The sequence below is a fragment of the Schistocerca americana genome, chromosome 5 (genome assembly GCF_021461395.2).
Source record: "Schistocerca americana isolate TAMUIC-IGC-003095 chromosome 5, iqSchAmer2.1, whole genome shotgun sequence".
In the NCBI taxonomy this organism is placed as follows: domain Eukaryota; kingdom Metazoa; phylum Arthropoda; class Insecta; order Orthoptera; family Acrididae; genus Schistocerca; species Schistocerca americana.
The window spans coordinates 688,488,477-688,776,834 of NC_060123.1; the positions used below are offsets into that span (position 1 = coordinate 688,488,477).

The window sequence follows — 288,358 nt, forward strand, 5'->3', positions numbered from 1 at the left end:
GATGCATTTACGTTGCATTACAAATTTTTATTTAGTTACAATTTCCTGTCTCTGTGTGGGGAGATGATTCGATTTATGTAAGTGATAATATTTTGAACCTCAGTTGCGTTCAGACGAGAACAAAGATTCATAGTGTTCTCGTTAACCATACTTAGCAAGACAAATCCACTCATTCTTTTATTAAAAGATAAAAAACTTAGCATAAACTGGATCACCGTAGTTTCTAAGAGCAGACACTGAAATGGCTAGCCATATTGTACTGTACAATGAAATTAGCAGCACTAAAGCAAATATCGAACATAAATATCAATCAGTAGAATACAAAGGTTTACCTTTACAACGTAAATGAAATGTAGGATCAAATGGGTCGGTTCATAATTTCAAAAACACGCACATTTGATATTTGTCTATTACAGCGCCATCTACCGCGAATAAAAAACAATGGTTTGGGTAAACAGCGCTTATTTTTGGCTTAGAATCCGATACGCAATAAAAACTGGGAGTTCCCATTTGAAAATACAAAGTTGACCCCGTATATGCAGGAGGCGTGGTTAGGTGGCGACCAGTTGTAGCACAGACGGATGGCCCCTTTACTAATGTTAGTTTTTCAACTAGAAAAATTTTTTGTACGATACGCCGTTTTCGAGAAATTTGGTTGTCTCAAGCTAAAACAAACACCATGTAGATTTTACTCGAGTGTTTCTGTCTGTTATTGGTCTGTAGTTTCCCTCTGTCCCCTTCGTTCTTTACGTCATTCATTCTGGCAACTGAAACACCTGCATTAGGAAAACAGGGTGGTGTCTCCACGGTCAGCATACAGATGATTGGCAAGTGATTTTACTTTTATTTGCTTGTAGAGAAAGAGTGACAGGCAGTTCACGTGATTTCTTTCATTAATTGGCTACAGATGTGACGCCCACCAATACCACATCATCTACGGGTACTACAAAATACTACTGATGGTCTAAGCTGTGCACTTCGTCCGTTATGAACGAAACATCCTTTACCTGACTTCAGCGTGGCTAGTGGCCAACTCTGCACTACGGAAACGGCGGCTTGCACACGCCTGGTGCTCTGCAGTCTTTCTCACATGATGTTAAACAAACTATTTGGTAAAAAAATTAACTTTTTGACACCTTATTGTCTCATTCGCCAGCTTCATGGAGAACTGCCTATTGTTTCGTTAACGATAATAGTTAGTGTGATACTTTGAATTAAATATCCCATCACTCGAAATCAGAGTAGTCTACAATGAAAAATTGGGATCAATTGTTATTGGTTTCTCTGTGTCAACTTTACTGCAAATAATTAAAGAGAATTTTACACCAGATGTGGTTTGCTTTTATTTACGAAGCGAAATGTGTCTGTGGTGAAATTCTCTTTAATTAATTGCATAAAGCAAGAAAACAGAGGAACCACTTATAACTGATTAAACCGTTGCTGCAGAAAATGGCCATCCAAACAAACCTAAAATTAGGAATTGCTATGAGTTTGCATTTAGTGCATTTTAGGTCATACGTTTCTGTGTATGAATTGCAGCTAACTTTGAATTTTTCTGTAAGCTTTGTAGGAGATCTATATTCATTTCCAATCTCGAGCAAATGGATGGTATGTAGCGCATCCACTTATGCTCATGTGCATGAACAGTGTTGTGAAAGTGAAATATTCATCACATTCCTTGTAAATCATAAATGATTTGAGATACCCAAACAAGTTCCGTCCAAATGATAGTACACAAAGAGGAGAGTATTTTGCCATATTGTCCACGAGCAAACTTTCTTATCTATTGAGGTAAAAAAGTTAACTACACACTTTTTCAATGAAGTAATGTAATTCTGTTAAGTGCCATTAATAGCTGGTCAAATGAGAATTAGTATGAGTTTGCAGCAACACAAATGAAGAAACTACAGATTTGTTTATATATTCAGAATGAGCTTTTCATAAGCTTTCTACCTGACTTCGTTTGTTTACTAATACACTGTTTCAGAATTTTCTACGATTTGCACCAGCATTACCACCCAATTTGGCAAAAAAGCGAATTTCAACATGGCAACGAAAGAAATGTAGATGCTGGAACTTGCCAACGACGATGCTCCTTTGAAAGCAAAAGTAATGCGAAAATAAACTCTCCTTCTGTTGCAATTTCAGTTTAGTCCTGTAACACAGTGTATTTCTGATTATGAATAGTTGTCTTGTTTAACTATTGGTCACACTGACATACTGTTAATATGACCATTCACAGACTTGCTAGCTGTATCTTACAAGATCTGTCTATGACACCTTCGCCGCCCTAATGCAAAGTGGTCACTCGCACTAGAACCCCCCACCATTACCACTGTCCTCTCCCATACAACTACGTCTGCACAGGTACAGACCAAGTTATTTTGCGCACTCTCCACATCACAGCTGGACACACAGTTATTGTCCATCCCAAACCAGGTAGGCTACTCTTCTGGCTGCAGGAGAAAGCACACAGAAGACAGAGGCTATATGTGAGAGGTACCTAGAAAGTATTTGTCCCCCGACTATACCGCTTAAGAACGACAAGCAATTAGTTGTGAAAGACAAGGGTGCCACAGCGAGTTCAAAGAACGCGCGAGCAGTTCTGCACAGATGGGCCTTCGTTGCACTTTATGGTCGTCTGTTAGGCCGTGAGGAACACACTGGGCGCTCACCTTTGAGTACTCCAACAGCTGGACGAGTGTGCCAGCACTACCAACAAAGACGCCCAGTTGAGCAGCGCGGCATTCGATTGCGACCCGCCTATCACGTCGAATGAGAGTGTCCACACGTAGCAACATCGCAGGAGTCACAGATCTGTGCGGCCATCCAGCATGCAAGAGATCGGACAGGTTTGTGTAACCACTTTGTGGTGAGGACAGAGGCCTCGCTCAACGACTCACCATGCTTTTATTCACTGCCAGATATCCGTAGACACTCAGTAAAGGCCCATAAACATCGGCGATGCTCTGGGTTTCGGCCAAAATAAACTAGCGACACCTCTATGCTTGAAATGCATCTCCACTACAGACGCTTTTTTGAAGGCTATGTATAGCACTGCCACCTACCGGAACTTCATGAAACAATTGAAGCTGAAGCACACTACCCAATAACGAATTCTGCATTTTTAACCGAAACTGACCGAGAAAAAAATGTGTTGCATTACTCACTGGACGCCCGTCGTATTTACAAATGCGAGTTGGGGTTTACCCTGTGCGTCTTCTCGAGTAGCTGCCAACAGTTAGGAAGAAACAGTTCTGCAGTGCATTGGAAATATAGGTGTATGGCAGCAGTTCAGACCATTAGCAGATATCAGCAGATGTGTGGTATAACAATATGGTTTACATCAAACATTAGAGCGTAGCGTCCTCTATCCTTATGCGCCACTTTTCTATTTGTAGTGAGCCAGTACGGATCACGATGTGTTGTTGTTGTTGTTGTGGTCTTCAGTCCTGAGACTGGTTTGATGCAGCTCTCCATGCTACTCTATCCTGAGCAAGCTTCTTCATTTCCCAATACCTACTGCAATCTACATCCTTCCGAATCTGCTTAGTGTATTCATCTCTTGGTCTCCCTCTACGATTTTTACCCTCCACGCTGCCCTCCAGTACCAAATTGGTGATCCCTTGATGCCTCAGAACATGTCCTACCAACCGATCCCGTCTTCTGGTCAAGTTGTGCCACAAACTTCTCTTCTCCCCAATTCTATTCAATACCTCCTCATTGGTTTTGTGATCTACCCATCTAATCTTAAGCATTCGTCTGTAGCACCACATTTCGAAAGCTTCTATCATAACAGAAGTAAATATTGTATCGAAAGTAGACGCAAGTTAATACACTCCTGGAAATGGAAAAAAGAACACATTGACACCGGTGTGTCAGACCCACCATACTTGCTCCGGACACTGCGAGAGGGCTGTACAAGCAATGATCACACGAACGGCACAGCGGACACACCAGGAACCACGGTGTTGGCCGTCGAATGGCGCTAGCTGCGCAGCATTTGTGCACCGCCGCCGTCAGTGTCAGCCAGTTTGCCGTGGCATACGGAGCTCCATCGCAGTCTTTAACACTGGTAGCATGCCGCGACAGCGTGGACGTGAACCGTATGTGCAGTTGACGGACTTTGAACGAGGGCGTATAGTGGGCATGCGGGAGGCCGGGTGGACGTACCGCCGAATTGCTCAACACGTGGGGCGTGAGGTCTCCATAGTACATCGATGTTGTCGCCAGTGGTCGGCGGAAGGTGCACGTGCCCGTCGACCTGGGACCGGACCGCAGCGACGCACGGATGCACGCCAAGACCGTAGGATCCTACGCAGTGCCGTAGGGGACCGCACCGCCACTTCCCAGCAAATTAGGGACACTGTTGCTCCTGGGGTATCGGCGAGGACCATTCGCAACCGTCTCCATGAAGCTGGGCTACGGTCCCGCACACCGTTAGGCCGTCTTCCGCTCACGCCCCAACATCGTGCAGCCCGCCTCCAGTGGTGTCGCGACAGGCGTGAATGGAGGGACGAATGGAGACGTGTCGTCTTCAGCGATGAGAGTCGCTTCTGCCTTGGTGCCAATGATGGTCGTATGCGTGTTTGGTGCCGTGCAGGTGAGCGCCACAATCAGGACTGCATACGACCGAGGCACACAGGGCCAACACCCGGCATCATGGTGTGGGGAGCGATCTCCTACACTGGCCGTACGCCACTGGTGATCGTCGAGGGGACACTGAATAGTGCACGGTACATCCAAACCGTCATCGAACCCATCGTTCTACCATTCCTAGACCGGCAAGGGAACTTGCTGTTCCAACAGGACAATGCACGTCCGCATGTATCCCGTGCCACCCAACGTGCTCTAGAAGGTGTAAGTCAACTACCCTGGCCAGCAAGATCTCCGGATCTGTCCCCCATTGAGCATGTTTGGGACTGGATGAAGCGTCGTCTCACGCGGTCTGCACGTCCAGCACGAACGCTGGTCCAACTGAGGCGCCAGGTGGAAATGGCATGGCAAGCCGTTCCACAGGACTACATCCAGCATCTCTACGATCGTCTCCATGGGAGAATAGCAGCCTGCATTGCTGCGAAAGGTGGATATACACTGTACTAGTGCCGACATTGTGCATGCTCTGTTGCCTGTGTCTATGTGCCTGTGGTTCTGTCAGTGTGATCATGTGATGTATCTGACCCCAGGAATGTGTCAATAAAGTTTCCCCTTCCTGGGACAATGAATTCACGGTGTTCTTATTTCAATTTCCAGGAGTGTATTATACTCATCAGTTTCACAGAATTGTTAAAAAAAGTACAGCCTTGGCTGCCCATATTGCTGTTTCCCTCGTGCAAAAGAGCTGACATTTTAACATTTCATGTTACCGCAAACAACGGAAAATTTTTTACACAGCTGTACTTACCTCCTAATGAACCTTATACTTGAAACGGACAGGCCATTACTTTTATTTAACTTGCTGCAAGCATTTGCGTAATAATTATACCGAACTGCTACGTTACGCTCCTGGTTTGTTCTACCACTTTTGCTGTTTGCAAAATGTGTGCCTGCTCTTTTAAATTGTTTGTGCACAAGACAGAAAGACCAAAAATAGTGTATATCCTAAATCACTTGAATACGCCTACATAACGCAATGATGAAGAAACCATCATTTTATTCATTTTATGCACATGTGAGTACCAACTTCTTGTACATGTATGTACAAGGGCGGGCTGGAAAGTAATACCTCCGAATTTCTTTAGCGAAAATTCTTAAAGTTTTTTTTAAAGAAAACAAACTCTATTCATACTGGCGACGAACACATTTATCCCACAAAGTGACTAGTTTGTTGATACCGTCAATGTTGAATGTTTGACTTTTGCTGACGGACACGTCTGCTTGCACCGCTTCATCATCATCAAAATTAAGTCCTCGAAGGTGTTCTTTAAGTTCTGGCAAGAGACGAAAATAGGATGGAGCTAAGTCTGGACCTCATGTCGCACGATCAGTGGCAGTGAACCGAAGGCACTGGATTGTTGCAGATGGCGTAGCGCTCGTATGTGGTCTGGCATTGTAATGCTGAAGGAGAGGAAACTCCATGTATGGACGATATCTTCGAATTCAAAATTCGTTTGCAGCACGACATACACTATGTGATCAAAAGTATCTGGACACTCCCAAAAACATACTTTCTTCATATTAGATGCATTGTGCTGCCACCTACTGCCAAGTACTCCATATCAGCGACCTCGATAGTCATTAGACATCATGAAAGAGCAGAATGGGGCGCTCTGTGGAACTCACGAACTTCGAACGTGGTCAGGTGATTGGGTTTCACTTGGGTCATACAACTGTAAGCGAGATTTCCACACTCCTAAACATGTCCACTGTTTCCGATGTGATAGTGAAGTAGAAACGTGAAGGGACATACACAGCACAAAAGCGTACAGGGCAACCTCGTCTGCTGGCTGAAAGAGACTGCCAACAGTTGAAGATGGTCATAATGTGTAATAGGCAGACATCTATCCAGATCATCACACAGGAATTCCAGACTGTATCAGGATCCACTGCAAGTACTATGACAGGTAGGCGGGAGGTGAAAAAACTTGGATTTCATGGTCGAGCAGCTGCTCATAAGCCACACATCACGCCGGTAAATGCCAAATGACGCCTCGCTTGGTTTAAGGAGCGTAAACATTGGACGACTGAACAGTGGAAAAACGTTATGTGACGAATCACGTACACAATGTGGCGATTCGATGGCCGTGTGTGGGTATGGTGAATGCCCGGTGAACGTCATCTACCAGCATGTGTAGTGCCAAGAGTAAAATTCGGAGGTGGTGGTGTTAAGGTGTGATCCTGTTTTTCATGGAGGAGGCTTACACCACTTGTTGTTCTGCGTGGCACTATCACAGCATAGGCCTGGATTATTTTAAGCACCTTCTTGCTTCCTACTGTTGAAGAGCAATTCGGGGATGGCGACTGCATCTTTCAACAAGTTCGAGCACCTGTTCTTAGTGCACGGCCTGTTGAGGGGTGGTTACATGACAATAACATTCCTGTAATGGACTGGTGTGCACAGATTCCTGACCCGAATCCTATAGAAGACCTCTGGGATGTTTTGGAAAGCCGAAATTGCGGCAGGCCTCTCGTCAGTGCAGCACTGCGTGAAGAATGGCCTGCCATTCCCCAAGAAACCTTCCGGCACCTGACTGAACGTATGCCTGCGAGAGTGGAAGCTGTCATCAAGGGTGGGACAATACCATATTGAATTCCAGCATTACCGATGAAGGGCGCCACGAACTTGTATGTCATTTTCAGTCAGGTGTCCGTATACTTTTGATCAGATAGTGTAGTTATGCTACGCGTTACAGTACGGAGCCCTCTAGAGGCATAGGGTTGCAACTTCCGTTAGCAAAGTGGGCGTCCGAGTTATATGCATGACTTGTAATACCTCAACCGATATTGTGAACAGAAAACAAATTCGAGGCACTACTTTTCAGCACACACTCATACTTCCAATAAATTACAAAACGACTGAAAGAGGCATTTCAGCATAGGTCGGGTATCTTCTCGCGTATCAGACGGTTTAAGTGGGAAACTTTGCAGATAGCCATCATAACGCCCTCTCGGTCATCTAGTAACTTTGTTAGTGATTCCATTGTAAAATCTTGAAGGCCATCATTTACAGAAATATACAAAAAATTACGTCTAAAAACTTGCTGTTGCTGATGGAGAAGCTCAGATTTCTTAAATTACATTGAATACCTTCTTACATGCTGAAGCGGTGTACCCGAGTTCGATTCCCGGCACTATCACGGATTTTACCTTGGAGAGAGGACTGGACCAGACTGCACTCAGCCTCGTGAGGCCAACTGAGGTGGTGCTTGGTTGGGTGTGGTAGCGGCTCCAGGGTCGGAATGTCGACAACACCTGGGAGAGCAGGTATCCGATGATGAATATCTGATGACACGACGGTCCGTCGACTATCGCATGGTCTTCATGGCTTATTAAGGGTCTCCGTTTTTCCTTTTAAACTTCTTTCACCACAAGCGCTAGGCACATAAAAAGTTGTCCAGACGGTGGGGGTCAGTTCGAAAACGACAGCCAACTGCGACATCACGTTGCAGTAGTTTGATGTTGCGGCATATCAGTTCGAGTGACCAAGTCCTGTGGGGTGTAGTGGTACCGAAGAGGTCCATACAGCAGACTCGTATTAAGTAGTACAGCAGTTCAGGTCTCCTTAGAGCCATCCAGATTGAGGTTTTCATTCATTTTCGTAGTAAATGCCGGATTTGCTCGTTTTGGAAAGGACACTGTGTTTTTCCATAAACTGAGATTGTTGTTGTTGTTGTTGTTGTTGTGGTCTTCAGTCCTGAGACTGGTTTGATGCAGCTCTCCATGCTACTCTATCCTGGGCAAGCTTCTTCATCTCCCAGTACCTACTGCAACCTACATCCTTCTGAATCTGTTTAGTGTATTCATCTCTTGGCCTCCCTCTACGATTTTTACCCTCCACGCTGCCTTCTAAATTGGTGAGCCCTTGATGCCTCAGAACATGTCCTACCAACCGATCCCTTCTTCTAGTCAAGTTGAGCCACAAACTTCTCTTCTCCCCAGTCCTATTCAACACCTCCTCATTAGTTATGTGATCTAATATTCAGCATTCTTCTGTAGCACCACATTTCGAAAGCTTCTATTCTCTTCTTGTCTAAACTATTTATCGTGCATATTTCACTTTCATACATGGCTACATTCCATACAAATACTTTTAGGAACGACTTCCTGACATTTAAATCAATACTCGATGTTAACAAATTTCTCTTCTTCAGAAACGCTTTCCTTCCCATTGCCAGTCTACATTTTATATCTTCTCTACTTCGACCATCATCAGTTATTTTGCTCCCCAAATAACAAAACTCCTTTACTACTTTAAGTGTCTCATTTCCTAATCTAATACCCTCAGCTTCACCCGACTTAATCCGACTACATGCCATTATCCTCGTTTTGCTTTTGTTGATGTTCATCTTATATCCTCCTTTCAAGACACAACCCATTCCGTTCAACTGCTCTTCCAGGTCCTTTGCTGTCCCTGGCAGAATTACAATGTCATCGGCGAACCTCAAAGTTTTTATTTCTTCTGCATGGATTTTAATTCCTACTCCTAATTTTTCTTTTGTTTCCTTTACTGCTTGCTCAATATACAGATTGAATAACGTCGGGGACAGGCTACAACCCTGTCTCACTCCCTTCCCAACCGCTACTTCCCTTTCATGCCACTCGACTCTTATAACTGCCATCTGGTTTCTGTACAAATTGTAAATAGCCTTTTGCTCCCTGTATTTTACCACTGCTACCTCCAGAATTTGAAAGAGAGTTTCCAGTCAACGTTGTCAAAAGCTTTCTCTAAGTCTACAAATGCTAGAAACGTAGGTTTGCCTTTCCGTAATGTATTTTCTAAGGTAAGTCGTAGGGTCAGTATTGCCTCACGTGTTCCAACATTTCTACGGAATCCAAACTGATCTTCCCTGAAGTCGGCTTCTACCAGTTTTTCCATTCGTCTGTAAATAATTCGTGTTAGTATTTTGCAGCCGTGGCTTATTAAACTGATAGTTCGGTAATTTTCACATCTGTCAACACCTGCTTTCTTTGGGATTGGAATTATTATATTCTTCTTGAACTCTGAGGGTATTTCCCCTGTCTCATACATCTTGCTCACCAGATGGTAGAGTTTTGTCACTAATGGCTCTCCCGAGGTCTTTCAGTGCTCTGTCAAACTCTTCACGCAGTATCATATCTCCCATTTCATGTTCTTCTACCTCCTCTTCCATTTCCATAATATTGTCCTCAAGAACATCGCCTTTGTATAGACCCTCTATATACTCCTTCCACCTTCCTGCTTTCCCTTCTTTGCTTAGGACTAGGTTTCCATCTGAGCTCTGCATGCAAGTGGTTCTTTTTTCTCCAAAGGTCTCTTTAATTTTCCTGTAGGCAGTATCTATCTTACCCCTGAGATTGTATCCAGTGGCTAATATGCTTGCTGTCGACAGGGCGAAAAACTCTGAGCATCGTCCTTTGGTAGAGACAATGGCAGTGAGACCTGACGCCGCTGCCGGTTGGCTGTAGCTCTGTACGGAGGAGCCACCAAGGTCGGCTCGTTCATTGCATGTAACAGCAGGAGTGAGCACTGCTACTTTATACAGCATGCTGAAGGCTGCCACTTCGGCTTCAATGAGAGTAGTGGCTACTTAGAAGGGAAACTCCCCATCGCACCCGCCTCAGATGTAGTGGTAAAATGGACCGGTGGTCAGCTCGTTAAAAACTGAAGACAGGCCAAGCATGAACCGGTTTTTTTTTTTTTTTTTTTTTTTTTTTTACAACAAAAGAAGTCAAGAGTCCCAAAACGGAACGCAAGAGGCATAATAAGTACTTGCATATTGCATAGAACAAACAGGTACGTACGTCTTGAGGTACCTTTCCTTACACATCACTGCTGCAATCAGACACTAAGTCACGACGCAGACACAAATTTGAATACTGAGAACAGGCAAGTTAATGATCAGACGGCGAGTTTACAATTTTGTGAAAAAGAAAAATATGGGGCTCAAGGGAAATTTGAACACGGATTTTCACGTTTACAGTCCAACACCGTGGCCACATAACCACGATGCCATGGCTACTCAGGTTCGTTGGTTGCGCATCTTGAGCTCGGACCGTTCACTGCGTCTATTTCGCTTCCTGTTTCCACGCTTGATCTGTGCTCAGTTGTTGATGGGCTCCTAATTGGCCCATCTTACCATTAAATCTGAGGGGGGTGCGATGGGGAGTTCCCTTGTTCGTAGCAATTTCCATGATATGCCTTTGCCGCAAGTTTCAGAGTATATGCTTTTCAACACTTGGTGCGAATTGTTGTCCAGTTTAGGTCACGTCTGAGCTGTGGTGGCAACGTGCCGCTGCAGAGTGAAAATTTAATTCTGTAAACATCCCACAGGCTGTGGCTAAGCCATTTCTCAGCAATATCCTTTCTTCCAGGAGTGCTAGTCTTGCAAGGTTCGCAGGAGAGCTTCTGTGAAGTTTGGAAGGTAGCAGACGAGTTACTGGTGGAATAAGAGCTGTGAGGACGGGTCGTGGGTCGTACTTGGGTAGCTCAGATGGTAGACCACTTGCCCGCGTAAGGCAAAGACACGAGTTCGAGTCTCGGTGTGGCACACAGTTTTAATCTGCCAGGAAGTTGTACGAACATGATTCCCGCCACAGTGTTTATACAGGATACTTGCTTTAACTTGAGAGAGCTAGATATCTCGAAAAATATGCACCATACGAAAAAAACATTTATTGCCTACCCATCGCTCCTGCGTGGGCGAGGTCAACTTCATGTTTTCAGATGGGAACCTTTGATATTTATTGCACATTCGGACTCTAAGCCAAACGTTAGAACACAAAATTTTACATTTACATCCTCAATGATATGTACAACCAAATGCATCGGTTCTTAATTGCGGAAACAGGGACACTTGAGATTTGTCTAATACAGCGCCATCTACCATGAATGGAAAACAATGGTTTGAAGAAACCGTACGTATATTTGGTGTAGAATCCGAATATACAACAGAAATGGAGGTTACCATTTGAAAATACGCTGAGGGGGCAGAAGTCATGGGATGCCTCCTAATATCGTGTCGGACCTCCTTTTCTCCAGTCTAGTGGAGCAACTCGACGAGGCATGGACTCCACAAGTCGCTGGAATTCCCGTACAGAAGTACTGAGCCATGCTGCTTCTACTGCCGTCCATAGCTGTGAAAGTACTGTCAGTGCAAAAGTTTGTGCACAAACTGACCCCTCGATTATGTATCATATCTGGCGATTCGGGCGGCCAAATCATTTGCTCGAATTGCCCACAGTGTTCTTCAAGTAGGTCGCTGACAGGGCGGATTGTCATCCATAAATATTTCATCGTTGTTTGGGAGCATGAAATTCATGAATGCCTGCAGTTGCCCTCCAGATACCTGAATATAACCAATTCAAGCCAATGATCGGTTAAGTTGTACCAGAGAACCGAGTACATTTCATGTAAACACAACCCTCACCATAATGGAGCCGCCACCAGGTTGCACAATGTCTTGTTGATAACTTGAGTCCACGGTTTCGTTGGGTCTGCGCCACGCTGGCACCCTACCATCAGCTCTTACCAGCTGAAATCAGTACTCATCTTACCAGGCCACGGATTTCCAGTCGTCTAGGGTCCAATAGATACGGTCACGAGCACAGGAGAGGCACTTAGGTCGATGTCGTGCTGTTTGTCGTCTGATAGCCCATTAACGGCAAATTTGGCGCACTGCCCTAGCGGATACGTTAGTTGTACATCCCACATTGATTTATGCTGTTACTTCACGCAGTGTTGCTTGTCTGTTAGCCCTGACAACTTTACGCAAACGCCTGTGCTCTGTCTCATTAAGTGAAGGCCGTCAGCCACTGCGTTGTCAGAGGTGAGAGGTAATGTCTGACATGTGGTATTCTCGACAGACTCTTGACATTTTGGGTCTCCAAATATTGGATTCCGCAACGATTTCCGAAACGGAATGAGCCACGTGTCTATCTACAACTATCATTCCGCGCTCAAGACCTGTTGATTCCCGTCGTGCGCCATAATCACGTCGGACACCTTTTCACATGAATGACCTGAGTACAAATGACAGCTCCGCCAGTGCTCTGCCCTTTTATACTTTGCGTGCGACACCACCACCATCTATATGTTCATATCACTGTGCCGCGACTTTTGTCACCTCCGTGTACAAAGTTGACCTCTCCCACGCAGCAGGAATGGGTACGAGGTGACCAGTTGTAGTACACACTGATATCCCCTTTACTAATATTAACTTTTCATCTAGAACACTATTTCGTAGAATTCGTCGTTTTCGAAGAATTTAGTTGTCTCAAGTTGAAACAAAGACACCGTATATTTGAGCACAGCAACACTGCCTGCTCACATGCTTAAATGTAGCAGAACCGTTCCTTCTTCACGTACCTTACGGCAGATGAATTATCTTATCTGGCTCAATACAAAAGGCCACCTTCTGAAATTCTTTTTATGTTGACAGTGTGATAAAATCAGGAGAGGAACAACAAATCCAACAAATCATGGAGCTGTGCGGAGAGGAATTCTAAAATTCTGACATGCATATCGGTAGCACTAAAACAGAATTTGTGCTGCGTAATCTCGTCACCGTTAGAGCCAATTTAATAGACGATCATATCGAACTCGACAGAACCACAGATTCAAATATCTAGGATCAGCAATAAAAGATGACGGAGCTACAGCCGCATATGATATTCGAATTCCATGGAGACGGCCATGTGTGACGGTTATGTGGAGTGACCCTTACGGGAAATGTCATTAATGAATATACAAGGGGTAGTTCGAATATATCATAGGTTTATATGAGATTACAGAATCCGCCCTGGGATGGCACAGAAACGTCTCACGCGGATGACAACATTGAGAAAATCCTCTCCATAACTACATTTAGGAGAGGGAGAAAGAGGCCTTCGGTACACCTCGCTGGCAACTCTCCAAAAGAGTACGAATCATATGCTCTGCTCAAGCGTAACCTGGGACGTTTGTTTGGCGCGCTCATGATGCCTGAGAATAAAACGTCCGTACAGCGTTTCGTATCCACGAACACTGCAACTAGCAGTATCTACTTCCAGCTTCGTAAATTATCGTCACGCCAGAACGAAGCAAATGGTGCCCAGAACTGGGAAAGTCGCACCTATGTAAAGCGAATGTGCGAGGAGGAGGAGGAAGAAGAAGCAAAAGAACAGACTTGCTGCGCCAGAGAGGCAAGCTCTACATTTATCGAAATTTGGAAATTGGTGATAAGTTCCCATGGGACCAAACTGCTCGGTCCCTAAGCTGACACACTACTTAATCTAACTGGGGGACATGAGAGAAGCCTCCACGAAGGGTGTGTCCTGACAACCAAGCCTTACACATCCGGGCGTCCCCTGGGCGTCTAGGTATACCTAGACGGCTGATTCTCTCGCACCAGAAGCAAACAAACATGTGAGTAAATAAACGGTCCTTATCAGAGCCAACTTAACTATCATATCTATAAATATTGAAGGCATATAATCAGCCAAAGAACATCTGCTATCCAACCTATGCCGTGACAAAAAATGCGACGTCCTGTGTATACAAGAGACGCATAGAGATGAGCGACAGAGACGACCAAAAATACCGGGCATGAAAGTAGCTGCAGAAACACCGCACTCTCAGCATGGAAGTGCTATATTTGTAAGACCAGGTCTTCAGATAATCAGTGCTCACTGCACCGTAGAAAATAACATCGAAGTCATCTCAGTGGAGCTGAGTAACTGCGTGGTTACCTCTGTGTATAAGCCCCCTTCGGCTGCATTTTCCTTCACACCACCCAGGAACTTCCATAACAGCAAGACGTCTGTAGTAATCGGTGACTTTAACAGCCATAGTCGTTTGTGGGGATACTCTGAAGATGACGAAAATGGAGAGGCAGTCCTCTCCTGGGCTGAATCCTGCCAGTTGTCTCTTATACACGACAGCAAGCTACCCCCTTCCTTCAACAGTGGCAGGTGGCAACGTGGATTTAACCCTGACCTCCTCTTTGTGAGTGAAGACACCACACAGCTTTGCTCCAAATCAGTGTGCTCGCCCATACCAAAGACGCAACAAAGGCCACTACTGTGTCAAGTTCTTCCAGCAATAAGGCCACAGGAGGTACAATTTCAAACGGAGACGCAATTTCAAGAAAGCTGATTGAAAAAAAATTTGCTAAAATGCTGGACAAGGAGATTAAGTCTGTGCGACCTATTCCTGAAGAGTATGACAGCTTTGTTCAAACTATCAAACATTGATCCCGGGCATCAATTCCAAGAGGGTGTAGGACAATGTATCTGCAGGGTGTGACACCTGAAACAGCTGCTCTGCTGGACGGATACTATCGACTATATGAAGAAAACCCTTATAGCGAGGAGACTTATCTGGCTGCCAAAATACTCTCTCCTCAATCTCTGAGGCGAAGAGAGAGCAGTGAATTAAACTGATAACAGAATGTGAGACGAGTAGAAGTAGTCAAAAGGCCTGGAGATTGTTACGACACCTTAACAATGATCCCTCCCAACCCAATACGCATACAAATGTGAAGGCAGACCAGATCGCACACCAGCTTTTGAAAAATGGTAAACCTGACCATACCAGTACAATCGGGAGACGAACCCTGGAAAGGGAGCCCGAACAAGAGGGAAACACTCTGTCTCGACCATTCAGTTTGAATGAGTTCGACTCAGCTCTAAGTAAGTGCAAACTCGGAAAAGCAGCAGGGGTAGATGACATAAGAAGTGAACAGATCAAGAACTTTGGTCCAGGCGCAAAGTGCTGGCTACTCGAGCTAATGAATAATTGTGTCAAGAGCGGCAAGATACCAAATTCATGGCGGAAAGCAAAAATTATAGTTATACATAAACCAGGGAAAGACCTGGATGACCCCAAAAGCTATAGGCCAATCTCCTTCCTATGCCACCTGTATAAGGTATTGGAAAGGTTGATCCTCCAAAGAATTACAGATATGATAGAACCATTACTGATCCCTCAACAGGCAGGTTTCAGACAAGGGAAGAGCTGCACAGCACAGGTGTTGAATTTGACACAGCATATAGAGGACGGCTTCCAAAGGCGATAGATAACAGGAGCGCTGTTTATAGATCTTTCAGCCGCCTACGACACTGTCAACCACAGACTCTTGTTGCTGAAGCTATACAACCTCACCAAGGACTACAAACTAACCTGTCTAATTAGAAATCTTCTGCAGAGCCGAAGATATTTTGTGGAATATCAAGGACAAAGAAGCAGATGGAGGCAGCAGAAAAATGGGTTGCCACAGGGCAGTGTACTGGCACCCACCCTCTTCAATATATACACTAACGACCAGCCGTTACCAGAAGGAACACAAAGCTTCATATATGCAGATGACCGAGCAATCACAGCACAAGATCACAGCTTTGAGAGGGTGGAGAAGAAGCTAACTGATGCTCTGAAAGAATTAACTGCCTATTACAGGGACAATCAATTGAAACCAAATCCTTCTAAGACCCAGACCTGTGCTTTCCACCTCCGAAACAGACAGGCTAGTAGAACCTTGCAGATAGATTGGGAAGGAACCTCTTTAGAACACTGCAAGACTCCAAAATACCTCGGAGTCACTCTGGACCGTGCTCTTACATATAAGGAACACTGCTTAAAAACAAAGCAAAAAGTGGCTGCCAGGAACAATGTGGTTAGGAAGCTGACTGGAACAACATGGGGAGCACAGCCAGACACAGTGAGCACATCCGCATTGGCCCTCTGCTACTCTGCAGCTGACAAGGGGAGGCCGCCAATTGTGAAATTCAGATTCGATTCATACTGCGCATAATAAAAGCTCATGGCCAGAGGTGTAATGTGGCAAAGCACCAAGATGCACTTCTCAGCCGTTGTCGAGAAAATCGACAGTTAAAATAAACCGTTGCGGTGAAATGCCCTCTACGGTTAATAATTTTTATACAGCGTCGTGGCGCAGCGGTAAGCGCTCGGGTTTGTAATCGGAAGGTCGCCGAATCGAATCTCACGCCATGCAACATTTTTTTTTTATTATTAGTTTTTCGTAATTCATATATATATATATATATATATATATATATATATATATATATATATATAAACTATTAATGAATTGCTAATGCATTTTGGTGAAGGCGGATCGCTCTCCAATTGTACCACCTCCATTTTTCCGTTTGTTTAACAGGGTGTACCAAAGCTCTCACGTCCGCACTGATTTTCGACGATGTTATAAGTTGCGCTAGGGACCGCATCTACCTTCTTTCGAAGTTAGCACGCAACTACGCTTTTATGCGGCGGCTCGTTTCGGCCCATTCAACATCTGTCCTTCAAGTGTAACGAGCGAGTAACGGAGCTTATATTTCATACCTGCCACAGCAAATTTGTGTTCGTGGGGTTTCTATTCTAATTCGAACGTTTGACTTACGCTATACGTATTCGTTTCGGAATATCGTTTCTACGTATTCCGTTAACTATACGTGGTTAACATTATGAAGACAATAACATTTGTGAAATACAACTTTGTTTGCGGAAAACATAATGATGTTCGAAGTCGCCAGTTTTTCCACGACAAACGACCTGCAACAACTTATTATATGCATAATTGTTGCAACTGATTGCCGGGAATTATATATATATATATGTGTGTGTGTGTGTGTGTGTGTGTGTGTGTGTGTGTGTGTGTATAGACACATTCGAATAACAAAAAACAAATACTAAAAAAAAAAAAAAAACTGCATGGCTCGAGATTCGATCCGGCGACCTTCGGATTACGAACCCGAGCGCTTACCGCTGCGCCACGACGCTGTCGATAATTATTAATCGTTAAGAGTACTTCACCGCAACGGTTTATTTTAACTGTCGATTTTCTCGACAACGGCTGAGAAGTGCATCTTGGTGCTTTGCCACATTACACCTCTCGCCATGAGCTTTTATCATGCGCAGTATGAATTGAATCTGAATTTCACAATTGGCGGCCTCCCCTTGTGAGTGCGCTTGCCCAGCATGGTGCAGCTCTACACATACAAAGAAAGTTGATGTTGTTCTTAATGAGACATGTCGTATCACTACGGGTTGTCTAAGAGCCACACCTGTGGAAAAACTGTACTGCTTATCCGGCATAGCCCCCCCGGACATCCGAAGACATACAGCAGCACGGAGTGAAATGAAGAAGGCATTAACATCCGAAGCACACCCACTACATGGCCACCAACCGGCACAGCAAAGACTTGTGACTAGCAAGAGCTTCCTTCACAGTACAGAACCACTCGCTGACACTCTACATCAACACCGGGAGAACAGATGGCAGGTCAGATGCCAGCATCTGGAGGAGTGGCTGATCCCGCAAGAAGTTCTTTCCCCAGGCCACACAGAGAAATGGTCCACATGGAAATCACTCAACCGCCTGCGTTCTTCTGTCACAAGATCCAAGATTAATCTGGAGATGTGGTGCTTCCAGGTGGACTCTGTCCAGTGTGACTGCGGAGCTGCCGTGCAGACGTCAACACATCTACTACAATGCACATTACCTCCAACTGTGTGCACCATGGAGGACCTCGTAAACGCTACACAAAATGCACTGGACGTTGCAAATTTCTGGGCGTCCACTGTATAGATTAAAATTACCTTATGTTTGACAACACAATCTGTGTCTAATCATTTATTTCATTCTTGATTAGTTTAATTTATAAACCATAATGTATGTATGTATGTATGTAGTAATGTATCTAATATTGTTTTTTTTTAGTTTGCTTCTGACACGATAAATAATAATAAACTTAATCTAACTTAAACTAACTTCGGTAAGGACAACACACACATCCATGCCCGAGGGAGGACTCGAACCTCCAACGGGGAAGCCGCGCGAACCGCTGAAGGCACTTTGGCCGCGCTGCTACCCCGCGCGGCTCTACGTTTATGTTCCATTATTCTATAGCAGGGGTTCCGAACAAAATTTTCTCGAGGACCCCCTCATCGAGCATGATTGGTACCGCGTCATATCACAGTATCAAGTACCTAAAAAAGCCAAATTAATAGTCTTATTATACGTTTCCTATTTTCGGTACTTAGAAAAAACATTGACATTCATTATTGAAATAAAATTTTGAGCTTAAAACTTTTTCAATTTAGCCCTCATTGTTATTGTTAAATTTTTGATTATTGCTCAAAATCTTTGTCTTCAAATCTGGGTGTTTAGCATAACAAACTCCTTAAACAAATAATGGCCGATTGTCGTCTGAAATGCGAGTTTTGTGTAAAGTGACTGTCAGTTGTCGGCTGCAAAGAGGCAACGCGCGCAGTCTAAGGCATACAGCACAAGTATTTGCCTCTATCTAATTCTAGTTTTGCGCTAGAGTGTGCTAGCGTCAGTTGGCTCTAGGAGGACGCTAGACGTACAAGATAGCGTTCGCTAAAGCTCTGCTCATGCAGGAAGCGGCCAAAACAAAAAAATCTGTTATCGTACGAAATATATTTAATATATTTTTATTCTAATAGCATCTTGCGGCCCCCTCTGGCATAGCTCGCGGACCACAAGGGGTCTGCGGAGCACCTGTTGGGAACCACTGTTCTATAGAAGGGGAAAAGAAAAGAAATGTGGCGAGCTCTTGTTCTAGAAACAATATCAGGATAGTGTAGGAGGCGTACAGAAAATCTACTCGTAAATTGGAATACCCAATGGAGATCTGAATGGCGCTCATCCCAAAAACGTGCCAGCCGGAGTGACCGTGCGGTTCTGGGCGCTACAGACTGGAGCCGGGCGACCGCTACGGTCGCAGGTTCGAATCCTGCCTCGGGCATGGATGTGTGTGATGTCCTTAGGATAGTTAGGTTTAATTAGTTCTAAGTTCTAGGCGACTGATGACCTCAGAAGTTAAGTCGCATAGTGCTCAGAGCCATTTGAACCAGAGCCCAAAAACGTGCTCAATGACTTTCCCCATTGACCACACCTTCTGGTAATTATTTTGAATATAATCTGGTATAGTAAAGTGGCATTATTTCTGTTAGCACATTTATTTGTTTCGAAATTTTCATTTCAAAGAAATAACTTAAAAAGTATCTTATATTCAAAAGAATGTGTATGATGGAAACAATACTTCCTAATATTGGTGGATTACTGTAGCCTGTAATTTTACTCATCATTGACGGTGCTAAAGTGCATAAAGCCTGTTTATTTTGAAAGACTGTTTTGTTATTTAAGTATTCAAGGTTATAGAAAAAGATGAAGCAGATTATTCTGTCCACATGATTGGTTTCCCACATTCGAGTAGGTGAATACCAGTATGGTACGCAAGTCCCACCACCATTACACGATTCGCAAGCATGTCTAAAACGTTCACACTTTCACATAGAATAACACTAGACTCAGATAGATGGAAAAATGCGTATGAATTTCTAAGGGACCAAACTGTTGAAGTCATCGGTCCCTAGACGTACCACTACTAAAACTAACTTATGCTAATAACAAGACACACATCCGTGCCCGAGGGAGGACTTGACTTGAACCTTCGGCGTGGGGGGGGGGGGGCGCAATCAGTGACATGGCGCCTCATACCGCGCGGCGCAAATAGGTGGAGTACCCAGATTCCGTCGCGGGATGAGTGGTGACGGGGAGAGGGGGGAGGGGGGGAGGGAGCGGCCGAGGAGGGGAGGGCGGTGGTAGAGGGAAGGGGAGCGTGGTGGCACAAAGGACATGTGGCCCGCCTCTACCACAATCACTGCCCAGTCTAGATTAATATTCCGATCCGTTATGATACGGGATAAGGACAGCAAAACGAAGAAACTTACGTGAGCCGTGGTAAAAATTGCTGTTTTGAAGAGCGCGCCGCAGCGCGTTGTGTAAAGCAGTCGCCCTCCGTTTCTGGCGGTGGCGCCGCTGTGGCAATCGCAGCTTTGGTGTCTCCCTCTGGTGAAAAAGGAGAAAGGTTGCCTGTTCACGTGCATTTAAGGGGCGCTATAAGGGGAGTCTGGGTCAGTTGGTCAGCCGGGTCAGTGTGGGGCAGTCGGTGTCTGTCTGTCGTCCGGAGTGCTAGTACGTGTTAGGCCGCCAGTCTGCTCGAGTTTGTTCAGGCAATGGTCATTGGCGGTTGGATCGATCGGTTGGTCGGTCGCGCACTGGGACACAAGATGACTTGTCCGTCTTGAGCGTCGGCGCATGTGAGGTCGCCACGTCAGTCCAGTGGGCCGCGCCGTATACCGAGGGGTAGTGGCTTCGCGGCCAACACGAGAGCAACAGGAGTCAACCCACGACATCGGTCTGACCGGCGCGAGCTGCGACGCCGTGAGACGGGAGATCGGCGCGCCTTCCTGCGTCCATTGGAGCGGCTGGCAGCGGACGGTTCGGGAGAGCGTTTTGGGGATGCTGCGCCAGGTCTTCGCCAGACATCGCAGTTTATTAGAAGTTAAGTGATTCGTGATATGTTGTTTCATTTACTTGTTAAATTCTACTTGTTTTCTTGGTCAGTCTCTCGTCCCCAGCTAGCTCGTCTATCTCCCGTCCGCATTTGTTAGGCAGTTAGTGTCTGTCTGTCTGTATGTCTGTCGGTCTGCCGTAGTTTAATAGCTGCCTCTGTCATGTTTGACGGATTCGGTGTTAACGAATTTATTGCTTGAAGTATAACGGCCGAATTCCTGAAATATGTTTTTATCTTGCCTATCATCTTGAGAGGCAGTATACGTGTAATGTACAGCATGTCTGGCCAACCTTGTATATTTAATGTCAGAATTCATTTCATGGGTTTTTATTTAAATGGTCATTTTAGTATATAAAGTTGCCACCCTTCCACTCTAAGACATTTAAAAAAAAAAAAAATCAAGTTGCACCTTCGGTGGCAAATTAATCTTTTAATGTTAGTGTTTTGTACCATTTCCATCCCTCCCACAGGGTGCATAGTTTATGTTCTTGCGTGAGTTGTTAAAATTTTTAGTTTAAAGTAATCTAGTGTGTTGCAGATTTGCACCAGTGTAGTCTTTCAGAGGTTGTTGTGAGCAGTCGTGACTACGGCCGTGTCAAAAGGGAGCGGCAAGGTTCTCAGCCCGAAAGCTCATACTGTCAAAAAATTGTTCTTTCTGCCTCTGAATAAATTGTAACATGATATTTAGAGGGTGCTTTCTGATTATAATTTTAAATCTGTTAAAAAAAAAAAAAAGGCTTTTAGGAATAAAATGTTCCATTTGTTGAAATAAATCTGATTGGTTTTCATCAGTTACCCACCGGCAACTACTTCCACGCTCACATAGTGTGATTAAATGTGTTAATGCTCTTGACGAATCGCTAGTAAATAGAGTATATTCTTAAGAAAAGGTTTTGAAGGTAAATTCACGGTTCAGTCTGCCAGCTAATGTCGATGCTACGGTTTGATAGTCGCATATGTATGAAGCGCCAAACATTACATTGATAATGAGTGCAACAATTGGTCAAAATATAATTATGTTATTTGAGGCTGCCAGAATGTACAAAGACGCCATCCAAAGATGCTTACTTTCCACTGTACAGTAGTTATGTTCCCCTTAATTATGTCCCTTTATCATATGTGACTTGCAGAATAGATCACCTTGGCTTCACACATTTGTTACAACTTGCGCAGCCGTTCGCAAAGTCATTTGCTCTTCTTTTTGTTAGCTGGGAGCCTTCTCGGCGTGCAGCACCTCAGCAGCGCCCGTGCACCAAAGAAGAGCAGCGCCACAGAGAAGACGACCGCCGCCACCACGAAGGCAGCGACGTCTAGCAGCAGGTACTGGTACCAGGCCAGGTCCAGCGCCGCAGACCTCAGGTGCGGCGCCCCCCGGTGCCTGATGACGTACTCCACCCAGTAGATCGCCTCTTCCATCGGAGGTCGTGGTCGGTCCCGGAACAACTGGGACACTCGTTTGGCGCGCTCACGATACCTAAGAAGAAAACATCCATACAGTGTGAGGTATCCATCGACATCGTACGTCGTATATTACCGTCACTTCAGAAAACAGTGCCAATACCGTCTTTCGTCAACCACCTGCCGCATTCTTGCCAGTACTTCGGTAATATTTGATCACTTTCCCTCTTACAACTACGAGTCTACAGGCTTAAAAGGGATGTCTGACCTTTTTCCAAAGTAGCAGCAAAAGTAATATACTCGAGAGAAACAGTTAAGTAGAAACTATTCACTTAGTACATGACATTTTGATCTCAGAAGGGCTGGTCGGCAGAAAACGTTATTTATACATTTACTCATAAAATATTAGAATCCTTAAACAACAAAACATGCCTAGTGCAATTTTTTTGGTCTGTCCAAGGCGATTGACTGTATAAATAATGCTATTCTATTAAAATCTTATGTTCTGTGGAATTGTTGGCTTTACAAACATCTATTTTGATTAATACTTAACGAAAAGAAAGCAAAACTTTGTCCTGAATAATTCAAACAATGTTGGAAACAGAGAAAATTTTAGTTACTGGGGATCAATCATGAAAGAAGTCCCACAGGGTTCACTTTTGGGTCCACTCCTATGTGAATGACCTTCCTCTTAATGTTCATGAAGCACAACTGGTCTTTTTACAGACGATACTAGTGTCACAATAAAAGCGATCAGAATGAAACAAAACAGAAGAGATTGTTAATGGTGTAATGAGAGATCCTTAGAAAAAGGAGTCTCCCTTGAGAAAACATACTATATACAGTTCTGTACAAGCCATACCAACAGATGTAGCACATAAACAGAAGAAAGCAAATAGGGTAAAATGTACCAAATTTTTGTATCTTCATAGCGATGAAAACTTGAAGTGGAAGAAACATACTTCTGACCTGCTTAAACAATTCAGTTCTGCTACTTCTATTCCTCACATAATTTCTCGTCTTAGAAACAAACGTGTCAGCCACATAACATATCTTATATATTTCTAATCAGTGGGATAATTTTATGGGGAAACTCATGCTTTAGAAAGGAAGTACTGACTGCAGAGAAACTAGCAGTAAGAATAATATGTGCTGTTTGCTCACAGCTATCTTTCAGGTATCTCTTGAAGGAGTTAGAAATTTTAATAGCTCCTTCACAATAGGTACATTCACTTATGAAATTCGTCAGAAATAATCTATCACAATAATATCAAAAATGTCCTCATCTACAATGCTAGAATAAAAAATTACCGTTATTACTCATTACTTAAGCTGTTAGTGTCTCATAAAGGAGTTCAGTGTGCATCAAAAAAGTTTTGATCATTTTCCCATTACATAAAATATCTAACACATAGAAACACAACTTTTAAATATAATGTAAAATCATTTCTGCTTGACAACACCTCCTTTTTCATAGACGATTTTTATTAAAAATAACTGGGAGTCTGTTAAATGAAAAAAAAAATAGTTTGAAGTGTATATACCGTGAAAATAATCTGCTCATTAATGTTAAATTTAGGTCAGGGAGCAATTTAGGAATTTTTAAATGGCCAGCATGTAGCCATCCACTGAAAGTACAGTTCCTGTAAACTGACTCTTGTCAACAGCAATTCGACAAAAAAACGTTCATATTATCTAGGAACATTAACTAACTTACTAGCCGATCTACTCCCTCTAGTGTTATTCACTCTGCACATCGAGCAAGCAGTGAAGGAAACTAAGGAGAAATCTGGAAAAGGAATTCATTCATACATTACTGTGTTCACTCAGCATTTCCACAACGCTATAACTCTGACGGACTTGTTATTTGCTTCGACCAAGTCCTACGTTCTGCAAGGCTTTACCAGTAGAATCATATGAGGAAGTGGCCAGAATCTTGTGAGATTCCACGTTCATAGAGCACGTCTCCATCAGTCGGAAGGCTGCTGATCTTGCAATGGGGGACGGCCACACAAAGATGAGTGATTGATCTTCAAACAGAGTAGGGTGATCGTGCCCTGCAGCTAGCTCTTCCTTTGCAGGGATATCCGGTGGCAGATTACTCTTCCATCCAGTGACGTCGTTAGTAGAGTCCTGCATGACCGAGTAAGCGAGCACAAAATACGAGGTGGGGCGAGCACACCCTAATTGGATAGGCTACCCGCACTAGTTCTTGTGACCGAGCATAGAAGCCGTGACCGAATACGTAGCACATAACTTCAAACACATTACACGTGTTACTATCCGTGTGACACTGCAGCCAGTACGGGCTTCTTATTTGTGGTGTGTCTCTCTCTGTAATCATGGAGCGCGAGGAAGCCAGTGTAGTAAGACGTAAGATGGAAACCAATGTTTACACATTAAAGAAACGGGAAGGTCTAAAAAGCCAAGTATGGAGTACATTTCTGTTGGTTGTAGATGAAAACATTGCGTCTACCGGGTACGTATCGTGCATAAACTGCTCCACTTCATTGTTTTTCCAGTCGGGAACCACTCATTTAAAGAAACACAGTTGCAAGAAACCTCTCAAAGATCGTTTCTTTGGCCGTCCTTCCGTTATCTTAATATGCTTGAAATAAGTGAAAAGCAGGAAATTCTTAACAATGTGCGACAAATGTGTGCTACGTACGCAGGTACAACATTCAATCATTAACAAAATCGTTTTTGCATAGTTAGTGGAAAGTGTATTATAGAGAAACGGGAATGTTGTGACTCGTATAATATTTCATTAACGTAAAACATCTCGTTTTTATGGGAACGGGGGTCGGGTTGTTTGGGGGGAGAGACCAAACAGCGAGATCATCGGTCTCTTACGGGAATCAGAATGAGATTTTCACTCTGCAGCGGAGTGTGCGCTGATATGAAACTTCCTGGCAGATTAAAACTGTGTGCCCGACCGAGACTCGAACTCGGGACCTTTGCCCGCGAAAGGCAAAGGTCCCGAGTTCGAGTCTCGGTCGGGCACACAGTTTTAATCTGCCAGGAAGTCTCTTACGGGAATGTTTCGATGATGTCCATATCAGTTCTGTATTACTTGTCTCTTTTGTTTATTATCATAGATCCTTCAAGTACCGTGTCATCACCACCCAGAAAGAGAGCTCGTTTCAAGGAATGGAGGAACAACAGATCATCCGCAGCAGATGAAGTAGATCTGTACATTTTAATGCACCCCGGAGATGATGACATCTTAAAGTGGTGGAGCAGACATGAAATAGATCTGCCAGGTTTGGCTGCAGTTGCAAGACGTATTTTATGTATCCCAGCAACGAGCGCACCTAGTGAAAGGTGCTTTAGTAAAGCCGGGATGTTACTAACAAATTGCCGCAGCCAATTAAATCCGGAACTCGTTAGTGATTTCCTGCTGATCAACAATAACTATAATTTTGTTTATGTTGCAAACAATTGAAACGTATGACAAGTTACGTCTGTAAAAGTTTAATGTTCTTTGTATGCTTTCTTTATGAAGTTGGTTGTCTTCTAGATTACAGGGAAAGCACTTATTTAATGTTTCTATAAATGAAAGGAAAAATATCTCTTTTGTTTGGAAATGAGACTCGTCTTCTATCCGCGATTGTATTGAAACATCATTTTACTTTCCAGGTGCTTTATGAATTTAGCTGTGTCACGTACCCGTTCTTGGAAATGTTACTTTTGTATTAAAAGAGAGAGAGAGAGAGAGAGAGAGAGAGAGAGAGAGAGAGAGAGAGAGAGAGAGAGAGACACAGAGAGAGGCGTTGGATTTGTACAGTAAGTACAGTGCAGCGAGCTGGGGGGAGGCGAGGTGAGACGTCAGCGGTGACCGGTCATGCTCGGTTATCCGCGTGTCCGGAATCCGGACAACAGTCATGGGGCGAGTACGTGACCGAGCCGAGTCGTGTGGGGCCGGACACGAGCGGCTCGGTCCCCCCCCGTCAACAGGCGAGCCGTGACCGGTCAAACATTGAGCGTTGCAGCACTCTAGTCGTTAGACTTTAATGTTCCCTCCAGTCGTTGGGTCCTAGCGATGAAGCTCTCCAGATTTTGAGCTGACAGACTGCAGCTTGATAATCATGCAGTACAGGGCGGGGTCTTTGATTTCCGTCACTCTCTCTGCATCAGCAGCAACGCTTTTCGTTAGCGGGGAGAACTATTCCAACAATCAGGAAAAGTTTGTGGACCAAAATTGGCTTCATACGAGGGACATTTTATAAATAATGCACATGTTGATATTACTGTGGATTGTTTGATGGAACAAGAATGAAAATTACTTCAGATATAGTTGAGAGCTTGAGGAAGAGGCACGTGTTTTCGTTTTTCCGCTGTGTACTCCAACATAAAACTGGCGAGAGGTGGAAATGAACGCTGCAGTGGTCTCGGATACTGTTACTGTTGAAGACCAGATGTCGTACATCAAGATCGTACCTTTACGCGGCAAAAACCCGATGGAAATCAACAGTGCGTTAAGTGAAGTTTCACATGGGACAGTAGTACAGTTTCACGCTGGGTTAATCGTTTTCGTGGAAGTCGTATGAGCATAGGCGATAATCCTAGAAGGTCAAAAACATCAATAGGTGAACGAAGTGTGAAACTTGTGACAGGTGTTCTTGATGAACAGCGCAGTATGACTTGTGATGAACTCTCTGAAGAAACAGGGAATCTCCCAACATAAGTATTCCTTATTCTGACAAATGATTTCAAGAAGAGAAAAATTTCTGCGAGATGGGCCCTACACTGTTTGACTGGTGAAGAGAAGCAGAAACGCCTGCACATTGCAACCTTGTTTAACAACGATTTAATAGTGAAGGTCAAGGATTCTTGGGTCGAATGAAACGTGGACTAGAGACTTTGAACCGGACTTGAAATCACTGTCCAATGAGTGGAGAGCTTCACATTCTCCATGCCGAAAAACATTCCGACGCGCCTTATGAAAGCTCAAGCAAATGAGGATTTTTGCTTATGATCACCAAGGAATCACCGCGAGAGATCGAGTCCCATGTGTCACAGTAGTCTATCATCGTAGTAACTTAATGAAAAACCTGTGCAGAAAAATGCAAAAACCCAGCGTCATTTGGTCGAGGCTGGGCCACTCATTCGCCATCACAATGCTTGTCCGCATATCGGCAATGTTGCAGCCCCAAAACGGCGCGAATGCGGCTGGGAAGTGTTGCCGGATCCTCCCTACATCCCGGACGTAAGTCCATCAGATTTCGACTTGCTGCCGAAGTTGAATAAACCTACGCGTGGACGTCGTCATCTTTCTCTGGAAGAGCGTTCTACCACCGTAACCCGAACTATTCGACCGATGAACAGAAGTGGTGTCCTGGATGGAATAATAAAGCTTCCGAGACTTTGAGATTCAGTCATAGAGAAGCAGGGAGACTATACTGAAGGACTGTAAAGAGACATAGAAAAAAATACACATGTAAGAAAAAAAATTGTGTTCGTTATTTATGAAATGTCCCTCGCACAGTTTAACAGGATTCAGACAGTCTCGTTACTGACTGTGTGTCAAGCTGCTTGGTGTGAGCAGATGCACTCGACCCAGGTTAGGTGTATTTTGCAGCTGTCACGCAAAGCAAGAGCAGAAGTTCTCAGGACGTGACGACTAGCTTCCCAGGACCTTGCTTGTAAGATTTCTAAAAATATTGTTCCTTGAACTGATCTTCATCCTGGTGTTGTGGCAATGAAAGACACTATGCGTTCAAGAGTAACATCCAGACAGACAGATATTGAAGTCGTTCGCCATGCCATGTGACGTCCAATTCGTACCGATCTTCTTTGTTCTGTAAGTGAAATGCACACAATATCTTCGATGATCCCCCTCACAATAAAGGCCAAGAGCATCCAATGATGAAGGCAATATTTCTTCCACCTCTTCGAATGTCTTCCCTTGAGCAGCCACTTCTGTATCATCAGCATAGACAAAATATCTGGTGTGTCCTGTGATGGGCTGATCACTCATGTAAATATTTAGAAGTACAGGAGCGAGCACTTTGCCTTGAGGTAGGGCGCTCTTTGCATGCACCATCTGCTCTTCTTGCCCTGACGAAAGACCTGAAATCCCCTACTCTGCAGAGAAGTGTCTTTAACGAATGTTAGATGGTAGGGATTAAAGAAATTAAAAGGATTAAATCACCATGAGAAGAAATGACAGTGACATTGTAATTCCGTTAGAGGTGGCTAATGATGTGGAAGCTATGCTGAACGGAATACATTCTCTCGCAAAGAGGTCAGAACGTACAATTTCAAAAAAACGGAAACAAGAGTGCAGTTGAATTACGTCAGGTGATGTAGAAATAATTAGATTAGGTAATGAAAAGCTTTATGTAGTAGATAGTTTTACTATTTGGGCAGAAAAATAACTGACGGTGGCAGAAGGATATAAAATGTAGACTGGCATGAGCAACAAAATCTTTCCTGCGCAAAGTAAATATATTCACATGTAATACAAATCAAATTGTTCGTAAGTGTTTCCCTGGAGGTACACTGTTCAAAAGAATTAGCATATGAACCAACGTCCTGTACGTTAAATCTATTTTGAGACAGGCAGTACTTGTGGTCTTCTCGCATGGCTTGAGACCTTCGCTTTCAATGTATGAAACAATTAATGTCATTTGCCAGTAGCCATTTATTGGCTGTGTCATGCACTACCTGAGACAGGCGACCTGTCAGAAGGAAGTGAGTACCGATGTCCCAGTGTTCTCTAGTGAGGTACACAGACGGCAGTTGTCATTTGAGGACGTTGTATGCAACCAGTCGCATGCAATGTAATCTTAATCCAATGCAAGTTGCAAGGGCAGTCTGTCTGATCCAGAAATGATGGACATTCCGTTGCGTTCTTGCAAGTGTCAGTGTCTCTCCATCTGTCGTCACGCTACAGGGAGACAAGTCAGTACAGAATGGGTGTTGGACAAGGTCGACGACGAATTACGACCACTCGTGAAGACCGAGATTCGGCCAATTCAGCCTTGCGGGGTCGCAGAGACACCGCCAGAGCACTGCAGAAGGGCCACTAGAGGCGCTGTCTCCGATCACACTCTAAGGATCACATTACAAGAAAGGGCCATACGAACCAGCCCAGCCGGCCGGAGTGGCCGTGCGGTTCTAGGCGCTACAGTCTGGAGCCGAGCGACCGCTACGGTCGCAGGTTCGAATCCTGCCTCGGGCATGGATGTGTGTGATGTCCTTAGGTTAGTTAGGTTTAATTAGTTCTAAGTTCTAGGCGACTGATGACTTCAGAAGTTAATTCGCATAGTTCTCAGAGCCGTTTTAACCAGCCCAGACGTCCTGTTCGAGAACCCCACTTGACACAACATCTTGCAGCTCGCCTTCAGTTTTGCCGTTCCCATGTCAACTGGCAGCTTCGTCACTGGCGAAACGTGCTATTCACAGATGAGTCCAAATATCCTCTGACGTAAGGTGATGGCCGTGTTCGTGTGCGGGAACCCGTGATGAGCGGTACCACCCAAATGTTGTCCAGGAAATCGGGAGATTTCCAAGGTTCTGCGATGTTCTTGGGAGGCTTCAGTGTTGGCAGGCACACGTCGTTGTCGTTGCCCATGGTCGCCTTACCTCCAGCCAGTACATCGAACCGATGGTGTTGAACTACGTGGTGGATGCTGCATACGATTAGCTGAGATGTCTTGCGAAGCCTGGACATTGGAGTAATGGAGTGGCCGGCAGTAATCCCCGACCTAAATAACGTTGCGCATGTGTAGGACATGCTTGGCAGGCGTGTTCGTGGTCGTGCTGTCCCATCACCGGTTCTGCAAGACCTCTCACGGGCTCTCACTGAAAAATGGGAACGGATGTCATAGGGTGACTTCTGTCGAATTACACGCAGCATGCCACGTAGCTATCAGGCAGTGATAAACGCTTGCAGAGGGCATACGCGTTATTGAAGCTCTCGAAGTCCAATGAAAAGTACCCAGGCTGACGGAATGAATGACTGTTTCCACTCTGTTTTCAACACCTGTCGGACATTTCATTTCTTTTTATTTAAACGATCGATGACACAATGATGTTTCTTTGTGTACTTGATAAAGGTATAATTTGGTAACATACCCAGTCCTCAGTCTCTGTTCAGTAAAGCTTGGCAGATTCCAAAACTCATGTTCCCCCAATTCTTTTCAGCAATGTATTTCATTCGAATGTTGCCTTACGTGAAAAGAAACGTGGACGGTATATTGTACAGGCAAGAAGACAATAGGTTTTGGAATGTTGTATTTCTGTAGAATGCTGAATATTGCATTGGTAGATTGGATCTCTAATGAGGAGATACTGAATCGATTTGGAGCGAAATGTGGCTAAAAGAACGGATAGGTTGATAGTGCATACCCAGAAGCATGACGTGGTAGTTAATTTATGATGGAGGGAAGAGTAAGGATAGAAATTCTAGATGGAGGCTACTCGCAATAGACAGCTTCAAATGGATGTAGTTATCTAGAGATGAAGAGACATGCATAGAGGAGAGTAACGTAGAGACCTGCACTTATCCAGTGGTCGGAGTGAAGACAACAACAGCAACAACAACAATAAACACATCCTTTCTACTACAATCAGAGGCGATTCTAGCAAGAAGGCAGGTTCCAATATCCACAGGCGATGGATCGGTTTCATGTTATTTGTTCTTGAAAAAGATAGAAACATTATTAATTTTTTTTCCAATGGAACGGTCAGCTACGAAATTTCAAAAATAAAAAAATTAATAAACTTTTCAAATAAGTCATTGGCCCTTCTGCCCTTATATAGAGGGTGGACCATTTTAATCCATGATGGGGAGCAGCTCTGGATACAGATCATATACAGAAGAGATTGGACGCGAACCGCAATCGTAAGCCCTGACCTGGGCGTCCGATGCTGGAGATGAAATGCTGTGGATGGGAAAAGGAGACGGTAATTCGGATGCTCAGGAGAACTAAGAATGTGTGCAGCGTAACTGACGAGCGGTTGTGCACGCCTAACCTTCAATGGAGGGACTCTGACCTCCACCAGGACGCTGGATAACGGACTCGTCCTTAAAGCTCCAATTGGCAGTCGAACGCCACAGTGGTGCACTGGGTCGAGTAAACGCAACGCGGAGGGCGCCGCCGAACCATAAACCAGACTCCCATAGTCAAGGCGGGATTGAACAAGGGCTCTGTAGAGCTGAAGCGGCGTAGAGCGATCTGCACCCCAGTTGGTGTTGCTCAGGCAGCGGAGGGCATTGAGGTGCGGCCAGGACTTCCACTTCAGCTGACGAAGCTGAGGAAGCCAAGCCCATCGGGCATCGAAAAACAGTCCTAAGAATCGATATGTCTCCACTGCCGTGAGAGGATCGTCATTAAGGCAAAGTTCTGGTTCCGGATGAAAGGTAAGATGCCGACGGAAGTGCATGACACACGACTTCGTGGCTGAAAACTGGAAGCCGCGGGCTAGAGCCCATGACTTCGCCTTGTGGATGGCGCCCTGTAGGCGCCGCTTGGCAACACCAGTACTGGAGGAGCAGTACAAAATTTAGAAGTCGTGTGAGACCGACGGCCCGACAGCTGCTGCTACACCGTTAATGGCCACTAAAATTAGAGATACACTCAATAAAGAACCTTGCGGGATCCCATTCTCCTGGATATGGGGGGAACTATGGGGGGCACAAACTTTGACACAGAAAGTATGGAGTGACAGGAAATTTTGGATAAAAATCGGGAGCAGGCCCGGAGACCCCACTCATATAATGTGGCAAGGATATGATGCCACCAGGTCGTGTCGTAAGCTTTTCGTAAATCAAAAAAGATGGCAACCAGGTGCTGGCATCTGGAAAAGGCTGGTCGGATGGCAGATTTGAGGGAAACTAAGATATCAATGGCAGAGCGACCCTGGCAGGAACCGCCCTGGGATGGAGCCAGTAGGCCACGTCACTCCAGGACCCAACACAACCACCGACTTACTATGCGCCCTAACAGCTTACAAAGACCGTTGGTGCGGCTGATGGGCCGATAGCTATCCACATCAAGCGGGCTTTTACCGGGTTTGAGCTCTGGAATCATGGTTCTCTCCCGCCATTGCAACGGAAAGACACCATTGCACCAGATTCGGTTGCAGACGACGAGGAAATGTCGCTCGCATCCGGATGAGAGATGTTTGATCATCTGACTGTGGATCCGATCTGGCTCAGGAGCTGTGTTGGGACAATGTGTAAGGATGCTGAGAAGCTGCCACTCTGTAAACAGAGCATTATAGGGTTCACTGTGGCGTTCAGTGAAAGAGAGGACTTTCCTTTGCATCCGTTGTTTGAGAGTGCGAAATGCTGGGGGATAATTCCCTGACGTGAAGGCTCGAGCATAGTGCTCAGCAAACTGCTCAGCAATTGCGTTTGCGTCGGTAGATAACACGTCATTGATGTTAATGCCAGTAACACCTGTCGGGGTCTGGTGCCCACAAACACGTCCGCTCTTCGTACAGACTTGGGAAGGTGACGTATGGCACCCAATGGTCGAGACGTACCTCTCACAGCAGTCCTGTTTCCTTTTATAAGCTGGCGAATGTGGCATGGAACCGTTTAAAAGCAATTGGGTGCTCTAGGGAAGGGTGCCGCTTATGTCGTTGTAGAGCTCGCCGACGCTCTTTAATGGCCTCAGAGATTTCCGGCGACCACCAAGGTACTGACTTTAGCCAGGGGCACCCTAAAAAACAAGGGATCGCGCTTTCCGCCACAGAGACGATCGTTCTAGTGACCTGCTCAACTACCACATCGATGGTGCCATGTCGGGGAGATTCAACGGTGACAGCAGAGATGAAAGTGTCCCAGTATGCATTGTTTAAAGCCTATCGTGGTAAACGTCCAGGGGAATAGCACTGGGGGACTGACAGGAAGATGGGAATGTGGTCACTAACACACAAGTCATCGTGGGCTTTTCAGTGGACAGATGGGAGAAGTTCTGGCCTGCAGAGGGATAAATCATTGGCTGAGTAAGTGCCATGAGCCACACTGAAATGTGTGGGGGCCCCAGTATTTAAGAGGCAGAGGTCGAGTTGATCCAGGAAAGTTTCTACATCTCTATCTCGGCCAATAAGCACAGTGCCACCCCTCAAGGTGTATGGGCATTAAAATCTCACAAAAATAGGAAAGGTTTAGGGAATTGATGAACCAGTGCAGCCAATGCATTCAGGGATACTGGAGGAAGATATACATTGCAGACAGTTATTTCCTGAGTCTTCCTTATCCTGACAACCGCAGCTTCAAGAGGGGTTTCAAGGGACACAGGTTCACTGCATACTGAGTTCAGGACATAGACACAAACTCCACCTAACACTCTATTATAGTGGCTACAGTTCTTGTAACACCCCCTATAGTCGCAAAGGAGAGGCGTCCGCATTGCCGGGAACCAGGTTTCCTGGAGGGCAATGCAGAAAGCAGGTGTAAAGCTTAACAGCTGCCATAGCTCAGCCAGGTAGTGGAGAAAACCGCAGCAATTCCACTGGTGGATGACGTTATCATGAGGCTGGGAAGGCATTAAGCATGCATGGAGGCAGGTTACGCCTCAGGGTCACCTGGTGCTACCGATTGAGTATTTGTATACATTCCTATTGCGGATGAGGCATCAGTGAGATCCAGATCCTCAGGCGATGCTGAGATCTCCGCCTCATTCGCAGGTGCAGAATTGGTAGGGAGAGGTGGTGTTGGGACCACCAGAGGGTCATTTTTCTTAGCAGACTTCTTTGTTTGCTTGCCCTCTCACTTTTCTTTAGGGGCTTGCTGGGAGGACTTCTGGCATGGAGGAAGCCCATGAAGCTCTTTGTCCAGCAGCTTTTGGCTCCTTTAGCCACTGGCGAGTACTACTGTGGCATTAGTGCAGATCTTGGGAGAGGGGTCCCAAGGGACCCCATCCACATGAAAGGAGCTGGAGGAGGTTGTTGCTTTTCTGGCTGGAGGGAGAGGACCAATGTGCCCTGCATTTGGGGCGGCCTTGCCCCCGAAGAAGGTACTTTGGGAGCAATGGAAGGAGATTTTCCCCCTGCCACCAAGGGGGCGAATGTATTCTGGAGGCCGGAGGGCCCACTGTTCGTGGCACAGAATGTGGTACGACTGGTACTTGTGATGGCGATGGTAATGTAACTGCAGTGTATGTGTACGTCAACTGAATGGGGTGTAATCGTTCAAATTTACGTTTAGCCTCTTGGTAAGTCAACTGATCCAGGGTCTTGTACTGCATGATTCTCTGCTCCTTTTGGAGTACTGTGCAGTCTGACGAGCAGGGGGAGTGCTGCTCTCCACAATTGATACAAGTGTGAGGAGGCGCACAGGGCGTATCTAGATGCAGTGGACGTCCGCAGTCTCGACATATGGCCTTGGAAGTGCAGTGGGAGGACATGTGCCCTAATTTCCAGCACTTAAAGCACCGCATAGGGGGAGGAACGTATGGTTTAACGTCATAGCGGTAAACCATCACCTTGACCTTTTCAGGCAATGATTTACCCTCAAAGGCCAAGGTGAAAACACCAGTAGCAACCCTGTTGTCTTTGGGTCTCCCGTAAACGCGCCTGATAAAATGAACACCCTGCCGTTCTAGATTGTCACGGAGCTCGTGAGGAGGTCCCCATGGAAAATAATCCACTGAACCATGTTGAGGCTTTTATTGGGAGCAACGGAAACAGTAATATCACCCAGCCAGTCACAAGCGAGTGACGCTTGGGATTGGGCTGGGGTTGCTGTCTGAAACAAGACTGCAATGCTCATCTTGGACAGTGCTGTCACTTCCCCAAACTTATCCTCAAGATGTCCAGCAACAGACTGAGGCTTCATAGGTAGAAAGGAGTCCCTGTCCATTCCAACCGAGGCGAATATGGCTCTCTTCTTTCTGTCGCACTATGTTCCTCCCATGGTGTAGCGATGGAAGGAAACGATTGAGGGTCATATCTGTTAGCGTTGTACTTTACAGAAGCTCTCCACTGCAGAGTGAAAATCTCATTCTGGAAACATCCCCCAGGTTGTGGCTAAGCCATGTCCCCGCAATATCCTTTCTTTCAGGAGTGCTAGTTCTGCAATGTTCGCAGGAGATCTTCTGTAAAGTTTGGAAGGTAGGAGACGAGGTACTGACAAAAGTAAAGCTGTGAAGACGGGGCGTGAGGCGTGCTTGGGTAGCTCATTGGTAGAGCACTTGCCCGCGAAAGGCAAAGTCCCGAGTCCGAATCTCGATCCGGCACACAATTTTAATCTGCCAGGAAGTTTCAAAAGCAGATAAAAACTCACTTGACGCCTACCTGAGAGACAATCTCCACTCGTTCCAAATTAATAATATAAGTGTAGACCAGATGTGGCTTAAATTCAAAGAAATACTATCGGCAGCAATTGAGAAATTTATACCAAATAAATTAACAAACGACGGAGCTGATCCTCCTTGGTACACAGAACGGGTTAGAAAACTGCTGCAGAAACAACGAAACAAACATGCCAAATTTAAACAGACGCAAAATCTCCAAGATTGGCGATCTTTTACAGAAGCTCGAAATTTAGCGCGGACTTCAATGCGAGATGCCTATAACAGTTTCCACAACGAAACGTTGTCTCGACACCTGTCAGAAAATCCAAAGAGATTCTGGTCGTATGTCGTGTGGCGAGGGCCTCCCGTCGGGTAGACCGTTCGCCTGGTGCAAGTCTTTCGATTTGACGCCACTTCGGCGACTTGCGCGTCCATGGGGATGAAATAATGATGATTAGGACAACACAACATCCAGTCCCTGAGCGGAGAAAATCTCCGACCCAGCCGGGAGTCGAACCCGGGCCCTTTGGATTGACAGTCTGTCGCGCTGACCACTCAGCTACCGGGGGCGGACTGGTCGTATGTAAAGTATGTTAGCGGCAAGAAGCAATCAATGCCTTCTCTGCGCGATAGCAATGGGATACTATCGAAGACAGTGCTGCCAAAGCAAGAGTTACTAAACACAGTCTTCCGAAATGCCTTCACAAAAGAAGACGAAGTAAATATTCCAGAATACGAATCAAGAACAGCTGCCAACATGAGTTACGTAGAAGTAAATATCCTCAGAGTAGTGAAGCAACTTAAATCACTTAATAAAAGCAAGTCTTCTTGTCCAGACTGTATACCAATTAGATTCGTTTCGGAGTTATGCTGATGCATTAGCTCCATACTTACCAATCATATACAACCGTTCGCTCGATGAAAGATCGGTACCCAAAGACTGGAAAGTTGCACACGTCACACCAATATTCAAGAAAGGTAGTATGAGTAATCCACTAAATTACAGGCCCATGTCGTTAACGTCGATATGTAGTAGGATTTTAAAACATATATTGTATTCGAACATTATGAATTACCTCGAAGAAAACTGTCTATTAACACACAGTCAACATGGGTTTAGAAAACATCGTTCCTGTGAAACACAACTAGCTCTTTATTCACATGAAGTATTGAGTGCTGTTGACAAGGGATTTCAGATCGATTCCGTATTTCTGGATTTCCGGAACGCTTTTTACACTGTACCACACAAGCGGCTCGTATTGAAATTGCGTGCTTATGGAATATCGTCTCAGTTATGTGACTGGATTTGTGATTTCCTGTCTGAGAGGTCACAGTTCGTAGTAACTGACGGAAAGTCATCGAGTAAAAGTGTTTTTGGCGTTCCCCAAGGTAGTGTTATAGGCCCTTTGCTGTTCCTTATCTATATAAACGATTTGGGAGACAATCTGAGCAGCCGTCTTCGGTTTTTTGCGGATGACGCTGTCGTTTATAGACTAATAAAGTCATCAGAAGATCAAAACAAACTGCAAAACCATTTTAAAAAAATATCTGGATCGTGCGAAAACTGTCAGTAGACCATAAATAATGAAAAGTGTGAGGTCATCCACATGAGTGCTAAAAGGAACTCGTTAAACTTCGGTTACACGATAAATCAGTCTAATCTAAAAGCCGTAAATTCAACTAAATACCTACAATTACGAACAATTTAAATTGGAAAGAACACATAGAAAATGTTGTGGGGGAGGGTAACCAAAGACTGCGTTTCATTGGCAGGACGCTTAGAAAATGTAACAGACCTACTAAGGAGACTGCATACACTACGCCTGTCCGTCATCTTTTAGAATACTGCTGCGCGGTGTGGGATCCTTAGCAGGTAGGACTGACGGAGTACATCGAAAAAGTTCAAAGAAAGGCAGCACGTTTTGTATTATCGCGAAACAGGGGAGAGAGTATCACAGAAATGATACAGGATTTGGGCTGGAAATCGTTAAAAGAAAGGCGTTTTTCGTTGCAACGGAATATTCTCACGAAATTCCAATCACCGAATGCGAAAATATTTTGTTGACACTAACCTACATAGGGAGGAACGATCACCACGATAAAATAAGGGAAATCAGAGCTCGTACGGAAAAGATACAGGTGTTCATTCTTTCCGCGCGCTATACGAGATTGGAATAATAGAGAATTGTGAAGGTGGTTCGATGAACCCTCTGCGAGGCACTCAAATGTGATTTGCAGAGTATCCATGTAGATGTAGATGTAGATGTGTTCGTGCAGCAACATGTGGTCGTGTATTGTCTTGCCGAATAATGGCGCCTGGGCTCTTGTGCAGAAAGAGTATGGTTACAGGGCGCAGGATGTCATTCACGTAGGTCACAACGGTCACAGTGCCCTCGACACGTACCAGCTGTGGTTTGTGGCTGGATCCAGTAGCAACCCACACCATATGGTCTTGCACTGGCGCTGTACGTCTTGTGCGAATAAAGTAACTGTGACGCCGCTCCCCCTGTCTGCGGCGAACCAAAATGCAGCCATCATCTAGCCTGTTTCTGCACATTTGTCAAAGGTAGGCGGAGAAGTGGGCGACGCGCACGTAACCCATGCCGTAATCAACAGCGGCGGATTGTTACCGCTGATAGTGTACGATGCGTCACACTGTTCCACTGTTGCGCCAAAGCCGAGGAGGACGCATATCTGTCCTGCAGTGCCATTCGGATGAGGTGTCGATCTTCTCGGGGGATAGTCTGGTTGGTACGACCTGACCCATCTCGTCGTGTTCTACGGCCCTCCGTGAACCATTCCGCGCACATCCGCTGCATGCCGAAACACTTCGTCCCATACGAGAAGCAATTTGCCGGATGCATGCATCACATTCTCTCATGCCAATAATGCGCTCGCTTTCAAACTCACTGATTTGACGGTAAGGTTCGCACATACATCTTCGAGGCATCACGCTCTGATCAATTACCTTCGATGTATAGCGACAACGAGAGGCGCAGACTTCTTTTACCGGTACGTGGTGTTGTGCCGCGATATCGATATTGACTTCGGTTCCGCTGTCCGACATGGTACAAATACCAATCATTTCTGCAAAACATACTAATGCACATGTCATGTGAATATGAACGTCCTATCTCTAGTCGTTCAAGGTTTTCTGGTTATTTTTCTGAACATGAATATACTTACGAGTAAACAAGTTACTCTACCCATATAATGTCTTTGGCATGACTTTGAAGTGCACAGTGACCTGATAAACGATTATCGTCATGCGCAGGAACGACATTACTTGCCGGTCCCAGTCATAAATACAGTTGCCAAAAGTCACGGGAAGGGCTGTCCAATTTTAATATGTGCCATGGATGACGCCCGAATGTTGCTCCTAGATGCGGTGTATGGCAGTCTGTTATAATAGCTATGTAATGAACGTGTTAAGTGACTTTGAACGTTGAATGACAGTCGTAGCATATCGGAGAATGCACAACAAATCTGATGTCAACAGCGCCTTCAGCATCACAGTGAAAATGTTTAACGAACAGACGCCACCTCGCCTTCGAAGAAGCCATGCGAGGAGGATGGCGGTCTGATGTCTGTCCCGTCGTCTCCGGTTTGGATGTGGGACGTCAGGAAGCTATTTCTGGCAGGACTGTACGGAACAGCTGCAGCGGTTTAATTTCAGTAGTTGATGACTGGACGTCACATCCACTGCCTTCCCTGACGTTTGCCAGTCAGTGCGTAACACTAATATCGATATTACCTATAATTTTCTTATCTAAAAATGTTCAAATGTGTGTGAAATCTTATGGGACTTAACTGCTAAGGTCATCAGTCCCTAACCTTACACACTACTTAACCTAAATTATCCTAAGGACAAACACACCCACGCCCGAGGGAGGGCTCGAACCTCCGCCGGGACCAGCTGCACAGCCCATGACTGCAGCGCCCTAGACCGCTCGGCTAATCCCGCACGGCTTTTCTTATCTAACTTCTTTGGCTGGTTCCACTTAATGTGGCTTCTTTGAAACCCTGCTCTTGGATGTAACATCCATGTAAATTTTTTATGCATTGTTTATGATAATTTATGTAATTTTAATTAATCTATGGATGTACTCATAATTTCAAAAGTACTTCTAGTAATGGTTCGTGCATAGGGCATGTATGTTTGTAACTACGTAAAACTTGGACGGAAGCCCCTCTGCAACGAAACTCGCTTCGAGGGAACGGGAAAGGTGAATCTGGTGAACGAACTGTAAAGCTTCTTAGTGGCATGAGGCAGACCTCGGCTAATAGGCGTAGTGTTCGCATCTCGTGAACTGAACGAAGCATGGAGAGCATCAACATTATACACACATCAAAGAACGTTTTGCAGCACGTCGCTTCCGAGAGTTGCGGAAGCTGTACAGAAAATTGGAACAGAGATCAACATAAACATCATTTCCGCCCTTTTTATTGCTCATAAAAACCACACATTGCGTATTGTACTACCATACAACGAGACCTTCAGACGTGGTGGTCCAGATTGTTGTACAAACCGCTACCTCTAATACACAGTAGCATTAATGCATGCCTGTATTCGTTGTGGCACACTATCCACAAGTTCATAAAGGCACTGTTGGTCCAGGTTGTCCCACTCCTCAACGTCGATTCAGCGTAGATCCCTCACAGTGGTTGGTGGGTCACGTCGTCCATAACCAGCACTTCTAGTCGAGCGAAGTCGTTATCCTGACTGAAGTCATTCATAAGATGAGCACAATGGGGGCGCCAATTGTCGTCCATGCAGACGAATGTCTCGCCAATATACTGCCGATATGGTTGCACTATCGGTCGGAGGATGGCATTCACGTATCGTACAGCCGTTACGACTCCTTCCATGACCACCAGTGGCGTACGTCGGCCACACATAATGGCACCCCAAAACAGCAGGGAACCTCCACCTTGCTGCACACGCTGGACAGTGTGTCTAAGGCGTTCAGCCTGATCTGGTTGCCTCCAAACACGTCTCCGACGATTGTCTGCTTGAAGGCATATGCGACACTCATTGGTGAAGAGAACGTGATGCCAATCCTGAGCGGTCCATTCGGCATGTTGTTACGCTGCATGGTGTCGTGGTTGCAAAGATGGACCTCGCCATGGACATCGCAGTGAAGTTGCGCATCATGCAGCCTACTGCGCACAGTTTGAGTCGTAACACGACGTCCTGTGGCTGCACGAAAAGCATTATTCAACACGGTGGCGTTGCTGTCAGGGTTCCTCCGAGCCATAGTGGGTAGATAGCGACCATCCACTGCAGCAGTAGCCCTTGGGCGGCCTGAGCGAGGCATGTCATAGACAGTTCCTGTCGCTCTATATCTCCTCCATATCCGAGCAACATCGCTTTGGTTCACTCCGAGACGCCTGGACACTTCGCTTGTTGAGAGACCTTACTTCCACAAAGTACCAATGGGGACGCGATCGAACCGCGGTATTGACCGTCTAGGCACGAATTACAGACAAAACGAGTCGTGTAGCTCGTTCCTGGTGGAATGACTGAAGCTGATCGGCTGTCGGACCCCTTCCGTCTAATAGGCGCTGCTCATGCATGGTTGTTTACATCTTTGGATGGGTTTACTGACATATCTGAACAGTCAAAGGGACTGTGTCTGTGATACAATAACAACATCATCTATCTTCAGGAGTTCTGGGAACCTGAGTGATGTACAACTTATTTGACGTGTGTATAATACAATCTCGGATGTGGACGCAATTTGCCTTATTAATCACGGCATACTTTGGCTGACTCTGTACTACGAAACTCCGACGCTAAGGAGAGAATTTTCAGTGCTAGTTACACAGCAACAGCCATGGATATTTTCGCCATCTTTTTTTGAATAGTACGGGAGATCGACATTGCCACCACTCAAATTACCAGTTGAGTACTGTAAAATTGCAATAACCAGTTATGTGGTTTATTTTGCAATAATAAGTCTCTGTTCTGCAAACTTTGTGTTGAGGACACATATTTTATCCTTAGTCGATATTTCCGAGTCTCGTATTTTATTGAATTGAAAAGAAATTACCTTCCTTAACAAAAGTTAATAAACTTTGTGAAGCAGTAAAGTACATAATTATTTAGTGAGTAAGAGTTTCTAAATACTCCATGTAGTTTTCCTTACAGGTTAGTTAAAGTTTCATCAAAGTACGATTATTAAGAGAAGATTTAAAGTATTCAGTTCAAAGATTCTTCTTATGGAAATAATAGCGTTCATAATTTCATGTATTATGTAGTTTACAGTGTTCCTCATCGTGTCGGGATTGAAGTATTCAGCCTCGATAATAGCTGAGGCAGATTTAAATGTCATATTACAAGAACAGTAATCGAGAAGCACAACTTTCATTCTAACATTTGTGTGTGATAATAAGCAGTTAACTACAACCATTCGAACTGCACTATATCCAGGTACTACATGTCGCATTTGAGCTAAAAAGTATGAGGAAGTGAATGCTCCTTTAGAATACGAATAATGCTCAGTACAAATGATACAACTGCGGGAAAACTATTTCAATGGTAATAATTTCCAATAATTAAACTGACAAAAGAACGCCTTGTACACGTTCGTAGTGATCCATTAGTAATCATTTACCTATAATGGTCATTAGAGGCCTACTGTAATGTACAGATAGTAAGCGTTACTGAGAGCCAGTTGTTGCCTAAACGTATTAATCCTTTTACTGTGTGGCTCATGTTAAACCAGTAGCACGCTGCTTACTAAATTGCGCTACTGCCTTGTAACTAATAAGTAAAATAATATTTCAGTATCAAGAAAAGTCATTCCCATGGTTAACGTTCTATATGAACCATGCTAATACATGGTACAATTCAGCTTTATTAGGCTGTTGACTGTTTCCTTTCACGTAATTATAGCTTAGCTGATTACTAATAGAACCATGATTCGATTCCAGTTTGTTCTGCGCTTGCTTCATTTCAACAGAAATCTTTAGAGAAACGAAAATAGTCCGCTAACTTAACTAGTATACATGCTATCACGGTCAAAGTAAAATCCTGGTAACATTATCGGTGTACTGCTAATTTAGTAGTAGCCGGTAGTGTTATGTGTAGATGGGAAACATCTTACTTCGGACATGATATTCTACACTACTGGCCATTAAAATTCTACACCAAGAAGAAATACAGATGATAAACGGGTATTCATTGGACAAATATATTATAGTAGAACTGACGTGTGATTACATTTTCACGCAATTTGGGTGCATAGATCCTGAGAAATCAGTACCCAGGACAACCAACTCTGGCCGTAATAACGGCCTTGATACGCCTGGGCATTGAGTCAAACAGAGCTTCGATGGCGTGTACAGGTACAGCTGCCCATGCAGCTTCAACACGATACCACAGTTCATCAAGAGTAGTGACTGGCGTATTGTGACGACCCAGTTGCTCGGCTACCATTGACCAGACGTTTTCAATTGGTGAGAGATCTGGAGAATGTATTGGCCAGGGCAGCAGTCGAACATTTTCTGTATCCAGAAAGGCCCATACAGGAGCTGCAACATGCGGTCGTGCATTATCCTGCTGAAATGTAGGGTTTCGCAGCGATCGAATGAAGGGTAGAACCACGGGTCGTAACACATCTGAAATGTAACGTCCACTGTTCAAAGTGCCGTCAGTGCGAACAAGAGGTGACCGAGACGTGTAACCAATGGCACCCCATACCATCACGCCAGGTGATACGCCAGTATGGCGATGACGAATACACGCTTCCAATGTGCGTTCACCGCGATGTCACCAAACATTGATGCGACCATCAGGTTGCTGTAAACAGAAAAGCTGGATTCATCCGAAAAAATGACGTTTTGCCATTCATGCACCCAGGTTCGTCGCTGAGTACACCATCGCAGACGCTCCTGTCTGTGATGCAGCGTCAAGGGTAACCGCAGCCACGGTCTCCGAGCTGATAGTCCATGCTGCTGCAAACGTCGTCGAACTGGTCGTGCAGATGCTCCTGAACCCACCGATCCCATATTCTGGTAACAGTCATTGGATCTCGACCAACGCGAGCAGCAATGTCGCGATACGATAAACCGCAATCGCGATAGGCTACAATCCGACCTTTATCAAAGTCGGAAACGTGTTGGTACGCATTTGTCCTCCTTACACGAGGCATCATAACAACGTTTCACCTGGCAACGCTGGTCAACTGCTGTTTGTGTATGAGAAATCGGTTGGAAACTTTTCTCATGCCAACACGTTGTAGGTGTCGCCACCGGCGCCAACCTTGTGTGAATGCTCTGAAAAGCTAATTATCTGCATATCACAGCATCTCCTTCCTGTCGGTTAAATTTCACATCCGTAGTACGTTATCTTCGTGGTGTAGCAATTTTAATGGCCAGTAGTGCGATTTCTTCTCAAGTCATTGTTCAGAATTCACAGGGAAAGTTAAGTACACTGTAACACTTCCACAGTGTTTCAAACGTTTCTTGTTTTGATTATAATGTTTTATCGTTAGATAAGGCAGTGTTTTGAATATTTCTTTTACATTTATTATACCTTCATTACGAGTTTCGTAGTCGTAAGCAAGTTTCCATCCTACCTCGTAAAGCTGAAAATCCAGCCTCTGCATTCGGGTATGTAGCTGAATAGGATCTTTCTGCGTGGTGCTGCGACAGACGCACGGAGCGCTTTTGAAACCGAACTACAAACGGGAAAAAAGAATGTCATGGGATTATGAAACGGTGGTTCCGTTAGACATCAGACATCAATTTAGTGCTGAGCCGTAATAAATGAAGGGCTGAAAGCAGGCGTTACGTGCGTTTCGTAGTGGATTATTGAGACACTGGCGGTTGAGGGTAGATGAGCGCTTGTAACACTATAGGCTGCATCAGTCTAACGCCTACTGTATAATATTTGCAAGTATTCAGCATCCTGGGTCCCCTTCAGCCCTTCCTTACGCTCACCAACTGTTGCTTTTTTGGCGGGAGAGCGTCTCTAGCTATATCGTTCAACAATCGGGTGAAAAAATAAAATTAATGCGCATTCTCCCCTAAAATCAACTACAGATCTTTTCTGTAAATCAGAGGTGTGATCTTAGTCTTCAAAACCGTCGAACCTTTCATTCTCTAACGACACTAAATGAAAACTGAAAATTAAAATATATTCATGTAAATAAAGCTATGCTCCCTCCAACTGTTTTTCAGTCTGCAGTTTATAAAGCCTCGTAACTTTAAGCAAAAATAAATGTAAAAGGAAGGAACTAGATCAGGAAATAAGACGCTAGAAGTAGCAGATGAGCTTTCATAAAATACATAATGGAAATAGCAAAAAAATCTTCTCTGAAATATAGAAATTCGTTAACATGGATTACCAGTAGTTCATACAAGGATAAACAGGAATTTTTGAAATTTTGTTGCACGGAAGAACGCTGAAAATGAGATGGGTAGATCGAATAAATAATGAACATATACTGAAGACAAATGGAGAAAAAAGAAATCTGTGGCATGACTAAAAGAAGGGGTTCCTTGATAGGACATATCCTGAGAAACCAGGGAATTCTGATGTCCTGAGAAATCAAGGAAATGGAGAGGAGTAGGTGGAAGAGTAAAGCACTTTCATGTGGACGTAGGTTGCTGTAGTTCTTTAGAGATGAGAATGCTTGCACAGGCTAAACTAGTGTGGATAGCTGCGCCAAACCAGGTTTCGGACTGACTCTACAAAATGAGCAGCTGAATAGAAGGATCTGTGTCAAACTGTAACTGTCTGATGTAACTGACAAAGTGGTAAATAAGATCACAAGAGCGGCGAATTCTTTTAAATTTGTGGATTCATACCTATATTTCACCAGGTCACTGTGTAGGATATAACACTTCTGCACAGTTTCAATTCCTGCCGGCCGCTGTGGCCGAGCGGTTCTAGGCGCCTCAGTCCGGAACCGCGCTGCTGCTTCCCAGGTTCGAATCCTGCCTCGGGCGTGGATGTGTGTGATGTCCTTAGGTTAGTTAGGTTTAAGTAGTTCTAAGTCTAGGAGACTGATAACCTCAGATGTTAAGTCCCATAGTGCTCAGAGCCATTTAAACCATTTTTTTCAATTCCAGCCCAAGTTAAAAGTCGTCTGCTCAAAGTGCAAAGTGTAACGGAATTAAAATATTATTACCTTTGACAGCTACAAATAACAACAAAATCAGTGCTTCTGTCAGGTCACTGTAATAGGGCACTTGTACTCGAACATCAGCGACAGGGCGCGAAATATTCTCCGCACGAAAGGGTTTACGATGCGGTTTCTCAACTGGGAATCTCGCAAGGAAGAATAGAGTGAACAGGGTTTAATTCCCCGTCGACATCGCGGTCATTAGGGACGGAACACAAGCTCCGATTGCTCAAGGACGGCGAAGAGACCATCCTGGAAACTGCCTTAAGCGATTTGGAGAAATCACGGAAAACCTGAGTCTACACTACCGGCCATTAAAATTGCTACACCACGAAGATGACGTGCTACAGACGCGAAATTTAACCGACAGGAAGAAGATGCTGTCATATGCAAATGATTAGCTTTTCAGAGCATTCAAACAAAGTTGGCGCCGGTGGCGACACCTACAACGTGCTGACATGAGGAAAGTTTCCAACCGATTTCTCATACACAAACAGCAGTTGACCGGCGTTGCCTGGTGAAACGTTATTGTGATGCCTCGTGTAAGGAGGACAAATGCGTACCATCACGTTTACGACTTTGATAAAGGTCGGATTGTAGCCTATCGCGATTGCGATTTATCGTATCGCGACATTGCTGCTCGCGTTGGTCAAGATCCAATGATTGTCAGCATAATATGGAATTGGTGGGTTCAAAAGGGTAATTTGGAACGCCGTGTTGGATCCCAACGGCCTCGTGTCACAAGCAGTGGAGATGACAGGCATCTTATCCGCATGGCTGTAACGGCTCGTGCAGCCACGTCTCGATCCCTGAGTCTACAGATGGGGACGTTTGCAAGACAACAACCATCTGCACGAACAGTTGGACGAAGTTTGCAGCAGCATGGACTATCAGCTCGGAGACCATGGCTGCGGTTACCCTTGACGCTGCATCACACAGGAGCGCCCGCGATGGTGTACTCAACGACGAACCTGGGTGCACGAATGGCCAAACGTCATTTTTTCGGATGAATCCAGGTTCTGTTTACAGCATCTTGATGGTCCCATCCGTGTTTGGCGACATCGCGGTGAACGCACATTGGAAGCGTATATTCGTCATCGCCATACTGGCGTATCACCCGGAATGATCGTATGGGGTGCCATTGGTTATACGTCTCGGTCACCTCTTGTTCATACTGACGGCGCTTTGAACAGTGGACGTTACATTTCAGATGTGTTACGACCCGTGGCTCTACCCTTCAATCGATCCCTGCGAAACCCTACATTTCAGCAGGATAATGCACGACCGCAAGTTGCAGGTCCTGTACGGGCCATTCTGGACACAGAAAATGTTCGACTGCTGCCCTGGCCAGCACATTCTCCAGATCTCTCACCAATTGAAAACGTCTGGTCAATGGTGGCCGAGCAACTGGCTCGTCACAATACGCCACTGTTGATGAACTGTGGTATCGTGTTGAAGCTGCATTGGCAGCTGTACCTGTACACGCCATCCAAGCTCTGTTTGACTCAATGCCTAGGCGTATCAAGGCTTGTTATTACGGCCAGTGGTGGTTGTTCTGGGTAGTGATTTCTCAGGATCTATGCACCCAAATTGCGTGAAAATGTAATCACATGTCAGTTCTAGTATAATATATTTGTCCAATGAATACCCGTTTACTATCTGCATTTCTTCTTGGTGTAGCAATTTTAATGGCCAGTAGTGTAGACGGCCGGACGCGGATATGAACAGTCGTCCTCTCGAATGCGAGGCCAGCGTGCCAGCTATTGCGCCACGTCGCTCGTTGGGGAGCTCGGCCTGCTACCAGTTGTCAAACCGCTGCTCCAAGACGTCAGTCAGGTTGGTTTAGGAGCCAGGGTATCGTACTAATCACAATAAGTGTTCGTTACAAGATAGAGTGGCACGCATCATACCTCAGCGTAGCATGATAGGGTCACGATATGAGCGTGTGAACGACGTCTGAAACGCCGTGTCAACGACTTCAGTAGTGCTACGAGGCTGTTCGAAAACGACGGATTGTATACAGGAAGGCGAAATCGTTTGGAAATTGTTACGAAATGCGAGAAACTTGATGAATATCGGCATCCCGTGTAAAGATTAGCAGCTGAACTTCAACATAAATAACTGTAAAACAAAAAGAGATTAAAAGATCCCACACGTTTACATAACGTATTGAGCCATCAGTCATGAGAATCAGTAACGATGACCTAGAATCTAAAGGTACATGTATGGAAGAATTAAGGTGGATAGACTAGATACACGGCTGAGGCAAAACATTAAGACAACCTGCTTAGCGGCGCGGGGTAGCCACGCGGTCTGGGGCGCCTTGTCACGGTCAATGCGGCTTTCCCCTTCGGAGGTTCGAGTCCTCCCTCAGACATGGGTGTGTGTGTTGTCCATAGCGTAAGTTGGATTAAGTTAGGTTAAGTAGTGTGTAGGCATAGGGACCGATGACCTCAGCAGTTTGGCCCCATAAGACCTTACCACAAATTTCCAATACAACCTGCTTAATAGCATGCTGGTTCACTTTTGCAGCGCAACGAAGCAGCAATTCTGCGTGTCATGGATTCGAGAAGTCCTTGACAGATTTCCGGAGGTATGTGGGACCATGTGTCTATGTATAATTCAAGCAATTCGTGTAAATTACGGTTCAGTGGTATGGGCGCACGGAGATTGTGCCAGACAGTGTTCCAGAACTATACCATACCATCTGTTTCAAATCGGACAAATTTGGTGGCTAAGTGAACAAGGTCAGTTCATTATTGTGCTCCTCAAAACATTATATCACGAACTGGAGCTTGTAACAGAGAAAGTTATTCTTCTGGAAATGTTGTCACACGGCAAAGACATTGCTGTGACACCGTCAGTATGTACAGCCGCAGCCAGCGAGCTGAAGTAGTCCTGGCTTCATTTGCCAAAGCCAGCCCCACTCGGGCGATGCCAGTTCTGGCCGAATACACGGCGTGTCTAACAACCAGCATGGATGTGTGTGATGTCCTTCGGTTTAAGTAGTTCTAAGTCTAGGGGACTGATGACCTCACATGTTAATTCCCATAGTGCTTAGAGCCATTTGAACCATCTGAACCATTTGAACACCTCATAGGAACCCTTCCGCCAAACTATCTAGGACGCTGAGAGAATTCTAGCCGACAGCATTCGCTCACGCTTTGGGCTCAACGGCGACTGCTCTCAGAAACATATCTGTCAGGAGCGTTCGCCAGCAGCAGTTACAACGATCCCAGTTGGACTGCAACCTAGACAGCAGACTGGATGAGTCTGTCGGCACCGTATTGTACTGGCAACCACGGCTGGTTCGAGTTGTGGTCTTCCATTAGCTGGAGTCCGCGCAGGGTAAGGTGGCTGATGCGCAGTGATCAGTTTTCGTCCAAAGTGCTGGGCGAGATCACTCGTTTGTTTGGAACGGGAGGCCAACAGTATCTGTCACCTTCGGGCCGGTCGCCGGTGACAGAAACGAGGCGCGCGCCTGCAGTCTTTCTCAAACGATTTTACGGAAACTATTGAGTAAAAAAATCATTTTTGTGTTGCTTCTAGCTTTATATGTCAAGTTCATGATAAAATGGCCATCATTTCGTTAATGATCATTGTATTATGATATCTACATAGAAGTAAGACACTAGGCGAAATTCGAAAAAATTTGCAATGAGAAACAGCTGTGGCTGTGATATTCCGATTGGTGTATATTACATAATATGTTGCTGCGTATGAAATTTAGCTAATATTTTGAATTTTTCTTTACTCTTGGGTGGAGGTCTCTATCCGTCACTGACTTCGAGCAAATTGATCTGATGTGGCACACTCATTTGTCATCGCGCCACACCAGCGATAAAGCCGGAGCAAAATATCCACAACATTCCTCATGTTTCATAAACGGTTTTAGACACGGAAATGAGACTTTTGCAACTGACAGCATGCGAAGTGGAGAGTTATTACGCTAAACTTCATTATCTACTATGTTATTCCGCTAGCTAAAGACTTTTTCGATGAAAGAACGTACCTTTTAAGGCCGATCACTAACTGATGAAACGAGAAAAGCTACGGGTTTCGGAACAACATGAATGAAGACATTACATACTGAAGCGCCAAAGAAACTGGTAAAGGAATGCGTATTCAAATACAGAGATATGGAAACAGGCAGACTACAGCACTGCGGTCACCAACGCCCATATAAGACGACAAGTGTCTGGCGTAATTGTTAGATCGGCTATTGCTGCTACAAAAGCAGGTTATCTAGATTTAAGTGAGTTTGAAAGTGGTGTTATACTTGGTGCACGAGCGACGGGACACAGTGTCTCCGAGGTAGTGATGAAGTGGGGATTTTTCCGTATGACCATATCACAAGTGTACCGTGAATATCAGAAATCCGGTACATCAAATCTCCGACATCGCTGCGGCCAGAAAAAGATCCTGCAAGAACGGGACTAATGGCTACTGAAGAGAATCGTTCAACATGATACAAGTGCAACCCTTCCGCAAATTGCTGCAGTTTCAATGCTGGGCCATCAACCAGTGTCAGCGAGTGAACCATTCAACGAAACATCATTGATACGCGCTTTCGAAGCCGAAAGCCCTCTCGTGTACCCTGATGGCTGCACGGCACAAGACTTTACGCCTCGCCTGGGCCCGTCAACACCGAAATTAGACTGATGATGACTGGAAACATGTTGGCTTATTCGACGAGTCTCGTTCCAAATTGTATCGAGCAGATGGACGTATGGAGACAAGCTCATCAATCCATGGACCCTGCACGTCAGCAGGGGACTGTTCAAGCTGGTTGAGGCTCTGTAATGGTGCGGGGCGTGTGCAGTTGGAGTGATATGGGGCCCCTGATACGTCTACATACGGCTCTCACAGGTGATACGTACGTAAGTATCCTATCGTATCACCTGCTGGCCACCAAACTCCCCAGACATGAACATTATTGAGCATATCTGGAATTCTTTGCAACGTGCTTTTCAGAAGAGATCTCGGACTTATGGGCAGCCCTGCAGGATTCATGGTGTCCGTACTCTCCAGCACTGCTTCAGACATTAGTGGAGTTCATCCCACGTCGTGTTGCGGGGCTTCTGCGCGCTTGTGGGGGCCCTACACGATATTAAGCAGGTGTACTTGTTTGGTTCAAATGGCTCTGAACACTATGCGACTTAACTTCTGAGGTCATCAGTCGCCTAGAACTTAGAACTAATTAAACCTACCCAACCTAAGGACATCATACACATCCATGCTCGCGGCAGATTTCGAAACTGCGACCGTAGCGGTCGCGCGGTTTCAGACTGAAGCGCCTAGAACCGTTCGGCCACTCCGGCCGGCTGTACTAGTTTCTTTGGCTCTTTAATGTCATTTATTGTGTACTGAGGATGTGCTTTTTCATAAACTACTGACATTACGTTTCCTCAGTTCCTCACTTGGTAAGCTTAATGAGCCACTGTTTCAGAATCCTCCAGCAACTGCACGTCAGGTTACTGAGGTGACACTGTGTCAACTCCGCTATGTTTTGGCAACAGAAGAAAATTTGTCATGGTAACAAGAGAAATGTGTAGGATTTACTGAAAATTTGCCACTCAGGATGCTTCTCTGAAAGTTACAAATAGTTAACAAGCCATGCGAAAATAAATCGCTGCATTTTCAGTAGTATTCTTTCCAATTAGTCATCAAAGCTGAGGTGGCATCTGTTTGAAATGTCACCATGCAAATGTGAGCGTGGAAGGACTTCACTTAACATTTACAAAGAATGCGAGTGTAGGCTACAGTTCAGAAAGACACTTCCCCTCCAACGTTCAGCATTTTCTCTACAGTACCTGTCTGTAACCGCCCCCCCCCCTCCCACTCTCCCATGTGTGCCCTCCCAACTGTGCATCTACCAGCCACGTTAATCTGTGCAGACTCTACCAAGGCTCTACCGATGCCCGACCAGGCAGCTTGCACCCGATCAGACACCACCTAGGATGTCGTCGCTGGTCGAGCCTGTTTGACACTCTCCCGTGTGTGGGTTAGGGGTGCTCAACGAAGAGGTTATCAGTGGGGCACTCTAGTGTCCCTGCAGCCGCCGTAGGTTGGATCTCTGGTATCACATCTGTTGCCGCCACTCTGCCAACGGCCCAGTGGCCAGCCTGCACCTCGACTGAGCTGGTCACAGTAGGACATCGACCAGACGCTGGACCTAGAGCTCGAATCTGGTTGAGAAACAACACCATTCTACAAGAAGTGGCTAATGTTTTCTGTTTCACGCCAGAACTATGAACAGTTCATTTATGTTTCACCAGTAAATGTTTTTCTTTTATTGCATGCTGGGACGCGACTTTATTCAGTGCTGTCCTTTCCACCGCATAGGACAAATGAAATAAAAGACGTCAAGCATGAATGGATGCAGGTGGCCCTCAGTAATGTTTCCATTTATCCATGGTCCAACCTCGGTGACATCGTGCACACTGCATCGTAGCTGACAATATTGTTGGGTCAACAAGTGAACACATAGGGATAAAACGATTCAAATGGCTCTGCGCACCATGGGACTTCACATCTGAGGTCATCAGTACCCTAGAACTTAGTACCACTTAAACCTACCTAACCTAAGGACATCACACACATCCATGCCCGAGGCAGGATTCGAACCTGCGACCGTAGCGGTCGCGCGGTTCCAGACTGTAGCGCCTAAAACCGCTCGGCCACACCGGCCGGCCACATAGGGATATCACCATGTAAACACATAATGATCGTGTTCTGTGGAGCCACTTGTTCAAGAATGCACACTGAACGATGTGCTACGGAAAACTTCTGTCTTCACCAGACCTGTAACGAGTTGTCATATCTACCACAGCTCTATGCCTATAGTGCTTTAAAGAGTGAGCAAGCCTCACGTTCTCTGATGTGCGGACCTCCAACAGCTTGTCGCCTCCTGGTGGTATTACTGTCCTTCCACTATTTTCCACAGATATTCACAACAGTAGCACGCGAACGACTGTTAACCTTCGCCACTCTCGAGATGCTCGTTCCGAGGCGCTGGGCCGTAAGAATCCGCTCTTTGCCAGAGTCGCTTTTCTCAGTGGGTATCCCCTTTTGCAGCCCGTATCACAGCTCTGCTTATGCACATTCCTTACTGCGCCACATGCCTGTACTTCCCGAGATTCTGCGGAGGAGTTCGGAAAGTAATGCTGACCATTGTCGCAAAGATCTGTCATCAGTAGCCGGCCGGTGTGGCAGAGCGGTTTTAGGCGCTTCGGTCTCGAACCGCGCTACCGCTCCGGTCGCAGGTTCGAATCCTGCCTCGGGCGTGAATGTGTGTGATGTCCTTAGGTTAGTTAGGTTTAAGTAGTTCTAAGTTCTAGGGTACTGATTACCTCAGATGTTAAGTCCCATAGTGCTCAGAGCCATTTTTCTGTCATCAGTAACTTTACGCCGCTATCGCTCCTCCCAAAGGGAATAAAATGTACTGACGAAAGAAAAATCGCAACACGGAGAAGGAGTTGTGCGATATAAGAGAAAGTTGGCAGGCGTATTTTTACGTCAGGAGGATGATGTCGAGTGCAATTTCGCGTCAGTCGCATAAGAGTGGCGCTCAGAGCGTCACTGTGGGGATGTAAATCAGGTTTGCTTTGAATACAAGCTGTAACGGTGGTGAGCGGAAGTTACCTTTGAGGTTCGACGTAGTGAGTTAATGTCACTCACGAATGCCCTTAGGGGGAGGAATACGCCATTATCAGCACCTCACTGACTTTGAACGGGGCCGTGTAGTAAGCCTACGAGGATCTGGAAGTTCCTTCTGTGATATTGTCGAAAGACTTGGCAGGAATACAGCCACAGCCACTGAACAACTATTGCTGGTAGCGGTGGTCACGATAACATACGGACCCCTAACGGCCGCGTGCTACTGAGACGGAAGACCATCGTATTTGGCGTCTGGCTCTGAGCCATCATATTGCATCTGCAGCAGCAATTTCAGCAGCAGTTGGCACTACAGTGACACAGCGAACTGCTATAAATCGGTTACTTCAAAGTCATCTCCGAGCCAGACGCCCTGTAGCGTACAGTGCACTGACGCCAAACCGCCGTCATTTGCGTCTTCAGTAGTGTCAAGTGGGACCACATTGAAGGGCAGGGTGGAGATCTGTTGTGTTTTCTGGTGAAAGCCGCTATCTGCGTCGGTGCCAGTGATGGTCGGGTGTTGGTCAAAAGGGGGCCAGCAGCTGATGGCCTGCAAACAACCTGTCCGCTTGCGAGACACTTTGGACCTACACCTGAGTTATGGTCTGGGGTGTGAATTCGTATGACAGGAGTAGCAGTCTCGTAGTTATCCGGCGCACCCTGACCTCATATCTGTACGTCGGTCTGGAGATTCCACCTGTTGTGCTGCCATTCATGAACAGATATCCAGATGGTGTTTTAAAATATTGTAATGCTCCCCCACAGACCGCTGTTGTAACCCAACATGCTCTACAGATTGTCGTCACGCTGCCTTGGCCTGCCCGGTCACCAGATCTGTCTCTAATCGTGCATGTAAGAGACACCATTGGACGACATCCCCAGTGTCATCCATGAACAGCATCAACCGCCCCTGTATTGATCGACCAAGTGCAATACGCACGGAACTCCATCCCACAAACTAACATCCCAAATGGTTCAAATGGCTCTGAGCACTATGGGACTCAGCTGCTGTGATCATAAGTCCCCTAGAACTTAGAACTACTTAAACCTAACTAACCTAAGGACATCACACACATCCATGCCCGAGGCAGGATTCGAACCTGCGACCGTAGCGGTCGTGCGGTTCCAGACTGTAGCGCCTTTAACCGCTCGGCCACTCCGGCCGGCAACTAACATCCCGCACGTGTACAACACCATGCATGCACGTTTGCATGCTTGCATTCAACATTCTGGCGTTGCGACTCCTTTTCCGCCAGTGTAATTTCAGCTGGTCTCGAAACGGCTTCATCCATGTAGGGCGCAACCATACAATTGCGAGCTAGTAACCTTAGCTATCGCACTGTGAACCATTCTAATGGAAAAGTACGAGGGTCACTCCAAAAGAAATGCACACTATTTTTGTAAAAATACAGTTTTCATTCTGCCTGTGCGAAAGTTTTACAGTGTGTAGATACATCCTTCCCGCTTGTTTTCAAACTTAGTTCAACCTGTTCCCGTGAGTGGCGCCGTCACAGCATGTCTTCAAGATGGCTGCTACACTTGACGTTCGTCAGAAGCAACGTGCTGTCATAGAATTCCTGTGCTGTGAAAACGAGACAGAGGGAAACATCCACAAGAGGTTGAAACAGGCATATGGAGATGCTGCTGTTGATCGCAGTACAGTTAGTGGGTGGGCGAGCAGGTTGCGTGATGAAAGCGGGCACGGCAATATTGAGGATTGTCCTCGCAGCGGCAGGCCTCGTACTGCACACACTCCAGACAATGTGCTGAGAGTTAACGAATTGGTGACTGCTGGCAGACGCATCACAGTGAACGAATTGTCACGCTACGTTCGGATAGGGGAAGGAAGTGTTTGCAGAATATTGACAGTGTTGGCGTTAAAAAAGGCTTGTGCGAGGTGGGTTCCCAGGATGTTGACAGTGGCTCATAAAGAAACAAGAAAAACGGTATGCAACGAACTTTTGGAACAGTACAAGAATGGTGGAGATTAATTTCTTGGAATAATTGTGACAGGTGATGCAACATGGCTCCATCTTTTTTCATCAGAGATGAATGGAGTAGCATCATGCAAATTCACCCAACAAAAAAATTCAAAACCACTCCTTCCGCTGGAAAAGTTACGGCTACGGTGTTTTTCGAAGGACTCTCGCTTGTGGACATCATGCCAAGTGGAACCACCATAAATTCTGATGCACATGTGACGACACTGAAGAAACTTCAAGCTCGACTGAGTCGTGTTCGACCACATCGGCAAAAGCAGGATATTTTTCTGTTGCACGACAATGCGGCCACATGTCAGTCTAAAAACCATGGGAGTGATCACCAAATTCGAATGGACAACACTGAAACACCCGTCTTCCAGTCCTGACCTGCTCCATGTGACTATCATCTCTTTGGGAAAATGTAAGACTCTCTTCGTAGAACAAGGTTTGAAAATGATGACTCCCTTGTGCACGCTGCCAAACAGTGGCTCCAAAAGGTTGGTCCAGAATTTTATCATGCGTGTATACAGGCGCTGGTTCCAAGATGGCGTAAGGGAGTTGAGAGGGATGGAAATTATGTGGAGAAATGAAAATATTGTTCCTTATGGATGTATCTACACACTGTAAAACTTTCAAACATGTAGAATAAAAGATGGATTAAAAAAAAAAATAGGGTGCATTTCTTTGAAGTGACCCTCGTATAATTTTAGGTACGAGGTTTAGGGCAACGCAGAAATTGCAGATTAGTTTTTTGGTTAATTTTGTCGTCGAGGTACGACAGAATTGCTTCCCTTTGCCACCAGGCTGCTTTTATGGATCACTATTAGTGCAATGTTGTGTGTTTATCTGTGCTGATACTAGCGTAAATGAAAAGAAAGTGGGAGATTTGTTGAGTGCTGGTGCAGTGCACGTCCTTTTACAGCCCAAAATATACACAGAAGCCCGCCAAATCAAATAGCCTCCTGGGTCCTCTTCGCAGTCCTCATCATATCCCTACCGTGTTACCATACTTCTTTCCACAGATACCGAAAATGGTAGAAATAAAACACTTGTGCTAAAATAAAAATCGGAGATACCGAAACAGCTCAAATTCGATAAAAAAAATGGCATTAACTGTAACAGCAACGTATCTGATTCGACAGCCTTACAAATGCTTCAAGCTTAAGTCTGGAGGGGGCGTGGGATTAAAGTAGTGACTTTTTCGTTGTAGGGCGTGTCACCAGTGAAGTTGAATCGCTATTAGAATCCCATGACTAATACAGCTTTCAAGGGTATTATTTATTTCTGTGACTTATACTATCATTTTCTCTACAGAAGTAACCTACTTCAGTTACTCGTGTTCCACGAAAGAGATTTATCAATGGGATGCTTTCCGTAGTGCGCACTGCTATACGTTTAGAACAAGTGTTGCAGCATTGACTTCCTGGTCTGCTTTACGTAACACCAAATTACGCAACAGAACTAGTTTACTCCAACAGCTTGAGCACGATTGCCTCTGCCCTTCTCTTGTTCTTCCCGTACTCCTCCCGGTTAGCGAGGTGATATTGTGAGTCACAAAGAGAGACCTGAATTTCGCCTTGTTAGGATACTCTTCTTCTCAGAATCTCACGTCGTTAATTAGCGCAGCGCTCCCTGCACCCTGAACTGACGTTCTCGGCGCAGCCCCAGTGCACACGGCTGCCGTCGTCCTCCTTCGCCATCTTGAGTGGCGTGTCACGTGACTGGCTTGGCGACGGCGTACAGACTTCATCTTTGCGAAGATAACAAGGCAACTATAGCAAAGTAAGGCGAACACGCAGCATGGCATCTCCACCGGTCTGAGAGATTGCCAGCAGGGTCTTATTCCCTCACTGCGTTATGAGAGAACAGAAATGTTCGTGCAATAACCACTCACAGAAGACCGGAAGAGGATGGTACACTATTATTTAGCGTATGGCTCATAACATCACAGTAAAAATTACAGAAACAACACGATTTTTTAAAAAATCACATGTGTATAAACAGAACAATAAATAACAGTTTGTATATAAGGACACCACCAATTGTAAATTTACACTCACAGAAGAGCAATCACAAACAGACGTCCAGCTTGGATAATATATAGTCGATTGCGTCTTGGGTCGCCATTAGGAAATCCGGTGGGTCGCCCTCATATGCCCTTAGTGGACATTCCTGCACGATGTGTTTGACCGTCTGTCTCTCAGCGCCACAGTCGCAAGCGGCCGAAGGGAGTTTACCCCATCTGTGTAAGGAGTCGGCGCATCTCTCACAGTTGGTTCTGATGCGATTAAGAGTTGACCAAACTTTGCGAGCGCAATCAAATCCTTTTACACTGTGGCAGATTACTGCTGTTCTGCTCTCCCATTCCTCTTTCCATCGGTCATTTCTTTTAAAGTTGGTTTGGTGCAGCGCCTGTGCGGTCTTTAGTGGAGGATGCCTAGACCGGAGTCGGTTTCCTTGGATGTCGAGAGCATCTTCATGGATTTGTAATTGAGGAAGGTACATAAAGCGTATCGGTGGGACGCGAGGAACAGTGCACGCGTTGTCGTATTGCGGAAATGGAGCGATTTATATGACGTCCGAAAAGACATGATCATTGGTTTTCAAGTCAAGAGTGGAAGCTTTTCTGAAACGGGTAAGTTTGTAAACTGTCGCGTGGCACCATTGTTGAAGTATATTGTGCATGGTAAAATGGCGGCTAGGCAAAACTGGCGGCTAGGCAACTGTGGTGCAGCATGGACCATAGATGAGAGGGGTGAACGATGGCTGCAGAAATGTCTACAGGCGAGTATACGCGCAACTCTTGATCAACTGACCACCCAGAAGAACAAAAGCGCTACCAACAGCGTCTCCTTAATGATCATTCAGCGAAGATTGCATGTGGGCCTCTGCAGCAGATGCCTGGTTGAAACATACATGCTGCAGACCAATCACGTTGTATGCTCTATTGGACTGAAAGAAAAACGTCCTGAAAAAATAGTCGGAAGGGTCCGGGGCAGAGGAGGCAGCATTATGGTCTGGGGAATCTTTTTGTGCCAGTATCTAGGAGACACAAGTATAAATCTATCCTTTGGGACTATGTCCACCACTACATGTAATTTGCTTTTCCTTAGCATGATGGGATCTACCAGTAGGACAACACAATGCGTCACACAGTTCACAGTGTAGAGTGCACGCAGAATAACGGCTGGTAGGTGCGCAGTCGTCAGGACACGCATGGGGATAGCAGTAGCAGTGGGGGGTTGCTGGCAGGCGCTGTAGGGGAAATGGGGAGTGCTGTAGGGAAAATGCCGAGTCCTGGAGGAGAAGAACCATTCTCAACTGAAACCCACACTCACGTTTTTGTAAATATTAGGTGGAGCCCATCCATGCCCACATATGCATGGTGACAATTTGAAAAGATCTACTGTCACCTCTAAAGAGAATTGCGCTTAAAATGCAAATAAAACAGAAATTTATTTTCGCCTGGTTATACCATTTCTAGCTTACAGAGAAGCGTCATGAATGGCGAATTTTGTAGCCAAAATACATCGGATTATACACAATGTCACCTCACTAACATGTGGAGACGCAGCTGTGAGAGAATTTTGAAACAGTGGTTTATTAATTTTATTGAGGAATTGGGGAAAAGTGAGGTCAAGAGGTTATGAAACAGCTTACCCTCAGTATAAAAATAAAGGTGTAATGTCATCACTTACGTTATTCCAAAACCCACAGCATTCATCATTTCACCAATTATCGATTACATTACATTCTGTCATCGAAAAAGTCTGTAGTTAGTGGAGTAACACAGTAGATATAATGAAGTTTCGTGTAGTAGCCATATGTCTGAACACTCTCTTCTCTGTGTGCTATCACCGAGCACAAACAACTGAGAAGGGCATAATGTTGACTTTATTATTAAACTCTGCTTGCACAATCTGTTCAATATCAGCACCAGAGATATCGACGAGATGCTGTACAGCGCCAGATTTGCACCTGATGGCCAAAATTGACATTAATTTTTTCCAGAGTAAACTGGTTTCGCATTAATGCATCAGCTTATCTTCCAAGTTTCGCTGTCATACAATAATTACAGCCCCCAATGGTCCTTCATGAGTAGCTGCACTTATTTATAACCACTTGGCAGTAGGAATAGCAGATGCCAGCCTAAAATTCATTGGGAGAATCTTAAAGGAAATGTGATTCACTCCACGAAAGAAGTGCCTTGCAAAACGTTCGTTCGACTGATTCTTGAGTATTGCTCATCAACGTGGGACTGTTGTTGCATTGGATTAATAAGAGACATAGAGAAGATCTAACAGAGGGCGGCGCGTTCCTTCGCGGGATCGTTTAGTACCGGGGGAGCATTTATGGAGATGGTCAACAGTGGCAGACAACAGAAGAGAGGCGTTGAGCATCACGTAAAAATTTGCTGTTGAAATTAGAGAGCGTACGTTCCATGAAGAGCCGCGCGACGTATTACATCTTAAAGCATGCGCCTCGCGGGATGAGCACGACGAATAAACCAGAGAAATCAGATGTCATCCCGAACTTAACTGACAATTATCCCTTCACCTTACCGTTCGTGACTGGAGCAGGAAAGGGAGGACAAGACGGTGGTACGAGGAGAGCCCTTGCCACATACCGTAAGGTGCCGTGCGGATTGTAGAGGTAGATGTAGGTTTAACAACGTCCACCACAGAGGTTTATAGCGATGCAATAATAATGTGAATTTTCGAATGCTGAATATTGAATGGATCAGTAATCTATAAATTATTTACTACGAGTTGCATTTTTAAGTGGGTATTACACCAAGATCCGCGACGACTGGAACATATCTAGTACGGCTGGCATCTGGAAAGATTTAGCGGACACATTATTATCGGCGCTGGGAAATGAATGTGCACTAGACGGCAACAGCGCCCGCATGCGCAGAAGCGGATACTAGGAGTGTGCGTTCTGTTGGTTATTGTGGTCAGCCGTTTGATCGGGCTTTCGTATCAGAGCTTTTGCACGTTTTTCCTTGAGTAACTTTTCAAAAATGCTATAATGAAATAAATGCAGTGTTTTTGCCGTCAGTCTTTCTTTTTTATAGATTGCAGCTGCGAAAAGCATTCTTCGTACTTGATTGCTTAGTATTATAGAAATGGAATGCAACGAAGAAGGCTCAAGCGTTGTAATCCAGGCGTATAGCGGGGAAAGCTCTTGATGCTCACCATCCGCTGTATCATAATACGGAACCTACACAGTCGCTTAGTTCTGAGTGAAACTGAATGTAACTTTACCTGTAGGATTTTCAATTTGTATACGTAGCGTCTTAATTGACGGAGGCTCACATTTTATTCGACTGCATTTTTTGCTGTATTTCAGACTGCCACAACTGGCAATCGTCAGCTAGAGATGTGTGTGTGAAATCTTATGGGACTTAACTGCTAAGGTCATCAGTCCCTAAGCTTACACACTACTTAACCTAAATTATCCTAAGGACCAACACACACACCCATGCCCGAGGGAGGACTCGAATCTCCGCCGGGACCAGCCGCACAGTCCATGACTGCAACGCCCCAGACCGCGCGGCTAATCCCGGGCGGCGTCAGCTAGAGAATCCGATCATAAACTACACTCATGCTCATAAATTAAGGATAATTGCAGAATGTGGTGCCACACAACGTGACACTGCACAAAACTGGCGTTAATAGTATAGGTACACAGGGAACACACACGCCACAGATCTGTAAGTCCACGGTATTCATGATATATTGAGAAAACAGTTCCGAAACACATGTGCTACAAAACGCCACTGCGCTTGTACCCCGACATCAATATGGGATATGATCACCACGCACACGTAAACAGGCCGCACAACGGGTTGGCATACTCTGGATCAGGTGGTCGAACAGCTGCTGGGGTATAGCCTCCCATTCTTGCACCAGTGTCTGTCGGAGCTCCTGAAGTGTCGTAGAGGTTTGAATACGTGCAGCGATACGTCGACCGAGAGCATACCAGACGTGCTCGATTTGGTTTATAACTTGAGACCAGGCAGGCCACTCCATTCGCCTGACATCTTCTGTTTCTCCACGATGGCAGCTCGGTGGGGCCGTGCGTTATCATCCATCAGGAGGAAGGTGGGACCCACTGCACCCCAGAAAAGGCGGACATACCGGTGCAAAATGACGTCCCGATACACCTAAGCTGTAACAGTTTCTCTGTCAAAGACACACAGGGGTGGATGTGCTCCAACCATAATCCCATCACACACCATCAAACCATGACCTCCATACAGGTCCCTTTCAAGGACATTAAGGGATTGGTATCTGGTTCCTGGTTCACACCAGATGAAAACCCGGCGAGAATCACTGTTCAGACTATATATGGATTCACCCATGAACATAACCTGGGACCACTGTTCCAATGACCATGTGCTGTGTTCTCGACACCAGGCTTTACGGGCTCTCCTGTGACCAGGGGTCAGTGGAATGCACCTTGCAGGTTTCCAGGCGAATAAACCATGTCTGTTCAGTTGTCTGTAGACTGTGTGTCTGTCCCAGTGGCTGCGGTAAGGTCCCGAGCAAGGTTTCCTGCAGTACTCCGTGGCCGTCTGCGGGCACTGATGGTGAGATATCGGTCTTCTTGTGGTGTTGTACACTGTGGACGTCCGTACTGTAGCGCCAGGACACGTTTTCTGTCTGCTGGAATCGTTGCGATAATCTTGATATCACACTTTGTGGTATACGGAGGGCCCGTGCTACGACCTGCTGTGTTTGAACAGCCTCCAGTTGCCCTAGTAATCTACCCCACATAACATCATCAATGTGTGTTCTTTGAGCCATATTCAACACACAGTCACCATTAGCACGTCTGAATACGTCTGCACACTTACTCGCTGCACCGTACTCTGAGATGCACCAACACGCCTCTGCATATGTGGACTGCTGCCAGCGCCACCGCATGGTCATACCCCGAGGTGGTTTAAACCCGCAAACCGCCCAGCACAGTGTTGTTTCACCATGTATCAGCATTATCCTTACTTTATGAGCATGAGTGCGTATAAACAAATAGTTTAATTCCAACTTCCGCGTAGGTGAAATTGCTTCCCATATTACGGTGTCACTTGAGCAGTTTCCTTCCTGTATCGTAGACAGCAGCTTGTTGAAACCAGCCGCGTCCGTTTTCACGAAGTTCCGACTCTCCTGTGGAACTTCGGGCCTGAGTGCCTTCATTAATAGGGAATGCATCTGTCTGCCTTCGTCCCTTCTTCTCAATCACAGTCGCACACAAGTACGTCTGGTTTCTCGTCTTGTCGTCGCTCTGCCCTTCTCTTCACGAGTACGGCCCTGTCTGGGCAACAGCTGCAGAATTACTACCACCTCAATGTGTAAATTGCTGTACAGACGTAAATTTTCATAAAAATATGCTTGTACTAGGTAGTGTCATCTCATAAAACGAACAGCTGAACGCATTATTCAGTACAGTAATACCGTGATAGCAACATAAGAGGAAAACTGTTACTTACAAGGAAAATTCCCCCTCGTATTCGTCCCTCAGATTTAGTGGTAAGATGGGCCAGTGGATAGTCCGTTCGAAACTGAACACAGATCAAGCATGAAAACAGGACGAAGGTGTACTGGACTGTGAAGAAAGAAGCACAATAGAAATAGTAAACGGTTCAAGTTCAAGATGTGTAACACCGAGCTAATTTGCATATTCAAATGTGTGTGAAATCCTATGGGAGTTAACTGCTAAGGTTATCAGTCCCTAAGCTTACACACTACTTAACCTAAATTATCCTAAAGACAAACACACACACCCATGCCCGAGGGAGGACTCGAACCTCCGCCGGGACCAGCCGCACAGTCCATGACTGCAGCGCCTCAGACCACTCGGCTACTCCCGCGCGGCAGGGAATTTGCACAGCCACGGCGTTGTTGTTATGTGGTCTTAGGAGCAGGAGGAGGGGGAGCGGATCGTGTTCAAATCTGTTTCTTTTTAACAAAACTATGAACTGTCCGTCCGGTCATTGCTGTGTCTGTGTCGTGGTGTAACATCCGTTTGCAAAAGCAAGGTGTCAGGAATTGACCTCCAGACGTAAGTTCCTCCTATTTGTTCTACGCAAATACCGCATGTTATGACTCTCGCGTTCAGTTTAGGAAGTTTTAACTCTTGAATTCATTCGCTGTAACGTGGTTCACACCGTTTATTTGTTGTTTTCATTTCTGTGAGAGGTCTATGCGGCATCTCGTCTGCTCTCACTGTTCATCACATTTACTTGTGACGGTAATACGTTCTTACCACATGACTCATATTCTATAAACAATGTATAGTATATCAATTGCGAAGACTACAGAAGGAGAACAGACACGTCAATGACCGGACGGAAGGCTCATAATTTTGTGAAAAAGAAATATATATTGCGCGAAGGAGATATGAACACGGATCTCCCGCTTTACAGCACAACCACGACGCCGTGTGCTTGGACCGTTGCTTCTTTTTTCACAGTTCAGTACACCTTCTCCCGGGTTCGATTCCCGGCGGGGTCAGGGATTTTCTCTGCCTCGTGATGACTGGGTGTTGTGTGATGTCCTTAGGTTAGTTAAGTTTAAGTAGTTCTAAGTTCTAGGGGACTGATGACCATAGATGTTAAGTCCCATAGTGCTCAGAGCCATTTGAAACATTTTTGAACACCTTCTTCCTGTTTTCATGCTTGATCTGTGTTCCGTTTTTGACGGGCAATGCACTGGGCCATTTTACACTAAATACTTGGAGTGGTGGTGGGGAGGGGGTGGGGGGGGGTGCGATTGGAAGTTTCCCTTGATAGTAAATAAGATCCTCGAGCTCTCAGGACTATTCAGTGTGACTGAACTATGATTTTACCTTCCCATCATCGACTTTCGCTTCTTGAACATCCCACGTGTATCGTGGTATCGTGTAATCGGCCGATGTGTTCAATTTTTGTAGTTCCGAACGTTTACGCTTGGGGTGCTGTCGGCACACGGACCGTGCTGTCGAACGTTTACGTTGAGCGTGCCAAGTTCAAAGTGCTGCTGAACGCTGAGGAAGGATGCGACTTGTGCATACGGCACGTGGGTTCCAACGTAATATACGCGATCGCAACGCACTCCAGCGGCAGTTGAGGGATGTTTCTAGTTCGTAAATCACACTGTTTACTCAACGGGGGCGCGTAAAATTCTCACGTTAGCTCTGTTAAAACACACATTTCCTCCATTGTCCACGAAAAGGAAAGTACCATGTCCAATTAATAAGGACAGAGGCTTATAAAAGTTCAATTACAAACAGGTACAAATTTGGAATACTTCTCCGCATAAGATAAACATTATTTCATCATTCCCACATTTTAGTAAAACCCCAAGGTCAGTCTTACTTGATCACTGTTCCTACCCAGTAGCAGAATCTTTGCAACATGTGAATTACACAGCGTAAAAGAAAAAGGAGCAAAATATCTTTATACAAGTAGCGCAAGCTGTCCTGTCGATTAAGCCTATCGAACAAAGTCACCCCTCAAACTTATACACTCCTGGAAATGGAAAAAAGAACACATTGACACCGGTGTGTCAGACACACCATACTTGCTCCTGACACTGCGAGAGGGCTGTACAAGCAATGATCACAGGCACGGCACAGCGGACACACCAGGAACCGCGGTGTTGGCCGTCGAATGGCGCTAGCTGCGCAGCATTTGTGCACCGCCGCCGTCAGTGTCAGCCAGTTTGCCGTGGCATACGGAGCTCCATCGCAGTCTTTAACACTGGTAGCATGCCGCCACAGCGTGGACGTGAACCGTATGTGCAGTTGACGGACTTTGAGCGAGGGCGTATAGTGGGCATGCGGGAGGCCAGGTGGACATACCGCCGAATTGCTCAACACGTGGGGCGTGAGGTCTCCACAGTACATCGATGTTGTTGCCAGTGGTCGGCGGAAGGTGCACGTGCCCGTCGACCTGGGACCGGACCGCAGCGACGCACGGATGCACGCCAAGACCGTAGGATCCTACGCAGTGCCGTAGGGGACCGCACCGCCACTTCCCAGCAAATTAGGGACACTGTTGCTCCTGGAGTGTCGGCGAGGACCATTCGCAACCGTCTCCATGAAGCTGGGCTACGGTCCCGCACACCGTTAGGCCGTCATCCGCTCACGCCCCAACATCGTGCAGCCCGCCTCCAGTGGTGTCGCGACAGGCGTGAATGGAGGGACGAATGGAGACGTGTCGTCTTCAGCGATGAGAGTCGCTTCTGCCTTGGTGCCAATGATGGTCGTATGCGTGTTTGGCGCCGTGCAGGTGAGCGCCACAATCAGGACTGCATACGACCGAGGCACACAGGGCCAACACCCGGCATCATGGTGTGGGGAGCGATCTCCTACACTGGCCGTACACCACTGGTGATCGTCGAGGGGACACTGAATAGTGCACGGTACATCCAAACCGTCATCGAACCCATCGTTCTACCATTCCTAGACCGGCAAGGGAACTTGCTGTTCCAACAGGACAATGCACGTCCGCATGTATCCCGTGCCACCCAACGTGCTCTAGAAGGTGTAAGTCAACTACCCTGGCCAGCAAGATCTCCGGATCTGTCCCCCATTGAGCATGTTTGGGACTGGATGTAGCGTCGTCTCACGCGGTCTGCACGTCCAGCACGAACGCTGGTCCAACTGAGGCGCCAGGTGGAAATGGCATGGCAAGCCGTTCCACAGGACTACATCCAGCATCTCTACGATCGTCTCCATGGGAGAATAGCAGCCTGCATTGCTGCGAAAGGTGGATATACACTGTACTAGTGCCGACATTGTGCATGCTCTGTTGCCTGTGTCTATGTGCCTGTGGTTCTGTCAGTGTGATCATGTGATGTATCTGACCCCAGGAATGTGTCAATAAAGTTTCCCCTTCCTGGGACAATGAATTCACGGTGTTCTTATTTCAATTTCCAGGAGTGTATTTACATAACATCAAATATTATAGTATATACTTATACTAAACTAATAGTAAAGAATCAGAACCTAATAAAAACGCGAATGTTAGGAAAAAAATTTGGAAGTGAACCACCGCCCTAAAAGACATTGCAGTATAGGACAGTGACGCTACTCATTATGCTTTTTTTTTAATCTTATTTTATTCGGGTTCGTTCGTTACATCTGCTCGTGGCGGACGTCGCAAGACACCCGTTTCAGTTCGTCGTTGATTCATTAACTCAGTTTTTTTATTACAGAGGGTAGCTAACCCTCCGACCTTAGACGCTGAGTTACCGTGCCGGCTTGCTAAACCAACAACATAGACCTAGTAATTAAAGATATTATATTACCCCTTGCTGAAAACCTTAATCGTAGATATGTTACTAACTGAAATTTAATTATAACAAATTAACCAAGAAGAATGCGTTTTGGGTGGATCTTCAGTGTGTCGCTGCCTTCAAATAGCCTACTCTCATAATACGCAAGCTACAATAATTCTTTTGCCACGAATATGATGTTTCTCATAATTTTATTGGAACGAATCACACAACTAACAACGGGTTTTCCAGTGAGTCTCAATTAGCTGGTGCTCAGAAACGGCATATATACATATAGGGTTGAAATGAATGCCAATATGGTGCCTTACAACTCTGTACTGAAGGGAGACGGCGTGCGTGTGACATAGGTGGGGTTGTGCCATCTCATTGGTCAACGCTCAGACGCACGCTCAGAATATCTGACATGCCAGATATTGCTCTGCACGTTCTGAAAGACTCCCGAAAGTGCTATTCCACGCTATGATGTCATAAACTCGGCACGCTCAACGCTCAACGTTCGGATGCACTGTCCGTGTGCCGACGGCTTTACACGCGTTGACTGTTCAAAGTCAAGCCGACAAGCCTGGTCCCTACTGCGTAAACTTGGAGGCGCAAATCCACCGGAACATAAAAAGGACGAAATATCTTCCAACAAGGTTGCATCCCGCATAGTTTCTGCGTCTAGAGCCCCACGAGATAGAAAGCACACAACAAAAGTGAAGAAGGACTGAAAAACATTAAAAAGGACCCGCGCAATGGACTCAGAATATTCATCAGATATTCGTATCGAGGAGGTTACCAACGCCCTGAAGAAGGTTGAACCAGGCAAAGCTCCGCGTTTCGATGGTATCCACCCTGAGTTCCTCAAAGATGTCGGAGCCTACACAAAACAATGGCTGGCTAAGTTCTTTACGGACATTCTCCAAGTGGGTAACATTCCTCCCTCACTTAAACGAGCAAAGATCATCGCAGTCCTGAAACGTGGTAAACCAGGCGATAGACCAGAGAGTTACCGCTCCATTGCCCTTCTCGGTATGGTCTATAAATTACTAGAAAGACTGCTCCTCAACAGAATAGGCCAAACTATACTAACAAAAAATCCCTATCGAACAAGCAGGATTCCGTCCCTATCGCTGCTGTGCAGATCAAGTCCATCACTGACAACATATATAGAGGCGGGGTTGCAGAAGAAACATAAAGTAGCTGTAGCATTCATAGATCTAAGAGCAGCCTATGATACAGCTTGGAAACAGGGACTCGTGTACAAATTAATCTGTGCCGTCCCCTGCAAGAAGATAACCAACCTCATTGATGATATGTTGTCAAATAGAACCTTCCAAGTAATAATGGGGAATGAAAGAAGTAAACAGATGAAACTCAATAATGGACTCCCACAAGGCTCTGTTCTTGCGCCCCTTCTTTTCAGCCTTTACATCGCTGACATGCCTGCAATCAGATCGCGCAAATTTGGTTATGCTGACGACTGGGCTCTGGCAACAGCCCACAGAAACGTAGAGACTGCCGAAGATATCCTTACGAGTGACCTAAGGATTCTCAGCGAGTACTTTAGAAAATGGAGGCTACAACCTAGTGCTACAAAGACGGAAGTATCTGCCATTTGAACAATAAAATGGCCAACAGAGAACTACATGTATATCTAGACGGGAAAATACTAAATCACAACAAACACACAAAGTACCTTGGGGTTACCCTAGATAGGACACTAACATTCAAAGAACACCTGACGAAAACTGCAGCGAAACTTAAAACACGCAACAACATATTGCAGAAGCTCTGTGGCACCACTGGGGCTCCACAGCATCTACCTTAAGAGCATCCGCACTTGGCTTGGTGTATCCAGTGGCAGAATACTGTGCCTCAGTGCGGCTCAACAGCAAACACACGCACATGGTAGATAGCCAACTTAATGCAACAACGCGTGTTATATCAGGCACAATCAGGCCAACTCCTACAGTGCGGCTGCCCGTTCTCAGTAACATAGCCCCTCCTAACCTGCGCCGAGAACACGCTCTGGTTAGAGAATTTCAAAAAATCATGACCAATCCTCAATTACAAATCCATGAAAATACTCACGACATCCAAGGAAACCGACTCCGGTCTAGGCATCCTCCACTAAAGACCGCACAGGCGCTACACCAAACCAACTTTAAAATTGTGGTGTGCGTACTGTAAGACCTTCGGTACGCACACCATCAGATTATTTGACTTGTCGCTCTAACGAAGTAGGCGAGTGTCAGCAATATAATAACTTGACTAATTTTCACACACATTTATTAAAATAATTAAAAGCATGAAACTACTTAACTTGATTCTGGATGCTATTTACAATTGACAATCTGAAGTTCCTTTGGTCTTGGTACGTTAATCTTGTTCTCACATATCTCTGATACTTGACAAAGTGTCTATACATTTCTCTTCATGGCTATGTACAGGAATATGATAATCTTATTAGGCGCAGACTGAAACTTGACTATAGACTGGTACAGACAAATGCAGACTGATACAGACTGATGCAGACTGCCTAATCGGAGGTCTGTACGCTCGTTATAATACCTCGCGCGTTCAGGTATCACTGCGCGAGTGTGATCCGCGAGGGGAAAAAGTTCTACGTTAGCAGCAATCTCATTGGCTGCGTTACATATTAATACACGGATCGGCGGAAGCAGAATTTGGTCCGTCTCTAAGACAGTGCCATCTCGTAGTGCGGAGACGGACGAGCGCTGCGCCTGCGCTGTTGTGCTTAGCGGGGCGCGCTCTAGTGGGAAAGTTGTCTACGCGCTGACTACGCGGAACTATGTACACAACAAAAATAAATGACCGATGGAAAGACGAATGGGAGAGCAGAACAGCAGTAATCTGCCACAGTATAAAAGGATTTGATTGCCCTCGCAAAGTTTGGTCAACTCTTAATCGCATCAGAACCAACTGTGGGAGATGTGCCGTCTCCTTACACAGATGGGGTAAACTTCCTTCGGCCGCTTGCGACTGTGGCGCTGAGAGACAGACGGTCAAACACATCGTGCAGGAATGTCCACTAAGGGCATATGAGGGCGACCCACCGGATTTCCTAATGGCGACCCAACAGGCAATCGACTATATATTATCTAAGCTGGACGTTTGTGATTGCTCTTCTGTGAGCGTAAATTTACAATTGGTGGTGTCCTTATATACAAACTGTTATTTACTGCTCTGTTTATACATATGTGATTCTTTTTTTTTTTTAATCATGTTGTTTCTGTAATTTTTTACTGTAATGTTATGAGCCATACGCTAAATAAATGAAATTTACACGCGTAACTGCAAGGGAACGTGGCCGTATACTCTTCGGAGGCAAACACAAAGATGGACTGTTCGTCAGAAACGCAGCAGACGTGCATTACCGCACTGTCAACCGTAGCCGCTTAGGAGCCGTTGGCGCGCTGATGTACCTGGCATCGTTGAGCAGCGCGTCCAGGGCGGAGCTGAACGTGTCGTGCGTGAGGTCCTGGTACTCCAGCAGGAGGCCGGTGCCCCTCCTGGCCGCCCTCGCCGCATTGGCCACCTGGTCACCGCCGAACGGGATGGCCAGCACCGGCACGGCGGCCATCGTCGCCTCCACCATGCTCATCTGACCGCCGTGAGTGATGAACACACGCGTCTTAGGGTGGTCTGGAACACAGGGGCAGCACATCGCTGGTTACTTGTCACTTTCACTTTATTTGTTTCATTATAAACAACACGTGACAAGCGACAGGTCTTGCGGCGAGGCGGGTTGCTCTCTCACCATCCTTTAAACAATCTGTCCACCTACCTGGACAGGCTTCAGGTTGTCTGTCCCTTCACTGTGTGATGCTGGATATTGGTTTGGCCGACAAAAGCAGCATTGACAAAATACGACAAAATACCATCCATGTATAGGCCACATAACTCCAGTCCATGGGCAGTAGGTGAAAGTTAGATAAATAATCCACTGTTCGGGATTCTTGCATGACTCGTTTTAAAAAATGTCTAAATTTTCTTTTTTTTAGACAACATAGTTGCGTGGAGATAACAGCGATTGGTTTACTTATCATCAATTATTCAAAATGACACCCACAATCGCATTATTTATTTTGTCGCCAACCGGTTTCAACACACGATGGGGGTCATCTTCAGGACAGTTTGGTTACCAACCGTGCACACGCAGGGTGACGACTCCAGCGAGCGACCAAATGGTGTAAACTGCCCAGAAGATGACCCCATCGTGGGTTCAAACCAGTTGGCGACAAAATAAATAATGCGATTGTGGCTGTCATTTTGAATAATTGAGTCTAAAATTTCCTTTTAGTTAGTTTATTGTCCTTAAAACAAGGAAAATGGCTATCAAGTCCGTATTTAATACCCCGACTCCAATTATGGAATGTTACTCACTGTCTCTTTAACAAGTCCACACCCAAAAGCAGATACAAGATATTCAGTCCGACCCGATATTTTAAACATCCTAAACAGTCACTGACCCACGAGTATTTGCGACTTAACAGAGTTCGTCGTTCAGCAGTCTTCTTGTACAAAACTGCTCGCCATAATGTCTCGTAATCTGCACGAAACACGCCACGTGAAGTTTATGGACGACACGAAATCTTCACAAGCGAATATCCCGTAAACGAAGCTATTCACGAAGCCTAAACTTTCAGAAAATACTCAACACTGCAGTCACTTTTCATTAACTACCCGAGAAACGATCAAAAGCGAGGAGTTCTTCATTTTAAAACAAATTAGATTAGCGCGATTTAACATAGGTGTCTACCAGAAGACGGCTCCCGAACGACTATTTTGACTCATACATCATAGTCAAAAGCGCGGGAAATGCTGAATTCCTATTGGCTATTATGTTAGGCAGCCAAACTGAGCATCTCGAGCACTTCTATGTTCGCGGTATTTCTAATGTTCGCTAGTCACATTATCACATGTAACGTAGACTACAAATCTGGAAATCTGAAACTAAATAAAATTTAAAAATGGTTCAAATATCGCATAGGATATTACCACTATCAAATGGCTCTAAGCCCTGTTGGACTTAACATCTGTGGTCATCAGTCCCCTAGAACTGAGAACTACTTAAACCTAACTAACCTAAGGACATCACCCACATTCCTGCCCGAGGCAGGATTCGAACCTGCGACCGTAGCGGTCGCGCGGTTCCAGACTGAAGCGCCTTGAACCACTCGGCCACACCGGGCGGCTGACGGTTAGGGAGCGTCGACCATTGCTGAGAGGAACTGTAAAAAATCGCATGGAATCAACGAAAGGATTCACTCGTACCAGTAGTCCAGCTACCACAATGACTGTGCATAGGGAGTTCAAAAGAAGGGCTTCAGTTCCTCATTAAAAAAATTATGTGGTCAATGCTAAGCGGCACTCGATGTGCAGTTCTAGGGGACTGATGACCTCGGATGTTAAGTCCCATAGTGCTCAGAGACAGCCTAACCGTCAGTACATGAGGCCTGCTTCATCTTGGTTCAGCTGTGGCTGTCCTTTCACGTTTACTCTTCACAATCACACCACCAGCAGTCGGTTTGGTGATCTTTAGAAGGATGAAAATTTGTAACTCTGACTTCGAAGGTGGACGTCGCCTCTGAGCTCGATTGACCGACCCACTCTGCTGTTTACTGATAACATAACAAACTGTCCCCGCCTCCTTTCATACTGGTGAGTCCGCTCCTCGCGTCATCTGGTGATCAATTCCGCAGTACACAGGGCTGTCCGGACACTGTTGATCGGAGAGTATATAGTCATCCGAGCCGGACACTAAGGAATACTTAACTGAACAGGTGTGTTCCAAGATGAACCGAAGAGAACAAAAGTGGTTTGTTTTTGAAGCACTTTCAAGAGAAATGTTTGTCTGTTTGTTTAGTTACTTTGGATATCCCGTAGAGGATCAAAGAACAGCCGGTGCTGAATGCTATACAACAACTTGTTTACAACAATAATGAAACCAGGAAAAACAACCTGAGACACTACGCTTCATACTTCATATTGACAATTACAGGTGTCAGACGGCACGATCTGCTTATTTGACGGAGGAAAACATCGAACTAACGTCTCATTGCCCGTGCGGCCCTGATTTATCCCCTAATGACTTCTTTTCGTTCTGTAATGTAAGACAAAACACTATGCGGATAATGATTTTCATGATCGCGAGAAGCTCTTTGGTTTTTAGGTACCAACATGACAGTGGAAGAAATGTTGCCAGAATAGGTTCCACCGCACGGAGAAGTACATAGGTTTCAAAGGCAAATTTTTAGGCGAAACAATGAAATAGTTTACGCAGTATTCTATTGGTAATCAGAGAAACGTAGATATACTGAAAGCGGAAGAACTCAGTATTTTGCCGGTCGAAGTGGCCGTGCGCTTCTAGGCGCTGCAGTCTGGAACCGCGAGACCGCTACGGTCGCAGGTTCGAATTCTGCCTCGGGCATGGATGTGTGTGATGTCCTTAGGTTAGTTAGGTTTAACTAGTTCTAAGTTCTAGGGGACTAATGACCTCAGAAGTTGAGTCCCATAGTGCTCAGAGCCATTTGAACCATTTTGAACACAGTATTTATATTCCACAATAATATTTATTTTATGGCTGGGAAACTGCGTTCAACTTTTTAGACCATCTTCAGACTATTTAAGAATAAACCGGTAATAAGTTTTATAGTCCTACCCTAACACATAACGCAGTAAGTAGAAGGAAGAGACAGCACTTAGCTGTAAACTAAAATCCAGGAACTAGACAGCAGATTTCTGTACGAAAAATACTGTTGCCCATACTCTGTGAAAAAAAAAAAAAAAAATCCAACTTCAGAACAAAGTGGAATCCACAGATTATCCTTCAATTTGTGCGGCAAATTATATGTATGTCAGTCAGTTAGGGCTATAACTGATTGAACTGATTGAACATGAAAGGAGCTGGAGACTGAAAAATAAAGATTCCACCTTTGCTGAGTATGTCTCGGATGAATGTTATTTTTATGATATAAATGTTATGTTCTCCATAGACCAAATAAAGGTAGAAAACTAACATTATCTCACACTCTGGCTATCAATAAAGAACAGTGACAGACCCATGACTTAATCCTCCATGTTCAAGTACAGTTCCGTTATTCATCCTTGCTAAAGTAGTAGCAGCCACTTAATATTTTCCCTATCATAAGACAACATGCTTATCATAAATAGTATAGCCGTTCGCGACTCCCCACACTGTACTGATCCTTCCTCCCCTTTGACTCCTGCCTCCCTTTTTGGCCACAGTTTGCCCATACTATCCATATAACAGAGTAGTCTGAGCCCAAATATTCCCTTATCTACTGTTGCGGCATGTACATTCTCATACTTTCAATCTTCGAGTATAATATGCCATAAGATTTGTTTGCTTGTAGTTTTTTTGTGTGTTTTAGTATGCCTATATATTACGTACAGATACATAGTGATATAAGATCACATATCTTTCGAAAAACAGTCTGTTTACAGCTATTAATTCTAACTGATGTTGTGTGGACTGTCCGTTTACTTTTAAGCTGTCTAACGATGTTCTAGAAAGGCAAAAGCATGTCCAGAACGAACTATAAAATAAATATGATTGCGGAAAGCTAATACTGTGTAATTCAGTTTTTAAAATAAAATTATTTACACTGATAACATTCCGGCCACTGCATAGAGACAATGGATGCCGCCTGGTGGCGTTGTAGGCACGTGACACGGTAACAGAAGTGTGTAGACGGAGCCGACACGGACGGGGGTGGGGGGTGGGGGAGGGGGAATCACCCTAGCGAAGATATGGGCTGCAAATGGGGAAATACACTGACATAAGCGATTTTGACAAACGGCAGATTATTATTACGCAAATCCTGTGAACGAGTATCTAGTAAACGGCGAAGCTGGTATAATGGTCATGGCTTCTGTCGTGAGCATCTACAGAAAGAGGTAGAAGGACAGTGAAACTAGAACTAGCCGGTAAATGGTTTTGACGTCCACAACTCTTCACAGCATGTGGAGTTCGGAAGATTGCTAGCTCTGTAAAGTAGCACAGATGGTGATCTGTGGCGTCTCTGCCGAAAGGTCACAATGCTGGTGCACAAACAAATATTTCGGAGCACGCCGTTCATCGTTCTTTGTTGAACACGGAGCTCCACAGCAGACCATTCCTACCTATTCACATGTTGGCCATTGCAGTGGGCACGGGACCATTGGGGTTCGACGGTCGATCAATGGAAACGTATTGGCTCTTTGGGTGAATCACATTTTTGCTACACTAACTCGATGGTCGTCTCCACAAACGCAGTTAGCAATGCGAATGCTGGCTCGAAACGCACAGCGCGCCACGGACGCAGGCTGGTGGTAGCACTATTACGCTTTGGGAGACATTCCCCTGCTCTTGTATGCGAGATGTGGTAGTAATCAAAAACACGCTGATAGCCGTGAATCATCTGCATCCCTTCGTGCTTGATGTCTTCCCCGAGGTTGATGCAATGTAATTGTCCAAGCCTCGAAGCCACAGTGCTACAGTGGTTGGGGAGCATCGTAGAGAACTCCTATTTATGTATTGGCGACCAAATTCGCCTGATGTAAATCCCATGGGATCCATGTGGGTCGCTATTGGGGCGCCATCACCGCGTTCACAAATCAGCAGTCCATTATTTACGCAAATTACGTGACCCGTCCGTAGACATCTAATGCCGAATATCTCCACAAACATATCAGTTGTTGGATCTTTGATACACAGAATCAGTAGTTCGTCCCAAAGACCGCCAAACAAGCTATTAAGCTGCTGGTCATAATGTTGAGGCTCATCAGTGTATACCAGTAATGTTCTTACTTCATTATTTAGGATAAGAACTTAGAAGGCAGCCCTGATATCGTGTAGCGCAGATAAGCAGCTGACTCACTGAGCACGTCATTCTGCGGCAGCCACGTGGTCGATTTGACGTCCGGCAGCGGCGGCAGGCCGGAGGCGTCCACCTTCCAGAGCACGCGCTGCTCCAGCCTGGAGAACGTGTCCAGCACCGCCCGCAACTTCTCCGAGGAGAACCAATCCGCACGGATCTTGCTGCCGAGACTGAAGTACACCACGCCCGCCGGGCTGCCGTCCATGAATTTCTGAATTTCCTACAACAGCAACAGCATCATTAGTGGAACACTTCTTCACACCCGAAGTTGAGTAGAATCAGTGTTATAGGTACAACAAAGGTCTGCTCACTAAGGTACTGCGGGAGACAATCCAAAACGTCATTTACCTTATACCTATAGTCGAGAGTCTGCGTATTTTAGCAGTCGGTCGCGGTCTTATTAAAGAAAACATGCTGTCATACAATACTGGCCATTAAAATTGCTGCACCAAGAAGAAATGCAGATGATAAACGGGTATCCATTGGACAAATATATTACACTAGATCTGACATGTGATTACATTTTCACGCAATTTGGTGCATAGATCCTGCGAAATCAGTACCCAGATCAACCACCTCTGGCCGTAATACCGGCCTTGATACGCCTGGGCACTGAGTCAAACAGAGCTTGTATGGCGTGTAGAGGTACAGCTGCCCATGCAGCTTCAACACGATAACACACTTCATCAAGGGTAGTGACTGGCGTATTGTCACGAGCCAGTTGCTCGGCCACCACTGACCATACGTTTTCAATTGGTGAGAGATCTGGAGAATGTGCTCGTCAGGGGAGCAGTCGAACATTTTCTGTATCCAGAAAGGCCCGTACAGGACCTGCAACTTGCAGTCGTGCATTATCCTGAGCCACAGGTCGTAACACATCTGAAATGTAACGTCCACTGTTCTATGTGCCGTCAATGCGAACAAGAGGTGACCGAGACGTGTAGCCAATGGCACCCCATACCATCACGCCGGGTGATACGCCAATATGGCGATGACGAATACACGCTTCCAATGTGCGTTCACCGCGATGTCGCCAAACACGGATGCGACCATCATGATGCTGTAAACAGAATCTGGATTCATCCGAAAAAATGACGTTTTTCCATTTGTGCACCCAGGTTTATCGTTGAGTACACCATCGCAGGCGCTCCTGTCTATGATGTATCGTCAAGGGTAACTGCAGCCACGGTCTCCGAGCTGATAGTCCATGCTGCTGCAAACCTCGTCGAACTGTTCGTGCAGATGGTTGTTGTCTTGCAAACGTCCCCATCTGTTGACCCAGGGATCGAGACGTGGCTGCACGATCTGTTACAGCCATGCGGATAAGATGCCTATCATCTCGACTGCTAGTGCTACGAGGCCGTTGGCATCTAGCATGGCGTTCCGTATTACCCTCCTGAACTTACCGATTCCATATTCTGCTGACAGTCATTGGATCTCGACCAACACGAGCAGCAATGTCGCGATACGATAAACCGCAATCGCGATAGGCTACAATCCGACCTTTATCAAAGTAGGAAACGTGATGGTACGCATTTCTCCTCCTTACACGAGGCATCACAACAACGTTTCGCCAGGCAACGCCGGTCAACTGCTGTTTGTGTATGAGAAATCGGTCGGAAACTTTCCTCATGTCAGCACGTTTTAGGTGTTGCCACCGGCGCCAACCTTGTGTGAATGCTCTGAAAAGCTAATCATTTGCATATCACAGCATCTTCTTCCTGTCGGTTAAATTTCGCCTCTGTAGCGCATCATCTTCGTGGTGTAGCAGTTTTAATGGCCAGTAGTGTATACAACAATATATTAGTAATTTCCTTTTTTCTTTTTTCCTTTCTTTGAAAAAACTACTTTTTAGTGCAAAAAAAAATTTTTTTTGACTGACTATAAAGCGTCTTATTTATGATGAGGAAAAGACTCACGTATATGACACATACAGTCATAATGCGTAAAGTCTTGAGTAATCAGTTCAGATTGGTTGTTTGGTTGATTGATTTGGGTGAGGGGACCAAACGGCGAGGTCATCGGTCCCAACGGATTAGGGAAGGATGGGGAAGGAAGTCGGCCGTGCCCTTTCAAAGGAACAATCCTGGCATTTGCCTGAAGCGATTTAGGGAAATCATGGATAAGTTGAATCAGGTTTGCCGGAGGCGGGTTTGAACCGTCGTCCTCCAGAATACGACTCCAGTGTGCTAACCTCTGTGTCACCTCGCTCGGTAATCAGTTCAGTAAATGACTTAGTTTTGTGAAGCAATATCCGTCTTTTGTCAGACACACTTCACTTGTCATTTCCATCTTCACCTTTTCTCCTCCTAGAGGCGATCTGTTAAGAGGCCTGCGTCAATGGAAGTTTCTTTAAGTGACAATAATTATTCATTTTTGTTCAAACATTGTGCCATACTCTTTAATTTTGTGCAACTAATACCCACGTTACTGACATGTTTTACAGTGGAAATGCGGGTAAATCTGATGGTGTGAAGGCGAATAACCAATTTGGGCAATGTCTGTTTACCCATCATTACTGGTTCACTTTAGATATTCGAAGCTGGCACAGTGGCTAAAATAAGGAACCAAGTCAGTTACTCCAGAAACGTAAAATATTTCATTCAAATTGAAGATATTCTATTCAGCGTGAGTTTAACTCTCCAGTAGTGTTAAACTGGCGACCGCTCGTAGGACAGTTGAAATAGTTCATTAATATGACGTATATGTAATTTTGATTCAAAAGTGTGTGTTTCTATCTACCGATGACTCGTACGTGTGAAGTTAATCTGATCTGTGAGTTCTGAAAGGGTGAAAAATATATTTTAAAAAGAAAACTAAATTCATGTTAAAACAATAAAATCAAGAAAAAGGCACGAAAAAGGTGAAATTATAACTCATAAATTGTTGTGAAGACGTCATTGCTAATGTCTACAACATAAGGTAAGCCAATATACATTGCTCATTCAGCCGTAGTACTAGTCCGGGCTTCGGTAGCAGTAAAATCTTCTTAGTTGAGACTTAAATTTCGAAAAATTAGCTGTATATATATTTTTTTATTTAGTACGTAGCCACAACGCGTTTTTCAAAAGAACCGCAAGACGGCAGTTAACGTTTCTAAGCACAAGCAGTTTCAGTAGTGTCTTGGATTTGTTTCACACAGAAGTATTTTATGACGTTGAGCGGCGCGCCAATACTATCTGTGAACTGTTTACAACTAAGCTGCTTCACAATAAGTAATAGATCCGTCAGACTGTATTGTACGGTAGTATAATCAGCACTTCAGCACAAGCTGTTATAGATGAATTAGGACAAATCCTGAAAGTCTTGACACAAGATGTGCATAAACGACAAGAAAATGTCTAAACTCATCTTAATGATGAGACAGGAAAAACGGAAAAGGAATTAAACGCAGTAAAGAGGCAGGTGAGGAATGACACATCCCAGGTGGCTGAAGTAGCTCGGACTTATGAAGTTTATTACAGTACAGTACCCTCTGAAAATTGTTATGTTGATGAAATGTATGGAGTAATTTGTAGCCACAATATTATGCAAGTAGAAGTATGGGGCAGAGCCATATTTTTATGTTATTTTGCTGGACAAAAGTTTACCCAAATACAAACACTTCATATTTTCAATTTAATAACAAGCATAATAACGAAAATGAGAAAAACTACAACAAGAGATGCGGTGCAAGTTATTTCTCGCAGCAGCAAGTAAAGTTTTGTTGACGTGCTACGAAGACGTTAATTCGGTGATGTAAGCGATGACGAGACTACTGAATTCCACACGCCATGCAGGGTATCATGCAGGTGTATCAATAAAATTAGATTGACAGTAACCAAAATGGTTACACAATACACTGAACATGACATATTACGCTTGCTATGACACCTTACACAAACAACGAACCACCAGAATGGATGGGGGCAGTTCAGATCTAAATCAGTTATTTGCTAGCATATTCAGCTACCAAGAAGATTAAACGACTGTGTTCACACCGTGGTGTTAAAAAACACGTTCACCAGGTACAGAAAAAAAAGTGAACACCATGCATCGAAATTAAAATTCTTTATATGGGGTCATATTTATTACTATTTCAGTTAGGTACCGCTGAATGCTTTAAAATTATGGATGAACTAAGGCAAAATAAAAGTGAACAGGTATTGTCCTACTCTCTTGAAGTGAATGATGTCCTAGGTTTTCTCTAAGACACTTTACCTACGTTCTACTAAATGAAACTTAACACTGTTTTGTAAGTAACTGGAATTGGTGGCGACTTGGTGTTATTCAGTAGATACACATTTGTTGTGGTAAGGATAGGTATACGGTCATTAATTTTTAGGATAAGTCTGTAAAAGGGGATCCGTGTCAAACAACACGGCCCAAATAAGTATTTAGATGCAGGTTGGTCGAGAGTGTGGAATATTGGAAGTGGACGAATGGATCGCCCGGAATGTAACTGATTGGTATGTAAACAGGCATTTTTATAAAATGAGTATGCAGCAAGGGAGATACTGTTTCATGTAGAGAAGGTTAGGTCATTTATCTATGTTAGCCAAAATATAAATACCTGAAGCGTCAGAGGTTTGAATGAATAAGTAATACGGTAACAAACGTCTATACGGATCTAAGTTAAACTGTGTCAAATGATAATATGACTAATATGATTACTCTTGTCTGAAGCCTTGATCAGAAAACTTCAAGTATTGTTCATTGACAGCCATATTTCGAAAATATTTCATTTATACAATACAGATCAAAGCAAGCTTCTTACCATGTAACTCACCAGTAGAGTCAAACATTCTATTGGTGTAACTTAGTGAAACTATGGGACGTATGCAACAGTCGACTGGATATTTATTTATTTATTCCGTGTTGGCGAACAATGGCCCACGTGAAAGTTCCAGTCGCTTCTCTTTTGTCCTATTTTCCTTCCAGAGTCTTACACCCTTTCACCACATCTCTGTTTTCCATTCTTCAGAGCACTTCGCATTCGTTGTCTGACTGCTCCTGCCTCGGTCTCCTTCTACACCTAACATTTTCCTCTCTAAAATATCTGCTTCTTCTTATATTTCGTGTATCTCTCAATATTTTTAGCTGCTGTGACTTGGTTGCTTGTTAATTTCTTTTCCCAGTGATAGTTCAAAATAATGTTTTGTCAGTCTATTGTCATTCACACTGTATAAAGTCCAACTAATGTCAGTCTTGTTTCTGTTATTTTTCTTAGCTTTTTGTTGCCCGTTTTCCACGATTCTTATTAGATCTAAATTATTCGTCATGATTCTTCCTCTATTTCTGTCTAATTTATATCTGAGCGATAGGCATTCACTTGCGTAGAGACATTCCGGATTCTTTGCCTTTCTTGATACGAACTTTTTATTGCAAATAATTTATTTTTTTGTGATCGTTACGCTCTATACGTTTTGTACCCTCTTTCATTTATGAAAAATAACCCATTTTCTTGACTCATCTCTTCCTGATATTTGAACCATTCTGACTGACCACGGCCTGTCTGTAAAAATTCTGGTAGCGATGCCTTTTTTATGTTTTTAATAAATTTGTTTTCCGCTACAGAGATTCCTAAATCAGCTTTACTGTCTGTCTCTTCCTAGAGACTGTCTTGTATTTCTGCATCTGCTAGATTTTCAGGCAGTACAACAAAATCATCTGCAAATGCCTGGCAGTTCACTTCCAATAACTGAGTTGGTCAGTTTCGAGACATGTCATGCCGTAAGTACTAAAACAAAAATTCGTATTATATTTCACGGAATTGACGGTTATTCGCTTAATATATGAATAAAAACTGTGTACTCTGATTCGCGGGAGTTGACGGGGGCAGAGGGGTGGGGTTGGTGGGGGTCCCCACACCCTACCCTTGTAGACGCTTATGTCGATACACTGTTTTTTACTTCCCAGTTTCACTGGAGATACGTGATATTGTTTTAAATTTTATTTCCAAATTCTTACAATTTATTGTAACACACAGCTTAAGAGAACTGGAGACAAGCTGCCACCTTGTCTTAGGAAAGGTATTTATTTTATGGACTTTACTTTTTCGACCGTACCTGCAAGCGTTTCACGCATTAGACACGTCAGTGTAGTTTTATTTATTTTTATTAACTTATTAATTTATTTCACCTGGCAAGCTGAGGCCGTCAGGTACAGGATAGAGAAGCAAATAGCTCAACAGAGAAAAGGCCACTGTACCTGACGAGATACCAATACCAGTCTACAAAGATTATGCGAAAGAACTCGCTCGTCTTCTAGTAGCAGACTACCGTAGGGCACTGGAGAAGCAAAATGTTCCAAACTGTTGGAAAAAAGCGCAGCTCATTCCCGTTTCCAAGAAGTGTCGTCGAACAGATGGTCGAAGCTATAAATCCATATCTGTGACTTTTGCCTATTGTAGAATTTGCGAACAAGTTTTATGCTTGCATATCATGTAATTTCTGGAGACCGAAAACCACCTCTGCAGGTTAACGTATGTGTCGGAAACAGCGATATTGGATAACTCAGTTCACCCTGTTCGCCCACGAGACCCAGAAATCAACACATACTGGCGCCCCAGTTCATGACGAGTTCCTTGACTTCCGTAAAGCATTCGATATAGTTTCGCACTGCCGCCTAATCAACTAAATAAGACCGTGTGGAATAACAGACCAGCCTTGTGATTGGATTGAAGAGTCTAGCATACAGAACACATCACGTCATACTCACAGGAAATAAATCTTTAGAATGAAAGTAACTTCGGGCGGCCGCTAGGGATTGTTATAGGACCATTACTTTTCACAGTATATAAAAATGACCGAGTGGGAGACCTCTGGGGTTCCACTAGGCTTTTCCTCGGTGATGCTGTACTAAGCAGAGAAACCGCAACGCAGATAAATTTTAACGAAATACAGGAAGACATGCAGAGGATCGACACTTGGTACACGGATTGGCAGTTCACGTTCAACATATATAAATTTAACATATTGCGTATATGTGGACAGAAAGACACTTTTTTGTATGATTACACGGGAGCAGAACAACTTGCTGAGTCCAGTGCCTTGTCCTCGAAGTCTTCCATGAACAATTTATCTACCAGAGAGAAGAGAGGGCTTCCCATAGCAACTCCATCAATCTGCTCGTAAAATTCACCATTAAATTGAAAGTAAGATAACAAAAGCACATATTCAAATAAGGCCGTGATGTTCTTATCAAAATGTTGGCTGATAAGAGATAAAGAGCCCTTTAAAGCTACATTGGTATATAATGACACCACGTCAAAACTGACGAGCACATCCGTACTATTTAGCCCGACATTTCGTAGTCTCTGAAGAAAATCCATAGAATTACAAATGTGGTGACTACATTTCTTACCAATGGTTTATCATTTCCAGGCCACGTCTGTGCACTGGTGAGGTGGCCATTGTTTCCACCACTGCCAGTATCTGGCGCAAAGTTTTCTCCAGCCTGGTGGCTATGGGTCGGTCTTTCCCTAGTCCTCCCAAATGAGTTTTGGCCGTAGCCTACATGACTGGCTTAAACGGTTGTAGCTTAACATGGTGGTGGGTATTCTGCAGCACCCATTGCAAAGACACTTGTAAAAGTCCTCCGGAAGCAGCACCTCACAAAAGCTCTATTACTCGGAGCAGCAAATGGCCAATGAAAAGGCTACACTTTCCTCCCGACTCTGATTAGATGGAATGCGTCAAATAATTTCGGAAATCATTTTGGACGCTCGCAAATTAGAGGGGTAGGCCGCCAGCCCTCGTGGCGAGTAAAGTCGTCTGCTCTCTGGGGCAAGATTGGCGTTCTCTTAGAGTATTTCATAAGTTTCGAGTAGGCGAGCCTTTGTGATCAACCCAGTTCTTTCTTGTAGTACAGAAAATCGAAGCAATCCGAATGTGTGTTCCCTTGAGCGAATTTCGAGTTCAGCCTTTCTGACTTTTCTAGAAAAGTGTTGCACTTTAGCAATCGTACAGATGCTCGATAGAGAGAGAGAGAGAGAGACAAAAAATTTGGATTTGGAGCTGAGTAGCTAACTGGTCGGCAGTGTTTAACTGAACGAAGTGGACTTGGCAATAGTTTCACTGAAGCAATGAATGTCGCTTGTTTCCGTGCAAATTTGAGTGTGTTGTTTTTTTTAATTTATTTACAACATGTCCCATTACAATACCTGTAATACTGCATGTCCACTGATCAGCCAGAACATTATGACCACCGATCTACTATCGATATGAACCCGACCAGACGATGGCAGTGACACCTGGCGAACAGTACATGTAGTATGTGAACAGTACATGTAGTATCAGTGAGCATGTTATCCGTGTGTAGAATGGGGAAGGCGCGCGACCTATTTTAGTCCGACCGAGGGCAGATTGTGATGCCCTGGAGGTTCGGCACGAGCATTTCGAAAACAGCACGACTTGTCGGGTGTTCGAGGAGTGCTGTGGTGAGTGTGTTAAAGATGTGGCGAAACCAAGGTGAAACCACGTACAGACGTCGTGAGGTTGGAAGGCAACTCTTCATTACAGATGTCGGACGTCGTACGCTCGGCAGAATGCTAGAACAGGACAGGCGGCGCCTTGTAGCGGAACTAACATCAGACTTTAATGCTGGGCAAAGTACAAGCTTTTCTGGACACACAGTGAACCGAACACTCCTAACGATGGTCCTCTGCAGCTGGCGACCCATGCATGTCCCAATATTAACACCACGATATCGGCACTGGACGATGGCGCAGTGGCAGAGCAGTGAACAGTGTGACGAGTCCCGATACCTTCTACACCATGCCGATTGGATGGCGAGAATCCGTCGTTTTCCAGGGGGACATCTCCTTGACACCTGTATTACAGGACGGAGCCAAGCTGGCAGCGGCTCCATTATGCTCTGGGGAACATCCACGTGGGACTCTATGGGACACGTGAAGCTCGCGCAAAGCACCATAACGGCCAAGGAGTATCTTACACTGGTTGCAGACCACGTACACCCCTTCTTGACAATCATGTTGTGATGGAGTGGTTCGAGGAACACAGTGGCGCGTTCCACTTGATGATGTGGGCCCCCAACTCGCCAGATCTGAACCCGATCAAACACATCTGGGATGTGACTGGACGTGGCGTCAGAACTCATCCCTCCCCCCCCCCCCCCCCCCCGCGGAATTTACGGGGATTAAGGATTAAGTAACTTGTGTGTGCAGGTCTGGTGACAACTCCATCCAGCGATCTACCACGGTCTCACTGCTTCCATACCACGACGCGTCGCCACTGTTATCCAAGCCGAAGGTGGACATACAGGCTATTAGGTAGGTGGTCGTAATGTTCTGGCTGATCACTGTATGTATTGTGTGTGTGTGTGTGTGTGTGTGTGTGTGTTCAAATGGCTCTAAGCCAGGGGTCTCCAAACTTTTTAGTCCGCAGGCCACTTTGACTCCTCCACGAAGTCATAAGGGCCAAGATCTACCTAGTGGGATTAAAGCACCCTAGCACTCAATGATTACCGTAATGTAAGGCTAAAGGAAAGATGAAATCGCAAAAATCTAAGGTTGTGCGAATAGCTAGCACTGAAACGAACTATGATATTTATTTAATTACATAATTTTGATTGGTGGACGTACCTGACCGAAATTCTGGCGTATTCTATTCTGGCGAATTTCACCGAAAAAAAGTATGTCACTGCACATTCTTCACGAAAGCGTCCTGCAAAGTTAACGATATCTCAAAATCATTGTTAGCAACACTATTACTGCAAGACGTAACAGAGGTAGAGTACGTCAACGCATTGTTATTTCAAACGGCGCAACAATAAGTTTAGTGCAGTCTTGTAGCGAGTAGCAAAGCCAGAGCATATATTTGATAGTTCTGTTGCGTGAGTGTGTCCACGTTGCGAGTGTCTCGCGGGTTTTTTAGTGTTTTATGCGCTCTACTAGTAGGTGAGTCGACGAAGTGTGGGACAATTCAAAGTCTGAATTCGAAGAGACAAGGAAAATCTGAAAATCGAAATACGTATAGCACGACTTTTCACTTTTTTCACCGTATTTTAAACATGCCAAACATTCAGTCAGCAAAATGAGATTCTGTTTCTTGTAACTTTCGCAATTGAAGCTTTGGGAGCTTTAAAAATTAATTTTGAATCACGTTTTTCAGAAATCGATGCAAATTCAAACGATACCAAGATATTTCAAAATCCCTTTGACGTCGTTATCGAAGCGTTACCCGCAGAACTTCAGTTTCAAATTATTGATTTGCAATGTAGCGACTTTTTTAAAGAAAAACATTCAAAGTCAACATTACTGGAATTTTATAAGTGTCTTCCATCCACACAGTTTCTAATGATTTTCTCTACCAGCAAACTTGATCCACAACTGGAGGTAATTATGAAAGGAAAGTTACAGCTACATAAAAGTCACTAATTATCACTAAGATGTCAAATTTTTTACGTGAATACTCTAACACTGTGAGTTTTCAAGATATAAATTAATTACAGTTATTTTTGTACATCAGCAACAACTAAAATATCCAATATCATTATGTACACCAGGTATTGTATTTTCTTTAAATTGCCTTTAAATAAAAATATTTTATACGATTTACTTGCTATGTGTATTTTACAACGCAATCAAAAGAAAGCCTCGCTTAAGAAGCATCTTCCATAATGATTGATTACTAAGGCTAGTCGCCGAAGTACCGTCCATTTGAAAGACTTGCATCAGACACGTGAGTAGATATTGGTCGCGACAGGCCTCGAAACTCAATTTTTGGCAGTACAAGCACCACCTCAAATATTTGACGAGCCGGACACCGGGGATGTCCGGCCAGCTAACGCGGTCCGGTTTGCCGGCATCGCGGGCCGTTTTCGGCCCGCGGCCCGTACTTTGGAGACCCCTGCTCTAAGCACTGTGGGATTTAACATCTGAGGTCATCAGTCCCCTAAACTTAGAACTACTTAAACCTAACTAACCTAAGGACATCACACACATCCATGCCCAAGGCAGGATTCGAACCTGCGACCGTAGCAGGCACGCGGTTCCGGACGGATGCGCCTAGAACCGCTCTTCCACAGCGGCCGGCTGTATGTGTGTGTAGTCGAGTGGAGTGGAATCTTTGTCTTGTATGATGATGAAGAGAGAAGGGAGAAGGTGAAACCCGGTGCTGGCACATAGCCTATACCTGGCGAATAGCCACCAAGCCCCACGATGCCATCCGACAGACGGATTATCACCAACAGTGTCAATGCCCTTACTTGATGAGACGCTGTGGAGAGGTTTGGTATTTAAACCAGGGCATTGGCACAAAGTCTGGCGATGTGGAACTTTACACCACCAACTCTTCTCCCCTTGTCGACCAAATATTGGCACTGATTTTTTTTTTTTTTTTTCCGACATCAGGATTCGAACCGCCTTACCACGTAGACGAGCGCCACCGCACAACAGTGCGTTAGCGACCTCGCACACGGGAGTTGCTTGTGTAGCTTTTCTGCGTTATTTCTCTGTTGTATTTAAACTGTACTGTATCCCTGATAGTTGCTCTAGTATACTGGTGGAAATCGGGGCAGTGTATTCAACTGTTAGCCGTGAACACACTCCAGTCCAGCGGTCGGTTCTTGCTTTCTTCCTGCGAACAGTTACATTCCTATAGGGCATTTGCTTATTGACTTTGCAAGAGTGAAAATTTTTATCGCTGTCTTACGGATGAAAGCAATGCTGGCGACGCTTATTCGGACTGGTTTTACATGTGTAACGTGGTAGAGAATATATCCGGGTCTGCCAATAAACCTTTGCGATTAAATCTATGGAGCTACGCGTCGCGTAGTTTGTCTTGCACGGCGCACACTGCACAAAGTGTGTGGGCACTGAGAGTGGCCCTGACTGGGATTTCGCGCGACGTCACAGAAGCTACGAGACGACCGATGAGAATAGAAGGAACGTTCAGATATATGATCTGACCACATGTGCATACTGTGTACACGATGAGTAGATACACTGATGGAAAAAAAATCGACACCAAGGAGTTGTGCGACATAACAAAACTTGGTAAGGGTGGCCGGCCGGTGTGGCCGTAGGTTCAAGGCGCTTCAGTCTGGAACCGCGTGACCGCTACGGTCGCAAGTTCGAATCCTGCCTCGGGCATGGATGTGTGTGATGTCCTTAGGTTAGTTAGGTTTAAGTAGTTCTAAGTTCTAGGGCACTGATGACCACAGATGTTTAAGTCCCATAGTGCTCAGAGCCATTTGAACCATTTGGTAAGGGTGTTCCTACATCTGAAAGAGGATGTCTATTCAAATTTCGAGCCAGTCACATAAAAGCACCGATGGTAGCAGCACTATGAGAATGCAAATCAGGTTTTCTTCAAACACACACTTCAATGGTCCTGAACGATTGGACGCGGTGAGTTAATGTTAGTCAAGAATGCCTTTAAAGCGACATAGACGCCATTATGAACACCTCAGTAAGTTTCACGGAGGTCGTGTAGTAGGGCTGCACTTTGCATATGTTTGCTGGTTTTTTAAAAATTATTTTATTGCGGTCTCAATTGGATTTTTGTCTTGTTGATTTGTTAAGATTTCTTGTTTGGAGACCTTCAGCCGTAAAAGTGTTGCATTCGGTAAAGGTCCGGCTATGGGCCACTTTGATTATAAAGGTTATTAAATTACAATAAATGACAATTAGAAAGAAAAACTGACCTCAACCTTTGGCCCTTTCCACAACCCTATTACCTGTTCTGCCCAGCGGGTTTAGTGGGCGTATAACCCACCCGTCAATCCGACATCACAGTTCAAACAACTGTCACCCTAAGTTTGAAACCCAAGAGAGAGATATGCCTTAACTTTAAAACTGTATAGCTCACTGGTGCAACATATGTAACCATCAAACACTCACCACTGCCCAGCTCCTGTGACGTTACAGTTGTGCTATGAGTCCACCTACCCTTTAGTTTAAAACTTGTGCAGCTTACATGTTTAAATTGCCACCCTGAGTTTGGAGCTGGCTTGTTCTGTGTTTAAATTGACACAAAATTCAGTAACCAACTAAGTTCAAAATGGTGGGAAGCCTCCTGGTTGTCAAAACTAAAACTCTTATACTAATTTTAAAACCTTTTGTTTGTCAGACGCTTGTCACAGTATTGTGTAGTGCGATAGGAATGGGAGAGGTACTTACTTGTATCTTTATTTAAACACTGCAATCCCATTGCCACACCGTACCATGTCAGAGACTGGGTTGTGGGCGGTGGACTGTGCCAACTCCTTTTGCTGCCGTAGCCTGCAGCAGGCTGTACTGCTTTGCACATGCCAGAGATGTCTGCCCAGGCCAGCTGCCCATCGTCAATTCAGTGCCAAAATAGCCCAAGACCCCCCCCCCCCCCCCCATTGACACCACATCATCAATTAGGAATTTGGGCAGCTGTTTTTCCGCCATTGAACACTACAGGCAGAAATACATATGCCAATATGTTCTTACACTTAGCCCCACTCTAATTGTAAAACAACTGCAGATTGCTGCTCACCCTGCCTGCCCAATAATTTACGTACATAGAAAACAATACCAGTCCTATCACATTTCCCTTAGGCACTCCTGATGATACCCTAGTCTCTGAAGAACACTCACTATTGTTGACAACACACTGGGTTCTATTACTTAAGAACTCTTCAAGCCACTCACACATCCGAGAACCTATTCCATATGCATGCACCTTCTGTCCCTGTGACAACAATGCTGAATTCTATCGAAGGCTAATCAGAAGCCAAGGAATACAGTATCAACACAGACAGGTGTACCCACCACTGTCCAGAGTCACAAACAAACAGAGCTAGTTACTTAAACACTAAGAAAAACATGCTATTTGCTAGGAACTCTTCAATACAGTCACGAATCTAGCATGATATTCTGTATTTTGCTCATGTGATGAGATCGTGGAAAACTGTATCAAACACTGACTCATTGGAGGCCTTCCGGGCCTGAGCAAGCTGACTTTCACACAATCGTTGTCTATGGAATGCCTGTTGATAGTCTGTACCTCCCCCCCCCCCCCACCCCACCCCCCCATAGAAAGCCCATAACACCCGAGAATAAGACGCATTCAAAAAAATTAACAGTCAAGTAGTATTACTGACAAAGGCCTTTTGCAAATACCTACCAAGGTAGCCGAGAGCACTAATCCGCTGCTTCCTGGACTTGGGTAGGCGCGCTGGCCCTGGATCAAATCCGCCCAGCAGAATAATGATGAGGGCCGGTATGCCGGCCAGCCTGGATGTGGTTTTTAGGCGGTTTTCCACATTCCACTAGGTGACTACCGGACTGGTCTGCACGTTCAGTTACATGACCCATAGACATTTGAATACATTCGCGCTATTTCACGGCTTACACTAGACGCAGACAGCTGGGGTACACTACTTATGTCCCGGGGGGTTCAGGGTGGCGGCAGGAAGGGCACTCAACCACCCTCTGCAACTAACACTACCAAATCCATAATAACAAGGCCAACCCCGCACTGAAGCAGGACAAAGGCCCAAAGAAAGAAAGAAAGAAAGTCCTCTAGTTGCAAATATCAGCTTAATGACAGTTCATGAAAATTGAGAATGACTGTTTAATGTTATGTGGAGCACCCTTTTTGCACACAATACAGTGCCAATTCTCTGTTACATGGATTGAACAAGCCCTTTCCATGAATACTTATCGAATTTGTAGTTTTTAAGAATATTGGATCATATATGCAGAAATCTATTTAGAATTCAGCGTAGAATTGTATTTTCAGGTGATCCCCCACATAAAGTACAATGAATGACTCAATCAACAGATGGATTCATAAATCGTTTTTGATGAATATCAGCATAATTCCTTCAACAAGATCACTATCAAGAGTTGTTTATCTCATGCAAACACCAGAGCTATCAGTGATGCATGATGCTGAAAGACAAAGTCATGTTCCATGCAGGCTATAAGAGTTTATGGAGATGTCTCTGGTAGGGCATAGCCACTTGGTAGCAGCTAACCATAATCATATACTAATGTTATAGACATGAGAGTGCTTGTCATATTTATCGATATACTCCTTTAGTTGCATGTATGAATTTGATAACATTTCATGAAAATGGGAATAACAATTTAACAATATTGCGAAAAGCAAAATTGCTACTCATCATGTAGCAGAGATGCTGTGTCACAGAAAGGCGCAATGAAAGGACTGTCATAAATATAGCTTTCGGCCAGTAAGGCCTTCATCAAAATTAGATAAAATAATAGCAGACATCAGTAAAACACATAAAAATATGAAATTCACAGTTAAATATGAAACAAATTAAAGCATAAATTTTCTGGATCTTAAAATTTGTAACAGTGACCATAAACATCAATTCAGTATTGACAGAAACCTACATCCCACATATGTCAACTCTGACAACTCTTCCAACACAAAATGGCACTTTTCAGAGCCATGCTACACTGTACTATTAGTCCCACAGTTCAACAAAATTAATTCAATAGATAGTTAACAATAATGGCTATGATCCACTGATAATAAACTCCACCACAAAATACAACCACATGTCCACAGAACAGCGATTCACACAACATTCACTCCAAAACAAATCCACATCCCACAGAAACCAAACGTAAATATACTGTTACCCCATACATGTCTGCTATAATAGCAAATAGCTGATTTATTTAAAAATAAGAATACTGAAGCCAGCTTTTCCACCAGTAGTAAATTACAACAGAAAGTAATTCTTCCTATGCCCTCTACAGTAAATCAGACATAATCAAGTCCAAATGTAATTCATTTCAAAAACCATACATTGGTCAGACAGGCAGAGGGTCTGAGATTAGATACAAAGAACACCTTGATGCTTTATGATGTGGTAACTTAAATCTACATTTGCAGTCCACAATGCTGAGGAAAACCATTCAATGAAAAACATTGTGAACAACATGAAAATATTACAAATAAGACTGAGTATGAATCTTTCAGAGGAAACAGAAACACTCAAACACAAAAAAATCTCCCTTGACTATTTCCTTAATGAGTAGACAGAGTTAGCTAAAACTCTTTTCCTGAAAAACATCCAGAATGTACTTCCCACACTCCAATATAAATAAATCTTATCCACCTATCTACTGATGAAATCTTATAATCCATAGCCTATAATTTCCTGGCGTTAAATATTAAGAAATTGTAATGTACTGGCACATGTAGCTTCACATAGCTTCTTATCCATACCTATTTTCTACCATTTTGTAAGATAAATTTTAATGGTATAATTCACATCAATAATGTGACTAATCCCTTTATTTCTCTGTATTTAATACATTAAATTTAATGCAAAATACATTTTTAATTCAATGAACAGTAATATATGATTCCTTTCCCAAAATGCCGTATCTTGTAATCTATCATTGACACTCATGTACTTTCTAACCACTATGTATTTGTTTTGGTATGTTGTAATTGAGTCAAAACACGTGGTGTGGATTGCAAATTTGTTTTGAGAAATGACAATATGAATATGTTTTGTTGGATAAAAACTATGAAAACAAATCTTCCAGCAAGACATTTCATGTAAGTTGTATTCCAACCACAAGTCTGTAGTGCTGTCCTTTTTAAGGCACATCTGTAACTGTGAGTTATTGTTTATCTTAGGACAGCTCACCAGCAAATGAAAAAGTGTTTTGACAAAAGCATGAAACCCATCTGATGATAAATTGTAATGATTCTAAACCAGTAATGGTGCTTTTCAAATAATGCAACCTAAATGTAATTTGTGGCTGGTTGCTTCTATACATCATTAAATATCTGTACTTGTATCCTATGTTACAAATATGATATTGATAAAGATTGTATTTCCATTTTCATTAGAATATGAGGTAGTGAACAGTCATATTTTATTTATCATTTGTCATAATGTAGACAACAGGATGTATAGTGTCAACAAAAATACCACAGTGCAAAATTTTTATTAACACCTGCTGTGACAGAGCTACATTTAGGAAACTTCTGGACTACTTCTGCAATAAAAACTTCATTTCACACCATTATGTGCACATGAATATTTAATGTTCTCTCATTGATGTTCTTTATTGACGTAAAATATGAACCTAAAACATTACAATATGGAAAAAGTAAAAATAAACTTCATCACAATTTAGAAACTTACTAAATATAATGTTACATGGTTTACAAAACTACTTCTAACCATTTATTTCCAAAGTATGGTAAAATACTGCCGTACATTGAGAGCACCCCTCATTTGTCAGGCTTGAACAATCAAGTGGCTTGCAACTTCATCTTTCTTGCAGTACCCCTTTCTGGCAGAGCATTTATGTATTTTCGTTGATTGGAATAGTGGCTGAACTGAATTCGCTTCCTTTGTTCCAGTGAAGCCTAGTTATCACGTTCTACTATGCTATGGCACACTGTAAATACTGCACTAAAATTATCCCACTTTGAATGCAAGCCAGAAATCACACTAAAATACACCATTTCTTTTCAAAAGGAGGGCCGGAAATTACACTGCACTTACACCATTTCTCTTCGAATGTGTACTGGTATGCAAATAAAATGGAGGAACACATGTCTTGTAGCACTTTCTCCACGATAACTAAAAACCATTATTGAGTGCTGAGATGATGGTCAGCCACACTACGATCAACTGGGTAGCAACACTGAGCATGCTCTGTTGGGATGTCATCACCTCCAGCACTATGAGTGCTACTTGTTCACAGTGACAGATCAATATTTCTGTTTGAAAGTGGATGTAGCGTATTGTGCAAGTGTTAGAGTATGAGGAACTTTTAAGGAAAGTCATTACAGCACTGTTTGTGAGTGATGTAAAGCACAGATTGCTAATTTGCAACCTAGACTCAGTTCCCACTGATACCAACATTTTATTTTATTTTATTACTTGCAATGTTAAACTTATTTTGGTCATCAGTCTACTGATTGGTTTGATGCGGTCCGCCAAGAATTTCTTTCCTGTGCTAACCTCTTCATCTCAGAGTAGCACTTGCAACCTACGTCCTCAATTATTTGCTTGACGTATTCCAATCTCTGTCGTCCTCTACAGTTTCTCCCTCTACAGCTCCCTCTAGTACCATGGAAGTCATTCCCTCATGTCTTAGCAGATGTCCTATCATCCTGTCCCTTCTCCTTATCAGTTTTTTCCACATATTCTTTTCCTCTCCGATTCTGCGTAGAACCTCCTCGTTCCTTACCTTACCAGTCCACCTAATTTTCAACATTCGTCTGAAGCACCACATCTCAAATGCTTCGATTCTCTTCTGTTCCGGTTTTCCCACAGTCCATGTTTTTCACTACTGCTGTACTCCAGACATACATCCTCAGAAACTTCTTCCTCAAATTAAGGTCGGTATTTGATATTAGTAGACTTCTCTCGGCCAGAAATGCCTTTTTTGCCATAGCGAGTCTGCTTTTGATGTCCTCCTTGCTCTGTCCGTCATTAGTTATTTTACTGCCTAGGTAGCAGAATTCCCTAACTTCATTGACTTCGTGACCATCAATCCTGATGTTAAGTTTCTCGCTGTTCTCATTTCTACTACTCATTACCTTCGTCTTTTTCCTATTTACTCTCAAACCATACTGTGTACTCATTAGACTGTTCATTCCGTTCAGCAGATCATTTAATTCGTCTTCACCTTCACTCAGGATAGCAATGTCATCAGCGAATCGTCTCATTGATATCCTTTCACCTTGTATTTTAATTCCACTCCTGAACCTTTCTTTTATTTCCATCATTACTTCCTCGATGTACAGATTGAAGAGCAGGGGCGAAAGGCTACAGCCTTGTCTTACACCCTTCTTAATACGAGCACTTCGTTCTTGATCGTCCACTCTTATTATTCCCTCTTGGTTGTTGTACATGTTGTATACGACCCGTAGCTTACCCCCTACTTTTTTCAGAATCTCGAACAGCTTGCACCATTTTATATTGTCGAACGCTTTTTCCAGGTCGACAAATCCTATGAAAGTGTCTTGATTTTTCTTTAGCCTTGCATCCATTATCAGCCGTAACGTCAGAATTACCTCTCTCGTCCCTTTACTTTTCCTAAAGCCAAACTGATCGTCACCTAGCGCATTCTCAATTTTCTTTTCCATTCTTCTGTATATTATTCTTGTAAGCAGCTTCGATGCATGAGCTGTTAAGCTGATTGTGCGATAAATCTCGCACTTGTCAGCTCTTGCCGTCTTCGGAATTGTGTGGATGATGCTTTTCCGAAAGTCAGATGGTATGTCGCCAGACTCATATATTCTACACACCAACGTGAATAGTCGTTTTGTTGTCACTTCCCCCAATGATTTATAAATTCTGATGGAATGTTATCTATCCCTTCTGCCTTATTTGACCGTAAGTCCTCCAAAGCTCTTTTAAATTCCGATTCTAATACTGGATCCCCTATCTCTTCTAAATCGACTCCCGTTTCTTCTTCTATCACATCAGACAAATCTTCACCCTCATAGAGGCTTTCAATGTATTCTTTCCACCTGTCTGCTCTCTCCTCTGCATTTAACAGTGGAATTCCCGTTGCACTCTTAATGTTACCACCGTTGCTTTTAATGTCACCAAAGGTTGTTTTGACTTTCCTGTATGCAGAGTCTGTCCTTCCGACAATCATATCTTTTTCGATGTCTTCACATTTTTCCTGCAGCCATTTCGTCTTAGCTTTCCTGCACTTCCTATTTATTTCATTCCTCAGCGACTTGTATTTCTGTATTCCTGATTTTCCCGGAACATGTTTGTACTTCCTCCTTTCATCAATCAACTGAAGTATTTCTTCTGTTACCCATGGTTTCTTCGCAGCTACCTTCTTTGTACCTATGTTTTCCTTCCCAACATCTGTGATGGCCCTTTTTAGAGATGTCCATTCCTCTTCAACTGTACTGCCTACTGCACTATTCCTTATAGCTGTATCTATAGCGGTAGAGAACTTCAAACGTATCTCGTCATTCCTTAGTACTTCCGTATCCCACTTCTTTGCGTATTGATTCTTTCTGACTAATGTCTTGAACTTCAGCCTACTCTTCATCACTACTATATTGTGATCTGAGTCTATATCTGCTCCTGGGTACGCCTTACAATCCAGTATCTGATTTCGGAATGTCTGTCTGACCATGATGTAATCTAATTGAAATCTTCCCGTATCTCCCGGCCTTTTCCAAGTATACCTCCTCCTCTTGTGATTCTTGAACAGGGTATTCGCTATTACTAGCTGAAACTTGTTACAGAACTCAATTAGTCTTTCTCATCTTTCATTCCTTGTCCCAAGCCCATATTCTCCTGTAACCTTTTCTTCTACTCCTTCCCCTACAACTGCATTCCAGTCGCCCATGACTATTAGATTTTCGTCCCCCTTTACATACTGCATTACCCTTTCAATATCCTCATACACTTTCTCTATCTGTTCATCTTCAGCTTGCGACGTCGGCATGTATACCTGGACTATCGTTGTCGGTGTTGGTCTGCTGTCAATTCTGATTAGAACAACCCGGTCATTGAACTGTTCACAGTAACACACCCTCTGCCCTACCTTCCTATTCATAACGAATCTACACCTGTTATACCATTTTCTGCTGCTGTTGATATTACCCGATACTCATCTGAACAGAAATCCTTGTCTTTCTTCCACTTCACTTCACTGACCCCTACTATATCTAGATTGAGCCTTTGCATTTCCCTTTTCAGATTTTCTAGTTTCCCTATCACGTTCAAGCTTCTGACATTCCACGCCCCGACTCGTAGAACGTTATCCTTTCGTTGATTATTCAATCTTTTTCTCATGGTAACCTCCCCCTTGGCAGTCCCCTCCCGGAGATCCGAATGGGGGACTATTCCGGAATCTTTTGCAAATGGAGAGATCATCATGACTCTTCTTCAATTACAGGCCACATGTCCTGTGGATACACGTTACGTGTCTTTAATGCAGTGTTTTCCATTGCCTTCTGCATCCTCATGTCGTTGATCATTGCTGATTCTTCCGCCTTTAGGGGCAGTTTCCCACCCCTAGGACAAGAGGGTGCCCTGAACCTCTGTCCGCTCCTCCGCCCTCTTTGACAAGGCCGTTGGCACAATGAGGCTGACTTCTTATGCCGGAAGTCTTCGGCGGCCAATGCTGATTTTTTATCAAAATTTAAGCAGTGGCGGGGATCGAACCCGGGACCGAAGACGTTTTGATTATGAATCAAAGACGCTACCCCTAGACCACGGGTCTATTAATTATAAAATATAAAAATAACAGTGCAATTTATGTACGTAAAATTAACACATTCAATTTAGTTATCATTACTACTCTTGTAAGTCAAAAGACTACAGGCTAGATAGTCGTAAAACAAGCAAGTATATGAAGAAATTTAGTACAAAAGTGTTTTATGTAGGTGATCTGTACATAATCTGCTGAACAGGCCCTTTTCCAGTAGACTTTTCGAGCAGAAAGTGAGATTTAAAGAGTTAAGTTTATGTGCCTCAAATGTAAACCTAAAAACTACTTGCAAAATATTTTGGTCAGCGTCTTCACTGTCCAGAACCAATCCTTAAGCTCAAATACACAGACACTCACGAACATCTTGAAGAAGGGTGATCCCCAACTATCAAAGGATTACAGCACAACTTTTGAAATGGTCTCTACCAAAACTAAAAAATAAGCCTAAATTAATCTCTGAGAAAACTTGGAGAACACAAAAACTCCCCAGGAGAGTTGAAAGTGGCCATGATACATCAACTGCATACGAAATGCAACTAACAAGATGTTATAAACAACAGAAGAATTGCTTTGCAACCAGTTGCATACAGCATGTTTTCTAACATTATCTTGAACAGAGTAAAAACAACAGCAGAGAGTAATTCAGGTGAATATCAAGGTAGTTTTAGGAATCATGGTCTGAAAAAATATTTAATCTGAAGTCAATGATTTGCCGTAGATTATGGAATACAAAAGCTCTGTATTTTTCTTTGAGACTGCCTGTAGCATATTGTCCAAGAAGCACAGAGTGTGAGTGCTTTTTATAGAACAAGCATCATAATCCCATTGTGGGCAAGAGGTCTGAAGCACAGACTGACAATTTGGCAATGCATGTTCAATTCCTGCAGATACTAATGCTTTTTTTCATTTTATTTTATTCATCACAATTTAAACTATAAATTATAGAATTGAAATATATTTAAACAGCTGTTCAATTCCTGCAGATACCAATGCTTTTTTTCCATTTTATTTTATTCCTCACAATTTTAAACTATAAATTATAGAAGTTAAATTATATAAACAGCTGAATTTAAACATGTAATATTAACTCATAAACTGTAAAATTATTTTCCTTCAACCTGCATTTATTTTTCTGTTACCTGATTAATGCAGAGACTGGGAAAATGGATGTAAAATTAAAAATAAAATGAAATAACCTTGAACTAAATGCTGTATTTTAGTCAATCTGGAAATGGGATAATAGCAGTTAAAGGGTTAATATATTCAATTTAGCTATAACTACTACCACTGTAAGTGAAAAGGCTATAGGACACCACATTGTAGTACACTGGCACACTGGCATAATTTTGCACAAGATTTCACTGCCTTTTCCTGACTTTCTGAATGTTATATGATTACATTTCCCCTGTCAGAACAATGCAAAATGGTTTTGGAACTACAAATGAACAGAGTAAAATGGTATCGACTGTCGGTTGCCCAGTGTAGCAAATATGGTATGTCTATGGAAACACCATTCTGAGGAATTACAAGCAAATTTCTTTAGTAGAAATGGAATCAGGAACTCTTAACAACTGATCCATCTACGCTTCTCAAAAATTGACTGTGAATGACAGGTATCTGAGGCCATTGCTGTCCAGAGAGTATCAAGTAATACACAACTGACCTTCATATGAAATGTAGTGCATTTTGTGAATGAACATAGTTTGAACAGATGTTATCATACCTGAGACCAGGAGTTGCTAGAGCTTTTGTGCCCCCAGATACACTGGGTGGAGCTACAGGAACCTGTTTTAGGTACTTAGTTAGTTATGTACTTCTAGATCATACTGATGATAAACATTATCATATGGAACATACCAATGAAACAAACACAGGAAGTTATTTCCATGGCCATATCATCAACGAGTTTTATAGCTGCATATTTCAGCCATTTTTGTGCCAAAGTTAAGTTCATTAAAGGGTGACACAGCACATTTTCCCTTCTAGTGTTGTACTTGTAAATGTTCCTATAATTTTCAAAGTCAGATGAATTGCTGAAGACAAATTTATAATGTGAATAAAGGTACTGTGCGGCTGTGGTTAATGTTCCCAGTTGCTTAAAGAGATGCATTCTAGGTGTATGACAGGAACCCATCACATTATACTAATTACTTCCTTCTGTGCAACGAATAGTTCTTGCCTTAGTGATTTGTTATCCTTAGGTATTATTCCATAAGGAATCAGTTCATGGAAATATAGAAAAATGTGTTAAATTACTGACTTTGATATTCCCCAAGTTGGTAATTATTCTTCTGGCAATATATGGTTTTTATATTTTTTCCCAGCAATATGCACACTTAAGAACTTAGAATTATCTACCCTCCACATTATTCTTTGGTGGTATAGCAGGTTAATACGAGTTGGAATATGCTAATGGTACTGAACTGTATGACCTGCGTTCTTTCAGTTGCCCATACACTGACCCATCAAGAGTAACTTGAAGCAAATAATTCTAATCAGAAAAGGAGCTCATCCCCCAGAAGTGAGAGTATGCCACACCATGCTACCCACCTGTGGCAGAGGTTTGGGCTCTGGAACATGCAGACCAGCAACTTCTACGAGGGCAGGCACCCTGGGGATGACTTGGTCGATGCTCCAGTGGGTGTTGAGCAGCACAAGGCTGGCGTTGCGCACAATCTGGTGCGTAGGCGGCACTCCTGGACCGAAGACGTCATGCACCAAGGCGTCCACCTGCCTGTCCGACAACCAGCGGTAGCCCAGACGTGTGTAAACATATGCCAGCGAGTGCTTCAGACGCTGCCAGAATGTGAATGGTGCAATGGCGTCTGAATTGAACAACTCCGTGTATGCTGGGTGGTCTGGGTTCCCCACCTGTTCTGGCAAAAAAACATTTCTCACAATAGTTCATATCACAGTTTCCATATTTCACAAGCAAAATACACTCAGGAGCAACTGAATTAGAGACAGCTTCTTGTATCCCAGCGTGATGGCAACTGAGACTTCAGTATTGAGACTGCACAGCTGCTGACATACAGTGTAACTGATGCTAAAAGCCACTTGCAACACGATGAGTGGTGCCCTAAACTACAGTGTATGGCTAGTGTATAGGGACTAGAGATCAGAAATGAGTTCGTTAAATTTGCTTTTTACTCTCCAGTGGACTCTATGGCATCATCTTCAAACTTATCATCTTTGTATGGTCAGACACTCAACAATATCTACCACTGCCCATTTAACTAAAAACTTATCACAAGAGTCTATTTACAGGTACAAATGGACTATGACAACTTGTGTGTGCGAGAAAATTTTTTTTGAAAGAGTGCTGTAAATTTATTAAACAAGAATACAACCTTATTGCTTGCACTGGACAACTTTTTTATATTTTCCATCTGAAGTCTGGACAACAGCATCGAACTTTCACCATACATCACTCTCACACTTATGGGGCAAATTTTCAACTGTATATATAGCATCACGTAATTTTGGACTTACAATCTTCAAAGACTTACAAAAGACAGCTTCATTAGAGGCAATCTTATCCAGAGACTCAGTAATTTCCGCCCTATCAGTGCTAACGATCACAGCAAGATCGTGCACTTAACTTCTGTGCTGGATAATGGCTTTACACTCCCGCACGTTTTAATAGGGGGAACAAGTCTAAGAACAGAAAGCGACCATAGCGCCATCACTGTCAGACTCGTCATACTCAGGGGACTAAAGGAGGAAGTAAGTAAGCCAGGTTAAAATTTATGTAAAAGTCGCGTCTTGATTTCTAACGTATGCATCCCTCAACATTGGACTCGTAGCTGCTTCATTCCTGATCTCTAATAGGGACTGGCTTCAGCCGTCCAAGAACATCTCAGACCATCAAGCAGCCAGTGGCTTCACCTCAAACAATCGAGGAAACCTGCTGTTACCTGTAGACTTGGATACATACAGCATTAGTTCAGTGAAGGACTCTGCTACTGCATACAGTAACCTGGCTTTGAAACCTTCAACATTCTAGTAAAACGATCTTGTCCTGTTTTGGACCCTAAAGAACTTTCACTTTCCATGGACAGCTTATGAACTATTTCATCTGCTGCACTGTGATCTTGTACAATAAATCAGTGCATCTGTCAATTACAATGCTGAATACTTCACACCTTCTGCACAGGGCATCGAACTTACGATGACAACCACAGGTCTCGCGATGGACTTCACAAGACGTCTAAAGCTGTAGCCTTACTTCCTAATCCCAAATCTGTGAGCACAGCTCATAGACATAGGTCTGACCCGGATCCAAGGAGCGCCCGTCTCACTCATCCCCATCCCACATCTTCTCAATGTGTGATAGGTCTGGCGATCTGGAGTGCAAAAGAAGCATGCTCCTATCAGTGGTGTGCTCCTCAAATATACGAGTCAAGTATTTTACAATTACACCACCTCACTTGGAGGTTAAAAACAGGACAACAGATCAGCCATCAGGATTACACAAGTTTACACGATCTCTGACTTTAAGACTCAATGGAGGATGAGAGCCCGATCAGAGTCTCTTATCATCATACCAAAGAATCAAGGAAAACCTGGGTACGTTTCTGGGAAATCTCCCTCCATGCAGTTTACCAGCAAGTCAATCAAGCATAAACCATGGACGATAGGAGACTGTGACAAACACGTCGCAGAGCTAGAATGTGAGGGGAAGCTGACGTAATCGTCGTTCTTTGAATAGGCAATGAAATTCACATCAGACAGTACAAACTGCTGAGCTAGATGGGTTCACATTTGCAGCAGTGCTCCCACACCAAGCCAAACTGTGGGTGGAGTTGCACAGTTCATCATGGAGATGTGGATAAGAAGACATCCACCCTCATTACATGGAGCGGTCATTTCTCTGCCTGGCTCTCCTCCACCTATCAGGTCGACACAGAATTCTAGTCCTCCAGCATAGAGCCAAAACTGCATGAGAAGCTGTTCAGTTTGTCACATCAGTCTGGACAAGATAGCAGTCATCTCATTCTGTGGCCATATAGTCCAGATAATTTCTATGAATCCCTTCTATTGATCAGGTCAATACATGCATCATCACAGCTGCTGCAGTTTCACAGCACTGAACCAACTATGAGAGTGCAGTTGTATAATTCTTCATGACCATGTGACCCAGATGGCAGGTGTCCCATTCTATGGTTTCACTGCTTGGTCCAATACATTTCAGTCCATCAGATTCTTATGAAAAACTGTGTAATATAAGCATGCAAAATATCCAAGATACTTTCGATGTGCCCACTAGCCAGAGATCAGTCATTCTGTTGCATTCAAACCACTCGCGTGACTTTGCCATTGATCATGTCTACTGGCATTGGCTTTCATATTACCACTTCATCAGATAACTCTTCGTTCAATCATCTTGGTGTAGCATCGACCTTTCTAGCAGACGTGTCCTCCATAATATATGGGACACAGCCTACAAATAAGAGCATCAGGCCCAACATGGTCAATTTTACACTCCACAGACCCCGCACCTGACAAGGAGTATGCTATCCAACTGCGTTACATTACACAAATACTTCACTACTGGACATTCATCTACCAAACCTCAATATAAGCAGGCACACGGCATATGGCTCTGAGCACTATGGGACTTGACTGCTGAGGTCATCAGTGCCCTACAACTTAGAACTACTTAAACCTAACTAACCTAAGGACATCACACACATCCATGCCCGAGGCAGGATTCGAACCTGAGACCGTAGCGGTCGCGCGGTTCCAGACTGTAGCGCCTGGAACCGGCCGGTTTAGTCATCATACACTGTATTTTTGACTATACCGATGTCTGAACACAGATCAGTGCAAGTGAACGAGGAACTATGCTAACGAGCCAAAACATTATGACCACCTACCCAATAACGTATTTGTTTGTCCTTGGAACGAAATACATCACTGACTCGGTGAACCCAGGATCTGACAGAGTGCTGGTAGGTTTGTGGAGGTTGTGGCATTAGATGTCTACGCACAGATCATGTAATTTGGTATGGGTTCCGTAAGATTTACATCAGGCGAATTTGGTCACTGAGACGTCAATGTGAGTTCGCTATAATGCTCCTCAAACCACTGTACCATGGTTCTGGCTCTGAGACATGGACAATTACACTGCTGAAAGATGACATCACTGTCAGGGCAGATATCAAGTATGAAAGGATGCAAGTGGTTCTCAGATGTTAGTGTGTCTTCAATTACTACCACAGGTCAAATGCATGCGCAGCAGAATGTCTCCCACAGCATAATACTGCTCCCACCAGCCTGCATCTGTGGCGCATTGCACGTTTTGAGTCGTCATTCACCTCGATGACGGCATTTGTAGAGACGACCACAGAACAAGAGTAACAAAAATGTGATTCACCCAAAGAGCCGACACGTTTCCATTGATCGACAGTCGAATCCAGATGGTCCTGTGCCCACTGCAATCGTTATTGACGACGTCGTTGGACCAACATGTGAAAACATAGGGTGGTCTGTTGTGAAGCTCCATATCCAACAACGTATGATGAACAGTGTGCTCTGAAACACGTATGCGTGCACCAGTGTTCTTTCGGCAGAGATGCCACAGATCACCATCTACCCTACTTTAAAGAGCAGACAAGCCTCCGAACACCACGTTTTGTGAGGAGTCTTGGACGCCCAACCATTTAGCGCTTAGTGGTAATTTTACTGTCTTACTACCTCTTTCTGTAGATGCTCACGACAGTAGCACGTGATTATTCGACCAGATTCGCCGTTCTCGAGGTACTCGTTCACAGGCTCTGCGATATAATAAGCTGTCCTTTGTGAAAGGATTTCCCCATTTGCAGCCCCCTAGTGTGATCCCCGTCCATGACTGCTCTGCTTACGTATATTCGTTACTGCGTCACATGCCTGCGACCCCACCGGGTGGCATACAACATTACGGTGGGATGTGGTAATAATGTTTTGGCTGATCAACATATGTTACCATACACAGTCTTCATACCCCAGTGAAATACTGTGAAACTTCTATTATCCCTTTGAGTCTCAACAATATGAAAAGACAAAGTTATAAAATTTTTCACAAAAGTAACATTTTTTATCATAAGAAGAAATGATTACAATAAGAAATTGCCAAAATAAATGACCAATTGAGGTGGTTTCACTTTGGAACCACTAGGACATACAGTTTTCAGTCACTCACCATTTCATGTGATACATTTTAAAGCAAATTTGTTTTTTTTTTTACAAAAGAAAATCCCACATCTCGAATCTTACGTTAATTCAAAATGCTTAAAACAAATTGTAGCTCTAAAAAACAAGCAAAGATGGTCCGAAAATTTGCTACATTTTGTATTAAAACTACATACTACTCCAGCGATTTCATTTGAAGCCACTCCAAGCAGAATTACTAACATAAATTACATTATAATAGCTCAAGATATACTTGTCTATTGTGTATGGTATACTGAACTGGGGAACTAGAAACGACGGAGAGGCTTTGCCCTACTGCAGCCCTCAGTGGCTGACAACCCCACAGCAGGCCACAGCAGTCCACCCGCCCCACCGCCGTCCCACACCGAAGACAGGGTTATTGTGTAGTTCGGCCCACAGAGGACCCTCCGGGAACGTCTCATTCCAGACGAGTGTAACCCCAATGTTTGCGTGGTACAGTAATTATAGTGTACGCGTATGTGGAGACTGCTTGTGCAGCAATCGCCGAGATAGTGTAACTGGGGTGGAATAAGGGGAACCAGCCCGCATTCGCCGAGGCAGATGGAAAACTGCCTTAAAAACCATCCACAGACTGACCAGCACACTGGACCTCGATACTAATCTGCCGGGCGGATTTGTGCCAGGGACCGGCATGCCTACCCGCTCGGGAAGCAGCGTGTTAGACCGCGCGGATAGCCGGGCGGGCAAGAAATACTTTTACTGTCAATGATCACCTCAATATGGACATTACAAAAAGAACCGCACGTCACAGTCTCCTACAATCACCTAGCAGGGTCTCCGGAGGGACTGTTGCTTTGAGCACCATAAATGGCTGCCACAATGCACTACATTCGTAGAAGTACCTCAGTGTACCACTAGATGTCTCTGTCTTTCAACAATATTGTTTTAATGCCAAAGGAACTAGTAAAAAAAGGCTCTGAGCACTATAGGACTTAACTTCTGAGGTCATCAGTCCCCTAGAACTTAGAACTACTTAAACCTAACTAACTTAAGGACATCACACACACCCATGCCCGAGGCAGGATTCGAACCTGCGACCGTAGTGGTCGCGCGGTTCCAGACTGTAGCGCCTAGAACCGCTCGGCCACACCGGTCGGCGGTACTAGTAATTCAATAATAATAATAATAATAATAATAGAGCTCGTATGGAAAGATATAGGTGTTAATTCTTTCCACACGCTGTACGAGATTGGAATAATAGAAAATTGTGAAGGTGGTTCGATTAACCATCTGCCATGCACTTAAATGTGATTTGCAGAGTATCCACGTAGATGTTGATGTAGATGAAGAATAAAGTGTTGGTTTCAGGTAGAAACTATTGGTACTCAAAGGGTTAATAACTCGATGTAAATTGTTGCTAAACTGTGTCGTCATGTATTTTGCCCTTAGCTGATGCTTTACACTGTTTCGCCATGCGCTGAACTTGTACAGCTGCCATTTACAAGGAAACTACCTTATAACAACAGGACGTTCTCTTTCTGCCACATTTATGTATTTGTCACCAAGTGTATTGGATGAGCAAGATGACGAGATGTACATTTGGCTCCTCTACATAACCCAATTTTCCATTCATTTGGGCTACTTTCAGGGGGTGCTATAATTATACACAAACTTTAGTGTATATGGATATTAGATCTGATGTATTGACCATTTGCAAAGTGACTGTCTCAGATGAAACTCTGAGAGGTTAAAAAGTACTAGAATTTTTTCCTAAGGCACACGTAGTTTACTCACCATGACAGCCAGAAAACTGAAGGGAAATACACTGACAAGCCAAAACATTGTGACCACTTCCCTACGCAGGGCTGAATGCCTCCTGGTGGTGTTGCGGACACGTGACACAGTAAGGAATGTATGCGGAAGACAGACGAATGGGCAGTCATTATAGCGAAGATACGGGACACAAATGTGGAAATCCACTGATGCAAGTAATTTTGACATTGCTGCGGCTGGAAACGAAAATATCTGAAACGGCTGTTTGCGTACTACTGACGTGAGCACGTATGGAAAGTAGCTGGAGGAGGGTGAAATAACGCGTAGACTGTATGGTACTGTACGTCCATGTCTCTTCACAAAACGCAAAGGTCGGAGGACCCCACACTGTGTAACCCAGTGTAGGCAGCGATCTGAGGCATCTGGCGACAGAACACAGTGCTGGCACAGACACAGGTGTTTCGGGGCACACCGTATTCAGGTCATTGTTGAACACGGAGCTCCACATCCCTGTGTGTCCCTGTATTGACCCCATAACATCGTCAGAAACGCGCTGTTCAAGCTATATGTGGTGTAAGTTCGAGAACCTCTTGTCGACCCCTATTCAATAGTCTGGGAATTCTGACATTGCACTCACAGCATATATTTTCTTTTATGTCGTTTGTTGTTAGCAATATTAGCCTATTCCCAAGAGTTAGCAGCTTTCACTCAATTAATACTAGGCAGAAATCCAATGTGCATGTGGAATGCACTTCCTTGACTCGTGTGCAGAAAGGAGTGCAGTATTCTGCTGCATCCACTTTCAATAAGCTACCACAGGAACTCAAAAATCTTAGCAGTAGCCCAAACTCTTTTAAGTCTAAACTGAAGAGTTTCCTCATGGCTCACTCCTTCTATCCTGTCGAGGAGCTCCTGGAAGAGCTAAAAAATTATGCAAATTCCAGTGTTACATTGTTGATTTTCTTTATGTAAACTTACGACTGGTCGCCTGAATATGTTTTTTATATTTCATTTTATCTGTTTCTACTATAGTGTTATAATTTCATGTATTGACTCGTTCCATGACCATGGAGACTTCTCCTTGTCCCACGGAACATAAATAAAAATAAATAAAAAGTTACGATTTCGGTGGGCACAGCATCACTGAGTTTTCACTGTGGAACAATGGCGATGTGTCGCCTGTCGAATGAGTCACATTTCTTGTTACAACAGGACGATGGTTGGGTATTTACACGCCGTCATCCAGGCGAATGGCTGCATGAAACATCAACCACTCCACAGGTGCTGGCCGGTGAGGGTAGAATCATGCTATGGGCTACACTGAGTTGGGCTTCCTTGGGAACTGTTGTGGTAATCGAAGGCATCATGACAGCAGTAAAATGCATGAACATATTGCAAACCATGTGCTTCGCTTCATGCTTGAATGGTGTCCCCTACAATGGTGTCTCTTCCTGTAGAATAACTGCCTGTGTTGCAAGATCATAAACGTGCTACAGTGGTTTGAGGAGCATTATAGTGAACTCACACTGATGTCTCGCGGAGTACACGTGTCTGATCTGTACCCATTGGAACGCATATCGGGAGCCAACTGAGTGTCCAGTAAACCACCATTCCGTAATTTGGTGCCACATACTTCTGTAATCCTGTCAAGGACTTACAGAGTCCATACCAAGCAGAATCGCTGCTGTATTGTGTTTGCATACTGGAGCAACATTACTAAACAGGTGGTCCCAATGCTTTGGCTCATCGGTGTGAATCTCAATTGACGCACCCTGTCGTGTGTCCAGGAGAAGGGGAAGCTGGTGGCGACGTTGATTAGCGGCGCGCCCAGGTGGTGCGCGAAGGCAGCCGTGCAGTCTGTGAAGTGGATGTCGGTGATGACCAGGTCGTAGCGGCCGCCGGAGCGCACCAGCTGCCGCGTCTGGGGCTGCGACAGCGCCTCCCTGCAGCCTTCTACGTTGCCCAGCCAGCTGGAGGCGTAGCCCCGCACGATTGACCGCAGCGCAGGGATCATGTCCGGTGATTCCTGGGCGAGAAAATGAGGTTTTGTCAGAGACAGGTGATGGATAAATTCTCAACAGACGGAGTCTGTACCTGACGATGAGGTCTGCACTCTGTTGTGTTGTGCATCAGGTGAAAACTGGATAGCACGGTCAAGAGCTAAAGTGAACCGTGAAACAGGAGGTAGATTCTTTCCATCTCTGATGTTTCTCTTCCCCAAATATTATTATTTTTTTCCGCAAATTCTGTGATATATTCGATGTTATACACTGATAAGTCAAAACATTATGACCACTGCCCACCGCGGCGTTGGATGTCGCCTGGTGGTGTTGCGGGCACGTCACACAGTAACAAAAGTACTGGGTGATCAAAAAGTCAGTATAAATTTGAAAACTGAATAAATCACGGAATAATGTAGATAGACAGGTACAAATTGACACACATGCTTGGAATGACATGGGGTTTTATTAGAACCAAAAAAATACAAAAGTTCGAAAAACGTCCGACAGATGGCGCTTCATCTGATCAGAATAGCAATAATTAGCATAACAAAATAAGACAAAGCGAAGATGATGTCCTTTACAGGAAATGCTCAATACGTCCACCATCATTCCTCAATAGCTGTAGTCGAGGAATAACGTTGCGAACAGCGCTGTAAAGCATATCCAGAGTTATGGTGAGGCACTGGCGTAGCATGTTGTCTTTCAGCATCCCTAGGGACCTTGGAGGCCAAGTATGACGAAAGTGGCGGCTGAGCACACGATCATCACCAAACGACGCGCGCAAGAGATCTTTCACGCGTCTAGCAATACTTTTGTTTCTTTTTGCTTCTAATAAGACCCCATGTCATTCCAAGCATATGTGTCAATTTTTACTTCTCTATCTACATTATTCTGTGGTGTATCAAGTTTTCAAATTTATACTGACTTTTTGGTCACCCGGTATGTAAGCGGAGCAAACACGAATGGGGGATAATCCTGGCTGAGATATGGGCTGCAGACGGGGAAATCCGTTGAGATAAGCGACTTTCACAAAGGGCAGTTTATTATCACGCAGAGCCTGTGAACAGTATCCTGAAAACGGCTAAGTTGGTCGAATGATCACGCGCTACTGTCGTTAGCATCTACGCAAAGAGGTAGAAGGGCAGTGAAACTACTGCTAGAAGCTAGATAGTTCAACGTCCACGACTCTTCATAGAACGTGGCGTTCGAAGGCCTGTCTGCTCTGTAAAGTAGGATAGATGGTGATCAGTGGCATCTCTGCCGAAAGAGCACAGTGCTGCTGCTCGCACAAATGTTTCGTATCACACCGTTCATTGTACATTGTTGAACATATCGCTCCGCAGCAGACCACCCCCAGGTCTTCACATGTTGACCCAACGACATCATCAATTACGATTGCAGTGGGCACAGGACCATCTGGATTCGACCGTCGAGCAATGGAAACTTGTCGGCTCTTCGGGTGAATCACACCTGTGCTACACAAGGTCGATAGCCGTCTCCATAAACTCCGTCATCGAGGCGAAACGTGCAGTGCTTCACGGTCGAAGGCTGGTGGGAGCAGTATTATGCGATGGGAGACATTCTCCTGCACTTGCATGGGATCTGTGGTAGTGAACAAAGACACGCAGACAACTGCGAACCACCTGCGTCGCATCGTGCTTAATGTCTTCCCCAACAGCGATGTCATCTTTCAGCAGCGTAATTCTCCGTGTCTCGGCACCAGAAACTTACTACAGTGGATTGAGGAGCATTATAGTGAACTCACGTTGATGCCTCGGCGACAAAATTACATGACCTGTGAGTACGCATCTAAAACCAGAAACCTCCGCAAACCTACCAAAAAACTGTCGGATCCTTGATACGCAGAATCAGTGACGTATTTCGTTCCAAAGGCAGACAAGCTATTGAACAGGTGGTCATAATGTATTGGCTCATCGGTGTATAACATGTGCCCAGCACCTAGAAATATGAAATATTGACACTATTCAACTTAACTTTGTTACCTGTTACACATTGTTTCGATTACCAGAAGTGTATCGAACTAGTTGGTTTGCCTAAAAATCGTGTTAATTACAAAACAACATTAATTTCAAGTTTTGTCATTATTGTTCATATGTAAACATATGCACAGTTAATAACTTCGCGATAAAGTAAGCCAAAAATCTATATAAATACATAAAGTATTCAAGTAACCAGTACCAAAGATACCCTAGTAGCACATGGGCTCAATTAATTTCGAAGCAATTAACATCGGTAGGTAAGACAGTATTACTAAAATAGAGTCCCATATTTAGGCAAACTAGACAGTGTAACTCTACAGAAATTATTACTGTATCTCAAAGTTCATCTTTAAAAGAATACGCATTCTCTGTTAACTTACTCAGAAATGTGAATTTTTAATTGTTAACTTGTGAAAAACTGGCAAAAAATAAAACTTATATAAGTAGCAAGATGGAATCCATGTTACTTCAGCTGGAGTTCAGTCTGCGATGAGTTCTGAATGGACCTACATCGGTGCGTGTTCATATGGGGAAATGTACCGCAGTCAATTTGGTACAGATTAAAAGACAGAAAATGTACCACGTTTTACCTAAATTTCGCATGTGGGAGATTAAATATTTTAGTGACTATTTTAAATGATTAATTGGTCTCTGGATATGTAATTGTTATCATGGGCGGTGTTATACTTTACAAATGGATATCAGGAATGGAGGTAGGTCATGAACGAGATTGTTTTCAAAACCGATACTTACTGTGCATACTTTACTCATTCTGATATGATTGTCTGCTTGGGAGGACAGTGTAATGAGTGACTTGCACAGTGACTGCGTTAATGATTTACTCGCCTCATGTGAACAATTCTGACTGATTAAGGTATGATTACGTTACAGCATTCGAACAATATTGTAGGTCATTAACTCCTTTATCTGTACCGTAATTCAAGGATATAAGAGTCTAACTGGCTGTAAACAGATGTTTGTATAGCATACAAGTGCAGTTAAAGTGTGTAAACTGCAATAATAGTCTGGAATACTTTTTCAAAGAATTTCGATGGAGGTGCTGCTATCGAGACTAACCAGACAGAGAAGATGATTAAGCTACAAACAAAGTCAATTTTGTACTATTTTTCCATAGAACTTACCATTCCATTGCAAAAGAAGATGTTTTTCAGTGTAGTGTCGAATGAAGTCAGTAGTTTAATTAACTCATTAAACCTATTGGTCTCAGAAAGCGCTGCCTTGAACCAATTCCACAATAACCTTGTTTATAATATTCACGGTTTCATGGTGTATCTTTAAAGTTTAATAGTTTTTATAAAACGGGATAACTGGTATTTGAGTTTCAGTATTTTAGAGGGAACGCGCGAAACTTTATGCACGTAGTTCTGTTTTCAGATTTGGGCTCTGGACAAAACCAAAGTTGGTGCTAACTCTTTTAAAAGTACCTCAAGCTTCTGACCTAAAAACAGGAAACATCAATTTAAAGTTCTCATTCATTCTTACCTAGCAATGGTGATTTTAGTATAAACGAAAAAGCTAGAAAAAAAAGAGCTGTCCACTTAGAACTTGTGCAAAATAACGTGGCCCATGTGCAGAGACGCATTGTCGTTACCAACACTGGACGACTGCACACCTTTCATTAGAGCAGGTGCTGTTCTCACCCGCTGAGCTGCGCAAGGCCCCCTAAACGATCAAACTTGTTTGTCAAATTCGCTATTACCTAGCCTCGGATTTGTCAAACAAGCCTTTACACGTACCAACAAAGTTTGTCGATTTAACCTGACTTTTGAGCAGACTCTATTCGTGTATGCTGTTCTTCTGGCACTAGAGGGAATAGCTACAAACGCAGGAAAAACATTCGTAGCACTGACTTTGGCATTGCGTTTAAAGAAAAGGAAGAAGAAGAACGCTGGTCCAGGAATGGTTTGAGATTAAAGAGAAGTATACGCGTGAAAATCTGTTAAAGTAAGTGTTACACTTAGAACATGATGATTACATCAACTTTCTAAGAATAGACAGTGAAACTTTCAAAAACTTGTTTTGAGTGACTTCGTCCTCGCGTTGAAAAATAAGACTCAAATATGTGAAAATTTATTCTCTTCTTCTTGGTCCCTTAATGGCACTTCATTAACGTACGCAACATGGGAACACATACCCTAGATCGCGCGCTGAGGGACCGGAGAACTTTGATTTTTGTTTTTTATTTAATTGACCTCCCGGTTGTATATTGTGCATAGAAGATTGATTTTCTTCTTAACCTTCTCCTGTGTAATATGTGGCTGAGAACGACGTAAAAACTCTCTCATTTTCTTAATTACCAGGGCTGCTTGTTTATATCCTTGACTGCAGTTTCCATAGTTGTGGAAACTCGCGATACATTGAGATAAATTGTAATAAAACTGTTTTTCACTAAACTTATGCGGTGAAACATTAACACAAACAACGTCTGCACGTTGTCAAATTTTCCGTAAATCAAAATTCATCTCCAACACGCCAAACAGCAATGTGCATGCTCAAATACTTGGCAAACATAGCGAAGTTTTACAAACTGTCTGATCGTTTACGAGGGCCTTTAGAAATGACCGGCTCAGTTGTGTGTGTGGTGCCTTTTTTTCCAGTGCTCTGTTCAGAGCCCACGGACTTGTCGATTTACTGATCACGAGTAAACCCCTGACTCTTCAAAGAAACAACACCCATGTTCTGATTATAAATGAGTTAGCCTGTTAAATATTTGACGTTACGCACGTAAGCGAGAAAAGTTTTGAAAAGGTTTGAAATTAAGTTTCAGGACTGTCTGAAGGCGCTAAGTGCTCTCATTATCAAACACTGGATGACTATATTCAGGACAATTTACGGTCCTTTTCAAACAAAAGTTTGTGACGCCATATCTCCTGAATCTTTGTCGTGCAATGACAAAATTTTATAGGTATATTCAGTGTTATATTTGAGTACTGTATGCAAAAAGTATTGCGAACAGAGTTCGTAGTAAAAAAGAAACAAATTAAAACGTCACGCCCGATGCGGCAGTTTCACTGCACGAAAAGCGAAAAATGTAGCAAGCGATAAACTTTTCCTTTCGCAGTTTTGTGGATGGAGCCAGAGAGAATTTGTTTCGTAAAAGTTAGAAATTATGCGTAAAGTTCGCTTGAAGTCAGTAGGTGCTCTCATTTTTAAATAAGGGATGAATGAAGTCCAGACTAATACTCTAATACTCACACATGATTGCTATGTTGAACCATTCACATATGATTATACCCCATAATGACTCATTATGTCAGCATTTTATATTTTTAAATTCGATCACTAGTTACGCGAAATATTGGAAATCAAACTTTTTTTGCCCCTCTAAGCCGTTAAATGGGCAGCCTGCAACTGTATCCGTGTTCCGTGCCCCGGGGTACTAGCTTAGTGATAACCAGGACGTCCCAGGAGGAATGTTCAGGGTTCATGGACGTGAAAAGAGCGCGCATTTGAAGCAAAAAACTTCATATGGACATTTATGTCCTATTCCAAATAGATAGAACACACTTTCCTTTTTGTTTTTTGTTAGAGGCGCACTTACCCTGATAACTGGACGGGTAAAAGCAGTGCAATTAACTGGCCACCAAGATCTACAGACTATGCGCCATTCAGTTTTTGTTTATGGGGTTGGACGAAGTCTAAGGTACACTATGTGGTCAAAAGTATACGGACACCTGATAGAAAATGACTTAGAAGTTCGTGGCGCCCTCCATCGGTAATGCTGAAATTCAAGATGGTTTTTGTCCACCCTTAGCCTTGATAACAGCTTCCACTCTCGCAGACATACGTTCAGTCAGGTGCTGGAAGGATTTTTGGAGAATGGCAGCCCATTCTTCCGGGAGTGCTGCGCTGAGGAGAGGTATCGATGTCATTCGGTGAAGCTTGGCACGAAGGCGGCGTTCCAAAACATCCCAGAGGTGCTCTATAGGATTCAGGTCAGGACTCTGAGCAGGTCAATCCATTACAGGAATGTTATTGTCGTGTAACCACTCCTCCACAGGCCGTGCACTATGAACAGGTGCTCGATCTTGTTGAAAGACGCAGTCGCCATCCTCGAATTTCTCTTCGACAATGGGAAGCAAGAAGGTGCTTAAAACATCAGTGTAGGCCTGTGCTGTGATAGTACCACGCAAAACAACAAGGAGTGCACGCCCCCTCCATGAAAAACACGACCACACCATAACACCACCGCCTCCGAACTTTCCTGGCTACACACGCTGGCAGATGACGTTCACTGGGCATTTGCCATATCCACACTCTGCGATAGGATCGCCACACTGTGCACAGTGATTCGTCACTCCACACAACGTTTTTCCACTGTACGAACGTCCAGTGTTTACGCTCCTTGCACCAAGCGAGGCGTCGTTTGGCATTTATCGGCGTGATGTGTGGCTTATGAGCAGACGCTCGACCATCAAATCTAAGTTTTCTCACCTCCCGCCTATCCGTCATAGTACTTGCAGTGGATACTGATGCAGTTTACAATTCCTATGTGATGGTCTGTATAGATGTCTTGTTATTACACATTACGACTCTCTTCAACTCTCCACGGTCTCTGTCAGTCAACAGATGAGGTCGGCCTGTCAGTATTGTGCTGTACGTGTCCCTTCACGTATCCACTTAACTATGATATCGGAAACAGTGGACCTTGGGATGTTTAGGAGTGTGGAAACCTCGCGCACAGACGTATGACACAAGTGACTCTCAATCACCTGACCACGTTCCAAGTCCGTGAGTTCCGCGGAGCGCCCCATTCTGCTCTCTCACAACGTCTGATGACTACTGACGTCATATGGAGTACCTGCCAGTAGGTGTCAACACAATGCACCAAATACGAAAAACGTATGTTTTGGGAGGTGTCCAGATACTTTTGATCACATAGTGTATATACGCGAGATGAACTGCTTGTTCCTATCAGGGAATGTGCAGAGGCACTCAGACCAGCGACACAATATGTTCTCGAAACAGTGCACAAATGCAATGCAGTGGATTTGACGATGGGGTATTCGAACAATTCTTGTGAAGACTGTACATCAGCTGTAAAATTATGTGGACGATAACGTTTGGACGCGAATGTGTTAAAAACACGTATTTTTCAAATGATACTTCGTAAAGCGCATGTTGTATTGTGCGCTGATAACTGTACATACGTGCATGTGTAAATCCGACAATGTACTGAATAACACACACACATCGAAAAAAGTTTTGCATTACCCCAGTTCCCTGAACTCCTGAAGATAGACGTTCACTGTGGATATTGGATCACAGTCCCTGTGACCGTTGAGAGATGTCACTAAACTCGCCCAAAGATATGAACAATCATGCATGAGCGGCGCCTATTAGACGGAGGGGATTCGACAGCCGATCAGTTCCAGTCATTCCACCAGGAAGGAGGTATATGGCTCGTGTTGTCTGTAGTTGAACCATGCCTAGACGGACAATACCGCGGTTCGATCGCGTTCGCATTGTTACTTTGTGCCAGGAAAGGAAGTGTCCAGGCGTCTCGGAGTGAACCTCAGCGATGTTGTTCGGACATGGAGGAGATACAGAGAGACAGGAACTGTCGATGACATTCCTCGCTCAGGCTGCCCAAGGGTTACTGCTGCAGTGGATGACCGCTACCTACGGATTATGGCTCGGAGGAACCCTGACAGCAACGACACCATGCTGAATAATGCTTTTCGTGCAGCCACAGGACGTCGTGTTACGACTCAAACTGTGCGCAGTAGGCTGCATGATGCGCACCTTCACTCCCGACGTCCATGGCGACACCATGCAGCGCGGTACAGATGGGCCCAGCAATATGCCGAATGGACCGCTCATCGCGTTCTCTTCACCGATGAGTGTCGCGTATGCCTTCAACTAGACAATCGTCGGAGACGTTTTTGGAGGCAACCCGGTCAGGCTGAACGCCTTGCACTGTCCAGCGAGTGCAGCGAGACGGAGGTTCCCTGATGTTTTGGGTGGCCATATGTGGGGCCAACGTACGCCGCTGGTGGTCATGAAAGGCGCCGTAACGGCTGTACGATAAGTGAATGCCGTCCTACGACCGACAGTGCAACCATATCGGCAGCATATTGACGAGGAATTCATCTTCATGGACAACAATTCGCGCCCCATCGTGCACATCTTGTGAATGACTTTCTTCACGATAACGACGTCGCTCGACTAGAGTGGCTAGCGTGTTCTCCAGACATGAACCCTATCGAACATACCGTGGATAGATTGAAAAGGGCTGTTTATGGACTACGTGACGGACCCACCAACAACTCTGTCAGATCTACAATGAATCGCCGTTGAGGAGTGGGACAATCTGGACCAACAGTGCCTTAATGAACTTGTGGATAGTATGCCACGACGAATACAGGCATGCATCAATGCAAGAGGACGTGCTACTGGGTATTAGAGGTACCGGTGTGTACAGCAGTCTGGACCACTACCTCTGAAGGTCTCGCTGTATGGTGGGACAACATACAATGTCTTGTTTTCATGAGCAATAAAAAGGGCGGAAATGATGTTTATGTTGATCTCTATTCCAATTTTCTGTACAGGTACCGGAACTCTCGGAACAGAGGTGATGCAATTTTTTTTTTTTGATGTGTGTACATAAAATAAATAACAATGCAAATTAAATATTTTATGTCTCAGAAACCATTCGTAATAGAGCATATGTGTATACGAAGTGTTTTATTTCTAAACATCGTTTTCGTCATATTCCTGAAAAGTGGCAATTCCTCCTGGGACACCTCGTAAATATTGGCACATGGACGTACCCAGAGGAAGGGAAGGCACAGGGAGAGCATCTACCTACCCGCAGGCTCAACCCTCCCCCCCTCCCCCCACAAAGGATTTCATATGCCTATGTACACTCTTTGACATAAAACTCGACCGGCGGCCGGCCGCTTCAGAGGCTAAGTCCGTGCTGATCGCGACATGGGACAAATAAACTGGCCAACTCGCTAATTCTCTAAGTCCGGCTATGCACAATCTGGCAGCACTGTAGACTGCGGCACTTCCTGGAGGAAGTCTTGTCCCATATAAGAGATACTATACACTGTTTACCCCCGTGGTATAGCGGTACAGTGCGTTGTTGCTGTCTACAATATATGTGGATCGAAACTATCTGGCGCAAAAAATTTTTATAGCCTCTTCCAGCTGAATGCTGAAGACGTGAATGTAATGGCAATGCAGATTCAATCTATTTCACTTTCTATCACACCGATAACAAACTTTTAGCCAGTAGCCATTTTGCGACAGATTTCTCGCAGAGTGTCCTCCTCTGGACGCCGCATGCGGCAAAGCTCCGGGATCCATTTGCTGGCTACTGGCAGCGGCCATGGCGACAGCAGCGGCGCTGCACTCCCCCGTTCTTTATCGAAAGCGCCTGCTACCGCTCATCGCTTTTGATGAATTAAAACGCTTTATTATAATTAAATGTTGCTCCATAGAAGATTACTACGATTTCCATTCTCGCTCGAAAGCAACAGAGACTGACGCCCTGATTAGTAGATGGGTACTGTATTACATTAATCGGCAAGAGCTGAGTATGGCCCGAAATTAATTTTATAGACTTAGACGAAATTAAACCACCTCACTACATTCGATGAATTTATAAATGCTTCATACCTCTTTCTTTTCCTTTCAAAGTCAATTATTTGTGCAACTTTTGGCCAATATTCGACGTTCTCGTCAAGGCAGAGTGAGCGTCTGTGGTAGAAAGTGTATTATAGTTCTTGTTTCATTCCTTACGGTAAGTCCATGCGATAAACTGTGTGAATACCTTGCAATACATGCTCTGTAGCAGTGCAGGAACACTGCACGTTTGGAGTCCCATGTATGGATTCATGAAGTATTTAACGTTGATCGGAAGTGATAGTTAAGGTCATCAGATTTAAACCAGAAAAAGCTATCGATTTTGAGGTTTCATAGAATGGAAAGGAATTGCTAACGCCAGCGTCAGAAAACGTCTACTGTTAAATGCTACTGCAAAATTTATAAGAGAGGAACTATATTTATCAACATGTTCACTTCATAAACAACCTCTTGACATGTTAGACCCATATGACGAACAAAGCTGAAATTCGAATCGCTGACAGTAGGTTTGAATATATTCAGAAAATATTTTACAGTGAAGCACCTTGGCATTTGCATGCAGACACCCATGATATTAACATAATTTACCAAGTCGAAATTGCAAGAATATTTATGTGTAAAGGCATTCTTCAGATTTAGCAGTTTGCAACTCCATTAGTTAAAATGGAAAATAAAACGTTCCGTTCAGCGGCCTTCACCGAGATCGGAACTGCCATTTCATATCGCATCAGCATCGCTACGCATAATGGAATCGCTGAGCTAACGACACACTGGCGACAACAGGCGGACTATAGGCTTTGCGATATTGCCTGAGCCTCAAAACGCAACATTAAACACACAAACAGGTGTTACTTATGTGAAAAATGCCGTTCTTAGAGTCCAGAAATTAAATATACTTTCTAAGTGTCTCATCATATGAGTCTTCGATGTGAAAAACGAATTCCAAGTGAATTTAGCGACGTAATGCCGGGCTACACCCGGAAGTAAATGCACCCGCACTGTGTTGACAAACACTTGCTTCGACGCTGCCAATTCTCAGCTCTCTTACGAAACAGCTCTTTAGCGAAATGCTTGTCGTATTTGTCCGATCCGGTTCTTCAGAGGGGAGACGCGCGCGCACGTTTGGTTTTTATGCGGCGTTCTCCCCTGATAGTTTCTGACGTCGCCTTGTGAGGCATTCAATTATCATTAATCCAGAATGAATTAAGTTTCAGCTTCCGGCGTAGAAGAAGGCTGTTGACGCCGACATTATACCATTACAACGCAGGGAAAGCAAAACGGATGATTCAGTGTTTCTCATTCAGCATAAAGCATGTGAGATAATTTTCCGTAAGGTTCATAATCATCTCAAAATACAAACGAAGTAAAAATACATCGAAAGCTTATTTTAATTGAATATAATGTAAGATATCAAACACTTTGCACCTCGATGTCGAATGTATCCACGTGCAATCTTTTGCAGCATACATATAGAATGTTATGTGTACCAAGAGAATGAAGAAATATGTTAGTATGGATGGAAGCAAGAAGAGAAGCAATCAACAGATATTCGATTCCACGTGGCATTCATTTCATTTGAGATTTAAGAAGAGGTAAACCGGGATATTACTTTCGTTAACACGAAAGATATGCCGCACATATGGAGAACGAGGAAGTCTGTGTCTTCATAAGTGTCCTCCTTGAAATGTGTATGCTCTCTTATATACTAAGTAGCCTGATCATTGTTTCCGTGGTGTTATCCTCTTGTTTGGCCCCTAAACGATGAACAGGTTCCAAATCCATGTCTCTGCATGAAAGTAGTTGTTCGAACCCTTCCTGAGTTATTTTTTGTGTATTTGCTTGGAATTCATGATGCAGGCCCCTGTACCTTCCCCCCCCCCTCCCCCCCTGCCATCGATGGTTAGGTCTCCAAACTAAAACCGTTTTTTATCCACTGGCATAATTTATTCAGACAGAATCAGCACAATACATCAAACAAAGCCTTCCATTCGCAGATGCAACACTCTAACCAGCAGCTGACCCAAGGGTAATTCACGGTCATGGTCCGAAATTAGCAGCTCTCTGCTACTGTGGCATACTCTGTACTACATTTTTGATTTTGCAGGACCAGTTTATCTGGTAACACTGTTAAATCAACAGGAGTAGTTGCAGAGTTGTGCCAGCATATCTGACCTCCTATCGACATCTTCACGTATCTCACTTCTCCTGAAGCTTCGATCACGAGATGCCGAAGTAAATGAGTGTTTCCTGCATGGCGTAACATTCATTATTCCCTTCTTTCATAGCCACTCTCCATGTGCATCGATACCAAATAGGGATGTGAAAACTCTTGCGAGTGAGAGAATGACAATAATAATCGTAACAAGAACAAGCAAGTAATGAATGAGGTTTATTGCAATGCAGAACGAGAATAGCTGTAAAATTGCCTTGATTAAAAATTATATGACAAAGAAACAAATTGTTTTCATGTTTAATATTCCGTAGGCGCATGCAAATATATTAATTCGATTACGATTTACAGATTTTATGATCTTAGTCATAACAGCAACGCTGCATACACGAATTGTTCTTGAGCAATGAGCATTACATAAAGATATGTACTCGTAGTGGTATTTAGTTCTCACTAGTATGAAGGGATGACTTATTTCGCTAACATTCATGAAATCAGCTGTTTATCTCAACTGTAGGCGTTTACTCAGAGCGCGGGCTGCGTTGGCAGGAAGTGTGAACAGGCGACGTCTGCGGCCACGGTCTCCTTCAGTAAATGCAACACATTGAGCGAACGAGCACGTGTAAAGTCCGTAGAGAATATCTCGCTATAAAACAGATTTCTTTCTTCTATAGATCTTTGTCAGTGGAAAGATAGAAAAAAGAATTGTATAGTGAAGGCTAGCAATCGTTTTGAATAAGCGAAGCAGATTAGCTTTACAACCATGCAACAGAGTCGAACAGTTCAACTGACTGTTGCACTGTATTGAACAACTTACACCCCACCTCATCATTACCAAAGCATAGGAGGATGGCGTATTCTGAAAGAAGTCCTACCTGCGTCTTATAACTGACGCCTTAAACTATATTCTGATCCCCGTCCCAGTACCCTCCCCTTGTCAATGTAGGTTTTTGTCAAAAGCTATAAGCAAAGGATTTTTCAATGTGGAATCCTCCGAACAATTTATAAACCTGTAGCTTAGACTACACAGCCAATGCAGTTGTCGAATTTTTTCACAGTATGGAAATTCATAGTATTAGTCAGAAGTATTTAATTTCTAAGTTAATGGATGATCATTTCTTTACAGGACCATAGCCCGATTCATAATAGCAGAGCCGTCCAGAACTGGTTCCAAGGTCGCAGAGAATAAAACTTCTTCCTTTCGTGCCAAAATCACCAAACCTCAACCCCACTGAAAATATGTGGTTCAAAAATGGCTCTGAGCACTATGGGTCTTAACATCTGATGTCATCAAACCCCTAGAACTTAGAACTATTTAAATCTAACTAACCTAAGGACATCACACACATCCATGCCCGAGGCAGGATTCGAACCTGCGACCGTAGCGGTCGCGCGGTTCCAGACTGAAGCGCCTAGAACCGATCGGACACATCGGCCGGCGGAAATATATGGGCGGAGGTTACGAGGTCCTTACCACATGGGTCAACGAAATTCAGAAACTCTGTGGGAAAATATAGAGAATACATGGTGGGAGATAAACGCTCATCACAATCTCTCGATGAATTTAGCCTTATCATTTCCCTGACGCCTTCGAGCAATCATAGACAACGAGGGAGGATGGGTAGAGTACTGAAAGAAAAATAAAAGCTAAACCAGTTGCGAGGCCCTGAAGTGTTCCGGAAACCTACTAATGCTAAATGGTCCATGTGAATTCTCATTAAATGTGCCACTGCGTGATTCTTACTCGTAACAACTACTAATTAAATTCTTTACTCAAAGAAATGAATAAACAAATGTACGCACAACGGATAAATGTTTAATTTTGTAGTATTAACCCCAAATTTGGTACACTGTTAATCACCCGACTGTGTTCAAAGAAAATACGCAAGTAACAGGAATCGTAACTGGGCCTGCATAATAACTCCTCCGTTCTGTAAGCTATTTCTTTTCATTCTGTCTTACTTTCAGCTCTCAAAACATAATAACGGTATTACCAGTAACATACAGGATAAAATTCCCTAACAGCTGATCTTGTAATAGCACATAGTAAGATACACTCCTGGAAATGGAAAAAAGAACACATTGACACCGGTGTGTCAGACCCACCATACTTGCTCCGGACACTGCGAGAGGGCTGTACAAGCAATGATCACACGCACGGCACAGCGGACACACCAGGAACCGCGGTGTTGGCCGTCGAATGGCGCTAGCTGCGCAGCATTTGTGCACCGCCGCCGTCAGTGTCAGCCAGTTTGCCGTGGCATACGGAGCTCCATCGCAGTCTTTAACACTGGTAGCATGCCGCGACAGCGTGGACGTGAACCGTATGTGCAGTTGACGGACTTTGAGCAAGGGCGTATAGTGGGCATGCGGGAGGCCGGGTGGACGTACCGCCGAATTGCTCAACACGTGGGGCGTGAGGTCTCCACAGTACATCGATGTTGTCGCCAGTGGTCGGCGGAAGGTGCACGTGCCCGTCGACCTGGGACCGGACCGCAGCGACGCACGGATGCACGCCAAGACCGTAGGATCCTACGCAGTGCCGTAGGGGACCGCACCGCCACTTCCCAGCAAATTAGGGACACTGTTGCTCCTGGGGTATCGGCGAGGACCATTCGCAACCGTCTCCATGAAGCTGGGCTACGGTCCCGCACACCGTTTGGCCGTCTTCCGCTCACGCCCCAACATCGTGCAGCCCGCCTCCAGTGGTGTCGCGACAGGCGTGAATGGAGGGACGAATGGAGACGTGTCGTCTTCAGCGATGAGAGTCGCTTCTGCCTTGGTGCCAATGATGGTCGTATGCGTGTTTGGCGCCGTGCAGGTGAGCGCCACAATCAGGACTGCATACGACCGAGGCACACAGGGCCAACACCCGGCATCATCGTGTGGGGAGCGACCTCCTACACTGGCCGTACACCACTGGTGATCGTCGAGGGGACACTGAATAGTGCACGGTACATCCAAACCGTCATCGAACCCATCGTTCTACCATTCCTAGACCGGCAAGGGAACTTGCTGTTCCAACAGGACAATGCACGTCCGCATGTATCCCGTGCCACCCAACGTGCTCTAGAAGGTGTAAGTCAACTACCCTGGCCAGCAAGATCTCCGGATCTGTCCCCCATTGAGCATGTTTGGGACTGGATGAAGCGTCGTCTCACGCGGTCTGCACGTCCAGCACGAACGCTGGTCCAACTGAGGCGCCAGGTGGAAATGGCATGGCAAGCCGTTCCACAGGACTACATCCAGCATCTCTACGATCGTCTCCATGGGAGAATAGCAGCCTGCATTGCTGCGAAAGGTGGATATACACTGTACTAGTGCCGACATTGTGCATGCTCTGTTGCCTGTGTCTATGTGCCTGTGGTTCTGTCAGTGTGATCATGTGGTGTATCTGACCCCAGGAATGTGTCAATAAAGTTTCCCCTTCCTGAGACAATGAATTCACGGTGTTCTTATTTCAATTTCCAGGAGTGTATTTTACTTGCTATGATTTCTCACCCACGTGAAGGAATGGAGGATAGCCCACAATGCATGATTCATAATGTCACAGCAACACACTATCACTCTTATTACCATTGGGCAAAGCAATGATCGTATCTCCAAGCGGACCAGTACTAGAAAAATTCTAACTTCTTCAATCATACCTCTCATTTATTGACGTGCCTCGATGTTAACTAAGTCCTGCGTGGCTGGAAAGTTCACGCGGTCGCGATTCCGAAATTTACGTTCCCCTCATATTAGTGCGCGGCACGTTATTTCAACTGAAAAAATTCCCTCCAAAAGTTACCTAGACTGATTTCCTAATTATACGTCGGCACCATTAAATAATATACCATCCAAAGCCTCCCCTCGAAAAGATACATAAAAACACACACAGAACTTTTCACAGTATTTACAGTTCGTGTATAGCGTGGATAACATGGCAACACGAATTACTATTACGCTGTTTCCCCTTTTTTTAATTCAGGAAAGCTATCTCAGTGATTCCCACGCATCTTTCAAATCCCGTTGTACTAAAAATCAGCTTCACACGTAAATTTCTACTGACTCATTCCACAAAAGGTGACTTCTTATTCTTTCATATTAAATTAGCAACCTTGCCTTTATCCAAGAATTTTAGAAACTCGTCAAATTACAAATTAAAACACACACAAGCTACAAATGGCTTCTTTGAAAACTAATTCTTCCAGATCAAAATTAAGAGCATTACTTTCTACCATGAATTTCTGTTAGCAGCTTGATTAGTTAAAGCCACGAGATAATATTTTCCTACACTTCCAGATCAGATTTTGAAACAAACTAACCAGAATCATCAATTTAAATTGACCATTACTAAAAAGAATTATGGTAAATCAACACATTCCTACTTATAAACTAATGGTTCCTAGCTCTCAGTCATCCACTCTTCATCATTTTCTTCATCAGCCCCATGTGGTGTCTTTAGACTATAATAGCTCGTCACATGTATCCTATTTGTGTCGTACCTGCTTTACAATTGAATTCTAACACTCTACTGTTCACCGAATTACTCAATCGAAATATCAAATTCCGTTAACTTTCAAGTGATTCTTAGCGGTCGCAACATAGTATTCTCACATTTGCCTATCTTTTACCTGTCTATAAACAATTTGGTTCCCTCAAAAATGTTATATTAAATTAAATATACTCTGAAAGAGAATGTTACCACGTAAGGCGGAACATTAGAGCCTTAAATAACTCATTCCTTTCCCTTTGCGGAGAGCATTTTGCTCCGCCACTTCCTCAGTCCATCCGGGTGCTTCAGTCGTCCCCAGGCAAGCGCCTTTCCCTTACCACGCTACCGCTCTCTCCCTGCCTACGGCGAGGGTGGTGTGCACCCTGGCCAATCAAGGCTCCAGAATTTCAAGCATTTGAAACTCCTGGCTGTCTTCTTCCCAGCACACAGTGAAATCTGCCCTCGCTCTTCTACACAATGAGCTTAACGTAAGAATACAAACAAACCTAGCCCCCTTCTCTCCAATGTCAGAGACAGACCTTTACCTCAGAAAACTCTCATGTCACTGCATATCGATACATCATTGCCTTCCCATGATTCTAATAATTTCGTTTCAATATTCACTCCCATTCTATCCACAATGCATACTATTTACCTTGCTCTCAACCCAATCGTGGACTGTTTAGGATAAGATAAGTGGGAAAAGTGGGTTTTCATACATTATACCAAAATAATAAACTCATCCAGTTGCTCGGATCAATTTCCTAAACACAGCAGATTGGTTCAATAAAAGTTAATAGCTCAGATCGAGCGTCTGATAACAGATACCCGATACCTGACGTAGCAAGATATTCTAGCAATTACATGTGGATAGTAATTCCCGTGCAAATAGGCTGATGTTTTTGAAGTACAGCGCCTTTGGGCTATCAGGAAGTAAATTCGGAGGAATATGGCCAAATTCAGGGCGCTGTGTTGACGGTGCCCACGCTCGATATGATGAGCCTGCTGCGCTTACTGTTATATTGTTTCTTTCGTTCTGAGGTGTACCACGAAATAAAGTTATCATCCGCTAAACGATTTTCGCTTCTATTCGAAAAGCTTCTTGAGTAGTCCCGCAGTGAACATTACCTAGAGATGATACTTGTAGTTTTTTGAAGCAAAGGCATATGTTTAAGGATAACGAATTGTAGTCGAAGTTAAACCAGGTGATACTGAAGGAATTAGGTTATGACATGCGACAGCGACAGTGGTAGCCATTGTTGGTATGTGAGAAGCAAGAAACCTGAGGCCTTCAGTAGTAAAATGTATGTAAAATTCAATAACAAGAAATCCTTTTTGATGGGCTAAGAATGCTAATATCATATACATCTGACGCTCAGGAAACATTATCTGAAAATATATGAGAGGCTTCCTGCTATTATGTTATGTCGCTTGCTTTCAGTAGACATATAGATAACCCATGGTAGAGCTTTCTCGTCATCCGAATCACATAAATGGGAATAACAGTCAGAGGATTATTACTAAATTGTAGGCACATGGCCACACGACATATCTCAAATTTGGAGAGCAGACTCTCTCGCGATAGATTGGATGTCTGGATCCTATCATGAAATATTTAGGCTACGAAAACACGTTCTTCTTGCTGTCAGCGTGGTCCAGACTGCAATGTTGTAGGAATCCTTTGGCAACCCTGTTGGCATAACAATGATTTGCAGCTGTGGGACTGATTTATCCTGCTAAATTCACCTGACATTTTCTTGTCATCTGTATGAAATACTGTGAATATTCCCTCTGATGATATTTTATTGAGTTTGTAATATTTTGTGAGTACAAGGTCATTTCATGCAGAATCTATCCCTTGTCTCATCCTTCACATTGTGAGTTATCAGTTATCTACTGCAGCCACGATTATGGCAATGAGAGAGTTTATGCAGGAATTCCTTGGCATCATAGTTGTACAGTAGTGACTTTATAAAACGGTAGTTGCCTCCGAAAGCAGTTCCAGGTTTGCTGCAAAAGATATGTCTTATCAATTCCTTTCGGTAAGTTTTAAATCAGTTGCTACCTCTCACATGTAAGTGTGTCCTAGCAAACTGGCAGGAGTTGCCATGATCGTAGACCTCACTAATCGTTAAGTCACATCAAAATTACTGATAAAATTACTGAACAGATTCGAAGCATCTATGAGAGTCACGAATTTTACTTTGTTCATCAACTCGGTCTGAAATAAGAGGGCAAAAATTACAGGGACAATGATCAAGTTTGTTAGTATGCATTATCTATGGTAGATCTGGAGGTGAAAACGTACGAAAATGCACAACTGCACTTTTGCGAACTTGTGTTATATTTTTGCATCAATATTGTTGTGAACCCACCATCTGGTATCAGCGCTTTACATCAGCATCCATGATATCTAATCGTTTTGATAGTACACCTGATAATATAGATGAGTAGGACACAAGACAGAACGTAGATAATGTCCGTTTGACGTCAACAGTGTGTAACATTTTACTTTTTTTTTAATAGGACAATCATTTGAGGTTTAGTTAAAATAAGCTTACGCTGCAAGAGAATTCTCTTGTATTTTTCATTGTGTGGTCTGTTGTCGGTTTGGAGGCCTTCAATTACATCGGCAACTTAGTGCAGCTCCACCGAGGGCTGTCTGGAGTGGGGTGAAGATAGCAATGTGAAAGTGGCGAGCTGTCGAAGACGATCTTCGTATTATTAGTGTGCTTGGGACTTCGTATAATCTTGACGACGTTTCGCACCTTTGCGGTCAGTCACCCAATTTCAGAATTCATGTTCAGTAATCCTGCTAAATTGTCATAATATTGTCTTTTTATATTGATGAGTCATCTGGTTAGTCGTCACGTTCAAGTGCCATCTACAACGCAAATTTAATATTACGATCCTAGAAACTAATCTGCAATATGTTTTGTATTTCATAATCAGAACTATCTACATTAACCGTCATCAGAACAATGTCAGGGAGCAGAAAGCAGCATTACCTTGGTAACTATTTGGGGACCAGCTTGAGTCGTGTTCTAAGAAAGGGGAAGTTGCTGGTTCACATTATATTACACTAGCGAGACGAATCGAATTGTCCTTTTTCTCTGCACACATCCAGAACTAAATTCAGTAACAAAATGCTAAGAAGATATTTGCATTGTGCCAGCTCAACGATCAACCTATTTTTAAAGATTTTTATTTTACAGCTATTCTCGTTCTGCATTGCAATAAACCTCATTCATTACTTGCTTGTTCTTGTTACGATTATTATTGTCATTCTCTCACTCGCAAGAGTTTTCACATCCCTATTTGGTATCGATGCACATGGAGAGTGGCTATGAAAGAAGGGAATAATGAATGTTACGCCATGCAAGAAACACTCATTTACTTCGGTATCTCGTGATCGAAGCTTCAGGAGAAGTGAGATACGTGAAGATGACAATAGGAGGTCAGATATGCTGGCACAACACTGCAACTACTCCTGTTGATATAACAGTGTTACCAGATAAACTGGTGCCGCAAAATCAAAAATGTAGCACAGACTATGCCACAGTAGCAGCTAATTTCGGACCATAACCGTGAATTACCCTTGGGTCAGTTGCTGGTTAGAGTGTTGCATCTGCAAATGGAAGGCTTTCTTTGATGTATTGTGCTGATTCTGTCTGAATAAATTATGCCAGTGGATAAAAAACGGTTTTAGTTTGGAGACCTAACCCTCGATGGCAGGAGGAAGGGGGGGGGGGGGGGAGGCACAGGGGCCTGCATCATGAATTCCAAGCAAATACACAAAAAATAACTCAGGAAGGGTTCGAACAACTACTTTCATGCAGAGACATGCATTTGGAACCTGTTCATCGTTTAGGGGCCAAACAAGACGATAACACCACGGAAACAACGATCAAAATGGTTCAAATGGCTCTGAGCACTATGGGACTTAACATTTGTGGTCATCAGTCCCCTAGAATTTAGAACTTCCTAAACCTAACTAACCTAAGGACATCACACACATCCATGCCCGAGGCAGGATTCAAACCTGCGGCCGTAGCAGTCCCGCGGTGCCGGACTGAACGCCTAGAACCGCTAGACCACCGCGGCCGGCAAACAACGATCAGGCTACTTAGTAAACAGGGTGTCCCAGCTATCTTGTCCGCCCAAAATATCTCTGGAACAATAACAGCTATTGGAAAACGACTTTCACCGGTATCAATGTAGAGCTGGGTCCCATGAATGTACATATTTGGAAACATTCTAAAACGAACGCATATGTGTTTTTTAACACAAACTTATGTTTTTTTAAATGGACCTCCCATATTTTTTCTTCAGAAATCCATAGCATGACAAAGCACATACACAATGGCGTTGATTGCATCGCAATATTCTCATTACATCCCGAGATATTAAGACGCGAAGTTGACGCTTGAAACACCCGAAATGCGCTGCTAGCGCACGTCCTGAGGCTCAGGCGTGAACCCCGTGCTACCCGTAATCGCGATGTGATTGACATTTGTAATCACACCTCCATACTTATCAAGAGGTCCGAAACGAATAATACGGTCTGCTGCCATGAACTCTCATAAGCACATAATGGTTTCCCTCTTGCACGTTTTACGTATCTACGTACACAATATGAACCAGTACTGATCGGTGTACACCCGTCAGGTTCTATCTAATGCGTTATATGACCCATTGTGCCTGTCGCGCAGGGCTTGGCTCTACCTAGTCAAGTGTCCAACGTAGTTCTCACTACTGCCACAGTTACCACTTCGCCTTGTTTATGATTTGCGACCCATGCAAACTCTTGTACTCCACCACCCCAGGAGCATCCCATTTGTTGTTGCTTTGGCGTGCAGTACACCGCTTGCCAGTGTAGTCGTGCATCAGAGTAATCTAGTGACGGCACGGAGGTAGTACACATTGTGAATAAACGTTGTGTTGTGGAACTTATACTGTACAGTATTATGTACACACATGAAGATATGGTAGAAATGCTGCTGATCTATGGAGAATGTACGTTGACGGGAAATACGTTATGAGATTGCTTGTTTGTTGAAAGTACTGTTAGCGAACGTTATGATTATTAAGTTCATATGTCTGTTTTCTACCCTACTCTACATACCTGTACTGTACCCTGTTGTAGGTGGACGAAATGCTGTTCAGGCAGAGCGACTGTGCAGAAGACGATTCCCTGACAAGCCATCGCCTTCGCGCCGGATGTTTGGTCGTCTCACATCTCGTCTACGTGAAACGGGAAGCTTAAATCCAAGACCTCGACATCGTCCTAGAACACGCACAGATGAACGTGCTGAAGTTGCTGTGCTCGCTACCATAGCTGTGAGTCCTCAAATCAGCACACGTCAAATTGAACGTTAAGTTGGTGTGTCGAAATCAAGTGGACAGCATATTCTTAAACGTCATAAATTTCATCCTTACCATGTTCATTTACACCAGGATCTTCATGGAAATGATTTCCGCAATAGGGTAACATTTTGTCGGTGGGCTCAGCAAAAACTTCTGACTAATCCAAATTTTTTTGCAGATGTTCTCTTTACCGACGAGGCATCATTCTCCAACAAAGGAATTGTCAATATGAGGAATATGCATTATTGGTCCGCAGACAATCAAAAATGGCTCCGTCAGGTAGAGCATCAACGTCCGTGGAAAGTTAATGTTTGGTATGGGATTATTGTAGATACCATTATCGGACCTTTCTTTATAAATGGCATCCAAAATGCCAGACAATACTCCAGATTTATACGACACAATCTTCCTGTTCTCTTAGACACCATACCTCTGAACCGGAGAATGGTCATGTGGTATCAGCATGACGGATGCCCTGCACGTAACGCCTTACGAGCACGACGACTTTTGAACTGTAAGTTCCCTGGTAGGTGGATTGGACCAGGTGGCCCAGTTAGGTGGGCTGCCCGATCTCCGGACCTCACACCGCTGGATTATTTTCTTTGGGGAGCAGTGAAGAATGCTGTTTACCAACATGAACCAACAACACCAGAGGAAATGAAGCAACGCATTATTGATGCTTGTACAGCCATCAAAGAGAAAACAGTAGCATGAAGTGGACATCCTTCATCCGCAGAGTGACCCTATGTATGCAAGCCAATGGGCATCACTTTGAGCATGAGATGTGAACGTTATGTTTAGTATGTAGTGCTGGTGTCACAGTGGAAGTTTCTACAAAGGGCCATTTTACGCAGTGATGTTAAGAAACATTTGTTTGCAACAATTTGTCATTTAACGCATTAAATAAACATAACATTGATAATTACGTGATAATAAAACTAATTGGATAAACATGTTTACATTTATCTATGTCCTACCTGAACTTCCCAAATCAAAACATTTTTACCTAAACAACGGTAAAACTTTTAGTCCACTTGCTCGTTTCACTAAAACCATCAACATGAATTTTACTATTACGATTGAATGATTAACTGTCACTTGCGCTAGATCTACAGTAAAGTAAAGTTTTAACGTAGAACGGCATTACCTTTTTCGTAACGGATTAACGATAAGCGAAGTTAACTTTGTGACTAACGTTGCGGTACACAGATACGTTACAGAATCGCATCACCCCTAGCCTATGGGATAAATACCTGCTGGAATGTACGACGTTAATGCAGGATGGCAGCAGACCGTATTATTCGTTTCGGACCTCTTGATAAGTATGGAAGTGTGATTACGCATGTCAATCACATCGCGATTACAGTTAGCATGGGGTTCACGCCTGAGCCTCAGGACGTGCGCTAGCAGCGCATGTCGGGTGTTTCAAGCGTCAACTTCGCGTCTTAATATCTCGGGATGTAATGAGAATATTGCGATGCAATCAACGCCATTGTGTATGTGCTTTGTCATGCTATGGACTGCTGAAGAAAAAATATAGGAGGTCCATTTAAAAAAACATAAGTTTGTGTTAAAAAAAAAACACATATGCGTTCGTTTTAGAATGTTTCCAAATATGTACATTCATGGGACCCAGCCCTACATTGATACCGGTGAAAGTCGTTTTCCAATAGCTGTTATTGTTCCAGAGATATTTTGGGTGGACAAGATAGCTGGGACACCCTGTATAATAGAGCATACACACCAATACCCGCACAAGCGGCCGCTAACTCCACAACAGCACTTCAGGCTGCCACACCCAACACCAACACACCGCCTGGGGGAATACTGGAAACACTATTCCCTCGACACACGACCGTTCAAATCCTTACCAAGGTGCTGACGGCCGTCACTACACTCATCACCCAGCTCATGAGCGCCAAACCCGGGCAATACTGGGCTGTCATACACACTGCCATCACAACACTCTTTCACACTCTTACCCGGCCCATAACGCAGACCCGCACACACTATCACAGATCCTGTTCTGGAATGCAGACTCGATCCACAACAAAAGGGCAGAATTTGCCGCGTTCATGGAGCGCAAGGGAATCCTTGTCGCGCTACTGGGCGAGACTAAACTTAAACCGCACAAACAATTAAACTTTCCTGGCTACTGTGTCTATCGTACCGACCGACCGGGCGACGCCGTGGCAGGTGGAACTGCAATCATCATACACAAAGACATTGGGCACACAAACATAGAGCTCCCTGAACTGGAAAAAATCGAGGCTACGGCCGTCAGAGTCAAGTTCAACGGAGCCTACACCACACTGATATCGGTATACAACAGCCCTGTAGGCATTTCAACACGCGATATCAGCACATTACTCAACATTTCACCGCGAGTAATAGTCGCTGGAGATCTGAACGCAAAACACCCAGAATGGAATTCACGCATAGGAAATCCCAACGGCAAAAAACTGTACGAACATTCACTAGGCAGAAACTACATTATACTAGCGCCGACTGAACCGACGCACATTCCCTATCAGAGGGGACACAGGCCAGACGTGATAGACATGGCCCTCATCAAGGGCATTACAGCGACACTCAACGTTGCCGCTGAAAACGATCTGCCCTCAAACCACCAACCTGTAATACTATACATTGAGGAAACACTGCAGCACATGGAACAACGCAAGATGTTGGACTACGGGCGTGCGAATTGGACGTTGTTCAAGCAAACGCTCGATAGCCACATCCCACCTATACACGAAATTAATGAAACAGCACAAATTGACGAGGCAGTAGAAACCCTCACTAACGCCGTCCAGGACGCAATGGCAGGCACCATACCTGATCGCACCTCACAACAACGCAGTGCGGCCCTGCCCCAGGAAATCCTGGGCCTAATCTCAATGAGGAATCGCCTCAGGAGACAATGGCAGCGCACCAGGCGTCCGTACTTCTAACGGCACATTAACAGACTACAGGGCATCATACACGATAAAATACAAACACATAGAACACAACAGTGGAACCAAAACTTGAAGGGCTGGACACCGCACGACCTGGCGTGTGGCAACTAACCCGACACTTCACCAGGGAGAAAATATACACCCCAACACTTCAAGGGCCTGACAGACCTGCATACTCAGCGGAAGAGAAAGCGGAACTAATGGCCCGAACACTCGCAGCGTCATTCACACCGAACCTGGTACCATCAGATCCAGTGTTCACACTTGCTACTGACCAAGAGGATACACGCATTCTAGCCCAACCATCGCGCGACGAGATTCGACATGCTAGCACAGCCGAAGTCTCCTGGGCTATAATGCATTCCGCTGCTAGGAAAGCCCCTGGTCATGATGGCATTCAAATCCGTGTCCTACAGGAGTTCACGGATAAAGCAACTGAGTACCTAACACAAATAACGAATGCCATACTAAAACACCAACACTTCCCCGCCTTTTGGAAGACGGCCAAGGTCCTGATGTTCAGGAAGCCGGGGAAAGACCACAGCCTCCCATAAAATTACCGACCCATCAGCCTTCTGAGCTCGCTCAGTAAGATTGTTGAGAAGGTGATTCTCAAACGCATCACTAGGCACTGCATAACAAATGACATCCTGAGACCGGAGCAATTCGGCTTCAGGAATCACCACTCCACAACACAACAACTCCTACAGGTCGTTGAACATATAACACATGGCTTGAAACACGTATATATTCATTACCAGCGATGGCGAGGCATGACAGAATCTCTGACCAGAGAGTTATTTATCGTTGCTAGTCTGCGCGTGACCGCGCGAGTTGTTCAGTCGTAGTCTGTCTGCAGTAGTCGTCAGTGGTAGCGAGTGGACGGTTGTACTGGGCAGGCGTCGGCATGCGTCGATGGCGTGTTCTTCTTGCGACTCTGGTCAGGATTGCGGTGGACGATGAGTATTGTTATAGAAGGTAATGAAGCAGCATTTCGCACATCTAGTAATGTATGTTAATTGTAATTAATTTGTTCAAAAAATGCCCCAATAATAATTATTTTATAAGTAACTCTTTTAAAGAAAAACATTCATTTCAATTTAAAGAATATTTCCTATGCATTTCCTCCAAGAATCAAAATTAAATATACGCCAGCAATGCACGAAGCTGTGTCGATAAATAAGAGCAGATATAGATGCAGTTTTTATTGAGGTAAGAATTTTTGCTTTTGTTATTCAGAATACAGGGCCGAAGGTCAGCGCTGCTGTCCTTATAAAATTTATCAGGTTTAATTATTTCACAGGGCCGAAGGGCACCGCTGCTGTCCCTATAAAATTTATCAGGTATTATTATTTCTGTTAGGAAGTTACATTTCCTTCATGGCTCCATTTCAAATTTTCATTTTAATTAAAATTTCGTGTGGGGAGGTTACACTTGGCGACATCCGGACCAGTATCGTATTTCTTTGTGAATCTTCTGAGAAGTAGTCAGATACCTGCTCTTATCCACTTAAAAATAATTAGCATTTGGCGCAACGCTTTTTCTAATTTGTCTATCTTTTTTCCACAGATCATCGGCAATTTGTTGCTCTTTGTTGTAATAGTGTTTGTTGGATTTTTTTCATTGTCTTTGTTTCATTTGTGAATAATTTTGGTTTGTGTAAAAATGCCGCAAAAAACTGTTAACAGTACATCGCGATGTACAATGAGTGAAATAGCCGGTTCGAATAATTTGAGTGATAGTACTTGCGACACGCAGTGTAATAATGACAGTTCCCCATTTACAGACAATCAGTGCGTACTGATCACCGGTAATGATTTTATTGCTAATAATGAGCAAATAAATTCAATTGTGCCCTCTGTTAATTTTACGACAATTGATGATGCGGGGCGTTCTGTTGCAATGAGCGAATGAGCGCTGCCCAGCTTGACACATCCGGTTTGCAGGATTCACGTGACGAACAGACAAATTTTTCTAATGAAAATGAAAAGTGTAATCAGAGTACGACAGATTTATTTAATTCCGGTGTAGTGAATAACAGTGCATATCCGACTGGCGAACCTTTTCAAAAATTACAGAATGACCAAATGGTTACAGAAAACGTGACAAATGCAGATACACCAACACACAGCACAGAGAATAGAGTAGGTAATGTTACTTTGGATCAAATTATGGCAATATTGCTAGAACATAGTGAAAATTTCAAACAACTTAAAGAAATTAATAAAAAACAAGACAACCTTAAGGAAAATAACAAACAACTTAATGAAAGACAAGACAACAATCACAAACAAAATAGTGAAAACTTCAAACAACTTAGTGAACAGAACATACAACAAATTAATGAAATTAATAAAAAACTAGACAACACTTCCAAACAGTTGAATGAAAAATTAGACAACAATTCCAGACAGCTTAGTGAACAGATTACAGCCGTTGCCGCACAATGTCATGATACTAAAGAACAATTACGTGAGGAAATAGAGGCTTGTGCTAGGAAAAGTAGTGAAGAAATTAGATCTGTTGCTCAAGCATTGAGGGATATGCAAACAACTACAACAGAAGCACTTAGAGGCGGAATTAGTGCAGTCGGTAAACAATGATCTGAAAAAGCAACACAGTTACGTGACGAGTTTAAATTGATGACAGCAGAACTTTCGTGCACACTGGATACAAAAATAGACGCGAAATTCGACCAACAGAACAGTCAAATTGACGAACGTTTTAACCACCACCTACAAAACAGTGAAACGCGTTTCCGTAAATTCATACAGGAACAAAATAAAGTAAAACGACAAGTCATGGAAACAATTACTGCACAGAGACAGGAAGACAAACATAAATTGTTTGCGAAAGCAAAAACATACGTAGACAACAATATTGCTACATTATTGGACAAAATTAATACCATCGAACAGTTGAACACCGAATTGCGTGATGAAATTTCCGATCTTAAATCAAAAACAGATACACACACAGTAGATATTCAGACAGTGACTGACAGACTCGAACAATTAGAACTAACACAGGATTATGATGTCATTAAAGCTGACGTTAAAAAATTGAACGAAACCACACGTAAATTACAAAAACAGGTTAATGCTTCTGACACTAAAAACGATGATCAGGTAAAAATACTGACTGAAAAATATGATGAATTGGCCAGTCGTATTGATGTTATTGAAAGCAATAATGATAACAAATCAGATGATACTTCACCGATTTCATTTGACCAAACACCTGAATTCCAAAATCTACAGCAGACAATCAGTGAGATAGATTCGTCTAATAGTACATTGCGTAGAAAATTGTCAACTTTACAACAAGAAGTGACAGAGATAAAAAATATTTCAGTCAATAACACGTCATAGCATACGGCACATTCCCATCATTTGTCAGACTCACACAGCCAGTATAATTTAGGTAATCTACAGAGAGTACGTGAGTTAGATACCAAACAGTCACAGTCAAACAGATTCTCATACAATCCTGAACCTGTTCCCTCATACGAAGACGATAATTTTGATTACAAACATTTTCTATCAGTGAGAAAATTTAAAGTATTTAAAAATGACAGAACACAGATTCACCCTCTGGACTGGATACAACAATTTAGCTTTGCTTTTCCACCAACTTGGCCCGTAACGCACAAACTTGAATTTATTTGTAGTTTTTTGGAAGGCGAACTGGCAACTCGTATGAGACCGATCGCGAGACAATGTTACTCGGTAGAAGAGTTTCCGAATGCTTTTCTGTCAGCGTATTGGTCGTAGACGACACAGCGCGGAATTAAGGATAAACTAATTAGTTTGCCGAATTATGAGAACTCAAATTTTTCCACTGTCACGCAATTTTTTGAGCACTTAAGTGAACCATACAGTGAATCTGCACTTATTCAATTATGTATTTCTAAATTACCACGATCATTAAGAGTGTCACTTTTAACGGGTCAGCAGAAGGAAAATATTTCGGCATTCAGAGATCTGTCACAGCTTTTGGAAGTGCAGCAATCGGATTATTCCTTTATAAACAAAAATTTTTCATGTAATAACCAAGGTCTACAAACGTACAGCAATTGCGATCAGCCACGTAATTTCAATAGCAAAGGTAATAGACGCTTTAGGAACGACAACCACCAGAACTTTAATAACAGACAAAATTTTAATTATCAATATCGTCAAAATTATCAGCAACAGGAACCGCATTTTGGTAACAATAGACGTTTTTCACCGCAACAGCATGAAAGCCAGCCGGTTAGTATACCTAACCAACAATGTAATGCACAAGGTCAACCAAGCTTTAATGTTTCGCCGCGTACGCGTATAGCGTCGGCCCCAACAAATAGTAACGCACAGCAACAAGGGAATCAGTATGTACAGAAAACACACTGCTTCAATTCTTATCGCAATGCACCGTATAGAAATGACTATCACGATAGACGTAAAAACAATGAGCACAATTTTCAGCGTACATTTAATAACAGTCGGTCTTACCAACAGCAAAATCATCCGCAAGAACATATTATCATGAATGAACCAGACACTAGGTATCATCCAGAGCGTAATACGTCTGGAAGAAATAACAGAACAGTTCAAATAGTGGGAATGCCACAGCATCCTCCTGAAAATAGTAACACGTCGGATAGAATTTGACTAGATAATGTACAGGTTGCATCTTCCAGTAATGCAAGCACTACTTTTGACACGCAGAATGTTGTTCATGAAAATGTTATTACTCTTGACGACATCCGAGACACTCTTTTGCAGGAAAGACCAGTTGTTCAGAAAACCATTTCACACCCTGTCATCGAAATTTTCGGCAGTAATCGATTTTGGATCACCTATGTCAGTTATAAATGAAGAAACTTTCAACGAGTGTGACAAAGAAAATAGCTATCCTACGTTACCATTAGGCAAAACGAAAGTAAAAGGAGCAGTATCGAGTAAAGGAGTAGATGTTAAATTACAGACGCATTTATCATTTTGTATTGCAGGTCACACTTTTCACTCAAATTTTTGGATTGTTCCCTTGTTGACAACAGACGTTATTCTAGGTACGAATTTCCTGGTACAACACGACGCAATTATTGACTTTCAAAATTCCTATTTAATGTTAAAGGATGAAAATGTACAACTGGCTTTAGAATTTCAGCACTCGTTATCTGCGGAAGAACAAACAATTAATTGTACAGAGGTCATTTCCGTATCACGTAGCATAGACTGTAATTCCACATTGTTCACAGATACGTACGTACACAACTATAATGCTCCAGACGAAGCCGACTATGACGTAATACAGACGATTTCTGATAAAGTTAAACAGAGTAGTGCAAATACAGACGACGAACGCACGCAACTACACAAAATTCTTTTACAGCAAGCTCCAGTTTTTGACAACGTTCCTGGTACTATGTCCGGTTTTATGTATGAATTTCAAGTCAAACAACACGACACATTTAAAGCCAAGCATTATCCCGTTCCATATATCCATAGAGAACAAGTTAAGAAAGAATTGCAAGCTATGCTTGACCAAGGAATTATTGAAATGGCAGATAGTCCGTACATAAACCCGTTCCATATTATTAAGAAAAAGGATGGCTCACTTCGCCTCGTACTTGATTCGCGTCACATCAATGACATTATTATTAATGAAACAGATCGCCCACAGACACTAGAAGAACTTCTACAGAAATTTCACGGTACTGCTATTTATTCTACATTAGATCTGAAATCAGGATTTTGGCAAATTCAGCTCCATCCGAACTGCAGAAAGTACACAGCATTTCTCTGTTTTGGTGACTGTTATCAATTTTGTAAATTACCATTCGGTTTAACTATTTCTTCTGCAGCTTTTATTCGCGGTTTGAATACAATACTTCCGACAGAACTTCAAGACAGAATCACAACGTACGTAGACGACATTCTTATTGCAGAAGCTAACTGGTCTGAACACAATCTGATTCTCGAACAACTGTTGCAAACTTATCGTGCGCAAGGACTTACAGTTAATCTCAGTAAATCGCACTTTGGTAAAACTTCTATAAATTTTCTTGGACATGTAATTTCAGCAGAAGGCATTACGCCTGACCCGGAAAAACTTCAAGCTTTACGTGACATTACTGTTCCTACGATGAAAAACCAACTACGCAGCTTTTTGGGTTTAATTAACTTTTTTCGTAAATTTATTCATTACTCTGCTTTAGACACTCCTAGATTATGTCAATTGACAGGTAAAAACACTATTTGGTCCTGGGATAAGCAAGCACATTCTGAATTTATGAACCTGAAATATGCTTTGTTGAATGCACCACTTTTATCGCACCGAGATCTTACCAGAAATTTTTCCATTGCCACCGACAGTTCTAACACCGCTTTAGGCGTACACATTTTTCAGGAAATTGAAGAAGATGGCTCTACAGTAATTAAAAACATCGCATTTGCAAGTCGCATTTTGTCACCTGCTGAACGAAATTATTCTGTTACAAAACTTGAAACATTATGTGTTGTATGGGCTTTTACCAGATTTCGGCATTTTCTTTATGGAAGACGTACCACCGTATACACAGACCACAGAGCGATACAATTTTTACTTTCGGCTAAATTTACACACGACAGATTAAGCAGATGGAAACTTTACTTGCAGGAATCTAATTTTACAATAGTTCACATTCCCGGCACACAAAATATTGTAGCAGATGCACTATCCCGTTCTCTCAGCAACAATCAGCAAGACATCGCAACCAACTTCTGCAAAGCAAATTTCAGCGTCATGTACATTCAACAAGTTGCATTTGAAAATTTCATTTCGTCGTCACTACAAGATATAGCACAAGAGCAGAATAAAGACAATGTGTGAAAAGAAATTAAACACCTTTGGCAAGATAGGAATAATGTTACCATTAGAAACCATTACACTGTACGCAATGACATTCTGTTTCGCCGCTCTCACCCTGACAGCAACAATTGGTTATTATGCATTCCTGACGAACTTGTTAACAAACTAATCTGGTATACTCATTTAAGTTACGCACATTACGGAGCCAGAAAATGTTTTCTTATACTGAACAGAACATGGAGAAACGTATTCGGCGAGTTTTAGCGTCATGTAAAATCTGCCAGAAAGCTAAACCAGACACGACTTCACATATTCCTCCATTACATCCCATTGTACCTGTTAAATTGAGACATGTGGCCGCTGTAGACATTTTTGGTCCGATTCCCAGAACTAATAGAGGTTTTTGCTACATCTTTGTCGCTGTTGAACTCACTTCAAAATTTGTTACCTTCACTCCGTTACGCAAAGCTACTGCTAAAACTGTTTCGAAAGCATTTGTAAAACATTTTTTATTTCACGTAGGGCATGTATTGAAAGTAATTTCCGACAATGGACCACAGTTTCGATCTGCTATATGGACACGTATGTTACGAGCTAGAAACATTTCTCCGATCTATATATCCAGATACCATGCTTCTTCGAACCATTGTGAACGATTAATGAAAGAAATTGGTAAACTGTGTAGAATATACTGCCATAAAAGACATATTGATTGGGACACACACACATACTCTCATTCCAGGATGTAATTAATTCCATACCAAATGAATCCACTATGCTATCTCTGTCTGTTATACTGAAAAATGTTGAACCACCTAACAAAATTAAAGAATTAGTAAACTTTCCTACATCTCGTCGACTACGACACCATGAAATAATTGACATTGCGCTGAACAACATCAAACGTGCCGTAGAGCGCCGGAGAAGGCAGCAAAAACAGGTTTGTACACGCCGTGACTTTCACATTGGACAGAAGATATTAGTACGTACACACTATTTATCCAATAGAGTAAAAGGTAGATGCAGTAAATTTGAACTTCTATACGCAGGTCCATATCGGATTCGCAGCATTCCTCACCCCAATATTGTACACGTCGAGACCTTGAGAACCAGAAAAACCAAAGGAAACCACCACATATCGAATATCAAACCTTTTATTGAATGAAGATACTTTATGATTTAACATGCTGTAATGCCATTTGCTAATTTTTATGACCACTTATGCAATTATATTCACATGAATACTTACTGATGATTGTCGTATTTTTTCTTGGCAAGTGCCCGGCAAGGTAAAGTTAGCAGGTCGCTCTTCTTGTCGTTACACATCAGACCATGCATATTTTTCCAGATAAACTTACGTATCTTATGAATAATTATGCAATTTTATCTCTCCATTAAAGTCTTTAATTCTCGCCTCTATTAACTACACAACATACAAGCTGAACACAAAGAAAGTCACATTTCTTGTCATCATTTTTATGTATGTACGATTGTTTTCCTGTTTTGTTTGTATGCACTATGAAATAATTAAGATATAGCAAACACCAGTTGACTTTGACATTTTTGCCTTATGATATCTCAACATCGTGACTACTTTACTTTTTTTTTTTTTTTTTTTTTTTTTTTGCTGCTGCATTGTGAGACACTGGGTACATTTTTGCCTCTGAACACTATCTATGTTTTTGACGTATTACGTTTTCTGTCATGCTATGCTGTGTGCTCAATTATGTTACTATAAACCAGTTTTTATCTAATGGGTATATGAATTAAATGCAAGACATTAATCTTTGTTCATCATTTTCAGAAAGAAACAACGTGTAAAAGACATAAATTAAACAGAAATGGGAATTTCACCTTCGGAATGAACGAAAGAAGATGCAAAAAAAAAAAAAAAAAAAACTCATGAGGAAGAGTAAATGGATCAGGATTAACAAGCATTAACAAGAATGTACTATACACGTCGTATGATAGCAGTCTTAACTAATTTTTTCTTTCAGAGTACGAGGCGATTGATGCAGGTTGTCAGACAGAACTACACATCTTAGTTTTAGTGATGAAATATGCTAGAAATAAGGAATAGTTGTGTAATGGGTAATGAAGTGACTTTTTTTGCAGATGATAATGAATGGTGATGAATAATGATGAAGAGTATGCTATTATGGATAATGAAGTTTTTCTTTACAGGTGATGATAATAATGGAGTTATGGTGATATGGATAATGAAGTTTTTTCTTTGCAGATGATATATTTGCTGTTAATTAAGAGATGCTATGTAGTTATTTAAGTATTTGTTGCAGTTCGTTTTGACAGTATGTGTTATATTGCATAGTATGATGACTGAAGGTTTTGGAAAGGACAGCTAGGGAACACATTTTTTTATACACATTTCACTACCTGTTAATTCGAAGTTCACTACTTTTCAGCATAAAATGCGTTTCTTCTTTCAGTTTAATAATCCATTTTTGTATTTTGCAGGAGAAATTATTTATGAAATTAATGTGCTATAAGCAGTTGTTCATTAAACCTATGTCATTTATGAATGTGATTACATATACTCAACTTGTTTCATAATCTTGCTACAGCTGACTCATGACAAATGACGTTACACATCTTCATTTGCAGCAACAACTCAAAAGCAAATATTTTCATTTTACCCAACGCAATGCATTGCTTTAATATATATATATATATATATATATATATATATATATATATATAAAATGGTTTGTAATTAGGGAATGAGTGCCAATGTCCTCTGTAAAACGATTTATATACATTATTCTGTAATACTATGTCATTTATTAGCTCTTGTTTTCAATGATGACTTCTGATGGTTTATAATTAGGCAATGAGTGCCAATGTTCTCTGTAAAACGATTTATGTACATTATTCTGTAATACTATGTCATTTATTAGCTCCTGTTTTCAATGATGACTTCTGATGGTTTATAATTAGGCAATGAGTGCCAATGTTCTCTGTAAAATGACTCATGAACATTATTCTGTAATACTATGTCATTTATTAGCTCCTGTTTTCAATGATGTCTTCTAATGGTTTATAATTAGGCAATGAGTGCCAATGTTCTCTGTAAAACGACTCATGAACATTATTCTGTAACACTATGCCACTTATTAGATTCTGTTGTTAATGATGACCTCTGATGGTTTATAATTAGGCAATGAGTGCAAATGTTATCTGTAAAACAACTCATGAACATTATTCTGTAATACTACATACATGGTACAGAAATGTTCAATAACTGGGCAATGAGTGCCACCAACTATTAGTGTCATTCTCAATGAAGACTAGTATGTGACTTAATGTCCTTCACCTTCTGACCTAATTACCTGGAATTACTGCAATATCCGTTTGTCCTGTATATCCTCATGATCATGGAGCACTATATTTGGGTTTTTGCACTAATTCTACGTTGGTGTATCTTACAAGAACGTGGTGTTGACACGACATGCTGTCCACCACCGTGAGCGATGGAGATGCTATTATGGTCCCACTGTTTGGTGTACCTAATGTACTACAAAAAGATAACATGGAATATTACAACGACATTTCAGTGTCTTGGCTACGCTGATTAATACTTCTGGGAAAAGAACTTCAGATTGTCTCACTTGGTGTTGTGCTTCTGTAGAAAGATATGGACTTTCAGTGCAGCTGAGTGCAACCTAAAGTGCTACAACCATGATGCAATCCTTCCCTTTCCTATCCTAATTCTTGTAACATAGTGAAAATCATTTTTGCTAACATGATTTGTATTCATGATCTATACATTTTTTGATTTGCTGATATGTTCTGAACTGTAGTGCGTGTGCATTTTTGTCATTTGTTAACATGATTTCTACTAATTGCATATACAATTTTGATTTGCTGATATGTTCCGAACTACAGTACATGTGCACTTATGTCATTTGTTAATTTGTTTTGTACTCATTGTATATATATTTTGTCATTACCTGATATGTTCTGTACTCGGTGCATGTGCACTATATTTACTTCATGTTCTACACCTATATATCTGTATATTCTGTGATTGTAAAGTTAGTTAGTTAACAAAAATTTGTTGCTCATGGCAAGTCCAAATGACTCACCATCGCTGCCAAATTTTTGCCTCCCCAGTTGAGGGTTATGAAACACGTATGTATTCATTACCAGCGATGGCGAGGCATGACAGAATCTCTGACCAGAGAGTTATTTATCGTTGCTAGTCTGCGCGTGACCGCGCGAGTTGTTCAGTCGTAGTCTGTCTGCAGTAGTCGTCAGTGGTAGCGAGTGGACGGTTGTACTGGGCAGGCGTCGGCATGCGTCGATGGCGTGTTCTTCTTGCGACTCTGGTCAGGATTGTGGTGGACGATGAGTATTGTTATAGAAGGTAATGAAGCAGCATTGCGCACATCTAGTAATGTATGTTAATTGTAATTAATTTGTTCAAAAAATGCCCCAATAATAATTTTTTATAAAGTAACTCTTCTAAAGAAAAACATTCATTTCAATTTAAAGAATATTTCCTATGCATTTCCTCCAAGAATCAAAATTAAATATACGCCAGCAATGCACGAAGCTGTGTCGATAAATAAGAGCAGATATAGATGCAGTTTTTATTGAGGTAAGAATTTTTGTTTTTGTTATTCAGAATACAGGGCCGAAGGTCAGCGCTGCTGTCCTTATAAAATTTATCAGGTTTAATTGTTTCACAGGGCCGAAGGGCACCGCTGCTGTCCTTATAAAATTTATCAGGTGTTATTATTTCTGTTAGGAAGTTACATTTCCTTCATGGCTCCATTTCAAATTTTCATTTAATTAAAATTTCGTGTGGGGAGGTTACAGGCTTCAACATAAATAAAGCTACAGGGGCAGTGTTTCTGGACATCGAAAAGGCTTTCGACCGTCTATGGCACAACGGCTTCATCCGCAAACTCAGCGACGCGAGATTCCCCGACGGGCTGCTGCGTCTAATACACTCATACCTCACAGACAGGAGTTTCAACACTGACGTGCAGGGAAAACAATGAACACGACACGGTATACACGCGGGAGTACCCCAGGGAAGCATCCTTGGGCCCCTACTGTTTAACCTCTACATAAACGATCTCCCAACCACACACAACACAATGATGGCAATCTACGCGGATGACACAGCCATCCTCGCGCAAGACTGGAAACCATCAAACATTACGTCACGCCTACAGACTGCACTCACAGTGGCCGAGCCTTGGTTGGAGAAATGGCGTGTTAGAGTAAACGTCGACAAGTGCGAAGCCGTTCTGTTCACTAGAAGACCGAAGCAACTGCGCAAACACCGATACTGCAGACCAATAACTCTACATGCACGCCCAATACGTTTCCGCGAGAAAGTCAAATACCTCGGTGTCTGGCTGGACCGGAAATTACTCTGAGGGGACCACATACAACACATGACCAACCGAGCTAGCGCGAGGCTCAAACAGCTTTATCCTATGCTCAACAGGCGTAGCCCACTGAACAGAAGGGTGTCGAGGTCCATGTACATGACACTTATCCGACCCCTGATGACGTACGCAGCTCCTGTCTGGGGATACGCTGCGCCTACACGCCTGCGCCGTCTGCAACTCATACAAAACAAAGTACTCAAAATCATAAGCAATGCTCCACGATACACATGCATCGCGGACCTTCGCCGGGAATACCGACTTGAGACTCTCACGGAGGTAATCCACAAACTCACCACAAGACTATACAGAAACTCCAGACATTCGCAGAACCCGTTTATTCTGAATCTGGGGAACTACGACCACAACCATAGATGGAAACATAAAAGACCAAAAGACATACTTGTAAGGACATAACATCTATGGCCAAGCATTCGCAAACATAACGGCACAGGCGAGCCCCTGTTAATCAGACGCCATGACTGGATATCCAGCTGAAATACACTGCCGAATAACTGGCACTACACAGGGAAGCCGTACCGTACACTGCATGCAGACAAGCTCCACACATCCCCCACACAGTGAGATGATCTATGGCCGATCTCCCACTACTGTATAACGATCTTGATTGTTCCAGGAATGTAGCAGCTGCAGCAACTGGGACAAATCGCCATCGCTTGTCACGGTAATGATGCATGATACCTATACTAACAAATCCAACCTTGCATGAGCTATCGCAGCTAGTAAGCCACTATTGCTCTTACTACCCATCCCACTGTCGCAGAGGTTTTTTTCCCACGGCCCGAGCCATGCCACTTTTTTCCCTCTGCTCTTCAAATCGCTACCCTCACTCGCGTTTCGTCCACTATCTATCACCTGATGGACCGTGTTAATGCGTAGTCTTACCCAGACGCACGGACAACATCACAGCCCAGCATCCTGTGATCCACTTACTAGATAACTAACATGTTTACGGAGGTGACAGTAGGACTTTTGGTTTGGTCACCACGTTGGTGCGGGCGTGGAGGGGCCCCATCTCTTCTTAACATTTCAAGGAGGAAACTTATGAAGACAAAGACTTCCTCGTTGTCCATCTGTGCGGCATATCTTTCGTGTTAACGAAAGTAATATCCCGCTTTACCTCTTCTTAAATCTCAAATGAAATGAATGCCACGTGGAATCGAATATCTGTTGATTGCTTCTCTTCTTGCTTCCATCCATACCAACACATTTCTTCATTCCCTTGGTAATCATGACATTCTATATGTATGCTGCAAAAGATTGCACGTGGATACATTCGACATCGAGGTGCAAAGTGTTTGATATCTTACATTATATTCAATTAAAATAAGCTTTCGATGTACTTTTACTTCGTTTGTATTTCGAGAAGATTATGAACGTTACGGAAAATTATCTCACATGCTTTATGCTGAATGAGAAACACTGAATCATCTGTTTTGCTTTCCCTGCGTTCCAATGGTATAATGTCGGCGTCAACAGCCTTCCTCCACGCCGGAAGCTGAAACTTAATTCATTCTGGATTAATGATAATTGAATGCCTCACAAGGCGACGTCAGAAACTATCAGGGGAGAACGCCGCATAAAAACCAAACGTGCGCGCGCGTCTCCCCTCTGAAGAACCGGATCGGACAATCACGACAAGCATTTCGCTAAAGAGCTGTTTCGTAAGAGAGCTGAGAATTGGCAGCGTCGTGGCAAGTATTTATCAACACAGTGCGAGTGCATTTACTTCCGGGTGTAGCCCGGCATTACGTCGCTAAATTCACTTGGAATTCGTTTTTCACATCGAAGACTCATATGATGAGACACTTAGAAAGTATATTTAATTTCTGGACTCTAAGAACGGCATTTTTCACATAAGTAACACCTGTTTGTGTGTTTAATGTTGCGTTTTGAGGCTCAGGCAATATCGCAAAGCCTATAGTCCGCCTGTTGTCGCCAGTGTGTCGTTAGCTCAGCGATTCCATTATGCGGAGCGATGCTGATGCTATATGAAATGGCAGTTCCGATCTCGGTGAAGGCCGCTGAACGGAACGTTTTATTTTCCGTTTTAACTAATGGAGTTGCAAACTGCTAAATCTGAAGAATGCCTTTACACATAAATCTTCTTGCAATTTCGACTTAGTAAATTATGTTAATATCATGGATGTCTGCATGCAAATGCCAAGGTGCTTCACTGTAAAATATTTTCTGAAAATATTCAAACCTACTGTCAGCGATTCGAATTTCAGCTTTGTTCGTCATATGGGTCTAACATGTCAGGAGGTTGTTTATGAAGTGAACATGTTGATAAATATAGTTCCTCTCTTATAAATTTTGCAGTAGCATTTAACTGTAGACGTTTTCTGACGCTGGCGTTAGCAATTCCTTTCCATTCTATGAAACCTCAAAATCGATAACTTTTTCTGGTTTAAATCTGATGACCTTAACTATCACTTCCGATCAACGTTAAATACTTCATGAATCCATACATGGGACTCCAAACGTGCAGTGTTCCTGCACTGCTACAGAGCGTGCATTGCAAGGTATTCACACAGTTTATCGCATGGACTTACCGTAAGGAATGAAACAAGAACTATAATACACTTTCTACCACAGACGCTCACTCTGCCTTGACGAAAACATCCGAATATTGGCCAAAAGTTGCACAAATAATTGACTTTGAAAGGAAAAGAAAGAGGTATGAAGCATTTATAAATTCATCGAATGTAGTGAGGTGGTTTAATTTCGTCTAAGTCTATAAAATTAATTTCGGGCCATACTCAGCTCTTGCCGATTAATGTAATACAGTACCCATCTACTAATCAGGGCGTCAGTCTCTGTTGCTTTCGAGCGAGAATGGATATCGTAGTTATCTTCTATGGAGCAACATTTAATTATAATAAAGCGTTTTAAATCATGAAAAGCGATCACCGGTAGCAGGCGCTTTCGATAAAGATCGGGGGAGTGCAGCGCCGCTGCACACACTGCGAGAAATCTGCTGCAAAATGGCTACTGGATAAAAGTTTGTTATCGGTATGATAGAAAGTCAAATAGACTGAATCTGCATTACCATTACATTCACGTCTTCAGCATTGAGGACACTCTGCGAGAAATCTGCCGCAAAATGGCTACTGGATAAAAGTCTGTTATCGGTGTGATAGAAAGTCATATAGACTGAATCTGCATTACCATTACATTCACGTCTTCAGCATTCAGTTGGAAGAGGCTATAAAAATTTTTTGCGCCAGATAGCTTCGATCCACAGACATTGTAGACAGAAACAACGCACGGTACTGCTATACCACGGGGGTAAACAGTGTACAGTATCTCTTATATGGGACAAGACTTCCTCCAGGAAGTGCCGCAGTCTACAGTGTTGCCAGATTGTGCAGATAGCCGCACTTAGAGAATTAGCGAGTTGGCCAGTTTATTTGTCTCATGTCGCGATCGGCACGGACTTAGCCTCTGCAGCGGCCGGCCGCCGGTCGAGTTTTTATGTCAAAGAGTGTACCTACTGTTGTCGAGCAAGCAAGCGCCACGCTCGCTAGCCACCGCCGCACAGACGACGGACGAAGATTGCCGGATCTGGCCGAGCGCCCGTGTACTCGACTGTGAGTTTCAAAACGGTGGGATTGGGTTGGATTAGCAAGAGGCTGGCAGTTATTTGACATGTTTTGGCATGTTTTGAAGGAACCAGACGTAAGTGATGAACACATTTAATGCCCATATCACTGAATTAAAATGTCAAGTTAATATTGTGTTGTGATACGCACGATTTGATAAATAATAATAAAGAGTGTGAAGTTGAATAACGAAGGACAGTTTTTACTAGTAATTTTAGTATTTTGTGCCTAAAAGGTGTAGGTGTAGGCTGTGTAGGAAGGTAATTCATATTATGAAAATTGTGGTCATCATATCGATTTATGCAGCTAGAACTGATTTTCCTACGTAAAAACTTTGCAGTTTTTCTATAGTCTGACCAACGAAAGAAAGCTGAGCCTCGCGTTTTTACGAACATGAACACCATTCAATTCAAACGTCCCTTTTAATGTCAGAATGTATACGTTGGTAGATGTGATGTTCTTCATGCTAGATTTGATAAAATTTCGTTTTTGTCCATCTGTCTTTTTTCATAATAGTTTTTTCTATCTATGAATCAGAACTTGATTAAAGATTATCTCGATACTTATTCAAGCGTATTTCGTGATTTAAATCGTTATTTGATCCATAAAAGGCGCTGACAAATTTGTACGACACATATTATATTTATCAATTTATTGGCTTTTACGAAAATCGTCAGAAAATTAATTTATTAATGAAGCCAGGTTTCGCTGGTCAGACTATAATTGAAACATGATTCTTAGGCTTCTTTCTTTATTTGTGTAGCTAAAAAAAAAAGAACTAGAAAAGCGGATGATCAAGTGGCAATAAATCTAGTAAGATGGATCCAACGCCTGTTACACAGTGTTATTTTGATCGTCCAAGGGACAATAGTAATAAAAACTTGTGTAACTCACTGCTGAACTCACAAGAAGAATCTTAATAGGTACCCTTAAATTCTGGTAATGTTATTGGCAAAGTAGTTTCTGAATCTCGTACATCTGTATCTACATTCATTCTAGAAGCTGGAGATAACTGTCATGAAAATGGACGATCTTTTGTAATGACTACCAAAAAGCGAATAGATATGTTAAAGCAGGGCTGCGTATCTCCAGAAAACTATGTTTCTGCTGGTGATGCTACGCTATTTGAAACGAAAATTTAATCAAACTTGACTAGGAATGTACAAGCTTTGTTAGTCATAGAGATTGAAAGGAACGTTTTGTGTTTTTTGCGTTACATTTCCACCGAAACTTGAACCTGGTGTATGGGGATCTCTAATTGTCTGACCATTCACTAAGGATATACTCAATTACTGTAAAGCACATACAGACAGACAGTGGCACGGAGAGTCGTCTTTATCTCTTAGTCTTTTTGGCAAGGCAAAAAAAGTACATGTTGATATGAAAACACATCACGCAAAAATTTTTGAAAATGATAGTAATGCAAGACAAGCTGTAATTAATACAATAAATTTTTGCAAGACATGATTTGCCATTGGGAGGAAAATAAAAAGATGACGGCGTATTTGCTTAAATTAAAAATTGATTTTGGTGATGACATTTGCTCAATATACGTCTCGAAATATATAAGATGAGCTTTTAAACATATGTGGAGTCCTAAAGAGAGAAAAATTAGTCCGTAATGTCAAAGCCGCAAGTGTCTACAGCATTTTGACTAATGAATCAGCGGATATATCTGAAAAGGAGCAATTATCAATATGTCTTAGATATTACTATGAAACGGTAAAAAGGTTAAGGAAGAATTTATGAATTTTGAAGAGTTAGAAAAAATGCATGGCCAAACGATAGCAGATGAATGGATTAAAAATCGATGCGTGGGACAGGACTACAACGGATGTGTTACAATGACGGCAAAGGATGGCGGTGTCCAAAAAAATATTAAGAGAAACACATAAAAATGGTTTATATTTTCACTGCGCCTGCTACAAATTAAACCTTGTAGGGGTCTAGGGGTAGCGTCTTTGATTCATAATCAAAACGTTTCGGTCCCGGGTTCGATCCCCGCCACTGCCTAAATTTTGATGAATAATCAGCTTTGGCGGCCGAAGACTTCCGGCATAAGAAGTCAGCCTCATTCTGCCAACGGTCTTGTCAAAGAGGGCGGAGAAGCGGAAAGAGGTTCAGGGCACCCTCTTGTCCTAGGGGTGGGAAATTGCCCCTAAAGGCGGAAGAATCAGCAATGATCAACGACATGAGGATGCAGAAGGCAATGGAAAACACTGCATTAAAGACACGTAACGTGTATCCACAGGACATGTGGCCTGTAATTGAAGAAGTGTCATGATGATCTCTCCATTGGCAAAAGTTTCCGGAATAGTCCCCCACTCGGATCTCCGGGAGGGGACTGCCAAGGGAGAGGTTACCATGAGAAAAAGATTGAATAATCAACGAAAGGATAACGTTCTACGAGTCGGGGCGTGGAATGTCAGAAGCTTGAACATGGTAGGGACACTAGAAAATCTGAAAAGGGAAATGCAAAGGCTCAATCTAGATATAGTAGGGGTCAGTGAAGTGAAGTGGAAGGAAGACAAGGATTTCTGGTCAGATGAGTATCGGGTAATATCAACAGCAGCAGAAAATGGTATAACAGGTGTAGGATTCGTTATGAATAGGAAGGTAGGGCAGAGGGTGCGTTACTGTGAACAGTTCAGTGACCGGGTTGTTCTAATCGGAATCGACAGCAGACCAACACCGACAACGATAGTTCAGGTATACATGCCGACGTCGCAAGCTGAAGATGAACAGATAGAGAAAGTGTATGAGGATATTGAAAGGGTAATGCAGTATGTAAAGGGGGACGAAAATCTAATAGTCATGGGCGACTGGAATGCAGTTGTAGGGGAAGGAGTAGAAGAAAAGCTTACAGGAGAATATGGGCTTGGGACAAGGAATGAAAGATGAGAAAGACTAATTGAGTTCTGTAACAAGTTTCAGCTAGTAATAGCGAATACCCTGTTCAAGAATCACAAGAGGAGGAGGTATACTTGGAAAAGGTCGGGAGATACGGGAAGATTTCAATTAGATTACATCATGGTCAGACAGAGAATCCGAAATCAGATACGGGATTGTAAGGCGTACCCAGGAGCAGATATAGACTCAGATCACAATATAGTAGTGATGAAGAGTAGGCTGAAGTTCAAGACATTAGTCAGAAAGAATCAATACGCAAAGAAGTGGGATACGGAAGTACTAAGGAATGACGAAATACGTTTGAAGTTCTCTAACGCTATAGATACAGCAATAAGGAATAGCGCAGTAGGCAGTACAGTTGAAGAGGAATGGACATCTCTAAAAAGGGCCATCACAGAAGTTGGGAAGGAAAACATAGGTACAAAGAAGGTAGCTGCGAAGAAACCATGGGTAACAGAAGAAATACTTCAGTTGATTGATGAAAGGAGGAAGTACAAACATGTTCCGGGAAAATCAGGAATACAGAAATACTAGTCGCTGAGGAATGAAATAAATAGGAAGTGCAGGGAAGCTAAGACGAATGGCTGCAGGAAAAATGTGAGACATCGAAAAAGATATGATTGTCGGAAGGAAAGACTCAGCATACAGGAAAGTCAAAACAACCTTTGGTGACATTAAAAGCAACGGTGGTAACATTAAGAGTGCAACGGGAATTCCACTGTTAAATGCAGAGGAGAGAGCAGATAGGTGGAAAGAATACATTGCAAGCCTCTATGAGGGTGAAGATTTGTGTGATGTGATAGCAGAAGAAACAGGAGTCGATTTAGAAGAGATAGGGGATCCAGTATTAGAATCGGAATTTAAAAGAGCTTTGGAGGACTTACGGTCAAATAAGGCAGAAGGGATAGATAACATTCCATCAGAATTTCTAAAATCATTGGGGGAAGTGGCAACAAAACGACTATTCACGTTGGTGTGTAGAATATATGAGTCTGGCGACATACCATATGACTTTCGGAAAAGCATCATCCACACAATTCCGAAGACGGCAAGAGCTGACAAGTGCGAGAATTATCGCACAATCAGCTTTAACAGCTCATGCATCGAAGCTGCCTACAAGAATAATATACAGAAGAATGGAAAAGAAAATTGAGAATGCGTTAGGTGACGATCAGTTTGGCTTTAGGAAAAGTAAAGGGACGAGAGAGGCAATTCTGACGTTACAGCTAAAGAAAAATCAAGACACTTTCATAGGATTTGTCGACCTGGAAAAAGTGTTCGACAATATAAAATGGTGCAAGCTGTTCGAGATTCTGAAAAAAGTAGGGGTAAGCTATAGAGAGAGACGGGTCACATACAATATGTACAACAACCAAGAGGGAATAATAAGAGTGGACGATCAAGAACGAAGTGCTCGTATTAAGAAGGGTGTAAGACAAGGCTGTAGCCTTTCGCCCCTACTCTTCAATCTGTACATCGAGGAAGTAATGATGGAAATAAAAGAAAGGTTCAGGAGTGGAATTAAAATACAAGGTGAAAGGATATCAATGAGACGATTCGCTGATGACATTGCTATCCTGAGTGAAAGTGAAGAAGAATTAAATGATCTACTGAACGGAATGAACAGTCTAATGAGTACACAGTATGTTTGAGAGTAAATCGGAGAAAGACGAAGGAAATGAGAAGTAGTAGAAATGAGAACACCGAGGAACTTAACATCAGGATTGATGGTCACGAGGTCCATGAAGTTAAGGACTTCTGCTACCTAGGCAGTAAAATAACCAATGACGGACGGAGCAAGGAGGACATCAAAAGCAGACTCGCTATGGCAAAAAAGGCATTTCTGGCCAAGAGAAGTCTACTAATATCAAATACCGGCCTTAATTTGAGGAAGAAATTTCTGAGGATGTACGTCTGGAGTACAGCATTGTATGGTAGTGAAACATGGACTGTGGGAAAACCGGAACAGAAGAGAATTGAAGCATTTGAGATGTGGTGCTATAGACGAATGTTGAAAATTAGGTGGACTGATAAGGTAAGGAATGAGGAGGTTCTATGCAGAATCGGAGAGGAAAGGAATATGTGGAAAACACTGATAAGGAGAAGGGACAGGATGATAGGACATCTGCTAAGACATGAAGGAATGACTTCCATGGTACTAGAGGGAGCTGTAGAGGGCAAAAACTGTAGAGGAAGACAGAGATTGGAATACGTCAAGCAAATAATTGAGGACGTAGGTTGCAAGTGCTACTCTGAGATGAAGAGGTTAGCACAGGAAAGGAATTCATGGCGGGCCGCATCAAACTAGTCAGTAGACTGATGACCAAAAAAAAAAAAGTAACCGACTTAAATAATGTTCCTAACTGCAAGAGACGGTAATTTTTTTTTTCAGGCAATGTTTTCCGTCAAAAATATGCACCGATAATACCATTGCTGTGTGAGACAATGTGGTCTCATAAATACAAAAGTATTTCGATGTTTAAGGAACATATTGTCGAAATTGCAGAAGTGTTTGAAAAGCTTTCTCAGATATGGAATCCTGGGATAAGAAAAGTATCTAACCCAGTGGTAATCCGCAGCTGGACAAAGTACATTAGTACTGGCTTTATGTTTTATAGACAAGTACAATTCTCTGCTGCAACCGGCCGCAAAGATATTGCAGTCTAAAATCCTGGACGTTATTAAGTGTGCAGAGCACATTCAAACTGCAGAAGGGAGTACAGAATTATTAAAATTAGCTAATGAAATTGCTAAGGCTTTGAACCTAGAACTGCGTCTTCTATGGACAGCAAGCCGCCAATAATACAGGGCAAATCATCCAACTGGTTAGTTAAGTGAATATTTTCGTCGTTCGCTATAAGTGTCCTGTTTAGGTTTGTTGTCATTCTCATTAGAGGCCAGTCTCGGTAAGACCAGTCACCAACGTTTGCTCTTTCATTGTTACAAATTGTTCAGATGACAATAATTTCGGCATCCGTTACGACTCGTTAACATGACGACACTCGGATACGAAACCAAGTTGCGAATTTGCACTTCAGGCCACTGCGCAAGCGCGGCTGGTAAATGCTTAATTTGCTGACGAAACTAAATAGTTTCGGCTTCTTCCAAATTTGGCGACACGAACCTAATAGTTCTTAGCAAAGTTACATATGAATTGGGGAATGGAGAAAACTGTTCGCTTCTTTGACATCTTTGTTTTGCAAAGGTATTTGTGGGATTTCAATGACGTTCACTGTAAAAACAAACAGCGACATGTTGTTGAACTCGAAGCAATCCTGTGAGACATGAACATGGATAGACGGACGATATCTGAGCTGTAGAGCAAAATTTATTCCATTATAATCACAGACACACACACACACACACACACACACACACACACACATATATATATATATATATATATATATATATATATATATATATATATATATATATATATATAACCCTACATCGTGAGCCTGTGACACCGAGAGAAAGATCACGGAATGCAGTATGGGGCGGCCTGCCCCGAGTCATCAGAGCATTGGCCACTGGAGGAGAGAGCTGCCCGCTTGCTGGGGGGAGGTCACAGCCACCTCAATGGTACCACCACCTGTGTTGCCACGTTGTCATCATGGTCGCTGCCTGAGATGCTGCTGACAGTGATATTCGACTAATGCCATGCTCGGCCTTATACTTTGTGCAGGGCCAGGATGAAGGAGTTAAGTAAACAAATCTACTATTGTCCTGACATCTCACTTCACTTTCCACGGGTGACAAACCATGAGTCACCTAATACTGGTGCCAGATATTTACGCCGCCTTCTTAGAGCGACCTACAACCTACAGTATGATGAGGCAAAAAATTTTGATTGTATTTTAGTCAGGGAGAAAAGGTATGATGGTCATGCTTTTTATAAATTAAATTCATTGCAAATAGAAAACCAGTGGATTCGTCTAGTTTTAGAGGTAATGGAAGTCACAATTGGTTAGTGACTGACAGATGTGCACAGTGTAACTTCGAGGGCCTCTCAGCGCCATGTACAGAATCAATTCCGGTAAAATGTTATACATGTACTCGTTGGGGGCATATGGCTAGCCAATGCAGGATGATTAGACGTAAGAATTAAGTTAATGTATTTTTTTTTGTCTTGTGTATGTTAGTTCTCAAAATGAGTGTTGTCAAGGACAAAGCGTTGACAGAACCATTGATTTTAGGTGTCTCAAAGCCAGAAGCAATATGCGTATTGTTAGAAAATGTAGGTCAATTGACAGAGGATAATACAGAACTGCGTAGGTTGCTAGAATTGCGATCATCACAAAGGCGTTTAGTCGCAAGTTTAATTGTTTCTTATTCTGGAAAGGCAACCGAGGATGTGCAGGACTTTTGGTGAGACTTTGGAAATCTGGATGAGGTGGAAGAATGTTCTGATAACGAATTATTGAGTGTTCCAAAACTGAGTCTTACAGGGGAAGCTAAAACTTACGTACGGTACAAAGAAGCTTTTCAGGGAGCCACAACATTCAGGGAATTTAAAGGACGGTTAATTCAGTGACATGCGAAACTAAATAGTGGCAGTGACAATTAGGGGTAATAACTAAGAGAAATACAGAAACTGTGGAACAGTTTTCGGATAGGATACGGAAAATTAATGGATGTACCTGTGAATTAGGACAGGATGCTGCAATCAATAAAATTATTTTGCAAGAAGCTGAGCAGAGGGTGCTCGACGTTTTTTAAGAGGATTGCATGCAGAAATGTCAAGATGTGAATGGGCTGGGGGTGCGATGGATTTGTGCACAGCAGAGGGGCGAGGGTATCGATTTGTCGACTGGAATGCAAGGTAAATGGACAGTGTTTGCAGGAAGCATAAACTGTTTCAGGTGTGGACAAACAGGACATGTAAGGGGGCGGTGTCGCTAACCTCAAGGTGACGTGAATAGAGTAAGAGGAAGTGATACTTTTAGAAGTGGAAGACGGGAGAAGAATAAGGTGTTAAACGCCGATGGGAACCTCAGAGCCACCTTGATGTGTTTGCTACAAAAAATTCTGAATGTTAAACATTTACGTTCGAAGTCTGAGTCGTGTGAGCAGAAAAAGGTTAAATGTAAAATAACCTAAAAAGACCTACATAAGTTCCACTGTTGCTATGTTCATTGGAGAAAGTCCCAATAAAATCTTATATTCAGATTTAGTGGAAGAGAACGATTTAGCTTTTTAGATAGCCTGAATTTTATTTTTCAAATAAATAGGCTCCTGTTGAACACAATGCGAGGAACTAAACCCGATAATGGTGGACGAATTGCCACCAAAACACTCCAATTATTTTACTACGAAACCTAGATCGTTCTCCCTGATCAAAGACTGATTAGAAGTTATGTAGGCTCACAACAAACTACATGTGTCCAAACTTAATGCTACGACGCTAAACTCGCCGCTTGACTGGCAAAATACCGAATATGCCTTTGATTAAACTGCTTGCCAAGACAGATAATAATTCATATAAAATTAGTGCCCCGTTTGATTGGCCTGCATAAGATCGCATGGTATTTGCAGTCAGCGGAAAAAGCTGCCCTGAACAAAATACGTGAGTGAACAGGAAAAGGTTCTAAAAACTGATACAATGGGACGTACCTTCTCTCATGCACTTCATAGTGGGTTGCAGGGTGTAGATGTGGACGTACATAACGTTCTTGAACATGACTGATCAACATTTCAGATGTTATCTCCTGGCTCTCTGGCACGCTTGCTACCATTATTAATACTGTTTCACAAATGTAACGAACTGAGAATTTTTCCGAGTTCGTCCATGGGAATCCCAATTTGGTTTTACGAACAGTACCCTACAGCATAATCCCCTTACTTAGCTTGCATTTATCGCGAATCTCTCGCGGAGAGCAAAAGCCCAAGCAACTGGGAAAAAGCGAAGGTGACTCCTGTAGGCCTATACAAGAAAGGTAAATACCGGACCCGCAAAATTACAGACCAATATCTTGAAGATCGGTTTGCTGCAGGATTCTTGAACATATTCTCAGTTCAACTACAACAAAATTTTCTTGAGAGGGAAAGGTTTCTGTCCACAAATTAGGACAGTTGTAGAAAGCATCGTTCGTGCGAAACTCAGCTTGACCTTTTCTCACATTAGATTCTGCGAACCACGGATGAATCGCAAGAGACGAATTCCATATTCCTATATTTGAGTTAAACATTTGAGATAGTGCCACACTACCGACTGTTAGCAAAGGTACAAACGTACGGAATAGGCTTCCAGGTGCTTGGGTGGCTCGAAGACTTCTTAAGTAACAGAACCCAGTGTGTTGTCCTCGATGGCGAGTGTTCATCGGAGACAAGGAAATCATCAGGAGTGCCCCAAAGAAGTGTGATAGGACCGCTGTCATTTTCTATATACATGAATGTTCTGGTGGACGGGGTAAGCAGCAGTCTGCGGGTGTTTTTGCTGACATTGCTGTGGTGTATCGGAAGGTTTCGTCGTTGAGTGACTGTAGAAGGACACAAGATGACTTAGACAAAATTTCTAGTTAGTGTGATGAATACAGAAAAAATATAGAAGACATGTAAGGTACTGCAGATGAGTAGTCAAAACTAACCCATAATGTTCGATTACAGTGTGTAAATGTAGATGTAATTTGCAACTCAAACAGCAAACCGCGTCCACTTCACACCAAAATAGCAAACAACTGATAGCGTCCGCTTTGTCGCATCAGCGCGGCGCAAGGTGCTCCTCATGGGTGTGCTCAGCAGGACAGTTCAACCGCTGCCCATGTCTGATATTTTTGCGCGGTTGCCGCACCACGTCCGCAACAGTTAGCTCATGGTGGACGACGACTTACTGCAGGTAAATTTCTAAATGGCACTCTTCATTGGCATTGGAGTGGTGGCTACTTTCACTTCGTCTGCCGAATCAGGGAGAGGCCGGTTACCTCTATTACTACTGTTTTACTAGTCTAACAGTGCTGAGAACTGAGTCGGGTCCGCCCATAAACGTTTCCTTGCTAATCAGAGGTCTAAAGAGTCGCTTAAATTGTCTCGCGCTTCACTAGCATCGCATGGATTTGTGCGGAAGAATGAGCGTGAGAACTCTACGATGCCACATCACAGAGGACAAAGTCAAGTAATGCCTGATGTCAGCTGTGAGCAGTCAATTTCGTAGCCACTGATGAATATGTAATATAAGTTTGCAATGTAGAGATGAGGTACTGGTTGAAGTAAAGCTGTGAGGACGAGTCGTGAGTCTTGCTTGGGAAGCTCAGTTGGTGGAGCACATGTCCGTGAAACGCGAAGGTCCCGGTTCGAGTCTCGGTCCGGCACACAGTTTTCATGTGCCAGGAAGTTTCAAATAAGAGTACAGTCCGCTGCAGAGCGAGAAGTTCATTCATAAAACAATTTTGGTTTGAGTATTAATGCCGTTGCTGCTGAAAGCCCTTTTTCAGAGCCGATTGAAACAGACAAGCACATTTCAGGGGATACTGAATTTCAGCATCAACACTATATTTGGTGATAGCTTCCTATCGAGATACGGGAAACGATCGAAATTTTGAAGGTCCTCAACGTTTGGAGGGCTACTTCTGGATTTAGCAAAACAATGTTAGCCGGCCGGAGTGGCCGAGCGGTTGTAGGCGCTACAGTCTGGAACCGCGCGACCGCTACGGTCGCAGGTTCGAATCCTGCCTCGGGCATGGATATGTGCGATGTCCTTAGGTTAGTTAGGTTGAAGTAGTTCTAAGTTCTAGGGAACTGATAACCTCAGAAGTTAAGTCCCATAGTACTCAGAGCCATTTGAACCATTTTTGAAAACAATGTTATCATGCTCAGTAACGTACTGTCAAATCACACAGGTGTGACCACTTGTCAGAAGGCTGAATAACCATCATTTGCAGTGCGGACCACTGCCAGACGTGCAGGAAGAGAGTTAGTGAGGTTCTGGTAGCTAGAGACATGGGTGTGGAGCGACGTCGGTTCCAGTGCTGTGGCCAGCCTGATCGAGGTGGTCCTACAGATTCTCTACTAGGTTTAAATCCAGGGAGCCTGGCGGCCAGGGGAGTACTTAATCCTGATACTCTTTGAACCAGGCACATGCACTGCGAGCTATGTGACAAATTGCATTGTCCTGCTGGTAGATACCATTGTGCTGAAGAAAAACAAACTTCATGTAGCGATGGACATGGCCCCAAGGATAGGTGCATATATGTGTTGGTCGACTGTGCTTTCAGAATTATGATATCACCTTGGAAAAGCCACAAAAACATTCCCCAGACCAACAACTCCCTACTCCAGCCAGGACGCTTCTGGCGATTGTTTCAGGGTCTTTGTTTTCAGACGCCAACGGCCATCTGTCCAATGGATCATAGGACATGATTCACCTGAAAAGCCCACCTCTCACCGCACAGTAGACGTCCAGCTGCGGTATTGGTGCGCAGATTCCAGCCTTCATTACCGAGAACAACAGTCGGCATGGGTGCATGAAGCACGTGCCTGGTGTGAAGACCCCTTTGCAGCAACAGTCGCTGAACGTATTGATATTATAATTAAATTTTCCCCGAGACAATGAAGTCTCATCTTTATCTACGATAATGTTGGATGCTGAAAATATGAATATTTGTGCCACAGCTGGGGCTCGAACTCGTGTCTTCTTGCTTACTAGGCAGAAATGCTGAACATTTCACCACAGCAGCACTATGGTCATCTTGAGGATACACTGTTGGTAGCATCTGGCTGGTCAGTTGCTCAACAGTTACATGTCTGTTCGTCCATACAAATCTCCACAGTCGTCATTGACCCCTGCCATCAGTGGCCCATGGTGCACCGAAGTTGCCTTCGCGCCAGTTTTGAATAGGACCATTTCGCCATACACAGTATACTCAATCATGGTGGTACACGACAACCTTACAAACTTAGCCATTTCAGAAATCCTTCCACCCTTGGCCCGAATGCCAATTATCATGCCATTTGGGCAACACATCAAATGCTCTGTTTCCGTTTTACAACAATGAATGCACTGTTTCCCACATCCCCCCAAAATGCTTTATATACCCTTCACTGCTAGTGCTGCCACCTGCTGGTGTGCGGTTATTGCCCATTTACACTGAACATAGGCACTGGTCACATTAATGTGACAGGACCGTGTAGATGTTACAAATATTTTGGAATTAAGTACTGAAGATAAATAACCAACCTACCAGTTCCGAATTCTATTTCAACGCCAGACCAAAGCATTCCCTTGAGAAAATGAAGAATCGTTATAGAAGAGAAAAAGAATGAAATTTATAGCCACTACTCATTCTTGTTTCATCCCTTTTGTGACACTCAAACACTCACCAGGCCTACCTTCTGGAGGAACAGCACCATTCATGTTATCGTGTGTCACGTGTGTCACCACATGTTATTTCATGAGACATGAAACTGAAGCTAATATTCCACAAAGTGTCTGTCTATCAAGAGTATCAACTTCTTTGAAGATATCTGTGACGACCATACAAAGGAAAAGGTTCTTTCCTCTTCCATTTTCCTGGAATTGCATATTATGTCAACTGTAGCTCGATTACATCAAAATACACACTGTGCTTCTCGTAAGGTTTTCACAGCACACGACTGACAGGAATGCTAGCAGGAATCTCTGTCTTCCGCTATGATTGTTGGTGAGTAAAGTTCTCTCTGGTGCCGAGTGTTATTTATCCATGTCTTAATATATTATGCAATATCATCATATCCTTTCTTCTAATTCATTTTCTCCGTACTGTTATGCTGCAGAATAAGTTTGTCTTACATGCTTAAATTTTTTAATGTTCTACCCAATGAGCTCAGGGAAGAGCAAGGCTAATTCGGAGTTGGTATGCCAAGTGGAATATCAACAACATACATCACCAAAGTGACGGACATCAGGGCACCAGGCGAACATTACCACACAACCTTCATGCAAAAAAAGCATAAACACAAATGCCGCAGCACTACATATCAGGGTAGTATGAAGTAACACTTTGTAACATTTGCACCAGAGCGTCACTGCAATAGCCAAACGTTGCAAAAATACCCGAGTGTGGTTACCCAGAATGATTACTGAAATACCGCAGCGAGACAAGGGGCGCAGAGGAGACCAATAAATGAGGGCAAATGTGATCACACACCCAGAGCTCTCGTGTCACAGGCGTGCGATCGAGCTTTTAAATAAAGTAGCTCTTGGAGCATAAATACATCCAGTCATGCTGCCACATTGTCCATGCTGCTAGAACCAGAGGGAATGGCAGTCTATTTAGTCTGGGTGAAACCACGACACGCTCATCGACAATGGTCTGCCTGCTACTTGTTTGCTGACTTCAACAGCGAGACGCAGCCCACCTAATGCGTACGACAACAGCGGTTTGCTGTTGGAGTCTACTGGAACATCATGGCTGAGGAGAAGACTGGTGGGTGGCCAGCCCTCCTCCAACGAGTGACATCTCAGATAATCCGCAAGATGTCAGCTCCACACTGGCCAGGCGTGGCGCATTCATACAGCCCCCAGAACAACTAGTGAATATTTGCTACAGTATTGGTCGATCCATTAAAATTCTGAGATTTGATTTCACTACCACTAAGGTCGACTAAATACAAGCATGGAATGTACTCAGCATCAAATGCTGCAGAGAACACAATAGCAGCAGATACAATCACTAAAGGTAGCATAAAACAACAAGCTACCATACGGTAAGCCTGACTAAACCAGGTGTTTGGGTACGATAGAACAACCAGTTTTGCCATGGCAGTTTAACTTTAAGGCCCTCCCATTTGGGCAAGCCTCGACAGAAAGGCCGGCCGAAGTGGCCGAGCGGTTCTAGGCGCTACAGTCTGGAACCGCGCGACCGCTACGGTCGCAGGTTCGAATCCTGCCTCCGGCATGGATGTGTATGATGTCATTAGGTTCGCTAGGTTTAAGTAGTTCTAAGTTCTAGGGGACTGATGACCTCAGAAGTTAAGCCCCATAGTGCTCAGAGCCAATTGACCCATTTTTGACCTCACCAGAAAACCTTGAAAAACACGGAGAAAGACCCACCAACATTCTGCTTGTCCGTCTCCAAACCAGTCACCATCGTATGAATTTACAAGATTATTAGTTGATAAGTTTAAATGATTGGTAAGCCACACAACTTTAAATTGAAAGAGTAGTTAACTTTGAAATAACAGTTACAGACATATCGGTACTACATTACAATAATTGTCCTTACTTAATCAGATAAACTTTTATAGCATTCGTCAGTGCCCTTTCATATGTACTATGAGAGTTGGATGTAACTAAGGATGATCAAAATGCGATTCTTGATCTCATTGGTGGGAGTCGAAGGTGCCGTTGGCAAAGCTGCACGATGGTTGGGAAGGGAAGATGAAGATCTCGAAGGTCTAGAAGTTGGAAGAAGGGAGGTCCTGCCACAGTCGCCACTTTTTTATATGGCAACAGAAAAATAAGGGGGAGAGAAAACTAAACTGCGATTTAGTTCAATGAATATTAAACTTATGTTAAATTTGGAATGAATGTTACTTGAATGTTAAGTTAAACGTTAATGTGCTTCACAAAGAAAATTTTCTCCTTAAGAGTGTCTTTAAATGGCTCTAAGCTTTCAGGACTGTCCAGTTACGGCTATGTTTCGTAGGTCCGCTTGTATGATGTAGCTTCGTACACTCGCTGTAATGATCAAATGATAGCATTACAAAGCTGTAGCCTCTCCTCTCAGCATCTCTGCTGTTGGACGCCACTCTCCTGAAAAGCTTATTTATTTCTCACGTTAGACATCCGTGGTCACCTGCACTCGTAGCACACTCTAGGATATATGAATGTGGTCGTCTTAGTTTTTGTGGAAGAAAATATTAGTAAATTACTGTTACAATACCAAAGATGGCCTACTGCGAGCCGCGCGGGGTAGCCGCGAGGTCCGAGGCGCATTATCGCGCGGTTCGCGCGGCTCTCCCCGTCGGAGGTTCAAGTCCTCCCTCTGGCATGGGTGTGTGTGTTGTCCTTAGCGTAAGTTAGTTTAAGTTAGATTAATTAGTGTATAAGCCTAGGGACCGGTGACCTCAGCAGTTTGGTCCCATAAGAAGTTACCACAAATTTCCAAAGTTTTGCCTATTGCGACGGAACCAGACCGCTTGCAAGCACAAACTACACTACTGGCTATTAAAATTACGTGTACTACATCAGGAAGAAATGCAGATGATAAACGGGTATTCATTGGACAAATATATTATACTAGAACTGACATGTGATTACATTTTCACGCAATTTGGGTGCATAGATCCTGAGAAATCAGTACCCACAACAACCATCTCTGGCCGTAATAACGGCCTTGATACGCCTGGGCATTGAGTCAAACAGAGCTTGGATGATGTGTACAGGTACAGCTGCCCATACAACACGATACCACAGTTCATCAAGAGTAGTGACTGGCGTATTGTGGCGAGCCAGTTGCTCGGCCACCATTGACCAGACGTTTTCAATTGGTGAGAGACCTGAATAACGTGCTGGCCAGGGCAGCAGTCGAACATTTTCTGTATCCAGAAAGGCCCTGCAACATGCGGTCGTGCATTATCCTGCTGAAATGTAGGGTTTCGCAGGGATCGAATGAAGGGTAGAGCGACGGGTCGTAACACATCTGAAATGTAACGTCCACTATTCATTGTGCCGTCAATGCGAACAAGAGGTGACCGAGACGTGTAACCAATGGCACCCCATACCATCACGCCGGGTGATACGCCAGTATCGCGATGACGAATACACGCTTCCAATGTGCGTTCACCGCGATGTCGCCAAACACGGATGCGACCATCATGATGCTGTAAACAGAACCTGGATTCATCCGACAAAATGACGTTTTGCCATTCGTGCACCCAGGTTCGTCGTTGAGTAGACCATCGCAGGCGCTTCTGTCTGTGATGCAGCGTCAAGGATAACCGCAGCCATGGTCTCCGAGTTGATAGTCCATGCTGCTGCAAACGTCGTCGAACTGTTCGTGCAGATGGTTGTTGTCTTGCAAACGTCCCCATCTGTTGACTCAGGGATCGAGACGTGGCTGCACGATCCGTTAGAAAAAAATAGCTCTGAGCACTATGGGACTCAACTGCTGTGGTCATAAGTCCCCTAGAACTTAGAACCACTTAAACCTAACTAACCTAAGGACATCACACACATCCATGCCCGAGGCAGGATTCGAACCTGCGACCGTAGCGGTCGTGCGGTTCCAGACTGTAGCGCCTTTAACCGCTCGGCCACTCCGGCCGGCGATCCGTTAGAGCCATGCAGATAAGATGCCTGTCATCTCCACTGCTAGTGACACGAGGCCGTTGGGATCTAGCACGGCGTTCCGTATTACCCTCCTGAACCCACCGATTCCATATTCTGCTAACAGTCATTGGACCTCGACCAACGCGAGCAGCAATGTCGCGATACGATAAACCGCAATCGCGATAAGCTACAATCCGACCTTTATCAAAGTCGGAAACGTGATGGTACGCATTCCTCCTCCTTACACGAGGCATCACAACATTTAACCAGGCAACGCCGGTCAACTGCTGTTTGTGTATGAGAAATCGGTTGGAAACTTCCCTCATGTCAACACGTTGTAGGTGTCGCCACCGGCGCCAACCTTGTGTGAATGCTCTGAAAAGCTAACCACTTGCACATCACAGCATCTTATTCTTGTCGGTTAAATTTCGCGTCTGTAGTACGTGATCTTCGTGGTGTAGCAATTTTAATGGCCAGTAGTGTAACATTCACAAAGTCGCAGTGACGAATGTCTAATTTTGCGTGTATGCCAAGTTGAAGCACAAATTTCCAGTGTTATTAAAATGATGAAACTACTCACCTTTGACAAAATATTTATTTGCACGATAGTTCTCTTTGACAAAACAACTACTTTCGTATCTCTTTTCACAAGATATTACCCTTCAGTGTTCAAATGAACTTAATTATCTAACTAATGGCTGTCCTGCAACAATACAACTGGATCCGGTCCGACAACGTGATTATACTGCAGTATCTCCAGGCATAGTAAAAAGTATTATTAATCCAGAGTCAAGGATGCTACATCAGCAAAGAGTAGCATCGCCTACTCAAGAGTTTATTCTCACTGTCACTTTCTTTCGCTGCCGCAAATACGTTAATTCTAAAGTGCACATAGTGTGGAATTCGTTGAACTACAGTCTGTGCCGTAAAACACTGTTAACACAACTGGTGTACACAATCCATCTCGAATTAGCACATTTCTCATCGCCTAATTCGGTCTCTGTCATTACACAACAACGGATGATCTGGGATCCAGTCTTCACAACAACTCACATCCTGGACCACGGCCGGCTGTCTTCGCCTGGGTGTGTGAGGAGCTGTCTACAAGCGCGCCGAGGCGGCAGCCGCACCGTGCTGCAGAACGCGCACGTGGGGTCACCTTCCCGTCCGTACAGCAGCACGCAACTGGGCTCTCTACGCCCCTGCAAACAGCTACTACTGGCAACCCCAGATGCTCGACCCGCCGAAAAACAGGCACTCGTAGGGAAGCCGTATTGTACACAACACGCAAACCAGCCACACACACACACCCTACACTGTGAGCTGACCTATGGCTGATCGCCCACTAATGTATGACGACCTCGGACTGTTACAGGGACGCAGCCGCTGCAGCAGGCCCAGGAGAATTCACAGGAGCACCCGGACTGACCCATCTACCACGAGCAGCCGCAGCGACAAAGGTAACGATGCACGATACCTCGCTCTAACGTAACCTCACCTTGCATGCACTGTCGCAGCCAGCAAGCCGCTACTCCCCTTACTACCCCTCCCACTGGCGCAGAGGTTTTTTTCCCTTGGCTGTAGCCTTGGCACTTTTTTCCCTCTGCTCTTACAAACCGCTACCCTTCGATCGCTTTCGTTCACTTTCCGTCTCCTGATGGACCATGTCAATGAGTAATCCTACCCAGATGCATGGACAACATCACAGCCCGCATCCTGTGACTCCTGATTCGAAAACTAACACGATATACGGAGGTGACAGTAGAACTTTCGGTTTGTTCACCACGTCGGTGTGGGCGCAGAGGGGCCGCACCCTACATAAACGTGGCTGTCTAACCTGCGACGTCACGGCTGACTTATTCATGGACCGCGCTTGAGCCCGGCTGCCGACCGACGCCATGAGACAAAAAAATGGCTCTGAGAACTATGCGACTTAACTTCTAAGGTCTTCAGTCGCCTAGAACTTAGAACTAATTAAACCTAACTAACTTAAGGACATCACACACATCCATGACCGAGGCAGGATTCGAACCTGCTACCGGAGCGGTCACCCGGCTCCAGACTACAGCGCTTTCAACCGCACGGCTACTCCTGCCGGCCAGCCAGTTTATGAATCTGTAAACTCAACTTAAGAAATAATACCACTGCGTCACCGACGTCTCCCGGTGTAAACTGCTGCACTCACTCGCATACTGTACCCAGGGGCTGTGGCAAGGGGGAGACATGTGGGCTATAGCGCGACGTCCCCCCCCCCCCCCCCCACAATCGAGTATCACATTACACTGGATAAAATGACTTTAGCAATCAGCGACTATATTACTCCAACAGATTCGATAATTTTTTATAATTATGTAGCAAATGTAGGTTGCAATATATTTCAGACACATTTTACGTAAATAATAAGAGCGGCAAACAGCTTACTATCTAAACCAATAAATATCATTTGACTTAAAATGGAAGTTTTATTGTTTATTAATAAACATTTTTTACCCTGAACTCCAAAACAGTTACCAAAAAGTACTTTAACCAAAACCAAATTTTACCAATTTGCCGGTGGAGGACCCCAACTCTCCTTTTGTTAAGCGATATTCTATTCCCCGAAACCCCCTCCCCTCCACCCATTAGCCCCCCCCCCCCCTTGACCGACATCTAGAATCGTCCGTGACTGTACCCGACCTCCTACACACAATGTGACCCAGGTCAGAACAATATCCTGCAGCGAACTTCGTCATTTCTCTTATCAGTCGACTAAGTTTTGGGTATCCTTATGTAACACCAAATCTCTTACGTTTCGTTCCTCTTTCATTGCGGTTTTCCGACGTTCCATGGGCGACTTCCATACAATGCTGCACTCCAAATGTACATTTTAAGAAATGTCTTCCTCAAACTATGGCCAAAGTTTGACATTAGTAGACTTGTTTCCCTCTTTCCATGTGCTGATCTGCTTCTTATACACTGATGGGAAAAACTTGCAAGTTCGAAAAATAATTAACGTACAGTAATGAAACCTTGGGAATACGTTTTGTCTAGGTAACAATTTAAATGATTGACACTGCAAGTTCACAGGTTAATGTAAGCGCGAGATAAGCCATTTCAAATGTGAAATGCTTGTACATTAATAACCGTGCGCAAACGTGCATGTATTGTGTTGTACATGTGCCTGATGTCAGGTTACGGGATGGAGTTCCATGTCTATTGCACCTTGTTGGTCAATCCAGGGGCGGTTGCTGCTTTTTGTGGATGAAGCTGGAGTTGTCGTCCGACGAAGTGCTCTACTGGAGACCGACCAAGGCAACACATCGACACTCTGGGTTACAAAAGCGGTATGCGGGCGAGCATTATCCTGTTGCAAAACACCCCCTGTAATGCTGTTTATGAATGACAGCACAACAGATTGAATCACTAGACTGATGTACAAATTTGCAGTCAGGGTCTGTGGGATACCCACGAAAGTGCTACTGCTGTCATATGACATCACAACCCACATCATAACTCGAGGTGTAGGTCCAGTGTGTCTAGTATGCAGAGAGGTTGGTGGTAGGCCTTCAACATGGTTGCTCCTAACCAACACACGGCCATCACTGGCATCGAGGCAGAACCAGCTTTCATCATAAAACACAACAGACCTCCACCCCTTCCTCCAAAGAGTTCTCACTCGACACCACTCAAGTCCCAAATGGCAGTGGTTTGGGGTCTGTGGAATGTACGCTACAGGATGTCTATCCGAAGCTGTCCTTGAAGTAACCTATTTGTAACAGTTCCTTGTATCACTGTGGTGCCAACTCCTCCTCAAATTGTGCTGCAGACGTAGTACCACATGCCGGAGCCATAAACCAAACAAGGTGGTCTTCCCTCTTGGCAGGGCCACGTGGCCGTCTGGAGTCCAGTGTTCTTGCGACCGTACATTCTAGTGAACACTGCTGCCAGCAGTCACGTACAGTGGCTGCATCTCTGTCAATTCTTCCTGGTGTATCACAGAAGGAACATCCAGCTTCTCGTAGCCCTATTACACGACCTCGTTCATGCTCGCTCAGTTTTTGATGATGGCGTCTATGTCGTCTTAAGGGATTCTTTACTGACATCAACTCACCACGTCCGACCTCAACGGTAACTAACGCTCACGACCGTTGCAGCGCGTATTTAAAACGCAAAGCTGATTTGCATCTTCATAGTGGCGCTACTAGCGCCATTCTTATGGGACTGGCACGACATTTGAACAATCATCATCTACCTACCAACTTCTGTTTGTGTCGCTCAACTCTTCCTTGATATTGTGATTTTTTTCCGTCAGTATATGTTCCTTGCTCCGTGTATCATTCGTTATGTTGCTTCCACGTTAACAGACTCTCTTAACTTTGTCTAACAAGCTGGTAACCAAATTTTACGTGAAGTTTGTCGTTAATCTCATTTTTGTATAATCTAGATATTTTCCTCACCTTTTGGTCCACTCAAGTTGAATATTCTGTACAGAGGAGATAGTTCACTCTTTTCAACAGTCTTCTAAATTACCCTCATTTTTCAGACAGGACAGCAGTGCCATCAGCCAGTATTACGCTTTTATATCCTTTCACCTTGACTTTAATACGACTTATGAACCTACACTACTGGCCATTAAAATTGCTACACCACGAAGATGACGTGATACATACGCGAAATTTAACTGACAGGAAGAAGATGCTGTGATATGCAAATGATTAGCTTTTCAGAGCATTCACACAAGGTTGGCGCCGGTGGCGACACCTACAACGTGTTGACATAAGGAAAGTTTCCAACCGATTTCTCATACACAAACAGCAGTTGACCTGCGTTGCCTGGTGATACGTTGCTGTGACGCCTCGTGTAAGGAGGAGAAATGCCTACCATCATGTTTCTTACTTTGATAAAGGTCGGATTGTACCCAATCGCGATTGCGATTTACCGTATCGCGACATTGCTGCTCGCGTTGGTCGAGATCCAATGACTCTTAGCAGAACATGGAATCGGCGAGTTCAGGAGGGTAATACCGAACGCCGTGCTGGATCCCAACGACCTCGTATCACTAGCAGTCGAGATGACATCATCTTATCTTCATGGCTGTGACGGATCGTGCAGCCACGTCTCGATCCCTAGGTCAACAGATGGGGACGTTTGCAAGACAACAACCATCTGCACCAACAGTTCGACGACGTTTGCAGCAGCACGGACTATCAGCTCGGAGACCATGGCTGCAGTTACCCTTGACGCTGCATCACAGACAGGAGCGCCTACGATGGTGTACTCAACGACGAACCTGGGTGCACGAATGGCAGAACGTCATTTTTTCGGATGAATCCAGGTTCTGTTTACAGCATCATGATGGTCGCATCCGTGTTTGGCGACATCGCGGTGAACGCACATTGGAAGCGTGTATTTGTCATCGCCATACTGGCGTATCACCTGGCGTGATGGTATAGGGTGTCATTGGTTACACGTCTCAGTTAACTCTCGTTCGCATTGATGGCACTTTGAACAGTGGACGTTACATTTCAGATGTGTTACGACCTGTGGCTCTACTCTTCATTCGATCTCTGCAAAACCCTACACTTCAGCAGGATAATGCACGACCGCATGTTGCAGGTCCTGTACGGGCCTTTCTGGATACAGGAAATGTTCGACTGCTGCCCTGGCCAGCGCATTCTCCAGATCTATCACCAACTGGAAACATCTGCTCAATGGTGGCCGAGCAACTAGCTCGTCACAATACGCCAGTCACTAATCTTGATGAACTGTGGTATCGTGTTGAAGCTGCATGGGCAGCTGTACCTGTACACGCCATCCAAGTCCTGTTTGACTCAATGCCCAGGCGTATCAAGGCCGTTATTACGGCCAGAGGTGGTTGCTCTGGGTACTAATTCCTCAGGATCTATGTACCCAAATTGCGTGAAAATGTAATCACATGTCAGTTCTAGTATAATATATTTGTCCAATGAATACCCGTTTATCATCTGCATTTCTTCTTGGTGTAGCAATTTTAATGGCCAGTAGTGTAGTTTCTATTTCCTTTATGGCTTATTCAGTATACAGGTAGAACGTTAGAGGAGAATGACTGCATTCCGAGCACTGCTTTTTTTCTCCCATTCTTACTGCTCCCTCTTCATTCTTAACATACTGGGCACCATCCATCTTTCTCTATTGTGTATAACCTTTTTCTGTAGATTTCAAACATCTGTCACAACATTAAATTGTCGAGTGCTTTCGATGGGTGGACAAATCCTATGAAATACCTTCATTTTCTCATGTTTTGCTTACATTAGCAGCTGTTAATGTCGGAGCTGTCTGGCGCTTTCTCATTTTTAAAGCCAGATTAACGGCCTTCTAACAGATCCTTAATTTTATTTTCCATTGTTTTGTCCATTATTCTGGTCCGCGAGTTAGAAGCCTGAGCTGTCGAGCTGATCCTGACGTAATTGTCGCATTTATCTTCTTTTAGTATCTTCGGGATTGTGTGGGAAGTGCGAAGGTGTCTGCAGTCTCTCACACATTTTACACAGTAACTTGAATAATAATATCTGATGTTATGTTGCCAATAAGGACAGGTCCACTGCCGTTGCGCCTGCATGTGCGTCGGTTCAGTTTCTGATTCAACACTACGCCGCCGACTTCACAAGTCGCTATACAGAGCACTCAGTGCTAAATTCTTACAATGGGGTGCAGTTGACATAAGATAAGCTCTTACCAGATATATAAGAGCAACCCAGCGTGTGTTTTACCTCGAAACATTGATTGAACACGTATCCCTCCCCTGGCCCTTCTTTTCAACTCTTAGCTTAGCTTGCCATTACAACTCGTCATATTGCCACAAGCACATCTACAGTGTTTTGAAGACGGCTTCCAGCCCAACGTCTTTCACCTGAAAAAAATGGTTCAAATGGCTCTGAGCACTATGGGACTTAACATCTATGGTCATCAGTCCCCTAGAACTTAGAACTACTTAAACCTAACTAACCTAAGGACAGCACACAACACCCAGCCATCACGAGGCAGAGAAAATCCCTGACCCCGCCGGGAATCGAACCCGGGAACCCGGGCGTGGGAAGCGAGAACGCTACCGCACGACCACGAGATGCGGGCTCTTTCACCTGAAAATATCGTTACAATTCCTTTTTATGGACAGAGATATTATCATTATCCTAGAAAATTCTCTCCCCAAAGGGAGAAGGCCAATATGTAGATGAGACTGGGGCAATTTAACGAAAGAACAAGATGACTAATCACTTTGTCTAATTTAACGAGAGGAATAATGTGGCTAATTACTTAACTCCATACTTGTAGGTGGCGTAACCACGTGGATACTAGTAACGCTCCACATGGTAAGGCAGTAACTATTCAACAGCGAAACCGCTGACGCCAGTTCAGAGTGTGTAAGATAACTGCCATGTACACTGATTAACATATTATAATTTTCAATACAATCAACATAAGCTCTTATGAATAACTGATAAGACATTTGTTTCTTTTATTACAGATGATTAAACAGACAATATGCACTTTGCAGTCACATTTTATTCATTTATTATTCTCGATAATCCTACTACAATACTCAAAAACTTTTGAGGCAGCCGACTGAGGCAGGTTGACCGCGGAGGCGCTACCTCTTAATCACAGGGTTCCCCAACAGGTTCCCTGCATGAGAGTCAGTCACATTGACCACTCAGCTACAAACATGCACGTGTGCTGTTAAATGCCAATAAAAATTTTAAAATATTTTACTGGTGTAGTATACCATTTTGTAAAAACCTGCAGCGAGACACTCACCCCCTTGAGGTGGGGCCATTCGTCCCTGTGCAGTGTAATGTCGTGGTAGTTCCGCAGAGGCGCCTTCCTTGGGAAGTAGCTGAGCACCGTCACGTTGTGGCCCTTCTCCGCCAGCGCCGACAATAGACGGTCGAACATGACGAAGTGACTGGGGGCCGAGAACCAGAGGGGCGCCAGGATGTTGGCACCCTGCGAGCCCAGACCACCCAGCAGGACGGCGGCGAACAGCGAAAGGTGGCGCATGGCGAGCTCCCACCTGCAACGAACACAAAACAACTGCTGTACAATCCATCGTAATACATAATTCCATGTTCCTCAGCAGGAACAGTGAATCTACGTGTTAGCCACGCCAAGTGAATGGTGTTTGTTGTGCTCCACATTTCAGATTGTTCCTGCGTGATATGGTGACGCTGAAGCATTCGCCTTTGGCATGATACTAAAAATGTTGTGTGTGAAATCTTATGGGACTTAACTGCTAAGGTCTTCAGTCCCTAAGCTTACACATTACTTCAGCTAAATTATCCTAAGGACAAACACACACACCCATGCCCGAGGGAGGACTCGAACCTCCGCCGGGACCAGCCGCACAGTCCATGACTGCAGCGCCCCTGACCGCTCGGCTTATCCCGCGCGGCATGATACTGTAAAAGGGGATACAAAACCAATCAAGCGCAAAATCCACGCAGTTTGCACGCATAGTTAGTTACATTTAAGTCCTTAGACTTACTTCCAGTATTTTTTATTTTTTTTTTGTCTTTGAGTAAAATCATGCATGTCAGATAAAATCGTTTCGGAAACTTTGTTCCAAAAACTTGAAATAAAATGTAAACATTTTTTCTTGTTGATTTTATCGTGGCCCATGCTACACCATAGTTGTCACTGTGCTGGCTTCAGATAGTGCCACTTTCCCATGCACAGTATACTTTGAGTATGCATGAGGCGGACAGTTTACAAACTTAGCCATTTCAGAAATGCTTCCACCCTTGGCCTGAAAACCGCGTTCATACCCTTTTGGACATCAGATAAATCGTTCCAGTTCCACATTACAACAATTGCACTCTTTCCGTGTCCACCGATATGCTTCATATACCCTCCACTGCTAGTGCTGCCACCTGCTGTGTGGACGTTGACGTCCAACACATGTGGTGGTCACATTAATGTGACTAGGTCCACCCGGATAGCCACGCGGTCTAACGCGCTGCTTCCCGAGCGGGAAGGCGTTCTGGTCCTCAGCACGAATTCGCTCATCAGGTTAGTGTTGAGGTCCAGCCTGTGGATGGTTTTCAAGGCGGTTTTCCAGCTACCTCGGCGAATGTGGGCTGGTTCCCCTTATTCCACCTCAGTTACACTGTATTGGCGATTGCTGTGCAAACACTGTTTCCACATACACGTACACCATAATTATTTCACCATGCAAACATCTGGGGTTACACTCATCTGGTACGAGATGTTCCTGGGGAGTCCACTTGGGGCCGAACCGCACAGTAACCCTGGGTTCAGTGTGGGATGGCAGTGGGGTGGGTGGACTGCTGTGGCCCATTGTGGGGTTGAGAACCAGTGAGGGCTACAGTGGAACAAAGCCTCTCCGTCGCTTCTAGGTTCTCAGTTTAATACATACATACATGCATACATACAATGTGTGGTGCATCCAGAACTTACGTTCCAATGAACTAACTAAGAAAGAAATATTGATTGGAATATTTTCATACCAAGTGAGGTGGTGCAGTGGTTAGCAAATGCATCTGGGAGGACGACAGTTCAAACCTGAGTCCGGCCATCCTGATTTAGGCTTTCCGTGATTTCTCTAAATCACTTCAGGCAAATGCCGGCATGGTTCTTTTGAAAGGGTATGGCCAACATCCTTCCCTAATCCGATGGGATTGACGACCTAACTGTATGACCCCTCCCTCCAAATCAACTAACCAACCAATATTCACATAGATTCACTGACTACTTCCCAATGGTCACCATATTGTTGAGGCATTTGTCATAACGTTGCACCATCAGTTGTATGTCCACATCATAGGAGTCCATCGCCAATGTTTAGAGCCATAAAGCCACTTTAATATACATCTCAGTGTTGTTGTGGAAAGATTTTCTTGACAGAAAACACTTCATGAGATGGAAGAGAAGAAAATCACTTGGAGAAAGATCTGGGCTGTAGGATGGATGGATGGTCCAATATCTCATATCCTAACTGATTCCACTGGACTCGCATTCAGAAGGACGACGGTTCAATCCCGGGTCCGGCCATCCTGATTTAGGTTTTCCGTGATTTCCCTAAATCACTCCAGGCAAATGCCGGGATGGTTCCTCTGGAAGGGCACGGCCGACTTCCTTCCCCATCCTTCCCTAATCCGATGAGACCGATGACCACGCTGTCTGGTCTCCTTCCCCAAACCAACAACAAACAACCTAACTGATTCAATACATTTCATGTGGAGTTGGCTGTATGGGGTCTTGCATTATCATGCACAGGAATACTGTCACTTCTCTATATCCCATGTCTCTTGTTCTGGTTCAACCTCCTCAGATTTTTCAATGTCTGACAATACCAATCACCATTTACGGTCTCCCATTGCTGTAAAAAATCGCACAGGACACCAGGTCGAACTCTGAAGAGAGTGGATGTAATTTTTTCACAGTGTATGCCTGCTTGAATTTGGTCTTCACAGGTGAACAAGTTTTCTTTCTGGTCTGGCATGTGACACCCATGTTTCATCACCAGTGACAATATAGTTGAGAAGCTCGTCACCTTTCTCTGCGTACCACTGTATGAATGTCAGTGCTGTTGTCAGATGTTTAGTTTTATCATCACCTGTTCGTTTCCTTGGCACGCATATTGCACACATTTTACATCAACCAAGCCACCAGGAGACAGTTTTGTGCAGTTGTGAGCAAGATATCTGGAGGGACACAAATGAATTACAGATATTGGCTGCGAGTGGGCATTGATCTAAATCAATGGGGTAAGTTTAAAGTTTGTGCTGGACCAGGATTTGAGCCCTGGTCTGCTGCTTACATGTCCAAAAGAACAGACACCACATAAATATATACATCTTGGGGGAATTGAAGAGAGCTCTGAAATTGTCGAGTGCCAGTTCTGCAAATTGCTCACTGCATACTTTCCATTAGTTCTGGTGTCCCCAGTGACTGTCAACCACTACAGTCCTTGTCATGAATATTGGTTCGTCGTTCAATAAATTGCCTGCACCATCATCTGACCATACTGTTGCTCATACTGTCGTGTCCATACATGTAGCACAATCGGAAATGGGCATCAGCTGTAAGTTGGTTCCGACCATGCAAAAATCTGAGAACTGCACGAATGTTGCAGTTTGTGGGAGACAATATCAGAGTAGTCATTTTATCCTAGCACTGTGCAGTTACCACTGCCGTCACAAGACAAATTTCACTTCATTATTCCCACACACCTCCTCTTTACTCCTGCCCATGTACATTCCTGTCTGACAACTCTTGCAATTTCTGGACTCAATTAGAACTTAGTTTCTGGATGAACCTCATATTTGTTCACAATAAACATCAGTTTCATGCCACTGAAACACTGCTTTTCATAATCTGCATTTTTTCATTCTCCCAAAATGTATAAACTAATAACCCTTGAGGAAAAAATTAATAGGATCTTTTTTGTAGGGAATTTAATGCATTGTAATATTTTACTGGGAAATATTTTTGCTAGATGCTGTGGTTTCTGAGACATTCAGGAGAATCCTCAAGAAGCCACCTTTATGCACATCCCCATCCCTATGCTCACACACTACTAGTCAGGATTTTTAGTATCTTGATCATGACGAAACTACACCAACTTTTTCCCCCACATTCAAAGTTCTTTGGTCTTCTCCGACAGGGCTATTTACTACTGATACCACACTTTGTTCAAATGGTTCAAATGCCTCTAAGCACTATGGGACTTAACGTCTGAAGTCATCAGCCCGTAGACTTTGAACTACTGAACTAACCTAAGGACATCACACGCATACATGCCCAAGGCAGGATTCGAACCTGCTACCATAGCAGTCGCGTGGTTCCGGACTGAAGCACCTAGAACCGCTCGGCCACAGTGGCCGGCCACATTTTGTTAAATTGCTGTGAGAAGTAATAATAACATACAATCAGATTAAGTTATAGGCCATATTGTGTAACTTCAGTGATGACGAGATGATAAAATCTTGTACTCTCTCTAGCCATGTATGCTTAACAATTGAAATGCCAACACTATCATATTCAGTAAGAAGGGTGAACCAGAAATTACTAAATGCATCTGTAGCTGACAATATGCGTGACTTACCCATCAAAGTGATTCTCATTCTATTCTCCAAGTGATACATAATTCAATACGAGACTACGACACAAAATACAGATTTACCTTTATTTCATCTCTATCTGTGTACGTTTTTTCACACAGCATACCATATAATGGAAACCATTGCTTTGTTATCATTTAAGAGTGATTTAATTTAGCCACTTAACATGAGCAAGTGACTGAGCCATGTGTCAGAGACAAGATTTCATATTTATTGAAATGCAATACTCTAGAGCAGTTGCAGATAAGATGCCTTCAGCTTTTCTTGTACTTCCACAGTTGTTGCTTGTTTACCTGATGCCAATTAGCAACACCCATCTTGAATTCTTAAATGGACTGTTGAAGAGGTCCTACACAATACCAAACAGTCTGTCTTTGTTTTGCTGATTTAACACCTATTTTGTGAATTAGTGATGCCAAAGACCTACACTAGTTTGTACCTTCATTTCTGCGCCACAATTATGAAGTTCTTCCTGAAAATGTAATGATTTTGGGGGGAGACAAAAGTGAAGGTACAAACCAAACTATGTCTATGGCATGGAATTTTTTTTCTTCTGATTGCTTTTAAAACTTTATCCATTATGATGAAGAATAGGCATGGCGAAGCACAACTGCCTTGTTGGATTCTTCTCTTTGTTTTCTACCAACCTGGCATCCAAATTTGAATCTGCATACAGCTCTTAGTTTCAACCCATAATTACCCAACTTGTGTGATGATTGATAATTTTATCAAGAACTTACTGATGCTACAGACATTTCCGTATGTGCCTATGCAGTATATGGCCACAGATTTTCTCTATATCCAGAAAAAAAAATGTTTTATTTTGCTCCTAGTAAATTTCAAGGAAAATTCTTGAGGAAAAATGAGGTCGGTAGTTAATCTTTGAGATCAGAAACTACACTGCTGCTATTTAAATGTAGATTCAACAGCTTTCTTTATTTTATCCAGAGTGGTGGACTCACACAGTTTCAGTCCATGGATGTTAAAGTTATATGTCTGCTATTGGTGTACTAATTCCTGCACTCTTTTTAAATAATAGAATGATGTTTCCTGTTCTAATGGTTAGGAATTGCATTTCCTTTACATGTATTAGAGCTCTGTACTGCTACTTAGTGATGCAAAATGCCTAGGCATTTATAAGTTGGGCCAATGCCCTGCATAAATGTCTGGGCAAACACCCAAAACTCATAAAAGCCTAGGCATTTATGCATTTTAAATGCTGAATTGATAAGCAGTACTTACAAAAAAAAATTAAACTGATATTCTGTATTGGAAAAGGTGTTTTGCAACACTGCTTCTGTAGTGGTTTGGTAACCAGGCTGAAAAAGCTGCTTGAGGGTTAGGGAAGTGTTATTAGGGGAAATAAATTGGACTGTAAACATACATAACTGTACATTTTTAATTAGGTAAGCTCTTCGGATAGTACATAATAAAAAAAATAAAACAAAACATAAGTTTCAAATTAATTCTTAATTAAAGTATAGTTTATATTAAATAGAAAGCCTTTAGGTAGTATTTTTACTTATACTATACTAGTGTAAAAAATTAAGAGTAAAAAAGTTTAACCATAATGATTTTAATTAGGGACGAGTCATGCGCTGATTCTGATTCCACGAGTCCAAGAATTGCCCCAATTCTCTAGGAATTGAATAGTATTAAAATTCAACAATTCCACCTCCATGGGCATTGATTCTTTGTTATTAAATCTTTTTTATGTTAGTGTTCTCATTTTATCTCGTCAACAGTGTAGTCATACAAAAGCAGATAAAGAAAGGAGTAGAATAGAAAACTATAGACTGTCTTAAATGTTGCTGCATCTGATAATAAAGAATTTTTTTTTGTTTTTTCACTGTAGACAGTTTAACGTTTAAGAATACCATTATTATCACGAAATGCATGTCACCTGTTTAATACATTCGGTAATAATTCTGCTGTCAATAATCATTCTTTGGTAGCAATCAGAGATTTGAGACAAATTGTAAACTGTATTACATCACAAAGTTATGACCTAAGGACAATGTTTTCTAATTTTTTTATACTGTCTTATCACTACATAGCTGTTCATGCGGTGTTTGTGTGGATGGTGTGCACATGCAAGAGACAGACAGAAAAATAGAGAGATAGAGAGAGAGAGAGAGAGAGAGAGAGAGAGAGAGAGAGTGGTTGAGGGAGTGAGGCGGGGGGGGGGGGGGGGGGGGGGGGAAGCAAGGGAGGGAGAAGAGTAGAATTGGCAAAAATAAAAAGCCTTTCCTTGGTACAGCAAGTTGGAATGTTAGTAAAAAATGTGCTTCTCTCTTCTTTCCTTTCATTCTTCGCAATAAAGGCACTGAATGACATACATATGTTTAAATGTAAACATTTACTAACCTCTAATGTCTGGAGTATTGTCCCAGCCCTTATTTTAATTGGTAAACTATACATTCTAGCAGTAAAAACTTTAAAAAGTAATTTTTTTTAATAAATGCTCAGAGTTTGGGCATTTGCTCGACCCACATCACTACAGGTACTGGTGCAAGATCTCTCCAAGTGATCTGATCTTTTCTACGTATCCAAACGGGTCAACATATTTGCTTTTGTACTGTCAGAATCATGTATTTTAATGCTAACAGGTGTGCCATCTTCATTACTATTTAACAAAGTATCATTCCCATTATATATCAATAACAATCACAATTTCTTTGAACTCCTGTAATATTTGGTTCTTATCACATGTCACCTGAGTTACAGGCATTCTCGAATGCGCAACATGCTTAGGTTAAGGACAACACCATGCCATGTACAGGACAAACACTTGAGAATGACTCATGACTGAGTCAAAACTGGTAGTTAGAAAAAGACTACATCATAATTACCAATAAGAGCATTTAATTTCAAAAAAACATACAATGAACAGTTGCAGAAGAAGTATAGAGAAAAAAAGCTTTATTCAGATTAGGAAATTACACATGGGCTTTAGATGCATAAAGCATTTCCCCAAAATATATTCTCCAGACATGAAAATTGCTCACTGAATACAATTGACTGAAGGAAAAAAAAAAAAAAGAAAAAAGAAGAACAGTGACATTAAAGATTGACTGTCAGTTCGTAGCAGACATTTTAGAGTGGAAATTTCTGATCTTAAAAACCAGGTTTTGGATGACACTACAAAATCTCTGGCCGCAATACCACCATTAATAACTGCAACACAAGGCAGTATGGAAATTTCTGTGGTGCAATCAGCTTCATAATTATCATTTCAACTGGTACTTTGATACATGAGTGACACTTTTGCTCTGAAAGTTAAATTTTGTTTTCTGTGTCACAGGTCAAAATTTTAATTCGAGCTCACACGAAGTCTTACCAACAATCGTTCTTCCCGCGAACCATTTGCTACTGGACAGGAAAACGAGGAAGGATAGTGGTACAAAAAGCACCCTCCGCCACACACCGTAAGATTGCTTCCAGAGTAGAGATGTAGGATTGTTGCGTTAGGTACATTTTTTGTGTTTCAGACGTAGTTCAAATCGAACAATGGAAACTCAAGGTTGGAATATCAACAATATAAGGAAAAGATAGAATATCTGCTTACCATAAAGATGACACATTAAGTTGCAGGCAGGAACAATGAAAAGAGACTTACACATTAGCTTTTGGCCAAAGCCTTCATCAGAAAGGGACACACACACACACACACACACACACACACACACACACACACACACACACACACACACACTTTCACCTCACGCGCACATCACCAGGAACAATGAAAAGAGACTTACACATTAGCTTTTGGCCAAAGCCTTCATCAGAAAGGGACACACACACACACACACACACACACACACACACACACACACACACTTTCACCTCACGCGCACATCACCAAGCTGCCCGAGATGGTGGTCATGTGTGTGTGAGGTGTGCTTACTTGTATGAATGTGTGTGTGTGTGTGTGTGTGTGTGTGTGTGTGTGTGTGTGTGTGTGTGTCCTTTCCTGAAAAAAGCTTTGACTGACAGCCAATCTGTAAATATCTTTTTGTTGTGCTTTTCTGCAACCTAATATGCCATCTTTATGGTAAGTAGCAATCTATCTTTTCCTTATACTGTTAACATTATCAACCTGTGACATGAAATCTTTAGCTGAATAATCACAGGCCTGAAGAAAATGCAGATCCTTCACTTAAGTCATTACACTAACTTAATCAATTCAGATTTTGAAGAACTGAATTAATGGATCATTCCTATGAAAATATATAAATGTTCCATTTTGTGTTAGCTGAGAAACACAGTTTAAGGAAATGAGATGAAGTTACAGGAGAAGAAACTCTCTGCAACTTTGTACAAGCAAGAGGTTTAGTGCTACCACAGGAAACCTGAATTGAATCAAAGCTGCAGTGGAAATCTAAGACAAAATATTTGCCTCTTACGGGCAACACGCTAATTTTTTTTTTTAGCAATGTAAGTACTGTTAACAAATTATTTGCTACATCAGTAACCTTTCTCTTATTTTAACAGAATCTATGGAGGCTGTCCAGTATCGTTGCTGACCTTGCACACCTTGATGAAACCAAAAATCTGAACCCAAACTTTTCTTCTGAGGTCAATGCTATTTCTTCAATGTGCTGCTGTGTAGTTGGGATGCTCCTGCAGCAAACTGAAACTCTGAGTAAGTGAGATGTGCTGGAGTAACATAACTTGTAACTCACTGTCCACAAGAGTCAGGTATCTGGATACAATTCCCATCTGATGCACAGCGTTACTGTTTCGCATATAATCATCACACCATATACTTCACTAACAACTACAAAAATACCCTGTCCATAAAAAATTTGGAACTTATCTCTAGTTATATGTAGTTCTACCAATATGCAGGTGATGCTAGTAATTTCTAATGGCATGGAATCCATGACATGTGAAGTACTGCACTCAACATGTACGTGTTACTCACAAACACCAATTCAAGCATGGTCTAAGGCAAACCCACCCTCTTCAAGAGCATCTTAGTGTGGCTCAATTAGTGTAATGTAGACTGATGTAAAAATATAACCATCCACTGATGCTTTATCAAACATTTATTACTTGCAATCAACATGCATTGGCATGTACTGTGACTGCTTCCCCTATAAGCACTCTTACTGGTGTTTCTAAACCTACAATGTTCACTGTCTGTGTGCTGTAGCATGAGCTTAACAGAAAGATTTGTGTTGCACCACTGCTTCTGTATCACACACCAAGGAGAAGATCCTCAATGTTATGGATGCACACATGTTAATATGGTGTTGTCCACACGTTGTTGCTTATGGCAGTTAATTTTGATGATAGCAATTTTTGCATGAATTTATATTCAAACATCTCATCCTTGACATGGTACCTGTGAGAAGGCCTCTGCCTGAAATATGCTAAAGATGGAATGCCCCACATGAGTCTTGCCTCTTAAGCAATTAGTGTACCAGGCAGGAAAGCCTCAAGCCCATATATATATAGACATATAAAAGTATTTCAGTTACTGAGGTAACAGGAATATGCAGCCTCCAATTATGTGACACCACCAATATTATAGTCAATTTGACACCAAACTGTTTTAAATATGAAGGAAAACTTCAGATTAGCATCCTGCTGAGATTATTAGAAAAAGGAACAAGCTGGTATATGGTAAGAATGAAACACAGGATGGGTTGTGTCCTCACAAATAATTCATCCCAGTATTAACCTTAATGTGTTTATGGAAACTACAGAAAATCTAATCCTGGTTCACTGGAGTGGGATTTGGACTTCATTGTTGCTGACCACTGCATCAGCTTGCTCGCTCCAAAATATTTCATTCAACTAAGTGAAATAGTGTTATTCAAGTGTCAAACTGGAGTAGTTCTCCTCTTGGCTATATTCACTATCATTTCTTCTGCATAAACTATTTCCATGAACAGAGGGAAATACCAGTCACAGAAATCTACACGAATACTCACAGACAGAATTCATCCACAAAACCACTGTTACAGATTGGTGATTTCTGTCCACTGCAGGATGTCAGAATTGTCGCATTTTTGCTTTTCCAGGACAGCCATAATGGAACCAATCCATTACGCAAAACCAGCTCATGGCCTCAACACAAACTGGGTTCTTACACTTTCTAAGAACAACAAAATATCTAGTGTCTATGAGGGTAAAATGGGTGCAGTGGGGTAAAACACATATAAACAATATTTTTTTAAATATATCCTTTACTGTTAATAACATGTATGTGAAAAAATTTTCATATATGTGCATCATCATTTTATATTATACTGAAGTTATGTTGGCAACTCTTATAAGTTTCAAGAAATATTTTTTTGCTTTGTTTTTACAGCTAAAAGAATAAACAAAACTATTTCAAATCATTGTTTACAGTTAACCTGCAAGAACTGAAGATTAAAATTCAGGTATGTACACATTACATATGTCTATTTTAAGTTTATATTAGTTTCGAGGTACAATTTTGTAAAGTTTTTATAATGTTTATGATTTAAAAACATGGAGTAAAATGGGTATAGTGTGTGTTTAACCAAAAACTAACCTCACTTTTTCTTTCAGACCATGCCTCGTACATATGTAAAGAAGAAACCTCTTATATACGAGGGTGGTGAGAAAAGTTCTCAGTTACATCACTGAAACTTTTTTATTTTTCAATGTAGTCTCCTTGTAGATTAATGCACTTGATCCAAAGATGTTCAAGTGCCTAATCCCATCTCGAAAATTGATTTCCTCCAGACCTGCAAAATAGTTGTCAACTCCAGCTATCAATTCTTCGTTTGAAATGAATCTTCGTCCAATCAGAAAAATTTTCAGTTTTGGGAAGATGGAAGTCTGATGGAGCCATATCAGGTGAATAAGGTGGGTGTGGCAACAATTCATACCTTAATTCGTCTAATTTTGCCAAAGCGACGGCAAGTGTGCAGGCGTGCATCATGTGTTGCGGCACCCATTTTCTAATTCTTCAGTGAAAATGTGATACACCCTTTCAGATGACATCTGCCAAGTGAGAGCAATTTCACGCACTTTCAATCAGTGATACTCCATGACTATTTTGTGTGCTTTTGTAGTGATTTCTGGAGTAGTGACACATCCTGGCCTACCACTGTGCGGATCATCATCTAAGCTCTTCCGACAACATTTAAATTCATTTGTCCACTTGGCAACAGTTGAATATGAAGGAGCAGAGTCTCCCAGTGTATTCTGGAAATCGGCATGGATGCCCATTGCTTTCATACCTTTCTATATGAAGTACTTAATCGCTGCTCAAATCTCGATTTTTTTTTTCCATCTTCACAAATCACTACGTGGGAACAACAACAGAGCCATGTCACTGTCACAGCTCTCTTCCAAGAGCACTGAAGTTGCACGTGGTTACAGGCAACATTCCAATGAATACATTGTGAACAACGCATTGCACTAGCGAAGTTTTCTCGTGGTGAACTTTTCAAACCACCCTCGTATGATGCAGATGCAACAGCACAAACTACAGATGAAGATAGAAATGGGAGTACAGTTTCTGCCGCAGTAAAAAAACACAAAATGCCTTATGAAACATTAAGGCATTGGTGTAAAAATCTTCCAAAGTTCAAGGCTCTAGGAAAACAAGTCCTATCAAAACAAGAAGAAAAGTACACTCCTGGAAATTGAAATAAGAACACCATGAATTCACTGTCCCAGGAAGGGGAAACTTTATTGACACATTCCTGGGGTCAGATACATCACATGATCACACTGACAGAACCGCAGGCACATAGACACAGGCAACAGAGCATGCACAATGTCGGCACTAGTACAGTGTATATCCACCTTTCGCAGCAATGCAGGCTGCTATTCTCCCATGGAGACGATCATAGAGATGCTGGATGTAGTCCTGTGGAACGGCTTGCCATACCATTTCCACCCGGCGCCTCAGTTGGACCAACGTTCGTGCTGGACGTGCAGACCACGTGAGACGACGCTTCATCCAGTCCCAAACATGCTCAATGGGGGACAGATCCGGAGATCTTGCTGGCCAGGGTAGTTGACTTACACCTTCTAGAGCACGTTGGGTGGCACGGGATACATGCGGACGTGCATTGTCCTGTTGGAACAGCAAGTTCCCTTGCCGGTCTAGGAATGGTAGAACGGTGGGTTCGATGACGGTTTGGATGTACCGAGCACTATTCAGTGTCCCCTCGATGATCACCAGTGGTGTACGGCCAGTGTAGGAGATCGCTCCCCACACCATGACGCCGGGTGTTGGCCCTGTGTGCCTCGGTCGTATGCAGTCCTGATTGTGGCGCTCACCTGCACGGCGCCAAACACGCATACGACCATCATTGGCACCAAGGCAGAAGCGACTCTCACCGCTGAAGACGACATGTCTCCATTCGTCCCTCCATTCATGCCTGTCGCGACACCACTGGAGGTGGGCTGCACGATGTTGGGGCGTGAGCGGAAGACGGCCTAACGGTGTGCGGGACCGTAGCCCAGCTTCATGGAGACGGTTGCGAATGGTCCTCGCCGATACCCCAGGAGCAACAGTGTCCCTAATTTGCTGGGAAGTGGCGGTGCGGTCCCCTACGGCACTGCGTAGGATCCTACGGTCTTGGCGTGCATCCGTGCGTCGCTGCGGTCCGGTCCCAGGTCGACGGGGACGTGCACCTTCCGCCGACCACTGGCGACAACATCGATGTACCAACACCGCGGTTCCTGGTGTGTCCGCTGTGCCGTGCGTGTGATCATTGCTTGTACAGCCCTCTCGCAGTGTCCAGAGCAAGTATGGTGGGTCTGACACACCGGTGTCAATGTGTTCTTTTTTCCATTTCCAGGAGTGTATATAGAAGAGTTTCTGTATGTGGGTATCCATCAGACACAAAAGATTTACTATTTATGGTGCATAGATGCATACATTCTGTGGGTAGGAGGACACCATTTAAGAATGATACACTAGGCTCTGACTTTATAGCAACTTTTGAAAAAAAAAAAGGTGAAAACATGAACTAGTGACAACTGCCTACTTTTGTAGCAGACAATTTTTTTAAAAAATTATATGAGAAAATTCTAAAGCACAACATTTCAGCAAACCACACACAAATGATTTTCAACCTTGATGGAACTGGCCTAGGCATGGAACCTACTGAAAGTAAGGTGTTTGTCCCACCATGAGCAAGGGTAACCTATTCAACATCAGGAAGTGCTGGGAGACTTCAATATAGTGTTCTGTTCGTAGGTAGTGCATTCGCTGAATTCTTTTCCCCTTGTGTGTTTTTAAAGGACTAGGAGATTTGCAGAACACATGGGTAGAAGGAGGACCAAATGGTGCACTCTATGTGGTGTTACTGACTCAGGCTACGTGTGGGACTACATTTTTGAGAAATGGCTCCTTGTTTTTGTCAGCCAGGTAAAAAAACCTTGAAAAACCAGTTCTCAGACTCTTTGATGGCCATGGGAGTCATTTCACTTATTATGTAACCCATACACCTAGGGAAATGAAATTATTCTTTTATGTGTTCCACTGCATCTCTCTCATACACTTCAGCCTTTGTATGTCGCTGTATGTGGGCCAATGAAAGGTACATCGAGAGATATTTCAAAGACATGGTATCATGAGTCATGTCTCAAAAATGTAAACAAAACTATATTTCCAAGCGTTTTGAACAAACTTGTAATAAGATCATTAACCCGAACATAATCATTGGTGGTTTTAAAGGCTCTGGTAGCTTTCCTGTAGATACATCTGATCTGTAAAAAAGGATTGTTTCAGCCCAACAAGATATGCCTATAACTAGCAAAGTACAGCCCAGATGAATATCATCACCTGATATTCCTAATCCAAGTTCTGGAGTAGGCCTAGGTGAAATTATTCCTTCACCAATGGAGAAACTAAGACAAGCTATTTTGGATACAATATCACCAAAACTGTCTTCAGATGTTAAAACTGCATTTATGTGTTCTAGGGGATAGAGAAGAAGAGTTCAAGGAAGTTGTGGCAAAGTCCTGACCAAACAAGAAGTTGAACAAAGATTAAAAGAAGAAGAAAAGGTGGAGGAAAGAAAGAAAACCAATGGTCCCTTAAGTCTACATTTTTGGGCAAAAAAAATCAAACAAGAGATGACTGATCCTGTTTAAAGAAAGAAAAGAACTGCTAAAGCTGCCAAGAAACTGTTTGAACACAAGAAAATCAAAGCTGAAGACGATGGGCCTAACCTTTCCAGCTCAGTCAGTGAGATGAAAGCAGGGTCATGTGTATGTATCCATTACCAGTTTTAATGTGGTAAAACAGTAAATTATAGAGGACAAACAACTATTCAGAACCTTCATAATAAAAAATGTTACTCCATTAAATATTTCACTAAATGCAAAGGAGAAGCTGAATATTACATTTTGCCAGACAAAGATGACATTGAATGGGTTGATGTGGGTCAAATTGCTGTCATATTTCCTATTCCTGATTACAATGGAAGATTTTTCAAGTTTGTGTGAAGTGTTTCTGTGAGAATGACTCTGATTAGAAATCAGCTCATGTTTATATTTGCACAATTCACAGTATAATATTTTTTAATAATTTTCAATAGTATGTCCTAATGTATATTTATTTCTTGTTACACCTACACTATGTGATCAAAAGTATCCAGAAACCCCCCAAAACATATGTTTTTCATATTAGGTGCATTGTGCTGCCACCTACTGCCAGATATTCCACAACAACAACCTCAGTAGTCATTAGATATCGTGAGAGAGCACCATGGGATACTCTGTGGAACTCACGGACTTCAAACGTGGTCAGATGATTGGGTGTCACTTGTGTCATACGTCTGCATGTGAGATTCCCACACTCCTAAACATCCCCAGGTCCACTGTTTCCAATGAGATAATGAAGTGAAAATGTGAAGGGACAGGTACAGCACAAAAGCGTACAGGCCAACCTTGTCTGTTGACTGTCAGATACTGCCAACAGTTGAAGAGAGTCGTAATGTGTAATAGGTAGACATCTATCCAGACCATCTCACAGGAATTCCAAACTGCATCAAGGATCCATTGCAAGTACTATGACAGTTAGGTGGGAGGTGCGAAAACTTGGATTTCACGGTCGAGCTTCGGCTCATAAGCCACACATCATGCTGGTAAATGCCAAACAACGCCTCGCTAGGTGTAAGGACTGTAAACAGTGGATGACTGAACAGTGGAAAAATGCTGTGAGGAGTGACGAATAGCGGTACGCATTGTGGCGATCCGATGGCAGTGTGTGGGAATGGCGACTGCCCAGTGAACATCATCTTCCGGCGTGTGTAGTGCCAACAGTAAAATTCAGAGGTGGTGGTGTTATGGTGTGGTCAAGTTTTCCATGGAGGGGGGCCTGCACCTCTTGTTTAGCATGGCACTATCACAGCACAGGCCTGCATTGATGTTTTAAGCACCTTCATGCTTCCCACTGTTGAAGAACAATTCGGGGATGGCGACTGCATCTTTCGACATGATCGAGACCTGTTCATAATGCACGGCCTGTGGCGTAGTGGTTACATGACAATAACATCTCTGTAATTGACTGGTCTGCCCAGAGTCCTGACCTGAATCCTATAGAACACCTTTGGGATGTTTTGGAACACCGAACCTGATTGAATGTATGCCTGTGAGAGTGGAAGCTGTCATCAAGGCTAAGGGTGGGCCAACACCATACTGAATTCCAGCACTACCTATGGAAGGCACCATGAACTCTTAAGTCATTTTCAGCCAGATGTGTGGATACTTTTGATCACATAGTGTACCTTACACATATAGTGGGGTAGAATAGGTATAGCACTTGTTAAAAGTAAGTTTTACTATTGAAAAGGGATACTATACCCATTTGCCCCATCACGGGGTAAAACAGGTATAAAATAAAAATGGTAGCCATCTAATTACTAAATGGTTAATTAACCAGTAACATACATGCCACTATTCTGAAAGGTCATACTGGCAAGTGGAACCATTTTTAAAAAAGTTCAAAGGACTTCACTACAAGATGACAAAGTTAAAAATGGGTTATTTTTATGCCTGTTTTACCCCCAACAGCCCCTATAGAAACACTGAATATACAACGCCCACTGATGTACTGGGCCCATTTCTAGTGTATTATAAGTATGAAAATACCACCACCCCAACTCAAGAAGAAAGCCAAAAGGAGTTTTCAAGCAACTTAAAATTTTGACACTTTTGTCTACATATTTTGGCAGGCACCTGACCTGTTTACTAACAACCATATTCATAATTATGAAACAAGTGAGCATAGTTTCCACACAGATATGCATGATACAGCTTTCTATAAGAAAGCACACAATATCATCCAAAACTTTTATACAACAGTTTCTACAGCTCTGAATATAAGGATAATTATCCTCAAGCAAAACATATTCTCCATGAAATGTTACATCTTTTCTCAGTGGAGCATGCCTCCCACTATTAAATGTGTTTATTGCTTGCTAACACAATTTATAGCATTTTCATGATCACATTCCATTTTTTCTGAGTTCAGTGTGCTGTTATTCATGGTACAGTCATGGGATGCTGACAACACCAGGCACTAAGAAATAATGCCAACAAACACATCTGACTTAGGATAACAGAGCATTTCTAGCAGCAATGTATTGTAAAGATGATGCAGTATGATTATTTATGACAATATTCTATTTTTTAAGAACAGGTAATGCTCTTAATAAACTGTTTATTTAGATATTTTGGCCTGTTTCTGAAGTACTGGATAGATAAGATATTGAGAGTGGTGTTACAGAATAAGGTATTTCAGACTCTGCACAGGTATAGCTTACATCAGGAAACCCATTTTTTTTTTTTTTTTTTTTTTTTTTTTTGAGATCACAGGAAGGTTAGAGGGATACAGAATCCTTTGTGAGACTCACATCAAAAATATGTGAAACCAATTAAAGGGAATGGAGTGGTCTCATTTACAAAACAACTGCTGGGAGTTTGTTTTCTTAACTGATATTAGGCACAACTCACATAAGACAAGCGTAAATTTTGCCAAAAGATGTTAGACTAGTATTCTAAATTTACATCGACATACATACTCTGCAAGCCACAGTGAAGTGCGCAGCAACAGGTGCTTCAAATGTTGTACTAAATGTTAGAGGTTTGTCCCATTCTGATTGCATGTAGAGTGTGGAAAGATTGACAACTAAAATGTCTCTGTGCTCACAACATCATTTAGTGTACTGTTGTCTACACACTTCATACAAGAATAATACACAGGGGACTGAAGTATGTTTGTAGACTCTACACTTAATAGGGCTTCTTGAAATGCAGTAAATATGCATTCAGTGGGTACCTAGGGTCTATCGTCAACCACAGGCTTATTTTGGTTTTTCAGAATTTGCTTGACGCTCTCCTGTAAGTCAAACAAATCTGTGACCTTTCATGCAGCCCTTCTCTGAATACATTTCAGTGATCTGATAGGGATTCCAGACACGTGAACAATACTCTAAGATGGGATACACCAGCGATTTTTTAAGCACCTGATTGTATTTTCCCAGTATCCTATGAGTTACGTGAAGCTTGGCATGTGCCTTACCTACTACTGAGCCTCAGTATTCATTCCATCTCATGACCCTCCAAATTATTACACCCAGGAATTGATACGAGTCAATTGATTCCAACAGTGACTCGTTGATGTTGCATTCACAGGAAATTACTTTCCTGCATTTTGTGAAACACACAATTTTACATTTCTATAGATTTAAAGCTAGGTGCCAATCTTTGCACCTCTCTTAAGTCTTACCAAAACGTGACTGGACATTTGTGCAGCTTTCTCCATATGATACTTGATTATAGACATGTTAATGGAGCATGTTCTGACATGCCAGAATTTGTTTTCAAGAAAGAAAAAGTGCACCTGTGATGACACTAATTTCCAAGTGGGTCTACCACACAGATAATTCATTAATAAAAGCCCAGCACTTTATATGTACTTTTCCCAGCCTCCATGCTGAGCTGTTTTTGCTACGTAGAGATAAAGCCATAATTAACAGTAGACATTCCTCATTTTTCAAGTTGTTCTTTCACATAATATACTGTACTTTTTTTACATTCATAGTCTTTCATCACATAATGACATGTGAAGCTTGGCACATGCACCTGATAAGTTTGTCAGATATTTGTTATACACACACTACTTTTTTAAAAATTTCAATGCCATCTGAAGAGGGGAGAACATCAGATTTATATGCTTCCAAAGCTGAAAATTGTTTTGCAGTAAATATTTCATGAAAGTAACTGGTTGAAAGATATTTCTCCATAAATCAAATGCCTGTTTTATGTATTTGATAAAGTTGTAATATTCAGGTTGGGGCAAGAAACCTTGCATCTCCTTGGATGTCGTACACTGAGATGAAATATCTAATTATAAAATAAAATGACCATGTAAAGAATAATATTTTCTATATTGCTGAAAGATATAAGAACAATAAGAAAAAGTGGTCTTTTTTGATGGGATTTAACAGCCCATAATTACAGAGCAATGACAAATGAAAGAAAAGTGCAAGAAGAAATTGAAAATGAATTACATCCTCTATCTTTTATACATGAGGACTTTCTTGTCCAGAACTGTAGTGACCTAAGGGACGTGAACGGGACTGCACTCATCTGAGAGCAAATGTCAGTTATACAAATGATGAAATTTAAAAGAGAAAGGCTTACTTGATTCTTGATATGAAGTCCATCATCCCTCATTGGCCAACACTTTGTTGGTTCTTTGAGATGTAGAAGATGAGGGAACTAAAAATATGTTGACTTTGCCTCATGTTCTTCCTCATGGCAAAAACATAATTGCCAAGAGTCTTTTGAGTGTGTTCCTGACACATCAGCCGGACCTGAAGTATCAAAGCTCAAATGGGCTTGAAAGTATTTAAGCCTGAAGACTTTGTGGTTCATTACAACACCAGTACTTCCCATTGACTATTCAGATTATGGATGTTTCTGATTTGTTCGTGCTATTATTATTAGGCACAAAGGTGTGCACTTCCTCTGCTCAATAAAGATATTAACTGGTTGGAACCATACCTTCTTCTAAATGTGAGTGCATTCAGCCATGTCCTTAAATGAAACTTCACCCAATTCCGCCACTCCTGCTTTGATCTTTCACCTTTTGGCAGGCTCAGTAATGCCATTTGGAGAATTGTGCATGTTCTTTGGTTCTGACAAAGATAATCTGTCACTCTTGCCTGAACAAAGAGACTTTGCTACGCCATAGCATCAAATCTCCAAAGTCCTTGGCAGCTGGGAGATATTAAAGGCCAAACACTATCGAAGCTTTTTAATGATGAGATGTAATTTCCTGTGTACTTGAAGGCTTATGATGATGGAGACTGCCCTACCATAATCACACTTACTGGGAACTGAAGCCACTTCTGTACTGAGATGAATGGATTTTACACAATGGCACATAAAATGTCTCAATATTGGTCTCTTGTACTTGCTTTGCACTTTTCTACTTTTTTTGTGAGTATGAAGACCTTCTTTGTCTTCCTGTTGATGTCTTCTTGTTTTTGTAGTTGCCTCAGATACACATGTAACTTCCACAATACAAGCAGTTGGGCAATCATGTGTACCAACAATGCATCCTTAGTTACCTCTTGCAAGGTATGATAAAATAAGCACTACCTCCTGCAAACAAATTCCTCATCTTTATGTAGCTGCTGTGACAAGTCACACGAAGTTCTTGAAAATTGTTGTACTGACTCACAGCACCTGATGCCAGTTGTAACAGAAACTTTTTTAGTTTTACATTTGCAGATAGTCAAATCTGGTGGAGAACAGTGATAAATGTTTAACAAAAAAGTGATCTAGACTGTTTTGTTTATAAAATAAACAAATATGTAGCTATTTCCCAACAACAAAATCACTTATGGGTATGAGATGCAAACTGTCAATGCTCCAGACTTGTTCACATATTTTTTTATTGTGTAAATTAAGAAGCAGTGACATCAGATTGTTCTTACTTTATTCTTGCTTAGTTCTCATCCATTCTCATTTGCAGCAGAGAATAGTGCTTTGCTGAAATTACTCAGGAGTGAAGTTTATGTCCAGATGGTGGAATACAGCACTCAGATGCTTGTTATAATAAGCACCAAGAGTCCTACAGAAATGACATACAAATCTCTTAACATTATGACAGCACATTGTTTAATATATGCTAGATAAAATATGGATATACTGAACATGAGACGTTATGGTGCATGTACACAGTACTAGAAACTACCACCTGCTGGATGTGTTTTTTTCTAGCCTTACTTTGGTCCATAAAAATAACAAGTATGCTGGACAAAAAATTGGTCATCCCCATGAGACACCATGCCAACTCTGTGTAAAACTGCATACAGCATTGATAATTGCTGTTGTTTGGTAAGGAACAGAATTAACAAATTTCTTCATCCAGAATGAGAATTTGCAGTGGAGCGAGCGCTGATATGAAACTTACTGGCAGATTAAAACTGCGTGCTGGACCGAGACTCGGGACCTTGCCTTTTGCGGGCAAGTGCTCTACCATCTGAGCTACCCAAGCACGATTCATGACCCATCCTCACAGCTCCAGTTCCGCCAGTACCTCATCTCCTACCTTCCAAACTTCATAGAAGCTCTTCTGCAAACCTTGCAGAACTAGCAGAGTTCAAGTCTTGGTCCGGCATACAATTTTAATCTGCCAGGAAGTTTCTAATTTCTTCATGTGTACCACATACTACTGAAGCCCCTCATGGATAGTTGCAGTCTTCATTCCAAAGACTGGTCTGATGCAGCTTTCCACACTACTCTACACAGTGAGCGGCCTCTTGATCTCTCTGAATAACTACTGCAACCTACATCCTTTTGAACCTGCTTATGGTATTTATCCCTTGGTCTCCATCTACAAATTTTATCCCCACCCCCCCTCCCCTGCCCCTCTACCACACACACTTCCCTCCTACACTAAATGGGTGATCTCTCATCATCTGAAGTTGTGTCCCATCAAACGATCCTTTCTTTTAGTCAGATTATGCAACTTTTTTTATCACCAATTTTATTCTGTACCTACTCATTAGGTGCATGATTTACTCATCTAATCTTCAGCATTCTTCTGCTGCACTGCGTTAACAAAAGTTTCTTTTGTCTGAACTTTTTATCATCCATGTTTCACTTCCATACAAGGCTACAGCACAAACAAATAAGGTATTGTACTTCCACTCTGTAATTGTTGGCTGCAATATGCACTACTGCTACAACTGTTGGGCTTTTTTTTTTTTTTTTTTCTTTTGGTTAAACTCATCTGATCATAAATAATTTACTCATACAGATGCAACAAGTCTCCAGTAAGAACAAACACAGATGTTCACATATCAGCTTTAGATGTATAAAACAGAAGGACGAAAGCTTATGGAAAAATAAATTGACCTACAGGTGGGAAAATATGTGTTGCTCAAGTATCACATATGCTAAAATATCACAATTCTGCCCTAGTGCAGGGAAAAACAAACAAACAAAAAACAAAAATAAACCCCTGCTTACATTGACAATTTTTTTTCTGAGGACTTGATTGATTAAAATTTTGTGGTAAATCAAGAGTCAAACTGGATCTCTGCCTCTGAAAGGTATTTCTGTAATAATTTATCTTGTAGAGAAAGATTTGCTGCGCACAACAAAAAATTTCAGGAGAGAAGTAGCTGGGAGATGTGGAATAAACTGAAGGGACAGACAGATAATTCAGCTGGTAGAGCATTTTCCATAATAGTCTTTATTTGCAAATAGTCCTTCATTACTCATAATCATTGCTTATCAATCAAAATATTTTTGGCTCTGGTACTTTTAAAGAAAAGTTTTCAAAGCAACTATCAAATATTAATAGGGAAGTGTAAGAGTTATCAAATGCTTCATAAACTTCCAGTCACTTACGGCGAAATACACATAAAAGGAAAGAAGATTAGGGTTTCACATTCCATTACCACCACACTCATTAAAGTCGGAGCACAAGCTAGAATGGGTAAGGATGAAGAAGCAAATCAGCTATTCCCTTCAAAATGAACCACCCTGGAATCTGCATTAAGTTATTTCAGGAAATCACAGAAAACCTAGACCTATATGGATGGATGAGGATTTAAAACTACAGTCCTCCTGAACATGGAGCCAGTGTCCCACTCCCTGAAACTGAGTTACACATGGACTATACCATTAACTATGAAATATGTGTAACTATCTATTTCTTGCTCCAACACCTTCTAAAATACCACTGTCTAGAAGACTATCTCCATTAATCTTGTAAAACATACACCACTTAAGTGACACCTGAAGCAAAATTACATTCCCCTGATTTCTTATACTCTGGAAATTTGTCATTTTCTTATGTTCTGGGAATTTGTCATCTTTCTTTCCCTCACTGGATGATTCTAATAATAAAACACTAAAAACATGGGTGTCTGCAGAAGTTCTTCAAAGTGGTGGCAAAATTTCAAATTTGTCAGTTTTAAAATAACTGATTCGATAGGTCTGAAAACATATCATGCCCAAATACATAAAACTTACTGTTTCTCAAAAGATTGATAGTTATCTACACTCCTGGAAATGGAAAAAAGAACACATTGACACCGGTGTGTCAGACCCACCATACTTGCTCCGGACACTGCGAGAGGGCTGTACAAGCAATGATCACACGCACGGCACAGCGGACACACCAGGAACCTCGGTGTTGGCCGTCGAATGGCGCTAGCTGCGCAGCATTTGTGCACCGCCGCCGTCAGTGTCAGCCAGTTTGCCGTGCCATACGGAGCTCCATCGCAGTCTTTAACACTGGTAGCATGCCGTGATAGCGTGGATGTGAACCGTATGTGCAGTTGACGGACTTTGAGCGAGGGCGTATAGTGGGCATGCGGGAGGCCGGGTGGACGTACCGCCGAATTGCTCAACACGTGGGGCGTGAGGTCTCCACAGTACATCGATGTTGTCGCCAGTGGTCAGCGGAAGGTGCACGTGCCCGTCGACCTGGGACCGGACCGCAGCGATGCACGGATGCACGCCAAGACCGTAGGATCCTACGCAGTGTCGTAGGGGACCGCACCGCCACTTCCCAGCAAATTAGGGACACTGTTGCTCCTGGGGTATCGGCGAGGACCATTCGCAACCGTCTCCATGAAGCTGGGCTACGGTCCCGCACACCGTTAAGCCGTCTTCCGCTCACGCCCCAACATCGTGCAGCCCGCCTCCAGTGGTGTCGCGACAGGCGTGAATGGAGGGACGAATGGAGACGTGTCGTCTTCAGCGATGAGAGTCGCTTCTGCCTTGGTGCCAATGATGGTCGTATGCGTGTTTGGCGCCGTGCAGGTGAGCGCCACAATCAGGACTGCATACGACCGAGGCACACAGGGCCAACACCCAGCATCATGGTGTGGGGAGCGATCTTCTACACTGGCCGTACACCACTGGTGATCGTCGAGGGGACACTGAATAGTGCACGGTACATCCAAACCGTCATCGAACCCATCGTTCTACCATTCCTAGACCGGCAAGGGAACTTGCTGTTCCAACAGGACAGTGCACGTCCGCATGTATCCCGTGCCACCCAACGTGCTCTAGAAGGTGTAAGTCAACTACCCTGGCCAGCAAGATCTCCGGATCTGTCCCCCATTGAGCATGTTTGGGACTGGATGAAGTGTCGTCTCACGCGGTCTGCACGTCCAGCACGAACGCTGGTCCAACTGAGGCGCCAGGTGGAAATGGCATGGCAAGCCGTTCCCCAGGACTACATCCAGCATCTCTACGATCGTCTCCATGGGAGAATAGCAGCCTGCATTGCTGCGAAAGGTGGATATACACTGTACTAGTGCCGACATTGTGCATGCTCTGTTGCCTGTGTCTATGTGCCTGTGGTTCTGTCAGTGTGATCATGTGATGTATCTGACCCCAGGAATGTGTCAATAAAGTTTCCCCTTCCTGGGACAATGAATTCACGGTGTTCTTATTTCAATTTCCAGGAGTGTACTTGTTATTTTTAAACAATGGAAACTCCAAGTTGTAGAGTCAACAATATTAGGACAAGGATAGATTCCTATTCATTGTAAAGACGAGTTGCTGGCAGGCACAATGGAAAGACTATTACACATTTAACTTTTGGCCAAAGTTTTCTCCAGAAAAGAAAATAAACACACATTTACACAAGCAAGCACAACCGGTTCACCCATGACCAACATCTCTGGCAGCACGGATCAGAATACAACTGCCATGCTGAACGAAAACAGCAATATGGAGTGGGACAGGGAAGGGATAACAGGGTATGGGTGGAAGTTGAGAAGAGTGGACAGCTAGGTGCAGCTTCAGGAAGCTGTGCAGCTGTGTGTTATGAGGGGGGGGGGGGATGGGAGAGGGCGAGGGGTACAGGATTGGAGGGGGGGGGGGGGATGGTAAACAGAAATGGAGATGAGCAGGGAATGGGAAAGACAGATGGAGGAATGGCAGAGGGGGGCATACAAGTATGAGGGGACATGAACAGGAAGCAGATGATAGGACAGGGAGAAAGTAAACTGTTGGGCAGACAGTGTGGGGACAGTGGTTACCCAACGTTAAGGATGGAACAACTTTGGGAGTGGTGAATGTGTTGTAAGGATACCTCCCATTTGCAAATTTCAGAAAAGTTGGTGGTGGAGGGAAGGTTCCAGATGGCCTGGGTTGTGAAGCACCCATTGAAATCAAGCATGTAATATTCAGCTGCACGTTTTGCCACAGGGTGGTCCACTTCACTCTTTGCCACAGTTTGGTGGTGGTCATTCATCCTGATGGACAGCTGGTTGGTAGTCATGCCAATATAAAAAGCTGTGCAATGATTGCAGCAGAGCTGGTAAATGACATGGCTGCTTTCACAGGTGGCCTGACCTCTGATGGGGTACAATAAACCTGTGACAGGATTGGAATAGGAAGTGCTGGGTGGGTGTACTGGTCAGGTCTTGGACCTGGGTATTCCACAAGGATATGACCCCTATGATGAGGAGTTTGAACTGTGACTGGCACAGAGACTGACCAGGATGTTGTGCAGATTTGTTGGGTGACACAACACCACTTAAAGTGGGTGGGAAGGATCTTGGGTAACAAAGCCCTCATGAAGAATGTGGTTCAGTTGTTCCAGTATGGGGTGGCACTGAGTGATGAAGGGCTATGATGCCCTGAAATGAGACACATCTCAACCAGCATTTTCAATGTGCCTGTCTGCAACTCAACGTGTCATCTTGATGGCGGGCAGCAATCTATTCTCTTCATAATATTCTTAGTATTTTTAAGGTAGATCACTTTGGTACCTAAATGGTAAGAATATTTCAAAAGCACATTCAAAGTAAATCTTTTTCTGTAATTAAAATGAATATGGATGCCATGTCCTCAGATAATTAAATCCAAGGCATCCAATGGCCTATCAAATATAGCTAGAAAATACTCGCAAAAATTATTTATTCGTATTCTGATAATGTTATGTTGAAACATTTGAAATAGGAGAAAAAAAATCAGAATGATTGAGAAAATTCTGCTGGATATCAACAAAAATGCTGCTATATTAAAACCACATGAAGTGGTGAACAGGGCATACATTTTAAAAAAGATCACCTGTAACACTTTGTTTGCTTATAAAACTTAACATATGTTCACATTAAGGGTTCATTGTATTACTTTCGTGATTTCTATTTTTTAGTGTCAACTGGTGTAACTGACATGAAACAAAATTTGTTTTAGAAGCTACATTCTTCTCGGTGGTTTAGCACAGTTTACCCCAGGGCCAATATAGGAGTAGATGCATGTAGGAACATCATGAAGCCATCCTCAAATTGGGTGATAGAATCAACTTTCAGCAGCCAAGGACTGGACCAAGGTACTCCTTTTTTTTTCTCCAGTTGTTGTCCAGCATGCCAACTCAAATACAGAATTTGTAATTTTGTTACTTTATGTGGCACTGTGTTAGATACATAGCCTTTGAGAAGAAACCGCACTCCTGGAATGAACATGTTTTCAATCCTGAAATTTTGCACTTTTCCCCCTATTTTCCACAACAGAAAATTCCAACTGATGCATTTGGGATAAAGTACAGATGTGCACACCTACCAGATGGCATGGCTGTATGCTGCATTCTTCTGAATGTACTAAAACAGCTCTGCTGTGTAGAACTGACTTCATCAACAAGCTATAACGGGTTTTTATTTTCCAAAGACAGATGGTAAACTACTATTGTGATTACGCTCTGCATTAGGCGGAGGAGGTGTAGTCATGTGACCTTGGGACAGATGACTGGCACGTATACTGCTGCAATGTATCTGTCTTCAGAATTGGTGGCGGAATCTGTGTGCCAGGGTGTCACAGACTGGCTCCTTTCTGAAGCTTTGTAGGGCCTGGACAAGGAAGTAACAGAAAAAGGTTGAAGACTTTATTTTGTCACGGTCTGGTGAGAAGGCTTGTACCATCTTGACTGCAAGTCAGCACCAAAACTGCAGATGCAACCATAATTTCCTGTCAACTAAGAAAACCCAATACATGCAATTGATGCTAAGGCTGCAATGTTTCATATCATCACTTGCAGTGTTAAATCTGCAGTTTAGTGGAGCTACAAAAGACTGCTAGAAATTTGAGCAAATTATGTAATAAATAAGAAGGCTGTACCAAGATTCCAGAAGGGGGCAGGTGTCCCTTCTTAACCTCCTCGCAGATGCCAGTTACTGAAATCCTGACACTATCATATCTCTATTGTTGTTGCAAACACAGACTAACACTAAATTTTTATCCCTTTAATCTTAAAATGGAGTGTCAGTAGGGGCCTACAGCTTCACACTTAGAATATACGACCTAGCAGTGCCATGATTTTCATCTTGAAAGATATGAAACAAGTCAAGACTTGCATGTACTCATGAAAGTAGCTACTTGAAAGTAATTTAATGAAGGGTATTAGCAACTGATTATTGTTAAATCACTATACTCTATCTGTGCGTAAAGTAATATAATTTTAAAAGAGTGTGAATGCATACTTTCTCAGATGCGCTTATGAATTCTTCTCTGAAAATCAGCTAAGTACTGCATTTATTTCAAAGTGATGTTTGAACAAGCTTCCTGTTTGTCAACATTGCCAAAAATATTTCCACAGATTTAAAAGCAGTGTTTTTTAACATTAGATTTCAGGATGTTCATTTACTGTTCAATAATTCTGTCTTTCTAGAAGACATACTCTCAAAGAAAAGAAACTAAAGTTTTTCACAATGTAAGAAACATTACTGACACTGGAAATTATTTCTATTTTCCTGTTCAGATGAAGTAAATCCATAAAGACAGAGCATTACACAACTACACTTTTACTGCGCATAATGATTCAGCAGAATCTGTGAATATTTATTATTGCTCAGTTGGATTTAAAGTCATATTGTATATAAAACCATACAGTTTCACTAATCTTAATTGGTGTTATATTCAGAAAGAGTAAACAGCTACAGAAATTCTGAAAACAAATTATGTCATCTTAGGCAGCATTAAACAATTCAGTACGAGGAGGAGCTGAACTTACCGATAACAAACATTGGATATGGCACATGAAAAAAATGACGATGCAGGGTGTGATGACATGTGCAAACCGAGATAGAACAGCCTAATCATTTTTGTGATGATGTTTATTTTACGCACGTTGAACTTTGGTGAGTGGTTTATGTTCGCCGCTTTGTTATAACGATCACAGCAGATGGGTGGTATCAGTAATTTGAACATTTCCCAGTAAAAAAACCTACTGGTCAGTTAAAGACAGTAGTGAAGCTGATAATGGGCAAGTAAATGTTTAATCCATCCTGGCTTTTGCAGTTTCACACTGCAGCTGTCATCCTAAATCAACATATAGTATTTCAAAATAGTGAAGAGCAGTGTATGAAGGATGGTAATAGTTACGTATTGGAACCCTCTTGTATTTTACAAAATGGCATGGATGTAAACATTAGCTTTCACAACAGGTCAATTTGATACCACAGCCAGACTTTTTGCTTTGACATTCGTTGTCTTTGCCAACTCTCAGCTAGACCCTAGGCTACACAACAGATTAGTTTGTCACAACAATCAATATTTAAGAAGGGAGAGCATAAAATACTTAACTTTAACCAACAAGCACACATTTTATGCGCATACACTAAAAGGTAAGCCTTGCACATAAGAATGTGAAGAGAATGGTTTTTCTCAATCCAATAGCAAAGTTCTGCATTTTTTAAACTGTTGTTCATGTCTGTAACACCAATAAGATGACATCCTGCTGCTAGTGTGCACTGGTCTTGTAAAAAGCATCATATGCTGAGAGTGTAGCTCTCTGAGTACATACACAATTATCCTAAACAATCCACAAAACAGAGACAGACTCCGACACACAATGCATAATATTATTGACTACTGTATATTAACATGCCATATAAGATTAACACCACACTGTTAATAAAATGTCACTCAGTGTCACTAAAACAGATTATATTCACACACACATAGGTGCTAAAAAACATATTTTCAAAACACATAACATGTACTCTTTACCAGTTTGAATGAGTGGAGTGTGAATGCATGGTAAAAATTGTTAATCATAACACAAGAAGCAGCCTTCCCTGTCAAAATGAATAACCAGCTGAGGAGAAACACACTTTGTAGATATTTATAAACAGGAAACTACTATCACTAAAAACTGTTCAAATTGTTTTTAAATTAAGCCATATACACAATGTTGCTATATAAATAATGTGTAAATTATCAGTACCTAGAAAGTACATCACAACAGGTACTGATCATATAAAGACAACACAATAAAACACAAAAAATATAATGAACAAGGTGAACAGAAACTGCTAGACAAACAACCTGAGGAACCAAAATTTCCACTAACAACCAACTACACTACCGATCGGATCATCAAAACCTTGATCTAGAGATGCTGTCACACATTATCCATTTAATAGGCAGCTACAGCAAGAATGTTGCAAACCACTCAGAATAATAATTTCTGTTGTATAATTTACACTCCTACCACAACCCAGTAGCAGTTTGAAGAAAGACTTACACTGAATTTTCTGCTGCGAACGTTAATTATTAGCAATTACGGAAATTAGGGAAAAGCACCAATGTTTAACATCAAAATCAAAGAATTCCCAGCTTGCTACCAAAGTTGGTTCTGCACAATATGACTTGATTTTTGCATGAACACTGACAAACTATTACGCAAGAAAGTTAATAGATTCAAATAGCTTTTTTGCATTACAGTTTGAACTTTGATCGCGTTCTCTGACAATTCAACTTCAGCAACAGTTATCGCAATATTTCTTTACATTATCACACAGTACTTAAAAAAAATACTATCGTTATTTCACGCAGAAATACGATTGCTGTTTTTGGTAACCGGCATCACCCGGCGAAAAGACTATTGATATCATCCATCTCCAACATTAGCTGATATATTTGTTGTTCGATGCAGTAAAGAAAAATGTAACGATGACTTTATTCTCGGATTCATAAAAATTTCTTCTGTTACGAACACTGCATATCACCAAGCTAAATCTCTCTTACCCACAGATCTTGTTTCTCGGTGAGAGTGTAAACACAGGCACGTAAACAAAAACACTTCTTCTTGCTACCAACTTCACATCTGTTGCTCTGCGGAATTTACCAGTTGCCACTTAGGATTTTGGTTTTACTCTAGTTTTTTCGGAATTACCCCTAAAATACTCTAAAAATCTTAGAAAAAATCTATATTTAGCGGGTATAATTATAATAAAAACGACGTATTATTTCACTTATTTAATAACATAAAATACCTACAACCTAGTGCACTCCCATAAAATTTGTTCATTTCTTCTATCGGACCTTCTGTGTTTAAATCTTCCAGTGTCGATATGGTTCGAGTGCAATACAGCCTAAATACGATCGTTATTTAAGTGAATTTCTGCTTTAGTGTCATACAATTTCATGAGTCTGTTTTAATAAGAAGAACTCGTTTTTGAACAAGTTGCATAGAAAAGCTTGCAACATTTTCCAAACCATCTCAGGCAATACTATGGTGATTTTGATTGAAACGAAGAATTAAAGTCATTTTTTGCGGAGACGACGTAACTTAAGATTGTTCAAGATAGAATAATTAGTATTAGAAGGATCCTCAAATACTGCTTTCGTGAAAAATAATCAGGACATCACAGCTCTCTAACTAAGTAGTATCCTCTAGATACAAGTGTGAAGCGACAGCCATCTCGTGCTAGCTGCAGAAAGTAATTTTTGTTGCTCAGTTTTCAACAAAATCTTGAAACTACTTTAATGATTCTGTTCACTTGGTCTCATATGAAAGTATGCAGGGATATTACAGCAAAAAACTTTTAAATTTTTAGGTACTTTGTAGGAGGCATGTAATGTCGCAAGGTGAATTAAATGGCATGAGCACCTTATAAAGACAAGATGCAGAATTTCCTTTTTTAGTAAGGCCTGAACCGAATTCATCTCTCACTGTTTTGCTGTGGCATCAGTTACACTGATTATATCAAAAACCTGCATTCCAAAATTTTTATCACACTTGTGAATAAATAATGACTGCCAGCCGCTTTTTATAGAAAAATATGTCGTTTCATCTACAGTATTATAATATTACAATAGTCGTTCTTAATGATATCAATAAATTTTTACTTACAGGTCGAACCTGTGAGTTGACATAAAATATTTATTGCTTTTTGCTTTCCTAGATGCACAACTAACATTTTAAGCTCCAGAAACAAGTTTCGCATTTGTGCCACGAATCATTGTCTAATTAAATAGACAGTTCATGTTTTCAAGAAATCTGCAAATTTTTAATTCCATTTGTAACACCTTATTGGTATGAGTCTGATTTTTGCTTTAAATTGTTGACATTTTTCCACATTTTGATACAACAGCCATATATTTAGAATATTTGGCACTTTTTTGTATCTCAATAATTCAGACATTCCACACACAAGATTACAATCACAGATTTTACTGTAAGCTTTCATCGTACGTCTTCAGCCAACGATGCTCCAACCAAAAAGTTTCAAATTTTTGCACACTTTTTTTCGTTATTTAATGTTGATCTTGATGATACTAAATTTTGAGATGAAGACTGATTGGTCATCATTTACTGCCATTTTTAAATATAATAACACTGAAATGAATAAATAATAGATAATTTTGTTACTATTTTTCTGTGATGCAGAATTAAGAACAAACCAGCTTTACAGCAACTACAGAAGAAGTTGGCGACTTCACCAAGAAACTGATTGTTACGTGACAACTGATTTTTTTTTTTTTTTTGTCTCAAGGCAGCCAATGTCAGCGACCTAACAGTTGTGGCTTTGCTTTAAGCTCATATTCCTTCCTACAAATAACGGCCTCATTTGGAGATAACAGTCTGTTTAACGATATTCAAGAATCCATGTGTGTTATTTTTCGGATACCATCTTATGAGTATGAGGTGCACATGGCTGTAAGTTATCACTCTAGAACACAAACACGACAACAACACCAACAGCACAGTTCTGTGGCCTGATGTATGAACCTGAATACCCAAGTTAAAAAAAGTGTTAATATAATTGAGTAACTGCTAATGCCATCTGTTATCGTTACTGGAACTCATATTTGTTCCCATTTTCACACTATGGAGACCACTAGTGGTTGTGTGTATTTCTAACTAAGCATTTTCTTGTACGAGAAGATGATAACCCCCGGGAAATGGCTGAACAAAATAACAAGAGATTTAAAATTTGACTTTCCAGTGTTAGCGGAGTCAAATGAACCCGTTAACATACTTTGTATTTAAAATATATGTTATTAAGTGGCTAAACATACCAAGATATTTATTGTGAAATCCACTGATTCAATTACCATAACAGGAGGCGTGTACCACTTCATCAGCAGCAGCAAAAGATAACAAATTAAGGAAATTTAAATATTAATCTTGCTAAAATTATGTTTTACATATTAATTTCAGGTGAGACAACATCTACTGAAAGAGGAAGGAAGCTGATGTGTGATGAATCACCCAGGTACAGGTACAAACAAGTGACAAATTGTAGAGAAAGAAAGAAGTACATCAACTACAAATGAAGATGTGTTGCTGAAATTGAATAACATAAGCCACGTAACTGCTCAAAGAAATGCTTCCAGAACATTCAAGGACATGTGAGGTCCAATATCACATCTTAATATTACAACGATCCCAATGTGACTTGCTCAGAGATTATTTCTCTCTAAATGCATTACTCTTTAGCGACCAAAGAGCTAGTGAACAAAAACCACCTATCACTGTACGATATGTAGACTAATTGTAAGTGTACAAAACATTATAATTTGTAAACAGGCAATAGCCAGTGTTCTTGTAATTAAAATAGCAAAAATTAATTTTACAACTGATATGATGAAAGTGAATGGAACCCCAACAGAAGACAACAGGGGGAAACACCAGTCATGACCAAACAAGGTATCTGAAGAATGGAGGAATATTATTCAAGATATGATTAAAAGAACACCCAAATACAAGAGTCATTACACAAGGAGACATAATCCTAATAGAAAATATCTGTGTCTATAACACTCTGAAAGAAAGCTATATGACTTTTGTATGGAGAGTTGTACTGGCAGCACACATGAACCAACAACATTCAACTTCTTCAGACACATTTCATAACATAATTTAATTCACCTTTTGGTGAATCCAGTCTCGATACATATAAGCAGTGTGATGTTCTAGAAATGACTGTAAGACATACTAAATCAGAAACAGAGAAAAGGAACAGCCTAAGAGATAAAGAGCTGCACCTTCAGGAAGCTGAAAAAGCCCAAGTATAAATGAAAATAGTTTTTGAGAATGCTGCTGGAAGTGAAACACTTTACACAGTAGCATCTGATATGCAGCAAAGTCTACTAACTCCACACATGTACTAGTGCTGTATTTTATTCCAGGCGGTTGTGGACACGAAATCTTGGAGCCCTTGATTCTAATGGAAAATCTGACATGCATATGTGGTCAGAAGGTACTGCTTATCAGGGATCACAAAAAGCACAATCATGTTTATACTCATATCTAAAAGAATTAGAAGGGTTACCAGAAGCTAAACACTTGATCGCTTGGTCAGACTCTTGTGGAGGCCAAAACAAAAATATCAATGTGATATATTTTTGGTACTATGTTTTTCAAGTATGGGTATTATTCCATACAGCAGAACGCAAATTTTCTGTGCCTGGGCATACATTTTTATCTTGTGACCATGACATACAAATTACAAAAGAAGAAATGGAAAATACCTGATTTATATACACCAGAAGGTTGGTACACATTAGCAGAAATGTGCAAGAAGAAACAGCATTTTCATGTGTAACAGATGGACCAGGATTACTTTGTGTCCTTTGAAAATTCGAAGAATTATCTAATATTTAGGAAGAAAGACACTGATAACAACACTGAGAATACAAAAGGCTGCATGCATCATGATTACCCAACACTTACCAGGAAAACACTGCTCTGCATATTCACACAATCCACAAATAGAAAAATACAATGTGGAGATCATGGTAATATCATCAGCATATAAAACATTTTTGCAGGCTCTATAGTTTGAGAACCATTAACATAGATAATAAAGAGGAAGGGTCCAAGAAGAGAGGCCTGTGGAATTCCTCTCTTAATTTTCATTAGCACTGACCTTTCATTGTTCACATACACTAACTGTTGCCTATTATTTAGGTATGACTTAATCACATTAAGTGGTTTGTCTGCAATACCATAATATTCTTAATTTTTTAACAATTATCTCATGTGATACTAAATCAAATGCTTTGCTTAAGTCTTTGAGTGCAGCACAGGTGGTCAGTTTCCTTTCAAAAGCGTTTTGGATTTCAGTTATCAAGCTTTTAATGGCTTTTTTGGTTGACTGATTAGTTCTAAATCCAAATCAGCTGTCATTAAGTAATTTATTGTTCTCAAAATACATGTAAATCTGTGTGTGTGAGCAGCTCTCTATGATTTTGGCCAGTATAGGAACAACTGATATTGGTCTATAGTTATCTGGCATTACTCTGTCTCCCTTTTTGTATATGTAGAGTGTAACAGTGATTTTAAGGCAATCAGGGAAAATGCTATCATCAAGGAGTTTATTTGCAAGGTAGAGTAGAGGAGTTCTAATTTCCTTAATTATAGCCTTTATTACAAAGTTACTGAATCCATACTAGTCTTCTGTTCTAGAGTTGTTCAACTTACTTAAAGAGTTATTTATATCTGTAGCAGTTGTTCTACTCCAGTTAAATCTTTTATCTGTTTTATTCTGGGATTGCAAAAGAAAGGTTCTGCATCAGTTAAATCGTCACTTTCTGGTACATGGGCATTTACTGAATTTATGAAGTGTTTGTTGAGAGTGTTGCAATTAATTGGGTTACCGAATTTTTTTTCTTTCCCCATGTTTATCTCACTTATAACTATGTTCTAGACAGCTTTACATTTGTTTTTAGAATTTAAAATATACTCCTCATTTGCTTTCAGTTTTGCTGCTTAAATTTCAGATTTGTATATTTTTTCTTAAGTTTGTATATCTATTCTTGTTTTCTGACTGCCTTTAATTTTGTCCTACAGCATGAGTAGAAGGATTCTAATTTTATTGAGGTGCAGGGTATATCGTTCTTTTGTGTGTTGTGATTTATGCTATTGCTACAGTTACATCTCTTAGTAATTAGAGGGCAGTTACTGTATAATGTATTTTTTATATTGGATATGAATACAGAAAAGCTTTCATTTATATCTTTGTCAATGGTTAGTAGTCCAGCCCATTCTATTCTACTCAGTTCATTTCTCATTACTTTGATGTTCTCTTCCTTGAGAGCTCTCTATATCGTTAGCATCCTGGTATCATCAAGTGTCAGCTTTCCAATTTTGAGCCATATGCCATCATGGACAGATAGTCCTAATTTGATGGTATCCCACTCTACTTGATTCCTACACACATTGCTAATTATATTGTCAAGACATGCCTCCATTCTCGTCGGTTTTTCATTTAAGCAGTTGTAATTTATTGATCTTAAGATATTTAGGATGTATACCACAGTTTTTCTCTTTACTTTTACATCTATATTAATGTCTCCCGTGATAAATGTTTTATACTGCTTGTATTTGGTAGTCAGTAAGATTAATTCAGAGAGTCATCAGGAGCTGGTGGTCGGTAAACTGTTGCAATAATGCTTTTCTGAGTGTGTATAACCAAGGCAGATGCTTCGAATAGTCCGCCAACCAACGGGCTTGTGAGGTCTATGATTGAATATTTTAGATTCAAGTTTTTGTTGATATAAATGGACACTCCACCATGGGTATTATTTGGTCTACGGTAGCTTGTTGCCAGTGAGTAGCCAAATGGTACAAATAGGCTTCTTTCTTCACTTTTAATCCAATGTTGGTTCAGATAGAGAGTGCCACACTGAATTTCCTCCAGTCAGTACTGTAGTTTACTGACTTTGTTTTTTAGGGACTGTACATTTATATGTAACAAAGGTAATTCAGTTTTGCTGCAAGGTGGTACATTGCTTATGTTGGGCTTAGGTTGATTATTTACTTCAAGTGTGTGTTTTGTATTGTGATCTGAAGCTCTTTGTTTTGACCAAGTCTGATACATTTCAGGCATGGTCAGCCTTATACATTTCCTTGATCTGGTTCTGAGTTTTGATACATATGTTCCAAATTGGTGTGCAAGATAATTTGTTATTTACCATACTACGTATTTTTTGGGCCAATAGTGTCTTTCCTAAACCACTTAGGCCTTGATCATGTCTTGTATGACAAGTTATTGAGCAGTTAAATTGTCAGAGCATTGATGGTTACAACTGATACGTTCCTTAATATCTAACAGCATTACATTTTTAAACTGTTTGCAAATTGTTTCAAAATACTTGTTAGCTTTGGTTATTTCTTTGTTTACACATGATATTTTAATTAAATTGTAACGATGAGGTATTTTAAATAATATAACATTTGTATTAGTTAACTTGCCCAGTGTTGTCTTCATAGCTGTTGTTGCTGCAGCTGTGTCAGTATGGTATACATCACTGGAACCACCTATAAGAACTACAAGGTGACTCCTTGTCAGATTACTGCAATCTTCAGTGTTGGTGAGGATCTGGTTGAATCTTGCTCCAGGTTTCACTATGCCTTCAATTTTAATGTTTTTTTGAGTTGTCAGGGTCTTCGTTTTTGTAGCCATCTCTCTTCCAAAACCATCAGAGTAGATTCTGATGAATGTTGTCTTTTCTCTCGGTATTTATTGACTCTGTGATCCATCTTCTTCTTTATGTGTTGCATTTAATTCATTGTTTCTTTTACTCAATTTCATAACAGGCACCATCAAATCTGGGTTGCTGCAAGATTCTTTTCTGTGGTTTTTATCCGATAATTTAAATATATCTGCGCTATTTGTGAAGCAATCCATGCTGTTCTACTTTGTGTGTTGGGCTTCAGATGTGATTGCGTGAATTTCATTCTCTTCAGGTCCATTATAATCGGGTATGTTACATATTTTAGGCCTAATAGTTTTAGACCTACATTTATAACAGTTCCAGTTTTTTATGGTTGTCTCCTCTCCCTTTAGTGAGGAATATACTTTTACACATCGAAAATGAAATACGTTTCCATATTCTGTGCACTCAGAACCACTTCTCACAGTTTTGTGGCATTTTCAACAATGTTCACTGGTCCTGTCGCCTGTATTTTTACTAGCCAAATTTTCTATTTTCTGTTGTTGAAGTTCATCACTTTTTAGTTTTAACCCACAAATTTCATATGATAGAAATGCTATAATATCATCTTTAGTGTCTTGGCTGTTTACATGTTTGTGCTTTTCATCTTTGCAGCAATTCAAACAGTACCAAGTAATTCGTTTTGAATTTACGTTTGCACATTTATAGTGGTAAACTGTTTCACATTTTACACTCATTATTCCTTTGTCAGTGCGATTTTCACAACAGCAGTGGGAAGACATCCCATTTTCTTGCAAATGTTCAGTCTTAGTTGTTGGTGCTGCACACACAAGTTCACCTTCGTATTTTCCCATGTTCACGCTTCTTCTTTAATCGACTTTTTTAATAATATAGCATTCCAGACAATTATTATCACAATAAGTACTGATTTTTCGCACACTATGCACTTTCCATCGTAATTTTTAATTTTACTTATAATGTTATTGCACTCGTCATTTTCATTCAGCGACATATCAAAAACAAAGATTAATGTGTCATAACTCATGTAAAATTTTTTAAGTGATGTTGTGGTCCCCTTTTCATTATTTATTTGTAAAATATAATACTGCAATTTCGGAAGTGTGGCAGTTATCAGCTGGAAATAATCGCATTTTAGCAAATATCAAAACCAAAAAATCATGTAACGTGACATGATACAGAAGATGGTTTCATGCATTGTGTTCCTGATGCACATTCTTGGTGTATTGCACTGTTTCAATTGCATTGTAAGTACATTTGTTTCTGCCTACAAATCCATATGTGGGCTTATTGACTGAATTTCGTTGTACTGTACTTTAATTATCTTCACATCGTGTTTTTGTACTTTCTCACTCTTGTTGGGGAGCTCCATATTAGCATATTTTGTCAGACTTAATCACTAATACTATAAAGCATACTCTGTAGCATGAAGCAACAGTATTCAAATCATAATTACATACTCGTTGCGTGATAAGGTACAATAAAGTTGAATAGAAAGTTTCTCAAAAGCTGATAACATGGAGTTTTCCATTAAATGTGAGCAAATACGAAAAATGAATGAAAACTAAAATAAAGTAGAATATGAGCGAAATAGAAATAATACATTTAAACTGAGCAATTCACAAACAGATTTGTAGAGAGGAACAAATATTATGACTGTTCAGAACACCATACAAAAAACTAGCTTTTGTTGTGTATGAAACAAAGACAAATATGGGCCACCCAGTATTACAGATGTGCACAAAAACAAAGCAGGATATGTACAACAGATTTACAGTGCAGTTCAAAGAGTGTAGTACACACTACAAGCAGCAATTAGGAACACAGTGCAATGAAACCAAATTTTATTTTCTACGAGACAAAACAAATGTAGTTGACTTTAAACCACCTAATAAGAAAACAAAATGATGATCTGATAAACTTGCAGTGCTCTAAGTGGCCTGACACTGAACCAAGGTGGTATTTCTGGAAGTCCCTATATGAGTTTCAACCGCCCTGATAGCTACAATGGGAAGAAACTATTTGTAGGTGTAGTGAGAAAATGTCCATGTTTCTCATATGAATCATCTATACATTCTTGCAATCTTAACTGGTGTAATAGGTAAGGTATATGTTTTCAGCTCATATATTAGCACTTTATATTAGAATATTTTATTTTTTCAGTGACAATGGGATTCAGGTTTCAAAGTTTATAATAAAAAATAGGTTTTCCATTATTCTCTCATATTTTTGTGAAATGTTTCAGCAGAAAAGTAGGATGAACCTCCCTTTTAATATTATTTTAGACATTTTGATTTATGACAAAGTACTGAACACAAATATGCTCCAATGCTGTATGCTACCTGCCACTGAATGAAGTATCTGTTAATAACAAGAATGGAAACAGGGCATACAGTACCACTCACCTTGGCTTTTCATGATAAGTTGCTGGCAGTATCTGAAAAACTAGCTTGCTCAGAGATGTTGCTAGCATGCTGAGTTGTGGCTCTCAGTTTGTTGTCTGATGTTTCATTCATAGGTGACAATGCTGACTCTCTGTTTGAATGTATGTCAACTGATTTTATCATATGTTAAGTTTCTTTGCCCATTAAAGGATCTCTCCTACATTAGTCATCACATATTTATTTGGCATATTACACAGTCTTTTGGGCTATTGTCATAACAGTAAAAGCTAACATGACATAGTGTAGCAGTTGGTTGTTTTGGCTGGTAACTTTAAGGTCCAGGGTTTGATTCCCAGTGACCACCTCAGATTTTTCACTAGTGGAAACTTCTGGAAGGAGGTCACCTCTGCCTTCTGATTCCAATGGAGAAGCTGCTTGAATATGAAAACAGAGAAATTCGCCGAAGTAGCGTTTTACATCAAAAGATTGCACCAGGCTAGTTGACAGACGGCACTTACTTACTTGCAGCAAAAGCTTCAACCGATATTTTGTTAGGTTAGAGAGTGAGATGCTTGACGTATTGCGACTACAGATATTCTAAGAAGATTCCAGACCTGTTGTGTGGGGTTTATGTCTCGACGGAACGACGGTAGTAGGTAGAGAGAGAACCATGACTTACAAAAGTTAGTCAGCGGAATAAAGATGAGAAGGTTTGTACACCTTAATTAACGTCAAAAGTTTGGCTTCTTTGACTCTACGTATTTTCAATTTTTTCTGTCCATTCAACACGATTGTCCCAAGTTTTTCTCTTATAGAAGAGAAGACGAAACAAAAGTGTCCACCCACAACAACTAAACATTGCCTGGCAGTGTTGTTTGAAATTATATTTGCACACTGTCACACTGTAAAACTTATTCACAGCGTAGAGTGTATGAATCCGCTGTTTATCTACATAAATCACTGAGCCCTTTAATTCTAATGTTTCATTTCTTTGTCAAATATTCCCTTTTTCGCAAGTATGTTCTCTCGAGCGCAATTAATAACTCATTCGTTGTGACACCTTTTAAAACCAAATCCCATAGACATATGGAAATGCGTGTGGCTAGGGCCTCCTGTCAGGTAGACCAGTCGCCTGGCGCAAGTCTTTCGAGTTGACGCCACTTCGGCGACTTGCGTGTCGATGGGGATGAAATGATGATGATAAAGACAACACAACACCCAGTCCCTGAGCGGAGAACATCTCCGAGCCAGCCGGGAATCGAACCCGGGCCGTTAGGTACGACATTCCGTCGCGCTGACCACTCAGCTAGCAGGGGCGGACATCCCATAGATAGAATTTCTCAGTTTCCTTGCTAGCCTGGAAGTTACTTCTGTGCGAAAAAAGCTGTAAAATTGTGGCAACAATGGTATTTCCTTACATCGTTCATAATATCACAGAAGTTGCTCTCAAATAACACATTTATCTATATCATAAACGAAATACATATTGTATGCGTTTTACGTACTGTGCTCTGGGGCAGATACTTGAATCTTGCTCCACTCCCTCCTTTCATTGCACACCACTGAGTTACTTCTGTTTGTCTACGTTTGCTTGCGTCTTGCATTGGCTTCTGTGTCAGCAGTTTAATAACCATCTCATTGTCACTGTGAGTAAAATTAACGACGTTTACAGCAAGCTGTCATACCTTCCTGTGATTTTACGTTCCGATCACTTTCCGTTATCACTATTAGCATTCACTGCGAGATGACAATATGTGATACTTTGAGCTGAAACGTGACTGTATCCTGTCATACGATCATGTTATATCTAGCTATTGATGAGTAACCAGTTTGGTCATTACTCGACTAGGTGAACTGCTTACCCACAACACCAGAAACTGACTTACACTACTGGCCATTAAAATTGCTACACCACGAAGATGACGTGCTACAGACGCGAAATTTAACCGACAGGAAGAAGATGCTGTGATATGCAAATGATTAGCTTTTCAGAGCATTCACACAAGGTTGGCGCCGGTGGCAACATCTGCAATGTGCTGACACGAGGAAAGTTTCCAACCGATTTCTCCTACATAAACAGCAGTTGACCGAGGAGGAGAAATGCATACTATCACGTTTCCGACTTTGATAAAGGTCGGACTGTAGCCTATCGCGATTGCGGTTTATCGTATCGCGACATTGCTGCTCGCGTTGGTCGAGATACAATGACTGTTAGCAGAATATGGAATTGGTGGGTTCAGGAGGGCAATACAGAACGCCGTGCTGGATCCCATCGGTCTCGTGTCACTAGCAGTCGAGATGACAGACATCTTATCCGCATGGCTGTAATGGATCGTGCAGCCACGTCTCGATCGCTGAGTCAACAGATGGGGACGTTTGCAAGACAACAACCATCTGCAGGAACAGTCCGACGACGTTTGCAGCGGCATGGACTATCGCTCGGAGACCATGGCTGCGGTTACCCTTGACGCTGCATCACAGACAAGAGCGCCTGCGATGGTGTACTCTACGACGAACCTGGGTGCACGAATGGCAAAACGTCATTTTTTCGGAAGAATCCAGGTTCTGTTTACAGCATCGTGATGGTCGCATCCGTGGTTGGCGACATCGCGATGAACGCATATTGGAACCGTGTATTCTTCATCGCCATACTGGCGTATCACCCTGCGTGATAGTATGGGGTGCCATTGGCTACACGTCTCGGTCACCTCTTGTTCGCATTGACGGCACTTTGAACAGTGGACGTTACATTTAAGATGTGTTACGACCCGTGGCTCTACCCTTCATTCGATCCCTGCTGAACCCTACATTTCAGCAGAATAATACACGACTGCATGTTGCAGGTCCTGTACGGGCCTTTCTGGATACAGAAAATATTCGACTGTTGCCCTGGCCAGCACATTCTCCAGATCTCTCACCAACTGAAAACGTCTGGTCAATGGTGGCCGAGCGACTGGCTCTTCACAATACGCCAGTCACTACTCTTGATAAACTGTGGTATCGTTGAAGCTGCATGGGCAGCTGTACCTGTACACATCATCCAAGCTCTGGTTGACTCAATGCCCAGGCGTATGAAGGCCGTTATTACGGCCAGCGGTGGTTGTTCTGGGTACTGATTTATCAGGATCTATGCACCCAAATTGCGTGAAAATGTAATCACATGTCAGTTCTAGTATAATATATTTGCCCAATGAATACCCGTTTATCATCTGCATTTCTTCTTGGTGTAGCAATTTTAATGGCCAGTAGTGTACATTGGTGACTAAGTACAATCATGGTAGAGCGTGAAATCAGCGGAAGGAATAAGTAGCGAGTTCCAAAGTACTACCAGAAGTCCACCTCGCACAATGACTGCGTGTAGGTTGTTAAAAGCAATGGGGTACAATGGTCTACCATAAGCCACAAAATGGCTCTGAGCACTATGGGACTCAACTGCTGAGGTCATTAGTCCCCTAGAACTTAGAACTAGTTAAACCTAACTAACCTAAGGACATCACAAACATCCATGCCCGAGGCAGGATTCGAACCTGCGACCGTAGCGGTCTTGCGGTTCCAGACTGCAGCGCCTTTAACCGCACGGCCACTTCGGCCGGCCATGAGCCACATATTTGTGTGTTCAGTGCTGAGCGACGCTTGAGGCAGAGTACCGAGAGCACCGCCACGGGACAGTAGGCGGCTGGAAACGAGTGATCCGGCGTGACTTATCACGGATGTCTTGTGGCAATCTGATAGAGGGGTTTGGGTTTGGCGAATTCCTGGAGAACTAATATGTACTACACCGTTGGAGCCGCAATAAGAATATAGTCCAAGTAAACAAGTTTATTGGTAAACATGTGAACTCAAATCTCCTCCTTGGAATAAGTTTTTACATTGACAATATATGGTTAAGTCAGAGCTCCACTTGAATGGCACAATCACTGTTTGTTGCTCTTATGGCACCAATAAACATCAAAGTTAATTTCTGGTCTCACTCTGTAGTGAAAAAGTTAGTAATATGTATCACAACAGTGGCCAATACATTGTCCCCAGTGCAGAGGCCCTGTCTCGGCGAAGCCTTGCGATGTCACTGGCTGCTTCATGCAGATGAGGCTGCTGGCTGGAATACAGCGTTGGAGCTGCTGATGGTTTCTTGCTGAGACTGACTGATGAACCGCTGCTGTCGTCGCCACTTGGCCCAGAGAGCTCGTTAGGAATGAACTGCCTGGCACAGCACGGGTGCTGGCCTTTATACAATGAAGGCGCCTGCATTCAGCTGGGTTTATTGCAGCCACAAGACCCCACAGAGGCAAGTGGGTCCTTGGGGCCAGCGACCTCTTGTCGCGATCAGGCTGCTACCTGCAGGCCGAGTAAGTGCACAAAACCTTCTGGCCGTGGTCTGCTGGAGGGGCCGCCCCTGCAGCTTTCCTGCGTTGGCTACACGCTTAATGTTCTATGACTGCTTGAGAAGGTCAACGGCGCCAAAATATAGTCTCCCTCTCCTCCCCCCCTCCCCCCATTCCGACAAGCGAGAGGATGCGGCACATCTCAAAGTTTCAGGGAGCGATGATGTCCCTGCCAGCGAACTGCAGAACTTGCGAACTCAGAGCGCTGCTGTCAACACCCATGGGTCAGGTCAAGTGGGTCGTAGGAGTGCTGATGTCGTTGGCACATGACTGCACAGCCTGTTCCAAAGGCGGCTGGATGTTGCTGTCAATCGTCCTATGGGTCAAGGTGTCCGATTATGGGACAAAAAGCTGTGAACAATTTTCGGTCCAAGGGGTCAATGTGCTGTGGGGGACAAGTTTACGTGTTTTTGGCATCAGGAACCACCTTAGAGTTGTACTTCGAGCGTTGCTGGCATCCAATGTAGGCGACACTTGGAGAACTGGAGAAGACAAGCACCTCCTCCTACACAGAGTATTGGTGGCCACTCAATCATCGGGAAGGGGGACAAAGGGCAGTTTGGATGAATAATTGTGGCTTGTGATCGATGCAGCCTGCCATGTAGTTTCTTAGCCAGATTATATCCACCTTGTGGAAAGAAGCGGTAGGAGGCTAAGAGAAACGTGAGCTCCTCATCCAATGCATGGTCCTGGTGCAGCTTGGCTATTGTTATCTTGAACATGTGGGCAAAATTCTCCATAAGACTATTTGACGCTCGGTGGAAGGGTGCCAAGAGCACACAAATGAGCCATTTTCTGAAGAAGGTATTACAAATTCAGCGGATGTAAACTCAGCGCCATTGTCTGTCACGATGACTTCCAGGAGCCTCTTCACTGGAAAAATGGAAGCCAGCGCTTGGACTATTTTCGCCAAGGCTGTCAAAGACATTCGAGACACATGCAAGAAACTGCTGCCTGCATCAATGAAAATTAATCAGAAGTATTCAGGAAAGTGTCAACAAAGTCTAAGTGGGGACAAGACTATACTGACGATGATTTGTCCAACCATGCAAAATATCACTGACAGTTAGTGCATGCTGCAACCATTTTGGAAGTATTGTTGTGAATACGTCTCCAATATAAATGTTGGTGAGCCAGTCGTTTGGTCAGGACGATTCCCCACTGACCTTTGAGGAGAAGTTTCAGGATGCGATGTCTGAGGGCTTGTGGAATCACCACTCAGGTGTGAATATTGTCATCCTAAGGCAACAGGATGTGACTGAGAGTGGATGATTCATTTCATTGATATCAGTAGGCTTACACTTTAGAGAGGTCCAGTTTTCTGCAGTCCACTGGCCAACCATGACTCAGCACTCGAATTATAACCAAGATGATTGGATCATCTAGAGATCAGCAGGTGACGACTGCTGAATCCACGCGGAATTTGGCCACCCCCTGTTCTGCATCAGTGTCCATAAGGAAACAGAGGCCTCTGGTGCTGAAATGAACTCCAGATACTGTCCAAGGAGTGGTCCTGATGGTTCAAATGGCTCTGAGCACTATGGGACTTAACATCTGTGGTCATCAGTCCCCTAGAACTTAGAACTACTTAATCCTAACTAACCTAAGGACATCACACACATCCATGCCCGAGGCAGGATTCGAACCTGCGACCGGAGCGGTCACGCGGTTCCAGACTGAAGCGCCTTTAATCGCACGGCCACACCGGCCGGCAAAGTGGTCCTGAGAAGATGTCGATATTGGTGTGTTGCTTTGTGGATCTTTACTGTAAGTCGTAAGTGCACCATGACAGGAACAACGCCTATCATTGGAGACAATGCACTGTTCTGTTTAGAATTGGCCTTGAAGATGGCAGAAGGTGTTTACAGCCAGTTAACAGAGTAAAATGTCTGCAGTAATCGTAATTGTGGAACTTCTTCATGGTGAAGATAAAAGCCACTGCTTTCTTCTCTATTTGGCTGCAATTACATTGCAGTTGCGTTAGTGTCTTGGAGGTGAACGTAAAGGGACATTCAACCTTATCAACCTCATGGGACAGAACTGCTCCCAAGCGGTACTCCGAAGCATCTACAGACAAAATAAAAGCTTCGAAGGGTTGTAGGCTGTGAAACGTTGGATGAAGAAGAGCTCTCTTGTTGACCAGTCTTGTGCTGCAAAATGGTTCAAATGGCTCTGAGCACTATGCGACTTAACTTCTGAGGTCATCAGTCGCCTAGAACTTAGAACTAATTAAACCTAACTAACCTAAGGACATAACACACATCCATACCCGAGGCAGGATTCGAACCTGCTACTGGAGCGGTCGCTCGGCTCCAGACTGTAGCGCCTAGAACCGCACGGCCACTAAGGCCGGCCCTTGTGTTGCAATTGAAAATAGCAAAACGGAAGCCAAAGTTTTAAATTTCATGTTCAAGATATCATTCTCACAGGAGAAGGATAAGAAGAACGGACCCGCAAAATTACAGACCAATATCCCTAACTTCTGTTTGCTGCAGAAACGTTAAACATATTCTCAGTTCAAATATAGTAAACTTTCTTGAGACTGAGAAGCTTATGTCCACGAATCAGCATGGTTTTAGTAAGAATCGCTAATGCGAGACTCAGCCTGCCCTTTTCTCACGTGATATACTGAGAACTATGGATGAGGGGAAACAGGCAGTTTCCATATTTTTAGATTTCCGGAAAGCATTTGACAAAGTGCTCCACTGCAGACTGTTAACGAAGGTACGAGCATATGGAATAAGTTCACAGATGTGTGAGTGGCTCAAAGACTTTTAAATAATAGAACAAAGTATGTTGTCCTTCATGGAGAGTGTTTATCACAGACAAGGGTTTCGTCAGGAGTGCCCCAGGGAAGTGTGATAAGACCTCTGTTGTCCTCTACATATATAAATGATTTGGCAGTCAGGATTGGCAGCAATCTGCGGTTATTTGTTGATGATGCCGTGGTATACGGTAAGGCGTCGAAGTTGAGTGAGTTTAGAAGATACAAGACGACTTAGACAAAATTTCAAGTTGGTGTGTTGAAAGGCAGCTAATTCTAAATGTGGAAAAATATAAGTTAGTGCAGGTGAGTAAGAAGATCAAACCTATAACGTTCGAATACAGGGTTACTAGTGTCCTGCATGACACAGTCAAGTCGTTTAACGTTGCAAAGCGATATGAGGTGGAGTGAGATGTGAGAACTGTGGTAGGGAAGGCGAATAGTCGACTTCGATTCATTGGGAGAATTTTGGGAAAGAGTGGTTCACCTGTAAAGGAGACTGCGTACTGGATGCTGGTGCGACCTATTCTTGAGTACTTCACGAGTGTTTGGGACCAGTACCAGGTCGGATTGAAGGAAGACATCGAGCAGTTCAGAGGCGGGCTGCTAGATTTGTTACCGGTAGGTTGAAACAACACGTTAAGTGTTTCGGAGATGCTTTGGGAACTCAAACGGAAATCCCTGGAGGGAAGGTAACATTCTTTTCGAGAAACATTATTGAGAAAATTTGGAGAACCTGAATTTGAAGCTGACTGACGAACGATTCTACTGCCGCCAAAACATATTGCGCATAAGGACCACAAAGAGAGGATACGAGAAATTAGGGCTCATTCGGAGGCATATAGTCAGTCGTTTTTCCCTCGCTCTATCTGTGAGTGGAACAGGAAAGGAAATAACTAGTACCGGTACAGGATACCCTCCGCCACGCTCCGTACAGTGGCTGCGGAGTATCTATGTACTGTAGATTTAGATGTAGATCCACTAGACAGAAACAAGCCAAAGTAAACAGAAACGTGATATGGAACCACTGAACGCGAAAGAGCAAGAAGTGTGCACACACATATGAAAAGTTTGGCACATCTGACTGAAGAGGAAGTAGCAAGTATGTGTAATTCACACAAAGCACTGTCTGTAACAGAAATAGAACTGGAAAGCACGAAGTATGCAATGACTGCTAGTAACTAAGAAGAAACCAATGAGCCACAATACCCGGGAACATAACGATTTACATACATCGTCTGGTGCCGCGCGGGGTAGCCACGCGGTCTAGGGCGTCTTGTCACGGCCCGCGCGGCTCACTCCGCAGGAGGTTGGAGGCCTCCCTCGGGCAAGGGTGTGTGTGTTGTCCTTAGTGTAAGTTAGTTTAAGTTAGATTAAGTAGTGCGTAAGCTTAGGGACCGATGACCTCAGCAGTTTGGTTCCATTAGACCTTACCACAAATTTCCAAATTTTTCCATCATCTGGTAAGCGCCAGACACAACAACAACAACAACAACTGTTCGACGCCCGACTGTGGAGCGGAACATGCAAATTACAGCGTGGAGCGCAGACGAACGCAGAGATGGAGGCTATCCTATTGTACACAAAGACACTGTGAACGAATTCTTGAAACCAGAAATCCTCACCGTCTCTGTTACATTCCTTTGGGGATACCGCATGCTGCTAATGAACAGATAAAACCAGTTGCCAAAGAACAATATAACTTTAATAACAAAACGCCTCAAGCAAGTTCAGTGCAAAGCAGCATCCTAATTAAGACAACTAAAAGTTCGTTCTGGTCTGATGAGAGTTTGACATCATACACAGTACACAGGATAGTTGCTACACCCCAGAGTACACTGTCCGTCATAACAGGGTGGCACAGACATAGCCAGGCAACGTTTATGCATGGATGTAGTCCTCTCGCTGATGTATTCACGATGTCTCGGCGGTTAGGACGTGATATGCAAGGCCATAGGTTCTGACTGATGGGCACTGCACGCTCGGCGAACGTAACTCTGATTGTGAGGCCACATATGCGGCTTTGGTTAAGCCCAGACAAGGGTAAACAGTGAACTTTCTATGTCGACCGTTTGGCCAGTGACTGGGCGAGGTCCTACAAAGCCATCCATCAGAAGCGTACCAGCAAACGTGATAGTGGCACGTGACTTGCAGAGGCGAAGCAGTGCTGATGACAGCAGAGCTACATATGATGAACACAGCGCCACCAGGTACCATAGTGGCTGCTGGTGTCATGACGTCCTGCAATCTTGGAAGGGTTGCAACACATGGCACAGTACTATGTGGTTGGCAGATGGGCCAGCCAAGGCTACAGAAGTTAATTGAATTACTGACTTCAGACCCCAAGGTATTAAAACAGGCTAACGCTAGAGTGTTTGTAGCCCTCATCGCATCACCTGCAAGGAGGCATGCAAAGAATGAGGCTGTCTGGTATTGGACTTGCACAGTAGAGTGGACCTTGACTGAGATTGTATCCTTGCAACTCTTGCGTTGTTTGGAAAATGTCTAGAGTGGAGGAGAGCCCAGGTGGCGATGAGTTTCCCAATTGGTCATTGGTAAGCTTGTATAAATTTGGAAAACCACTGTAACAGTGTTGATAGCCACTGTCAATGTAAAGGTAGGGAGAATGGCTTGGACATGTAGTACTTCAGGAGGGAAAACGTCATGTCACCTTCTGATCCGGAATCCAGAGGGTTTTAACAAATAAAAAATAAAGTAATAATACACTCCTGGAAATGGAAAAAAGAACACATTGACACCGGTGTGTCAGACCCACCATACTTGCTCCGGACACTGCGAGAGGGCTGTACAAGCAATGATCACACGCACGGCACAGCGGACACACCAGGAACCGCGGTGTTGGCCGTCGAATGGCGCTAGCTGCGCAGCATTTGTGCACCGCCGCCGTCAGTGTCAGCCAGTTTGCCGTGGCATACGGAGCTCCATCGCAGTCTGTAACACTGGTAGCATGCCGCGACAGCGTGGACGTGAACCGTATGTGCAGTTGAGGGACTTCGAGCGAGGGCGTATAGTGGGCATGCGGGAGGCCGGGTGGACGTACCGCCGAATTGCTCAACACGTGGGGCATGAGGTCTCCACAGTACATCGATGTTGTCGCCAGTGGTCGGCGGAAGGTGCACGTGCCCGTCGACCTGGGACCGGACCGCAGCGACGCACGGATGCACGCCAAGACCGTAGGATCCTACGCAGTGCCGTAGGGGACCGCACCGCCACTCCCCAGCAAATTAGGGACACTGTTGCTCCTGGGGTATCGGCGAGGACCATTCGCAACCGTCTCCATGAAGCTGGGCTACGGTCCCGCACACCGTTAGGCCGTCTTCCGCTCACGCCCCAACATCGTGCAGCCCGCCTCCAGTGGTGTCGCGACAGGCGTGAATGGAGGGACGAATGGAGACGTGTCGTCTTCAGCGATGAGAGTCGCTTCTGCCTTGGTGCCAATGATGGTCGTATGCGTGTTTGGCGCCGTGCAGGTGAGCGCCACAATCAGGACTGCATACGACCGAGGCACACAGGGCCAACACCCGGCATCATGGTGTGGGGAGCGATCTCCTACACTGGCCGTACACCACTGGTGATCGTCGAGGGGACACTGAATAGTGCACGGTACATCCAAACCGTCATCGAACTCATCGTTCTACCATTCCTAGACAGGCAACGGAACTTGCTGTTCCAACAGGACAATGCACGTCCGCATGTATCCCGTGCCACCCAACGTGCTCTAGAAGGTGTAAGTCAACTACCCTGGCCAGCAAGATCTCCGGATCTGTCCCCCATTGAGCATGTTTGGGACTGGATGAAGCGTCGTCTCACGCAGTCTGCACGTCCAGCACGAACGCTGGTCCAACTGAGGCGCCAGGTGGAAATGACGTGGCAAGCCGTTCCACAGGACTACATCCAGCATCTCTACGATCGTCTCCATGGGAGAATAGCAGCCTGCATTGCTGCGAAAGGTGGATATACACTGTACTAGTGCCGACATTGTGCATGCTCTGTTGCTTGTGTCTATGTGCCTGTGGTTCTGTCAGTGTGATCATGTGATGTATCTGACCCCAGGAATGTGTGAATAAAGTTTCCCCTTCCTGGGACAATGAATTCACGGTGTTCTTATTTCAATTTCCAGGAGTGTATAACAATTTATATTAATAATATGTAATAATAATATATAATAATTGTAATTATTGTTTTGGATAAGTAAGTAATTGAGAGATTAAAATTTACGCCGTGAATTTATCGAGCTTCGCACGTCCGAAGATGTACGGAACGTAGCCAGGGCTCATTACGTATTTTTTTTGTAGACAAAGTCTGCTATCTGACCTCAGCTTCAATCATGAAAATGGAGTGACTAAAACTACTAAAACAAAGAAAAGCATACGATTAAATAAAACATATATTCATTTTAACATGTACATTACGGTATAACTGACACTTACGTAAAATTCTAGATAAATAATGGCAGATCATTCACAAATGAGAGCGACTTATTAATTCTGCGCCTCTTTTCTGCTAATAAATATCAATATGGCTAACCGTGGAGCCGCACAAAATATTATGTCCTTCTAAGACAACGAATGACATCAGAGTGTGCTGATGCCTACTGGCTGTGACAAGAGAGCGGTGTTAATTCCTTTATTTTGCTTTCTCTTGTCTTAAAAAATCGATTCATATACTCTAAGTGCAGTAAATTAGATATTGTCTGTGCTCGAGTTCAAATGGTTCCTTAAATTGCCCCCCAAATTGCGAAGGCAAAGGTGTACCACCTCCAGCTGAGCAATTTGTTGACGTATTTTCTTTATTTGTCATGTCATGAATCATGAGTTATTACGTATCATGTTTCACAGATTCAACATACATACAATATCATAAATATCATACATCTATACAAATACATAAGTAATATTCACATACAAGATAAATGAAAGTGAAAAGAAAAAATAAGAATATTTGATTTCGAGCGGTAATGAACCCGGGAACCAAAGTCCAGTGCACTGGCTCAGTGCTATCACTGCCAATCCGCGTAAAGCTATCACTATTATATAACAGTTCTACAGAGACTGTAACAAATTTCACAGTTCGTATTCACTTGTGCTGTTACTTTGTAAAAAATTGTTGGGCATATAGTCCATAGTTCTCTTTCACTTCAAAATGTTATTACACATGTTCATTCAATACATAAAATAATTAATGGTTTTGTGCATATTCAGAGATATGTGAACATATTCTCTTTAGAATGTCACTTGTTAGTAAAGGTTTATACTGTGCTAAAGTCTTTGCAGTTTGCACTTTAAAATAAATGTCACGTGTTGCACGTTTTGTTTACATTGAGACGAAAGTTCTTGAAGAAATAAGTTGGAGATCAAGAATCTCGCAATGAAGCGTGCTTTGGAAGACGTAGTTAAAATGTGGTTTCGTCTTGGTAGGAATTCATGGTGTGAGTGGTTCCATACTGACCAGTCCGTGTTATATCTACTCAAAATCTCCATATTTCGTCTTAAGAAAGGCGTATGTTGTCTCTTGGATATTGTGTCGTCGTTTCGTCGAAAAGTGTGCGATGGTTTTGCGAATCACGTCACCTATAGTGTCCCATCATGAGCGCAGTGAAACATTTTTTAAAAATCTGCATAAAACTTGTTCATACATGGTTCGTTGCAAAACAAAATGTTCGTTCACAACAGAGAGCACAAAACATAACAAATATCACTTCACATTGAGTACAGTTTTCTGTTACATATTTACATAGATATAAAAAATTTTCTGTGAAACATGTACCTATACATTTACATTACATTGTTTGGTAATACATATACATATTTTACATTTTTCAATAGCATTAAACTAGATATTTACAAGTACATATGGGTCAGACATAGAAAAAAAATTACCTTATAGGTTCAGTGTATTGTGATACATTCAGAAAATCCATTTTCTTTTATAGGTCTCAATATTTCCATGCACACGGTAGGTTCACTTTTCCATTTCCTTCTTTCACTGTATTTCACTATTTTGACATATTTCACTGCTTTATTCCACAAATATGTGTATTTTCATGTTGTGAAGTACGTAACAGAAATTTCTCAGCTGTCGATCTTCTTTCGTTTCCCAGCACTAGCATCAGTACGACATTTTCGAACGTGTACTTGCTGTATCACAGGCGAAACCCCTGACACAACCGAAATTTGTATCCCGTCCTTCACTTCGCCTTTACACCGACACTATATATGTCAATTGGCGAGCAAGATACAACTGTTGTGTATAGCTGTATAGCTCAAGTAACGAATGGGATACTATTAGCGTCCAAGGCAACAAGAAAACTGTACCCCATAGTGAAGTACAGGATACAAATTCTACATGTGTCGTCTTCTTGTCTCCGTGTAGTTCAGTTATGGTACAGGTTGCAAATGTAACTTACGTCTATTTCCACCTTTTCGTTACCAGTGTACATATATAGAGGTCAACGGAAGTCTGGTATACATATATTACATACGTAGGTCCTTCTGTCATCAGTAGTACTGATATGTACGTAAGAAAGGACTGTTAGTAATAGCAGAGACGAAATAAACAACACATCTACAATTTGTATTCCGTGTTCCACTTACCGTTTACTGAAACGGAGGATACATCGTTCAAGTGAAGAACAGGACAGTAATGCTAGCGAAAACGAAGAAATCGACTTACGACAAACTCATATTCCGTACTGTACTTAAGCAACACACTTCGAGTGAGCTTTTAATTTGTATCCGGTGTTTCCTTTACGGTTTAGTGAAGCAGGGGATACATAGTTCAAGTGAACAACAGGACAGCAATGCTAGTTTAAACTAAGAAATCGACGTACGCTGAACTTGTATCCCGTACTGCACTTAAGCAATACAGTTCTAAAGAGTTTCGAGATACAACTGACATACATGTAACGCGATGTATTCTTTGCTAGTAATATATTTCATTCATTTCTTTTCATTGTATTTTGCGGAGAAATACTAAGATACAAACACGCGATATCGTTAACCTGAAAATGCGTCTGGCTCTTATATATGTGAAGTACAGTTTTTCTCTCTTACATTCCTTTGTTTCTGAACATTCTTCTCAGCTCTTTCATCTTTGTAATACATGCTCTCTGGGCAATTCTGACGTCACTGGTCAAAGCCGACGGGTTGTATCCCCTGGTAAACTAACTGGATATTCTAACGGGAATGGTTGTACTTATTATCTTCACCTCTAGGTCGTCGTTTGAAGAATGATTAGTAGAAACTTTAGAGTACGGTGCGTTTCCCATGTGAAAGGAAAAGTGGAATTATTGTTACTTTTTACTCAGAATTTGAATTACATATAAAATTTATTTGATACCTCTTTCTGGTCACTTACTGTTTTGAGTGAAAATCATTTCAAAAACTAAGTTTCATGGCTTTACCTCAAACTATTCGTAAGCCGTGACGTCTCTTTCTAGGTGATGATGTAGACATATAGCATTCTCAAAGGAAAAACATCAAATAAGTGAGATAAAATACGTGGTTACAACAAAAAAAAATAAGTTTTCGAATGAACAGTTTCAGTTATCCAGAAACTATCTTCATTAAATGTAAAGATCGGATAGAAAGCAATATATATATATGGTTCTATTAAATATTACATGCTGTTTAACGCGTCGGCAAGAAGACAGCTAATAATTTCTCGGATACTGGTAACGATTTTAGATCGACCCTATTTACTTCAAAGTTACATTCATTTTTCGACACACATATTATATTTGGATGTCAATTAATGACGAAGCTCACATTTTGCTAACGGATGTGGTTAGTTATTCCCATAAACAACTCAGACAAACAGCGTAAAAGAAGCCTTAAATACTTCCTGAGTGGAAGTATGAGGGTTTAGCATGTCACGTGCGAAAATCTCCACTCCGGTTTAACACTATGAAATGATTACAGGCGCTATTCGTGGGCATGCAGTCCGTGTGACGGCTCGCCTTTAATCCTCCAGCAACAATAACATCGATCGAAATTGCAGAAGAGACGGCACACGCAACAATGAATGACAGTTGACGATCGCTAAGATCATATCCGCGGAAACGCACCCTTTCATTTGCTTCAAGATGTCGGAGCGCGTCGGAAGTGTTCATGTCGCTGTGCCCGAGGCGAAGCGGAAGCCGTACTACGTGCCGTGGCACGAGTACGGAAAGGTAAGTGATATGTTGCACACGGTTTCAGGTAAGATCCGTAGCAGTGGAAAGTGCACAGATTGGAAGCTACAGAATTCGGATGCAGTGTGCACCGCTCCTCTTTCATAAAACGACTTTAAAACGGACTCAGCGACGTTGGAAGTTACATCCAACGATATTACTGATTATGAAAGACAAAGATACTGCAACACAGTGTAGTCGTTATTTCTTTGCTTGAAATGCGGGTCGATTTGCGTGGTTTTTTGTGCTATGCAGTTCGTAAACAGACGAAATGTAAAAGACGTTATGTATGACTATCAAAATTCCCTTATCGTTGATACACATTTCGGAATGCAAGGATTTAATCACTGTAGCTTACATTTTGTATCTATTTTGAGTTTCACTAATAATTTGTTGAACTGACGTGAACTAATAGCGCGTGCAACTCATCCGTTGTACGTTCCTGTTGGTGATTCGTTGATGTACGTCGTAGCCAGTCTGGTGATAGTACACGGTAGCAGTTGAAAATCAATCTCTTCGCGTTTTTTCCGGCTATATATCCATTTCCGAAACTGTGGCTAAAAATTGCACCGAGTGAAAGAAAATATCCATCAACTTCGTTTATGAAACACAGGAAGTTACGAAGAAGCAGTGTCGGTCTTTATCCACATCCGATGAATTATTCGCCGTGTTCACTTCCCACCTTTTTTCACGGGAACTCTTCCAGTATAAAGGCCGTAGACGGGGTAAGTGCACCTTTACCTTTTCTTGCGCATCTCACACGTCAAACTACCGTTGCATATGTGGTTTGTAATCTTTTTTCATGTTTATGTCAGCAGACACCGGTTGTAATATAATTTGCCTAACATCAGTAATATTACAATGTTCGCAGCAAATATGAGTTAGGAATAAATGAAACACTAAATGTATTTCTTAACTTCAGTTTTATAGATACTCAAGAAGATGGTACATCCAAAAATGGGCCATACCATCAAGTCTGATCGTAATGGGTTGGGTACCCATAAGCACAAACTTAACATTAACTTTGTAACCATAGTCAGGAATGCGATCTCACCATCCCCTCTACCCAATAACGATAAAACAAAAACGGGTTACGCCAATGGATACAGATCACATTATCATCTTTCTTGTAAGAATTAGGCTATTGGCCGTTCCAAACTTAACAAACAGAATCATTTCAATATATTTCGAAATCCTCGAACAACTCTTTCCCCATTCGAATTGTAGTTCATGATTTTCTGTGGAATCTTTCATTCTCATGAGGTTTTGTGTCGATTTTTCACGATTCATTTGATTTTCATACTGAAAATATTTAATTATGTTCCTTCGTTTCCAAACACGTCTCTGTTCTTTCTTTTTGCGGTCTCCAAAGTTTCATTCGCATAGTGCAACAAAGTAATCACAATCATCCATCATCATTATTTTCCTTTGGGCCTTTGTCCCACTTTAGCGCGGTGTCGGCCTTGTTACCATATATTTGGCGATGGCCAGATGGCCAGATGTCCTTCTTGTCACACCCCATACCCACTGGGATGGACTTAGTATACCCCACCTGCATGTGTCTAGTGTAAGTAGCAGACTTGAAACATTTGTTCTAAAAATGAATTATCTAAAACAGATTTTTGTCTTACTGGATACTTTGTTCGGAATGTCATTATTTTCGTTATATACCTAGAAACGTTATAACTGAAAATTCACAGACAGCTATGATACAGGAAAAGCATGCAAAGCAGTTTTAAACTCAGCTATAAATCTAAAGTCAGGTGACGGAACGTATTCACCTTCTGAAAATAACAGAAAATAGTGTTCAGCCTCTTTTGTTTTCGGATTTTCGTTTTCCTTTCAGTATTTGTTCTACATGAACTGGTGTTGTCTGCTTCGCGTGAATTACCTTACTCAACAGTTATACCGTCTATGATGTAGGCTGTGTAAATAAGTCAAAATCCTTTATAAAACAGTTGTTTTATTTACAAGGAAAAAATCTTCACAAAAGATCCATTTCATTCTATGTTTATAACAATTGTATATTACTTGAGATGTTTATGGGTTTTTTTTTGGTTTCATATACGTGAAAATTAATGAGTAATTATATTCAGTATCGTGTATTTAGATATAATCGGCGGGATAGTATATGATCAGTTGAAACTCATTTCCATCTTAACCCTATCCTCTCTTATCTCAGACAGAGCTAATATTTTCTCCTAAACTTCGCAAGGCCAGTATCTGACATGTGTACGTCTTCTCCTGCTTTCTGTTGTTGCCTAGAAGTTTTCCCATCATTCTTATCTCGCTTACATCTACGCAGTTATGTTGCAGGTTCGGCCAGGAAACTGTCTTCCCCACTGTAACTTCATTGTCATTCGCGAATTTTACGTAATTAATAAAAATTTGAAATTTTTGCTGTGCCTTCGAGTGTCTAATGTTACTTTTAGTTGTCCGTTTTCGTAACAAATATTTTGCGTAATACAGAGCATAATGTGGTGGGATAAGCGTAACCGCTGTATCATGATAGAAAACACCATCTGAGTCGCTAAATTTATATATTTATTTACCTGTTTCAATCGTAAATATATCTAGAGCTGAAACACTAATCACTGCAGCAGACACCTTCGTCCCATACCCCTAAACTTGTACGTCGACCTTCAAGACATGTTGATGTTGCTAAGGAAAGCACAACAATTTAACAAAGTAGTAACATGGAAGGACTAGAAAATGTGCAGGAACAGAAATACCTCAGGTGTTCATGAGTTACCTCTGAAACTAGCTTTGAGGGTAGTAAGCGAATACGTTTTCGTTAAGATAGATCCACAAATTACCACTTGAGTTTTAAGTGACGTCACGTGTTTATCGAATTACCGGTCAACGTGTTTATCGCATTACCGGCTATTTATTTCGTATCACATAGTACTAATTTTAGTATCTTTCATCGCGTGTGTAATAATGACCGTTAAGGTGTGAGTCAGCCTATGGAGCGAGCACTTGTAATCAACAACATGAACTAAGGTAACTTACAAAATTACAAGGCAACCTTCGTACAGGTGATGGGGTCTAAGGTGACAGTGTGAATATATTTTACTTTCTTGTCAGCAGCAATTTGAATTACCTATGTTCAAGATAAAGCAGTGAAGACATGAGACCCAAAATACGGAGCGAATCCGAACTTCTGAAATTCTTGTGGGCAGTTTATGAGTATTCCAGTATAAGGGTTTCGTGGTCACCAGCCCTCCGTTACACAATAATATTATAATGATGATTTATTCAACTTTTTACCACATTTACCGACACTTCTTTGAAGTATCTTCATAACAGTAAAAACCCTGTGATATGGAATCAACAAGAGATACGAATCCAAACAGTGTAACGCAAAAACTCTCAACAATGCTAGAGTACAGTCATGTGTCTCCTGTGGCTGCGGGAACAGTCAGCATAGAATTGTTGTGGCAGTCTGCCACCGCACTCAGTCAGCCCAGACACGAGAGGAAAGTCGGCCTGTTCTCCGTCAGTAAACTTATTCGCACTGCTGTGTATCAGTGTGACACTGTCGAAAATCTAAACCGAGGCAGAAAATTACTGAACCGTACTGAATACAACATCGAGGACGAAGAGTCTAGCGGGCTTATAATTATCGACAGAAAGTACGATAAATAAATGGTACAAAGTTGTTTCCAAACAAGACACGCAACACGTACAGTGGGCACTTGCAATGTTGCGCATATAATTTCCGTGCAGTACAGATACAAACAGGAATGGAAGAAGGAAACCAAACGAAATGCAATTACTCGGTGAAAAGCTACCAGAGCTCGTAGATCACTGATACCAAAACGATGAAAAAATGTCCCTGTCAAACCTCCGAAATTTTATCGGTACAGTTCTACTTCACCTAGCCTGAAGAATCCTGACTTTAGGTAACAGTCGCGTATGAAGTATATCAGAGTAATACAACTCGTGTAACTGCTATCCAATAGTTGTGAAAAGAGCCGTCATGAAACCAGGATGCTTGCGTTATGATAAAGACGCCGTAGTTTTCCTCATCTCGATGTATTACAGCACGAATTTCTGTTGAAAACAGAAATGTTAATACACGAGATTGTTTCGCAGTTGCGAACTCGAACATAAAACAGTTGGTTACGTTTGACGATCGCTAGGTTTGTAGCTGCAGGAACACCTCTCATCGGTTGGTTCACAATGGCTGAGCGAACCAGCAGTGTTCCAGCTGCTGTTCCAGACGTGAAGAAGCGGGAGTAATACCTGCACTTGCGTCGGTATGGAAAGGTAAAGAACACGACCCATGCAGTACTACATGAAGTGCGTAGCTGCAGTAATTACATGTATTAGGAACAGATATACTAAAGTGAGCATCCTTATAAAACTCAGTTATAGTTGCTATAGATGTAACGCTATCTGTGACTTTCAGCGTTGGAAGCAGTGATATTACTTATTACAAGACCAATGCAAAGACGCAGAATTGCGCTTGCTACAGTGGGCCTCTCTGCTTGTGATGAAAATCGATGTATTACTTGCGTCAGTGTGTCTGGATTGAAAGTGCGTGTGGTAGGTAGTGCGAGTTCATGTTCTTCCCGACCGGCATCCAAAAATTTCATGTTTACTATTGAGTTAACTGCACCAAAGATACAGTAACTCTAAGCACCTCCACAGTTAACACTAATAATTTATTGTGACTCGGCTATATGGTATTAAAGTCCCGCCACATTAATTTATGTCTTTTTTTCTTGTCAGCAGATGATGGGATTGAGTCTATTATCGTGACGCGAATAATGATTCTTGTTTATAAGCGCAGTGGCATTCAACTTAAGTGTCTTGTTTTCTCAGAATAAATCTCAACACAACACTTTTTTTCACATTGACTTGATATTGGCAACAGCGACAGTTTTGCGACAAAGTTTCCACAGATTTTTGTAGAAGGTGCAATCAATCTGATTTTATGTCTGTCAGTATGAATTATTAGCCTGCAGCTTCTATATTCAGTGAGATAGCGAACAACAACTTATTAGTAGCACATTGTAATTGTTCGTATATTAAATTGTTTTACGGAATGGTAAGCCAAGTAGCGAAAATTTTTGTTGTTGTTGTTGTTGTTCTGGTGTTCCGTATAAAGACTGCTTTGATGCAGCTCTCCATGCTACTCTATCCTGTGCAACTGTCTTCATCTCTGAGTAACTACTGCAATCTGCATTTCTCTGACTCTGCTTAGTGTATTCATCTCTACGATTATTACCCCTCTTGCTTCCCTCCGGTGTTAAATTGGTGTTCTCCACAATTCTATCCAGTACCTTCTCATTATTTACGTGATCCACGCGTCTAATCTTCAGCATTCTTCTGTAGCACCACATTTCAAAACCTCATATGCTCTTCCTGTCTAAACGGTTTATCGTCCATGTTTCACTTCCATACATGGCTACACTTCATGCAAATACTTTCAGAACAGACGTCCTGACACTTAAATTTACACCCGTTGTTAAAAAATTTCTCTTCTTCAGAAACAATTTCCTTGCCATTTCCAGTCTACATTTTATATCCTCTCTATCTCGACCATCATCAGAAATTTTACTGGCCGAATAGAAAAACTTATCTACTACTTTAAGTGTCTCATTTTCTAATCTAATCCCGTCAGCATCACCTGATTTAATTCGTCTAAATTCCATTATCTTCGTTTTGCTTTTGTTGATGTTTATATTATATACTCTTATTAACACACTGTCCATTCAATTTTTGTTCATTCAAGAGAATATTCCTTTTCAGGTTGCATAGGCTACAAACTCACAAACTTTGTGATGCGGCACACAAAATGGTGTCGGTAGACAATCTCGACTTTGTTTGAATTTTGAAATACTTTTATAATCAAAACGCAAGAAAATTCAACGAAGATGAGAAGAAATGTCGATTATTGTTAATGGCAGCGTGTGTCACGTAATTTGATATTATTTGCGGCCTCGCCATTTAGTTTGCAACATAGTAAAAGACAGCACGACGACTGAGGTTCTCGCTTGTTGATCGGCCCCCTCACCTGCAGCTCACATTCAATAAAACACTTCTCTGTCCTTAATTGCGTTGTATTGAAATGTTGCAAAATGACGCGGTTATAAAAGCAGAAGAATTTATTCATACAACCGATAGTAGGTGATTGCGTGCTTCGATTTTTTGTATTTCTGGTACGTAAAGAGAAGCCTCATACTAGACGTTTGGCTTTGCAAACCGCTTTTGAATACTCGAGCGTAATTAAAACGTGACTCTTTGCATAGTTTTGTGGTCCTGTTGCGTTTTTTTACACCTTGGACACTAATACATAATTTTCAGCTCTGCTGGCAGAGAAATAAAATATGTAGCGTCACTTCAGAAAATCCTTTTCCGTGATATTATTTAGTAAACTTAAAGGAGGTAGGGACATAACTAGATATATGACTAATAATCTTTCGTTTTAATTTCTTTATGTGTAATTTACGGAATAATCTTAGAAGTTTTTCTTAGCACATCGGTGCAAGCACGCTTTATCTTGTTCTTATTAATGATGAAACGTGATGAAATACATTTTATAAAAATTACTGAACCGAACGTTGACAAAATTTTGATGTAAGTTTTACAATACGTTGACTACTATTGAGAAAATACTGTCGCTTTTGATATAGCATGATACTCCACACTCATTGCATTCTGCGTCTCTGTTCCAGGTCGTAAGTACTGCTGCCGAATGTAGCTCCATTCCACCGACATGCCCTGTACGGAAACTATCGTCATGATTTACGAAATACAGCTGAAGAAATTCCTTAGTACAACCACACAAGCTAGTGTTCTTTCTTTTTTCACATTAACAACATGACATATCGTTTTGTCCTAATATCACTTAATTGGAGTGATTGCAGTATTGCATATCGATCAAACGTTTTTGCCGAGCGTCTTACAAACATTTACTGCTATTCATAAATTTCCGCGTCTTGCAGTTTAGCGTAATGCCCATTACTCATTGCATTCCATATATCTGTTACAGGTGATGAGTGCTGATGCAGAGTGTAGGGCCGTTCCACCTCTACGTCCTGTACGAGAGCAAGACGTGGAGATCTTGTTCAAATACCGTAAGTACCTTTTTGTGTGCTGAGGATACGAGTAGTAAGGATTCAAGTAGTGTAACGGTTTTGATGCAGTAGCTTTGTTACAGAGGTTGCGTTTGATATCAGCAACTTGTTTCCATATCCCATCTGCGTCTGCTATAATAAACACGAAATGAATGTAGCGTTGCAACGTCTTTGTTACTGTGTTGTTGTTTGCGTCATACATAACATGATCTGGGGATTCTGTGATATTTGCTAAGGATGATCGATTCTGCTAGTCTTACAGCAAAAAGCACTGTAGCGATCATTTGTATTATGAGTGATGCCAGGAAAAGTCACGTTTAATGGTATGAATTTTTTACTGGTTATCATCTCTTCATTAGCCTGATAGCTAAGTAGCAAGGACAGATTCCATTAATTGCGTCTGTCAGTAGGTGAACTCTCTCCTGATGGAACTTTCAACTAAATCCAAGTGGTAGTAACAGAGTTACAGCAAACGCTGAGGAAAGCTTCATAGCTCTCCAGTTTAGAACCACCGTAGTGTGAATCATATTTCCACTAAATACTGTACTGGTAATGGGCGTAACACAGCCCTCTGTGATGGTCATCACTGGTGTTTCGTACTTCTTAAACACTAGATTAGTTCATAACTATTTATCACATCAAATAAATTTCTGTTTGCAGAGGGTGCTAACTTCATTATTATTTGTCCGCTAAAAGTGTCGACAACGTTGGGTAGCAGTAAGTACAAAAGATGTATTCAGCTTTTCTGACATGCAAGAGCAGTAATGATAAGTATTATAGCTGTCTATGTACATACTGCAATTATGACACATTACTAGTCTGTAGCAGTGGATGACAGTGAGCTTTTGCAGATAGATGTTGTTTAGAGTGATGTTGAACTTTTATTTTACAGGCCACTGCTACCGCCATGATGTGCAGTCTGAGCCGTCCCCGAGAGCCGCGCTCACATATGTAATATCAAACGTGGCAGCAGGTAAGGTGCAAGAGAGGCAAGGCGGAGGCGAAACAGCCCGGCAGCAGCCGCCGCAGCAGCACCGCGATGTGGTTGAGGCAGAGGGAGGCGAAGAGGAGGAGGAGGTGAGGGAGGCCAAGACCAGCCGCGGCCTCCTGCGGCGGCTGCTGGCCTGCTGCCTCTGCATTAGGCTGCCACGAGGCCGCAGGTCCAGGAGGACCAGCAGGTGAGTCCGGCCTGTTGTGCCGTGTGTTCAGAATTCTTCAGCATGGAACTTACCATGTAGCGCAGCTGAATTCGTGAATATGCTGTAATTACTGTCTCACACAGTGACCTCTAGTGTTGGAGGGAGTGGGGGAGGGATGTTTGGGCTTATCCAAATTTATTGTCTGAAGCTGTGTGCTGGGACTTTAGTATTAGTTCTCATGCTTTAGAATTCTGATTGTATGGAAATTGCTCAATCAAGTTCAAAGAATGCTCGTGAAGAATCTCCAATTCCAAATTGTAACAGTAACTCAAGGATCAACGAGTTGGGTTATTTATGTCAGATATCATATATGTGTTTTAAACAAATTAATCGCAACTATATAACAGTTTTACATGGCTGCTACATGCGTAATTCCTTGTATGAATAATTTGTGTAAAACGATTTTAAATTCATGAATAAATAAAACTAAAAATATTTAATTTATTTCAGAGTTCATCCTGAAGAAGCGCCGACACCTGACACTCTTGCTAAAGAAGTGAGCGCTGCCAACAAAATCCCAGTATGTATTGAAAGAAACATGTACAGAACTTACAAAATCTTTGTAAATAGATGTAAGATGTTACTACTAGTCCACTAGCCATTTCATTAGTTTGATTAATAGTTAAGTGAGTAATGATAGAGAATACTTGGCATCATTTCTGACCTGAAGGAAAATTGTAATATATGGTTAATTGTACTCATCACAACAGAAGCCTAGCGAAGCTTAATTTAAATAAGACTAGCAGTAAATAGTAACTCAGTCTGTCTATGCAGTGTCATCTATGAGTCACGATGTAACCTTGGCTCTACCTGTAAAAGAAATGATATTCCGTGATTAAGGAAATGGTACAAAGTGAAAATTTGAAATTACCATCTTTTTATACTTCTCATTCTCTAGCACAGAGAGTAGTGTGGATAGTTTGAGGTAGGTTCTACAGTCCAGATCTTGTCAGTCAAATGGCAGCTGACTTAGTAGTGAATCAGATGGTTCCCCATCAGGAAATGTTTAGGAAGGGTTTTCACACTGTAATATGCTTTGAAATTAAGGTCAATTTTCCGACATACTTGCTCGGAACTGGAGAATAGGAATACATTTTAATTTATTTCTAGCTCATATGACATTTTCTTAGAAAAAATTGTGACAGCTTGGATAGTTAGTTTTGTAATTAATTAACTTCTGATCTTCTTACTTTGTGCTGTGTACTTGTAACACTCATCATGAAGGTCACCGCCTCTGTCCTGCTACACAGGCTTAGGAATATGCCCTTGATATTTTTAGCTGGGACATGTCCCTCGCCAATGAAAATTAAAAGGGCTACAATTTCCTGTTTCTGTCCATTGTCTTCAGAGATTTGTTTTGGTTGTTAGCTGTTGCAATTACCTCTACGTTATTCCAAAACACGAAGCCTGCTGGGTATCACATAGGTCAAATTCTACCTGCATTAGCTGTTGGCTGGTAACATTCAAATTGGTGAGTTCTCATATGTTAACCAGAAATGCTCCATTTTTAGAACAGAATGACATGAGTTAGATGTTGCTATTTCCTCCACATAATGACGGACTGGGATGTTACACACCATGATACAATCAGAAAAATTCCTGTCTTTATTCCTCTATGTTGTACGTTCATACACACACAACAGTCGTCAAACGATAATGAGTGAGGCGTAATCAACATAAAATTTCCCAAGTGTCATGGCTTTCTCGTTTTACCTGATGCGTTGATACACACATTGAAGGGATTGATAGAAAAGGGTAAATGTATCACCGTGAGGTAGGGGAACATGTCCAGTAAACGAGCGAGTCGAAAGTTATAAGCGAAAATTATTCTGGTGTCCCTGACAGTCGCCTTTCTGCAGCAGGCTCTTCGTTGTCCATACTTGGGAAGAAAGTAGAATCGATAAATAAAAAAAAAAAAAATTCATTAAGTTTGGACTCTTAAAGTGCATACCTGAATAGCTATGAGCAGTTGTTAACTTTTACTACTGTGAAACGCATATCCTGTATTGAACAACTACTCATAGCTCATTAGGTATGTATTTTAGAGCCCTTGTTTACTGGATATTTTTGTTGTTTTGGTTCAAACTACCTAATCCCAAAATATGAAAAGCAAAGAATTTCCAGTAGAAGTGAACCACTGTCAGAGGTATCAGAACGAATTTCGCTTGCAAATTAAGAATCTGTCGTTTCTGGCCGATAGTCCCATGCGTCGGATTGATATATTTATCCGTTTCCATCACTCTTGATACTTTGTAACATCATCACGGACCAACACCTTGAAAGCTCGCATTCTCTGTGCTTTCGTCATTCACACCACCATTTACAACAATGATCTAACACTCAGCATAGAGAGAAATTTCTATTTAAACGGATCTAGCGTTTCGTTAACCCTATACTGACTGCAGTGTCTTCATCTGTTGCAGGACGGAAGTGTAGACGAGATGAATAACAGAAGATCGGAAAATCGATTTCTTTTGGAATACAAATACTGACAACTGTTTGTTTTGCTAGGTATATGTTTCACTGACGGGGAAAGTAATCCTGAATTAATCTAACTGTGTTTTCCCGTTGCAGGAAACATACTCGAAGGAGAAGCAAGAGCTGGTGTCTGCGTGGGTGCTGAAGCATTTCGGAAGCCCCCAGGACCGCTGCAGGTGGGTGGAAGGGCTGCACGAAGATGCCGTCAGCGCAGAAACTGCAGAGGTAACGTATTGTGAAAGCTTCAGCTACGCAAGCAGTGGTGAGTAGAACAATAATATAAACAGAAATTCGTATACACTAGGCACAGTAAACTGTAAATACAATGTGGTGTTACATCAAAGACTTAATCATTGCGTCACATTCAAATTTTCAACTGAAACTGTTTTATTTGAAGGAGAAAACTTTAGTCTCCGTAATGGTAGTAAAAACCTTTAAGTTAAACGGTTTAATTATCTGTTGCGAGCCTCATCCTGAATTCCGCTGAGTAACTGTTGTGTTGGGCGTAATTTATAATGCATAGCATGAAATAACGTAAGCAAATACATATTAGTATACTTCCTCTTATAAACTGTAGCGGTTTATAGATAATGAGTTTAGTAGTGTGAGTTCCATCTTTTAAAAGAGAAAACAGGAAAAAATCTTGAAATGTAATTATCGTAGTCTAGTTACCAGTCCTATAACGCAAGATCGAGAAAGGACGTGAAATAGTGAATACATTGTGATATAAAACAAAACAAAAATCCATGTAACCACTACTTCCTCGTAAATGTCAAACACTTTGCACCAACAGAGGACGAACGTCTTAAGTATCTAGATTCCTTGAATCTGTGTCAGATCTGTTATAAAAATACCGAGGCCGATCTTTTCAACACAGAGCTGTTGACGTTTTAAATGTCACATTAAGTGAAATACTAAAGAAAATTAAAGTTGTTTATTGGCGGTGTTTGCATCATAAGAAGAACAGCGATAGACACTGAATTAATATTTTTGTACCATTGACCTAAAAGAAATCATAGCGAACTGTAGCAGCAGACATTGAGTAAGAATACAGGATTGAAACAGTGTACTTGCACTAAATGTGTGCAGTGTAATGTGGACTCCACATCAGCAGAGCTACAGATGTGCTCGTAGAGTTTCCACGTGTGGCGAGCTAGTTCGCAAGGCAGGGAGCTGGACCAGACACGAATGCATGCCATACGCTGGACTAACAGATGTTGGTTTGATTGACTGCCCAGCCTCAGTGAGGTTTTTAGGCGGTTCTTCATGCTCGTTTAGGCGAATCCTGTGCTGGTCCCCAGTCTCTGCCTCAACGTATACACAAGCAACTGGAATACTAAAACGTAAAGTACAGTCAAACTTCCTGGCAGATTAAGACTGTGTGCCACACTGAGACTCGAACTCGGGACTTTTGTCTTTTGCGGGCAGGTGCTCCATCATCTGAGCCACCCAAGCATGACTCACGACCTGTTATCACAGCTTCAATTTCATATAAGCGCACAGTCCGCTGCAATGTGAAAATCTCATTTTGAAAACATCCCCGAAGCTGTGGCTAAGCCATGTCCCCGCAATTCCTTTCTTCCAAGTGTGCTAGGTCTGCAAGGTTCGTCTTGAAGTTTGGAAGATAGGAGACGAGGTACTGGCAGAATTGAAGCTGTGAGGACGGGTCGTGAGTCGTGCTTGGATAGTTCAGATGGTAGAGCACTTACCCGTGAATGGCAAAGATCCCGAGTTCGAGTCTCGGTCTGGCACACGGTTTTAATCTGCCAGAAAGTTTCATATCAGCGCACAATCCGCTGCTGAGTGAAGATCTCATTCTATAAAGAACAGTGTTTAGGGATTCTCAGACAGGTGGTGAGCACAGGTTCCCTCCATTAGGCTTAACTTATGGCTGAGGTGGCCAGCCAGCAAGTAAAAATTAAAAACAAAAAACTGCCAGGTCGTGAGAACTGTGGACGTCGACCACGCTATAAATGTTCGGAGACAGAGATTAAAAATAGCAACTGACGTGAGGATCCGAGTAATTTATTTAGTATACCTGGAAAATTAGGCATTACGCACGCTGGTTTAGGAATTAAACCTCTTAACATTTGTTTCTTACTCTAAGCGTTTTTCACGGTAACCGTTGAAATCGTATCGTATGTGATTTAATTGTTCAGTAGAAGGACATGTTTCAGTAAGAAAACAAAGTTGTCAAACATACAAATTTTAAAACCGTGATGGCGTAAAGTATATGAAAATACAGGTCTTATATTACAGAATGTGCAGTGAGAGTATTAATTATATATAATGAATAGCTACATATTTATCCAAAATTTACGCAAAATGTGTAACTTCCAGTATTTCATAGTACTTCCGAGGGTGCTCAGATGTATAAAAATGCTCTGAATTTTTTCCGCCATATTTTCCCCAAAAGTTACTTAAAGCAGCACTTGCGTATTTGCAAAGACTAAACTAACGCACAAATTAATTACTTCCCAAATCTAAATTCCTGTCACATTTCGAAAGTTGGGTAGGAAAGCAGCGGCAAGAATAAACAGATGACTGTGCATTTTACACGCCTCAGCTAGTCTGAGAGTAGAACACATGCAGTTTTATCCAGTTTACGATGTAAAATATGCTTCGATATTTCGAGAGTATTGAACCACTGAGGAACTACTCTTCCTCGTATCCACAACTCTCACATCCTGTCAGCACAACATGGAATGCATGCATCTTTACAAGACACACATAGCCGCTAGAACTTATATTGCACTTGTCGACAAGAGTAAGCAGTGTCACCACCATGCCAAATCTCTTCTGACATCAAAGCCAGTCAAACATTATAGTGAAGTCATAAAACTAATTATTTTCCACATCTGGGGTGCTTCCATATTTCATTATGTTTATCCACATATAGAATGTCTGCAAAAAACACGCCAGCAGTGGAAAAAGTGCAGTGTTGACAACGTGAATCACAATATCTAAATTAATTGTCACACTGTTATTACCCACACGTATTTGTCATACGGGTTTGCAAATCATTATTGTGAATAATGAGTATACTATTTCCACGCCAAAAATACATGTCGTTTATGAAAAGTAACAGACAGTTCACGTTCTAAGTTAGGCCTACGACATCGAAACTATTCTAACCAAGATAAGTACTATTTGAGTACAAAAAACAAATATGTATTTTTGAATGTATAATTGAGCCAACTCATTGAGGAGTAACGCCAATTTAGGAAGGGTGAAGATAATAGATCATATTGAAGATTGCGATTATTATAAAAGATTATAACGAGTCGAGGCGATGTCTCAAAGAAACACATTTACAGACAGCATTTCCTCTAATCAACACAAACATGTAATGAAAACACCACACATTCACACAACACACACAAACACTGATGTAAGAAGGAAGGTATAAGGTGCTTTACTGTGATATATTACCTAAAATGGAGAACAACTGCTTTGTTTATGCACACATGTCATAGGTAGGTGACAGAGAAGTCAGAAGTATAACTCCAGATCCCTATGACAATTAGCTCAAGATGGAATTGCATTATTCCTCAAAATATGAAAGATTTCTACAATTACATCTACATCCATACCTCGCAAGCCACCTGACGGTGTGTGGCGGATGGTACCTTTAGTATCTCTATCTGTTCTCCCTTCTATTCCAGTCTCGTATTTTTCGTGGAAAGAAAGATTTTCGGTATGCCTCTGTGTGGGCTCTAATCCCTTATCCTCATGGTCTCTTCGCGAGATATACGTAGGAGAGAGCAATATACTGCTTGACTCCTCGGTGAAGGTATGTTCTTGAAACTTCAACAAAAGCCCGTACCGAGCTACTGAGCGTCTCTCTTGCAGAGTCTTCCCCTGGAGTTTATCTGTCATCTCCGTAACGCTTTCGCGATTACTAAATGATCCTGAAACGAAGCGCGCTGCTCTCCGTTGGATCTTCTCAAACTATTCTATCAACCCTATCTGGTACGGATCCGACACCGGTGAGCAGTATTCAAGTAGTGCACTGTCACCCACTTCCTTTGTTTTCGGACTGCATTTCCTTAGGATCCTTCCAATGAATCTCAGTCTGGCATCTGATTTACTGACGATTAATTTTATATCGTCATTCCATTTTAAATCACTCCTAATGCCTACTCCGAGATAATTTATGGAATTAACTGCTTCCAGCTGCTTACCTGCTATATTATAGGTAAATTATGAAGATCTTTCTTTCTATGTATTCGCAGCACCTCACACTTGTCTTCATTGAGATTCTATTGCCACTCCCTGCAGCATGTGTCAATTCGTTGCAGAGCTTTCTGCATTTCAGTACAATTTTCCATTGTTACAACCTCTCGATATACTACAGCATCATCCGCAGAAATCCTCAGGGAATTTCCGATGTTATCCACAAGGTCATTTATTTATATTGTGAATAGCAACGGTCCTACGACACACCACTGCGGCACACCTGAAATCACTCTTACTTCGGAAGACTTCTCTCCATTGAGAATGACTTGCTGAGTTATGTTATCTAGGAACTCTTCAATCCAATCACACAATTGGCCTGATAGTCCATATGCTCTTACTTTGTTCATTAAATGACTGTGGGGAACAGTAGCAAACGCCTAGTGGAAGTCAAGAAGCACAGCATCTACCTGGGAACCCGTGTCTATGGCCCTCTGAGTCTCGTGGACGAATAGCGCGAGCTGGGTTTCACACGACCGTCTTTTTCGAAACCCATGCTGATTCCTACAGACTAGATTTCTAGTCTCCAGAAAAGTCATTATACTCGAACATAAGACGTGTTCCAAAATTCTACAACTGATCGATGTTAGAGATATAGGTCTATAGTTCTGCACATCTGTTCGACGTCCCTTCTTGAAAACGGGGATGACATATGCCCTTTTCCGATCTTTTGGAACATTACGCTCTTGTATAGACCTACAGTACACCGCTGCAAGAAGGGGGGCAAGTTCCTTCGCGTACTCTGTGTAAAATCGAGCTGTTTTTCCATCAGGTCCAGCGGCCTTTCCTCTTTTGAGAGATTTTAATTGTTTTTCTATCCCTCTGTCATCTATTTAGATATCTATCATTTTGTCGTCTGTGCGACAATCTAGAGAAGGAAGTACATTGCAGTCTTCCTCCGCGAAACAGCTTTGGAAAAAGACATTTAGTATTTCTGCCTTTAGTCTGACAGTCTTTGTTTCAGTACCATTTTGGTCACAGAGTGTCTGGACATTTTGTTTTGATCCACCTACCGCTTGGTATGAGACCAGAATTTTTTAGGATTTTCCGCCAAGTCTTTACTTTCGAATTCATTGAACGCCTCTCGCATAGCCCTCCTCACACTACATTCCGGTTCGTGTAATTTTTGTTGTCTGCTTGGCTTTTGCTATGTTTATGTTTGCTGTGAAGTTCCCTTTGCTTCCGTAGCAGTTTTCTAACTCTGTTGTTGTACCACGGTGGTTCTTTTCCATCTCTAACGATCTTGCTCGGCACATACTCATGTAATGCATATTGTACGATGGTTTTTGAACTTTGTCCACTGACTCAACACTATCTGTACTTGAGGTAAAACTTTTGTGTTGAGCTGTCGAGTAGTCTGAAATCTGCTTTTTGTCACTTTTGCTAAACAGAAAAATCTTCCTACCTTTTTTAATATTTCTATTTACGGCTGAAATCATCGATGCAGTAACCGCTTTATGATCGCTGATTCCCTGTTCTGCGTTAACTGTTTCAAATAGTTCGGGTCTGTTTTTCACCAGAAGGTCTAATATGTTATCGTCACGAGTCGGTTCTCTGTTTAACTGTTCGAGGTAGTTTTCAGATAATGCACTTAAAAGAATTTCACTAGATTCTTTGTCCCTGCCACGCGTTATAAACGTTTGAGTCTCCCTGTCTAGATCCGGCAAATTAAAATCTCCACCCAGAACTATACTACGGTCGGGAAATCTACTCGAAATATTTTCCAAATTTTCCTTCAGGTGCCCTGCCACAACAGCTGCTGAGCCAGAGGGCCTATAGAGACATCCAGTTACCATGTTTGAGCCTGCTTTAACCGTGACCTTCATCCAAATTATTTCACATTTCGTATCTCCGTCAATTTCCTTCGATACTATTGCACTTTTTATCGCTATAAACACGCCTCCCTTCGATACTATTGCAATTTTATCGCTATAAACACGCCTCCCCCTTTACTGTCCAGCTGATCTCTGCGGTAAACATTCCAATCTGAGTTCAGAATTTCATTACTGTTTACATCTGGTTTCAGCCGACTTTGCGTCCCTAGTACTATGTGGGGATTGTGACCGTTTATTAATGAGAGCAGTTCTGGGACCTTTCTACAGACGCTCCTGTAGTTTATTATTACCACATTAAAATTGTCATTCCCTGTTGCTTTTTGCGTACTGCTATCTTGTCGTGTCTCAGGAGGCGTCTTGTCGGGCCTAAGGAAGGAATTCTCTAACTTAAAAAACCCACATGTGTACTCCACACGTACTCCGCTACCCTTGTAGCCGCTTCCTGCGTGTAGTGCACGCCTGACCTATTCAGAGGGACCCTAAATTTCTCCACCCGATAGCGGAGGTCGAGAAATTTGCACCCCAGATCTCAGCAGAATCGTCTGAGCCTCTGGTTTAAGCCTTCCACTCAGCTCCAAATCAGAGGACCGCGATCGGTTCTGGGAACGATACTACAAATAGTTAGCTCAGATTCCACCCCGCGAGCGAGGTTTTCCGCCTTCACCAACTCCGCCAACCGCCTGTTTGAACTGAGGATGACCTGTGAACCCAGACGGCAGGAGTCATTGGAGCCGACATGAGCAACCGCGCCCGGTACCCGCCAAGATGTCTCGACAGCAGAGACCGTGGGTGAAGCATGTATCACCTGGGGTGTACCATGCGACGCACCAGTCTCCCCACTGCTGCTACATTCTGAGACAGCAGCCTAAAGACGGCTGGCCGTGGCCATCAGCACGTTTAGCTGTTCGCGAACAGTGGCCAGCTCCTCCTGCGTCCGTACACAGCAGTCACACATCCTATCCATCCGAAGAAATCAACAATTTACTGTAGAGAGTTAATCAACTTTTAACTAGACTGCTAATTCACTACAGGCGGATAATAGCTGTCTAAACTGTGGTTACTAGACACTTATTGGTGGAAACAATGAAAATACGCACTAACTGCCTCTGGATTGTATTCAAAACAAACACGAAATCTATGGAACACTATTACTGGTACTCGAAAATTAAAGCTTCCTAAAAGCAGAAAGACATGGAAAAAGAAGTGAGGCCGGCCGAGCTGGTCTCGCGGTTCTAGGCGCGCAGTCCGGAACCGCGCGACTGCTACGGTCGCAGGTTCAAATCCTGCCTCGGGCATGGATGTGTGTGATGTCCTTAGGTTAGTTAGGTTTAAGTGGTTCTAAGTTCTAGGGGACTGATGACCACAGCTGTTAAGTCCCATAGTGCTCGTAGCCATTTGAGCCATTTTGAAAAGAAGTGACACGTAAGAAAAACACAGTTAATACTTAACTTTACGTGGCTTGCTACACAGCAGATGTGAAGCAGACGGCAGTTACGACGACACTAAGATTACTGGCACTACAGCCGACTAAAGTGACTTCGTACACTTTGCAAAAAGACTGGTTTCAAATTAAATACTTCCACATCTAGAGAGCCTTAGTCCCTCTTAAAAACATTTTATGGAGCCATAATTCCGATTTCAAAAGTTTGTTTCATAATTAGCCCCGACTATATCCAGTCATCTGCAATAACTGCCATCGATTTATGTTTCCTAAGACACGTTATCTTCGCCTCTTCTAAAATGGTGCTGAAAAATAGCCTGTTACACCAAGAGCAGGCCGAGAATGCCTAATTTCTTTCACTGCCTGCCTAGAACTGTATCGTGATATTATAGTTTACATCTTTTACACCTAATTTATAAGGTTTACTGTGCTATTTTTCTTATAGCACTTGTGATTAGGCATGGAAAGATCATACCTTAGAGTTCACTGTCATTTTATAGGTACCAGTATGATGAATATGTGTGGTAAATAACAGAGTAATATTTGACTTAAGCATTATTATACTCAGCATAAAGACTGTAATTTTTGCATAGCTAGAATGTCTTTTCCAGATGTGTTAAATGTGAAAACAATGTTGTGATACTTGACAAGTATGTGGAAATTAATTGGTCTGAGGGGGTTTTCTGTACTGTTAGAATGACTTTGATGTCAGTCGAGATTTGACATACTAAGAACAGTGCTTACTCTGTTCAGCAGTAGAAATACTCACAAGGGAACATTCTAAGATTTTTGATGATACTTGGTGGATACATAAAGTGCAAATAATGGTATAGTTATTGTCTCGTTTTGGCCATTTTCACTTTTAAGGGGTATAAACAAACCCAAAAGGTAAAGAGTCATTTTAGGATTAGAGGGAATATCTTCAAAACCACAAAATATAAAAGAAATGTGTTCATGTAATTGTTGAAATGTAATTAACATTCTTCAAGCCAGTATAACCAATTTTTTTATAATTTGAAGTTTTGTAAATTATCTTACCACAAGAATACCTTGTTAATACTGCCAAATGAAGGCTTTCGTTACAACATAAAGTACAGAAACTCTCACACCACATCCATCGACACGTAATGAAGCTCGTACCTGAAATGCCATTTTTGAAAATAAGTTGTAAATAATGCACTGTCGAAATATTTTCAAGACACCCACTTGAAAAACCAAAACGTCCATTATCATTCTGTTAATTTCTTTTTATTTTTATGTTTTATGTTTCAAATTCTAATTTTACATTTTAAGTTCAGTTATTTCTTTGTTTTTAGACGACAATTTCACAAACATTTATTTTGTTACTTGAAAATGAAATGTTATGTTAAAAAACCATTACAATAATGACAATATGTAAAGAAATGTATAAAACATAACGTATCGTTACGCGAGAAATGTAACATGAATGAAATTTCTTCAGCTGATACACTGAGCAAGCAGCGAATATTATACAAAATTAAGCAGGAGTGTAAGATTGTGGAAGTCGATCTAGTAGGTATAACGATTTGTACCACGCATATTTCAGTACATTGGCGATCCTTGGTGAATGAAACTGATTATGTGGTAGTGACTGAGCAAGATAATATTGCTTCTCAAGTGGAGATGTACATCATAGTCATTCAGCAGTATTAGATACAGTATGAAAATGTTCAGACAAAGTTGTTCAAACTTCGAAAGCTATCTAAGTCCAACAGCTTTACCCGGCGCATCAAGGTACTGGGATCTCCACATGAACAAGTTCCATATACTCAAGTGCAGAACTCAAAATTGTTATTTCATACTTATCACACCAGGAATCTAACTATAGTACAATATTCTCCCACCCTGCGGAAGAAACCTCTGTCAAATATATCGATTTGGTCGGACGGTAGTTTCATCAGATTTCGATGCAGTCACAAGAACATTTAGTGCTTTAAAAGGAGATCCTCAAATTCCCAGTCCAAAGTTTCCTTTAAAACCATGAAAAGGAGGTAAGCAATTTGCCAGCTGCGAAGCCTATAAAGCCTATACTCTGAATCGTGTGAGTGAAGTTCTCTTTGTGGCGCGCCTCTGTAGCGTCTCACGATAAGGATCGCACAAAGAGTCAAACAGCGTGTCTACTGATAGCGAACTCCAGTTTACTGGGACGTTGCATTAGAGTACTTAGTGGTCAAACCATTATCCACTGAGAACAGTGGCTGGAACAAGCTCTTCACGACACATGGATTGTGATTTCAGGGCATTTTTCTGTAATTAGTAGCTGTTTCTAAAGACTACTATTTGTAGAATATAGAAGTGCTGCATCATGTATAACATGTCTTGCTACCACCGCCGGGGCCCAGTCTACAGGTGCTGGCTGTAGACCACGTCGCGAATCTTCCGGGAGCTGCACTCATCGGCGTCTTCAAATCGACACCTTCCACTATATAAGCCGCTGCTGTCAACTCTTCAACAGTCTCCTCCGCCACTTGCTACTCCTGCGGAATTCTACAACGCCGCACGACAGCTGCACCTCACAATATTGTTCAGGCTCTCTCTCTCTCTCTCTCTCATGTTGCGGCAGCTACGGATCGTGGTCGAAAGCAAATCTCCTACGGTTGACTGTGATTTGAATACAGTCCCCAATTTATCGACGTCGGCGCCGACTACATGGCCTTATCGTGTGAACTACAACTACTAGACACCGTAACGCCAGCACAACACGTATCTAGCAGCAACGCCATTGTGCCAGACCTGCGACAAGGAAGATACGGACATCCACCGACTGCTTTGCTCTGCGCCTATCGCCTTCATCCAACACAACTCCTCGCGATTTCAGTGACGTCTTTACTTTACCCTGACGACATTTCTTATCCGATAATGAAGAGAAATGCAGTACACTTGCTAATGGGCACTGCCGTGTAGTACATACTAAGTATTTCCTCTCTACGAAATTATTGCAATTAAATACAATGAATATTTCAAATATATTTACAAATACGATATAAATGCGTAGCTACTACCATCCATTCTAATTCTGATTGAAAATATGTGTGGAAATCAGAAATACGAATGCAGGAAACATGCTTGGAAGAAAAAAATTCATACCACAGGCAGGAAATTTAACTTTCGGTATCAATTCTGTAATTATGGAACCGGCCTTTCTACACCCTCAACGAAAAGCAATTTCATATGTTTTGATACTCCAAACCAAGAATAACAAACTTACTTTAGTAGTTCATTGTCTGTTTCGTTAGAACAAGAGATGAAACAAAAGCATCTAAAGTTTGAGTAATGAGCACTGACTTTTGTGAAGAAAAGGCATTTGCAGACAGTGCATTATCGATAAGTAACCTTTATGTTCATGTCCGCTACGAAATCAGATAATTAGGAACAGTTATTCTAATACACCTACATATAAACATTGTGCACGGATGCGTGCAGTTTGTTTTCGATAATGGAGACTACAATGTCCGCACTGGCGGTAGCCATGACACGTTTCATGTGGTGGGTGGAACTGCTTGCATAACACCTAAAACCGCTCTTCAGGTAGAGGACAACGTACCTCGAAAGTATGTTACTGCTCATGCTATTGAAAAACGAGGCATGTTTGATCTGCAAACTTGCAGAGCCCCAAGCACATCTGGCAATTGTAAAATAATTGCTACAAAAATGGCTGGCCTGAAAATAAATCCGCTGTCATACGAACAAGTCAGAACACTTAATTTGTTTTGGTTGACTGGTACCTGGTTAGAAGGCCCAGAAGAACGTAAAGCTGATTGTGACGGCTGCATGGAAATGCTGTATGCGACGAAAGAGTTCCAAACTTCCGCTGTAGTCCCTCTTACATTCATCAACTTGGCTCCCTCACATTCGTCAACAATTTATACGGCTGTTCTTCAAGCTGCCACAAAAGGATCCAGCAATGGATAAAGAACAACAATGGTGACTTTTGATCAGCCTTTGTACGCTAAAGCTCGTGAAATAGTAGGAACAGCACATGTAGACAGCCTTTTGAAGTCACTTTTCATTCGACTTGGAGGTTCTCACTTGTTAATGCCCTTTTTGTCAGCAATTGGATTCATCATGGCAGGAAATGATTTGGAGGAGTTGTACAGTCCTGTCTATGCCAAAAATAGTGTTCAACAAATGATGAACGTGAAAGCTGACACGGAGCTTATTCGTGCTCTCTTCCTAGTCGAAGAGGCACTAATTGCTATATTTTTGAAAACTACTTAAGCTCTCTTTCGTGTGGTTAAAGATTAGCTTAATGTTGTCTACTAATCTTGCAAGCATCGTAATACATCTTCTGAAGAATTTATGAAGGCATCTGTAGTGAACAGTTTTGTAAAAATTTTGGGAAACCAACTTCAACGTTCAGAAGAATCAGAACGAACACAAAGACTGTGGATGCACTTCACAGAAATGGATCAACTTGTTCGAACGTATATTAGAGCTGAGAGAAGTGGGGACTTTCTTCTTTACCTTCACTGTGTACATCAAATGTTCCCCATTTTACATGCGTCTGGTCACTTAAACTACGCTAAATCTGCACAAGTTTACCTACAAGATTCGCTGGAACTTCTCAACTCAATGAGCCCAGAAAACGATTTGTTCGTTAATTGTGTTATTTCACCATCCGACGTTCTGAAAAGCTTTGGTCTGGAGTCTGGGTTGACATTACCGTTGAACAGGTTTCGATGACATCCTTGAGTAGCATTGGTGCATTGACTGGAGGCAGAGGAATAACAGCGGCAACTATTGCAACTTGAATCAACTCCATGCCAGTTCGTCCTCAGGTGTGTGAAGCAATGGAAGAATACGCAGGTGTGTGCAGCGTCTCTTCAGAGCAGCACGTGGAGATACGAGAGGCAAGGCAGAAGAGAAGGTGCAAGGACTTGCAAACTTTTGTTTCTTGGTTTGGTGAACACAATCTGTTTTCTAAAACACCCTAACTCTCTTCCTTGTCAGCAGGGGTTGAAGCAGATGAAAACGTAAACTGTGATAAAGCGTTTGAAATTGGAACACTAGCCTTGAAACAGATTGAGAACAAAACATTCAATGAGATACACTTGAAAAGAACGTTAGCTGTTAAGTTTCTAGCCTCTGTAACCAAGTCCATGACAATTAACAACAACACTGCATGTGTGAACCTAAACACTCTCTTACATCGGAGGGTGTGCATAGCAAATAATGATGAGAGACTTGAAGAAATATTTGAAGTTTAATTATGTGCTTATCCTTTATCCTTGTTCGACGAATCTGGCTTGATGAGGAAGGAAAGCAAATCTTCAATGGTGACTGTATTGGTTTCAGATTGAAATGAATCATCGATGACCTCAGGTACAGAGAACGTGACCTATATCATTGATGGAGTCACCTCCTTTATCCTGTTGTCTGGCAACGCCCAGCTATCTTCTGATAGATTTGAGAGCTATACACAGAAAACATAATTAGTCGTTATGGGCAAACAACTGTTGTTTTTGATGGATACAAGCAAGAAAACACAAAAGATGAAGAACACGTACCCAGGTCACGTTCCACCACTAACAATGAAGTGAAAGTAGAAGACTCAGTCCATGCAAATATTAATTAAAGCGAATTTGTAGCTAACGCTAAGAACAAAATCAGCCTTATTTCTCTCATTGCAGAGCACATGCAAAGAGGTGGTTCACAGCTCATCAAGCATTGGGTGATGCTAACTTATTGATAGTTTCAATAGCGATTGATGATGCGAAGAAAGGAGTTGAAGCTTGTTCAGTTGGTGATGACATGGGCTTACTAGTCTTGTTGACTGTCCACACACTATCAGAGAACAAATTGAAAATCGTGGTACCAAAGAAAGGCAATCATCAGTAAAAAGTGTAGACTATTTCTGACGTTTAGCGAGGCATTGGGAATATGAAAGGTGTACTCTTAGCAATATACGTCTTCACAGGATGTAACACTGTAACAACTACCTACAACAAGTGGAAAGTGCAAGCCAACAATGCTCTTTGTACGAAACCTCCAGTCTTCAACGATACCAAAGCTGACACCAGTGCAGTGACTGACGCTGGAAAGAATTTCCTTCTTGCGATATTTGGAGCCAAGAACACCAAAGGTCTAGATTGTTTTGGCTACCAATGTTACTTGCATGCTACTGCATGCAGCCTATACACTAATTGTTCAAGTTGGCTGCAGTTCCCCCCACTTCAGCAGCTTCCAGGCAGCATTCATTTAGAGCCTACCACAAGGTGCAGCAGTGGCGGAACGAGAAGAAGAATCCACGCGAGTGGTGGTGGCAGAAGACCGGCGAACACTTCAGACCAATTACAACAAACGTCCTGCAGCTTCCTGGGAATTACTATCCCTCGTAGTGTTTGCTTGCAAAGACGTATGCTTCAGTAACTGAGAGTGCAGAAAGAGGGGTCTAAACTGCATGTGTGGTAATTGTTCAGCTCTAGGATATGTTATCAGGGACACGAATATCATACATCAAGATCTAGGTGAGCACTCAATACTGATGAAAAACTTTACATTCATTTAAGGTCGCATTTAACATTCTACATTTTTATTCAGTATTACTGCTAAACACAGTTTATGAACTTCAAAAATTTATATAAAACATGATGCAATATACATCCAAAATGTCTTATTTTTTGAAGAAAAGCACCCAAAAGCTGCAGTTTTAAAAATAATAGGAATCAAAATGATACAATTATGTATCATAATTATCATACAGGTAATATTTTTATAATTCAAAAACATTTATGTTGTAAAGGTATTCATTCTTAATGCGACAATGTCCAGAGAAAGTTCAGAATGGGTTTCTCCGTACCACAGGTTTATATGGCCTAGGCCTGTGGAAGCCTCTTTTCCCTTAAAAAGTAGCGCCCCTTGAGAAGGTGGTGAGGTTGTCGTTCCTTCAAGGGCTTATCACTAACATACCACCGGCCACTAAAATCGCAGTTTACTTTTGCTTTTACAAACGCAATCATGTATAAAAGAGTAGTTTCCTTAGTGATAATGTCATATTTATTCTGTCATATTTATTCAAAAATTCTAAAAAAATAAGAAAAATTTCTATTTTTACACCCTCTGGAACGGTTCTTAGCAAGATTATGCACTGAGCCGTTTTTTTCGCAATTTAATATAGATTATTTTTGTAGATGGTACTTTACGCGCTAATCTGTATAGTTCTCGAAATATTTAATCAAAACTGATAATCTACTAATTTAACAACATCTGCACCTCCCTTCACCCCAAACCCGACGCTTAAAATTGTGTAACGTTTTACCAAACAATATGTGGACTGTAGAGAGCAATTTGGACCTGGAGGGAAGCTTTTACTTTCGATGTCGAGGTTTGGGTCTAATTGCACAGTACTATTTCCGCGTAAAGCCCTGGGTCTCTGTTGGGCCTACTACGAACATCTTCATGCAGTAAATACTCTGTAAGTCGCGATATCGTGAGTGGCGAAGGGTACCTTGTAGATCTGTACTTGCCATTTCCTTTCCCATTCAACTTGCAATTAGTGCGAGAGATAAAAGGCACTCTCTCGTATGCGTGTGTGCAAGCCCTCCTTCATCTTGTCTTTATATGTCTTACGGGAAATGTTCGTTGGTGGCAGTAGAATGGTCTGCAGTCAGTTAGAAAATACGTTTCCCTAAATTTTCTCAGTCGCGTTCCTATTTGAGTTCAAGAAACACTTCAGTGAATCGAACCTTCCAGTAATAAATCTATCAGCTTGCCTCGAAAATACTTCGATGTCTTCCTCTAATCCAAACACTTGAGCAATACTGAAGAATGGGTGGCACTAGTGTTCTGTACTGCGGTCCCATTCACAAGTGAACCACTCTTTCCTAAAATCCTCCCAACAAACCTATTTGCTTTGTCCTTCCGTTCTCGTTCCATTTCAGATCTGCAGTGTAGTTCTAGATACTTAATCGACGCGACTATGTCAGACAGTACACTACCAATGCTGTATTCGAACATTACGAGATTGTTTTCCTAGTCATCTGGATTTCCTTACATTTTTTCTATATTTAGAGCAAGCTGCCATTCATGGCACCAACGGGAAATTTTGTCTAAGTCGTCTTGTACCTTCATACAGTCACTAAACGCCTTCACCGGATTCTGTCTGTGGGTATTATGTATCCCAAGTAGCCCGCCATCTTATGTCCAAATTTTGAATTTTATCTCATCCATAATCGCCAAAAGCTTACAGTAATTGCTGTGAAATTTCATAGTGCTCTTCCTACATTTTTCCTGGGATCAGTATATCAACATGCATCGTAACCTTGCCTTTCGGCGTCTCTGAGATTTCAGATCATAGTCCTGTGATATATGCTGATGATCAGACGTTCAGGTAAAATGAAGGTTTCTTAAACTGGAAGCAACGTCCACACCACAAGAAAGCTGTGTACTGGCGACAATCTGGGTAAAGTTCTGATTGCCAACAGCTAAAGGAAGTGCAGCAAGACTTCTTACTCCATGGAAGCGCAGCAAGACTTCCTTTATTGTCTCTGGTCTGTCCCTTGCTGGCTCTGTTACGATATTTATTTACCGGTAATTAAGCAAGATCCTCATGGATCCGTCTTTTCTCTTCATACACCATAGTGGATTGTGTACCAGCTGACAGTTTCTTCTATTACCCCTTCTTCCGACATTTTCTTCACTTTTTTCTGGATATTTTGCTTTCACATTACTCGCAGTTGGTGAGGATTGACAAAAAACTTGCGAAGTTTCTTCACCCTCAGTTTATATAAGAAGATCCCCACTCGCCCCCGGTGCATATGAAGCACTTCCACGTACGATTTCAAAACATGTCTAGTCCAGTTCATGCGATTCAAAATCTCATAGCTCCACCCCTACCTCTTCATAAATAGCCCGAGTTTCGTCCTTATGGGCTTCCACTAACCAGAGTGCCATGACTCTTTGCCTTCTACCTTTTTCCACACAATTATCAAAATTCAAACCGGCAGTCTTCCCTGCCAAATTCACAGTGGTGAAACTCTCTCAAATGCAAAACAATCTCGTACTTTTTAACAAGTCAAGCCCTAATATCGCCTATAATTTCAGTCTTTGTGCACAGGTTGGATTAAACCAATATTAAGATCTATATTTACAACAGGATACTCGCATATCCCTACTTCCTCTTCCTCTCCCAATAACAAATTTCTAATTTTTTCAAAATCTGTATTCAAAGCTCCAGCTGTTCTGTTACATCAAACCGTTCGTTGTTGAGCAGATCCCTCCAGTCAACTCCCTCATACCAGGAGTTCTGTTGGGGTTCAAGGCCTTCTAACGTGGACGATCTCCACTCTTCCCTTTCGTCTGTCTTCTCTCCAGACATTATTTCTCCACTCGTCGTATTACCAGCTATCACTGTTTATTTTGTCAGCGTTCCTCCACTTATTTATGCCACCATAGGGTCGATACTGCGGCTTCCGACGAGGTTTGTCATTCCTTCTTCCTCATTCATTTCCATACTTTATTGGTGGATGGCGCCTTCCCCAATGCTGGTTGTTTGCTGGTTGATGTACTGGTGACAAATTCTCTCTATGAAATTTGGTGACACCCTGTTTTCTTTGCTCCTGTGATATCCATGCTCACACAGTAGCTGCTGGAATTCTTTGGCGCCGTGTAGCGATTCGTGCTTCTTTTTGAATCTGACGTGAAAGTTTCGTCACCCAAAGTTGTATGATTTCGGATGGTTCATATGTCGCTTCCTACCACACCTTTGGAAAATGGCACTGGATCTTGCCTTCTCGATTCTACGTAGTTTTGTCGTCACGATTTCTAATTTCACTTGTTCTTGTTTTCCCTTGCACCAGTATTATTCCAAAAATGTGGGGGTAAATTATTCATATGTCTTACATTGTCCTCCGATCTTTCGAATTTTCGTCGCCGCTTTCTATGTGAAGCGAGCACGGAGAAATCTAATTTTCAGAACAGGCGGCCAAGATTTTGATAACGTATCGCGGAATTCTTTGGCCCACAACTACGGGTGTAGACGGTTCGCGATGTCCGCGAACGGTGAAAATTTCTAAACTAACACCAACTGCTTCCTCAGCTCCTCTTCCTTCATGCCACAAGATACCGTATCGGCAGTCACAGTGGAAGTTATTGATGGTTCAGAGCGTCGTGGCTCTTCTCTCACTTGGCATAACCTTTCGATTAGATCTCTTCCCTGTTGTGTTATTCTTCGCTCTGAATCGCTACACAATCTTGTCGCTTGTCTCTTGTCGAAAACTTAATCTTCTCTATTTCTATCGGTTGTGCTCCAGTGTCTCCTTGCTCTGGCGGTTTATGGTTTCCTGCACATTCGCATCAAGTGCGTGGTGACCGTCTTTCTCGTTTGCGTTGCTGGCCTCTGTTGATTGCCTGCTTGGTCGTTTGGTGCTCGCACACTAGTATGCACAGTATTCTTATCTCGCGTACCGCATGCTGTAGTTGAATGTGCGTGATAATATTTCGTGTGAGTACGACCCTGATTTTAAATTATTGATAAAACTCTAGTGGACGCAACGGATAACAAGACACATACACACAACCAACGCACTCAGTAACGGGGGCGATAACCGCTAGCATTTTTTAAGGCCCACGCCCCTATTCCTACTGGCTTATCAAAAGGGGAAAATGGGATTGTTAGTTGCTTTGGCATTATTTAGAAAGCTAACAAGAAAAAAATTGGTGGTAAGGTCTTAGGGGACGAAACTGCTGTGGTCATCGGTCCCTAGGCTTAGATACTAATTATTCTAAATTAAACTAACTTAAGCTAAGGACGACACACACACTCATGCCCGAGGGAGGACTCGAACCTCCGACAGGGGGAGGCGCGCGAACCGTGACAAAACGCCCCTGACCGCGCGGCTACCCAGCCCAGCAGCTAGCAAGAGGTTCCTTGCTCTTGCAATTATCGATTTGAGCTTTGGGGGACGAGAGGTAATTTTCTGAAATATCTAACACTTTTTTGTAAGGGGACTGAAATTTTATTACAAATTTAGATGTTATGATTGAACATAATCTCGATACTACTGTCTGTGCTGACAAGTACTGAACTAGCTAATTGGTGTCGTATTATGAGCCGATTATTGGTCTCACCATGGCGAGGATGAGAGGAATTCACTATCACACACCAGGGCACAACCCTTCCATGCCTCGCCACGCTGAAGTACACCGCGAAACACTATGCGAAATGCCGCTACTATATAAATTAAAATCAGAAGGGCGACCGCACAGAGCTGGGAAGCTACCTACAGAGATGCTTGAGCAGATCATTTTCAAGTGAGCCGAGCGGAAGAGGGAAAGTTGGCCTGCGAACGGTATCTAACATGATGTACTGCATTTCAAATCTTACCACCTTCCAGACGGAGCGTCGTTTTGTTCAAGGGTTTTCTGCCTTCTCCCCATATTTCTTGACGTCGTCATCAGATTTCTGGTTTATAGCTCTTATGTGTTTGCCTATTTTTTAGTTAATTTGAAAATTTGTATCTTTTGTGGTGTCACCCCCAGACACCACACTTGCTAGGTGGTAGCCTTTAAATCGGCCGCGGTCCGTTAGTATACGTCGGACCCGCGTGTCGCCACTATCAGTGATTGCAGACCGAGCGCCGCCACACGGCAGATCTAGAGAGACTTCCTAGCACTCGCCCCAGTTGTACAACCGACTTTGCTAGCGATGGTTCACTGACAAAATACGCTCTCATTTGCCGAGACGATAGTTAGCATAGCCTTCAGCTACGCCATTTGCTACGACCTAGCAAGGCGCCATTAGCAGTTACTATTGATACTGAATCGTGTACCGTCAAGAGCGACGTTCACCATTTATAGATTAAAGTTAAGTATTCCACCAGCTACGTACGTTTTTTCTAAATTCTAATTTCCTTGTCCTGTTCCAGACCTCACGCACGCCTGCGTGAGCTAAAACGCGTGCCTTTCGACTTCCTCCAGTAAACCGGTGTTGGCTCTCCTGCCAACCACAACATCTTTTCTCATGAAATCGTGCGTGCCTCGTCTCTTCAATCTCCTTTAAGAGAGTCTAGCCCTTCTCAAGCCGTTGCCCTAGTTGCCTGAATTGTGTGTCATTCTTCTCTTCGCGCTTCTTATAACTAGCTACATTTGTTATTTGTTTCCTCAACTCTGTTTAAACTGCTCGTGTTGGAAGGTCCGCAGATCGAATACCGTAGGTGGTTGTGGTGGTGGTGGTGGTGGTGGTGGTGTGGGCTCGCAGTCAGCGTCAGTCTGTGCTGCCCTTTTCACGGCCAGCAATTCCCTCGTTTTCTGCCTCGGGTCAAGTTTGGTGATCCTCTGTTCCACTAATTTCTCCCTCAGATATTTCATCGCTGTCTTGTCCCTGATCTTTATTTATCTTGTTGGTTTCATCCTGAGAACCGTGGCGTACCAGAACAAAGGTATTAAATTCTAAACGTACCTGACTTTCAAAGCAAACCTGATCACTTTTACACTACATTTGTCAATCATCACATACACCCTAATATTTGTTCCTCTACTAACATGCAGCAGAGATGTAGACAAAACAATAATAGCCACTCCTAAATTTCAACGAGAAATCTCCCTCTCGACAACACAGACACTACAAACCGAACAATATCATTGAGAAAATACATAAATGGTTACGTACCAGAACCCAAAACTACTTTACATTTTGTGAATTTAATTGTTTTTAAGATAGTGACACGTATCCTTCTGTTGTACAATCTAACTGCTGCGACAGGAGGTCGCACAACAGCGAATCCTAGGGAGGTGTGGCCAGAATATGCCTGGTGACGTTCTAAAATCTGTGTGTTGACACTCCAGGTTAGTGAACTGGAATCCACGGAGGCGTCACAAAGGAGTGCAAGGGTACCCTCCAAAGTGAAATGGCAAGGAAAATTACGGCTGTTAAATGAGGTGCTAATTACAGTTACTCGATTTATTCCAATAAAATAATTGGTAGACAAATGACAACCTGTTGCGAAATTATTATTCCCGCACAATTATAAACAAAACAAATGGCAACCTGTGGCAACATTAATAACAAGACCTTGGCATATCTGGTGACAAAAGGGGTTGGGAGGAAATATCATAATAATGATTTAATTGTAATCATGAAGTGCCCAATGACTGTCAAGATTTTAATTGCAAACAGATCCTACGACAGAACGGTATGTCACACCTGTGATCAGAGGTGAACGAAACTGTTCTTTGGCGTTAAAATACAAGTCTCCCGACTGATGCTTGAAGCAACCAGATTACTATAAAATGTCTTTAATGTCCATGAAGGAAGACCTAAAACTGCACACCAAACTCAGATTTCGAGCTAGTCGCCTAATATAAATACTGCAACTGCAGACAGAATCACTAATAAACGTTTTAAGGAATCCAATTAAGTTTCTGGTCTCTGCCAACAAAATACGGAAACTAAAAAAAAGGTATTTATTGCGTGTTGCTGCTGGCGTACTTTGAATACGATCAGAATCTCTTAGGATCTTCTGATTTCGAGAAAGTCTTATTGTCGTTGCAGTTTAAAACATCAAGCACTGAAGGCTGAGCTAAGTTTGGAGCTTAAGTAAAAATCGACAATCTTATATTAATTTATTTTGTGTAAGTCTCTCAGTTGGCTCAGATACTATTTCTTTGAATTTAAGCCATATATCATCTAAGTTTACATTGTTTGTTGGTGAGGAATGGAGGCTTTCTCTTAGGAAGGCTTGAAGCCTGATTGTTTTAACAGATACATTTTTCGTTTGCTTTTAGTGGATTTGGATGATATCAGACTCGTTGCAACTACCTTGTGATCACAGAGCCCAGTGCACCTCATGGTGCTCCCTATTTGCTCACGATTATTTGTTGCTAAGAGGTCAAGTATGTTTCCGCAACCATTTAAACTTCTATATGAAGATGGTATGTGTTCTTTCGGGAATGTCTGAAAGAACAAATACTATCTTCATATAGATAGGGCTTACCGGCCAATGATTTTCTTCAGCACGGATGCACTCACATTGCTCAAACTTTCACGGTAATCGGTAGAGCGCCTGGCGCGAGTTATGTGTATATTAAGGAGGGGCAGTACACATGTAGTGTGTGGACAGTAAGTTGGAAATGTGGGTCTCACGGGGAGCGTGTCAGAGATAAGTCCCTGCAGTCGCACTATCGTCTGTGTCCTGGTGGCTCAGTCGGATAGAGAGTCTTTCGTGTAAGCAGGAGATCCTGGGTTCGAGTCCCCGTCGGGGCACACATTCTCAACTGTCCCCGTTGACATTTATCAACCCCTGTAAGAAGCTAATGGACTGGATTTCATTGTAATTTCATTTCCACTTCTAGTGCTCTCCTGAACCAATTGCGCAAAATAACTTTCTGACGATGTTTTATACCTACCACAGGCAGTGAATACGTATTTTCGCCAACAAATCTCGGGCACATCCAAGTCACCATCAACTTCTGTCGTATGGACGGGGTGCCTATTTGTGATGAGACTGAAGTTATCTTTGAACTCTTCAGTAACTGTCTCATACTAGTCGAGAGTGATAAAAGGAACCAATTATTAATTTATTCTTGCTGTTACGTGTAACCTCTACCCATACTAACTCACAGGCATTATCTACTTCAACTTTGCTACGGGATAAACTACTGCTAAAAGCGAAAAAGGCGTCGCCTAAAACTGAATTTAATCTACGCTTTCTAAATGCAGTTAGGCCCTTTATTAAAATTTCAGCTCCGACTTTAGCCAACTTCCGGTAGTCTACATACTACACTCCTGGAAATTGAAATAAGAACACCGTGAATTCATTGTCCCAGGAAGGGGAAACTGTATTCACACATTCCTGGGGTCAGATACATCACATGATCACACTGACAGCACCACAGGCACATAGACACAGGCAACAGAGCATGCACAATGTCGGCACTAGTACAGTGTATATCCACCTTTCGCAGCAATGCAGGCTGCTATTCTCCCATGGAGACGATCGTAGAGATGCTGGATGTAGTCCTGTGGAACGGCTTGCCATGCCATTTCCACCTGGCGCCTCAGTTGGACCAGCGTTCGTGCTGGACGTGCAGACCGCGTGAGACGACGCTTCATCCAGTCCCAAACATGCTCAATGGGGGACAGATCCGGAGATCTTGCTGGCCAGGGTAGTTGACTTACACCTTCTAGAGCACGTTGGGTGGCACGGGATACATGCGGACGTGCATTGTCCTGTTGGAACAGCAAGTTCACTTGCCGGTCTAGGAATGGTAGAACGATGGGTTCGATGACGGTTTGGATGTACCGTGCACTATTCAGTGTCCCTCGACGATCACCAGTGGTGTACGGCCAGTGTAGGAGATCGCTCCCCACACCATGATGCCGGGTGTTGGCCCTGTGTGCCTCGGTCGTATGCAGTCCTGATTGTGGCGCTCACCTGCACGGCGCCAAACACGCAAACGACCATCATTGGCACCAAGGCAGAAGCGACTCTCATCGCTGAAGACGACACGTCTCCATTCGTCCCTCCATTCACGCCTGTCGCGACACCACTGGAGGCGGGCTGCACGATGTTGGGGCGTGAGCGGAAGACGGCCTAACGGTGTGCGGGACCGTAGCCCAGCTTCATGGAGACGGTTGCGAATGGTCCTCGCCGATACCCCAGGAGCAACAGTGTCCCTAATATGCTGAGAAGTGGCGGTGCGGTCCCCTACGGCACTGCGTAGGATCCTACGGTCTTGGCGTGCATCCGTGCGTCGCTGCGGTCCGGTCCCGGGTCGACGGGCACGTGCACCTTCCGCCGACCACTGGCGACAACATCGATGTACTGTGGAGACCTCACGCCCCACGTGTTGAGCAATTCGGCGGTACGTCCACCCGGCCTCCCGCATGCCCACTATACGCCCTCGCTCAAAGTCCGTCAACTGCACATACTGTTCACGTCCACGCTGTCGCGGCATGCTACCAGTGTTAAAGACTGCGATGGAGCTCCGTATGCCACGGCAAACTGGCTGACACTGACGGCGGCGGTGCACAAATGCTGCGCAGCTAGCGCCATTCGACGGCCAACACCGCGGTTCCTGGTGTGTCCGCTGTGCCGTGCGTGTGATCATTGCTTGTACAGCCCTCTCGCAGTGTCCGGAGCAAGTATGGTGGGTCTGACACACCGGTGTCAATGTGTTCTTTTTTCCATTTCCAGGAGTGTATTTGAACTCTGAATTGCTGGAATATTTTTCCTTACACTACACAAAAATAGCACACACCACGGAAGCAGATCCAGATATGAAGATTTTGTTGCACTGCGTTCGCTCGTCTTGGCGTCGTTGATTGTACAGTGTCCAGAACTCAGTTGTGCGCCGATATTTTGCACTTTGGCATAACTTTTCAGTACAACAAGGCATGACCTTAGTGCACTCTGATAGTGGACAATCGCGTGATCTCATACCCAAAGTGTTGCAAAAGGATGTATTGCGAATGGTACACCATGGACTGTACTTGGCAGAGCATGGACGGCCACATAGAAAGGATGATGCCACAGTGTCGGGCATTCGCGGAAAGCCCATCCACCTCACGACAGACATTCGCAGTTTTGCGTGCAACTCAATCCCCATGGCAGTGAGTGAACATAGGCTTTGCAGCATCATTTCGTACGCTCATTGTCTGATAGTGGCAAATTCTTGTAGAAAGTTCCCATTTGTTGTGCCTGTGGCTTCTACCACATCACGTAGCACCATTCAAGCGTAGTCCTCCATATTTTGCATAGAAGGTTTCCCAGAAGCACATGTGTTATACAACGGATCACAGTTCACTTCACTTTGAACGTTGTTGTGAACGAAACGGCATTCGTCTTCTAACAAGTGCTCCATTTCACCCCTAGTCCAAAGGAGAAGTAGCATCATGCTCACATTTAAACAACAAAAGGCCAAGCTTAGCACCACCCACACACGGGAACAGGCGCTGAAATTCTTATGAGCCAGACGAGCCTTATAGATGCATGCTGTAACTATTGTACACTATGGAAATGATAACGTGAAGAAGTTATGGCCCTACCTATGAATTCTGAATTTGTGAATTACAAAGGATGAAATATAGCAAGTCAGTTAGACTTGAATTCGTTGTACTTACAAAGATCACAGCTTAGTTAGTAAGGCATTAGTCATTTCGTGTTAATTGTGCTGCACGCTTAGGTGCATACTAAAACAAGCTATTGACAATAGTTGACTTCTGGATTCGGTTTGTGCATGAAGACAATTTAAATTGGCCATGATGTTGTTTGCTGACAAATGGCCATGAGATGAGCAGCGATTTCACCGCCTCGGCGACGGAAATAGCATTTTATGACCCTTAAATCGAGCCCACATTGGTTTGAGACGGCTTGCAGAGCCCTGCGCCATGTCGCTTTCTAACAGGCAGGCGGCCACTGCAAGGTGTGGAGAGGGTAGTTTGCGGCCGACAGTCGGTTTATAAGGCCCGTGAGAGGGGGCGCCTTTGGACCGCCAAATAGTGAAGCTGCGCATGCAGCTGATCAAAACTCAACAATCTCTTTATTAAGATCAGTGTCAAAGTTACGTTATAAAACTAATTCTGTGACTCTGCCATTCATCAGTTGTGGTTCCCTGTTCATTCACTTCATTCAGGTTCAAGATTTGTGATAGGAGGTCGACTCATATGACATACTTAAAAAAATATCTATAGTAATGCAAATTATATGGACAATACATATCATATGCAAAACATACTAATATTAATCACGTTCTGGCAATACTGAAACATGTTAGAGATGTCATGAACACACAAATTCACAAGAGATGTTTATAAAAATGGAGCTCTTTTATACACAGTGAGGCATAGAACAAGTTGAGTAACATTCAAAAAAAAAAAAAAAAAAAAAAAAATATCAATCATCCAACACTATGTTTAAATTTAGTCATGTTTGCAAATGCATGAGCAGTTGCTTTGAACCTAAATGACATTTTGCACACAGCAGCACAATGTTTCAACTTACTAAATACTTTAAATGTGAGAATATGGTATGAATATGATATATAATGTGGCAACGGCAATCAAATTTAAAATAAATATATGTGTGAGCATAGCAATCTTAAGAACAACCGTGGGTAAACTTATCAGATCAACAATTAATTGGTAAGACATGTGACAGCAAAGAAATAGGACAAAATGCATGACAATTAACACACAAAATATTGACATTCTGCAGGAATTATATGAACACAAATTTTATGAACACAAATCATTGAACATGAATCTGGTATTGTGGTAGTATTATTCCGATCATCACACATGCACTGAGGTTAGGTTTTTCACATGCGTGCTGTGGGGATTCATTGATTCACAACATATGGTGGGAGGTAAGTGGATCAGTTTGTTGCATCACCCCCTGGTTGTCACTCACAGCGTGGGTTTGATGCATTGGGTAGATTCCGTCAGTACAATGGACAGCTGTGGGTCACCTTCCAGTCTGCTCAAATATGATAATGACTGGGGAGATAGGAACACTGGGTGTGACATCACCTTGCTCAACTATGGCGTGGGATTCATTTCCCCATTGTGTCAGTCACATGGAAAAAAGATTGGTGGAATATACACTCTGTGGTGTTTTTAATTTTCATGGAGCAGAGGTGCTGTGACTGATGCTGGTCATTTATTTGGAAACTCGACTGTAACATGAATGTGTGTTGCTAACCAGCTTGCTAGAGCTGAACAATATACAGTTGCGGAGGCTTGGACAGTCGCTCTGCGCTATCAAAGGGTTCACTTGGGAAGATTGTGCTGATCGATACACAGTGCAATGGCAGATAGTATCAGGATTTTCGTGCTGTGAGAACAGAAATATTTTAGCAGGTAATAGTTATGTAGCACACTAATATGTTGTGGTACAGACTGGCTAATGGATAAAAATCACCAACATGAGAAAAAGTTCGTTGCATTATGGTAGAGAAGACTCTTTCTGTCATGAATTCTCAAAGTTAAAGTATGTTTTGGTACAGCGCCAGCATTACTAATCCTTAGTAGTGATGGAAAAACCCGATCGATTAAAACCAATATTGGTATTTTTGTTCTGGGGAACAGGTGTTTTTCGGTATTTCTTTGGTCTGACTTATAGCATGGTACTTTTTCATTTTTCAGAAATATCCGGTAAAAACGGTATATCAGTTTGCCATAGCAGGAGTGCTAAAACTGTTAGTTTTTAATATTTTTGATAGAGTAATGTTTATTTTTATTGTCTGTTACGAAAATAGAAAAGCGGAATTTAGAGCAACGTTATGCCATGTTGATTGGGAGGAGGAGGAGATTACTGTTTAACGTCCCATCGACAACGAGGTCATTAGAGACGGAGCACAAGCTCGGATTAGGGAAGGATGGGGAAGGAAATCGGCCGTGCCCTTTCTAAGGAACCATCCCGGCATTTGACTGAAGCGATTTAGGGAAATTACGGAAAACCTAAATCATGATGGCCGGACGCGGGATTGAACCGTCGTCCTCCCGAATGCGAGTCTAGTGTGCTAACCACTGCGGCACCTCGCTCGGTTGTTGATTGGGGAATCAGCGCGTGTGACCTTAGATCACTAGAAACCGGTCCTTAGGAAACATTTCTATCAAGAGCGCAAGTTTTTCACCGTCGCAAATAGATTTAGGAAGGCCGACAACACGTTGAAGCAGAACTGTGCTCAGAGAGAGACTTCAACATCAAAATCCGACCAGAACATCGAACGTGTGTGGGCTGTTGTGAGATTCTTCCTTCACGACAAAACCGTCAAGCAAGAGTTTTACAAAGATGTCCTTTAAAAGCCAGGAAAAGTGTGAATCGACTGAGGCCGGACATTACAGGCAGGTGGATACTGCATTGTGACAACACCCCACTTCAAGTGGTCACATCTATCACGAATCGGAATTCTGTTGTTCCATAGCCCCACTATTCACCTGATATGAGTCTCTTCCACTTTTTTCCCTAGAAACTGAAAAATATCTGAAAACGACATCATTTTAGATCACTGAAGAACACTCAAAAGAGTGTGACAGACATGTTAAAGGATCTACCAAATGAAGTCTTTCAAGTCAGATACCAATACTGCAAACGACTCCACTGGAGTGCACCTCCTGAAGGGAACTACTTTTGAGAGGACAATATTCTCGTTTGAAAAAATTATGAGTATGATACAAAAAAATCATTCTCATTACTTTTCTTACACATCATGTACATGACATAGCTATACTTACCTGGGCCAAAGTGCTGGTACAAGGGTTGTATTCTCATAAACTGTACTTGTGCAATATGTGTTCTTTGTATGCTATTTTTGCATTTGGGGAGAATGCACTGAATGAAGTGTACAAGGAATTAATACTTTATATTTTTCCTGTTCTTGGTTTGATACCATAGCTTTGCATCGGTGTCAATGCAAAAATTTAATTTATTCCAAACTTCTTTAGTCCCAGTACTTTCCGTAAACAAAAGTGATATTTTTTCCTGGTGCTGTAGGTTAGCTTGTGTCACGAGGAAGCAAGACAACTCAGTCGCAAAAACAGCGCTCCACATCAACCCAGGAGGAACAAGACTACGAAGAAGACCGGCAAAGAGATGGACTGACAACGTCAGGGGAGACATGCACGTTGTTGACTTAAGACCAGAAGATGTCAACGATAGGGAGAAATGGAGGAGATGTAACAAAACAGCAGACCCCGCAAGTCGCTATTAATGCTTGGAAAGAAAGAGACAGTGGGTCATCTTGTATTAATTTTCCTGTGTCATATTCTCCCTTATATCCATTAAATTTTAATTGTGGAGTAGACTGCAATGCCGAAGCGTCACTAGCATTTAATTAATGCAACTCTGAATTGGTTTACATGGATCTCAAGTGTGATGGAATACTTCGAAGCTATTACTGTGATAACCACTGTAACATGCACTTTGGTCTGTCTGTTTTCTTTCCCTCATTTCAGTTTCAAACTATATAAACTTCTTACATCCGAGTGCTCACACACTTCCAACAATGTAATGCATCCCCCAGCCCTCCTTTCTGTTGGTGTTATAGTATCCACCTCTCTAAAAGAGGGTTAAATAACAGAATTTTCGAAATGTATTTCTTGTTTTCTCAATTCCATAACCTGGCTTGTTGTACATTACAAAATATCTTTGAGATTATAATTTACTTTTTTTCTGTACAATCACAGTTCTCAGGCTCATGTGTACTTCGTCAATAGGTATAATAATAACCATTTAATATCTTACTTCCCATTCACGTCATTATTTTACATCTGCATCTACATGGATACTCTGCAAATCACGTTTAAGTGTATGCCAGAGGTTTCATCGAACCACCTTCACAATTCTCTATTATTCCAATCTTGTAAGGCGCGCGGAAAGAAAGAACACCCATATCTTTCCGTACAAGCTCTGACTTCCCTTAATTTTTCGTAGCGATCGTTTCTCCCTATGTAGGTTGGTGTCAACAAAATATTTTCGCATTCGAAGGAGAAATATGGTGATTGGAATATCGTGAGAAGTTTCCGCCGCAACGGAAAACGCCTTTCTTTTAATGATGTCAAGGCCAAATCCTGTATCAATTCTGTGACAATCTCTCCTATATTTAGCGATAATACAAAACGTGCTGCCCTTCTTTGAACTTTTTCGATGTACTCCGTCAGTCCTATACGGTAAGGATCCCACACCGTGCAGCAGTATTTTAAAATAGGACGGACGAGCGTAGTGTAGACAGTCTCCTTAGTAGATCTGTTACATTTTACAGGTGTCCCTCCAACAAAACGTAGTCTTTGCTAAGCCTTCCCCACAACATTTTCTATGTGTTCCTTCCAATTTAAGTTGTTCGTAACTGAAATACCGACGTATTTAGTTGAATTTACGGCTTTTAGATTAGACTGATTTATCGTGTAAACGAAGTTTAACAAATCCCTTTTAACACTCAAGTGGATGACCTTAAACTTTTAGTTATTTACGGTCAATTGCCAATTTTCGCACAATTCAGATATCTTTTCTAAATCGTTTTGCAATTTGTTTTGAACTTCCGTTGATTTTATTAGCCGTCATCTGCAAACTACCTAAGACGGCTCCTCAGATTGTCTCCCAAATCGTTTATATAGATAAGGAACAGCAAAGGGCCTATAACATTACCTTGGGGATCATCAGAAATCACTTCTGTTTTGCTCGGTGACTTTCTGTCAGTTACTACGAACTGTGACCTCTCTGACAGGAAATCATAAATCCAGTCACATAACAGACGATATTCCATAAGAAAGCAATTCGCTACAAGCCGCTTGTGTGGTACAGTGTCAAAAGCCTTCCGGAAATCCAGAAAAATGGAATCGATCTGAAATCCCTTCTCAATAGCACTCAACACCTCATGTGAATAAAGAGCTAACTGTGTTTCAAAGGAACGATGTTTTCTAAACCCATGTTGGCTGTGTGTCAATAGACAGTTTTCTTCGAGGTAATTCATAATGTCTGAACACACTATATGTTCAAAAATCCTGCTCCATATCGACGTTAACGTTATGGGCCTGTAATTTAGTGGATTACTCCTACCACCTTTCATGAATATTGGTGTGACCTGAACTTTGCAGTCTTTGGGTACGGATCTTTCGTCGAGCAAATGGTTGTATATGATTGTTAAGTATGGAGCTAATGCGTCAGCTTACTCCGAAAGGAATCTAATTGGTATAGAGTCTGGACTAGAAGACTTGCTTTTATCAAGTGATTTAAGTTGCTTCACTACTCCGAGGATATTTACTTCTACGTTACAAACAGGAAACCGATCTTACCACAGCTTAGCACAACTCCTTCGGTCCAAATATCTCTCCAGACAGTTCAAGGTTCGACTGTACAAAACCCTGATCCACCCTGTTGTTCTATATGGCTGTGAGACATGGAGTATCTGGAAACAGGACTTCCATAAGCTCCTTGTATTTGAGAGAAAAGTGTTTCGGAAGACCTTCGGTCCGGTTCTGGATGCAGATACAGGGAAATGGAGGATCAGATACAACCAAGAGCTTGAGGAACTATACCAGCAGCCCAACATAGCATGAACTGTCAAAGCCAAACGAATGCAGTGGGCCGGCCATGTGGCCCGGATGGAAGAACACAGATGGCCTCGGAAGCTCCTGAATTTCACACCTACAGGAAAGAGACCGCCAGGGAGACCCAAGAAGCGTTGGGGGGATGGACTCCATGAAGATTTAAACCAAGTGTCAATAGATGTGAACGGATGGTGGATAGCAGCAATGGACAGAATACAGTGGAGGAGGAAACTTGAAGATGCGTGCGGCCCACAGGGCCTAGTAGTAGTAGTAGTAGTTGCAGTAGTAGTTACTCATGTTGGCAGCTGTTCTCGATTCGAATTCTTTTGTGAAGGCATTTCGAAAGGCTGTGTGTAGTAACTCTATGTCGCTACGGCAACCCTGTGTTCACTAATCGCTGTATCGGATTTGATGCTCGTTATTAACACAGGGAGTTATTACCTCAGGGAGTCACACTTAGTGATACGTGGCTGGCGACCACGGGGCCCCGAGCTGAGTCCTGGCATTGCTTCCACTTACTTATGCCAGGCTCCTCACTCTTATCTTTCCTATCTGGCCACCCTCGGCCAGCTCTTGTTCTTTTCCGACCCTGACGCTATTAGGTTTCGAGGGCTAGGGGTCTTTCATTTTCCAACCTATACTTCTCCTGCAGCGTCTGACCCGGAGCGGGCGGCTGCAAAAGGCGTCTGTATCCCATGTTAGGGGCGGCCTCCAGAACTGCGGAAGGCAATAGAATACCACCGCAGATTATCTTCCCTGCATAATGCAGTCTCCATTTTATGCACAAAAAATGGCTTCCTCTCATGTTAAATCAGTGTCCAGAGGTAAAATAGTCCCCCATTCGGATCTCCGAGGGGGGGGGGGGGGGGGGGGGGACAACTTGGAAGGAGGCAAAAAATCAAAACGAGAATTGGTACCTGGAATGTCAGAACTCTGCTACAAGCAGGAAAACTAGAAAACCTTAAAAGAGAGAGGGAAAAGAATCATATGGACCTCGTAGGAGTTGCTGAGGTAAGATGGAATGGACATGGAGAGTTGCAGTCAGATGAATATGTGTTCTACTACTCAGGAGGAGAAGTAAAAGGAATTAATGGAGTAGGAATGATTATGACAAAGGAATTGGCTAAATGTGTGGAATATGTAGACTATGCAAATGACCGGGTTATTAGTGTAAGGCTGAAAGGAGCACAAAAAGATTTACTGATTGTCCAGGTGTATATGCCAACTTCAGAACATGATGACCAAATTGCAGAGGAAACGTACAATGTAATAGAGAGAATAATGGACGAAAATAAAAAATGCTGCAAAATAGTAATGGGAGACTGGAACGCCATTGTGGGAGAGGGGAAAGAGGGAAACATAGTAGGCAGTCATGGTCTTGGAAAGAGAAATGACAGAGGTGAATGGTTAATTGACTTCTGCAGGGAAAGGCAGCTGATAGTGGCAAACACATGGTTCAAGAACCATAAGAGGAGGCTCTACACTTGGAAATCACCAGGGGATAAATATAGAAACCAAATCGATTTTATACTGGTAGAAGAAAGATACAGGAATGGAATCAAGAAGGTGCACACATCACCAGGTGCAGATATTAATAGTAACCACAACTTACTTATGGCAGAAATAGAAATAAGAATGAAAAAACTGAAAAAGGCGACAATGGTGAAGAAATGGGATCTAGAGAAGATAAGGTCCAACTAAGAACAAATTACAGAAATGCTGTCTCGGGACTTTCTAAACACATTACGAGACAAAGAAGCACCTGATAATGCCAACGAGTACTGGAATATGCTGAAAGAAGGAATCATTAAAGCAGGACAGCAAAATATAGGATATGTAAAAGGGAAAAGGTCAAAAAAACCATGGGTCACACAAGAAATGATTTCCAAGATGGAGGAGAGAAGAAAATTGAAAAACAAGAACACTGAAGATGCAAGAAAGATATACCGAAGGTTAAATAACGAACTGCGAAGAGAAACAGAGCAGGCTAGGAAAAAATGGCTAAAAGAGGAATGTGATGAGATTGAAGAACTGGACAGGAAGGGAAGATACGACTTACTATACAACAGAGTAAAGACTATGACATGGGAACAAAACAAAGCAGGAAGTGCTACTATGGAAATTTTGAGTAAAGACGAAGAGGTAGTGTATAAAGATCGTGACGATGTCCTCCAGAGATGGGAAGAATATATAAAAGAGCTATATGACACAAACAGCAAACCAGAAACTCTGGAACTTGAATCACACAACAGTGTAAGTGATGAAGAGAAAGGACCGACCATCATAATGGAAGAAGTAAAGTCTGCCATTGCTGCAATGAAAAATGGCAAAGCAGTAGGTACAGATACAATACCGGGAGAAATACTAAAATGGTTGAACCACAATGGAATAAGAGAAATATTGAGGTTATGTAATAAAATATATGACAGTGGTGAATGGCCTGAGGACTTTTTGACAACAGTAATGATTCCATTACCGAAAAAACAAGGAACCAATAAATGCAGCGAGCACAGGACAATCAGCCTCATTTCACATGCAGCCAAAGTGATGTTAAGAATAATTAATAAAAGACTTGAAAAAGTAATAGAGGAGAATCTCGGCGAGGAGCAGTTTGGCTTTAGACGGAATATGGGCACCAGAGATGCAATAGGGCTCCTACGAATCTTGGGAGAAAGGTTTATTGAAAAAGGAAGAGACCTATATATGTGCTTCATCGATTTAGAAAAGGCATTTGACAATGTGGTTTGGGAGAAGCTGGCGACTATTATGAGGGAAAAGAGAGTGGACTGGAAAACCAGAAGACTTATAAACTCATTGTACCTTAATCACAAAGTTTCAGTTAAAGTGAGAGGAGAAAGTACAACCTGGATCAGACTAGGGAAAGGAGTAAGACAAGGATGCTGTTTATCACCTACTCTTTTCAACCTGTACTTGGAAAATATGATTGACCAATGCTCATTAGATGACAAAGGAGTAGAAATTGGAGGAAGATGAGTAGGGTGCTTGAGATTTGCTGATGACATGGTCCTTCTAGCCACAGGGGAAAAAGCATTACAGGATTTGGTGGACACCATTGCAACTAACGGAAAAAAATATGGAATGAAAATTAACACAAATAAAACAAAAGTATTGGCAATAGGAGGAAATAAGGAAATAAAAATTGTGCTGAATGGAGAAACACTAGAACAGGTGCAAAATTTTAAGTATCTTGGAAGCAGGATAGACACCGACTGGAAGTGCACCACAGAAATTAAAACAAGGATAGCAATGGCAAAAGAGGCGTTTTATAAGAAAAGGAGAATCTTCTGCAGCGGTATGGACAGAGAACAAGAGACTCATAAAATGTCTTGTATGGAGTGTTCTTCTATATGGCGCTGAAACATAGACTATGAGGAAAAAAGACAGAGAAAGGCTGGAGGCTTTTGAGATCTGGACATGGCGGAAGATGGAAAGAATAAGTTGGATGGACAGAGTAAAAAATGAAGAGGTACTGAGAAGAGTGGGAGAGAAAAGGCAGTTACTAGATGTAATAAAGAGAAGAAAAAGAAATTGGATTGGGCATATATTAAGAAAGAATGACGGACTGATAAAAACAGTTTTAGAAGGTTATGTAGGAGGGAAAAGGAAGCGAGGAAGGAAGAGATTCCAGATACTGGATGACATGATGGACGGTACAACATACCGCAGCCTTAAGAAGGAAGCAATGGAACGCAGAAAATGGAGAGGCAAGGGATCTGCTAATATAGCAGATAACTGATGATGATTAACTCAGAATTATTTGTTGCTACGAGGTCAAGTAAGTTTTCACAACCGTTTACTATTCGCGTGGGCTCATGAACTAACTGCTCGAAATAATTTTCAGAGGATGCGTTTGGCACAATTTCGGATGATATTTTATGCACAGCTTCGGAATTTCACCAACACATCGAGGGTAAATTAAAGTCACCGCCAAATGTTACCCTATGAGTCGATTACGTGTTTGAAATCAAACTCAAGTGCCCTTTGAACCTTGTAGCAACTGTATTATCTAAATTGGTAGGTAGGTAAAGGATCCTATTATCATTTTATTCGGGTTGCTAACAATGACCTCTGCTCATACTAACTCACAGGAAGTATCTGCTTCAGTTTCACGACAAGTTAAACTACTTCTAACAGCAACAAACAGGCCACCGCCAACCTTGTTTAGCCCATCCTTTCGGAACACCGTTAGGTTCTTCGGAAAAATTTCAGCTGAGCTTACATCCGACTTTAGCAAGCTTTCAGTGCCTTTAAAGATTTGAGCATCAGTGCTTTCTATCAGCAATTGGAGCTCTGGTATTTACCCAGCACAGCCCCCAACAACCAATTATCCCACCCTCTATGATTGCCCGGATCTTGCAGACTGAGTGGTTTCAAATTATTAAACAAATTAGCAATGATTAATGACAGTCGTAATAAGCCTAAAAATCACAGTTTTGTTTCAAAATTATGTTTTAACTACCAAATAATTTCATAGTGTCCCCCCCCCCCATGAACCATGGACCTTGCCGTTGGTGGGGAGGCTTGAGTGCGCCAACGATACAGATAGTCGTACCGTAGGTGCAACCACAACGGAGGGGTATCTATTGAGAGGCCAGACAAACGTGTGGTTCCTGAAGAGGGGCAGCAGCCTTTTCAGTAGTTGCAGGGGCAACAGTTTGGATAATTGACTGATCTGGCCTTGTAACACTAACCAAAATGGCTTTGCTGTTCTGGTACTGCGAACAGCTGAAAGCAAGGAGAAACTACAGCCGTAATTATTCCCGAGGGTATGCAGCTTTTCTGGATGATTAAATGATGATGGCGTCCTCTTGGGTAAAATATTCTGGAGGTAAAATAGTCCCCCATTCGGATCTCCGGGCGGGGACTACGCAAGAGGACGTTGTTATCAGGAGAAAGAAAATTGTCGTTCTACGGATCGGAGCGTGGAATGTCAGATCCCTTAACTGGGCAGGTAGGTTAGAAAATTTAAAAAGGGAAATGGATATAGTGGGAATTAGTGAAGTTCGGTGGCAGGAGGAACAAGACTTTTGGTCAGGTGAATACAGGGTTATAAATACAAAATCGAACAGCGGTATTGAAGGAGTAGGTTTAATGATGAATAAAAAATAGGAGTACGGGTAAGCTACCACAAACAGCATAGTGAACGCATTATTGTGGCCAAGATAGACACGAAGCCCAGCCTACTACAGTAGTACAAATTTATATGCCAACTAGCTCTGCAGATGACGAAGAAATTGATGAAATGTATGATGAGATAAAAAAAATTATTAAGTTAGTGAAGGGAGACGAAAATTTAATAGTCATGGGTGATTGGAATCCAAGAGTAGGGAGACGGAGAGAAGGAAACATAGTAGGTGAATATGGTTTGGGGCTAAGAAATGAAAGAGGAAGTAACCTGGTAGAATTTTGCGCAGAGCATAACTTAATCATAGCTAACACTTTGTTGAAGAATCATGAAAGAAGGTTGTATACATGGAAGAATCCTGGAGATACTAAAAGGTTTCAGATGGATTATATAATGGTAAGACAGAGATTTCGGAATCAGATTTTAAATTGTAAGACATTTCCAGGGGCAGATGTGGACTCTGACCACAATCTACACTCCTGGAAATTGACATAAGAACACCGAGAATTCATTGTCCCAGGAAGGGGAAACTTTATTCACACATTCCTGGGGTCAGATACATCACATGATCACACTGACAGAACCACAGGCACATAGACACAGGCAACAGAGTATGCACAATGTCGGCACTAGTCCGGGTGTATATCCACCTTTCGCAACAATGCAGGCTGCTATTCTCCCATGGAGACGATCGTAGAGATGCTGGATGTAGTCCTGTGGAACAGCTTGCCATGCCATTTCCACCTGGCGCCTCAGTTGGACCAGCGTTCGTGCTGGACGTGCAGACCGCGTGAGACGACGCTTCATCCAGTCCCAAACATGCTCAATGGGGGACAGATCCGGAGATCTTGTTGGCCAGGGTAGTTGACTTACACCTTCTAGAGCACGTTGGGTGGCACGGGATACATGCGGACGTGCATTGTCCTGTTGGAACAGCAAGTTCCCTTGCCGGTCTAGGAATGATAGAACGATGGGTTCGATGACGGTTTGGATGTACCGTGCACTATTCAGTGTCCCCTCGACGATCACCAGTGGTGTACGGCCAGTGTAGGAGATCGCTCCCCACACCATGATGCCGGGTGTTGGCCCTGTGTGCCTCGGTCGTATGCAGTCCTGATTATGGCGCTCACCTGCACGGCGCCAAACACGCAAACGACCATCATTGGCACCAAGGCAGAAGCGACTCTCATCGCTGAAGACGACACGTCTCCATTCATCCCTCCATTCACGCCTGTCGCGCCACCACTGGAGGCGGACTGCACGATGTTGGGGCGTGAGCGGAAGACGGCCTAACGGTGTGCGGGACCGTAGCCCTGCTTCATGGAGACGGTTGCGAATGGTCCTCGCCGATACCCCAGGAGCAACAGTGTCCCTAATATGCTGGGAAGTGGCGGTGCGGTCCCCTACGGCACTGCGTAGGATCCTACGGTCTTGGCGTGAATCTGTGCGTCGCTGCGGTCCGGTCCCAGGTCGACGGGCACGTGCACCTTCCGCCGACCACTGGCGACAACATCGATGTACTGTGGAGACCTCACGCCCCACGTGTTGAGCGATTCGGCGGTACGTCCACCCGGCCTCCCGCATGCCCACTATACGCCCTCGCTCAAAGTCCGTCAACTGCACATACGGTTCACGTCCACGCTGTCGCGGCATGCTACCAGTATTAAAGACTGCGATGGAGCTCCGTATGCCACGGCAAACTGGCTGACACTGACGGCGGCGGTGCACAAATGCTGCGCAGCTAGCGCCATTCGACGGCCAACACCGCGGTTCCTGGTGTGTCCGCTGTGCCGTGCGTGTGATCATTGCTTGTACAGCCCTCTCGCAGTGTCCGCAGCAAGTATGGTGGGTCTGACACACCGGTGTCAATGTGTTCTTTTTTCCATTTCCAGGAGTGTATTTGTTATGAATTGTAGATTAAAACTGCAGAAACTGCAAAAAGGTGGGAATTTAAGGAGATGGGACCTGGATAAACTGAAAGAACCAGAGGTTGTACAGACTTTCAGGGAGAGCATAAGGGAACAATTGACAGGAAAGGGGGAAAGAAATACAGTAGAAGAAGAATGGGTAGCTTTGAGGGATGAAATAGTGAAGGCAGCAGAGGATCAAATAGGTAAAAAGACGAGGGCTAGAAGAAACCCTTGGGTAACAGAAGAAATATTGGATTTAATTGATGAAAGGAGAACGTCTCAAAAAGGAAGTGCAAAATGGCTAAGCAGGGATGGCTAGAGGACAAATGTAAACATGTAGAGAATTATCTCACTAGGGGTAAGATAGATACTGCCTACAGGAAAATTAAAGACTTCTTTGGAGAAAGGAGAACCACTTGCATGAATATCAAGAGCTTTGATGGAAACCCAGTTCTAAGCAAAGACGGGAAAGCAGAAAGGTGGAAGGAGTATACAGGGGATGTATGCAAGGGCGATGTACTTGAGGACAATATTATGGAAATGGAAGAGGATGTAGATGAAGATGAAATGGGAGATATGATACTGCGTGAAGAGTTTGACAGAGCGCAGAAAGACCTGAGTCGAAACAAGGCCCCCGGAGTAGACAACATTCAATTAGAACTACTGACAGCCTTGGGGGAGCCAGTCCTGACAAAACTCTACCATCTTGTGAGCAAAATGTACGAGACAGGCGGAATACCCTCAGACTTAAGGAAGGATATAATAATTCCAATCGCAAAGAAAGCAAGTGTTGACAGATGTGGAAATTACCGCACTATAAATTTAATAAGAAACGGCTGCAAAATATTAACACGAATTCTTTACAGGAAAATGGAAAAACTGGTAGAAGCCGACCTTGGGGAAGATCAGTTTGGATTCTGTAGAAATGTTGGAACACGTGAGGCAATACTGACCCTACGACGTATCTTAGAAGCAAGATTAAGGAAAGGCAAACCTACGTTTCTAGCATTTGTAGGCTTAGAGAAATATTTTGACACTGTTGATTGGAATATCTTTCAAATTCTGAAGGTGGCAGGGGTAAAATACAGGGAGCGAAAGGCTATTTACAATTTGTACAGAAACCAGATGGTAGCTAAAGAAAATGGTTCAAATGGCTCTGAGCACTATGGGACTGAACTGACGAGGCCATTAGTCCCCTAGAACTTAGAAATAATTAAACCTAACCAACCTAAGGACATCACACACATCCATGCCCGAGGCAGGATTCGAACCTGCGACCGTAGCGGTCTCGCGGTTCCAGACTGCAGCGCCAGAACCGCGCGGCCGTAGTTATAGGAGTCGAGGGGTATGAAAGGGAAGCAGTGGCTGGGAAGGGAGTAAGACTGGGTTGTAGCCTATTCCCGATGTTATTCAATCTGTATATTGAGCAAGCAATAAAGAAAACAAAAGAAAAGTTCGGAGCAGGTATTAAAATCCGTGGAGAAGAAATAAAAACTTTGAGGTTCGCAGATGAAATTGTAATTCTGTCAGAGACAGCAAAGGACTTGGAAGAGTAGTTGAACGGAATGGATAGTGTCTTGAAAGGAGGATATAAGATGAGCATCAACAAAAGCAAAACGAGGATAATGGAATGTAGTCGAATTAAGTAGGGTGATGCTGAGGGAATTAGAGTAGGAAATGAGACACTTAAAGTAGTAAAGGAGTTTTGCTATTTGTGGAGCAAAATAACTGATGATGGTCGAAGTAGAGAGGATATAAAATGTAGACTGGCAATGGCAAGGAAAGCGTTTCTGAAGAAGAAAAATTTGTTAACATCGAGCATAGATTTAAATGTCAGGAAGTCGTTGCTGAAAGTATTTGTATGAAGTGTAGCCATATATGGAAGTGAAACGTGTACGATAAATAGTTTAGACAAGAAGAGAATAGAAGATTTCGAAATGTGGTGCTACAGACGAATGCTGAAGATTAGATGGGTAGATCACATAACTAATGAGGAGGTATTGAATAGAACTGGGGAGAAGAGGAGGTGTGGCACAACTTGACTAGAAGAAGGGATCGGTTGGTAGGACATGTTCTGAGGCGTCAAAGGATTACCAATTTAGTATTGGAGGGCAGCGTGGAGAGTAAGAATCGTAGAGGGAGACCAAGAGATGAACACACTAAGCAGAGTCAGAAGGATGTGGGCTGCAGCAAGTACTGGGAGTTGAAGAAGCTTGCACAGGATAGAGTAGCATGGAGAGCTGCATCAAACCAATCTCAGGACTGAAGACCACAACAACAACAACAACAACAACAACACCAACAACAACATGATTGCCCGGATCTTGCAGACTGAATGCTTTCAAATTATTAAGCAAATTAGCAATAATTAATGACAGTATTAATAAGCCTAAATACCATAGTTTTGTTTCAAAATTATATTTTAACTACCAGATAATTTCATAGTCCATACGAAGCTGATGCCTTTCGACCACAGACGAACGCTGACCATGACTCGCTGTTGAAAGGTGCTGCCCGCTGCCTTTTCTTACTTAATATGGGGGCGTTATGAAGCGTCATTTTTATTTTCTTATTTTTTTCATAGAATTGCTCTTACAGAGCATAGTGATTCAGTTAATTGGGCAACTGTCTAAGATAACAACACGAAACACGTAGCGTTACCTTCAATGTAAATGATGACGTTCCTAGAGAATTCATATAAAAAGTTATCCTGAACGGCTTCAGCGTATAGTAGGGAATTGGCATCAGAGTGAAAAACTATCTGAGTCACTCCAGTTTATTTTCCTTATCCAGATCTACATACTCACGATAGATCTATGAAACGTCCCCTTTGAACAATTTATACAAGACTGTGCTTAAACTGACACACAATATTTTTAGCGCAACGCAATCTGACTTTCAAAAATCCCTACAAAAGAATGGCCCTGACTGACATTAACCTATACCTTTCACAAATCACTTACCTCACCAAAAATCTTCGTTACTCGAACTACTGCAATACAGCGAGCGCCACTACTGCCAGCTAAATAAAAGATTCAAACTACGGAAGGCACTAACTACTGATAGGCATAGTTAGCAAATGAAAGATTTTAATAGAGAACAAACAATGTATTTACCTTAATAGTCATAATATATATACCAGTTCATGACAAATTACAAAACTCCGCCATCTCTCTCCCCACATCCACCACTGCTGGCGGCTCACCAACTGCGCAACGCTACGCGCTATTCACATCCAGCTGCCGCTGCCCAACACTACAATGGCAGACAACAATGCAAACTAGCCACAGACTGCACACAGCACAGCCAGTAAGGCGTTACCAATATAAAAACCTGAACAGCCTGCTTACATAGCCCCCATGCTCCCCACAAAAAATTTTACAAATTGTTTTGGGCAGTGCCCAATAATGATTTGTTAAAATTTTTCCACAATTGAAATAACAAAGAAATCAAATGCACGCACTTATTGATACAATGTTGGTCAAAAGCTAAACATTCTCACAGTCCATAAAGACAGTCCTAATCGTTCATCACAGTAACGTTGCAGTGTTTTTCTCAAAGTCTGAGCAGTAAAAGAAAATGCACACGGAAGTAGTGGATTTCGATGCAGTCTTGAAGAAGTAGTGTTGTCCTTCAAACGGGAAGACTGTGCTGTCTCTTGACATGCAGACAGGTAATGGGTCACAACAGGGCAAACCCACAGCAGAGTCATTCGACGTTTTGAAGAATATTGGTAGGTAGGTCATCACAGAGCAGACGCACTGTAGTCCTGGTAGAGATTGCGGTATTGGTGGGCCACCAGAGGTGCAGACCCACTGCAGCCCTTGTAGAAATAATGGTACTGGTGAGTCAGCAAAGGTGTAGACCCACTGTAGTCCTTGTAGAGACGGCCAGCAGTCATCCGTTGCGACTGTGCAGGTGCACAATCACCATCGAAGATTCTTGCGAAGAATATAGCAAGTCCATAACCACCACTTGTGCACTCACAAAGTGTTTGGAATTGTCCTTAGAACCAGCAATGCTGTTATCCAGTCCCTTGCTGAATTATTAACACACATGCAAACACTAACAGTCCCTACTTCTCACATATTGTCCATATACTATGACCAACAGAAATGTGTGCAGTGAAATGAATGCTTACAAGTTACTTAATTTGATGAACTGGTGTCAATTACAATATTATAACATAAGAATACAATTACAAAGGTACAAAATACATCATTAAAGAACATAACGATACAGATAACATTTGTCGTAACACAGGCTTTACAAAAGAATCAAAATAACATATACATCAGTGTTACAGGAATTATGACATAAGTACATACATAAAAGATCAGAATAACTTTTGAAACATCACCTTCACATATGAGCAACAAAACAGAATAAATAATGTCTCAACATCTTTACAAAGTAAATAACATAGTATTAGAAAAATTCTACAACATAGCTCTCATCAGCTAAACACATAAAGACAGGAAAAACACAAATATACAAGAGTAGACAAACACATAGCAGAATAACACAAGAGGAAAGGACAGGGTTTGTTTTACTGCAGTATTTTGCAAACAAAACTTTCTGTACTTCTCAGAGATCTCCCTTCATTCACCATTATTCCCAAAAAGTCCTGTCTATACCTGCTTTCTGTATTCTATTCATATTTCTTTCAAAATAATTATTTCTCAGTGTGCAATACTCATTTTGGCCCAAATATTTTTCATATAACTTCTCAATGCATTTTTTTCCTATTGTCCATAGTCAGTTTCTTATGTAGTTAAACTAACTTAAATCTACTGAGCTCAGATACATAAACAAAGGGACGAGGCAATGGAGCAGCACAAAACAGGTAACACAAACAGCAATGATCAAAAAAATGGAAATTTGCAAAGCAAGCTACAGTAAATCTAAATTACCAAGCAATGCAACATTACAACTAATATGAGGCAATGTGCAGCAAACAAGAAAAATAAATCTGGCTTAGCAGAGTAACACAAATTAAAATTCAGTAGCACTATGCCTGGCAACCAGCAGCTTATATCTAAACATGACAAAGCTCAAGCAGAAAAAATATTACACTGAACATGACCATGTCTAATACCTATGTCACATCTTAACACTAGAGTGATGCATCACGAGAACTTACACTAGCAGACAAGTTACCAAATCGTAAAGAAATTATTTATGCAATTCCTATAAAGGGAAATGTCTATTTATGTGCCCTCATTTTCTTGGAAGTAGATCATAAATTTCTTATTGACTGGATCTGTAGGCATAAAATAACTATATTAGTACATATATTAAATTTTATTTTAACCAATGCTGCAGTGCAGCTAGAAACTAGATATTAAACAAAATAGGCAAAGCAAGGCGTCAAACGTCATTCACTAGCCATATAGCATTTCATAATGCAGTAAATAATCTTTCAACTAGCAAGACAATAGACATAAAATGTTTCTCATCATTTCATTTCAGTAAATATTATAAATTAAGAACTCTACAGTGTAATCATGTTTTCAAGTTCGAGCGTGTCGTATGTGCGATGCTTTCTACAAAGGAATGTCAATAGCGAGGATAATGGCCTCCCTTTTTTTTCTTTTGCACCTAATGGCTTTCTTTTGTCAGAGAACTACCTCTCAGCTGGGCGTCCAAAATGCATTACGTCAAGGTCGCTTACCTTTCTTACTGAAATATTTACGACAGCAGTTTCCGCTACAGTGGCAGTCTCATATAAAAATATTTCACAGGTCGAGAAATTGCGTTGCAAATGTGTAGAAACAAAATCCTATGAATATAACAGTGTTCAAAAAGTTTTCATCGGCATTGTGATACATTCACGCATTTACACACATTTCATAACTCTTAAAGTACGATTCTCGGTTTCCAACAACCTTTTTCACAAACCAGAGTCCCTAACCACTACTCATTATTCCTTACCTTATTAGTCAGCACTTCTTCAATATTTCATGATAACAGATACATAGCATACTCAAATAACTCATATAGCATCAGCTTATTGATCATAAACATATCTCAACAGCATAATACACATCGTTGTCATAATAATAACATCATAACAGATCAATCACATCTCAAAATCGTCGTAGCTTTCTGAATATTTTAAACCTACAAAAAATTCTCTGCTCGTTTCAAAAAGTGTCATCTACCTCAAATGTACTTTAAAAATCATAATCCCATACCAAATACATCATTCAAAGCTCTCATAGTATCACAATGGTTCCGAAAAAATATGAACAGTTCACAAAGTACAGACAAATTAGCTAGGGCTCCTTGTGCTTGCCAAACACATGGTACACAAAGTAAGCGTGTACCCCCCTGAGGATTAATGTAATTATACCCTCAGGTGTGACAGATTACAGCAATGGAATTAAATATATCACGGAAAACCCTTGTATCATTGTACTTCAAATATATTAAAAAATACATGTTTTAAGTGCGAAATTAATCACTCAAATACGTGTCCTGTAGCGCTAAATGTGCGTCTTGCTGTAAGATAATCTCTGTGGAAGTGTCGTAGTTATCGTCCTCCGAAAGCTAAGTTCTGCAGAAGTCAATGTACTTACCTCATGATGAACAAAAGTGAAATGCTTTGAGTATAGATATCTTAGTTATTATGCTTATTTCCGTGATGAAGAAAGTACTGTGCTGTAACGTATTGTTGTGCTACAGAAAAGGCTGTCTCATTATTGCTATACCACAAAAGTTACTACTAAAACATGTTTTACTTTCCAGAATAATTCAGAAAAACTGTGCAGATATAAAACAGATACACCGCAAAAGCAACACTGTAAATTGTCACTCATTAGTAGCGTCGTGATAAAACTGTGTAGCTGTCACATAAACTAACCACTGTGTCATCTAGTATCTCACTGAAAGTACTTTAAATCCAGAATGTATTTTCAAGTAAACCAAAATGTTGCATTAAAATCTCATTAGCAGTACTGGTAAATGTTCTAAGTATGTGCGCCTTATAGTCGTTACGTAATCGTGCAACTAACAAGCAAGAATGCACACACACAATAACACTGTGTCGTCTCTTCACAATAACAATGCATTCGTAATTTCTGTTTAAATAAGTTCTCTTGGTTCTTGACTGGATATTTAACTTCAAACATTGTTGTATATTAACAGATTCTAAGTCTGACAAAGCATACTAGTAATGTAAAGTGAAAAATTTTATGGCAAAGACTATGTTAAAAGCAGATTATCTTTCAATAAACGGTTTTACATGTGAACTGTGGTGTAAACCTTTACTCTTCCTAGTACGCAGTGTTTCAACTTTAACGCAATTATCATGTGGTATATGTCGGTGAGGAGTGCTAAAATTTTTTTTCTCGAGTTTAGCGTCTATGTCATTTTTCTCGGAGCCAGCGGGCGCACGCGGCTGCCTGCTGTGCGAGTCATTGTCTGTCTCTTTGTTGGCGCGCGCCGTTATTGGGATTAGGAGACCGAACTTCTACAAATTCACCGTGACGAGAGGGCCCTGCCCTGTTTAAATCCCGCCAGTTCTGATGCAATTCAGGTCTGTCGTTACGATCATATCGTCTGTCGTCATGTCGGTAGTTCCTGTAGTTTCTTTCTTGTCGGTTAAGTGGTGGAGAGTTTCTCCCTGAATCGTAACTGCGCGCTGGACCGTTGCATCTGAAGTTATTCTGTCTCCCTTGATAATAATTACTTTGGTTCCCATATTGCCTGTTTCTCTGATTGTCTCTGTGAATGTCATTACCGCAGAGAGGTGATCTTTCCCTGTAATTATTACTACCCTGCCAACGGTTGTCATACGGGTGGTGTCTGTTTTGGTCACGATTTACGTTGTAAGAATAGGCTTGTCGTGTCCAGTTATTGTTTCTGTCATCGCGGAATTGTGACGTATGTGACCTGTAGTGATTGTTTTCCTGTTTTCGCATCCGGCGACTGTCTGTGTTAATTTCTAATTCTTGTAACAGTCCCTGAAAAGCTTCAATGTCGTCTTTGCAACGTCCTGCCAAAATAATATTTCTTAAATGTTCAGGCAATTTCAATAAGCAAATGCGGATGAGTTCTGAGGGGCTGTATGGGTTTGAAAGATATTGATTCTTATGCAACATGTCTTCAAAATATGTCACAAGATTGGAAAATTCAGATTGTTCGAAACGTTTCATCATTATGATGCTATGTTTTACTCAGTCTTGTGTAGCTTGAGACCAATATGCTGAGAGCAAGGCATGATAAAAATCTCCTTCATTGTGGCAATTGTGAATGACCGATCGCATTCTTACAGCTGGTTCATTCTCCAAGTAGCCACACATAAATTCTAACCTGTGCTCCAATGACCAGTTGGGAGGAAAACAATGAGAGAATTGATGGAGCCACGCTTGTGGATGAATGTCGTTGCCAGAATTCTTAAATGTTTTGAATTTACGTGTAGTAATGAACAGCTTATAGTCAAAGTCATCATGTTGGCGAGTCGCATATCGGTCATTGTTACGTCGTGTCGGCAGTTCCATCTCAAAATTCGGTGCACCTTGCCAATTTCTTTCATAATTTCCGATATGCCCTGTGTTATTATTTTGTGGCTTTTCCGTATTTCTAAGTTCCTCTTCCTGCGTTGGAGCCCGAGTGTCCTCTGAAATACGTAATTCTTGTATTACCTGTGTCAGCTGATCTTGTACTTCCCGGATTTCTCTTTGGTGTTGTGTATTAATTTGATTCTGACTTTGTTTGAATTTCCTAATTTGTTCGTACTCTTCTGTGTCCAACGATGAAAGACTGCAACTACAAAGGAAATTCTCTCTATAATTACGCGCTAGCAATAAACAATAGCTACACTAATTACACAAACTACAAGAGAAAAATCAGAAGATTCCAGTGAGGTATCCTAGGCTAAGGGTCGACATATGAAACGTCCCCTTTGAACAATTTATACAAGACTGTGCTTAAACTGACACACAATATTTTTAGCGCAACGCAATCTGACTTTCAAAAATCCCTACAAAAGAATGGCCCTGACTAACATTAACTTATACCTTTCACAAATCACTTACCTCACCAAAAATCTTCGTTACTCAAACTACTGCAATACAGCGAGCGCCACTACTGCCAGCTAAATAAAAGATTCAAACTACAGAAGGCACTAACTACTGATAGGCACAGTTAGCAAATGAAAGATTTTAATAGAGAACAAACAATGTATTTACCTTAATAGTCATAATATATATACCAGTTCATGACAAATTACAAAACTCCGCCATCTCGCTCCCCACATCCACCACTGCTGGCGGCTCACCTCCAACTGCGCAACGCTACGCGCTGTTCACATCCAGCAGCCGCTGCCCAACACTACAATGGCAGACAACAATGCAAACTAGCCACAGACTGCACACAGCGCAGCCAGTAAGGCGTTACCAATATAAAAACCTGAACAGCCTACTTACAGATCTAACAAGAAATATGTGAAAGACGTGAATTGGTAGAATGTAAGACATATCTTGGTAGTGTGCGTCAATCGCTAATCATGTGGATAAATGCACAGGTTGCGCATTCAGTAACAGAAAGTGACTGACTGGCCGACAATGTTATCACAGCTATAGTCCACCCGTAATTTAAGTGAGTCGTATCAACAAGGAGCAGCGGTTGTAATATTATTGGTATTTCCGTCCTATGAAAGCTTTGAGTACCCTTTGAAAGATATTTGTTTTGTATAATTTACATAACTGTAAAGATGCGCATCTAGCGCGGACGCTAATACAGCGGTCAAAGAAACATTTTAACAGAAGCTGAACTGTCGTTCCGCTTCGATCTAAATAAAAGATGACAGTAAAAAACGTTTGTAGATCTTCAGATTTTAATGTGCTTCTGCTCGTTATGTGAAAACGTAAAGGAGGTCGACTTTAAGTTTAAAAAAAAGTGAGCGGTCTTGCTTGCGTGCAGACAACATTATTAATTAATAAAATTAAAGTAATTCATGTTCGAAACTGTAAATCAGCAAGTTATTGTTATCGGAGGTGTTGAACAGTGCAAGAATTGTCATCAACGAAAGGAGAAAAGTAGTGACTATAATTTGTGACAAGAAAAACGTGAACCAAGCAGACAGCACAGGACAGGCTGAAATCTGATCGCACCATACTGTTAGAAAAGTAATTATGTAAGTTGTATTGTTTATAAATAAGCCCTAATTTGCTAGTGAGAATTGTTTGAATATATTCAGTGTTTACCAGACTTCTTATTCTGTTCTTTTCCTTTAAACTTTTTTATCCTCCGTGCCATATTATTTTTATAAATGTCAAACAGCCTTTACTACAGCAGAGAATACTGCGGCATCCTGGTCGTAGACAGAAGGCCGCTCCTTGTCTTCTATACAACTCATAGCTGCCCCATCTATTAATGATTTCATTTGCAAATGCATTTATTTTTACTGTTCATTGTTAAAGGTCCCTTAGGTAATTATAAAATTCGTACTGATGACGTAAAGAAATCCGGGTTGTTCTTTTCCAAATAATAGAAATCTTTGCGTAATCAAAAACTAGTCTCCTTCTGACAACGATGAGGAGCCGACCAGAAGACGGACGTCTTCGAACGCTTTCGTGTCTCCTGTGGCAAAGCTGTGCCAAACTGGGAACACGGCATTCTAGTATGAAATACAGATTTAAATTGATAGAATTGAAATATATTTAACGTAATAATAATAATAATTTTTTTTGTCATACTAGATCTGGCGCCCGAACAGGGACCTGATGAAAATTTTTAATCTGTTCTGTTATTGTTTCATGACATGATCCGGTGGACATCGGGAAGCCGTAAAGGAAGTACTGAACGAAACCGTGGAAGTATTAAAAAAAAAAAAGTTCGAAAAATAACAGCAGTGCGCAAAACGACTGATGTAAGTACGGTTTTCATTACGCATAAAATCTCGCGTTTTGTATAAAAAAAACTGATTTCCGGAATTTCTTTCCTTACTGCTTCATTTTATCCTATCGCTGTTATTTCCTTGCAGAGTTGCTTACTCACGTAGTTAGAATTCGTTTCTGATCATCTCTTCATGCAAAGTTTATTTGTTAGCATTATTAGCATCTTCATTGTTGCTACGGTTAAGAACACTTGATGGATGCCATAATAGCTGGATTAAGTGTCTAGTAGCTGTTTGTCACTTATTTTCAAAGTTAGGTGCCATCTTGTCTTCTACCCGGTATAGCTCTGCAATTGTCAACTACCCCGGTGTGACGTTTGACTATCAGCGCGCGCATCTGAGAGTTGACGATCGGCGTACCGCGAAATATTTCTTTGAGCAGTTACGTCACAAACTTGAAAATAAACATGGCAGATGACAAAGGAAAGCCGACAAACAGTGTGGATGACGGTGATGACACAGTTGTCAAGTCATACCCACTACGTTCGCGAACGGGAACAGGCAGACCCGATTCGCGAATGGAGAGAACGGCAGACGATGATGGTGTGCGTGACGTATCGTCACAGCAATCATCGTCACAGCAAGCGGGAGAAAATTCGATGGTTGAAATGATGAAAATTTTTTTTCAAGAAAGAGAACAGGAGAAACTGGAAAGGGAAGCTTATAAATTACAAGAACAACGTGATAGAAACAGGAGAAACTGGAAAGGGAAGATTATAAATTACAAGAACAACGTGATAGAGAACAGGAGAAACTGGAAAGGGAAGCTTATAAATTACAAAAACAACGTGATAGAGAACAAGAGAAACGGGAAAGGGAAGCTTATAAATTACAAAAACAACGAGATAGACAAGAAAGGGAACAAAAAGAAAGGGAAAAGTAACGGGAGACAGAACGAAAATGGTTTGACCTGAATACCATGATTGGTACAATGAAAAATAGGTTAGATAATATTGATGCCAACTTAGAGGCAAGAATAAGGACAGTCACGGTGGAATATATCTCGGAATTAAGTAGTAAAGTTAATGAAAGGATAGAAGGTATTCTGCAGAAGGTAGATGCATGTGAGAGCACAGTAGGTAACGTGCACAAAGACATTAAAGTACAAATCGAAAGTTGCCAGGCAGTTACAACAGAAGTTTCAAAAAAGTCCGCTGAGGTCGGAGCTAAAGTAAACAAGCTTGCAGACCATGTCGTCACTCTGCAAGGCCAGGTCAATGACCTGACACAGGCGCTATCCGAAATAAACATTGAAAAGAGGGTGAATGATGCTGCAGCCAACGTACGTTTCACGATAGGAAAAGAATTTGTAGAATGGGTCGAGACTAAGGAACAGTACATAGAAAACAAGGTTCAACACGACTTAAAAGAAGCCGTTAAGTCAGCCACAGTTGAAGTTTTAGCTGCTCCAGGTACATCAGGAGATACGATTCTCACTGTATTAGGAGAGATTCGTAGAGTTTTTCACCGAGATCTTCCCGAGTGGAAACGACACCTCACTGAGGAAATCGAGCAGTTGAAACAACAAGTCAATGATTTTCCTAATGACAATAGAAGTGAGCATTCACACTTGCTTTCTTCAGAACACGAATACAATAATAATCCCGTGTCTCGTGTAGAATTCTCTCCACTTGTACATGGACACAGCAGTAAGAATCCGTTAGTACGCAACCAGAATGATCAAGTAACTCTTGTCGAGTTCATGAAAGAAGAAAGCGTTCTCAAGCACCGCGTGTTCCAGCCTTTTCTGCCAGAGAAACGCAACATCCACCCAGTGGTTTTTCTGAAGTCATTTAATGGTGTTTTTCCTGAGAGCTGGGATGACAAGCAACGTATGCGCTTTATAGTAGGTTACATTCAAGGAGAGGGTTCTGTCTGGGGAACAGAAGTAATTGACAGATGTAATGACTACGCTGACTTCGAAAAGCAATTTCTGAACAAATTCTGGAGTTCAGGTATACAACAACGCCTTAGAAAGGAAGTATATAATGCTGAACCGTTTAACAGAAGAAGTGCTGGTCTCTGTAGGTACTTCGAGAAATACCTGCAAAAGGTACAATATTGGGACACGCCCATTTCCACGAAGGACGTAATTATGATCTTTAAGTCAAAGCTACCGGTATCAATCAGGGAGAAGTTAGTAAATGTCAGTGACGACGACACGGAGGCTTTTCTGTCAGTACTTGACAACCTTGACATGATTCAAGAAGACGTGCGTGCTAGTGCGCGGAGTAATTGTAATCTTGGCCTGCACACTACACAGCCGCACGGTGTAGGCGCAGACTCAGGTATGTCATACCAACCCAACAACAGTAAAGAACACGACGTTCCGTGCGATAATAACAACTACTATCGCCGTAGCGGGAAGCAGAAACATAAATTCCAGGATCAAAACAGGTACCACCCCATATACCAGACAACACAACAGCAATACGATAATTCAACAGTTAATTACAATGATCGCTATCACTACAATAACGATCGCCAAAATAATAATAATTTCAATGGAAAGGGACGTTGGATTAACACCAACAGTCGACAGCAGTATGGTAACCAGCCTAGATTCCAGCACTGTTCTCAAGGGAGAAATGCTCCAGATCCTTCCAAGCAATACAAACAACAGTATGCTCCAAACTTTAGGAATAGTCCTCCACCTTTTACTAACTATCAAAGTCAAAATCATGAACCTCAAAACTCTCGCATCTATTATGCCCGAGCAAACCCGCCAACACACACCATCTCTACTGAAATTC

General features: G+C 42.5%; 1 protein-coding gene across 1 annotated transcript; it reads right to left on the reverse strand.

Annotated features, from left to right (window-relative positions):
• Positions 1 to 22,017: 22,017 nt before the first annotated feature.
• On the reverse strand, positions 22,018 to 202,031 carry LOC124616117 (UDP-glycosyltransferase UGT5-like). The gene is made up of 7 exons (XM_047144381.1): positions 201,966 to 202,031; positions 172,117 to 172,372; positions 107,485 to 107,739; positions 99,336 to 99,656; positions 75,614 to 75,833; positions 70,154 to 70,373; positions 22,018 to 22,492 (listed from the first exon to the last, which is right to left on the reverse strand). Exons 2-7 carry the CDS (start codon positions 172,357 to 172,359, stop codon positions 22,204 to 22,206), a joined length of 1,548 nt encoding a protein of 515 aa, XP_047000337.1. The 5' UTR covers positions 172,360 to 172,372; positions 201,966 to 202,031; the 3' UTR covers positions 22,018 to 22,203.
• Positions 202,032 to 288,358: the final 86,327 nt, after the last annotated feature.

Bases quoted from the DNA above. Each gene is read 5' to 3' on its own strand.
- LOC124616117 (XM_047144381.1), bottom strand. From the start codon at position 172,359: ATGCGCCACCTTTCGCTGTTCGCCGCCGTCCTGCTGGGTGGTCTGGGC. The intron at 107,740-172,116 runs GTGAGTGTCTCG...TTTCTCGCCCAG, and splicing joins AATGGCCCCACCTCAAGGGG to GAATCACCGGACATGATCCC. The intron at 70,374-75,613 runs GTGAGTCAGCTG...CCTGTGTTCCAG, and splicing joins GCCGCAGAATGACGTGCTCA to ACCACCCTAAGACGCGTGTG.